This window comes from Ambystoma mexicanum, chromosome 8, assembly GCF_040938575.1.
Source record: "Ambystoma mexicanum isolate Mex_15411 chromosome 8, UKY_AmexF1_1, whole genome shotgun sequence".
Lineage (NCBI taxonomy): Eukaryota > Metazoa > Chordata > Amphibia > Caudata > Ambystomatidae > Ambystoma > Ambystoma mexicanum.
The window spans coordinates 825,397,734-825,686,091 of NC_090929.1; the positions used below are offsets into that span (position 1 = coordinate 825,397,734).

The 288,358-nt window shown below is 46.0% G+C and overlaps 1 protein-coding gene across 1 annotated transcript; it reads left to right on the plus strand.

Annotated features, from left to right (window-relative positions):
- The first annotated feature begins 23,235 nt into the window (after nucleotides 1–23,235).
- On the plus strand, nucleotides 23,236–159,605 carry FAM241B (family with sequence similarity 241 member B). Its single transcript, XM_069610699.1, has 4 exons — nucleotides 23,236–23,358; nucleotides 56,131–56,249; nucleotides 108,400–108,521; nucleotides 157,387–159,605. Exons 3-4 carry the CDS (start codon nucleotides 108,429–108,431, stop codon nucleotides 157,642–157,644), a joined length of 351 nt encoding a protein of 116 aa, XP_069466800.1. The 5' UTR covers nucleotides 23,236–23,358; nucleotides 56,131–56,249; nucleotides 108,400–108,428; the 3' UTR covers nucleotides 157,645–159,605.
- The last annotated feature ends 128,753 nt before the right edge of the window (nucleotides 159,606–288,358 follow it).

The following is a 288,358-nucleotide window of genomic DNA, read 5'->3' on the forward strand; positions in this document are numbered from 1 at the left end:
CAGAGTGATGTCATTATATGGCCTGCAGAAAGGACACTCCCCTGTAAAATTGCACACAAATCTATATTTGATCAAAATACACATTTCTCAAATACATAGTGGTTTGTCATTGCATGTACATATTACCTATCACATGAGGTAGTCTCTGTCCCAAATCTGCTCTTCCTGAGGGCTTGCATTCAAAAATGGCAACTTATTTTCGATTTTAGTGGGTTATGCAACCTTGGTTCTTCATTAAAAGTTATACACATATACACAGGCTGTCCATACCTACTCCAGTAAATTCCCATATCTCTAGCTTAAACACAGAGTATATGGTGTCAATAAGTAGCAGGGTTTTGCCCCAGAACATCACACAAATTGGAGTTTGGGCTTGAATCGAAGGTACATTTTTTAAATTAAGGCTCCTCAAAGTTATACATTCCTGTCATTTGATTACAAAGAGTTATCAGTATTTTTATAAACTGTATTTTTTGCTTTCAATTCAGTTCTCAGAGTCCGCCTCCAAGACTTGGGTGGGTCAGTGATCACGTGTCTTCTGCTGGGAGCTCTTTGTGTACAGTCAACATCAGCATATTCTATTTAAGTGCAAGAGCCTATTGTGTGGTCTCCAGGAGGCTGCCAGCCAGTCTGTCTTCTATCAATCAAGAGGTCATGTGAGATTCTGACTCCTGGTGTGAATCTCTGGAGGTGAGAGGTTTCCCAGCCTTTGGCCTGTTCATTAAATCAGATTGTCTTCTGGGAACAGCATGTGGTTAAGATTTTAATTAACTCCCAGCCTTTGATGTAAAGGCCTCTCCTGCAACTCCTGACATGCAGTTTCCCTGTCAGAGTTTAGACCGCTAGCGCCGCCTTGAGGATTTTGTTGGTACTGCATCCATTTTTGGGATCTTTCTTGGATTAATGCATTCCAAACAGGAATGGTTCTTACATGGTAGTAAATAATCCTTGCTTAACATTGTTTTGATGGGGCTCCTTACAGTAAAATGGTTATGTGGAACCCCAAAAAAGGGTTGAATCTTTAAAGTGGTCCGATGAGCCACGATTTCAGCAACTTTTTGACATCAGTAACAGTGGATTTTTTTAACAAAGATCTTTCTTTACACTGGTGGGTGGCAAGTTAGGTAACCATTTTGGTGTGCGCACAAACTGCGTGGTTCTCCTGGATTCTGGCGCACATGTGGGCTTTTTGGCCATCTTGGATTTTCTAAGCGCACAGCACCAAATGTTGCAGCATGATAGCTCAAACGTGGGTCAGGACACCCAACATGGCCCCCCCACCCGACTGCACTTTAAATTTGAGTCGATGGGGAGTCGGGTGCACAAAAGGTGATGACCCACGCACTGGTATGTCCGCATAATCTGCTTCCAATTCTGCAAATGGCACAGTTCAGCATCTTTTCCTCCATCCGGTACTGATCGATCGGTTCTCCTCGCCGGTCCTGATGGGAATATTGGGCGGTACCCCGGGCCGCTCGGGTCTCTGCTCCCGGTCTCCGGATCGTCCTCCTTGGCCAGTCTCCAGGTTTTCTTTCTCCTAAGACGTCAAAGGAAAAGCGGCAATACCTATTCATGGACATTTCTCCCCCACCATTGATATAGTGGGGTGGCATATCTATTTTAGAACTCAACAGATATGAACATGCACATTTTTTTAAATTAAGCGACAGGAACACAAACTTGAGAAACACAGAATTTGATAGGCTATATGTAGGATCTTTTACGGTTGGAATTGAATTACTCTGGAGCGGTACCCTCTGGGATTACTGAGGACTCCTCCAGTTGCTGCAAAGTGTGCCTGGGATGGCAACACTTCAACTGGTTTATGTGGACCCACTTGTCTTCCCCCTCTGCCAAACCGCCTTTGGGGATGCGGATCTTGTAGGCCACAGGGGAGATCTTGTCTATAATCTCAAAGGGTCCCTTCCATGTAGGCAAGAATTTTTGCTGCTTTGCCTGGTTTCTTTGGAAGTTGTATAAATAGACCCGGTCCCCCACCTGATATTCCTTCCTGGAAGTTTTCAGGTCATAGTGGGTCTTCATACTCTCGGCTGATCTTTCTAGATTCCGCTGAGCATAGGCAAAAGCATGCTGAAGGTGTTTCCTTAAATTCTCCACATACTCATGAGTTGTGGAGGCATTTATCAACGTTTGCTCTTGGGTTCTGTAGAGCAAATGCTGAGGAAGCACCATCTTGCATCCAGTCATCAACTCAAATGGTGACATTTTGGTTGCAGATGAAGGGGTAGATCTGATGGCCATTATGACCAGAGGTAATCGGATATCCCAACTTGGCCCAGAATCTGCCACAAACTTTTTTAAGATGCTCACAATGGTTCGGTTATATCTCTCTACTGCCCCAGAAGAAGCTGGCCGGTAAGCAATATGCAACTTCCTTTTGACCCCCAGTATCTCCCACATCTTTGTCATCACTTCACTGGTGAAGTGGCTACCTCTGTCTGACTCAATCCTTTGAGGTAGACCAAAACGGGAAAAGATGTGGTTAATCATCAAGGCAGCGGCCGTTTCTGCCTTGCAGTTTGGGGCTGGGAGACATTCCACCCACTTGGTAAACAAGTATGTCACAGTCAACATGTACTTATTCCCGCTAGCGGAGCGAATCACGGGGCCTACAAAGTCGATTTGTAAATCTGACCATGGGAGTGTCATTCCCCTCTTTTGGAGAGGCGTCCGGTGTGTGAGGGATGTTGGCTGAAATTGTGCACACACAAGACAACCCTTCAAATATTGGTTGAGGTCCTGGCCCATGTGTGGCCAGTAGGCAACCTCTCTTAAGATCTCAAGTGTTGTATAAAACTCCCTATGACCGGCGGTAGCCGCGTCATGGGTGTGACTTAACATCAGGCTTCGGAAGGAGGTAGGAACCACCCACTGATCATGGCCAGCTTGGGATTTCCTTACCAACAAACCGTCTTGGATCCGGAACATTTTTGGACATTTCATCAATACTCTAAGGTCCTCTTTCTCGTTGTAATCGGTATCCGTCAGGGGAAAGTTCTCAGGGTCCTCAATGTGTTGGTAAAATTTACCAATTATTGGATCCCCCTTCTGAGCGGTAATCAAATCAGCATCAGGGGTCTCCTTACTCCATTGTGCAATTTAAAGATCATTGTGAGCATTTGTCTGGGACCTAGTGATAGCAGTGACCTGGATTTCTCCCAACAGGGACTCAATCTCAATTAGATCCCCTTGGATGGCCCCGGTTTTGGCCAGCTGATCAGCTAAGTCATTTCCAGTTTTGTCTGGTCGCTCTACTTTGGAATGACCCTTGATCTTTTTCCAATAGATGGTCATCTCATTCGAGGTGACCAGATCATCAATGTTTTGGATCAACTTCCCATGTTTCAAGGGTTTGTTGTTAGCACATAACATGCCTCTGGTTTTCCAATTAACCAGGTGCTCCAGGAACCCGTTCCGTACATAATCAGAATCTGTGATTATGACTAGTTCGTGGAGTTGATGTTGGACAGCAGGGAGGATGGCTTGATGCACAGCCATCAATTCTGCCACCTGACTACTTCGGGGACCAATTTTGTATCCAGCGGAGGGTTCTGCCGACTCATACACCCATGCATTCCCTACGCCGGCCACCAGTTCTTTCTCCCCGTTGTTGTCAACATGGTAAGAGCATCCATCCACATAGACAGTGGGCATTTCCTCACACTTGTCCTCTTCAAAGACTTTGTGTGGGGAATTAAGGTATGCCTCCATGTTGTCCTTGATTTTTAGACTTTCGTCCTCGAGACAGTTTTCTCTGGCACAATCATGCAAGTCAGCCAGACCTTGCGCGAGGGGACTCTTCTTGTTTTGGCCATATCTGACCTCCACAGGAAAGCCTTGCATTGACAGAATCCAGGAAGTAATTCGGGAATTACTCACATTTCCGGCCCGGATTCTGTCACTTTGGAGATATTGCAGAGGCTGGTGTGGAGTCTCCACAATGATGTGTTCCCCCTGGATAAACGGGCGGTAATTCTTCAATGCCCACACCGTTGCCAGGAGTGCCTTCTCACAATCGTTGAATTTTTCCTCCACAGAGGATAAAGTTTTGCTCGCATAGGAGATTACTTTATTGACCTTGTCATGCTTTTGGTATAATACTGCCGTCAAGCACGTATTAGAGAACCCCGTCTCCAGGAAGAACTCCTTGTTTCTGACAGGGTAAGCTAGGCAGGGTGCTTGTGAGAGGCTTCTTTTGAGTTGTCTTACTGCCTCGGCTTGTTCTGGACCCCATTCCCACTTGACCCCCCCCCTTCAGGAGATGAATCAGGGGTCCTGTGATTTCTGCGTAGCCCTCAATGAACTTTCTGCTGTAATTAGTCAGTCCACGGAGGCTCCTTAGTTCCCGCAGAGTTGTGGGGTCTTTCAGTTTCTGAAGTGCTTCCACTTTATTTTCCTGGGGACAGAGACCCTGAGGAGTAATCTCATGCCCCAAGAAATTAACACGGGTTCTACACCACTGTGCTTTCTGAAAGGAAAGTTTTGCTCCGGCGGCCCTCAACTGGGTCAGAACATAACGGATCTCCGCTATGTGTTCCTCCACAGATGAACTTTTGATGAGGACATCATCTACATAAGCCAGGTTACCCCTTGCACCCAGGTCGGGCATGGCCTGGTGTAGGAAAATGTTGAATTCATTGCCAGAGTTGAGGTATCCGAAGGGAGTCCGGGTCCATGTGTACTGCTGGCCCCCAAAGGTAAAAGCCAGTTTGTATTGGTCCTCCCTACTGACAGGCACGGTCCAGTATCCATTGGTCAGGTCTATTGCTGTGAATACCTGTGACCCCTGAATCTGGGCCAGCCCTTGGTCAATGTAGGGCAGAGGCCATCGGGAAGTATGGACCCATTTGTTGAGCTCCCTAAGGTTGGCACAGAGTCTCCACTGGCCGTTTGGCTTCAATATTCCCAGCACCGGCTTATTGAAGGTGCTGTGAACTGGACGGATTATTCCCCGGGACTCCGGGTTCTTAATTATTTCAGTAAGGGACTCCATTGATGCGAGAGGCAAGCGATATTGCTTCACAAACACTGGAGTCATGCCAGGGTCCGTGGGGATTGTTGTGTGGATGTCGGTGCGGCCACAGTCATATGAGTCTACCGCAAAGAGATCTTGGAAATCCAAGAAAACTTGTTTCAACTCTTGCTTCTGTTCCAGAGTCACACAGGCATCAGCTAGGTTGACTCTCTCTTCCACCATCTGCCTGAAGCCTGGAAAGACTTCTGGTTTGGCTATCTCAGCGGCTTCCTCCAGCTGGGTGGAGAAGTCCCTGGTCAGAGTGCTGATTTGGACTGGAGGCTTCAGGTGGGAAAGGCAGCCCTCATAGACCTGGAAAATCACCTCATCCCTCCTGAAGTCACAAGTCACATCTTCCTTACCATAAGGGCAAGAAGTGTACACCAGGAAGTTCCCCCCATGCCGGGTGAAGATCCTGTCTGGTGTTGCGTCGTCATCACTGTCACTGTCAAAACAGTCCTTGGGGATTGGTCCTAACAGTTCATTTCCTAAATCAATGGAAAAATGTCGGTCATCAACCACCATTCCAATAATGGTGCCTGCGGCTAGAGTAATACTCTTTAAGTCGCTGTTATCCACCTCTATTAGAATGGTGTCATGTTCTATGTTGACTAATGGAGTTAGGTTTACCCCCAACCCTTGCTGTTGGAGAGAAGCGTTTAGATGCATGTAAGCATCAGGGTTTTTCAAATGTTGTCCTCTTTTAACTTTCACTTCCAGGGAGAATTGTCGGTTCCTTTCTGGGATGGTGGCTTCCTCCTTGATCTGAATTTCAACTGCATAAGGTAGCAATTGAGCTGACCTAAATGCTTTTTCTGGATCATCAAAGCCCATGGGATTATCCGCTAATCGGGACCAAGCTTTGAAGTTTATTAGGTCCAAACTAATGGCAAAGCGATTGAGAATGTCACTGCCTAAGTAAAAGGCGGCAGTGACGTCTCGCACGACCCAAAAATGATGGACTATGCTCTTGTTGCCAATGGAGATTTTGAGCATACACCTGCTTGGCAGGAGATGTTTGGAATTGGGTGCTTCCAGGTCCATTTCCCATTTGTCCATCAGTTTGAATGTGGGAATGGCTGGATCTTTTGGGAGTTGGCGGAACATGGCTTCGCTGATGAAGCTCTTACCGTTGTTCACACACACTCGAGCGAGAACAGAGTCCTTCCTATCATTTAACTGGACAGGGATGAACAACTGCTCTCCAATTTGCTGAATAACAGCCAGGCTCTGAGCTGATTTCACATCTTTCTGGACTATAGGAGTGGGAGTTTCTGATTGTGGATTAGTAAAGAATTTCAGGGTGTTTCCTTCCAGTGTGGAATACCACCTTAAACTGGAAGGAAGGTTGATTTTCAGAAATAGAGAGGACCCCCCATCACCAGTCTGTTGTCCTACTGCTATTACTGTCACGTCTGGAGTTTGGTTGTTCTGGAAGTGAAATTCTACTTGTTCAGATTTTTGTTCAACCATGTGGCAGGTGCCGTTTAAACTAACATGGTTGACACTCTGTTTTAATTTTATTGGTCGGCTACTCTGGGTCCAGAGCACCTTGTTTACACAATCTATTAGGGGTGACAACCTTCTCAGGAGGTCATTCCCTAGTAAGCAAGGGGTGCCCTCTGGAGTCACTACTATGACCGGGTGTTTCACCTTATGTCGCCCAATTTTGATGTCCAAATCTGCAGCCCCTTCAACAGGAATCTCCTTCCCGTCAAAGTTCTGCAGTTGTCCAGGAAGAGAGGTGAGAGGAATACAGTAATTCTTCCCCCTTCCTGCATTTAGTTCCTCAAAGGCCCTTTTGGACAGAAGGGTAGCTTGGGATCCAGTGTCCACCAGTGCCAAAATTGTACCCTGCCCCTGTACTTGTACCGGGGCATAGTATCTTCCCTCCTTCTCCTCAAGGGGGCACAGATAATGCACATTTTTGGACAACTGGTGGGCTAACTTTCTGGTTTTGGACATTGCTAGCGAAGAGATTTGGGCAGAATTCTGTGGAGAGCCTTGGGAATCTGAAAGAAAAAGTTGGCAACTGGAGATCAGAGCCATTGTGGGTTCCATGGTTCCGGTTCTGGGCCGCCCCCCCCTTTTTGGAGGCAGTCACCAGGATGGGTTTGAACCAGGGGATTTTGGTATTGTGGGTTCTGGGATGAGATGATGGGCGGCGGTAGCTCAGTCTCCATATCTCCCCAGTCTGAATTGGTGCCCCTTGGGACCCATTTTTCCTTGGGAGGAGTTCCCCCATCTCTAAAGGAGAAGATCCTTTCCCCAGGATCCTCTGAGGATCCCTCTCCCTCAAATTGGAAGACCTGTACCTCCTCCACAAAGTGGGTCTGTTTGGGTCCTTTGTTTCTCCTACCTCTCCTCTGCTCCTTGGGAGGCCGGCTTTCAGGGGTAGGAGATTTTGTTTCCGGTTCCTGGTTTTCCAGGGGCGGTTTACAAGTTGGGAAGGAAGCTTCCTCCAAGGCTTTACACCCCCCTTCCCCTTGTGCCTCCTCCCTGGGAACCGGTGGGTTATCGGGGTGCTGCCCCCGTCATTGTTCTGGAGCACCAGGTCCAGAGTTTGGGGCATTCGGCTGTGGCATGCTCATCTGAGGGTTCTGTTGAGCCCTCAGTATGTGACCCAGATCTCGTGCCATATTTTGGACCTGGCCGCTCAGGCTGATACGGGGCTCTATTTTCTCCCCTGGGCTGATCCAGGGAAGGTTAGCTATCCCTTCTATCGTAGTACCCCTGATTGGGAAGATTTTGGTATCCCTCCACCCTTGGCCTCCCCTCTCCCGGATTAGGTTGTCTGGGCTCAGGGAATTGGGGAAAGAAGGATGGATGATTTTGGGGCTGGAAATTGGGTGGATACCTGGGGAAAAAGTTCTGCCCAGGATTTGGAGAATTTCTGCCCTCCTGGGGGAAGTTAGGAGGGAAGTTCCCCGGGTCAGGTGCTTGGCTGGATCCCCCCCCTTGGGCTGGAGGAGTCCACACATAACCCAGGATTGGTCGGTTTCCCTTGTAGCGGGGACTTACATAGTCAGGGGAGCGGGGGACCCCATTTGTGGGACTACCTCCTCGACTCCCTGTCTGTGACTGGCCCGAGGGCCTTCTGGGCTTAGGATTATTAGGTGCAGGTAGGTTTTTAGGCCCCCCCATCTCCAAGTCTAAAACGGGGGCAACCTTTACCTCTGCCACCTTGGCAGCAGCAGGGGTGCTGTTGGTTTTGGGGTTTTTGGGCGCATTATTTTTATTTTCTATGGGCTTCTGTACCTCATAGATCCGGGTAGCCTGTTCAATGACCCAGTCTAAAGATCTTTTCTCGTGAAAATCTCTCACAAGCTGGGTCATGATGTATTTGGGCAAGGCATGGAAAAAAGTATTGATAAATTCTCTGCTGTCTGTGCGCACCCTTCTGGTGGTCTGCGCAAAAGCACGCTTTAATTCTTGCACAAACTCTTGTGGGGCCTGATCCTCCCCACACTGCAAATTGTAGGCTGCCTTGCGAGCCTCTTGGGGATTTCTGTGAACAGAAAAATGTTTTAATATGGCCGCGCTATAGGTGGACCACCTTGAATGATTTTGGTCCTCCAGCCCCGCAAAGAAACTGGAGTACTCTGGGGAGAATGCCCACTTTACATATTGGATACAGCTTTGGCTGTCCTTCAAATGAAAAGTCTCCATCATTTGCTCATAGAGCTCCAAGTGTTCCCAAACGCAATACTTGGCGTTCTTATGATAAGGCGTGATGACACCCCTTATTGCCTTTATTTGCTTCAATGGGTCCTTGAGCAAGGCCCTTTTTGCCTTATTGGCCTTTTTGGTTCGGGTAACCCTGGTCCATTCACCCTCTGACTCAGAGGCACTGCTCCCAGAGGTTCCTGTCTGATCTTCCAAGTTTTCCCGGATTCTGCGAGCCTGGGAATGGCTGGCAGAATGTGGGGACCTGGTCTCCTGTGTCCTGAGCCGTTCAGAGGAGTCTTCAGATTCCTCCTTGCTGCCAGGATTTGATGGGTACCCCCCCCAACTGACCTAACTGGGCAGAAGTTTTCAGGATGCCCTTAATGGGCCTACTCTCCTGGTGTTCCCCACTAAATTGCACTGTGCTTGGGTGCCCATACCCGGATGCCCGCCCCTCCATTCCTGGGAGGTACTGGCCTATGAGCCCCATACTTCTGGTTGGATAGTAATCTGCCAACCCCGTGGCCCTGGGCTCACGTGCGCGAGGGGACATGGGGGAGGCAGAGTCCAGGGACTGAGAGATATGAAGGCCTCTGGTACTAGGGCTCCTGAGGTTATGCTCAGGAGTCTCCCTCTCCCAGCGAACCTGGTCTCTATCCGCCCCTGCTCCCTGTTGCAATGCAAGAGCCTGCGCTTTCAGTTCCTCAGTTAAGGCCTTACTCGACTCTATCAGTCTCTCCTGCATCGCTACCTGTTGCTGGAGCCTATCATTGTTCTGACAGAGAGCCTCATTTTCTCTCTGTGCCTCCTGATTGGTCCTGGAGTACTGGGCCAGTCTTTGCTGCAGGAGGGTTACCTCCTGAGTCCCTTCCCTACTGGCCTGCTCCTTTCTTGCCAGAGCCTCCTCCACCCTCCTGGTGTGCTCTAACAAGTTCTGGTGTTCTTTTTGGAGGTCACCCAGTCCCTGGAGGGCCAGGTGATTTTCTTCCATTTTCCTTTTTAAGTGGCAGACTTCCTGGACTAAGGTATCCCTTTCCTGACCAAGAGCCTGCATTTGTGACGCCAGGTCGTCCCTCTGTCTTTGAAAGGCACCAGCTTTCTGGCGTTCTTCATCAAACTCTGCCTGGGTATCCAGGTCTTTCAAAATCAATTTGTTGCTTTCCTCTTTCTCTCTGTCTATTTGGATTTGCAGGGTGGCTACCTGCTCTGTGCATGCCCTGTTGAAATTGATCTGTTGCTCCAGCTTTTTCCTGCTCTGCAGCAAGGGGTCCAAACTGTCTTGGTGCTCCTTCTGCAAAGCCAGAATTCTGGTATCCTGGTCTGTCTTTTCCTGTTGCAGTATATCCATGTCCTCTTTTATTTTAATGATATACTGCCTACTATCATTTTCTGACTCCTGGTTCCTCTGCAGCCTCTGCTCAGAAGAGTCCAGATCAGATTGGGCCTTCTGTAATGCCAGCAGTTGCCTACTCGCCAAATCTTGGCCTTCAGCACATTTGTCCTGCATGGCTCCCATATGTAAATATAAATATGCCGTTACCCTGGCAATCTTGTTGTGCTCATCCTTGGCCTTAGGGGCCATATATAGTTCACTCAGGGCCACATGTAGGGGATCCTGATCTCCCCATATATCTGACCCTGTTTCAGTGACCTGTTGCGCGATTGCCTGCAACCAGACCGTTTGGTCCTGATGAGTCCACTCACCTCTCACAAATAGCTTATGTAAGAAGTGCTCTCTCGCTATTTTCATGTCTACCAAGGTCGTAATTCTAGAGATTGATCTCTGTCCTGACTTACAGAAATTAGTATTTTATTTTTGCAAAACAGACCTTTTCCTTAGAGTGTCCCTTTGAAGAGTGCTTTACAGCGTAAAACAGCGTGGTGATCCGACCGGATGTATGTATCCCGTCAGTTAGCACACTGTATTAAGCTGCACAAGTGATAGATCTAACCCAGACGTCCGGCTCGAGCCCCCAATTTGTAAGAGGATTCAATTCAACACTACAGCTAAGTCAATGCCTAGTCTGGGATACTGAATGGAAACCCTTATTGATATATCTTTATGTCCAGTTCATGAGTTCTGGATGACTACCCCTATATAACACCCCTCTCTTGGAATCCCCCTGACCCCACTGAGCCAAGAAGTAGTTCTGTTTTGCAAGTTTAAAAGGTTTATTTGAGAAAAAATAAACAATATATATCACACTTTTATGCTAAATTAATAATTAATATCAGACTTCAGAACATGAGCAGTTAACAACAATGGGTAATGTTCTACTATCAAACTGATTGGGTTACTCAGAAGTAGTATAAAGGATGAGGTAGCACACTTGGGAATAGGAACAGAAGAATAAGGTGGTAGAGAATGCTTTATCTAGTTTCAGATGGATGCAATGTTGAATGAAAATGCAATACAGAAAATACTCAATATGATTTCAACAAAACAATGTAATCACTTTTCTCTGGCAATCCACTCCCCCCCCCCCTTATGCAATGTAAGGAAATGAAGAGGAGAGCACACCGTTCTTAGAAATGCAATCAAATGTAATTCAGTTCACCCCAGCAAGCATAGACTACAGAAGTTTAAAAACACAGTCAAAATGCTTTGAATATGGTGACAATGCAGTGAGAAATATGCTGAAAATGCTTTTAATTCCCTTCAGGAGGATCAGGGTGAGTGGTATCTAGTTAATATTAGTTCAGGCTCACTCTAGCAATGATTCAGGGATGGTTCTTAAGAGGCAAACGAAATTTAGCAGTTCAGGCAAAAGCAGCTATCTTTTTACAAGTAAAGAAATCGGGCCATATCGCAAATCGCAGCAAAATTCGCGAATGCGTGAATCGTGATTGCGGAGAAAGTATAAGTCGATTCTAGGCTTGTTGGAAGGGTAATATTCTAAGCTTTCAGATGAAAGTTAAACCAAGTTCCTAGCCCAAACGGTTACGGAGTTATGAACGATTTTGTGAAGGTTGTTTTTCGGATTTGAAATTTTAAAAGTTCAAAGCGACAGGTTACAGCTTGCAGCTAGAAAATGACAGGTGACAGCTTTTAAAAATGACAGGTGACAACTTCTAGGAGGCAGTTCTGGTTAGATTAAAATAGTTTGGATTAGATTATTTTAACTAAGAGATTGGTTCTGCACAGTTCTGCTAGGTACTCACAATATATTTTTGAAATAGGCCTCGCCACGGATCTGGTCAGGTTTTGTACTGGACTCCGGTTCTGGTCTCGACACTTCACAGTGATCTGGGTCAGCTCTCTGGTTCTGCTAACAGCGGTCTGGGTCACTCTGGATCTCTGGCCTCTGGTTCTGGATACTGCTCTGCTTTCTCTGGGTACAGCACTGCTTCTGGATCTTTCTGGCACAGGGTTTTAGGCCAGAATCAACAGCTGGGTCCGGCTGTGAATAGTCTGCAATTGATTTTTGGGCCTGCTGACAAATACTTTTGCTTGCAGTGGGCCTTCTTGGTTCAAAGTTCTGTAGTCTCTGTTTAGCTTGGAAGTCTAAGTGTAGGATCTCTGGATGTGAAGTCGTCGGTCAGCAGGCTCCGCAGCAAATGGAATTGAATGTCTCTACCTGTCCCAGCAGTCTCTTTTTATGTGTTTTGAAAGTGGGTGTGTGCCTGGGCCTAGCAAAGCCTACCCCTCTCTACTTGTCATTGGCCCCATTCTCCCCTCTCCCACGATTGGGGGAAGGAAATGTGAGTCAGAGTGATGTCATTATATGGCCTGCAGAAAGGACACTCCTCTGTCAAATTGCACACAAATCTATATTTGATCAAAATACACATTTCTCAAATACACAGTGGTTTGTCATTGCATGTACATATTACCTATCACATGAGGTTGTCTCTGTCCCAAATCTGCTCTTCCTGAGGGCTTGCATTCAAAAATGGCAACTTATTTTCGATTTTAGTGGGTTATGCAACCTTGGTTCTTCATTAAAAGTTATACACATATACACAGGCTGTCCATACCTACTCCAGTAAATTCCCATATCTCTAGCTTAAACACAGAGTATGTGGTGTCAATAAGTAGCAGGGTTTTGCCCCAGAACATCACACAAATTGGAATTTGGGCTTGAATCGAAGGTACATTTTTTAAATTAAGGCTTTGAAAGTTATACATTCCTGTCATTTGATTACAAAGAGTTATCAGTATTTTTATAAACTGTATTTTTTGCTTTCAATTCAGTTCTCAGAGTGTTGGAGTCCGCCTCCAAGACTTGGGTGGGTCAGTGATCACATGTGTCTTCTGCTGGGAGCTCTTTGTGTACAGTCAACAGTCAACATCAGCATATTCTATTCAAGTGCAAGAGCCTATTGTGTGGTCTCCAGGAGGCTGCCAGCCAGTCTGCCTTCTATCAATCAGGAGGTCATGTGACTCCTGGTGTGAATCTCTGGAGGTGAGAGGTTTCCCAGCCTTTGGCCTGTTAATTAAATCAGATTGTCTTCTGGGAACAGCATGTGGTTAAGATTTTAATTAACTCCCAGCCTTTGATGTAAATGCCTCTCCTGCAACTCCTGGCATGCAGTTTCCCTGTCAGAGTTTAGACCGCTAGCGCCGCCTTGAGGATTTTGTTGGTACTGCATCCATTTTTGGGATCTTTCTTGGATTAATGCATTCCAAACAGGAATGGTTCTTACATGGTAGTAAATAATCCTTGCTTAACATTGTTTTGATGGGGCTCCTTACAGTAAAATGGTTATGTGGAACCCCACAAAAGGGTTGAATCTTTAAAGTGGTCCGATGAGCCACGATTTCAGCAACTTTTTGACATCAGTAACAGTGGATTTTTTTAACAAAGATCTTTCTTTACACTGGTGGGTGGCAAGTTAGGTAACCATTTTGGTGTGCGCACAAACTGCGTGGTTCTCCTGGATTCTGGCGCACATGTGGGCTTTTTGGCCATCTTGGATTTTCTAAGCCCACAGCACCAAATGTTGCAGCATGATAGCTCAAACGTGGGTCAGGACACCCAACATAACATTAAGATGTTTCATGTTATTTTTAAACAAGTCAGACTGTTCTATGAACTGAGAGTTATAAGGGTAAGGGGAGATTGTGGAAAATGATTGTAAATCCACATTAGAGTGAGAATTTCTCCTTAGAGCAGAATTATCACAATTGCAGGTTTTACTTCCTGAACCTTTGATGCACCAATTTTGTTTCATTTAGCTGCCATTATATAACAGGCTCTTGGAGCATTTATATTAAAGGGATTGGTATAGTGATAGCATGCCATTAAATATCTGGGAATTATTTCATCTTCATCCTCAGAAGATGATGAATACTTCCCCTGGATAGCCTTCTGCTGCCATGTTATCCTTCCCCCTGATACCAACACCAGGGTTAGGATCGGGTAGGGGCTGCCTATCCCTGGCCGCCTAGGAGGAGATTTTAGGCTGGGGTTGGGTGATGACGCTGTAGTATTTATCACATTCCCCATACCCTTACATTGATCCCTTGCCAACTGCTCCCATCCATGTGCACATCCCGTATGACGAAGAAAGTGCACCTTAGCTTCCTGATGCAAGCTCCATCATCAAACACACAAATGAAATCAATAGGAAGAAATGTTAAAACCCTCTAATTGCCCACATCCCTCCTCACCCACCTACAAACACTTACAGGATTGAATTGCATTCATGTCTATCTAACACTGGATGGTGCCATGTAAGATATGGGTTGCCCAGGGACACAAATCACCTGCCAACACTACTCAGTGGCCATGATACTCTAAAACCTACCTACAACCTACCTACATAGTGCCATAAAACATCAACACATATGCCTGCAGGGACATGTTAATTGCCTTATTGACCCACTGAGTTTTGCATCTAACCTTTGGACACTCATACCACAGACCATGGAACATGGCGATTATGTGCCAAACACATAGCGACATGGATACTAAACCACTCAGACTCAAATGCAAAAGCAAGCAAAAATATTGACCACATGCTCCAATAACAGGGCAATACCAGGGATTGTCATGGAAAAGTAAGTAATGTAATGAAAAAACAAAAACATGACAAATATGAACATATGTACAAAAAGAAAAGGAAACCTGTGAAAAGAAACATAAAATGACCCTTCCCAAATAATAATTGACCCCACACTATGTCGAAGAGCGCAGACCAGATTTGTTTAGTAAATGAATAAATACATCTTGGGGCAAAACAGTCAAAACGGAAGCATGGGGGGGTTATTTTCAGGAAAATATATTTATATAGCTTCTCCCCAGTGATGTCATCCTATGTCCCCCAACCCTTAGTGTTTATTATTTTTTATTTTCTCTAGTAGACTTTGGTTAGGTGAAACCCCTTTCTGCTACTGACGCTGGACAAAACTTGTACATCATGAAGTGCACTGCGCATGTGTGTCAAAACCTCTGACTGTGAACTTTCTGCCCGCCTAAGGGCAGCGGGACAAGGCCATTGAACTGAGGCGAACAGAACACGCCAGCACAAGCCAGTGAGGACAATGATTTCTTCAAACCTCAGTGGAAGTCGTCAGGAGGATGGAGGCCCTACACCACTCTCCTGAAAAGGACAGGACCAGACCGGCACCTGGTCAGCCATAATAACTTGCAAGGTCATTGTCACATGGTATCATTCTACACCAACACTGTTAACAGACTATGCATCAATATGACTAGGTTTCTTTATTTAGGGAGGTGGGAATAGCGTGCCAGAAGGGCTGGTGAAAGTGTTTTGAATGTTTGACAGTCATGTGGCCGATATGTTATAAAAATGAAGGGTCAACGACCAGGCTGTCATCTTTTTTTCTGCAAGCAAACTAATACACCTCTTTTTGTTAACCTTCAGTAGAATGGAGAAGACAAGCCTGATTTATTTTCACAGTTGGCGCCCCGACTTGGACCTGTCATGCAATTTAATGCAGTGTGCACAAGATATAAGATTTTTGGATGATCTCCGATCTAAGGTCCCACATGCACCACCAGAGAAGGTAAGGAATCCCAATGAAAAAACTCCAGGGTGTTTATCGTGAGGAAGATGTTGGTAAGTGCTGCAAAAATGTGATCCGCTCATGACAGCCGAGGCTTATATCATAATCATTGAGTAACAGGAGGATTTCTTTTGGAGGAACATGCAAACATGTGTTGTGTATTCTGGGCTTGGTGCATCATTCTAATATTTATTGTTGCCTGTTTTATTGTGATGGTTCTAGCAGTTATATATTATTGCTACCCCAAAATAGATATGGTAAAGTACTGGAAGTGATACTTCAGTCTGGTAACAAAACTCTAGGTTTTAGGTATGTATATTCTTCATGTTAAGGTCAGTTCTGAACTTCCCCATTTGAGACCATAGAGGAATTTGCATGAATGCAAGAAAATATCCCTCTAGTGAAAAAAATAACTGGATAAGGAAGGAGTGTCGATTACATGAAGATTCTCTGTGGAGGGATGACCAACGTCGGATAGTGACACCAAAATATTACTGTCACATCGGCTAGGATATACCATTGCCAAGCCCATGAGGAAGGTATGAACATGATTTTGAATAAACACTGGTTTGCCCCATAACCTTAAAACATGGTCAGGAGTACTGTTAAAGTTGTATCACATGCCTCCAGAATAACGTGGGGTAAACTGCTCTTGCCAACCATGGACCATGCTGCAATAATTGGAAGTATCTCCTGGTGATCCTGGATGTTTGTCTGGGTGGGTGGAGGCATACCCCTGCCAGAGGCTGGACCCTTTGACCGTAGTTAACGTCTAAGTGAGAAACTTTGTACTTAGGTTTGGTATACCCATTACTAGTAACAGTGACCAAGGAGTGCATTTTATGAAAAATGTGGTAAAGGCCCTCTTAGAAACCGGAATATACAGCATAACCTACATTGCACACAACATCCTCAGTCAGTAGGGACGGTGGAAAGAAGGAACAGTGTAATATAGAACACATTGGCTAATATTTGTCAGGAGTCAGCCCTGAAGTGGCCTGACACCCTTCTCCCTGCACTGTTCAGTATCAGGAGCACTCCTACCAGAAGAACTGGGCCATTGTGTAAGCATAACTGAGGAACTGTGCCTCGCCAGGTTCCAGTGAGCACAGGTGGTCTTCAGACAAACAATTAAAACAGATTGGCCAGCTTCCCATCAAAGATTCCAGAGTCCTCCTTCTCAGCACATGCAAAGAGACAAATCAAGTAAGGAAGATAAATTAGAATTAAGGGGTGTTGTCAAATGATAAGGTTTGGCATAATACTCGTGAACCATGCTCCCGCTAGTCCAGTCACCCAGAACAGTGGAGTACCAGTCTGAACATATCTGATCATAGAGTGCACTGATAAGGTTAAGATTGGTAAGCAGAGAGATATCACTTCTTATCTCCTACTGTGGTACATCCTTAGGCCGCAGCGCATCCCTGAAATGTGGATCCCGAAAAGCTAACTGTGTGATCCGAATTTCCTATGTTTAGAAGCTGAAATCTCACTTGATTGCATACCCATGCCAAGAAAGGGGGCTCCCTTTCCCCTACTCTTCTCAGAAACTAGCATCCCGACAACATACAGGGAACTCAACACCTGTCACGGTTCAGGCAGCACGAAAACACACTGGCAGGCCCAAATCCCCACACAGGCAGGACATACACACACACTGGCAGACACCAGCTCCTGTATAAACCATGAGCTGGGTCCTGGACCTGAATGGTGGACTGCTGGGGACAAAGGAAATTGGCACAGATGACAAAAGCCCAAGCAAAGACCATTGGACCGAAATCCTTCAAGAGTGTATACTCTTGCTGGAATTGGAGAGCTTTGTGGCCATTTTTGCTAGAACCGCTATAAAAGCACTGCCACTCCATGGCGCATGCTCAGCATTCTGGAGATAAACGCAGTCACCGGCAGAGCTTACCTGTTCAGACTTGGCTTGATAACATCTCCGCCTGGGACCTCTTCCATCACGGTGGCAGAGAGCTGGTTGCTCGCGCGATTTCTCTGCCATCTGAGCACCCGCCTGAACTTTCGACAGTTAACTGGCCTAATACCTGAACACAGGAGAACTAAACAGTAGCTGAGTGTCCCAGGCTCACAACCTACTCATATCTGAACTATTCGCAATTGAGCGTATGGCAGATCTGATCAAGCACCGCCACAGGAGGCAGGGAATTTGGATATCGGGCAGCCGGAGATAATTTCGATATATGCAGATGAAGTGTTGTTGTACGTCAGGGACCCCCAAAATAAAATACACCATATTATGGAAGGCATTACCCAAATTGGGAAATGTTCTGGATTTACAGTGAATTATGATAAATCTGAAGTTTTTCCCTTGCCTGACAGCACATCCAGACCTCTGTGGGCTTTTCCACTGCAATGGGCACCAGACTGCTTCAAATATCTAGGAGTCATTGTCTTCAGGGGCAAAATTACACTGATGACTGATAACTTTGATGCCCACACAACATTTGCAAACAAGAAAATAAGACATTGGTCATGTGTAACAATGTAATTTGCAGGTCGGTTAGCGCTGGTCAAAATGATATTGGTGCTGTGATTAACCTGATAGTGTCATCACTCCTTCCCCAGAGGTAGCCTCTCCTCATGTTGCCAGGGGACGGCAGCCACTACCTGATCCTGACCCTAGGGGTGGCTATTTGAGGGATGACCACATGGGGGAGACGAGCCTCAGAAGCACAAATCGACATCATTGGGTGAGACATGGTATCCCCCATTCCCTTTTAGGGAAATCTTTTCTATTCCTTATACCTTGATGGCATACTGTGATCATCCCCTTCAACAACCCGTAAAGCCTGCTGAAAGTATCCCTCAAATTTCCGTAACAAACAGAATGATAAAGACTGAGATGAGGAAGAGGAGCCTAGTAATGCTGAATACTCAGAAGAACTAGAAGAAGCAGCTAGTGCTCCGAGGAAGCTGATTGGCTCTAAGCAACTCCCTTCCTTGAAGCAGGAGTTTAAAGATGGAACAGCAGAAAGTTAATGGGAGAATCAACCAGCTAGTAACTGTGAAGTCCACATGAAACGGGGAGACTCCGAGAGGAGGAGGACTGCAGGAGCTGGTTCGCCGTGCTGGGATATCAGCAGGAAGCGGACCCTTCCTGCAACTGTGGGAACTGAGAAGCAGTGCCAATACCGCCTATACATGGAGAAGGGCTCAGGAGCGAAGCTGGAGGGAGCCACAAAGGACATGGAAGCCACCATACAAAGCTAATAAGCCCGCGAAGTGAAGTTGGGATGCCGGGCTGCTTCTGTATGTTTACGGCGAGAGGTCCGGAGAACGCCAAAGAAAGCTGGTGAGCCCCAAGAAGGGAAGCTGGGTCTCTGGAGTGCTTCGGCAGCTCCATCATGTACCGATACGAGGCAGTCCCAAAAATCGGGTGACCCAGATCAAGGAGGTTGGGTCACTGGGACATTTGATAAAAAAAGCAAATTAAAGTGGGTTTGAGACCCAATACTTTAATAAAAGCGATGCACAATATTGGAACTGTATGAATATAAGAAATACAAGAATAAAGAGAGAACCTGGCAGGGGAGTATTTCAGGTGTCTGGACATTTGACAAAGGAAGTATATGAAAGTGGGTTTGAGGCAGTGTTTGGATAAAAACGATACAGACTATTGGAACTGTGTGAAGGCAAGAAATACAGAACAAAAGAGAGAACCTGGCAGGAGAGTATACCATGTATCTTGTGAGTCTGGGACCCGTACCCAAATTGTGTACATGATCTACACAAAAGGACCTGGCAGGAGAATATACCAGGTGTCTTGCAAGTCTAGGAGCCGAACCCAAATTGTGTAAAGGAAATACACGAGAGAACCTGTCAGGAGAGTATACCGCCACAGGAGGCAGGGAATGTGACTCAGAGAATCCAAAGGAAGAGCCATTCCCTTAGAATTTTGAGTTAAATTTTGGGACATTTTGAAAATAGAATCAAAAGGAACATTCATGCCCTTAGGATTTTAAACTGTATTGCATGTCATTTATCTGGGAGTGAATGTCAGCATATCATAGGTAACCACACCCCCTGCTGCTTTCATATGCGTTTCCCAACACACCGCCACCACTCCCATGGGTAATAACAATAAGAAACACTCTGTCTCATGCCACCCATGAACTGCTTCATGGAAATCTGCAATGTCATTTGCCCATAGAACTGTGTTACGTTCCTGTTGGGTGTTGCCATGGAGATGTTGGTTCTTGGGACACAGACCACAGCGCACGCCGTTGAGCAGGAGCCGTGTCCAGTGTTGTCAGGTGACTTGATTTCCATTTAAGCTCCTCCTTCACAAAACTTTGGTGCTTCTGATTGTTTTCACGTAGATACCTTGTATCACGCATTTCTTGAACCTGTTTTTTGTGTACCGACTTCAGTCTTGTTATACAGACTTGCCCTGCCTCACCCCTGAACTAGGCTTGATATCCTGGTCTTCGACGATGCTTTATTTCACAGACTTCTTTGCCTCTCGTCTTGCACCGCGATGCCAGAACCCTGCCGATGCGAACTTCATTCCTGGATTGCCTTTCCTTCTCGTTCTGTCATTGCAATTGTTGCTTGTTGCCGAATACAGTTTCCTTTTGGACTGCCTTGCGCTACCCCCCTAACCCGCCATCTGCTACCCGCTTCCACCCAAATACAGTGCACGGACTAGAGACTGCCTCACATGCATATCCTTACCCGATTTAGGTGTACGCGTGTTGTCGTGAATAGGTGGAGCACCTGGACTTTTTGTGGACATTTATTAGGTGTCCTTGTGCCGGCGGGATAGTATCCTGGATTTCTACAGACTGCAGGAAAAACCTACACCATCCGACTCCTATCCACACTTGTGGTAAGAACTATCCCATATTGTAATTTTTTTCCTACATTTTTTTCCTACTCTGTTAATTTTGTTGCCACACTTACCTGGGTTTGTTTATTTACAGGGGACTGTACATATCCATTTTAACGGGCACACTACTGGTATCCTTTATCTTGCATTTCTGTCAGGTGAGAATACCTGGTATTCTCAGTATTGTCTCACGTGTATCGTACCTGTGCTTACATTGATTCATTGTCCTTTCTTTTGCAGCCAGTGGTGCTCCGTTTGCATCCTCCACATCTTTTGATTAATTGATCCTTCTGCTGGTATTAATTGGCTGACCAGAGGAGTACATTAGTCGGAAGAATTATTCTCCTACACTACACGTGCGACTACCAGTATCAGTACTACGTCTTTTCCATTAGTTCGGTAGGGGCTACTCTGACAGTGAATTACAACACCAAGAGGTGAAGGTTATCTTCTTGCTCTACAAAGAACATGGTTATTATTTTGGAACGTTTGTTTTGGTGGAGAGAAACCTGGGGAAAGAGGCCATTCCCTGCAACTGTGAATAGTATCTATTTGAAACCTCTGTTGGATTTATACCTTTTTGTTGAACTTGAACATTTGTGCACTTTACGTTACCCTTAGCACCTTATAGGCACCTTATAGTTATTTTTAGAATAAGAGGGCTAGGATAGGATTTCGGACACGGGACATTTATTTTGCTTCGGACATTTTAACACAGGACAGCCCCTTAGTTTTTGGCTGAGGTAGGGAAATACCTCCTAGAGTAGGGCAGTCAGGCATTTCCCAACCCCCTCTATTATTTGAATACATGGTTGTAACCACAAACATGAGCCCTCTGTGTTCGCGTTGCATTCCTAGTTCCTCACAGTGCCCAAATTATTCTATTTTTCTTAAACATACCAACGTGGCTGGGTAGGCAGTTTTTTAGGGATCTCAATAGTGACATGTCCCAATTCCTGTGACATTCTGGGGCAACCTATTGGTATGGGACAGATGGAGCCCACCACATGCCAAGTTAGAAAAGGCAGCAGCGGGAGACTCAGACATAAAATCGCTGGTCTTAGACAGTAGTTACAAGAATGACTGCCCATTTAATCCCATGCAGACACTGCTGTTAGGCTGGAGAGCCATTTTTGTGAGAACCAATGCTAACTACCCCTGCTACCGTTGGCTGCCACAGTGGAATTTCCCTAACTTCTCCCGCACACAGGACGCCTCGTTGAAGTCGCACTGGAATGACGTGAGGTATCACACAATAGGAGATTTGTTCCTGAAAGGGAAGTTCTTGACACTACAAATCTGGAGGGAGGGATATAAGGGTACACCCACGGAAATACTGCAGTTTTATAACTTGAGGGCAGTGGTGCAAAAACGGTGGAAATGCTACCCGGTAGAACCTCCAGAAAACTAGCTACTTGTCCTCATATCCAACTCCTACGGATGTTAGAGAATACTAGCTACCCTGTATGAAGGGATTTTTGATTGGACCGCAACAGGGGTAGCTACGGCTCGAGTGAAGTGGGTGGCAGAATTGGAGCTAGACATAACAGATGGGCAGTAGAATCCTATGTGTTCGTTCACGAAATCAGTGTTAATGAATATGAGGATGAAGTTAAATTCAATATAAGATCCTACATATACTACATTATACGCCACGTAAACTGAGGAAAATATACCCAGACCATGATGGTCATTGCCAACATGTAGTTGTGAGGATGCAGGATACGCACATATGTTATGGAGCTGCCCAGAACTTGTTCACTTCTGGGAACAGATTTATATACCAGCTACTATAGTTGAGAAACAGCTGGAGAAATCGCCTATGAGTGTATTATTTGGAGTGTGGGGCAGTATCCCAGAACAGCACCTGAGGGCTTTCTTAAATATCGGATGTATGGTGGCTAAGCGATGTATCCTACTGAAACGGAAAGGCCAGCAACCTCCAAATGAACGTGAATGGTTGAGAAATGTAACATGGGTTAACGATTGTAAAGACACGTATGCAACAATGCAGCTGAACTCGTTGCGTCCTAGAGATATATGGTGTGAATTCCGAGCATTCCTTGCTAAAGACTAGCTAGCTGGGTTATATTCCAATGGCGTTGGTAAACTCTGAATGGGTACTGCCACAGTTGAATAATGTCTGTAACGTAATGATAGTACTGTATCACGTCTTGTTCATATGTTTAATATGTGCTTGACGAACTTAAAGTAAAAAAAAAAAAAAAAACTAAAAAAAAATATGCTGATATGCTGCATAAAAAAAACGAACACAACCAGCCTTCTATAAAAACGCTTTCAGGAGTCTTCCAAGATGCCTGGGGTCCCATTGACACTCATTACTGAAAGATGTGTGCGTTGTTATGGATTATTCATGTAAATGCTGTTCACCCACATTGAGGATGTATTTTCGATTTGGTAACTAAACAGGCAGAACCAGACTTGACAAAGAAATGCTGCCAGGAAATTGAAGACTCCCTCCGTGTGCCATAGACTAAAGGGCTGTGAAAGAGCAGTTTCTCTAATGAATACGCATCTGTTTTTCTAACGCACATTTTACTCACAGTATACAACCAACAGCACAATCACCGGGGCACTGAGAGCTGTAAAGTTTTCTGTCGTTAGATGTATTTTTTAGTGGAGCCTGCAGAGGCGTTCGTTCGGCTGGCAAGAGCACGCAGCGCTGGAGAGACGTTCTGGTTAGAAGTGGAAATGCTGGGTTCACTTCCACTTCCTGTTAGACTCCAGTACAGAGTATTCAGCATTATCAAGTCACGGAAGTGAGGAAGCGAAGGCTGTCACGAGAAATCAGAAGGAGGTGTCACCAGAGAGGTGAGAATTCATTTACAAAAGGAAGCTGTTTGTTGGGATATCAGCGGGATTGTGTGCTACAATAGGATCCGCGAGGAAATGAGCGGCGTGCTGTTTTGCTTCTGCAGAGAACGGCAGCAGGGAGGAAAACATCTGAAACGACGCTCGGGAGGTGCACAGACCAAAATGGGCGTGTATAGCAAGAAGAGGCAGATCACTGGATCATGTCCCCGTTTACGTGCTAGTTATCCAACTAACTGTTTACGCGCAAAAAAAAATGTGCAAACAGCGGTGCCGAGAAAAGGATGTATGGCTCAACAAGGTCGAACACAACTAGAGATTAGTACGTTTGGAGGAGGGGCAGGGGAGTATCCAGCATAACCTGGGCACTTGTCCATCTTTTTACCAACATGCTTGTTCATTCCCTTTGCCCCTTTTGCTGTCCCACCCCGAAAAGGTGCAGAATGAGACATGTTTTCTTTGTTGGCATAAAAAGGCTGCAGATTTATTTTCACAACATAATACACTCAAAACACTGCAAACAAACTCGTAAAAATAGTTCTGAAGGTGAGGCGACTGCTCCAAACTTTGTTTCCCCCTTTCCCAACCAAGTTAACCGTAGGCCAAAGCTCCCCCAACCATTATTGTCTGAGCCCCGCCTGCCCTTGCAGGTGTACATGGGCTTGGGGAGTGCCGTTTAGTCGGGGGAAGCTGACCCCCATATTGCTACCTCCAACGCCCCTGCTGCATAGGCCCCCAAGACGCGCTGGCCCGAGAAGAGCAAAGACCCTTCCGGCTTTCCCACAGGTCATTCGGAATCTGTCTGTTGCCATTTGCCGCCAAAACACTGCCACGCCAAAGGTGGGTCCCCCCTTTCCCATTTCATAATTCCAGAAGCTTTGTGCACAGATTCCAGTAAAACGGATCCATGCCCGTTGATAACAAATGCACTCTGTCCTTCAAATAGTATTCCAGGGATTTCAAATTGATCAGGCTGTGCCTGATCTGGGGAAAACCTCTGCCCCTGCAAAATTTCGCCATAGCCCCATTCAACTTCCTCCTACACTTTTCCACTGCTGAATGGCTTTCAGCGCCCCTCCATTCCTGCCTTGGAATGATCTCAGACCGCAAGGTCTCGCCCAACTGTGAGGACAACTCCTGCAACGAGAAAATCATCTCCTTCATCAAGGCCCCCCTTCCCAGGTTTGTCAAATAATTGCCCCCTAGATGTATAATCAAGACATCAGGCCTGTGCTGCTTACCCAGCAATTTGTTGATGTGCCCTTACAGCTGTGCCATCTCATTCCAAGCAACCCGTGCCACCAAATCCGGTACTCGCCGACGGTCAATTCCTCTCTTTCTGCCATCCAGCTTGCCCCTGCCGTAGACACAAAAGAATGCCCCACTACCCAAACAGACCGTCTCCTCCTCCATGCTGCTGTTAGTTGGAAGGAGATGAGAAGGAGGTTGTTAACACTACTTTTTATCCAGCCTGATGTACCTCCTGAAATACCCAGACTGCCGTCCCTTGATTCTTATGATTGCTTCCTGGCCCATGCCTACCTTGGCCGCTGATGTGGCTGCCACTATCCTGAAGGAGTGGGAACCAAACACGCCTCCTGTTGCCCCCATCTTCTCCAATGCCATGTCCATGACCCTCATGAATTGAAAACGGCTCAAGGCTGACCCATCCCCGTCGCCATTTCGCCTTGAAAGGCCAAGAACTGGTCCCAGCACCCCTTGTACCGATTCTCCCCAATCATGCCCCACCACTGTGCCTACTGCTTGCCTCTGTATATTTCCCCCAAAATTTCTCCCATTGTAAATGAGAGTCAGCAGCCACATTTTTTACTCCAGGAATGTGTTGTGCTCTAACTTCAGTGTTCAATTTAAGGAGGCTTGTTGTCAGTTCCCTCAGTAACCTCAGCACCATCTTGTTGCTGGATGTCCCTTGATTGATGATCTGGACCACTGCCAAGTTATCGGACCAGAGCACCACCCTCCTATTTGTTAATGACTTCCTCCACAATTTGAAAGCCACTACAATAGGGATCAGTTCTAGTAGCGTGATGTCCCTGGTTATCCCTCCTGGTGCCAAGATGATGGCCAGGCCTGGCCGCACCAGTTGCTCCCCAACATGGCCCCAAAACCATGTGAACCTGATGAGTCAGTGAATAGCTTGAGTTTCTCGCTAGTGGCCCTCTGCTCCCTCCACAGCAGCACGCCGTTGAAGTCGTCCAGGAACCCATCCCACATTCTGAGGCCCTCTTTCACCTCTGCCCCCAGCCGCACATGCTGAGATGCTTGTTGCAACCCCACTGTTTTGAGCTCAATACTCCTAGCGAACACCCTGCCCTGCCGGGATGACCTTCCCCGCAAAATTCAGGTCCCCCGCCAATGACTGGAGCTCCTGCAGGGTGGCCTTACTCCTGCCCCTCAACTCCTTGATCATTTCCTTCAGCTTCACCACCTTGTCCCTTGGCAGCCTACACCTCCCTACCACTCAGTCGATCTTAATTCCTAGGAATGTAAGCCTCGTGAGTGGCTCAAGTGTCTTCCCCCTTGGCCAGTGGGACCCCCATTTCCTCCATCAATGCCTGGAACATGTTCATGAGAGATTCACACTCCCCTGTTCCATCTCCCGGTGAACAAGAAATATTCAAGGTAATGCATCACTCCCCCACCCTGTGCCCCCTGCTTCAGAGCAAACTCTAAAAAGGTACTAAAGTTTTCAAGTAGGCGCATGAAATGGCGCAACCCATCGGTAGGCACCTCTCATAAAAGTATTCGCCTTTTACTTTGAAGCCCAGCAAATGATAGCTCTCCTTGTGAATCGGTAGTAACCTGAAAACAGACTCAATGTCAGCCTTCCCCAATAGTGTGCCTCTCGCTGATGACCTCACCAGCTCTACGGCATCGTCAAATGAAGCATAATGGACCCTGCACATCTCTTCGGCTATGCCGTCGTTAACAGACACACCCTCGGGGAAGGAAAGTTGCTGTATTAGGTGAAACAGACCCTCCTTCAAACCCAGCGGTGACACTACCAAATTCTCCAATGGCGGGCAGGTGAATGGGTCTGCCACCCTCCCCAGCTTGATCTCCTTAGCAACCTTTTGTGCCACAATTTCAGGCATTCTCAATGCTGACTTTAAATTGTCTGCTTCCCTGCTCCCCACCGCCCCTTCATAACGGATCCTGAACCCCACCTGAAACCTTCCCAGAGAAACTTTGCATCTGCGCTGTTGTGATACGTATTTAGAAAACAAATCAATTTATGCAGGAGTACAGGTGTGGGTAAGTGGGTCTCAATTACGCTTAGCCTTCTTTTTGGGTTTCACGCTACTCCTATGCTACCCCTTGCCAGAAGGAGAGCTGTGGCCCCCTGGACTTTTGCCACCTGTGTGTTTAAATCTATACGCTTTGCCAAAGGGGCAATACCCGTCTGCAAATTGACAGCACACGCCTGCTCCCCCTGATAAATGGGACGACTATTCCAGGAGGAGCGCCCGCGAAAGGACTCCCTTCCCTGTAAGACCCTATGAAGCTAGAAAAATGAGGCTTCTCGCCCTGAGTCTTATCCCCTGTCTCCCTTGAAGGTACCATTTTCTCAATGTACCCCTTCACGTCGACCTCATCCCAGGATAATTTTGAGCCTGAAACCCCTGTCCTATTTTAGCCAGCTGTCACCACCATAATGTATGTATGTACTGCTCATAAGCAAACAATGCCCCTGCCTCCTGTGGGAATTTTTCGATCATGATGGATTCCAGCATCCTGAAAGCTGCCAACTCATTGTGGATGTTCTCCTCTACCTTGGGCCTCTCCCTGTCTTTCTTCTCCCTCTCCTTCTCTGATAGTTTGCGTAAGCCCATCCCCACCGGTTCCATCCAACGGAGAAAAGATCTAAAAAAACTCCTGCCAAATCCTTTCCTTGTAGGCCAACGGAATGTGCCAAACCAAAGAGTTCCCTGCAGCCCGTACTGGAGCAAAGCCCAGCATTGCCCTCCCATACTGAGTGGCGTCACCCCCACATGATACCCTGTCTTTGGCTGTCTGCCGGTGCTGCTGTTGGCTGCAGCACGTGACTGACCCCCCCCAGCAGGGGTTTCCCTGGATAGAGTGGCTGCTTGATTAACCCACACCATCCCCTGCCCTTGGCTAACAGCCAGTGCTGCCAACCCCTGCTGCAAATGGCTAACCCCCCCCCAATGTTTTCCCCCTGGGTATTGAGGAGGCTTGACCCATAGCCCCAGGGCTTGCCCCACCCCCCAACACCCTCATCCTCTGATTATCAGCTTGCTGGTGCACAGCCTCAGCATTCCTCCCGACCTGATTAAAAGCATTTACATTCCCACACAACACTTGATCATTTCCCCATGCCTGCAAGCACTGCGTGAACACATACCTTTAACCTGCTCCAAGGATGCAGGTCCCTCTGCTGCCGCTGCAGAGTTGGCCACAGGTGCGCTGGGTGCACTGCCGCTACTCTTTGGAGCCTCTACAGGTAAGATCGCCGGATTGGCCACAAGCTCCTGCTCTACTCCCTTGCCTCTCGCCCCTGTCGTTTTACGCTTCTTGGCCTCCTCTGCCTGTTGTGTTTTCGCCTTAGCGGTCAGAGTCCTCTTCATCCTTCTTGGTGGCTCCTCCTCCTTGTTGGGCCCGCCTTCCTCGTCTTCCTCAATGGCCTGGATCTCGTGCAGAGCCTCCTCTGCTGAAAAGTTAGGGAACAGTAATGGTGATTCTGGCCTTTGCCTAGGCCTTGCTGCTTCATCGCCCAACTGCAACCAGTTTGGTCCATGCTTGGTGGTTGCCAACCGTGCCATCAATATGAACCTCTCCAGATCTTTATCAGGGCAGCAAAACCCCTAAGCCTGAGTGGACATATTTCTTGTCGCCGCAGGCACCTGGCAAAAACACTTTAATGGATTCTTTCCTCAGCAGCCTCCTGGCACATGCACTCCAGATGATTCTTTCTTCAGCAGCAGCCTCCTGGCACATGCACTGCAATGATTTCCTTTGGCAGCAACCCAAAGGCAATAAGAGTTATCCCGCAAATGCTTTCTTGTTTAGGAAAGATGATTGCGGGCAAATTATACAGAATGTTCAGGTTACAGCAGTCTCACAATGCAGTGTGTCTGGCAGTAGCCTCCAGGCACATGCACTGCCCACAAAGGATTATTATAAGGGTAAATGTGAAAGTGCCTGTACAGGACCAGTTGCAGCGGCAAAATGCTGTATAAAAAAGCGGACCGGATTCCCCTGTGTTCTCTTACTGCTGCTTTGTTGGTTAGCGACCTTTGCCAACGTCTCTTCCCTCAGTCGCTTTCAAAACAAAGCATTTCATTTGAGCCCCACTAATATATATATATATATATATATATATATATATATATATACATGTCCTGCGGTAGCGTCCATGTAGTTATGTTTAAGATGCTCTACTGCTAGCAAGAGCACTTTTTGGGTGGCTTATAACTTTGGCGCCGTTTGACTAATCCTCACCAAAAGTAAATAGCCACCTCTGAATGATTATGCAAAGTTTGGTGTGATTTTGTCAAGGTGGGAAAGTTATACAGGGGTCCCAAAACTTTTGAAATCCTCCTAGACCAAATGGAAAACCTTGTTTGCTCATTCCTACAGCCCAAATTACTAGACGGATTTGTAGTTTTCAGATTTTTTCTAAATGGCTAAAAAGTAGGTCAAATAAAATTAGTTAGATCTGCGTCCGGTCCGCGGACTCACTTCCTGATTCAGTGTTTGCGGACACCTGGATCATAGAGCAGTGTGATGTTCGTGGACATCGTACACGCCTGCTCATTTGTCAATAAAAAAACGTGAGGTGCGTCAGAACTTTTGAAACAGACGACATGTTGGATTCGCAGACTGCACCCATAGTCGGCGAACATCGCGGTAAAAATATATATTAAAAAACCACAATATTATTTGTATTTGTTTTATAAAGCACCTTAATCCAAGGTGCTTTACAATGAAAAACAAAATATACATTAAATATGGACCAGTAGAAGCAAGAATGGTAAACATGAGTCAAACCAGAAAATCAGCATGTAGAACAATTTACATATGAGAAAGAGGAGGCGGGGTGGAGAAAGAAGGTTGAGTAAAGTGAATAGTAGGAAGAAGGGAGATTTAGAAGAGAAGGGCAAGATAAAGAACACAGAGAAGGGTAGATGAAAGGGAAAGAAGGGTGAGAGGGAGGAAGGGGATCAGGGGGGAGTGAACAAGAAGAGATTTCAATGAGGAGTGGAAGTAAGAATAGGAAGGGGAGGAACGGATAGAGAAAGGTAGGAAGTTCCAGTGTAAGGGGGCAAGGAGCTGAAAGGAACGGAAACGAGAAGAGGCACAAGGGGCTCACTTGTCAAACTAATTAAACAATCTCGGGGGTGATGAGGAGGGGATGGAATATGGCCATAAAAAGCTAGAAGAGTTTATTTTTCTACTTCGAAGTCCACAAACATCTTAGATGTTCGGGATCCTTCCTGTGATGTTCACAAACATGCAAAACGTATGTGGTCATCCATGCAAATTTCTGGGTCAGTTAAAAGCAGTTTTTGGATGGGTTATACTTTTGGCGCCCCTCAATTAAAAGGCATGAAATTTTGCAATATGATTCTGAGGGGGCAACATTCGAAGGGGGGGGTCCTAAAACATATAAAAGGCTAATTAATTTGCTGCTTTTTGAAGAATCTGCACACAAGGTTGCTAAAAGACCAAAGACCCAACCTTGAATGTTTGTGCAAAGTTTGAATGGATTTTGTCAAATGGGGCTAAGTTATGACTATTTTTTGTATGTACATTTGGACACTTCAAAAAATAAAACATGGATGGATTTGCAGCAAACTCATGCAAGGAGCATTGGCAAAGACCCAAAAGAATGGTAATGCAAATGTGTCCTTGTTTTATTTTTGAAAAGTGTCATGATGTAGGTACAAAAAATAGTGATATACCTTTTGGTAACTGAGGTATAGCCTGGAGCCATAGCCAGTGGCCAGATTGTCGCTTTTGGCCATGACCACGAGGGACCACCAGTGACTGACTATGTGGTAAAGTTTTTTTGAAATCTGGATAGGTTTGAATGGGGAAAACAGTTCTGGTCGTGGCTACAGCCCGAAGTGCTGGACGAGATTACAGCAAACTTGCGCGAGGAGCATCAGCAAGGAATGTTTTTCAGATCTGTCCTGTGTTTTATTTTTTCCAAGTATCAAAATGTAAGTGCAAAAAATATTGATATAACTTTGGTGCTTGGGCAGTGGGCCTGGTCTTCAGTAAGGAAAAATATGTGTACTCTGATGTGCTTATTGGGGCATGCAGCATGTTCGAAGCCCTAGGGTTAAATTGGAAAAATAATTCTGCTCCTGGCTACAGCCTGAAGTGCAGAACTGGATTACAGCAAACCTGCTCGAGGAGCATCAGCAAGGAGCTGAAAGGATGCTTTTGCAATCTGTCCTGCGTTTTACTTTTTCGATGTCAGTCAGTCAATTTGGCTTTGTTTCGATCCTTAGATCATAAAAGCAACAATAGAAAAAACGCATTTAGAATTGCAAAGGCTGGCAGAAAAGGTCCTTGGTGCACCATCATAACAAATCACATAATATGAAACAAATAAAATATCAATAACCTAAAACTAAATTGCATATTTATACATGGAGAACATTACTTCATTCTTTGGGTCGCATAGCTGCAGCCTAAAATCAACAGACGAATATATACATTATTTAAAAACCAAAGATGAAGGAACATCGTTGTCATAGCTTCAAGGTGCAAAATAGTTTTTGTCCATTACTTAACTTCCACATGAATATATAAAAAACTATAAATCGACAATAGTAAAAAGAGCTCAGTAGAATCTTTGGTTTCTCAAATGCAAGAGGGGGTAATACACAGATAAAACACTCAATTTGCACCCCTAGTGTATTGAACAATGAAACAGGATCCGACCCTCCATGCGCTCGTCAAAAAGTTCACAACCAAATGAACCGCCAGTACACCCCTTGGGTTAATACACCGTACTAGCACATCTTTTGCAGTTGTTATAAATCTATATGTAAATAGTGGCTTAAGATATCTCTTTCTAGCATTCCGCTACAACGAAATAATAAAAAGTGTGATACATTTTCAATCTCATTTTCACACATGGGACATTTGTTGGAAAGATCACAGTTTCGTGTATGCAATAATTCTGCCAAGGGTAATGTTCTGATTGGAAGTTTGAGAAACAGAGCCATGGAAAATTTAAGGGAGACTGTATCCAGATAGATTTTGTAGCCAGAGGTCTGCTTGCACTCACAGTACTTTCTTCGCCTGTCGCTGCTTAGAATATCAGTGAGGAGTACATTCACTTCATTACTCATCAATGCTACCTTGATATTTGATTTTGCACCCTGGTCGATCAGTTGGGGATTTACCCAATAGTCACACTATCCAAGTGAGTGCAAAACCTCTTTCAGATATTTCATCCAAGGGAGTGATCCGCCACCCTTCTGTGAGAGAAAGGCTCTCATCACGAAGTTGCCGGTAGGCCGCCGGTAGTACCGGCAACCTTTGCTTACTGTTTCCGCCAGCCGATTTCCTGGTAATACTGGGATATTGCAGGAGGCGGAACTGTAAGATCCCATTCCCATGACTCTAATGGAATGGGTACACTGAAGCACTGGCACTGTTGTTAACGGTGCTGGTGCTTCAGTGATTTGCCTGCTGGTAGTTCACAGCCCCTACCGGCAGACTCCTTGAGCCAGTCCTGAAAACTCGGAATGAGGACCAATATCTTCAATTGTAGATCTGTACACAGCCAGTCCCGGCAAGGACCAAACCCTCGTGTTGTAGAAGAAGGGGTTTGATCTACACAGGAACCCAGTTCTCTGTGTGGTGTGGGCCTCTACAAATACAGGGATATTTGGGGTACTGTAGTTAAGGCCCAAAAGACTGTTAATAATGTTGTTTTCATTAGTGGATAGTCTATCGCAGTTCGTTCCTCCCACATTTCTGCCACATATAAAGTTGCTTGTCTGGTCTGTGCAGAATATGCTTCTAGGGATACCTTTACAGACCCATTGCCATAGTCCTAGGCAAACCTTGCACTGGCACCACCGTAACGATTGAGTGTAATGTCTGCTTTAGTCACTTGTGGAGTCCAATTGCATTTTTCTGTGAAGCAAACCCCCATATAATCATATTATTTACTAGTTCAATAGGCTCCCCTTTCAATTTTAGGGCAATTTCATTAAGCCCTTTAGTTCATTTTCAAAAAAGCATGTTTTTTTTTGTTGCATTAATGGACAGCCCATTGCAATCACAGAATTCTTTAAATGCTAACAGCTGATTTCCCAGACTGCATGGCCTCAGGGACAATAAGACTGCATTGTCTGAAAACATTAAAATTGGATAGTATTCCCCAGACAGTGTTGGTAGAGCACAAGGAAGATTCATCAGTTTCAGAATGATACCATTAATAAAAAGGCACGGCCATTGCTTTTGGATCCAGTTCCTGAGGGTGGACCAGTGCGGGAGTATCACCTGGATGAGGGGTCTTCGGGAGTGGACGCAGTATCTCCTTCCCTGTAACACCTTTTACCCATCCTACCAGGTAGAATACCTAGGAACTCGACCCCCCCACCCTCTTTCCCGACACAAAAGATTTCTCACAGACAGTTCACCGTGAGCGACAACTGACTACCACCAGAGCTGTATACCTGACCTGTCCCAATACAATGGTCAGGCATGGTCAGGCAATTGCTGATCATTACACTCCTGACTTCATCACACTTCCCCACACAGATAAAAGGCATAGCACGAAAGCACACTCTGAGCGAGGAAAAGCACATGAGGAAATAGCAGTTCCAAGATGGCAGTTTAATACAAGGAGAAAGACAGTGAGACCAGAGAGGGTTTCAAGAAGGGAAGTGCCCTTGACGTTTTAAAGACCGTTACTTTTGCAAACCTTGGAAAATAAGAAGCCTAACACCGGGAACTAAAGCCTAAAAACCTACTGTGCTTCGCCAAATAAGGCGGGGAGGAGAAATTGCCGCTGTGGTACTGTCCTTGGCTCCTACAACAAAGCGGCGTCAGTAAAGACCGCACAGCTGGTGAGCCGGAGAGACTACAAAACCAGCTTGTATTTGAAACAAGGTTGCAAGCGGCGACTTTGTATGAAGAAGACAGTGTGTGAAACGCATGTGATGAGTGATGCAAATATAAATGGAAATCAAAGGAGTGATTGAACATTGGGAGGCCAAGCGAGATGTCGTATACAGAGCGATCCGGCGGTGCTCATTCGAAGGTCTCTGTTAGGTATCCAACTGAATGGCAACTGTATTGTAAAATGGAAGTTTGTATTGTATGGAAGTGGTCCTGCAAAGGGGCAAGCTAAATCCAGTGCACAAATTCAAAGTCTTTGATAAACCAGGGTGTCCTACAATTGGGCCGAACCTGGCTGAGGGAGACTAAAGGAAAAGGGATCTGAGCCCGGCTGAGGGGGATCCTGGGTGAACCTTGAGTCACCCGAAAAAACAAATATTCTCTGAACTTTGTAATAAACGGGGATCTGAGCCCGGAAGAATGGGATCCGCAGTAACGATTGTAAAATAACAGGGATCTGAGCCCGGTTGAGGGGGATCCAGGGTGAAACACCTGTATTTGTAAGAAGGAAATAACTGTGTGTCATATGTTTGTACATCAGGCCCTCTGAATAAAGAGACATTGATGAGAAAAGAGACTTGGGCACAGAAGGTCCTGTTGCTGGAAATAGAGCTGCATCCTCGTGTCGAAAAAGCAAGAGTGTATGCCTGCTTGAGTAAACTGCCTTACCCTGTGCTGAAAACATGAGGAAGGGAGGCTAACAGCCCAATCATTATGACATCATTTTGTGAACTTTCTTTTTCATGAACATTACTCCACACTATTTGTAAATTAGCGGTAAAGATTGACAATGGTTTTTTGTTTAGTAAAGGCCCTTTTATTTTGACAAGACTCCACTAGGACTGCATTATTATTATTTGATGGTGGTAGCTTTCTCCCATCTGTAGATTTAGGTTTATATGGCGTTAATCACACCCTTGTGAAAGTTCAATAAACGCCTATGAACTGAGGTCACTTTTGTCTGTTTTACAAGTTCTATAGACAGCAGTCCTTGTATGAGCTTCTCCCTAGTTAGAAAGACCTGGATATAGTTTAAGGAACTGCTTGGCATTTATCTCCTGTGACATTTAACAACATTGTCCGATATAATTGAGAGAAACGCCTTTTTTATGATGAATCCAATGCAGTGTTTTATTGACTAGCGCTTCTTGGTTCTCAAACGCACCCTCAGCTGATCTTGGGACATCACACATGACTACAAAATGATTAGTTGTCTGACATTCTGAAGACCTTACCACAGGGGGTACCTTGTCTGATAGACTTTTGTTTGGAAATTACCAATTTCAATAGTTTTAGACAGGGTCGCGGCTACTGAGTTCCACCTGGCTGGCAGTTGGCTGTTCGAGCCAGTCAGGGTTGCTGCCTTCTCAATAGATTGATAACATCCACTAACGGATAGATTGATAACATCCACTACCGGGTCACCCCATTTCATCTTTTAATTTGTCTTTGGAGTCTTTTTCTTCTGACCCCTTTTTCCTGCCTTTTGCAGCTGGCTTCTTCTTGTAAATTTTCAAGGCCAAATGCTAACCTTCTCCCTTTATCCTCTGGGATTCCTTAGGTACTAACTTGTATGTCTGGTTTCAAACACTTCTCCAGTAATACTCCCACTTCTTTCTTCAGCTCGCTGACGCTGGCCATTGGCTCATGCACCAATTTAGTCACATTTTATAACTCCCCAGAAAGATCAAAGCCATTCAAATCTTCAGCGCATGTCTGTTTTTTTGGCCCTTTTAATACTGGGTGTTCTCGTTTTCCCATAGGTATTGTCTCTTGCTCTTACGGAATACTCACGTGGCGCATACTTCAGGTCCTGGACTAAGTATGGCACTGTCTTCTCCCTTATTCTAGTTAAACTTGTGTCTTCATTGAACAGGCATGGCTCCTGGGCCTCTAACAAGGAGAATTGGTTTGAGATTGATGTAACTGATGAGGCCGACACATGTTTAATGATGTGTCGAGATCAATCGGGAGCTTGCGGCCTGGGGGAGCTTCCAGATAGTTAATCCCCCCCTAACCCCCCCCACAGATGCATTCCCCTGATGCTCTATGACACGAGGCATACTGCTCGTGTCCCTGCATTTAGAATCCCTACTGGCAGCAGGTACTCACCACACCCCCTTGATCTGACCCTTTGTGTTCTTCGTATTCTTCTAAAGATTCCTTTCGTCAACCTCACTGGTTCGTCAACCTCACTGGTTTCCGTTGGGCTACTGTATCGCCAGTCTTATCCGTTCTTAATGGAATCAATGTGGCCTCAACTTTATCCAAAGTATTAAACGTCATATCAATATCGTTAACACTGCAATTTGATTTCATAGTTTTCTTTACAGCGATGTTCCCACCCCCCTCTATGTCAAATAAGAGATGCTTCATTTCAGTGACTAAGACGTTGACCTCATTTATTGGTTGAAACATCTTGAAAACTTTTTTCGACCCTTAGCCAGTACTGCTTCTGTGGTTCCCTTTCTTTTTGACATTGATTTATTAAAACAAAAAAAAACAGCCTACAATGATCTTTCAGAAAAAAATATATTGTTCTGCAAATATTACCGCTAGTAACTATACTACCTGAAGAGTGGAAGTGCAAAGGAAATACAAAAAGTACAAAGATGCAACTGCTAAGTTCAGGATAATAAAGTTCCTTTTGGCCAATTTGCTTTTTTTTGCACAATGGTCAAAGTGCCGAAAAGAAGCACTCCGAGTTACATCTTAAAAGTGCATGTAATGCACATGATGCTCAATTGATGCACATGTTTGCTGTTAGTCCAACCCAGAAGTGGCCACTAGTAAATAAATAAATTCAAATATACCACAGTCTATTAAATCATATAAAACAAATCCTCTCTAGAATAACACAAACTATGTAAGATACATAAAATATATCTCTGAACAAAAACAATGAAAAACCACAAAACAAGATATTCCAAAAATAGCAATTGCAATGAGAAAAGAGAAGCAGAAAATGTAAAAAGCAATGCTAAGTAAAAGTTCTTGACCATCTCCTACAACCACTCAAATTGCCTGGCAATCTAACAGACTGACAGACTAACAAACTTGTAGCAATAAAATTTGAGCAGTTCAGACCAGTCCCCAGTAGCTGACGGGTATCCGGTAATAATGTGTCCAAACATAATGTCCCTATACATAATGTCGACGGCAAAATCAATTGGCCACATTATATATGGTGACATTATTTATGGGGACGGGTTGAGGGGACGTTCCCTGTCCCCTTGTAAAAAGAAATATATCAGGGTTTGCAGGGGTGTCCCCTGCATGTTCAATGTAATAATGTCTCTGCAAAAAAGGCATTATTACATGGAACTGGCTGAGGTCAATTGACTGATTGGATTTGAGACTACCCCCGCCCCTCTCAGGGGGAACGCCCGAAAGCTCAAAGGGAGACCATAGTTCGACTCCCCCACTCCCTCTAAGGTCATCGATCACCAGTCACAAATTGATCGCAATTTTGACCAAGGCAAATTGCTGGTAAATTACCTATAGGCTGGGTGTGTCCTGGTATCCACTGTCACCACTCAGTTTGTGGCTATGGGTTTTAGGCTGTGTGACGTAAGCACTCACATCAACAATAGAAAGCCCAGAATAGAGCAAAAACCTGTACCACAATAGATTGCCATGGTGTGTGGTCAAGCATGCACTTCCAATTCCTTTGCCAATACACAGTTATCCAGGAGTCTAAACGTGAAAGAAACTGCTGTGCTTTATATTCCTATTGTTTCACTTTCAAGCACAGAATGCAGAATAGTACGGTGCAGTTGTACACTATAGCCAAATAGTCCAATAAGCTTATGCCATGCTTGTATCAGGTTGAAGATAAGCAAAGTACAGAGTGCCCCAGCACTGTCAAGCAGGGCAAAGACTACCCATGGTTACTGTTTGTTAGTTCACAGAAATAAGAGAATTCCTGGAAAAAGTAGCATGCCAGTGCAAGATTACTGGGGGGCTCAAAGTTTCCAAGCCTTCTGATGCCTCCCGGAGTAAGGAAAGTAGAGCTTTGCCAAAGCAGAGGTCTGGCATTATCCCTTTACCGGCCCATGCCACTCTCTAACTGCCTCTGGCTGCGGTAGCGCAATTGAAAGTACTTATAGGATAGGTTTTCACTCAAAGGTGCTTATCGCTTGTTGTTGTATTTGTGACAGTTTAAGTGCCTGGGTTTCCCTTTTCTCCCCCTTCTGTCGAACTCTCCTCACCTGAACTGCCGGAATTGCTGTCGGGGTCCTGCAGACGCCGTCGAAGTAGATAATCCTTCTCCTTTTTCCGATGAGCTTGCTTGTCACAGAGGGAGGCCACCGTGACCGCTGAGGAGAACAGCTGTCCGAGGACCTCCCTTACGGAACCAAGCCGAAATAGGGGAAAAACCCCGAATGGGGAAAAACCCTTGGACTCCTCTGGTCTGTAGCACGGAAGGCATAGTTCCAGCGGAAAGTAGACTTTCAGATGAGTAGGAGGTAGGTAATAGACTGGATCCGTATGATTAACTGAAAGCAACACTGCAGCGGAACAGGGGAGTCCTGCAGTGGGGAGCCGGAGGACAGGGCTCCACGGAACGCCCACCAGCCAATGCAACAAGCGGGACAAGGACCGGAGGAGTGGTAGGCAATGGAGAAAAGAGCCAGACAAGTAGCAGAGAGAGAAAAGAAAAGCGTAGGGAAAGGAGCGGCGCCTATCCGTGGGGACAGGGCCGCAAAAGAAGAGAAACAGTAACCGCCGAGGAGCGGCGGCAGCAGAGAAAACTGGAGGGGAGAGAAGGTAAGAGGAACACTCGCTGGAGGGCGCGAGTGACAGAAGCCTGGACAGAGCGAGGCAGGAGCAAAGAAACCCGGAAGAGCGAGAGCTTCCAAAGGATAGTTGCAACGCAGGGACCGCTGGGCCGGGAGAGAAGATATACTCCCAGCGGCCCCGCGCTACAAGGAGGAAAAAGTAACGGACACAAAGGAGGGACTAGTACCTCCGTACCTACGTCCCAAAACCCAGCGCAGAAGAAACCGCCAGTCGGAACGCCTGCGGGTGACAGTATGCCCCCTTCCAGTCCGCACCACCCCAGGCTTCCCCGGGTGCAGGCGGTGGAATCTGGCGAGCAAGCGAGGAGCATGCACCTGAGAAGCAGGTTCCCAAGAGTCCTCCGACTCCGGATAACCCTTCCAGGACAAAAGGTATTCCAACCTCCCTCGGTAGAACCTAGAGTCTCTAATGTTGGAGACCTCAAATTCTGCTTGATTGGGTGTCTGTGAAGGAGTGTCTCTGGGCACTGGTCTGTGATGAGAATCGGAATAGAAAGGTTTAAGGAGAGATTAATGAAATACAGGGTGAATGCGATTCAGAGAAGGAGGCAGCCGAAGACGGTAAGCCACAGGATTGATCTTGAGAAGAATGGGAAAAGGACCCAGAAAGCGAGGGGAGAATTTAGAGGGCCTTGTCCATCTGGGTAAAAACCAGGTAGACAACCACACCTTGTCGCCTGGCTTCCAATCTGGACATTCTTTGCGGTGTTTATCTGCTCCGATCGTCTCGTGCTGTTCTCTAAACTCTGCAATGCCGTGGCATGGGCATCCTTGATCTGATCCAATACCTCTTCGGCCGCTGGGGAGTTGGTGAAACTGGGAACCTCCGGAAGAATGGACTTAGGGTGGACCCCATAAGTACAAAAGAATGGCGAAAGACCAATGGCAGCGTGTCTGGTATTGTTATACGAGAATTCTGCAGTAGGGAGTAGAGAAACCCAATTGTCCTGATGCTGAGTGACGTAACATCTCAGATATAGTTCGAGAGTAGCGTTCAGGCGTTCCGTCATCCCGTTGGATTGGGGATGGAATCCCGAAGAGAGTGCTCTCTCAATCCCCAATCGGGTACACAGGGCTGTCCAGAATCTCGAGGTGTACTGACTACCCCGATCAGAGATGATTTTGTCAGGTAAACCGTGAAGTCTGAAGGTGTCTCGTGCAAATACCTCAGCCATCCTGGTGGCTGTAGGAACACCAGAAAGAGGAGAGAAATGTGCCATCCTGGAGAACGCATCTACCGTGACCATGATGCAGGTACAGGATTCGGATTCCGGTAGGTCTACAATGAAATCCGTAGAAACCAACCCCCAGGGGCGAGTAGGCATCTCAACTTGGGTAAGTAACCCCAACGGTTTCCCTGTAGGATATTTAGACCGAGCACAAATAGGACAGGTCTTCACAAAGTCCAGGGCATCTCTTCTTCCCCCGCGGTGACCTGCAAGGCGAGAAGTGTGACACCAATCCAGAATCTTCTTCCGCAGCGGGCCTTCCGGAACATACAGTCGTTTCTTGAAGAACAGCCAGCCGTCCTTCTCCTGGTAAGGAGATTCGGAGTGTAACGGTAATTGGGGAAGTTCCTGAACCACAGCGGTTTTAACCTCTTGTAGGAAAGAACTAACAAGGGCCAATATACGATTACGATGAAACATGGGTTCAGCGGATAACGAGGCCCTTTCCTTGCTGGAGTCCTTGCGGGATAGGGCGTCTGCCAGGTGGTTTAGTGACCCAGGAATGTAAGAAATCTGGTAATCATATTGCTAGAAAAGATCGGCCCAACGTGCTTGCCTGGAATTAGAACACTCCATTTCCTGGAAGGCTTTCAGGTTTTTGTAGTCAGTCCTGATAAGGAAGGGATGTCGGGCCCCCATGAGCAGATGGCGCCATTCATCACAAGCCAATTTCATTGCCAACAGCTCTTTTTCTAGAACAGAATAATTCAATTGACTGGGTGAGAGTGTCTTGGATAAGTAAGCTACCGGATGTTCCATGCCACCGACAGCCTGAAGTAGTACCGCTCCGATGGCGATTGCAGAGGCGTCGGTCTCCAGGAGGAAAGGCTGAGTTTGGTTCAGGTGTCGGAGAATCGGAGCTGAGCAGAAGAGATGTTTGAGCAACTTGAAACTGTTCTCGGTATCGGTTGACCAGCGGAACGCAGAGGCCTCTTTCTTAAGTAGGCGAGTGATGGGGTACACCACTTCCGAGAAGTTGGAGATGAACCTTCGGTAATAGTTGGAGAGCCCCAGGAACCTCTGCACCTCTCGGACAGAAGTGGGGGCGGGCCATTCGAGAATGGCCTGAACCTTCCTTTGATCCATATCTATCCCTTCTTCTGATAACTTGTAGCCCAGATACTGCACAGAAGGTACCGCAAATTTACACTTCTCTGATTTAACCAATAGCTTGTTCTTTTGTAGACGTTCAAGACCTTGAGTGACATGAACGATGTGTTCCTGTAAGTTTGAGGAGTAGACCAGGATATCATCCAAATAGATGATGACGGAAGTGGAAAGCATGTCAGAAAACATTCTGTCCATAAATCTTTGAAACGCTGCAGGAGCGTTAACCAGTCCAAATGGCATCACCTTATACTCGTACAGGCCGAATGGGGTGCGGAATGCCGTCTTCCATTCGTCACCCTTGGAGATTCTGAGCAGATGGTATGCGTTTCTGAGGTCGAGTTTGGTAAAAATTCTGGCTCCTTGTACAGCCTCGATGATATCGGAGATCAATGGCATGGAATAACGATCTCAGATAGTCACCTTATTTAGACCTCTGTAGTCTATACAGGGTCTAAGATCAGTAGAATCCCTTTTCTTGATGAAAAATAAGGGAGCCCCTGCAGGGGATTTCGAAGGCTGAATCAGCCCATTCTTCATATTCGTGTCCAAATAGTTTCGTAACACAAGCTTCTCCGTAAGTGTTAGAGAGAACATTCTGCCAAATGGAACTAGTGCATTGGGTACCAAATCTATGGTACAGTCCTCGGGCCGATGGGGTGGCAGTTTGGAGTGAAGGCTTTCTTGGAATACTTCGGAGTATTTTCAAGCAAAAATTAGGTAGTGCAAAAACCCCCACACAGTTGGAGGTGTGAGCCGTAAGAGATTGAAGGCCCTTCTGACTCTTCTGTGGAAGACAGTGTTCGGTGCAGTATGCAGAACAGAAACTCAGCTGGTTATTTGTCCAATCGATTTGGGGATTGTGTCTGCAAAGCCATGTGAAATTCCCAAAATTATTGGAAAATGTGCAGCCCGGATGATGTCGAACCTTATCACTTCCGAGTGCTGAAATACTGTTAAGGATAGCTCTTCAGTGGTATGGGTGATGATGCCGGATGATAGTGGAGAGCCTTCAACTCCTTCTATCTTCTGACCTTCCTTCCGGGGTATCCTGCGTAGACCGACCTTATCGGCCCATAGGGTATCAACGATGTTTCCTGCTGCTCCGCAGTCCAATAATGCGAGAGTCCCCACCTTCTCGCCTTCTATCATGATGATAGCTGAAACTACCATGAGTCTGGAATCTTCCTTGGAGTCAGAAGAAGAAACTGTTAGAGAAACATAGGGACGAGTAGACAGAACTGGAAACCCCCGGACACTAGTCCCTATTGATGCCGAGGGTGCTCGTTTCCCTGCCTCTTGTTGGGCAGTTCTGTGCAGTCCTTTTAGAAGGTGTTGATCCGACCCACAGTAAGCGCAAAGTCCCTTTTTTCTTCTTCGCCGTCTTTCGGCAGCAGTCAGAGGTGCTCTTGTGGAGCCAATCTGCATCGGTTCCTCCGAAGCGGCAGCGGGAGAGCGACTAGGGGGAGAGTAAGCCCGAGAATCCGGGAGGAATCCTGAGCCTCGTTGTTTGCGTCTTTCGGTCTTCCTTTCCTGTAGGCGATACTCGATATGTAGTGCAGCAGTTAGCAAGTCAGAGAAAGTAGGTGAGCGAGTAGATCTGGCTAACTCATCCATAATCTCCTCTTTTAGACCCCTCCTGAAAATGGCATATTGTGCCGGTTCTGGCCAGCCTGCGCCAGAAGCTACTGTTTTGAAAGCAGAGATATATGACAGGACGTCCAAAGAACCTTGCTTTACATCCAACAACTCTTCAGAAGCAGTAAATGACAACTCTGGGCGTTCGAAAGTCTGTCTCAGAGAATTTTGGAACGCTGCGTAATCTTGGAGAATGGCATTGTTGCTTGTGACTAGGGGAGTGGCCCAAGTCAGAGCGTTGCCCGTCATGTTCGAGATTAGGAAGCCGACCTTCGCTTGGTCTGTAGAGAAAGTGCGGGGTCAGAAAGTAAAGTAGACAGTACAGGCCTCTAGGAATTCCTTCACTTTCTTGGGGGCACCATCAAACTTTCCCGAGGATAGTGTTGTAGGTGGGAGTTCTGGAGGAGGGGGTTCCCTGGCGGATACCATTTGTCTAAGGCGGGCGTTCTCAGCTTTGACTCCCTGAAGTTCCTGAGACATAGCTTAAATTGCCTTCCAAAGCTCTTGCACTTGCCCTTCGGCTTACATTGTGTCTTTCTTTGGCGTTGCAATCTGTGACAGTTTAAGTGCCTGGTTTCCCTTTTCTCCCCCTTCTGTCGAACTCTCCTCACCTGAACTGCCGGAATTGCTGTCGGGGTCCTGCAGACGCCGTCGAAGTAGATAATCCTTCTCTTTTTTCCGATGAGCTTGCTTGTCACGGAGGGAGGCCACCGTGACCGCTGAGGAGAACAGCTGTCCGAGGACCTCCCTTCCGGAACCAAGCCGAAATAGGGGGAAAACCCTGAATGGGGAAAAACCCTTGGACTCCTATGGTCTGTAGCACGGAAGGCGTAGTTCCAGCGGAAAGTAGACTTTCAGATGAGTAGGAGGTAGGTAATAGACTGGAGCCGTATGATTAACTGAAGGCAACACTGCAGCGTAACAGGGGAGTCCTGCAGTGGGGAGCCGGAGGACAGGGCTCCACGGAACGCCCACCAGCCAATGCAACAAGCGGGGCGAGGACCGGAGGAGTGGTAGGCAATGGAGAAAGGCGCCAGACAAGTAGCGGAGAGAGAAAAGAAAAGCGTAGGGAAAGGGGCGGCGCCTATCCACGGGGATGGGGCCGCAAAAGAAGAGAAACAGTAACCGCCGAGGAGCGGCGGCAGCAGAGAAAACTGGAGGGGGGAGAAGGTAAGAGGAACACTCGCTAGAGGGCACGAGTGACAGAAGCCTAGACAGAGCGAGGCAGGAGCAAAGAAACCCAGAAGAGCAAGAGCTTCCAAAGGATAGTTGCAACGCAGGGACCGCTGGGCCGAGAGAGAAGATATACTCCCAGCAGCCCCGCGCTACAAGGAGGAAAAAGTAACGGACACAAAGGAGGGACTAGTACCTCCCGTACCTACGTCCCAAAACCCAGCGCAGAAGAAACCGCCAGTCGGAACGCCTGCGGGTGACAGTATTAGTCAAAACCACAGTGCCGCGATACACTGAATGCCTCACCTTCCGATGGCTCCGTTTGGAGAGACAATGGCATGCACTGCATGTACACTGACTTGGAGTACTCACTGGCTCAATAGCTCGCTGCTCAACGGCTTGCTACACTCATTGTGCTGGATGACTTGCTACACCGCTGCACCCAGTGTGCTGGATAAAAGCTGTTTGATTCGGACCCAGCACAGCACTATTGCCTCTCTCCTCTCCTTTCCCAAGTGCCTAATTCGATGCGTGATGCTTCTGTGTCTGTCTGTCTGCAGCTCTTAGCTACCTGCACTGCGTAAAGGACCGCTCTGCGGTCTGACATGTCAAGCCACACCAGCGATAATCAGGCCGCTTCTGACACAGGAAACAGGAAGTTGGCTGACAAGGTGTCAAAACACAAGTACAAAAAATAGTGATATAACTTTTCTGCCCTGGCTGTGGGCCCGGCCCTCGGCACAGAGAAATGTCTACTCTGTTTTGCTTATTGGGGCACGTGGAAAGACCAAAGCCCGTAACCCATGGATTGTGGAGACTGGTCATGGCTTAAAGCCATGAGCATTGGTCTCTGCTCACATTATGAGGGCATAGTAGGCACTGAACTAAGATGCAGGGAATAAAGGGGGTGGTTTGATGGGGCTGGGGTCATGGCAGAGTCTCATGCCGTAGGCAATTCAACCATGACTTGCATCCTGAAAAATGCACTGCTGATAATGACACACATCAGTGTGCATTGCAACCATTTTTTGTTAAAGTAGGTTTATAATGATTTATGTTAAAAGAGAAATTATTAACTTATATACAGTGATGTAGCACCTTGACAATTTTTCACTCCTATAACCTATGAAATTCACTGAAAAAACTTTTAAATGGATGTTATGATTAAGATGTTATGTTACTTGCCATTTATGTAGCGCCTTATGTATCATTGGTATGATCTCAAAGCGCTGGTAGGTTGAAAGCCCTCTGGAACCGTAATTCAGGTCAGTAGAGAGAGATAGTGTTGTATGGTGCGTGGGTGCACTGGATATGTGTGCCGCTGGTGTAGTTGTCGGATGATAGCTGCTTCCTAGCGATAGGCATGGTGCTGAAGATATCATCTGGATGTGTGCAGTCTGGTGGGTGGACACCCAGGCTGGGTTCTGGCTGCGTTAGGCCTGAGGAACGCCTATATGAGCAGCTGGCCTGAATCTGCTCAGCCAGCTGCGTTTTATTAGGGTGATGAGGTGTTCATGGGGTCGTATTCGTATGTGGACAGCTAGGCCGAATTATCAGGGGTATAACTGTGTTCTGGTTGAATGATGGTGTATAGTAGAGAGTAAGCGTAGTGGTATGATATGGTGGTTATCTGTAAAGCGCCTGATACCAGGAACGTGAACAGGGCGGTGGGGACATACATAGCGACATATGGATATATAGGGACAGGGTCAGTACAGGTATATAAGGGGATACAGATATATGAGGGGATACAGATATATAGCATATGTAGGGGATACAGATATTTGGCAACAACACAGGAGCAGGAGCACAGTATACAACACGTGAGGTGAGTTTCAACAAGTTCCACTCATTCTATTCTTCCCCAATTCATTCAGTCTACTCCGACCATCTTTCTGCTTCGTTTACTCAATCCATTTCATCTATGTTATCTATGTCATCTATTCTACCTATTCTATTCACTCTATTCATTCTACCTATTCCAATGCGGGATATGCTATCATTCACATTTCTAACTGAGAGGTATGTTATCGATCATAATTGTATCTAGATGAGGCACATGCTGTCCTTCACAATTCCATCTAAGTGTGGCACATGCAATCATTTACAATTCCAACTAAGTGAGGGATATGCTACCAATCATGGTTCAATCTAGGTGAGGCACATGTTATAATTTCTAATTCCATCTAAGTGTTGCACATGCTATCATTTAGAATTCTATCTAAGCGAGGGATATGCTATCATTCGCAATTCCATCTAGCTATCTTTCATAGTTCCGTTTACGGGTGGTGCATGCTAACATTGTTACACCTGTCTCAAGGTGAGGCTGGCTAATTTTTACCCTTGTCTCTGGGAGTGGCACTAGTTGGTTGTCAAGTATGTTAGTATGTTATGCAGGACAACATGCACCAATAAAAGCCTATGAAATTCAGTGAATAAACATTGTTAAAGGGACGTTATGGTTACAAGTAAAATCGGAGAACAAAAACAAGAAATTTACCAGTTATGGTAAGCTATGCAACCACAACTCACACCACTGCCATGCACTGCTAACACTAACACCCAGGATATGAAAGATGACATTGCTACATTATAAATACAAGTGGACAAATGGATCCTAGGTATGATGTCCTAGGAAGTTGGAAGGACCTTTTGTGTAATGTAACACATAATATTTCTATAAATTCGATTCATATATTGTAGCATTGCATTTCAATTATTCAAACATTTCGTATATTGAATCTTATTGATGATTGTGGCATAACTCAAAAGAGGTTATTTATTTTCAGAGACACATGTGGGTCATAGCTTGTCCAATGCATTTCAGTCTTAAAACCATCTCTGTAACTGTTTCAAAAATGTCATATCTAAATTGCGACTGTTTCAAAAATGTCATATCTAAATTTTAATTGATTTATGTATTATTTGAAATGTTTAAAGTTTTTTTTACCTGACCGCTGCGTCCTTGGTAAAAAAGGACGTGTTGTCCTCATCTTCTGGTAAGCAAGCAGCTTACTTGCTGAGGATCCTTCATTTTGATCCTGGAATAATGGATTTTTCTAGACATGGTTGTACAAACAATGAAAAACATAGAAAATCATTATTGAAGGTTACCTACCTGTTCTTGGTCTGTGGAGCGTTCTCTCCTATATGTGTTGGTTTTAACCTGCAATAACGTTGTTTTGTTCATAAGTAAAGGAGATCAATTGGTTAGTCTCATGGATTTTCCCTGCGGTCTATCTCCTTTTAACTTACAGCAATGGCAGTGGCTGCAGCAACTTGATGACTTCATCGCATTGCTGCAGCCAGCTCCATTTTCCAAAATATAAAGCCATACTAACACGGAGGGTCAGCTTGCCTGAGCGATCCCTCCGATGTCAGATGGCTGTACAAAGACATTGCGGTCTGACAAACTGGCCGACTTGTCACAAAGAGAGAGCCTTTAAAAATCTTACGGTTGCTAAAACGAGGCCAGTGTTCGAGCCGCTGCATACCATAACCCACTAGTCATCCACATTATAACATTCTGAAAGAGGATAGGATACATAGTGGCCAAAGTGCAGTGACTGTTTGTTCAAAGCGTGACAAGTTGGCAAAAAGTGACATAGAGTTTCAATTTCCCTTGCATCTTTGCAAAACCTACAAATAATTGCATCATTGTCAAGCTTAAAACGAGCACCTAACACCTTCATTGTGGGGTGCAAATTAAGAAAAACACTCAAGTACTGACTTCTCCACTCAGAATACGGAAATTGCTTTTGGTAATTAGGAAGAGCATTTAAGGGTTTCGCCTCGTGTATAAAATGATTGTAGTTTTACATTCAGATTGCGTGTTTATCCAGCCTGTTATCCAAAGTTTATATTTTATAGCCGCAGGACACTCAATTAATATGTCTATTGTTATGTCCATGGAGCAAAGAATTTTTATACAGGTCTCATTCCAAGACTACAGAAGCGTATCCCTTTTGTTTACCAAAGTATCTTTTAACGCTTGGAATAGAGTATTCTTAACTGGGAACACACATTTCCTAAATAAAGCAAAGTGCTCCCAATACACATTGACACAGAGTGCTAATAAACCTAACTCAAAATGGATGATTTGGATAGGAACACCAATAGGCAAATATAGAACTTTCTTCCAGTACAGACCTTCTAACTTTTTCCATGAAGTAGAAGACCTAGTAAATAATGTTTCTGCACTGTGGGTTAATGCCGGGATACATTTTCAACTTGTAAAATGTAATTAGTGGCTCTAATGAGAATCTACTGAATTGCTTATTTAACGCCTTGGCTTGAGCAGTCAGTAGGGCAACTTTGTGTTTGAGCAAATTAACATAAGGTAGGTCATTTGCATCCTTTGTCATGTAACAACCAAGGTAAGTAAAATAATGCTACTCTGTCCAATGCAACATTATTCAAGCGCCATTTATAGTGGGTTTCTTGTCTTTTCCTTGCAGATCTTCGCATCGGTTTAGACTTTGCTATGTTGATAGACAGGTCATAATCCATAGAGTATTGTTTGTAACAGGGCAAGCAGCCTTTACAGGCCCACAGGAGTCTGGTCAAGTAAGATCAGATCGTCTGCGTGTAAAAGCCAACTAATGGCATATCTGTTAATACACAGTGGGAAAGATCTAGCACGGCCCTAAAGTCCCACCCACATCAGATCAAAAAGGGCGGGGACAAGCATGCAGCCCTGTATAAGACCTCTAAAAGTTCAAATACTTTTAGCTAGGTTACCTTTGTGATTTAATCTAACTCTCAATGAGGTCGCTGAGTGGAGTTCCATTGAATTGTTCACTAGATAATTGGGCAGCCCCACGTAAGCAGTTTATTCCATAATAAAATGTGGGCAATACTATCAAAAGCAAGAGCAAAATCTATAAAAGAAAGATAAATGAAGGAACCCTCTAAAAGAACTTTTTTTAAAATGGTCATCAAGAGCAGGGCCTGCACCCTTTACAAAACCTGCTTGATGAATGTCAAATTAGAGACTATCTTTTACCCAAACGTTCAAGTGGGCTGAAAGTAAGGAAGTGAAGATTTGACCTGGGGTGTCAAGCAGCGCAGTAGGGTGGTAATTTTTGGGATTCAGTCTACCTTTTTAAAAATTGGAACCATTAGCTTGGATTTCCACGAAAAAGGGATGCACCCATCCTTCACCACCTGATCAAAGATAGTGTATGGTGCATAGGTCCAACGCTCTGGGTGAAGTATGGAGTTTGACAAACCTTCTGGGCCCATAGATCGGAAGTTTTTACTCTTCTTGATAAGATGAAAAATATCCTTTAGTAAAAAGGGGATGCCAGTCTTGTGCGCTGTCAAAATGGAGTAGCTCAGTTATCCACTGACTAGAAGCAAAAGTGTACTGAAAATGGGTAATCCATGTTGCTTCAGAGATGGTATTAATTTGGAAAGCTGTCTGGGGAGTATCTACTTCTTTAATAAGCTTCCAAAAATCAGACTAGCTTTTCGATGCTAGAGTCTTCAGCATTTTTTCTGCGTCTCTTTGAGCAAGAGCAGCCCTATAGCCTTATCAACCAATTTTCAAACCTTAATTTCAATTATTCGATCAAGAAAAGCTCTGTAGCGCAGACAGGTTTACCAGGCTTTCTAATGGAAGCTGTACGAGATCTTTTCCTTAGTCTGATTTCTTTATTAGAATTGTGTTTGTGTTTAAATTGGGGTCTTGCAGTGTCGAAATCAACACAAAATTCACCCAAAATGGCTGCGTAATGAAACTTTGAATTCCTCTGAAAGGTTTTAGCTTGAGTTAGTGAGTTTAAGCAAGCATTAAAGTCCTCACCTGCCACAAAATCCTATTTCTTCCTAGGGGTACGTTCTAAGTTGGAGACACCGGTTCTGTTTACAATTTCTATTTTTGAGAAAGACAAATCCATTTGGAGAATTGAGTGATCACTCTGCGTTGATTGGATGATTTTTTGACTATCTAATTCAAGAACATATGAGATAGGAACATATAATCCAAAATAGCGCACTGCTTATTCTTTCCCCAGGTGTCCATCGTGGGTATGTCACTTGCTACACATCCGTTTAACATTTGCAGTCCATGTGATTCCATAAGGCATAATAAAGCTACACTTCGCTTCATTGAGGAAGACCTACCCGGACAAACTACTAAGTACTGGTTATTAACATCAAGACAGATGGCATTCAAATCTCCAGAAATCAAACGGGCATTCAAAGTAGAATTGTCCAGATGCTCATCTAGTAAATCTTCAATAGCGCCCAAGAATTCCTCCAAGTGTAAACTGGCAGGGTTCCAGTGTGCGTTTATAAGTAAAAATTAGCCTACACCAGGAAAGCACACAGGATCCCAACCTAATGTAACAGCTTGAATAAAGCGACAACCAGATTTCCAATCCATTTGTTCGAGACCTATATAGTTTTGGTGGCTATCAATAGACCAGAAGCCAGTCTTCCTTTAGCACCTTTAATTGCAGGGTTCAAAAGAACAAAGTAGCCATTAAGCAACAGGGAAGACAACAGCCACGTTTCCTGTAAGGCTAGACTATCATAATGCGAGGGATTGAAGCCCCCCACTTTAAAACAATGGGATAAACTGCACATATTCTAAGAGCCCACCAGTACATCCTGTGGAGCACCACCTGGTTTTCGTTAACGCTCATTCGCATCCAAGGCACCTGCCAGCCAGATCCAATTTCCCTCATGAGCTTTCTCTAATCTAGACAAATGACTCTTACGGACTTGTCTACAGTTTCTACCTGATCCAGAGCAAATAATTTGAATTTTGGGAAAGGATGGGAAACATTTGCCCCCACTCGTGGGTGCCTCGTGGGCGTCTGTCCAAAATCTTCAACTATCTACTCCTGTTAAGTCATAACCCATTGTCATAAAGGTGCAGCATTTTGTCTGAATGCATGTTGTTGGGGATAATTCTCATTTCTGTGCCAATTCCCTTCAACCTCAATTCCCTTCAACCTTAGATAACCCCAGCTCTTTTACTGGACTTTTTCATTTTAACAATGGAGTGAGTGAGACCTTCTTATCGCTCTCTCATGTGTTTTGACCTGATTTTGATTGTGTTTCCACAGTTTTTGCAGTCTGACTAACTCCATAGGCATCTACTTTTTGTATAGTGACACACAGCACCTTCGGTGCAATGTCGCAGAGAAATCCTTCACATAAGGTTTAACTACCTTTTCTTGTGTGAACTACCGTTCCGTTCCCAAGAATAGTAAAGTGAAATTGACTTTCTTTTCCTTCTCTCTTTGTAGGCCCAGCACACACCATCTTATGTGGAGTGCTGGGGGGCTACCTAGTAGCCCCTTTCCCTACATTCTCATGTAACCTTTTTCATGTCGCTCTCACTACTTTAGTTGGCTGGTGGCAGTGGTTTAATTTTCGTACCATTGTGCTTTTCTACTGCAGGCTGAATCCCCAGCTGCAGTACAGCACCAATGGGTGACTATTTTGTCAATATGTCCCGGTCGTCTTTTTTTTTTTTACATTTTCTGTTTGTGAGGTCTTTCTTGGGTTTTCCTCTATGCGTTGAGCCAGGTTTGAGCCCTTTGTTCGTTTTGCCTTTGGTGGGCCCTGAAGCCCGCCTCCGGCTCCAGTGTGTCTGGAAAGGCAGGATGTGAGGGAGTTTGAATAGCCCTGCTGCTGTGCTGAAACTCCTTTTTTGATTCGCCAGAGTAGCTCCGGAAGGGACAACGTCTTCCATTGGGTTAGTGGGACCAACTTACCTCAAGACTAACTCCACTGGACCATCTTCCCTGACTGGCAGTACCAGTACTTCTTCGCTGCTGTAAGAGCCGAGTGCTAGGGGTAGAGAAATCTGTAGTCGAGTGCAACGTCTGAAATCCAAAGTTCCAGGAGTCTCCTAAGGACCCTCCAGAAGCAGGACAACCAGAGCTCGAGTCCCCTCCCCAGAGTGCAGGAGCCAAGGAGTGAAGGAAGCCCAACTGCGGATCTTAGATCCGTGACGGAGCTGTTTACTAAGCGCTGAAACCACAAAAGGCAGCTGAACCAAAAAGAGCCTGTAGCTGCAGACAACCTCCCAACTACCTCCGGAGGAGCCTTCCAGACATCCTCTCTCTTGTCCCCAAGACTGGGGCTCAGGAACACAGGGTCTGCACCGCTGTAATAGGACAGAATCCAGCTGGACCACTCTCCTTGAAACCAGAGATACTGTTTAGACTTGGGGTACTTACCTCTTCGTCTTTTAGCTGTGCTTTTCCCATTTGGCAATTGCAGTGGGTTACTTTTAGAGTTGATTCCAACTCTCCATTCACAGGCTTAACAGCTTTTGACCCTACCAGTGATTTTTCTACAACCTCTCTAACTTTGTGCAAGACTTGATTCTAAGAAGTGCCTCAGCTCCATAGACTGTTTCTTTGACTTTGGCTGTCCTGGCTCCCTGCAGACTCTTCTAGCCCATTGACTTTGAGTTTGTCCCTCATAGGTGGTAACTTGTTTTAGACTGTTATTGCTGGGAAAGGCTTGTTTAGTTTTCATTGGAGGATTTAAGTGTCCTCACATATACTGAGAACCTGTTTAACATTTTCCTTCCTTAAACCTTTTCTTTCTGCAACCTCAGAATATGCAAAATATAACTAATGTGATATATAAATGCCATTACTGTCCTTGTGATTGAAGTCGCCTCAGGGTGTAGGAATTGTGTAAGAAGCATATGCAAAGATTATCCACTAACTAGTTTTGATTCTGGAAAGTTACATGAATTGCCATTTTAAAGAACGCTTATTTAGAAATTGATGTTAAATAATAATATATAACTGAAACCTTGAGTGTACGTCTTACTTGGTTACTTGTATTTTACAAATTTCATTGCTACAGCTCTCCAGTTCACATGTACCTCTCTTGAGATAGGGCTGGATGCTCAGTCACTCTACCAACTTGTGTAGTGCCAACCTATACCAAAAGGTGGGTTACCTAATACCAAGTTGATAAGTGTTGTGTAGTCTCACACAGTGTGACTGCTTCATTTCTAAGCTAACACATGTCACCAATGACTTCAGCTTGGGTGATATCCCTCGATTCAATGGCACGCAAAGCTGGGATAACATCAAACAGGGAAAGCACATAACTTCGATTTAAAGTCATCCAGTCTGCTGATAAAGACAGACTTTCTAATAACACACATCTGTAGGATTATCCGTCCTTGGTTACAGGGCTCAAGTGGGATTTTCCATGCAATGTTTTTACAAGTACATTATGACCCACCAACTTTGTGTGTGAACCTGTGAGCTCATCAAACCAGTTTTCAGAGGTTGACCTCCACTTTGGAGTCCAATGACAGGGACGGTCTGTACTATCTTTTATTTTACTGACTCGAAACCAGGCTCTGCTGGAGGGTCAAGTACTTAGCCTCAGCCTCCATATCCAAGTCAACATCCCAATAAAAGGTAGACCTATTCAGCAGGGTTGCCGACGTAGCTTCCTTTGCCGGGCTACACGGTTGAAGAATTAAATCTGTGTTTAGATTCCGGTTTGGGGTAGGAGACTGCCTTTTAACCCTTTCTCGATATTTTGTCAGGAGGCCTGGACTTATCGGCTCTTGGAGGCTGCATGGTTAAGCTGCTAAGACATTTTCTAGAATCACAAGTCCTCGCTCTACTAGATGCTTTTGTGTTTTTGCTTTTTTTTATTGATTTCCCCTTTTACCACCATGCCTTTCCTTTCTCCTTTGATAAAATATTGAAAAATGTTGGGCCTCCTGAGCAGTTACCTCTGTATTATCTGGTTGATCCACTACACAAGTAGGCAGTGAAGCGGTTGTTAAATCATCCTGTACTGAAACTGGGAGGCTTTCATGAGCGAGATGTTGCTGCAAAGGCACCAAAGTTATTGTCTCTTGTCTTTTGGTGATAAAATGGAGAGCCGTGATGCAGGCTGTGAACTGGACTCAACGAAAAAACAATATTTGGAGAAGCAGAAGCCCATGTGTGCGTTGGTGGACCCTTCTGCACCATGATATAACCCTCTGTGAACCACATTTTAGAGTTCATTGTATTTAGTAGCGAGCCGTGGTGTTTAACTGATGATTTTATAGACTCGAACAGCCTCACTGAAAAGCTTAATACACAGTTTAGTGCAGATATATTAGTGGCTCCAAGAGGCAGCTCTGGGGTTCCGGTGTTTGGGGTTGTCATGAAAACAATGAAGGAGACAAAATAGAGGCGGTAGATTGAGAAGAGTCAGATGCCCAAGGCAATCTGGGCAGGCGTTGCCTACAAAGAGCCCAAAAGTCGATGCATCAGTGTTGTTGGCTAAACGAGAGTAGCTGGCCGCGACAGCTGAGTTTATGATTTTAACAACAGCTATTTATTTATTTAAAATGTTTAGTCCATTGCGCCACAAGCCCGTTGGCCTTAGGTACGCAAACAACAAAAACGACAGACAAACAATCAATCCTAACCAATAATCTACAAGCAGAGTTCAAGGGAAAACCGGGCCCAAGGTCAGGGAGGCAGACCGGAGGAACAATACAATGCTATCAGGTGAAAGATTAAAGACATACACAGTTAAAGTTCAAGAAGGACTTGAAAACGTATCAGTCAGTCTTCTGCTGGGTGGCAGTGCGTTCCAGGCGCAGGGACCTTGAAAGTTAAAGCTGCTTCCACCTGCCGTCGCCAGCTTGAACCTTGGTTGGATTAATCTCAGATGTTGTTGTGATCTTAGTGAACGACTTGGGGCGTATGACTGAATACACGCCTTAAGATATTTCTGGGCAGCATTAACCACACATTTATGAGTTAATGTTAGAATTTTGTGGATGATACCATGTTTCACTATTAGCCAGTGTAGCGCCCTTCTAGCAATAGTAACATAAGAGTGTCTGCCAAGACCAGTAGTGGGCCACACTGCACCATTCTGGGTGACCTGAAGCGTCGCTATAGCAGAGACGGCACAACCAGCAAGCAAGCTGTTACAGTAATCCAGCCGAGTGTTCACACGAACTGCGGCTAGAGTCGCCAGGTTCTCTTGAGTGAGAAAGGGTTGTATGTTGTGTAACAGTTTGTTTATCAAGCCACAAGCAGATCTAACAGCAGCCGCATGTTGACGCATGGAGAGTTCAGCATCAAGAATCAGTCCACATTTTTTTGTACCACAATAGGCATGTCCATGATTATAAACTTAGCATACACTCCTGGCAGCGATCTCAACTTATGACTTGGGGCGACAATGAGAAGCTCTGTTTTGCTTGCGTTTAATACCAATGACTTTACAGCCATCCAAACTTGGATGGACCTGTAAATAGTACTCGGAGTTACTGAGTCTGCAGAGTAAGGAAGCATTTGGCACCTGTAAATGGATATGAACAGACTCTGAATTCATGAAAGAAGTAAACAGAGCTGTTGGCCGTACACAAAAGAACATCTCCTCATCAGCTATAATCCCTGCATGATCTCTGCAGTCATTACTGCACAAAGAAGTACATAATTTGAGGCAGGAGCAGATTTGCTGAAAAACGTGATTTTGACATTCGATGTTTTTAAACCGAGAGATCAGAGTGCCTTGGAGTAGGAAACAGTGGAGCAGCAAATGCCACACTTGCCAAAGTCGAGGCAGACTGCACGTTATGTTATGAAGATGAGTTGGTCATAATTCAAGACACCCTAGCTTCAAATGAAGTTGAAGGATAAGGGGCCTCCCCTGGATAATTGGGGATTCAGACAGAAGGGGCTGTGCAACCTATAAAATGATGCCATTACTTGACTGAAAAACTCTTGCAGGATAATAAAAGTACACAGGATAAACGCAGTAAACTCCATGCCAGTAGGCAATCAGGCAGTGAGGCAGCACTTTGCTCCCCCACTTTCGGCCTTCCTCCCTTCAAAATACTGCAGACTGGTAACCGTTGCTTATGTTCATTCCGTCAAGTGTCTAACTACGATGTGTGATCGGCTTCATGCACCACAATCTCTGCATTTCTCCTCTATATGCTACATGAGTTTCCAGTTCGCAGTCTCTATTGATGGAGATTGTTTAAGAAATGTGCTAAGAAGTGTTGATTATTCACTTTTTGGTTAAGAAATTGTGTGCTGTGTGCATTTGGGGAGCTGACACTTGTGCCAAGGGCCGAATGTCTTCTATGGTTCTATTGGTTACTATCAGACGTTATTTGCAAACACTGGAAAAGAGCAATTTAAGTACATTATTCTGTCGCGTTCACAGCAATATAGTTAAGGTTACATCACATGTTACACAGAAAATAGAAACATGAATTTTCTCCTGTATAACCTTTGATCCCATGGATGAATATTCAATGTTTTCTTGCAGCTGATCCTGACTTGTCCGATCAATCATGCAAAAGTCATAGCGTGCTTAAACCCGTGCAGTGTTTGAAGAAGTTCCATTTTGCTAGAAATGAGTTCTCAGTGGGGAAAATGTTTTGATATCTGCCACAGTGGTTCACTTTACTTTGAAGTTGTGCATGTTTTAAAGGTTTACAAAATTGCATCAGCCAAACGTGAGAAATTAACATGTCAATAAATTCACTTATTTTTTTTTTTTTTTTTACACACACGAGTTGTATTATGAAGTAAAAATGTATGCACGTTGCTTTAGATTGGAGGACAATCAAACTTTTTTTGTGCATATGTTTTTTTCTTGTAAAATGTGAGCTACAATCGTATGAATACATAGTCATCTACATGTACAAATCTCATGTTCACTTTCAGGACTGAAAGCTAGCAGTATTAAGTGGTTGCTGCCAAGAACTGAGCCCATGCTGCCTGATTCTGAGCAAAGTGTTCGAAAGTGAACATTGTTCCATTACCCGGTGACGCAGCCATTGTTGGTATGTGCATTTCAAATGTATAGTGTGAAATGCGAATATAGATACATATGATATATGAAAATACAACTGTGAAAACAAATGATTGTACCTTCATATTATATACTGCGTGTTTTTGTAATTTGTACCTTGGCACATATTAATACTAATTTACATTTGGGAGATCAAGAAAAATGGATAGCTATGTACCCAGTGTCTGACAGATTTGTGTAAAAACAATATACAAGCGCTATACAAACATACAACAGAAAAATGTTCCCACCCATGTAAAGTTTACTTTGCACTTGTGTGAACTTTGTACATATACAAGGGATACGCAACAGGCACTTTCATTATATTTCAGTTAGCTGTGCCACCTAACGGGTTACCCTGATTTGTTGGTCCCCCAGTTTGTATTTAAGTGTTATGTGATATATTAACATACAAGAGCAAAGTGGTCATAGTTTTGTGACATTCTGGTCCGTACTAAGAAATGCACATACCTTTTATGGTTGGACCATATCACTCCTTTAGTCTATCAGTTTTTGTAAAATGTAATGCAATGTAGTAAATGAACATACAGTGTAAGATAAGAAGGTACATAAATGTGTATGCACATTTGTAATTTGTACCTTGGGAACACACTGTATAACATTACCTCTGAGACATAGAGCCCCAAAGTCATCTATCTACATGTACACAGTTCAAGTTAACTTGCAGGACATACACCTCATTGTGTTAGGTGGTTGCTTCTGTGAACTGTGCCCACTCCGTCTGATTCAGAGCAAAGTGTTTGAGAGTGATCATTAACCGATTACCTAGTTGACAGTCATAGGTATTTAAGCAAATAGCTGGAAAGGCATCAACGGACTCCCCTACAAACAGAGGGACACCCAGAGACCGAATTAATGACAGAAAGCTATGTGAACAAAAGATTGAAAATGCCTTTAACAAGCATTGAGAAAGCCAATACTTTTGGCATTTATAGATGTTCATTGACAAATTGTTGTCGATTCTTATCTAGTTTCCTAAAGTGTAAACATTTTTTTTATTAAAATAAATTTCAGTTTATATGATACATTTTAACATTGTCACATAACTACATATTTTAATCAAATCTGAAAATACAACCAAATATAAATTACATTAATAAAAAATCATAGATTCATATTTTAATATTGAGTCAATTTGTATCTAAAAATGCTTACGTTTAGTTTTCAATGCTCTCTAACGTCCATTGAGACAGCGCCTCCAAACTGACTCTTCCTTTTACATTACTCCTTTATGTACAAATCGACCCAAGTATTGTATTGTAAGGTCATCTAAGAGCTCACACTCCAAAATGAAATGTTTCAATTTTCAAAAAACCCCACCTTGCCACAATTTCAACACAATTTAAATTTAGAATCAATGTTCTTCCTATGTCCTAAAAGTAGCAACGCCCATAAAAGGGTGGTGTTGGGCAACATGAATAATCTTCTCGGACATTTATCAGTGAAGCATGATAAATACAGCTGAAGTTGAAGTTTAGCTGTATTTTAGATGTGTGGAATTCATCAACAAATCCCATAGTCTTACCTTGTGTTTTAACTGTTTAATCAATACCTGTGCATCCAGAAACCCATCTCTACACCATTGTAACTTTTCAAAGAATTGTTTGTTGGTCTCAACAAAATCTCCTTTACAATTACTTATTTCCAAAGGTTTTCTTTAAGTCTTTATTTTAGAAATGTGCATACAAATCGACAATAACATTCACATAAACAGTGCCACACATAAAAACCATACTAACTTATCTCGTAAAAGCAGAATTACTATAATCTGCATACATGCATATAAAATACCCAATTAAAGCCCTTTTTAAAATCTGTTTCTTAATGATGGGACTTTGTGTCCATGTATCTTTCATGGCGGCTGCCCATAAAAGATATATAAAAGCAGCAGGGTATTATTTGAAATTACCCGTTCTCCAGACCAGAACCAAAGTATATTTCCTTATATTAGCATTTTGGACATAAAAATTACACATGAAATGATGATTTAGAAATAGTTAAACAAAACCGACAATCTGCATTTCCATTGAGATCTTTAAACCAATTGGCTGAGATCAATAGGAGTTATAACAAATTAAACCAAAGCCTTGTTACTGTAACGCTCACCTGATTCCCGCAGAGGCGCCGGTCTTGACTGGGTGAATGCCGTATCTTCAAAGGTGATGTGTAACACACGGTTGGCTCTTTGGGCTGGACCTCTGTGCACTGTATGTCTGACTCGAAGAGTAAGATGTCTGCAGATAGAAAATATGGGATTAATGAACTGGGGTTATTGGGTGCCTCTCTCCTCTTCCCTTTCTCTTCTCCTGTAGAACCCCAAAGGTTAACACCCTCACCTTAGGTAAGTGAACGCCGAGCTCTCCATCTGCCTCGGGGCAGGGTGCCGTAACCAGTTTCTTCACTGGATAAGGGTGCAGGCCTCTTGACCTCAGAGGACTGCTGTCCGTCGTTAACTGCACGACCGGTAAGTTCTGGGCACTTCAAATGTCTTAAAAGTCTTTTGTAATGATATCTCTTGTTTTGCAGGGTTCCGGCGATGGCGGATGGCGGGCTGATGAGAGTTGAGGATCGAACCCGCGTGAGGAATAGAAGCGCCTGGAAGCACGTAAGTAAGCGCTTGTAGCCTGCTTCACGATGCGCACTAACTGTCCCTTTTATCTTGCAGGTACAAGTTCGGAGCTTTAGAGAAGCTGAAGGGTGCTGGAATACCCACTGGATTCGGCATGGGAAGGAGTAATGGCACGTGAGTAATAAAGTTGCCCAATGTCTTTAAACGCACCTTCTTTTGTCTTTCAGATGCGGGATGCAGCGCCGAAGGCCTCCGGAGCGTGCGAAGAGCTGGTAAGCTTTTGTTTTTCAGATGCCGTAATGCAGCGCGAGGCGTTGGTGACAGCCGATGGACCAGGTAAGAGATGCGCTGCCACTGAAGACCGTAGTGCTAACCTGTTCTTTCTTTGTCTTTACAGGTGCTGCTGAAGACTGGATTCCAGGATGGTAAGCCTTTGTTCCCTTAGGCCCAGGATCAGAAGCAGAAGACACGATGAGCGTTCTGCTGCAGAGAATGCAGAATAACGCAAAGCAAGATTCATCCATCGGGTGTGGTTTAAATAGCCTCCTGTAGTGCTTAGGTATCTCCTTCCACAGCCACGCCTAGGTAAGAAAAGAGTTCCTGCTTTCCAGAAGAGTTCCAGTGTTCTAAACCTAGGGAGTGGCTCCTGCCCCACCCAACAGGAAAAGTAGTCCCAAACAGAAGAGGATCAGGGGTTCAACTGGCAGGTAAGTAAGCAGCATGGTCTGCTGCAGGTAAGTCCACCCAAGCATTATGAGCCCGGCGCTTCCAGCGCTGGGACTGGGCATCTTTATGAGCCTGGTGCCACTGGCGCCAGGACAGGGTCCAAAAGGTCCCAATTGGGACTGGCTGGCACTCGGAACCGGGGTTATGGGTCTGCTTCCAAGGGAGTCGGGCAAGTCCTGATCTTTTGGAAGCAGAGATCATGACAGCACCCCCCCTCAAGGCCCCTCCCAAACCGGGCTTCTCCGGGGGTTTGGGCTTGTTAGGAAATGTTCGATGAAATCTTTTGATTAGACGAGGCGCGTGGACATATTCTGCAGGTTCCCAGGATCTTTCTTGGGGACCGTAGCCTTTCCAGTCAATCAGGTAAAATAGTTTAGATTTGGAGATCTTGGAATCCAGGATGCTTTTGACTTCAAACTCGAGTTCTCCATCAACTAGAATAGGTTTTGGAGATGTAGTTAGTCGGGTTTGAGGTTGCACAGGTTTTAATAGAGAGACGTGGAAGACCGGATGTATCTTCATGTGAGGGGGCAAGTCCAACTTGACCGCTACTGGATTTACTATGGTAGTGATGGAATAGGGACCAAGGTATCTTGGGTTGAATGTGCGTGGTCCTTTTAGAGGTAGATATTTGGTGGATAACCAGACTTGATCTCCTACTTGATATTGGGGGGCTTCCTTCCGATGTTGGTCTGCTCCTTTCTTGTATTGTTCTTTAGCCCTTTGAAGGTAAGAAACGGCTTCCTTAAAGGCTTGGGTGATTGTAGAATGCAGGTGGTCTACTGCTGGTGTTCCAAGATCTTGGAGTGGATCCAACTCCGAGGTTCGAGGGTGACTACCGTATAAAAGAAAAAACGGGGTCTTCCCAGTTCCCGAGTGGACAGAGTTATTGTAGGCATATTCGGCTATCCAAAGGATATCTTTCCAAGTTTTTTCAGTTTGTTGTAGCATGCAGCGCAAATACTGTTCCAGAGTTTGATTGGTCCTCTCGGTTTGTCCGTCGGTTTGAGGGTGGTGGCTGGTCGAAAATCTCACATCAATTTGAGCCGACCGACAGCAACTTCGCCAAAAATGAGAAATAAATTGACTACCTCGATCCGAAATTAGAACTGAAGGAAAACCGTGCAGTCGGACGATGTTTTCGAGAAATTCTCGGGCCAGAGTTGCTGCTGTTGGTAAGCCTTTGAGTGGAATGAAATGCGCCATCTTGGAGAATAGGTCCACGATTACTAGGATCGTATTGTATCCGGAGCATGGAGGTAGATCGGTGATGAAGTCCATAGAAAGCGTATGCCAAGGGCGAGGCGGGATGTCAATAGGGCGTAAGAGGCCGGCTGGTTTTTCCTTTTGACTCTTGTTTTGGGCGCATACTCCACAGGACATTATAAAGTCTCTGATATCTTTTTTCCAAGACGGCCACCAGAAGTAGCGCTTGATCTTTTCCGAGGTCTTGGTCATACCGGGATGTCCTTCCATTAAAGAATCGTGATAACAAGAGATTACCTTTTTCTGTAAATCTGTGCTGGGCAGGTATAACCGTTCTTGGAAATATAATAGGTTGTCCCTCACAGTAAAGTCCTTTCCCTGCAGATGCCAATTCTGTATGTCTGCTGGAGTTACCAGTAGCCTGGCTTTATCCTTAACTTCCTCTATGGATTGTGTGGCGATTACACCTAGAATTCTTTGTTCGGGAATGATAGGTACAGGTTTAGGATTGATCAAATGTTCTTCCACTCCCATCCGAGAAAGGGCATCAGCTTTACCGTTTTTTGTACCAGGTCGATAGGTAATTATGAAGTCAAACTCGGCAAAGAATAGTGCCCAACGGAGTTGCCTAGAGGATTGAGCTTTTGCGGTTTTCAAATATTGCAGGTTTCGGTGATCTGTAATCACAGTAACGGTGTGTCGGGCCCCCAGAAGATAATGCCGCCAAGCCTTAAAGGCGGACTTGATAGCTAGAAGTTCCTTATCAGTAATAGTGTAATTGATTTCAGGAGGCGAGAATTTGCGGGACCAAAATGCCACGGGATGCAACTGATTGGTTACTGGGTCCTTTTGTGATAGAACTGCCCCCATGGCAAGGCTCGAAGCATCAGTTTCAACGATGTAGGGGAGTTCTGGGCGAGGATGTTTTAAGATCGGTGCAGAGATAAATCTAGTCTTCAAATTCTGGAAAGCTTGTTCCGCCTCGGTAGACCATTCAAAACGTTTGTTTTTCTTTAACAAGGCGGTGATGGGCTGGACTATTCGAGAGAATTCGGGGATAAACCTGCGGTAAAAGTTAGCGAAGCCTAACATGCTTTGAACACCTTTTACGGAGGATGGCGATGGCCATTTGAGAATTGCATCGACCTTCTTTGAATCCATACGCACTCCGCTAGGTGATAATATGAATCCCAAGAATTCAACTTCAGTCACGTTGAAAACACATTTTTCCAATTTAGCGAAAAGTTTGTGTTGACGCAATCTCTCGAGGACCATTTTCACGTGTTTCCGATGTTCAGTTTCCGATGAAGAATAAACGAGGATGTCGTCAATGTAAACAACAACACACACATCTATGAGCTCTCTGAGGACATCGTTCATAAAATATTGAAAGGCGGCCGGGGCATTGCAAAGTCCGAAGGGCATGACCTGATATTCAAATAGCCCATACTTGGTGCGGAAGGCCGTCTTCCATTCATCGCCCTCTTTTACTCGTACCAAGTGGTATGCTCCTCTAAGATCCAGCTTTGTATATATGCATGCTTTTCTGACTTGGTCCAGGAGTTCAGGGATCAAAGGTAACGGATATCTATTCTTAACGGTGATCTGGTTCAGGGCGCGATAATCTATACAAGTTCTAAGGTCCCCTTCTTTTTTTGGAACGAAGAACAAAGCTGAGGAAGCAGGGGACTTGGAAGGACGAATAAACCCATTCGCTAGGTATTGATCCAGGTATTGTTGGAGGTGAAGATTCTCAGGCTCGGTGAGGGCATAAATTCTACTACAAGGAGGAGTAGATCCAGGTATCAGGTCTATCTGGCAGTCATAAGACCTATGAGGAGGTAGAGAGTTAGCCTGATCCTTCCGGAAAACATCTTGGAATTCTAGGTATTCAGGAGGTAACTGAGGAGCCTCCGAGGAAATTGCTGCCAGTGCAACACCAGGACGAGGGTGACAAGTAGAGACACATTCTGGAAACTGAACCGCTCTTGCTCGCCAATCGATCTGAGGATTGTGCTTCTCTAACCAAGGAATTCCTAGAATAATCTGGAACTGAGGGGCCTTGATCACATCGAACACGATCTTCTCATGGTGTCCATCTTGACTTACTACCGTCACTTCTTGGGTGGTATGCGTTACTGGTCCGGAGGCTATCTCCGTACCATCCACCGTAGTAATGACGTCCTTTACAGCCTTTGGACAAAGAGTCAGATTCATCCTCAAAACCATTTCATGATCCACATAATTGCCGATGGCACCGCTGTTGACGTAAGCTTCAATTGCAGGTAATCGATCCGGATGTTCAGGGCTAATGAGGACCATAGGTATCACGAAATGCGAGGTCACGGAACTGGTTTTAACGCTCGGCAAGAGGACCTCTATTCTTGTCGGGCGAGGTTGTTTCCCTGCTCAGAGTTTGTGACCCTGGTAACTGCAGCTCCTACTGCCTTCTTGGCTGGTTTCACCGGACAGTCTCGAAGAAAGTGCCCCGAGTTTCCGCAATAGAGGCATAATTGCAGCTGTTTTCTCCTTTCCCGCTCCTTTTTTGTTAGTGGTCCTTTCAGGCCCCCTAATTGCATGGGTTCCCCGGAGTCTACTCCTTTGGTAGGAGTTGGTGGTTTGGAAAATACTCGAGCATCAAACTTGGAACGATCGGCCTTCCTGTTCTGCAGTCTGTGGTCAATTTGAACGACTAAGTCAATATAGTCCGAACAGTCTTGCGGGGGATTCACTACTTGGGCTAACACATCTTTGAGCTCTCCACGTAGACCTCTATAAAACAGCGTAATCCTTTTGTCCTCAGGCCATCGAGTTTCCACTATCAGTCTGTTGAAAGACGCAATATAAGCCAAAAGGTCTTGATTACCCTGTCGCAATGAAAGGAGCTCATTGTCCAAGGCCTGCCCCTGTGTATGTCTTGCAAACAGTTTTTCAATACTGAGCTGAAAAGCTTGAAAATCATGGAGAACCGGATCATCTTGATTAACTAAGGGATCGACCAGTCTGCCGCATTGCCACTAAGGTACGAAAGCACGAAAGCTACCTTAGCTTGATCAGTTGGAAAGGCTGCTGGCCGGCATAAGAAGTGCAACCGGCACAGATTAATAAATACTGCAAACCTCTTTGGGTCACCAGAAAATCGTTCGGGCGGAGCCAGAGGTACATTCCCAGGTAGGTTGATCTGCACTGGGTTCGTAGAGGATGTTGAAGGAAGATTTGCCCCTGATGCGGGTAACTGAGTTTGTCCGGCTTGTGACTGTAGCAATTGTCTAGCGAGATCGTCTGTTCGCTCCTTGGAAATAATCAGTTCCCTTCTTAGAGCATTCGTTTCCTGACGGGCTGCATGCACTTCTGCTCTTAGTTCCCCAAGTAACTGGGCTAGCTGGTCGGTATCCGAGGTTTCCATAGCGCCTGGGTGGGAGTTTTGCGATAGGCTTTGCGTTCTGTAACGCTCACCTGATTCCCGCAGAGGCGCCGGTCTTGACTGGGTGAATGCCGTATCTTCAAAGGTGATGTGTAACACACGGTTCGCTCTTTGGGCTGGACCTCTGTGCACTGCATGTCTGACTCGAAGAGTAAGATGTCTGCAGATAGAAAATATGGGATTAATGAACTGGGGTTATTGGGTGCCTCTCTCCTCTTCCCTTTCTCTTCTCCTGTAGAACCCCAAAGGTTAACACCCTCACCTTAGGTAAGTGAACGCTGAGCTCTCCGTCTGCCTCGGGGCAGGATGCCGTAACCAGTTTCTTCACTGGATAAGGGTGCAGGCCTCTTGACCTCAGAGGACTGCTGTCCGTCGTTAACTGCACGACCGGTAAGTTCTGGGCACTTCAAATGTCTTTTGTAATGATATCTCTTGTTTTGCAGGGTTCCGGCGATGGCGGGCTGATGAGAGTTGAGGATCGAACCCGCGTGAGGAATAGAAGCGCCTGGAAGCACGTAAGTAAGCGCTTGTAGCCTGCTTCACGATGCGCACTAACTGTCCCTTTTATCTTGCAGGTACAAGTTCGGAGCTTTAGAGAAGCTGAAGGGTGCTGGAATACCCACTGGATTCGGTGTGGGAAGGAGTAATGGCACGTGAGTAATAAAGTTGCCCAATGTCTTTAAACGCACCTTCTTTTGTCTTTCAGATGCGGGATGCAGCGCCGAAGGCCTCCGGAGCGTGCGAAGAGCTGGTAAGCTTTTGTTTTTCAGATGCCGGAATGCAGCGCGAGGCGTTGGTGACAGCCGATGGACCAGGTAAGAGATGCGCTGCCACTGAAGACCGTAGTGCTAACCTGTTCTTTCTTTGTCTTTACAGGTGCTGCTGAAGACTGGATTCCAGGATGGTAAGCCTTTGTTCCCTTAGGCCCAGGATCAGAAGCAGAAGACACAATGAGCGTTCTGCTGCAGAGAATGCAGAATAACGCAAAGCAAGATTCATCCATCGGGTGTGGTTTAAATAGCCTCCTGTAGTGCTTAGGTGTCTCCTTCCACAGCCACGCCTAGGTAAGAAAAGAGTTCCTGCTTTCCAGAAGAGTTCCAGTGTTCTGAACCTAGGGAGTGGCTCCTGCCCCACCCAACAGGAAAAGTAGTCCCAAACAGAAGAGGATCAGGGGTTCAACTGGCAGGTAAGTAAGCAGCATGGTCTGCTGCAGGTAAGTCCACCCAAGCATTATGAGCCCGGCGCTTCCAGCGCTGGGACTGGGCATCTTTATGAGCCTGGTACCAATGGCGCCAGGACAGGGTCCAAAAGGTCCCAATTGGGACTGGCTGGCACTCGGAACCGGGGTTATGGGTCTGCTTCCAAGGGAGTCGGGCAAGTCCTGATCTTTTGGAAGCAGAGATCATGACAGTTACCTGAACTTGTTCATCCAAAAATGAGGCCATATTAAATCCGGTTGAAGCTCATCACACACTGATATCTTTAGAGATTGTAGAATTAGAGAATTGTTTAAGTTCCAGATGTTCTCTATTTTATTTATACAGCAATTATGTCTCATCTTTTCTTTTGTTAAAAAGCTGCCTCATCAACTTTACTTATATCTGTTACAATAGATTCTCTGTCACGATTGTATGTACTTTATCCATTCAATCAGCTCACACCTCTCAGATGACATAATCAATTTTAATAATTTCCTTGATAATATTGCATCAGAGTTATTAAAAACATGTAAAGGCAATTTTAAAGGTTACAATTTTAGCTTAATCTTGAAATATTGTAGACCAAGCTCAGTGTGCCGAATAGAAGTTATATTCCAAAATCTGAAGTGTTTCATCTTTTCTCAATCCACATGCGTCCATTCCATTTTCAGAAATAGTTTTCGATTTATCTTGGTACACCCTGAGCATATGATCTACAGGCTGAATTCTAAAATGTTTTGTAATTGAAATATCCCCACAGTCCCCTAGGACATTTTTGCTGCTTGTTTCAGTGTATGTATTCACCAGTTAGAATGTAGCCAAATGGACAACTACATAATCATATGTTCTTTTATTCAATCACTAAAACCTCTTTTCGTTTTTTACAGGGGATTGGGATATAGTCATTGCCTCCAACTTCTCTGCATTATCCATAAACCACTTTTTTCATATATAGAATTTAGATCAATTAAGGTTTTGAGTGATCTTGGGGTGTGAGTAAAATATTATCTGGGTATGATTAAAAATTGAATTTTTGTATGTCCAAATTTCGGTACATCGGCTTTGATATCCAACAGGGCCATGTACAATGAGTAAGTAATAGCATGAAACAAAGCTGAAGCTAATACACAGCCCTGTCTAATACCTTTTTGGACTGGCGTTGTCACTAAACCATCTTATGAACACCTTATCACTGCCACTTAGTCCTATGAAGTGCCACAATTATTTTTAGCATATCTAATGATATACCTGTATCCCTCTATTCCAGCCATAAACTGTTAACCAAATTCAAAGCTACAACAAAATCCAATATAGGCTATTTTTTTTACTTTTTTAAAATATATACATGGACTTTGCTGCAGCAAGATATTTATCTAAGACTTGGTGTCTGGTATTAAGGCCCTCTCGGAAACCCAATTGGATAGGAGAAACAATGTTGTTGATGTTTATCCAGTCTAATAACGTGCTCGGCAACCTTTTCCCAAACGGTTTAAGGCAATTTTCTGATAATAAAATCAGCACATATCTGTCTGGTTTTGATCTATCGCCTTTCTTAAAAATTCGGCAGATATGCAGCATATTTCATGATTCTGGAAGGCTCATACTTGTAATGGAATTCTAGACATTTGTTAGCAAAGAGGCCCATATTTCTGGGTAGGGCTTAAAGAAATCAGTCAGAATGTTATCAGTTTAGGGCACTTATAATATTAAGAGAATCAATAGGCAGAGATGCTTGCTGTACTCCGAAAAAAATATTTTCCAAATTGGTTTCTTGCCATCCTAGCATTTCATCAAAATCTATTTTATTTTATTTTATCCCTTTTTTATTTCACCATATGAATTAGGATTATGGTAAATCTAATCTTCCACCAATACATGAGCTGTCATCTTATGCCTGGGACCAAACTTGACCAACTGCCAAAATAACTGGCTATGTGTATTCCCTGCTGCCCTTTCAAGAGTAGTCCAAGTTTCTTTCATCAAAACTATCTTGCTTTCTTTCAGTCAAAGCTTATATTTTTTTGTAAAAAAAAGCAATGCGGGACCCATCTACTGACTTAATCGTTAATGATACCAACAAGTATATTTTTCCCATCTTGCAGGCAGCAAGCATCTGGCCAACCCACGGGAGGTAGCTTCAAAGGACTCCTTTTGCTGTATTTGGACAGCACTGTTCCAGAATTTGTGTTTGTTTCCCAAATAGCATCAAAGTCTATTTCTTGATTAATATTGTATTACAACAGTCTTCAACCAGATCTAAATCCTCAGCAAATACTTGTCTAATTCTAGGCTCTACCATTTGTCTCAGAATATTTGTATTGGTAGAGACTGAATGTTTCTTAGTAATATTTTTAACATAAATGTTGGTATTGTCTATATTTAATATTTATTTTCAATTTAAGCACCAATAATAGAGGGAAGTGGTTCCTACCATTTCAGTTAGCACTGCAAACCTCTGAACCAGATTTTGACCTAGTCATGGTGAAATAATCTATTGTAGAACTTGCACTGTGGTTTTTTTTAAGTCCCCTTACCAGGGATCACAAGTAATTATAACATTAAAATGGTGCAATCCCCAAGTAACTTAAGGTCATATAATGATGACATGGATTGAGCTAATCTCTCATCATGCATCTGTGAGGCTAAAATCCTATATTTCTCTTCATCAGTTTTACCATAGACGTCAAAGGATCACCAGCCATTTTGGAATTCAAATCCTTGTCAAGTACAATTGTGAGGGCACAACCATGTGTTGTCAAAAATATTTGAAATTGCACTATTCATAGTATCTCTAAAAATATTTTTTTCCAGTTAAATTATTGTTTTTAACTAACCAGATTGTATCATCACTATAATTAATTAATGTAATTACCTGTAGTATATCTGAATTAGAACATTGTCTTTTACATGGTTAAAGATATTACCAGTACAATCCCCTCAGAGTTTCGTCCTCTTGAATCTTCATTTGTCAGGTTATATAACTATCATAATACAAATGGGATAGAGACCAGAATTCTTGCTGAAAGCTTACATCACATTACAAAATAACTCTGGTAACAGCTTCGTCTTAGTCGGCTTCCCAAAAGCCTGCCAAATTCCATGAACTGCATTTAAAAATACCATTATAGGCGTCATGAAAGGTTCACCACCTCCACCCCTGTAAAAATAGATTAATTCAATTCAGAGACATTCAAATTGGGAACAGCTTCATATTCACAAAAACATAACATATCAGGGAAATGTCCCTGATTGGAATTCAGTTAATCAAGGTCATCCAATTATGCTAACTATGCAAAGCGGTTAGACAGCTTTATATTAGATGTATACTACATAACGATGTATCACCCTTGGGGGCTTGCGTGCTGATTTTTAAAGCATTCGTTATGGGTCTTGGTTGGAACTATGATGATGGCACGTGCACCTTAGCCGGGAAAACTACATTTCCAAGTGGTATTGTAGTTCTTGATCTACAAGCCGGTCTGTGCCGGTATAAAAGGGCTGGCATCTTCCCTTGCCTCATAGATTGTTTGTTGTACTTCATTTCAGACTGTTTTGTACCAGAACTGCATTTTAAGGTAGCATTTTAAGCCAGAATCTAATTTTCGGTTGCATTTTAAGGTTTTATCCCAGTGGTGCTTTTGAATTCTGTCAATTGTTTTTATTACTATTTGTGGGCTTTATATAATTATCCTGCTGTGCTAAAGAGCTTTTTAAGGCTAAAGTACTTGCATGTATCTGGTGGCGGCTTGAATCGGAGCCAGAGCTCTGCACCTTAGCCGGGAAAACTATATTTCCCAGCGGTATTGTAGTTCTTTGAACTACAAATTTGCAATCCAGGCACGAACGAGACAAGCAGGTCTGTAGCGTGTCGGTTGCGCTCCAGTGCCGTCGGTGCTACTCTGACCGTTCTTAAGTAAGTAAAAATGAGCACTGCAGATGTTTATGCATTGATTGAGAAATAAGGTAACTCGGGTTTGCTCCCGTCTGAGTAAAGCACGTGAACTCCTTTCAAATAGAGATAGCCTAGCACTGACTAATAAAGCTAACATGGCCGAAGCGGTAAATGTAAACTCAGACCAAACCTCCTGAAAAGCTTGTTGGTAACAAGTCTCCAATCTTTCAAGATACAGGAGACAATATTGACATTATAGTTAATGAAAAACAACCTGAAGGACACCTCAGGAGTTTCAAACATAAAGACACAGATGGCAATTAATAAACCATCCTCCGACACCCTCAAACTCGCCTTGCTTAAGAAAGGGTCCTTACCCAAACATTCTCTGGATATACACATTTATATCCTCGAGAATGAGATTTATATCTTATGCCTCACCGAAACATGGTTACAAGAGAGCAGTGGCCTCAGTATTGCGCTATCGACACCACAAGGATATAAAATGCTACACAAGAACCGTCTAGAAGGAAAGGGGGGTGGAGTTGCTATTATTAGCTGTAAGGAAATAGGAATTTTTAATCACAAATGGAATATTCAGGATGTGAAGCCCTTTGTGCTAAAATAACACTGACCGCAAACTCCTGCGTTACTTTTTATCTACTTTATAGACCTCCCATTGACATGCCTACATTTAATGGAGACCTCTTATCCATTCTTAATGTCTCAAATCGCCGTAATAATTCAACCATACTATTAGGTGATTTAAACCGTTGGCAGGGAGACACAAAAGACAAGGAAGCCGTAGACTTGGGAAGAATATCTCACCAATGCAGGACTTATTATTCCAAATGATAAACCAACACACATTGGGGGCCACATACTTGATTGGGTGGCAACTTGTAATGTCGAAATCTGCAATCTTTCCTCTTAACTCATGTGTCTGGTCCGATCATAGAAAAATAGAATGTACCATCGTACTACCCTTACACAAGAGGTTATCTCGTGGACCACCTAAGACAATTTCAAACAGAAATTATAATAACATTAAGGCAGGGGATTTGGAAACATGTATGCAAACCATCATGACAGAAACCTTGGACCCAGACTCCCCAGACATATTAGCGGAAAGGTACAACCTCTGAATATCCCAACTGACAGAAGAGGTTGCGCCAATTAAAACAAGGATAATTAGAGACCGCCCAAACCAACTAAAATGGTATACGGAAGAGTTAAAAACTCTCAAACGGGACAAAAGGAATGCGGAGCGAGCATGGGCTAATTACCCCTCTGTGGAAAATAGAGACAAATGGAAAATCACTGAAAGAAAATATAAGAAAAGGCTTCTTGAAGCAAAATATACATACTATGGTGCTCAAATTGAACAAGAAGGACATAGCACCAAAAAGCTTTTTAAATTTATTAGATCTTGGGGGAAACCTAGTGCTCTTACCCAAGATATTAATCCCAACAAGGAAGACTGGGATAATGTACGAAATGCTTTTCAAAATAAAGTCCTTTTAGCCTGTGAAAAAATTCATAATGCACAAGGGTTCACAAAGACATCCTTATAACCAGAAGGGGACACCTGTAAAGAGGAAGATAGTACCATACCAAAGTTTAACTTTCAAGAGATAACTACGGGCGATACCTTGCTCATGCTTGCTAATGTCAGACCCATCACTTGCATCAGGGATACCCTCCCCTCGAAAATCATTCTCAAGCATAATAACATCTTTGCTTCATTTCTCACATGTTTTATAAACGCCTCTTTTGTGCATAACAGTGTGCCAACTGCCATTAAGGAAGTGGTGGTCACTCCTATTGTTAAAAAGCCTAGGCTTAGTGAGAAGGATCCCTTAAACCTACATCCAATAACAAACACCCCTTTCCTTTTCAAGATTCTAGATAAAGTGGCCACAAAACTGCAGACACATTTTAAATCTACCTCTGTGTTTCACCATAAACAATTGGGTTTCCGCCAGAATTATGGTACTGAAACTACATTACTAGATCTGCAAACTCAAATGTTAAGTCGCTTGGATGAGTGGAAACCGGGCCTGCTCGTTTTACTGTATCTCTCGGCGGTGTTTGATCTTCTTGATCACGCCAGACTATCGGAAACCTTAGCTAAAGTTGGAAACTGTTCTAAACACACCAAGCATGGATTGACTCCTTCTTAGGTGAAAGAACATCAAAGATATGCTGGGGCACGGTATGTTCAGACCCTACTTAAATTAAGTACAGAGTACCACAGGGAGTCTGTATTTCCCCAATACTCTTCAATATCTATATATGACTCCTGTGTGACAAACTGGAAAGGATGGGTTTCCATTTTACAAATTACACGGACGATTTCCAACTGGTCATGGAACTCAGTGGGGACGACACTAGGGTCACTGTGAGGTGGAAGCAGTGGCAGCCACCCTGGACACTGGGAGAAAGGAGGGAGTTGAGGAAGAGTCTCGTCAAGTGCTGGCCATCAATGAAAAGAGACAAACTACAGATCCCAAAATGCCCCACGAAATACTGCATCAGAGGGCAGGCACACCGATGGGTAAAGAAAGGAGAAAAGGGAAAGGGAGAACCAGGTTTCCTTACGTTAAAACCGCCCGAACACAAACAAAGTACAGGGTTAACCCACAGTGGACGGAGCAGGGAGGAGGTGGGATATCTGAATCAGGTGTGTTAAAACCGTTGCTGAGAACACATGGGGCTGATTACGGGGGAGGGGCCGGACAAGGATTAAATGCAACTCCAAGAGACTCAGGAGGCGTCTTATTTTTCAGGAGCAGCGCGAGGCGAGAGACGCCGCACCCGAGTGGAGTGAGACGAGCCAAGATTACGAGTGGGCTTACTAGTAGTAAGCGGAAAGTTCACAAATTGACACCGTACCCGGACCAAGGCTCAAGACCTTCCAGTGGAGAAAAACGACCGCCTAAGAAGAAGGATTCAGAGTGGTGAAGTGTGTACTATTGACATTTTGTTAATTTCGCTTTCATGGCCGGCGGACAGGTTGAAGGGTGAAAAGCCTGTAATCGCCTGGCTGTTATCTTGGAACTAATTAAGGCCAGCAGCGGCCGTTGCAAGTAAAGTAATACAGAACGCCTGTGCTTATGTGGTGAAAAGAACCGTCAATCAGTTGGCTAAATTTATTGATCTATGACCAGAGTTTGTTGTGCAATAAACCACTGTGAAAGAAAACCTTGTTTGTCTCCAGCTGACTACTTAACAGTGGTGGCAGCGGTGGGATTGCAGAGGAACGCAAAAATCACCAGCAGCATGGAAGCCGTGTTAAAACCATTGGCTGAAGGCCAACAGCAACTACAGCAGTTAGTGCAAGTACAAGGACATCAAGCCCAGGTGGACCGGCAGGCCCTACAACAGACTCTACAAGTGCAAACAGCAGTTCAAGAACAGGGAAGAGAAGCATTGAGGATTCTGGGTGAATCAATGGCTAACCAACGGGCACATCCAGCTATTCCCCCTACCGTACTTCAAAAATACCAGGCAGGGGATGACCCTAGTTATTTCTTTGTAAATTTTGAAAGAATAGCCCGAGCAGCACAATGGCCACAGGACAGATGGGCTTTCTTTTTGGCGCCCCTGCTTACGGGAGTAATGCAGGGAGCCTATCAGGCTGCCAATCCCACAGGGGACACCCCATATGTGGATATCAAGAAATCAGTGTTGGAAAGGCTGGGGATGGATGAGTCCTATAGGCTCCAGTTTCGTGAAACCAAACTGAAACCCGGAGAGAGCCCCAGGCAACTGTTCTACCATGTATAGGATTTAGCGGAAAAATGGCTACAACCCAACACAGCCACGATTGGACAGATTAAGGAAAAGGTAATGATGGAACAATTCATTGATGCCCTGCCTAGTCCCATACAAAGGTGGGTAAGGCAACATCACCACCTTACTCTGTCGGAAGCCATAGATGTGGCCACCGCTTATCAAAAAGCCGGAACACCCCGCACATTCACAATACCACCAGCGAGGCCCCCAACGAAACTCCTATTATGCGCAGCAATTACAGGGGAACAATCCAAGAACCCAGGAATAGGCCAGACCCTAAGCCCAACAACGGAACCAGTGTCCTAAAGGGACAGACACCCCAATGATTCAAATGTGGGGAAATGGGGCCATATAGCCCGGTTCTGTGCCAGAAAAACCAAGGCAGAACCAATGGACATTGGAACACTACAAGCTCCAGGATATCGGAAGAAACTGCCCTATGTGATAGAGGTAACGGTGGATGGACGTCCCCAACAAGCCATGATGGACAGCGGTAGCAGACAGACGGCCATACAACTGCATGTGAGTGAGCAAGATCCAGGAAAGGTGAGAAGCATTGACATTAAATGTGTGCATGGGGACGTAAAAAGGTATCCTACGAAAGACGTTGTGTTGGGGCTACAGGGACAAGAGATACCAGTTAAAGTAGCCATTATTCCGGCCATAACAGCCCCGGTACTAATAGGGACAGATATTCCAGAATTCGACAAATGGCTAAAGGAAGCTCCATTTGCCAAAACAGAGATCGGGGTACCAATAAGAAGGGGGAAACTCACAAAAAGCCAGAGAAAAAATATGGAAGAGAACAGGGGAAAGGGGATGGAAATTGCCCTCATAGACTGGCGAGTGGGAGACCATCTTCCCTCATTACGAACCGAAACCAGACTGGATGAAACCTTAAAAAGGGCCAGGGAACAAGCCCAAACAATGAGTGGGACCCCAGTTACTACTCCATACTTCAAGGAAAACCAAGGGCTAATATATAGGGTGACCAGAGGTTCTGATAATCAGGAGAGAGAGCAATTGCTGGTTCCCCAGTCATACCGGAAAACTCTGATCCAACTGGCCCATGACCACACGACAGGGGGACACTTAGCGGAAAACATGACGGTGAAAAGGGTGTTGTAGAATTTGTACTGGCCTGGAGTATATGCGGAAATAGCCAGATATTGTCAAGAGTGTGCCATATGTCAAAAAACTAGTTGTCATATACCGGCTAGAGCACCCCTACAAAGAATGCCCCTGATTAGGGAACCCTTCCAGAGAATAGGAATGGATATTGTAGGGCCATTGGAGCCCACCAGTAGAGGGTTCCGGTTTCTCTTAGTGATTGTGGACTATGCCACTCGCTATCCCGAAGCTTTCCCTTCAAGGGGAGTCTCAGCAAGACAGGTATGCGATGTGCTTATGCCGTTCTTTGCTCGAGTGGGAATTCCACTGGAGATAGTGACAGACCAGGGGAGTAACTTCATGTCAGTAGTTATGAAGGAGGTGTGTAAGATCTTAGGAATTCAACACTTGAAAATCTCAGTGTACCATTCCCAAACGGATGGGTTGGTGGAACGATATAACAAAACTATTAAACAGATGATAAGAAGAGCCACCAGCCCCACAGGGTTGGGATGGGATCGGGTTCTACCTTGGGGGGTGTTGATACTAAGGGATACCCTGCAATCCTCAACCGGATACTCCCCTTTTGAATTGTTATTCGGAAAACAGCCCAAGTCTATAATGGGCTTACTAAAAGACACCTGGGAACAACAGGGGGAAACCTCACTCACCGCATATGTTAATGACCTAAAAGAACATCTAGGCAAACTGAGAGACTTTGCTCAAGAAAATCTGGGGAGGGCCCAAGACCGACAAGAGAAGTATTATGATCAAGGGAGCCGACCTCGAACTTTGAAGGTAGGGGATAAGGTATTGCTTTTGCTGCCTACACACACGAACAAAATGCTGGCTCAGTGGAAGGGTCCGTATCAGATAACAAAAATATTGGGACCTGTTAACTATGAGGTGGAACAACCCCAAAGGAAAAATAAATTTCAGAATTATCACATTAACTTGCTCAAGCTATGGAAAGAAGGAACAACTGACATATTATGTTCAACCCTTTCAGACATGTCAGTCTCAGAGCAAATGGTCCCTAATAGCCATAGTAGTCTTCAAGATGTGGAAATGGAGGAACAGTTGAGTGAATCCCAAAAGAACGAATTATTGGATACCTTGAAACAGGTGGCTGGGATTTTTTCAGGAATACCAGGAAGAACACATATGGCTACCCACTCTATACCCACGGAAGAAGGGAAAATTGTAAGGCTCAGGCCTTATCGAATTCCGGAGTCAAAACGTGGGGAAATGGCCAAGGAAATAGATAACATGCTCGAATTGGGGACCATTGTGCCATCTAAAAGCGCATGGTGCTCACCAGTGGTCCTAGTACCCAAACCTGATGGCAGTACTAGGTTTTGTATGGACTTTCGGCAATTGAATGCAATATCCCACTATGAAGCCTACCCGATGCCCAGAATTGATGAACTGATAGATAAACTGGGTTCAGCCTCATTCCTGAGCACCCTGGATTTAACCAAAGGGTATTGGCAGATATCCCTCAACCAATCAGATCAGGAGAAAACTGCCTTTTCGACACCTCAAGGCTTATTTCAGTTCACTGTCCTACCCTTTGGTTTGCATGGGGCACCGGCCACATTCCAGGCATTAATGGATAAAATCTTGAGGCCACACGAAGAATATGCTGCAGCTTACTTGGATGACATAGTGATCTTCAGTCATACGTGGAACGAATACCTGGCACATTTGACCCAAGTAATACAATCATTAAAAGAAGCTGGTCTGCACATTAACCCAAAAAAGACTAAACTGGCAGCACACACAACCAAATACTTGGGGTATGCAGTGGGTGGAGAGGTGATAACCCCCCTTTTGGACAAGATTCAAGCCCTACAGAAACTCGGGCCTCCCGAACCTAGGAAAGAAATTTGGGCCTTTTTGGGGTTTGTGGGGTATTATAGGAGATTCTTACCACACTTCTCTACAATAGCTGCACCGCTTACAGATGCACTGAAAACCAACCGTCCCCTACAGATCACCCCGGAGGCAGTGCAAGCATTCCAGAAGCTGATCCGGATGATTTCCACAAAACCTGTTCTCCATTGTCCTGACTTTTCAAAAGAATTCTATTTGCAGGCGGATGCCTCGGGATGTGGTTTAGGAGCAGTGCTGTCCCAGGGGACTGAGCAAAACCTTTACCCAATAGCCTTCATCAGTAGGAAGTTACTTCCACACGAGATTCCGTACTCAACGCTGGAGAAGGAATGCCTGGCCATAAAATGGGCTGTTGAGTCTCTTCGATATTACCTACTGGGTAGACGGTTTACCATTTTTACCGATCATGCACCACTAAAATGGTTGGCTACACAAAAAGACTCAAACCATAGAGTTCTGAGATGGTTTCTGACGCTACAGCCTTACCAGTTCGTGACTATACATAAATCAGGAAAATATCAGATGGTGGCTGATTACTTGTCACGTGCCATGGACCTGCCCGAACGGCATGGGTCCTTGGGGGGGAGTATGTGAGGTGGAAGCAGTGGCAGCCGCCCTGGACACTGGGAGAAAGGAGGGAGTTGAGGAAGAGTCTCGTCAAGTGCTGGCCATCAATGAAAAGAGACAAACTACAGATCCCAAAATGCCCCACGAAATACTGCATCAGAGGGGAGGCACACCGATGGATAAAGAAAGGAGAAAAAGGAAAGGGAGAACCAGGTTTCCTTACGTTAAAACCGCCCGAACACAAACAAAGTACAGGGTTAACCCACAGTGGACGGAGCAGGGAGGAGGTGGGATATCTGAATCAGGTGTGTTAAAACCGTTGCTGAGAACACTTGGGGCTGATTACGGGGGAGGGGCCGGACAAGGATTAAATGCAACTCCAAGAGACTCAGGAGGCGTCTTATTTTCAGGAGCAGCGCGAGGCGAAAGACGCCGCACCCGAGAGGAGTGAGACCAGCCAAGATTACGAGTGGGCTTACTAGTAGTAAGCGGAAAGTTCACAGATTGACACCGTACCCGGACCAAGGCTCAAGACCTTCCAGTGGAGAAAAACGACCGCCTAAGAAGAAGGATTCAGAGTGGTGAAGTGTGTACTATTGACATTTTGTTAATTTCATTTTCATGGCCGGCGGACAGGTTGAAGGCTGAAAAGCCTGTAATCGCCTGGCTGTTATCTTGGAACTAATTAAGGCCAGCAGCGGCCGTTGCAAGTAAAGTAATACAGAACGCCTGTGCTTATGTGGTGAAAAGAACCGTCATCAGTTGGCTAAATTTATTGATCTATGACCAGAGTTTGTTGTGCAATAAACCACTGTGAAAGAAAACCTCGTTTGTCTCCAGCTGACTACTTAACAGTCACCAAAACACTCAATCACATCTACTCGGTCATCCAGGAGTGAATGACACAAAACTGGATGTGTTTAAACAGCTCTAAGACTGAGCTTAAGGTCTTCAGACCCAGGCTAGAAAGAAACTTGATCCATCCTACAAAAGTTTTACAATCGACTCCTGCAACATATAAGTGGTTGAAAGGATAAAAACCATGGGCACCATTTTTGAGGCATCTTTAAATGCAGATGCTCATATGTGTGTAACGCTCACCTGATTCTCACAGAGGCGCCGGTCTTGACTGGGCGACTACCGTATCTTCAAAGGTGATGTGTAGCACCCGGTTGGCTCTTTGGGCTGGACCTCTGTGCACTGTATGCCTGACTTCAAGAGTAAGATGTCTGCAGACAGAAAATATGGGATTAATGAACTGGGGTGTCCCTATCGCTTCCCTTTTTTGCTCTCCTGTAGACCCCCAAAGGTTAACGCTCTCACCTTAGGTAAGTGAATGCCGAGCTCTCCATCTGCCTCGGGGCAGGGTGCTGTAACCAGTTTCTTCACTGGATCGGTAGCGCAGGCCTCTTGACTTCAGAGGACTGCTGTCCGTCGTTTACTGCACGAACGGTAAGTTTCGAGTAATTCTATTGTCTTTAAAGTCTTTAGCAATGATGTCTCTTGTTTTGCAGGTTCCGGCGATGGCGGATGACGGGCTGAAGTGAGTTGAAGATGGAGTCCGTATGATGAATAGAAGCGCCTGGAAGCACGTAAGTAAGCGCTTGTTGCCTGCTTCACGATGCGCTCTAACTGTCTTTTATTTTGCAAGTACGAGTTCGGAGCGGCTGCAGGATGCCGGAATACCCAGTGGGGTTGATGTGGAAAGGAGTAATGGCACATGAGTATTAAAGTTCCCCAATGTCTTTAAACGCACCTTGTTTTGTCTTTCAGATGCAGGATGCAGCGCCGAAGGCCTCCGGAGCGTGCAAAGAGTCGGTAAGCTTTTGTCTTTCAGATGCCGGAATGCAGTGTGAAGACCTCCGGAGCGCACGAAGAGTAGGTAAGCCTTTGTCTTTCAGATGCCGGAATGCTAACCTGTTCTTTCTTGTCTTTATAGGTGTTGCTGAAGACTGGATTCAGGATGGTAAGCCTTTTTCCTTAGGCCCAGGATCCGATGCAGAAGACACGATGAGCGTTCTGCTGCAGAGGATGCAGAATAACGCAAAGCAAGATTCATCCACCGGGTGTGGTTTAAATAGCCTCCTGTAGTGCTTAGGTGTCTCCTTCCACAGCCACGCCTAGGTAAGAAAAGAGTTCCTGCTTTCCAGAAGAGTTCCAGTGTTCTGAATCTAGGGAGTGGCTCCTGCCCCACCCAACAGGAAAAGTAGTTCCAAACAGAAGAGGATCAGAGGCTCAGCTGGCAGGCAAGTAAGCAGCATGGTCTGCTGCAGGTAAGTCCACCCAAGCATTATGAGCCCGGCGCTTCCAGCGCTGGGACTGGGCACATTTATGAGCCTGGTGCCAATGGCGCCAGGACTGGGTCCAAAAGGTCCCAATTGGGACTGGTTGGCCCTCGGAACCTGGGTTATGGATCTGCTTCCAAGGGAGTTGGGAAAACCCTGACCTTTTGGAAGCAGAGATCATGACAGTACCCCCCCTCAAGGCCCCTCCCAAACCGGGCTTCTCCGGGGGTTTTGGCTTGTCAGGAAATGTTCGGTGGAATCTTTTGATCAGGCGAGGAGCGTGGACATATTCAGCAGGTTCCCAGGATCTCTCTTGGGGGCCGTAGCCTTTCCAGTCAATTAGGTAAAATAGTTTAGATTTGGAGATCTTGGAGTCCAGAATGCTTTTGACTTCAAACTCGAGTTCTCCATCAACTAGGATGGGTTTTGGAGATTTAGTTAGTCGGGTTTGAGGTTGCACTGGTTTTAATAGAGAGACGTGGAAGACCGGATGTATCTTCATGTGAGGGGGCAAGTCCAACTTGACCGCTACTGGGTTTACTATGGTAGTGATGGAATAGGGACCAAGGTATCTTGGGTTGAATGTGCGTGGCCCTTTTAGAGGTAGATATTTGGTGGATAACCAGACTTGGTCCCCTACTTGATATTGAGGAGCTTCCTTCCGATGTTGATCTGCTCCTTTCTTGTATTGTTCTTTAGCCCTTTGAAGGTGCGAAACAGCTTCCTTAAAGGCTTGGGTGATTGTAGAATGCAGGTAGTCTACTGCTGGTGTTTCAAGATCTTGGAGGGGATCCAACTCCGAGGTTCGAGGGTGACTGCCGTACAAAAGAAAAAACTGTGTTTTCCCAGTTCCCGAATGGACAGAGTTATTGTAGGCATATTCGGCTATCCAAAGGATGTCTTTCCAAGTTTTTTCAGTTTGTTGCAGCATGCAGCGTAAATACTGTTCCAGAGTTTGATTGGTCCTCTCGGTTTGTCCGTCGGTCTGAGGGTGGTGACTGGTCGATAGTCTCACATCAATTTGAGCCGACGGACAGCAACTTCGACAAAAATGAGAAATAAATTGACTACCTCGATCCGAAATTAGAACCGAAGGAAAACCGTGTAGTCGGACGATGTTTTCGAGAAATTCTCGGGCCAGAGTTGCTGCTGTTGGCAAGCCTTTGAGCGGAATGAAATGCGCCATCTTGGAGAATAAGTCCACGATTACTAGAATCGTATTGTATCCGGAGCATGGAGGTAGATCGGTGATGAAGTCCATAGAAAGCGTATGCCAAGGGCGAGGTGGGATGTCAATAGGGCGTAAGAGGCCTGCTGGTCTTTCCTTTTGACTCTTTTTTTGGGCGCATACTCCACAAGACATTATAAAGTCTCTGATATCTTTTTTCCAAGACGGCCACCAGAAGTAGCGCTTGATCTTTTCTGAGGTCTTGGCCATACCGGGATGACCTTCCATTAAAGAATCGTGATAACAGGAGATTACTTTTTTCTGTAAATCTGTGCTGGGTAGGTATAATCGTTCTTGGAAATACAATAAGTTGTCCTTTACTGCAAAGTCCTTTCCCTGCAGATGCCAATTCTGTATGTCTGCTGGAGTTACAAGTTGCCTGGCTTTATCCTTAACTTCCTCTATGGATTCTGTGGCGATTACACCCAGAATTCTTTGTTCGGGAATGATTGGTACAGGTTTAGGGTTGATCAAGTGTTCTTCCACTCCCATCCGAGAAAGGGCATCAGCTTTACCGTTCTTTGTACCAGGTCGATAGGTAATTATGAAGTCAAACTCGGCAAAGAATAATGCCCAACGGAGTTGTCTAGAGGATTGGGCTTTTGCGGTTTTCAAATATTGCAGGTTTCGGTGATCCGTAATCACAGTAACGGTGTGTCGGGCCCCCAGCAGGTAATGCCGCCAAGCCTTAAAGGCAGACTTGATAGCCAGAAGTTCCTTGTCAGTAATCGTGTAATTGATTTCAGGAGGCGAGAATTTGCGGGACCAAAATGCCACGGGATGCAACTGATTGGTTACCGGGTCCTTTTGTGATAGAACTGCCCCCATGGCAAGGCTTGAAGCATCAGTTTCCACGATGTAGGGGAGTTCGGGGCGAGGGTGTTTTAAGATTGGTGCAGAGATAAATTTAGTCTTCAAATCCTGGAAAGCTTGTTCCGCCTCGGTAGACCATTCAAAACGTTTGTTTTTCTTTAACAAGGCAGTGATGGGCTGGACTATTCGAGAGAATTCGGGGATAAACCTGCGGTAAAAGTTAGCGAAGCCTAACATGCTTTGCACACCTTTTACGGAGGATGGTGATGGCCATTTGAGAACTGCATCGACCTTCTTTGAATCCATACGTACTCCGCCAGGTGATAATATGAATCCCAAGAATTCAACTTCAGTCACGTTGAAAACACATTTTTCCAACTTAGCGAAAAGTTTGTGTTGACGCAATCTTTCGAGGACCATTTTCACGTGTTTCCGATGTTCAGAGTCCGATGAAGAATAAACGAGGATGTCGTCAATGTAAACAACAACACACACATCTATGAGCTCTCTGAGGACATCGTTCATAAAATATTGAAAGGCGGCCGGGGCATTGCAAAGTCCGAAGGGCATGACCTGATATTCAAATAGCCCATACTTGGTGCGGAAGGCAGTCTTCCATTCATCGCCCTCTTTTACTCGTACCAAGTGGTAAGCTCCTCTAAGATCCAGCTTTGTATATATGCATGCTTTTCTGACTTGGTCCAGGAGTTCAGGGATCAAAGGTAACGGATATCTATTCTTAACGGTGATCTGGTTCAGGGAGCGATAATCGATACAAGTTCTAAGGTCTCCTTCCTTTTTTGGAACGAAGAACAAAGCTGAAGAAGCAGGGGACTTGGAAGGACGAATAAACCCATTCGCCAGGTATTGATCCAGGTATTGTCGAAGGTGAAGGTTCTCAGGCTCAGTGAGGGCATAAATTCTACTACAAGGAGGAGTAGATCCAGGTATCAGGTCTATCTGGCAGTCATAAGACCTATGAGGAGGTAGAGTGTTAGCCTGATCCGTCCGGAAAACATCTTGGTATTGAAGGTACTCGGGAGGTAACTGGGGAGTCTCTGAAGAAATTGCTGCCAGTGCAACACCAGGTGGAGGGTGACAAGTAGAGACACATTCTAGAAACTGGACCGTTCTTGCTCGCCAATCGATCAGAGGATTGTGTTTCTCTAACCAAGGTATTCCTAGAATAATCTGAAACTGAGGGGCCTTGATCACATCGAACACGATCTTCTCATGGTGTCCATCTTGACTTACTAGCATCACCTCTTGAGTGGTATGCGTTACTGGCCCGGAGGCTATCTCCGTACCATCCACTGTAGTAATGACGTCCTTTACAGCCTTGGGACAAAGAGTTAGATTCATCCTCAAAACCATTTCATGATCCACATAATTGCCGATGGCACCGCTGTCGACGTAAGCTTCAATTGCATGTAATCGATCCGGATTATCAGGGCTAATGAGGACCATAGGTATCACGAAATGCGAGGTCACGGAACTGGTTTTCACGCTCGGCAAGAGGACCTCTATTCTTGTCGGGCGAGGTCGTTTCCCTGCTCAGAGTTTGTAACTTTGGTAACTGCAGCTCCTACTGCCTTCTTGGCAGGTTTCACCGGACAGTCTCGAAGAAAGTGCCCTGAGTTTCCGCAATATAGGCATAATTGCAACTGTTTTCTCCTTTCCCGCTCCTTTTGTGTTAGAGGACCTTTCAGACCCCCAATTTGCATGGGTTCCCCGGAGTCTACTCCTTTGGAAGGAGTTGGCGGTTTGGAAAATACTCGAGCATCAAACTTGGAACGGTCGGCCTTCCTGTTCTGCAGTCTATGATCTATTTGAACGACCAAGTCTATATAATCCGAACAGTCTTGTGGGGGATTCACTACTTGGGCTAAAACGTCTTTGAGCTCTCCACGTAAACCTCTGTAAAACAGCGTAATCCTTTTGTCCTCAGGCCATTAAGTTTCCACTATTAGTCTATTGAAAGATGCAATATAAGCCAAAAGGTCTTGATTACCCTGTCGCAACGAAAGACGCTCATTGTCCAAGGCCTGCCCCTGTGAATGTCTTGCGAACAGTTTTTCCATACTAATCTGAAAGGCTTGAAAATCATGGAGAACCGGATCATCTTGATTAACTAGAGGGATCGACCAGTCTGCCGCATTGCCACTAAGGTACGAAAGTACAAAAGCTACTTTAGCTTGATCAGTTGGAAAGGCTGCTGGCCGGCATAAGAAGTGCAACCGGCACTGATTGATAAATACTGCAAACCTCTTTGGGTCACCAGAAAATCGTTCGGGCGGAGCCAGAGGTACATTCCCAGGTAGGTTGATCTGCACTGGATTCATGGAGGATGTTGAAGGAAGATTTGCCCCTGATGTGGGTAACAGGGTTTGTCCGGCTTGTGACTGTAGCAATTGTCTAGCAAGACCGTCTGTTCTCTCCTTGGAAATAATTAGTTCCCTTCTTAGAGCATTCGTTTCCTGACGAGCTGCATGCACTTCTGCCCTTAGTTCCCCAAGTAACCGGGCTAGGTGGTCAGTATCCGAGGTTTCCATAGCGCCTGGGCGAGAGTTTTGCGGTAGGCTTTGCGTTCTGTAACGCTCACCTGATTCTCGCAGAGGCGCCGGTCTTGACTGGGCGACTACCGTATCTTCAAAGGTGATGTGTAGCACCCGGTTGGCTCTTTGGGCTGGACCTCTGTGCACTGTATGCCTGACTTCAAGAGTAAGATGTCTGCAGACAGAAAATATGGGATTAATGAACTGGGGTTATTGGGGTGTCCCTATCTCTTCCCTTTTTTGCTCTCCTGTAGACCCCCAAAGGTTAACGCTCTCACCTTAGGTAAGTGAATGCCGAGCTCTCCATCTGCCTCGGGGCAGGGTGCTGTAACCAGTTTCTTCACTGGATCGGTAGCGCAGGCCTCTTGACTTCAGAGGACTGCTGTCCGTCGTTTACTGCACGAACGGTAAGTTTCGAGTAATTCTATTGTCTTTAAAGTCTTTAGCAATGATGTCTCTTGTTTTGCAGGTTCCGGCGATGGCGGATGACGGGCTGAAGTGAGTTGAAGATGGAGTCCGTATGATGAATAGAAGCGCCTGGAAGCACGTAAGTAAGCGCTTGTTGCCTGCTTCACGATGCGCTCTAACTGTCTTTTATTTTGCAGGTACGAGTTCGGAGCGGCTGCAGGGTGCCGGAATACCCAGTGGGGTTGATGTGGAAAGGAGTAATGGCACGTGAGTATTAAAGTTCCCCAATGTCTTTAAACGCACCTTGTTTTGTCTTTCAGATGCAGGATGCAGCGCCGAAGGCCTCCGGAGCGTGCGAAGAGTCGGTAAGCTTTTGTCTTTCAGATGCCGGAATGCAGTGTGAAGACCTCCGGAGCGCACTAAGAGTAGGTAAGCCTTTGTCTTTCAGATGCCGGAATGCTAACCTGTTCTTTCTTGTCTTTATAGGTGTTGCTGAAGACTGGATTCAGGATGGTAAGCCTTTTTCCTTAGGCCCAGGATCCGATGCAGAAGACACGATGAGCGTTCTGCTGCAGAGGATGCAGAATAACGCAAAGCAAGATTCATCCACCGGGTGTGGTTTAAATAGCCTCCTGTAGTGCTTAGGTGTCTCCTTCCACAGCCACGCCTAGGTGAGAAAAGAGTTCCTGCTTTCCAGAAGAGTTCCAGTGTTCTGAATCTAGGGAGTGGCTCCTGCCCCACCCAACAGGAAAAGTAGTTCCAAACAGAAGAGGATCAGAGGCTCAGCTGGCACGCAAGTAAGCAGCATGGTCTGCTGCAGGTAAGTCCACCCAAGCATTATGAGCCCGGCGCTTCCAGCGCTGGGACTGGGCACATTTATGAGCCTGGTGGCAAGACTGGGTCCAAAAGGTCCCAATTGGGACTGGTTGGCCCTCGGAACCTGGGTTATGGATCTGCTTCCAAGGGAGTTGGGAAAACCCTGACCTTTTGGAAGCAGAGATCATGACAATATGTAACTAAAAATGCACATTAACATCTAAGAATTCTACGACCTATCAATTCTTTATAATCTCGCAAAAATTGTGCGACTTTGGTCCCGGCCATAATTATTCCCTGCTTGGATTAATGCAACGCCTTATTGAATGGGGCATGCAAAGGGAACATTCAAAAGTTGCAGATAATCCAGAACGATGCAGTCCGAATAATTTTCAATGCAACAAAAAGAGAAGACCTCTCACAGTATTGTAAGAAGCTTAACTGGCTACCAATAGAAAAAAGAATTACATTCAAGGCACTAACCCTTACGAATAAGTGTGTGCATGGAGAGGCTCCACTATATCAGAAGCAAACAGTAAGAAAATACTCACCAAGCAGGTCTCTGCGCTCTAGTGCGTGGTATAAATATAAATAAATAAAATATGGTAGTAAAACCAGATTTTTGATGATCAATTCCTCGGTTTAGATTTGAATTGAATAAATAACAACATAGATATTTCTAACTGATTACTATCAGAGTCTCCTAGAAAAGCCTTCCTAGCTTTCCCAATCCAATTGATTCCTGTAAGGTAGATTTTCCTTTTGAGTGGAATTCTGCACGCTGAGAGTCCCCCAGCATTTCTGCTGAACTATTGGACTGATTCTGCTGAGTAAGTAGGAACCTTTTTCCACACTCATTCATCCTTTTACTCTGAACGTGGTAACTCTTTTTACCTCTTTTTGGTACTTTTTAATAGAGGTATGCTTTCCTCCAGTTTATCTGGCATCTACCCTTTCCTATTGCAGCACACAGCACTTTCAGTGCAGTGTTGCTCGGAGTTCCTAGCGCTTTCATATTCATTTTACCTGTGATAATACAATGTTACCAGGGCAGGGGGAAACATTTTGTCCCACCTGTTTTTTATTTTGCGAGATAATTAAACCCCACCTTAAGTGGAGTGCTGAGGGGAAACAATGTTTCCCTTTTCTCGCCTCTAGTAATTTTTTGGTTACTGTGACAGGATGATCTGACAGGTTGGTGTCAGTTTACCTTTTTCCACAACTTTTTGAGGCTTTCTCACAGCTGCGATAAGGGTCACAAGGGTCACCATTTGCCTAAAATGGTGGCTGTACTTTAAGCCATGTTATCAATGACTTATCCTTTCTTGAGCTTGCTTCAACCTTACTGGGTGGGAGAGTTCTTGATATTTTTTTTTTGTCTTTGACAGGCTTCCCATGGAAAGCCCGCAAAGACTTAGTGCCAGACAGGACGGAAGTGTGGGGGCGGGGTATGACCAAAACTTCTGCCTGCTTGGAACCAGTTTGCACTGGGAGGCAGGCTTTCCCCATTGGATAGCCACCAGCCAAGTGTGAATGGTGCATTAATGGTGATTGGTGGACTCAGCCGGTATTCCTAGATAAATCCAAAGGTCCTGGAGCTGAAACTCGGTCTACCACTGGAACCAAGATTCAGATGAAGAAGGATGTGTGTAGCCATTTCCAGAGCCGTATGACTAACCACTGATGTCCCAACCTCAACTTCTGTGTGACATAGAAGCTCCGAATAGGACAACTTCCTCCCTTGGACTGATGGGGCTAACGAGGCCCAAGACAAACAGCATTTTGCACACTCCATGGTGGGGGTAGCCATTTTGCCTCCAAGAGGTAGGGCGGTAGCCATTATGTTTAACAAACAGCTTACCTTTCATGTTGAAAATTAATGAGCACACAACTTTGACCATCCCCGTAATCTACAGACCCCCCGCCCCCCAGAGATATGTTCTCATTTGAGGAACAATTCCTTCGTCTGCTCAATAACATTACTAATGCTAACACTCCTGTGATTATTCTACGAGATCTTAATATCTGGGCTGATGACCCTCAAGAGAAACAAGCTGTGTCTCTGCTCACCTGCCTGGGCACCATAGGATTCTCACAAGGGGTCAGTGACCCCACCCACACTTCAGTCCTTCTCCCAGCGCCCCAATCAGATTGGATGCTGTACATAGACACTTAAAATAAAAATACATTTTTTAAAAAAAAGACATGTCAAAAACATTACACCACAGAAATTGTTCACTGTGTTTATGGGGCAGGTTATCTTTACTAAATCCTTTTAGTAATTCCAACAATCTTGCCTCAAATCTGTCACCATGCACTGTGCTATCAAGCCACTTGCCCCAGAACATTCGAAGTTGATGAAACCTGAATCTAATAGAAACTCCTGGTTCAATGAAACCATCCTTCTACTCAAACACTCGAAAAGGTCAGCAGAGAGGGAATGGCAGAAACACCCCTCCCCTCACACCCTTTTGGTATATCAGCAATCAGTAAAAAATAAAATGTGCCATTGTTGAGGCAAAATCATTCAGTTTCAATAACAGGATTGGCAAAGCCAAAAACAGTGCCAGGGAGCTTTTTTCAATACTGGTGAAATTTGAAGGCAATACACCAGTAAACCAGCATCCAATAAAGACTCTGCTTTGTGCCAGATGGTTCATGACAAATTCTCCTCCAAAATCACTGGACACCAACAAGCAGTCCTTGCCCAAAAAGGGACGCTTTTAAACACTGGGAATCCTCATCCTCCCCTCTTTGGCTCCTCCGCACTCCAAGACAAAAATGCACCTGTTAAATTTGAATTTAAACTATGCACTAAAGCCAGAATTTGTACAATCATAACTGAACTGAAACCCACCTTGTGTCTTGGCGACGGATGCCCTTCTAGAGTTTGCAAGGACTGCATGGATGTTTTGGCCCCATTGGTAACTAAACTGATTAATCTTTCCTTCAGCGAAGGTAATGCCCCTCCTACTAAAGGAAGCATGGATTACGCCCCTATTGAAGAACAACCTTGACCCATCAATAGCTAAACACTACCACCCAATAACCAATGTCCCCATCCTCATGAAGATCATGGACCGTGTGTCATACATCCAACCACAGGAGTTTACTGAAAGCAATGACATCCTTGGCTCATGGCAGTCAGGTTTCAGAGCTAGACATTGCACTGAGACTGCCATGCTGGATCTTAAGTCCAATCTTGCCAGCATTGTGGACAAAGGTCAGCCAGCCCTCCTCGTGCTGCTTGACCTCTCAGCGGCCTTTGATCTGGTCGACCACTCTTTGTTGGTGACCAGGTTAGAGGAGCAGGCTGCATGTTCAGCATGGCAACACAATGGATAGCATCCTTCCTGGGGCTTCGGAATGCAATGATGCCAGTTCCTTAGCAGCTGCCACTACCTGTAGGGTCACACAGGGGTCTTGTATTTCTCCTACGCTGTCAACATTTGTTATGCATCTCCTTTTTTAAAAAAAAACTTTGTTTGATGATCATGTCGACATTCACACAGTACATTAGTATTCATATACAGTTCAGCGCAGTATCAACAGTATATACACATATAATGATCATGGCATGGAAGCAGAGGAAAAGTCCTCCTCGGATATCATGTCGCATAGATAACTTCTGAACGGGGCCCATATGTCTTTGGGACGGTTTGTTACAGGCATGGACAATACATATTGGGCTTCATAATGAGACCGGCACAGCTGTCGCGGGTATCATTTTTTTTGCCAGCGCCAGGGTATGGGCAATTAATGGGTCTTACGGCCCCACCGGACCTGGTAATTGCCCATTCCCTGGCGGCGTAAAAAAATGCTCCCCATTCCCATTGAGCCCATTCATTCTGAATGGTGCCGGTGCATCCAACATGGTCTGTTCGTGGGTGCCGGAAAGGCACCTGCGAGCAGAAGTCGTAGTTTGCTGGTTCGGTAACTAGGGTATCCATTCTCTGAGAAAATCGTCCGTACAGGGTGCATATGTGGCTTTCCAACATTTCAGTATACATCGTTGGCAACAGCACATGACACATTCAAAAGCTTTCTGGTGGTTTCAGCTACCTCACCAATGTCCCCAAACGGGTATTTCAGGGGAGGGAGAGAGACCGGGTCAAACGTTATTTTCTGAACAATATCGGCAACATTGCATGTGGGTCCCTGCATTTCAAGCATACCCCTGAGCAATTCTCTGTAAACTTGGCCATTTTAACAGGGGTATAGTGCAATTGATTAAGGATTTTGAACTAGATCAAACGTAAGCCGGCATTTAGGGATACAGTTTACATCAATTGGCAGTATTTATGCCATTTTGCCTTGTCTATAGTTGTACCGAGGTCCAGTTCCCATGTCGTTTTAATAGTGTTCAGGGATTGGGAGTGTGTTTGTACCAGGGTATATAGTTTGGAAACTCCCGTCTTTGTGCCTTCCCCCATGGTCACTGCTTGTATACATACATGCGAGACAGGTTCTGCAGGGAACATCAGCCATTTCCTACTGGAAAGCGGCCCTCATGCGATAGTATTGTTACATGCGCAGTTGCCCACCCACAACAGTATTTACGAAGTCCTCAAGACGTCCATATTTGCCCTCCGGGTACATGTCTCGCATCTTCAACTGTCTACCTGAGTCCCAGGTTCTCTGTATGGCCTCTTCAATTGTGGGAGATATCCCAGGGAAGCACCAACACGGAGCCTCAGGGTCGTATGGCACCTCTGTTGATTCTTTTATATATCGTAGACCAAGAGTGGACTGTGACACTTACGGGATCAAATCTACAGGGGTCTTTATGGCGTGTACTGTGGGGGATGATGCATGCCTTTCTATTGGGATGTGTGGCAGTATCTTCTTGATTATACCAGTGTCTGGCGAACTGGGCCTGTGCCGCTAAATAATAAAGCTCAAAATCTGGTGCAGCGATGCTCCCACTGGTGTATGGTTCCACCATTTTGTCCCATTTAATCCTCGCCACTCCCTTTCCCCACACAAACAAGGTTACCAACTACTGAAGTTTCGTAAAAAATATTCTGCCTGGCCAGAGAGGGACATTACCAAAATAATACAAAAGTTTGGGGAGGACCACCATCTTCAGGAGAGCTATCCTTCCATACAAGGAGATAGGAAGTTTGTTCCATATTAGGAGTTTCACTGCTAACAGCTGTAAGAAAGTTTTATGGTTATCGGCATACGTTTGCCATTCCTGTGACACGATAATGCCCAGATAACGAACCCAGACCAGTGCCCATTTGAATCTGTTAATGTTAGTTGCGCATTCTGTAGCAGGAGTGAGTGGGAATAATTCTGATTTGGAGTTATTAATTTTATGTCCCTAGTATCGTGCAAATTTGTGTACATCTTTCATAATAGGTTCAAGGTTTACTTCATGGTCCTGGACATAAAGAAGCGTGTCGTCTGCATACAGTGATATTATTTGAGGTGGCCCGGTCAGTCTAATACCCCTGTGTCTGTGGTTTTTATGGACAAATGCAGCCATTGGTTCAATTGCTAGTGCAAAAAGTATGGGAGAAAAGGGACAGCCCTGTCTAGTACCTCTACCCAAAAGTAGTAACTCAGATAAGGTGCGATTCGTGAGAACTCTCGCTCCTGGGTTGGTGTATAGGAGTCAGACGCATCTTATAAAATGTGATCCCAGACCGAAGCATTCAAGCACAGAGAATAGATATTCCCAGGAGACAGAGTCAAATGCGTTTTCGGCGTCCAGCGCAGCAACCGCTGCCTTTGCCTTCGGGCATATCTGTGCCATCACCCTGAATAGCCTATGGAGATTGAGGGCAGTAGACCTCATTGGGATAAAGCCTGACTGGTCCGGATGTACCATGCTGGGGAGAAGCCTAGTCGCAAGGATTTTTGCAAATATCTTCGCATCTAGGTTGATCAATGAATGGGGCTATTTGAAGGCATGTCATGGGAGGGGTGAGGGGGCGACGTGGTTTCGGTAATAGTGATTATGGCTTCTCGCATTGAGTCGGGACGTGTGCCCCGGTCCATGGCCTCCTCCCACACATCCAACAATTTAGGGGCTAACTCTCCTTGATACTCCTTGTACAGTTCAATGCACAGGCCATCGGACCCAGGGCTTTCCCTGATGCCAGGGCCTTGTTTATTTCTTCCTCTTGGGTCACCACCTCACCATTGGCGGTTTGAATACTGGCTATAGGGGTGTGGTAGTTTTCTGCCTTCAACATATTGGCCTGGGTTTTTCTTGCTTTGTCCCCCTCCCCATACCTGCACGCTCTTAACTGGGCAGCCATGTATATAGTACCATTCTCATGCCAATTTGTGGAACTCGCTTAACAATTTACTAATGTCTGCCAGGGTATCTCTGGAATGTGTAGTACTATAACTCTTCTCAAGGCCTCACAGCCGGGCCTCCCCAACTCCAAGTTCATTCCGGACGGATTTGAGTAATCCAATGGTTTTGGCCATGAGCATACCCCGGATCCAGACCTTAAAAGATTCCCAGAGTGTTGCGTGGATGTTAACAGAGCTTTTGTTGATTAAAGAACTCCTCAATTTCTATATGTAGGGCTTCAGACACATTTGGATATTTAAGGGTAGGAGAGGGCATGCTCCATCGCTTAGCATTTGGGAGAACATCACTTTGCTGGAGACACAGAGAGACCGGGGAGTGGTCAGAGAGTGTACGCGGATGTATATCACAGCTAAGCTCCATGTTTGAGAGTGAGGTAGTCAGGAGCCAATAGTCAATCTGGGATTCGGAGTTGTGACTGTAGAGTAGTAAGTGTATTGCTTATGTAAGGGGTGGTGTGTTCTCCAAATATCTATTAGAGGTAATTGTAACAGTATCTGATGAAGGGTACCAGCAGCTTTCGTGAGCACCCGAGGAGCATCAGACGACTGATCTAGTGATGTGTCAAGAATTGTATTAAAATCTCCCCCTCCGAAAACCCATGTCTCATCAAGCGGGATAAGCATATCGAGCACGTCTTGGTAGAATTCCGGGTCGTCTGTATTGGTTCCGTAGGTATTTACAAGAACTACTGAGTGGCCTGCTATTTCCCCCCACACAACACGCATCGTCCCAGTGGATCTTTTTTACTGTCTGTGTATCGGAAACCCAGCGATGGATGGATGAATGAGTGTGTGGACTCCCCTGGCCTGTGTGGAGTATTCCGTCTAATATCGGAGTGCTCCCCACCTGGTGAGAAAGTCAGCACTCACTTTCTGTAACGCATGGGTTTCTTGGAGCATCAGTATCTGCGGGTTGTGTCTTGTCACGTACGCACCCACTTTCCTAGCCTTACCCGGGTTATTGAGGCCCCTTGCAGTCCAAGTTAACAGCTCAATATTCAATCCCTTGCCCATAGGTGTGTTGTGTGCCATCCGTGTTTTCCATGTTTTATCATTATCTTTACTTGCACGTTCAAGTCCCGTACTGCTCGTAGCAACATGACCATTTGTTTTGCTACTTTTTTAAAATTTAAAACGTGTTTTTATTAACGTTTTTTAACACCAAACATGAAACAATAACCACCAGATCCCCAACTTCACGCACACCCCCCACCCCCATCACTTCTGGATGGTGTGCGTTTGTGAGGGGCCTCTACCAGCTTCCTCTAGTTTTAATTGAACATGTCCAGAATTTTTATTTTGTTTGGGCACCACGGTTTCATGTATTCACCCTGTAGGTAGTTAAGGGTTGTGCCCCAGTCCGTCTGAAATTTCTGGCGTTCCCCCTGAATATTGCAGGTGATTAATTCCATTTCAATATATGTCCACACTCTCTGTAACCATTCGAACTTTGACAGTGGGGAGCTCTGTTTCCAATTTTGGGCTATCGACAGCCATGCCGCTATCAAAAGGCCCATGAAGTTCCGTCTCTGTGTTTTTGACATTGTCTTCTCTGGGGGGTCCCAGAGCCCACACATCCACACCTCCTCCCCTAGTCCCACCACCCCTGCTATCATCTCCTGCATCTCAGCTTTAACCTCCCCCCAGAATTGCTGTAGTGCCGGGCAGTCCCACCAGATGTGTCTCCAGTCCCTCACCCCACTGCATTCCCTTCAGCATCTATTTGGTGTTTTGTACATCGTGTGGTGCCTCTCTGGGGTGTAGTGCCATTGTACTAAGACCTTTGTCCACATTTCCCTGGTTTGTATTGCTCTTGTAAGTTTGGGAATCTCCTCCCATATGTGTTCCCAGTGTTCTTTTGTATATGTGTTCCCTAGGGTCTTTTCCCATTTTTTTAAATATATAACTTCTTCTTTCTATACGTTTAAGAATTTATATGTGGCCGAAACAAACTTCTTGGTGCCTGGATGAGTCGTAATGTATTTTTTTAATGGGGTGAGGTTCCTTATCGCTGCCTGCTTGATCCGATGGGATAGTAGCCAATGGCGCAGTTGTTCGTATTTGCATCTATCTTTGAGGGCTAGTCCCAGTTGCATAACTCATTCTTCATATGACCTAATCTTCTATGCCTGGTACATGTCCCCTACCTTGCTACACCCAGCAGCTTCCCATTTCCGGTATGTGCCCTTTTCCATGCTCGGTGGGAACTCTGGATTTCTGAACATCGGCATAAATGGGGCCAGGTCTTTCGAGTGTCCCTTCTTTCATGGCCCTGTCCCATATATCTAGTGACGTTTTCATTATCGTACTAATTTGTAGGTTGGCGTGTCTGTTTTGTTTCCCTACCCATAAAAATGGCAAAGGTGGGTTGTTGCCACCCCCCCTATCTTGGCCGGCCCATATTTTCTGTGACCCTTCTGGGATCCACTCTTTCAGTATCCATAGTTGGGATGCTTCATGGTATTTACAGAAGTGTGGAAGTGCACATCCCCCCCCCCATCCCATTTCTGTGCCGTGAGGAATGTCCTGGACACTCTTGGGGTCTTTTTCTTCCAGATATACTCTACCACTATTTTGGTCAAGGCTTTAAAAAATGAGGTGGGGACTTTTATTGGTAGTGCCTGGAACAGTTACAGGACACTGGGCAGAATGGTCATCTTGACTACTGTAATGCGCCCCCACCATGAGGTTGACGAGGGGTTCCATTTCTCCATGTCCCTTTTTAATCTTTTCTAGTTGTTGGGGGTAGTTTATTCCATATAGTTTGCTAGATTTACTCCCAGATATTTGATACCTCTGTCTACTACCTTCAACTGTAACGCTGAGGCTTGTCGTTTGATGGGGCCGCTTTCCTCTGCCAGTATCAGTATCTCCGATTTTTGCCTATTACTTTTTAGCCCTGAGATTGTTCCAAACTTCTCCACCTCCTGTACCAGGAGTGGAAGAGTCCTTGCCGGGTCCCCAAGTGCCACCAGCATATCATCTGCATATGCTGCTATTTTGTGGGATTGGCCTGCCATGTCTATTCCTTTTATGTCTGCGGTGTCCATATTCTTGCTAAAAGGGGTTCTACCTTATCGGATAACTTGCCGTTCACCGCTACACGGACGCTTGGGGTATTGTAATTAGCCCGGATCATATTGCTGAAGGCTTCTCCCATGCCCATTTTACACAGTATACTGAATAGAAGGGTCCACTCAACGCGGTCAAATGCTTTTCCGCATCTAACGCTATGAGTATTGCCAGTATTTGTGTGAACCCAGTCTTTTCGACCAAGTGGATTATTCTCCTTATATTGTCATGGGTTTGTCTGTTTGGGACAAATCCCACCTGGTCTTGGTGGATCAGCTTCGGCAGTACTTGCGATAGTCTATTTGCTACACTTTAGCATCTAGATTGATTAGGGCGATCGGGTGAGAAGAGCTTGGAAGCCCCGGGTTTTTCACTTGCTTTTGGAAGACTATTAATTTTGCCTCATTCATTGAATGGGTTATACTACCTTGTTCTTTGAAGGTATTAAATAGCTCTGTGAGGGGTGGGGACAGAATGTCTATATACTTTCTGTAGAATGGTGTGGTGTAACCGCCTGGACCTGGGTCCTTGTTCAGAGGAAGTTCACGGATTGCTCTCTTTATTTCCTCCTCCATTATTGCCACATCTAAGTATTTTTTCTTCCTCCGAGATAGTCGGGAGGGAGACATTGTCCAGATATGCTTTCTGAGCTTCTCTATTGGGGCGGTCCGAGGTATATAGGTTCTGATAAAAGTTCCTAAAGATGTTTCCTATGTCTGTCATTTGGCTTTTACCTGGCCATTAGACTTTTTCACCATTTGCTTTGCCTGTTTCTCTTTGAGTTGCCTAGCTAGGAGTTTATCTGCTTTGTTCGCCCTAACATAGTAACATTGTTGCATGTGTAGCAGATTCCTCTCCACCCTTTTAGTGCAGATTGCATCAAGCTGCCCTTGGACGTGTCTCAGGGCTTTCTTTAAGTTAGTAGAGTGTTTCTGGGCCATCTCTTGTTGCATCTCTGTCAATTTTCCCTCTAGTTCCTTTTCCCATTGGCGGTTTTGTTTGTCCCTCTTAGCTTTGAGTGCAATGAGGTTTTGTTAGGTAAAGTTTGTATGCAGTACCCTCTGGGAACACTACAAACAACTCTGACCACAGGTATAGGAAACCCAACCTTTGGTATAAGCTTGTACTACACAGTTTTGGTAGCGTGTTGAGCAGCCAGGCTTATCTCAAGAGGGGTCAATGTGAGCTGTTGTGGAGTTACAAATCGATTTACAGATACAAGTATTAAAATAAACTCTTACACTCGAGGTTTCTTGAATAAACAATTATTAATTTATGTATCAGTCAGTTAGAATAAGCCTTCTTCTGAAGGGAGCAATATTATAGTAACACTCAAATACACTTCATGAAATACACACTCTTAATATCTCTAAATCAGTAGATGCCCTTTTGGGATGGCCCACAGACACTACCTAGACCCTCAGGTGACTTCAATTGCTAGGGTGCTGGGGACATTAATATATCACTGTTGCATTTAGAATCGTATGGTAATAGGTCAAAAGGAAAAGATTATTTAGAACATACAAGAGATCACCAATATTCTTAAGCAGGTACATTTGGATCCCCCCAGAAAGAGTCATTCATTACAATAGGCTAAGCCAAAGTCAATGGCCAAAAGTCTTCTATAGGATGAAGCACCACTGGAAGGTAAATGGAAAAGTGTTTGCACAATGTTTTAGAAGTCTTTGAAGAAAAGAAGAATCAAATGTAGGGCCACAAGCTGATTAGACTTGTGAGTGGTAGAAGATGCAAGCAACTCTACAGCAAGAGGTAAGTTCTCTCAGACTTTGTACAGTACCTTTAAAATGTAGAAAAGATGCAGGAGATGACTCCTGTTCCTGTACAGCTCTGCAGGTCTCGCTGTTCCTGGGCCTTAGTCGTGGGGACAAGAGGGAGGACGTCGGGAGACTCCTGCAATGCACTGGGACGTTCAAAACTTGCAACAGTCAAACTTCACTTTCAGTTGCTGTTCAGTGTTTCAGCTGCTCGCGTCTACCACAAATAGCAACACCGTGGTACCTGGCTGTTCAGGTGGACTTTCCTGGCTTCTGGGGTCCCACACTCTGTTGAGGGGGCTCAGCTCTGTCAGTATTGCTTCCTGGGAGTCCGGAGGATCTTCCTGGAGCTCTTGGCCAGTTTAAAAGCAACGCACACAATCTGGTGTTCCTCTCCCTGGCTATACGGTTTCCAGCAGCATTTCTGTGTAAATTCAACTAGCTCCGAGATGGATGACCAGGTGCCTTATTTTGGAGTTGATTGGTTCCACCAACTCAAGGGTAGAAGTCGACCTTGCAGGGGATTCTCTGTCAATGCAAACTTGCCATTTTTGGCACTGCAGCAGGCCTTCACCGGGCAAACCAATGGTCGAGGAGTTGCAGCCAGGCATCCTCTTCTCTTGTAAATTCGCCCGAAAGATTTGGTTGTACCCTTTCAGTCATACCTTTCCCTTGTCGGTGGCCTTGATGTGTGTTCCTGGAGCATTATGACTTCATATTTCTCTTTTTGGAGGAAGTATTCCACCTTCTTCCTCTTTACTGGGGAGTTCAAGCCTCAGATATTATATGTTAAGACCTTTAACTCCATTATTTCGTATGGTGGGTAAACTCATCTATTGCATCTCAGCTTCCCTTTTTCTGGCTTTTGCTGCCTTCCGGATTGCCTCCCCCACCCCACTTCTAGCCCCTACCTGAACTGCGCAACCCCCAACTTGCGTTCCCCCCCCCCCCCCCTCCTCATAACTGCCCTGAGGAGGGCTCTAGGAACTATGATCGCTCCGGCGTAGAGCCTTCCGCGCCATACCATCTACACACTCAGGGATAACTTGGTGGAGAGTCATAAACCCCATGTGAATTACTCTGATGGTGCCAGACTTGGGTCCACCCCGCCCCCCCTTCCTGTCACCTGGTGTCCGGTCTCTTGCTCCTCCTTTGATCTGGTGTATTCGCGGTGGTGAGCTGTGTCTGGAATTGGATGACGGTTCTCTGTGGTGAGTCTGCCTTGACTCTGGTTCCTTCTACTTTTTCCAGCTTGGGCATCTTGTGCTCCCGTTTATCATTTTCCATTCTCCTGGGGTCTTCTGCGTACCGGACCCATCTCTGCCATGCCCCTGTTTTTCTCCCTCTTGTTCTTGTAAGTTCAGTAGTTGTATGGCTTCCTCGCAGGTTGTTATCCTTTGTTGTTTCCCCTCCCACGTGAAGAGTAGGCCAAAGGGGAAGGTTCACTTTTGTTTGGCCCTTAGTTCTCGGGTTACTGGCCCCATCTCTCACCGTTTCTTCAACGTTGACTGCGCCAGGTCTTGGTAGAGGTGTATGTCTACCCCGTTCATCCGGATGTGGTCCATTGACCTTGCTTTGCATAGGATCTGCTCCTTTTGGGGGTACGAGGTGAGAGCTACCAGCACATCGCGAGGACGGGTTCCTGGTTTTCCTGTCCCCGCGGGCCCACCCTATGTATCCTGTCTATGGGTATTTCAGTCTCTTCTTCCATGTCTAGAATGTCTTTGAAGACTTGTTGTACCGCTATCTTAAGGTCTTGGTCCTCCACTGACTCAACCATATTTTTTATCCTGATGTTCGCTCTCCGGGAGTGGTTTTCTAAATCTTCGCATTGTAGTTCAAGGTTGTGCGTTAAGCGGACCAAGTGTTCTTGCGTTTATGTGCTATGTTGTGTCTCTTTATGTTTTGCACAATTTTCTCCAGGGTGTCCGTTCTTTCCCCGAGGTTTACCACCTCCGTTTTTAGTTCCTGTACTGCCGCCTTTATTTAACTTTTCATAGTTTTGAACTGTGTGTGCATTAATGCCATAAACTGTGTCTGGAGCTCTCCGAACCATGCCTTCATGTCTTCCTTTGTGGTCATTTCTGCCAGGGCGGTGGCTGGGTTTGTCTTTGCGCTTTGGTCTGCGTGCGCTTTCCCCTTTGCTTGTGTCGTGGGGTCTACTCCCCAGAGTTGGTTGTGCCAGATTTGGTTCCTGCCTTGTTTGTGGAGTCTGCGGCAGTGATTGTGGTTGTCTTCCCCTGGATTTTGACATGTGTGCCTGCTTTGTTTGTTTTGTTTGTTTGTGGAGGGGGGTGGGGGAGTTTTCTGCAGGCCTTTGTACTTGTTGGGCCAGGTACTGGAGTGGTCTGTCCTCTCTTAATGTGTCATTGGATCTGTCTCGTGTGGGTGCTCTACCTCTATGGGGGATCTCTTATATGTTCTGACGGAGGCTCGCCTTATCACTGTGAGGGCCCACTCAGTTCAGTTCTGTATGCTTTCGGCCATGGAGGTCTTCTTGCTTTCTCAGTTTAACGTGTTGTAACTGGGCGCCTTTTGTAATGCTGTGTTGCTGTTCCTTCTCCTGTGTGGTCACAGGGGCTCGGGCCTCTTTGCCCCGAATTGTGATTCCCGGCTATGCCACTGTCCCTGCAGGAGTTGTTTGCCTCCCTCTGTGGGAGATTCTTGGGGCTTGTTTGTTCGGTGTCTTAGTTGCGTGTGTTTATGAGATATTGGCCCGCCCCGGGCCTCCTCCTGTGGGCCTCAGTGTTGTCTCTGCCAATTTGGGGATGGGATACCTGTTCGGTCCAACCCGTGGTATTTACTCCAGGAGTATGTCCTATTTCAGATTGTTTTACTTTCCCTAGGTCTCGTATAGTGGAACATACTGCCCTGTGTGTTCCGGGTCTTCTTATCTACCCCTTTGTGTTTTCCCTTCCTCCGAGGAGGTCGGGATGTCTGGGGGGGCTCCACTAGCGTTCTTGCTGCCCCTGGGTTCGCCCCCGTCATGTGCTGGAAGAGTATGTAGGGGAGGGGAGGTTCGGGGCATGGGGGGTGGCTTCTTACCCTGATTCTTTTGGTGGCCCTCTCTGTCCGCTTGGCCCGGTCGGTTGGTGCTTTTCCTTCCTTCCTTTCATGCTGAGATTTCTTTCATTTGTGGCTCCCTCCGGTTTTGCACTCTACCGTTGTCTTATTTCCTTCTACAAAAGTTCCACCACCCCAATTTACCTGGTTTAGCAGAGTTAGACGTTGGGTTGTCAATGGATCCTTCTTGAGTGAACTCCCTTTAAGACAGGAGCCATGGATCGTTGAGATCCCGCAAAGAAAAGGTGAACAATGGTGTTGAGGCTGCAGCTTCGGTCCTGGCAGTGCTTGTCGACGATCGGTCGTGGACGTCCTGCGAAGATGAGGCGTGCGGCGAACCTCGATGATAGTGTGTTGCCGCAAAGAGTCAATGAAGAACTTTTGCCCAGCAAGGGCGTCGGGTCATCAGCATCTTTGTGGTCTTCGGTGGCGACCCACCGGCGGATTCTCCTCAGTTCGTCTCCGACCTTGACTTTCTCTGGCAGCACAAAGCGGTCGGCGATGATGAGCAAGGGAGTCCTTGATTCAAAGTGGTGTTAGGCAATGCAACGTTGCTCTTCCGGTTGTCGGCGGCACAGCATCAAGCTCTCCCCTTTTCTGGGGAACACAGCTTTGACGGCCCTCCAGCGGTTGCAGTGATACATCGAACCCTGGTCGACGGTGGATGGAAGTCCAGGCGCTTCTCTTCAGTTTCCTCGCAGTCCCCGTCTCCGGTCGTCAGTCTTTCTAAGGCTGACTTCCAGGGAGCCTTGGTGAAGGGTAGCTGGTGCACAATGGCCCCTCGTAGCTCGGGAAGAGGTCTGCTAGCCAGGTCCACTCTTGGATCAGGTTCTTGAAGGCACAGCAGCTTTCAGATTGCATCAAAGGGAACAGCGGTTCTCCTTCTGGCTCGCCTTTGAGAGTAAGCATCAAGTTTCGACTTCAGCTTCTGAACGATTTCCACCAGTGAGAGGTCCCCAGATATACTGTTTGGTCTCTCATTCAATCTGATAGGATCACACTCGGGCAACCAATCATCCAGAAGGGCAATCATGCAGGCAGGCAGCCAATCAGGCTCACAGTGCATTCAGATACTCACAACAAGGAATGTCTATTGGGACAGGTACCCACCCATTCAGCACTCCACACTGCATTCATACCATTTTCAGGCAGGGCTGTTTCAGTCTGTGTCTTTGTGTCACATACCAGAAACCAGACACCCATAACATGAAGTGCATATTGGTCACACACTCCATTCACCCAGGTCCCAACCCAAGGGCGTACCCACAACATAGAGTCACTAGCAAGGCTTCAGCCAGTCTGGCCTAAACTTCCCTGCAATACCATAAATGGAACTTCCACCCAACAGCCAGTCGGGGGAAGGGGCAGAGTCAGGGCTTCACAGGACTTTGGGAAAACAAGGTAACTGGCAATAGAAAGCAAGAGGCCACAGGGGCTAGCTTGTCTTCTATCCGGAATCAACTGATTCCAATGGCAGGGCCTGGGTATCCCCCAATGGAGGATACTCGGAGCACCTGTCAAATTCAGCATGGAGTTGCCACCAGCTCATACCCTGCTCTGTGGGCCACACACAGGTGCCCAAAACATACACTAGGGGTACAGGGTTGTAGAAGGACATCTTCTAGACTAATCAACACTAACTGCCTCACTATTCCCAGGTTAAAATTTTCAAAGGTTGGGGGCAGCAGCTTTCCCGTCAAAGCGGCCCTACTATGGAATTCCTTGCCGCCCTCACTCTGTGCGGATCAATCATAGCAGAACTTTAGATATAATTGCATTAACTGGCTCAAGACAACAGACCACTAAATCCTGCCCCCTCACCACACTGTACATAATCCTCTAAAAGGCTGCCACTATGTTTCCTGTTTGTGATCCTATCTCTGTTTGTGATGACGTGTAATTGCTACCTTTTGCTTAACTTGTTCCATATTTGCTTGCCTTGTGTAATTTATTTCTGTAACCTAAGCTGTGAACTTCCTTGTAACTTCTGTGCCCTGATACCTTCGGGTCTGGTGAGCAATACAAATAAATAAACAAAAACAAACAATCATGGGTGCCATAAGGGTATCCCAAGGGTCTGTTCACCAAACCAAAAAGAGGAGAAGCTGCACTGCTAGCATTCCCACATGGACTACTGTGCAGAAAATAACACACAGCACGCATGATAAAAGGACTACAGGACAAGGATATGGAAGCCCCGGCCCTCCAATGCATTTCCAGCATCACAGTAAGCATAACGTTTTGCCTCGAGGTAATCTGATAACTCAGAAAGTTCAGCTTCAATCTAAGACATGGCGGTACTACTGCCAATAACGCTATAACAAAAGTCAAATGGTCAAATGTGCACACAGCACTGCACTGCGTCAGAGAATGAGTGCCCAATATGGCTATGCTTTATGATGCAAGGCCATGCCTAGTAATTACTGTACTGGTTCTCGGCCGACGCACACCAAGATGTTAGAGGTATTTTGCCTGTATTTTTGATTGGTGGTATTTTTGGTATTTCGTGGTGAGCCTGACTTTTGAGTACTGACTGATAATTGTTCTTACCGGGGTCACTAACGGTAAGAAAAGACTGGAATTAGTACACTCTAAATGATGATTTTACAATACCACATTATGCCCTTTTGGCTTGCATCTCAGAATAAATTTACCACGTACATGAAATCTTATCATTCACTCGAGCCCCACAGTGATCAGTTTGTTTTATTATTTTAGCAAATGTGATAAATGAATTCCCGCCTGCTATGTATCAGTCTGTATGCCAACCCAATAAACCTGAACACTGAATATGTACACTGAGGCTATTTCACCTTTTTCTTGGATTCTTTATCAGAAGTTGAAAATATGCAAAATACAGAATGACATGTGCAAATGTACAATATCCACATTAAATTTCAAACCTGTTTCAAAGATGAAAAGGGAGCAAAATAAGCATGACTCATTTGCAGATACTTTCCCTGCGATTAATGATGGGCTTCAAAATGTTCTGCTGTATAAAACTATGCCTTTCCTGCAGTGGGTTTCAAAACATACTATTTGCGATAATCCAGAGTTCTGCCAGCATGAGCGTTTAACTTCACAACTAATCTTGGCAGAGTACGAGTTTGTCACATCTGAATTTTATTGCATTAAAGGAGAAACATGAAAAAAGCTGTCTACGTTTAAAATGTACAGTGCAGCACCTAAAAGAAAAGTTACCCCCTTACACCATCTGATCACAAATCATTTGCTCACGCTCGCCTCAATTAACTGAACTCACCAAGAATAATAGTTAATTGTGTGCGTGTCCTGGACTGCTCACAACCTCAATCTAGCTGCCGGCCAGAAGAATTCTTTGTCTGGTTCACTCCCTCTGTGCTTGGAAAGAGCCAACCGAGTTCTCTGCCAGCCTTTCTGACCCGCTTCTCCCAGGGTCAGCCCGAGACTGCAAACTCTTCTGAGACAACTGCCAGCCCAGGAACCCGAGAGGGAGACAGCACTCTTGTGCTGTGCTACTTAAACCCTCTAAACAAAGACTGCCCATAATGCAAATCGTACTTTGATAAAGTATAGGAAAGCCTGCCTCTTCCAGTGACCTTGTTCCCTCAGAACCACCACCCTTTGTCAATCACCCTGAAGCACGTGATTATTCCAAGGTGCTTCTCTCAATGCTGTTTTCCTGCCCTAGAAGTCTTTTAAACATTAAACTAGCTTTTTTTTTAGCAACACGGATTTCACATTCCACAATTCTGACTTGTCATGTCTTCATTGAAACACAGCATAGCCTTAATTCTGCACATTTTATTTATTACATTTCCAAGCTAACCTTGCATAGCCCAAATGCCTTGCACACTGGATTTATCAATCTGTACCAAGATTATTAGTAGGGGGTATTAGTGGTTAGCTTTTGGTACTCATGATTTTTTTGTGTGCAACTCGGGCCACAATTGTGGTGTAGTGGTGGAAAGTGATAACACCCTCCCTGTTATGTAATGCCGAATCAAAACATTCTTTTTTCTGGCGTGTGTTCTATGCATTCCCAATACTGACATCTACAATATTCAGCCTCAGTCTCACACTGTAGTCTCACCACTGGGACCAATATTTTACCCTTGTTGAAATGTGGAGCCCTAGCTAAAATGAGGAATCAAGCCTACATACCCCATGTTGATTAGTACACTCTGTAAGTTTGTCAATGCATCATTTAAAGAAAATTCTGTGCCAACCATCCTCAAGATAGCGTGGGTCACTCCTCTGCTGAAAAAAACAGGCATGTGCCCTAAAATGCCATGTAGCTACCAGCCCATAAAAAATCATCATTCTCATTATAAAATGGGCACCGGGTAGCTTATACGCAAATCGCAGCCTATCTGAATGCCCAGGGGATCCTTTATACGTGGCAGTCCGGTTTCAGGCAAGGCTATCGGACAGAAACGGCCATGCTTGATCTGAGGTCCAGGCTTTTAAAGATAAAGGATAAGGGGCAGATCGCAATGCTTATGCTTCTGGACCTGTCTGCAGTCTTTGACCTGGTGTACCATGAGCTGGTAGTAGCCAGGTTAAGGGAAGTGGTGGGTTTTTCAGAGAATGCTGCACTGTGGGACAAGCTCCTTTTTTAAGTAATCACTGGTGCAGAGGATGCAGCAAAGATACAGAAGCACAAGCTAGTCTACTGGCATATGGTGTTCCCCAGGGGGCCTACTTATCACTTTCCCTATACAATATATTCACAGTGCCTTTCTTTGATTTGTTGGAAGAACATGGGGTCGGTATCACAAACTATGCGGATGACATTCAGTGTCATTCCATTATCAGGCAACCATTGTGATGATGAAAAAACAATCAACAAGGTCTATGACCTCATACAAAATTGGATGATAAATAATGGTGTAGCATTGAACAAGAAAAAGACTGAGTTAATGGTGATCGGCACGAATGTTGGAATCTGTAAATTGGGAACAGATTGTCAGTTTCGAGTGGCAGGTTGTGATATGAAGACCAAAGAAAAAGTAAAACCCTTACTTGTCTATCTGGATCAACATTTGAATATGAAGGCGCATGCGAGTGGTTTAGTCTCTTCCACCGCTTATTATATCAAATTGCTGGGTCAGCTCTGTCCCTACACCCCTCATTCAAACTGTGAAACAATAAAAAGAGCTGTTACAGTGTCAAAAATTGACTCATGTAGCAGCTTACTTGTTGGTATTTCCAAATAAGAATGTGCCAGATTACAAACCTTGGAAAATAGTGTGGTCAGAGTTATTTTAGGTCTCAAGAGGAGAGACCATGTGTCGGAGGCAAGACGTAATCTACACTGGTTGCCAGTGGAGGAAAGAATCAAATTTCACCTTCTACTGATCACTCGGAAGTGTCTGATGGGCATAAGTCCTTCATACTTGAGTCAGTACTGATTAACAAATACAGCACCAGGTGTCTAAGATCCAATAATATGAACCAGCTCAAAATTCTTTCTTATGAATTGACAGTAGTTAAGAATTGTGATTTCTCGTTGGCCAGCCCTAGCCCCTGGAACTCCATCCCACCAGACTTGAGGGAAATTCGGTCCACTGCTGTGTTTCAAAAACGGCTTAAGACATTCCTGCTCAGATAGACCCTTTGCTAAATCAAGTGGCAATTCTTTCCCGATTTGCCCAAGTATGCTTTATGTATTAATGTTGTTCTGTCTCTACTTTGTATGTTTGTTGGCACCGGTAAGCCCCAGGGTCACTTGGTGTGCCTTATAAATATAAAGTAAAGTAAAATTATTTAGCATAGAGACTGAACAATGATCATTAAACATAAAGAATGTGTTTATTTAGTAGTACTTAACATAAACCTATTTTTTAAAATGTTTTAAGGATTTTCAAAGTATTCAAATACATGTTTTAATATATTTTTCAGAAACGGTTATGATTCAGTCTAAGGAATAACATAAAGTCCTTTAGTTCTATCCAAAATATACAACACTGATAGAAAGACAAAGACCCTGTCCGGTTGAATGGTCAATGTTCATTTTTGAGAATGAAAATTAAAAGAATAGGCATGGATGAGGTGGTTAGGTCAGAAGGGGGCTGATCGAGGCAGGAAAAGGTAGTGACTATGCTCAACTATTGAGGATTCTGATTCGTAGTGCAGAACGTGGCTGGCACACATGTAGAACTGTTGCTAACTTCACTTCTGAAACAAGAAAAAGCAAATCATTTCCAGTCATTGATTCAAACTCAAAGCTCCACACCTAGACCCCTGCATTCTACATTAAATAAACTTCTTGCTCCTCCCTTGTCTGATCCTTCCTCACTGTCTCCTCTTTCTTGTAACTATCTTGCTATTTTCTTTCGTTCTACAATTGATCAAATTAGATCTTCCTTACCTGTTTCAACAGTCTCTGTCCTCTCTTCCCTTCATCCAATCTCTCTATCGTCCTTGGCACGACCATCCTTCATTTTCCTTTTATTGATTGATGAGGATGGTATTGCTATGGCCATTTCTCGTTCACATCCTATTGCTGCTCGCTCTGATCCCTTTTCTGCACCTATTGTTACATCTATTCTTCCTTCATTCATTCCATTTTTAGCTTTCTCTAATTTCTGGTAATTATCATTCTCCTTTCAAAGTCGCCACTGTTCCCCTTCTTTAAAAATAATTCTCTCTTAACCCGGTTGATCCCTCTAATATCCGTCCTATCTCTTTACTTCCTTTTCTTTCTTTCAAATGTTGTTGCGTATCATGCGTACTCTCAACTTACTATCTTTCTCACTACTTATAATCTTCACCCTCCTTATCAATCTGGTTATCCCACGGGCACTGCACATCTTTCTGTTTCTAGCTCTATTCTTCACGCACACCACCAGACACTTTCTTCTATCCATGTCTAACTTGATCTTAGTGCTGCTTTCAACACAGTTGATCACTCTGTTCTTCTTTCCACTCTTGCCTCGCTTGTTTTTTTAAGTTTTTTTTTTAGCTCTTGCATATGTTCGTTTTACCCTTATCTTTCTAACAGCTCTTTCTCTGTCTCATGGAAAGGTTCTATTTCTCAGTCTTTCCCTCCTTCTAATGGTGTTCCTCAGGGTTCTGTGCTTGGTCATCTCCTTTTCACTTTTCACATCTCGCCTTTGTTCCTGGAGTTGATTTTGGTTTCCAAGTTCATTTTTACGCTGACGACACTCAAATGTTCCTCTCTTCCTTCTTTTAACAGCGATATCCATCACCAGTTTTCTTCTTTTCTTTCTGCCTCTAGGTTCCTGTCTCAACCCTAAGAAGACAGAAATAGTGTTTGCCCCCAACTACACCATCTGTTCATCCCCCTTACTCATATTCTTTCCTCCTTCATATTTATTGGTTCCCCCTAAGGCTTGCAAACTTTGATTCTTCTCTCTCCCTACAGCCTCTAAATTGCTTCTATTCTTCATTCCTGTCAGTTTCATGTATTTAACTTGAGGAATAATAGGCTCCTTCTAACCTTCAAAAGTAGTTTTATCACATCTTAGTTATTGCTGTTCCCTATACTTTGGCTTACGTAACTATGCTCTTTTTCCACTGTGTCCTATTCTTTATTCCTCAGTTTGAATTTTGTTTTGTCTTCACTGGTCTGCTAGTATTTCCCCTTTCTGGATCGGCCTCAATGGCTTCCACTCAAACGGCGTCTCGAGTTTCAGTTCTTGTGTCTGGACTCCCAGGACCCCCCCCCTTGTTTTTTGCATATTTAAGTACCTTTGGGTCTCACCCTAAGTGGGAATCCAGACATGGACCCCTAGATCACTATTCTTAGAGAGGCACAACTCCACCATACTGATGAGGCCCATCCAGACCGAAACACGTGTCTGGGTTTGCTGTTTGTACTCTTGTTCAGAGGAGAATTGCTTAGTATTTTGGTGCTGGACTGCCCTAGGGCAGGACAAAGACTCGCATGTTTTAGATATTTCTTCTCTGTGAAAGATGGTGAGCTAAAGAATCTGGGTAAGTCTCTTGTAACCAGGACTAATGTCCGGCAGAGGGACTCCAGGAGCCCCCTTGTGTTTTGGTCTTCAAATGCATTCATGCCTTGGATGCCCCATATTTGTGCTCTTTGATTTCCTTAAACTCTCCTTCTAGAGACTTATATTCTGCTTCAGTTTTTTCTGTCCCTCAACCTCCTTGTGCCTCTTCTCGGATTCATTCTTTTCAACTTCTTGCACTTCTTCTTTGGAATTGATCTTTCTTGTGCTACTATTTCCCAATAAAAAAAATAAAAAAACACCTGAAACTCCATCCTTTACTTTCCGTCTCTTAACCTCTCCTGAAAACATCTTTGTTGTATTGGCCTTGAGTCATGCTCTTTTACCCCTCATTCTCGTTATCCCGTTGTGTTGACATTTTTGTCAATAAGCCCTTATAAATAAGTAAATGGGGACAGGAGAGGAATTAAGGGACAGGATTTACAGGAAGGTCGAGCCCTATTTGTGGTTGGGATTTATTGTTTCGGGTGAGGATAATAGACAAGGGCACGTATAGTGAACGATTTTTGGGAAATTAATGAGCTCCGTTTTGTGACGTCCTCCCATTTAAAGTTTATATATGATTTAAATGTAAGAGTGATTTGCTGTACTACAATTTTTCATCATTTACAGTTATCATGTAAATCATAACTATTACGTCGCATCATTTGGCTGTTTATATTTTTCGTAAATTCTAATACTTGCTTAAGATTGTGTCCTTGCATAATAATTATATTTTTACATGGGTCCAAATGACAGAACTCTGGGTCCATGTTTTTACATGAGAACTGCATTCACACACTTAAAATATTCCATACTTGCCTTTACTCCCTGTTGTCTGGTGAGTTAATGGGCTGACAATTACCTTAAAGATGAAACATTTTACCAAACAAATGATGAAATGGGTGCCTAGTGATTTCGTTATGTTGACATTTGACGATTTGGAGCATCACTACAGGATGTTTGCACAGCTGCAAGTGTAATTTGCCACAGTATTTGCATTTCAGCAGAAATTGCCCTTGTCTAAACGCATTCCTTCAATATGTTAGCACCAATGGAATGTTTGCATTTGTGCTAATGCTGTGCCCTTTCAGCATTAGGAGAAATACTGACCGGTGCAAAAATGCATCGAAAGCGTAAGGTGTTTGAAATTTGGCAAGTTTTACCCTAGTGTTCATGCTGTGCTCAATTGAATTTGCAACATGCACATTTGCCGTAATTGGGCCTCTAGCGGTAACTCTGCAAGCAATATTCTAGGCACAGACGTTCTAAAGCATTTCAGGAACTGTTGGCATGTTTCTGGATCCCATTACACAGTGCTTTTCAGGATTAAATATTCTGTGATCATTGGAGTAGCCCTTGTAAACATTTCCCAGAGAAGTCTGTGCCACCTTGACGTTTGTTTGTTGATGTCTTTTCTTTTTTGTGCAGATTTGAGGAAACTCATTTCCCCAGAAAAGATGGTGCGCATTTTAGCCAATGGTGAAATTGTACAAGATGATGACCCTCGTGTCCGAACCAACACTCGGCATAGGGACAACACTCCCCGTCAGGTAATTAACTGAATCAGAATGATTAGGCACAGTAGGTCTGAGAATGTTTGCAACAACTGGTCAATGCACATCGAGGGAATTCATGCCTGATGACGTCGTTTTCTTGACACTCTTGGCATGTGCAAAGTACAAAAAAAACTCTGGGCCAATGATATAGGAATAATTTCAAATAGATATGCTTGGGTATAATTATATCGTACCCAGGTAATAGATGCATATATCTCTTCTAAAAAGTCGATCAATGTTTAGACAAATGAAAGAAGCACTCATCTGAATGTAAGGTTGTGTGATTATTAGAATTACCTACGAATAGCCACTTGTACCATACGATAATTACACATAATGTGAACATGCAAATCCAAACGATTACGTATACAGTAATAAAACAAGAAAATACATCACCTAAAGAAACTCCAAAGTGTATATAAATTATTAACATGAGTCACTAATATATCTGACAATTAATGAAGTTCCCTATAAAATACTAAAAAACATACAAGGACTGACATGTTTGGATTCCCTATACGGCATTTTCATCAGGGCAATCCAAATTGAAATTAATGTTGTAAATAGTTATTTCCTATTCAGAAGATGAAGTGTAGATTAACTGTGGCACTGTTTCAGAACTTTGTATCATTATAATGTAGAGAAGATGGAAATAAATGATTGCACTAAGAGTGTTTGGTTCACACGTTACAACCAATTAAGATTTTCTACTCGGGTAGGATATTGAATTTACATCCTACCCGCCTCAGTCCTATTCGGGAATTTTTGAAGTAATCAACTTGTAAAGTGCATTATTGAAACGGTCACTTCATCAGTAAGTATGGACCCGATCAAAAAATTGTTAAATTAAAAAACAAAAGCAACATTGCTGAGTGTATAGTGGGATTCAGTATTAATAAACAGTAGAGAGGAGTATAGTATTGAAGAACAAGGGCTGCCTCCTTTCAGTTTTTCTTCCTTGACAAGTGAAGCAAATGTAATCTCTAAGGATGATCATTCATATGGTTAAAAAGAACAGGCAACGACATTAAATGTAATGAATCGCTTTCCTATGATAATGACAGAGAGGAGAAATTCCGTCCTTGCCTGATCTTTAATTAGTGTTTTGAGCCACTCATACAATGTTGCAAGAATGCCGAACTTGGTGTGTTGCTGTACTAATTTGGTGCCCACCGCTTTTAAAATTAACCCATGAGAATTGTACTGATTTATTTACCGCTTCTTTTGAATTTAGCCAAACTAGAATTGTACTGATTTAGTTTAGGTTTATTCTAGACGCACACCTGAACAAACCATGCAAATGGAACATTCATAGATCACCCGAAACAAACTAAGTAACCCATTCCATTTTTCACACCCTCACACCTCTCACATACTACACACACTCAGAGGGCTTGTGAAACAACCCACCAAAACATGCAAACCACACACCCCTCTCTAATCCTACTACAAACCCAATATCTGCAGAAGGCAAACAACTCGGACACTGGAAGCTACCCTTCTGTACATAGCCCTACCCACTTTTCTTACAGAGGAATGTGAGCATCTGGAGACCATGCTAATGGCAGCAGCGCGTGGTATACATAACATTCATTCGTACTGCAACAAACGCTATTATGTAGTACATGACAATAATGAGTGTCAATGTTAGAACATATATGCATTTCTATGGTTAAAACATGAATAATAATGCAATATATAGCTTCTAAGTGATCCAACCGCGTCTGATTTTGCTGCAGCCGGAAGGTTTGCATGAGAATGGTGCGAACTATCAAAAGTTTGCACCTTTCTCATGCGAACACACTTGCATACTATGGGGTCCGCAGGGGTTTCCCCCGCAACACCCCGCTCACTATACCACACATTTTTTATTTTTTTTTTTTTATTTTTTTTTTTTTTTACTTGCCTGCCTGCAATGCTACCACCAAAGGTTCGAACTTTTGCTGTTTGAACCTTTGGTGGTAGCATTTTTCGGTCGTATTGTACGGTCGGATCTTTTTTCGGTCTGATAGTACAATACCTTCTAACATATAGATACTATGTCAACGGATTAGTGTTTCAACAAAGAATGTCTTGGTGTTTTTGATAAGGCTGATCAAAGGGCAGTGTCAGTAATTTGATGGGCGTTCTAAGAAAAGAACATCTTCATTTAGTTATATGTTTTTGTCTTAAAGATCAAGCATTGGTCTTACTTTTACAACATTAGTTACGTTATTTTATCTCCTTTGATGGTGGAAAGGATTGTCCATGTGAAATCAGTTTCATCCAGTCCATAATTCTTGAAGTGTTCTACCTACAGGCCGTAAGGACTTGATTGCGAATTCAGCTCATGTGTTTAGCAGTGTGTTATTTTTTTTCCTCATCATCCTGCCAATGTATTTTACCCAGAAGGGCATGTAATAATGTAAATGACCCGTTTAGTGTTACAATTTGTCAGATTAACCTAATTTCCATGTGGATTTCAGCATAAAGTCTACTTCCTTAGTGGTGGTGTTAGATTGCAGTATACACATTGGCCACATGGAGCGTAATCCGTGAGGGGTGGCATAACCCAAGTTTGAGTTAATGTTGTTGACTTAGGGCCTCATTACACGGACGGCGGTAAGGGTTAACGGTCACCGTTAATGGTAACGGTGACCGTTAACCCTTACCGCCGTACTACGAGGTCGGCTTTTTGCAGGCTTTTTGCAGGCGTTAAAACCCAACCCGCAAAGGGACCTTGGTGCTAATTACGGCACCGCAAATTTGCGGTACCGTAATTAGCACCTTCCCCATTCCCATTATGCGCTATGGGGCAAAAATGGGAATGGGGAAGGGCAATGGTGGAAGGGGGAATTACCGCCCCACCAACCTTGGAGTAGGGCGGTAATTCCCCTTTCCGCCAAGGCGGTGCCGGTAATTTACCGGCATGGACCAAGGTGCTAATAGCACCTTGGTCCACCGCCTACCGTGTAATGAGGCCCTTAATGTTTTTCTTTTATGGATCTGTGTGTACCAAGTTGTCTTGCAAATTTGCACTTTGTTTAAAAGTGAACTGTGGTTTTTAAGTTTAGATGGTCTGTCGTCTTAGATTTTGCAGTGTTTGAGAATAACTCTTATGCACAAACTGTTTTATAGACTTCAGAGGTACAGGCAGAATCTGCTAAGAGAGGTGTCTGTAACTGTTTGCAGCACTCTTTGGATAGTTTTCTTTTTAAAGTGCATTCATGAGACATGTTGCATGAAAGTCCTATTGGTCACTACTGCTGCTTTTTATTCCTAGAAACTGTCCACAGAGTAAAATATGTCCAAGGGATGGTGGATGAAAACTGTGAGAGTTCAAAAGGGATTTCTTTTAAGTGGGTTTTTCATAGGTGATCACCTAAAGTATACTAGTTCAAATTTTGATATCGAGGAATACCACTAAATGCAAATCTAGATGGCTAGTAAATCTAGGTGCTGGATTCCTGGTGTTTAGCCATCTGATAGTCTTCGGCTCTAGATGTAGTGCCATGCTAAATGATAAAAAAAAGTCATCAATGCAACGTTTCCACAAGAATACCTTGTGAAAATAAGGGTTATCCAAGTTGTAAAGATGAGTCTCTTCAAACCTTTCAACGTACTATCCATTATTGGTTTGGTTATATAGCGTGCTCTCAGATGTAAGAAACCACATAATGAATTCCAATCAATCAAAACACTTTATTTGGTTGAAAGCCAACAAAGATCAATATAAAAATATACATTTTCACAAATGTAACATTACAGAAAAGCAAAATGTCCTGATCAATCTAATAAAAGCAGATGCTTACTTCATCTAAAAATCAATATGACAAATAACTGAGGTACATACTCAAGAGTTCATGTGCCCTCATTAAAAAAGAGTAAAATACATCCTTGATATGACAAAAATAGCACATTTAAACTACAAGGTGTTTTATCAATCAAAACCACAAATGATAGTCTAACATTAATTCCACATTCCCTTAATTCATGTAGCCACTTGATCAGATAAAATCCCCTAAATAAAAGCATACCTACATGAATACCATTTTGCAAAATATCATAGAATAAAAGTTGCAGCACACAAATAAAACATCAAGACTTTTACTCAACCGCTGCTTTCCTCACCACTTTATTCACCCCTTTAAGAAAGGACAATAGTGCCCAAGCAGTGTAACATGATTTGGCCATCAAGAGATAGCAAAGAGCATGACGACATTGTAAAAACGAATGTTGTCTTAGGACTAGTAAGATGGTCTGTTTTCGAATTTGGGAATATGCAGAGCAAAAGAAGGCATAGTGTAAAAAGTCTTCCTTGCCTGCACAACACAATGGGCAACTAGTATCGGAGGAAAAAACCTTGCCTTGTTAGCAGTGTTGACTCTCAGCCTAAGGCCATCAAAGCGTGCCTTAGTAATCAGCCAGCGATCTGATTTCTTTTGGATGAGTGTAAGATATAGTTTAGCGAATCAACACTGCTAACAATTGCATGCCTGCTGTTGAAATTGTCAATTCACTCGATTCCCGCTGTTCTTTGGCAATTCTCATAAAATTATCCCTGTAACAGTTTTTTGGGCATCAGTCAACAAAGTGCCAGGTACAAAAAGTATTTGTGCATTCAGCTTTGAAAGGCTCAATTTGATGTAATGCAGCCAGGGCATCTTCATTGCATGTTCCCTAGTCAGAAGTTCCTTGATTATAAATTGAGTAAGCAGCACCTTAGGGCTCGCTCAGATTCGCAACCAATGGAAAAGTGTGGCCAGGCGCCATTCATTTTCAAAGTACCCTGTGCCCCCCTCGACATGGACTTCAAAATTGGCTGCAGAGGTTGGAAGACCCAAAAGCCTCTTTAAAAAAAAATGTGTTCTCGGTTGTTTGTAGTTCTATCATGAATTCCAGTGTTTGGCTGCTCCAGTCTCTATTGGCATATAGCAGTTCTCTTGGTATAAGTCACTGGTTTCTAGAGCATCATCTTGCAGGTTGCTTGCATGTAGTGGGACTCAATGTCACAGGTTCTTAAAACATTGGTTGTGACAAAGTGGATTCCCTCAACTGTGTTATGTTTTGTATCTTTTACATTAGACCTCATCTTAGGAATGTGGTGTTTCAAAAAATCAGTATATTTGAATAGAGGTTCTAAAATAGAACCAATTCCTGAAACAATTGGTTTATATGAACGGTTCTGAAGATTTTAATGAATTTTCTGTGAAATATTGATTTTAAAACGCATTTCTTGACGAATGTTGCGTTGGAAAGTCAGCTTCTTGTTTTGAAAGCCATTCGTTTTCCACTTCGTGAACACGTAAATCAGTCCTGGATTTGAGTTCATTAGGATCTTCCTCTAGGGGGGGCGTAGCTTCTAGCATCATTCAGTTGTCACATATATTGTTTAACATAGTCTGCCTTTTTCAGTAGCACAATAGCCCCACCTTTATCTGCTATTTTTATGATTAACTGTGGATTGTCTCTTAATGAACTGATTGCACTTTGTTCTGGGTGATTGAGGCAAGTAGAATGCAAATTCAATATCCTACTTGAATACAAATTATCTTAATTTGTTGTAGTGTGTGACCCAAACACTGTTAGTTAATTTATTTACATCTCTACTTCAGAATGATACAACGTTTTGAACTAGTGCCACAGTTGATCTACACTTCATCTCCTGAATAAGAAATTGCTATTTACACCACCAATTTCAATAGGGGATTGAAACCAAACTCACTTTAGGATCAGCAGATGTATGATTGACCAAAAAACCCTATTACTCATTTGAATACTTTGTATACACTTTAGGGTGATGTAAAAATGTTGTTGTCTTGTTTTATTGCTTGTGTTGGTACTCTATACATAATTATACAATTAGGAGTTCATGGTGTTATGCAAGTCTAATACTCACATATCATTCCATTCAGTACTATGAGTGCTACTTTTGTTTATATCTAAACTTTGACAGTTAGAAGAGACATGTGTCTAAGGTATAGTTTTTACCACCCTATCTATTTGAGATTATTCACATAATAATGGTCCAGAAGATATTTTATGTTTTGGTTGCCTAACTTGACCTCATACTTTGCTTCTGGCTACCCCTCCATAGCTATAATTAATTTCATTTACATGATCTTACTGTTTCTAACAAGTGAGCCAGCCTCAAACCGCAACTCGAGAGGTTTGAGATGAAAGCCCTCCAAGTACATCTTTACATTGCAATTATCCCTTTACCATTCATTTATTTTCTCCAACCTGCCATTATGTAACCCTCCTGCCACCTTGAAGGCCATGTGAGATTTAACAGATTGCCCGTTTTTAGTGGTGCTCGCGTGGCAAACGCAGATTTTCCTCCTAGAGGGACGTTTTGGAAGTACGTAGTTGTTCACCCAAGGGAACTCTGAACAAAAGGGTGACTAAGAGGAATTTTAAAACACATAATTGGATTTCTTTGCTTATCCACTGTTAGGAGAGATATTCAGATTACAAATTGTTGTGGGCTTCAGAGGTCAACCGAGTGGATTAGGAAGGAGTTTTCCTACTTGTCTAACCAAACTCACTCTGGGTAGGGTAGGTTGAGCAGTAAGGCTTGGATTTGGAGATTAGAGTTTGGTGTAGAGGTACAGTTACCAGCATCTTGAGACTGTCAAGTATTAGAGTTTCACATAGATGGATGCGCCATAAAGATAGCATTCCCTCAAAGCCCATCCCTCTGTCACCCCATCCCAGGGCCCTGTCATCTCGGGCTTCCCACCAGAATGGCGTTTTACTCCAGAGCAATTTAACAACATTTTAGGGAGAATGTCATGGACAGACGCCAGAGCAATTAACAGTACTCGGAGATGCCTCAAAGCCAGGGGCATCAACAAAGCCAACCTCTGCTCTAGGCATTCCAGCCTTGGCATCTCAAAACATCACTCAATACCAACACCCATCTCAACGCTCAAATTACGATGACCAAGCAGGGTCTGAGGGGGATCTCTATAGCCAGGACCAAGACCAGTACTACGATATTGACATTTATATAGTACAGTCACCAGACCATCAGGACCAGCCGATTGCAGACTCGCCAGTTAACAACCAACTACAGTATAACGAATTCTGAAGGCAGTGCAACATTTCAACATTGACACTGAGGAGACACAAGTCAATAATCCTGGGGGACAAGAAGGAAGCCACACAATTCATATCTCTCCTGCAGTCAGTCCAGAGGCTTATTCAACCATCCCTCATAACACCTAAGCTTACAAGGCTGATCAACCCAATAATAGAAAAAGCTGTTCAGGCCCGCACCCACTGACCCCCTGTACATTAGAGGCCAGCTCAAACCAGATTCTCTGGTAGCTACCACCACCAGAAAGAGGGCAGGTACTCCCCTGGCATCGGCAGAAGCCCTGCCAGACAAGGAGAGTAAAAAGATGTACACGTTTGGAAGAAAGGTAGCTTCCTCTGCAGCGTACCAGACAAGAATTGCTAACAATACAACCCTGTTAGCTAGTTATGGCTGCCACAAATGGGGCGAGCTGGAACAACTACAGGCTGTACCAGAACCATTAATAGAACCAATAATAGAAAAAGCTGTTCAGGCCCGCACCCACTGACCCCCTGTACATTAGAGGCCAGCTCAAACCAGATTCTCTGGTAGCTACCACCACCAGAAAGAGGGCAGGTACTCCCCTGGCATCGGCAGATGCCCTGCCAGGCAAGGAGAGTAAAAAGATGTACACATTTGGAAGAAAGGTAGCTTCCTCTGCAGCGTACCAGACAAGAATTGCCAACAATACAACCCTGTTAGCTAGTTACGGCTGCCACAAATGGGACGAGCTGGAACAACTACAGGCTGTATCAGAACCATTAAAAGCCGAACTACTTAACTGTTTCAGAAGGCAAACAAATCTCAAGCTGCATCCTGAAAAACAACCTTGATATGGCAGACAACGCAGGACGCATCATAGCCGAATGGACGCTCATTAAGCGGCATGCCTGGCTTAGGCAGTCAGGGTTTAAGCTAGAGACCCAAGCAACCCAACTGAAGGAACATGCCAGTAGAACCAAACGTCCTATTCAGTAAGGCCGTAGAGGACTCCCTAAAGAGTGCCAAGTATGAGTATGACACTCATTTTGGGCAGCTGACTAGCAGACCTTTTTCCCTGCTGGGTTCCCCAAATCAAAGAGATTTCAGTCAGGGCCAGAGCGGTCAACGTTCCTCAGGCTACTCTCGGGGAGGACAGTCCTTGTCCTGGAACCAGTCTCAAGGCCAGGGTTCCTCGTCCAGCTTTCAAAGGGGAATAAAAGAGTTAGAGCCTCACCTGGGACAGGCTCAGCCCCTCCCAAACAATAGCATGTTGTTTCAGGTCCCCTCCCATGCCACTCCAGTAGGAGGCCGAATTACTCAATTCACTGACGCATGGGCGGGAATAACATCAGACAAATGGGTGTTGTCCACTGTGGCAGGCGGGTACTGCATCGAGTTGCTTCAGAAACCACCTTACCGCCCTCCAAGACAAAAGAAACTAACAGCAGAAGAAACAGCCATAATGCTGGAGGAAATGAAGTCGCTGCTCAAAAAGCACACAGTAGAAATCGTCCCGGCGAACCAGGTAAACAAGGGTATCTTTTCAACACACTTAGCAAAGAAAGACCTTACCATGCGTCCAGTACTAGATCTGCACCTGCAAACAAAATATTTCAATGCACCCTGCGCTCAGAAAATACATGTGTCTCGAGATGGCGGGAGTACACTACCAGTTCAAAGTACTGCCCTTCGGCATCACCTCAGCAGTAATGTCCATCCCAGTATACCCTTATCTGGACGACTGGCTGATCACTGGGGAATCTCCTCAAATTTGCTGGTTAAATACGCAAAAGAATTTTGACCTTCTCTTCAATCTGACTTTCTTCATCAATGAGAAAAAATCAAGTCTACTCCCCAGCCAAACAAAACAATTTCTGGGGGCTATCCTAAACTCCAGAGAGGAGCTGGCATTCCCCTCAAGTGAGAGAGTACGAAATATGCTGCTGCAGGTACCTCAATACAAGGTCGGTCGCCAGATAACGGTGCGCAAAGCAATGCGCTTGCTAGGGATGATGGCCTCTTGCATTTATTTAGTTCCTCACGCACCTGCTCATGCATCCAATGCAGGAATGGTTAGTGAAAACAGTGGTCTTTGGCAAGCGGACAGTGGGACGATCTAGTGGTTGTTTCGCTAACCCTTGTTCATGTTCTCTGCTGGTGGTCCAAGGACAACCTGTTAAAAGGAAAATGTTTTTGCGCTTCACCAGCCCAAGCAATCCTAACTACAGACGCCTCACTCGCCAGTTAGGGGGCACACTACCTCTTCCACACAGCTCACAGACAGTGGACACTCGTTACTGTCCAAAGGCATATCAACTTCCTGGAGCTCTTGCCAGTCCTCAAAGCTCTTCAGGGGTTTCAGCAACATCTCCAGAGTCAGACAGTTCAGGTCCTCACAGACAGCACCACGGCCTTGTTCTATATGAACAAGCAGAGAGGCGCACACTCTGTCTGTCCAAACTAGTCCCGAAAATATGGAGGTGGGTACTCAAGCGGAACATGTTTCTAACATCCCAACATGTTCCAGGGGAACTCAGTTCTCTGGCAGACAACCTCTACCAGACGTACACGAGTGGCAAATGGACAGAGATCCTAGACGGAATATTCTCACTATGGGGTCACCCCCACTAGACTTGTTCGCCACAAAGCTAAACGCTCAATGCCCAGACTTCGCATCCAGGTTTCCCCAGCCAGAGTCCAAGCGGGAACATCCTGTGGATGAACTGGTCAGGGAAATTTGCTTACGCCCCCCCCCCCCCCCCGACACCTCTCCTGAAAAGGATAGTGCACAAGATGCACCAGGAACAAGTAACCCTGATCCTGGTTGCTCCTATGTGGGTGTGAGAGCCTTGGTTTCCACATCTGCTCAAGCTGGCGATGTGTGACCCTATCAAGCTCCCGTGCCCGTACAACATGTTGACCCAACACAAAGGGGCATCCCTCCACCCACTCCCACAAATCAATGAACTTGGCAGCTTGGCTCCTGAAGTCATTGAGTTTGGCCACTGGAACCTTCCACAAAGGTGTATGGATATCCTAAAAGAGGCATGGAAACCCAACACCAGGCGCTGTTATTTTACTAAGTGGAAAGGATTTGATATGGTGCACATCACAATCTACACTACATGCTTCGCATACTAGACTCCGGCCTAGTATTGAATTCTTTAAAGGTACATCTGGCGGCCCCATCAGGTTACACCACTTCACAGAACAAGGTGTCCTGGTGGAAAGTCCCTGTCATTAAGGCGTTTGCGGAAGGGGTAAAGAGGCTATACTCCCCAATTTCAATGTTGTGCTCTCCAAGCTCATGGGGCCAGCCTAAAGCATCTTGCCTGTAAAACTACATTCCTGGTAGCTATCGCCGCCATAAAACGAGTCGGTGAGCTACAGGCTTTGTCTGTAGAAGACCCCTTTTTCATCATGCACAAGGATAAGGTTGTCCTCCGAACACATTCTAGGTTTTCACCTGTTAATTTCAAAGTTCCATGTAAACCAATCCATAGAACTTCCCACCTTCTTTCAGAATCCATCAAACTCAGCAGAAAGAAGCCTCCATACGCTTGATGTACGGAGAGAGCGGTCTTGTACTATGTGAACAAAACAAACCCCTAAGGAAATCAGACCAACTCTTTGTTGCCATAGCGCCTGGTAGAGAAGGCGATCACATATCAAAGGGCGCCATTTCCAGATGGATAGGCAAATGCATGCAACTCTGCTATTCCGTATCCAAAAAGGTTCTACCTTTTACCCCAAGGGCACACTACCAGAGGTACAGGGGCTACCTTAGCTTTCATTGCAAAGCGTCTACATGGAGTTCCATCCATACGTTGAGTATCGAACATAACAATCTGTATAAGTATTACTCTTATGGCCCGCATTCCTGTAACCCTGAATTAAGCCCTCTTACGTCTCCTTATAGCGCCTCGATGCCCGTGGGCTGTAGTACGCTCTACAAATCCAAAACATTTTAAAATCTGTTCACACAACATTACTGCATTGACACACATTATAAAGCAGATTTATAGGTGGGACAAGTGGTTCTAAAACATATTTGCTGCTGTACCTTCTAACTTCCCACCTCCTTCTCCAGATGCTGCTTGTTGATCTATGCAGACCATGTGATGTAAGCAGATCCACAAGCTCCAGAGGGATACATTACTCACCATAATCGTATTTCTAATGCTTGTATCTGCTTAGATTCACATGCGCCCACCCTTCCTCTAATACTGGAGTAGAAGGCGCTTACATGTTTTCTGGGTTATCACTGTTTCTGATTTACAACATCTGTACTCACCGCTATACTTCATGCAACCTCATTTCAGAAACAAACAATCTGAGGGACTTCGATGCGTGAAGGACCATGTGTACAGTACACGTCACACTAGGGATATTACTAATTACGCCCTGTCGACGTCTGTTCTCGAGTTTCGAAAACAAATCTTGTAAAACTCTGTGACTTCCGCTAGATGTCGGATTATGCAGAGCATATGTAGATACAAGCACCAGAAATAAGATTACGGTGAATAATGTATTCCATATATGCACAATAGCGTCCCCTAAAGGGGGACAACACAACACTTTATAAACCCTGACTCAAATGCTGCTGCAAAGCACAAGTACAACTGCTGGCCGAGAGTTTGGGGTTAATGATGATAGTGGACCTATGCAACTTAGTGGTGGGGAAATATATCTGTTGCCGGTTATTCCTTATCTGAGTTCTTGAAGAAATTACCCTGGCAAGCAATGGGGAAGCAACTACAGAATGGCAGGACCTTTGGTCAGAATGCACATTCCAGGCAAATCAAAGGGGGTGGAAAAATGACACTGGAATAGAAATCAGCACAACCTTTAGTGATACGTTTGTACAAAACTGCACAAGATTACACTAAAGCATAGTATCATGGTTAGCCTCTATATACATAGCAGAGATACCAAAAAGTATGTGATTTTTTTTTGTGTTCCTTACAGTGCAATGTCTATTTTACAACGCAAAATGAACAGTGAGGTTATCTTTTTTTAAATCAACATAGCCAAACCTTTTTTCCTTTCTTTACTTAGGAACGCATTATACGTGCATTACTTAAATTAACTCAAGAGTTTCTTTTTAAACAAAGTTTGTCTTCTTTTCAACCCACACAGCTATTTGGGCTGCTTGCTGTCTTACATCTTGCAGCTGGACTCTCCCTCTCTCTTTGCTCTGGAGCTGCACCAGCTTGCTCTCAGACGTTTTTTAAATGGCCCACCACACTGAATAGTCTATGAATACAAGGTACTGACAAACCTAGGGGGACTTAATTTAGGGCTCCTTTTTATGGTTAAACAGTGTTTTCCTTCAAAATGGCACTTTTTATGCAACTTTCAGGACTCCTGCACTAGCTTCCACAATCCCAAAACCACTGGGGCCACGCTGACCCACATTCCTGTGCAGGAGCAATGAATACCAATTGTGAGCTTTGTTTAAGTCTGAGGACAGAGTGATTTTCCAGTGTATGTTTTTAACCAGCAGACTAAACTTATTTATGGCAGATTTCACACTTGAAATTTCATGTATTGCGTAAATACAGACTGAACAATTTCAAAACCCAGGGAAACTGTATAAAACACCCAAACAGTTCTCTAAACATCAGAAACCTGAGCATACAGAAATACAATGGCAAAAAGGCGGAAAGAGGGGGACTCTAGATGTAGTTAGACGTATTGTACTAGATCACAGAAATAAATCACAAAATGAGAACCTGATTCCACCGTCACCTATTATGGCAGAGGTTACTGCACCGGCGTTAAGCAAAGCACATCAATAAAAGCATAGGCATATGTATATGACGAGGGGAAATGCAGCTGTAGCTTACAAAATTGTGCCGCAATGGTAAATCATGGTTGCAATAATCAACCTCAACACCACACACTGGAGGAGCAGGAAAAGGCAGGGGGAAAATCGGGCTAGGCAGCAGACAACTGTTTTCAAAAGCAAGCCGCCTTTAAAGGTCCAATCTCTGCTCTTCTAATAATCGGTCTTTTCCTTGTGACATCACACCAACAGTTCTTCGAGTTAATTGAAGTGGAAGAGACGAGAAGGAAAAGAGGTAAAGGGAGAAAGCAAGATGTTAAAATTTCCTCCTGCTGGTCTGAAATCCCTATGTGTACACTAACCCCACCCCTCATCTTGTAAATGCCATCAAAGGCCCATTTGATATGTAGCACCCTGGTGTGAGGCTAGTCATTTTGTAAACGGTGCACCCTTTGATTTCTGTTCTCAGGACGGCTTCATGTGAAGTGGCTGTCTCACCGGAGAAAGTGTTACCTGCCCTCAAAGAATCTAAGTGAGGCCATCCCCAGTGCTCAATTCTTGCTGGAAGCAGCAGAGACAGCCGGGCTAGGAGGAATATACATAACAGCTGAAGTGGACTCACCGGGCTTACACGTGTGGAATATCAATTTGAAGTGGCCATCACAATTGAGAGATGCTGGCCACTATACCTCAGACTCTGGTATGCCTTTTATTGACAGTTTAACCTGCCACCAGGATAACAACTCAATACTCAATAGTTATGTAGTTTATGGTACAGGGGTGCATATCTTAAATGCAGCCCATGTGCTGTAGGCACTTGGCTGTCAGTGCAGCTGTAGGGCACCTGGGACTCCTGAACCCTGCTCTGTGCCACTGGAGAGTATGTGTTGCTGATAAGGGTAATGATCCAGCAGGACACAGTTGTACACTATGCTTCTGGCATGGAGTTTCTGAAAAGAGTCCTGGTTGGCAGGTCACCTTTCCTGAGATGGAATTCCCCAGATCATTTTATTAGTTGATAAAAGTAAAACTAAAACATTGCTTCTACATCTTTGCCAAATATCAATTACTCACAGACCTCTGTTTTATGGAATATACAAGGTTTATTGGTCGAATTGTAATATGGTTGTCTTCTTCATAGATAGTGATTACCCATTCTACTTTTAGTTTGTTTCTATGTTGATATTGCATTGTTACAGTGTAATAACCTTTAATATACAAGAAAGTAATGTGGAGAGAAAGAGAGAGCAAGAAAGCGAGAGAGACAGAGAGTCATAGGGAGCATATGGAGGGGACAAGAAGAAGAGCTTCATGGAGGCAATAAAGAGGTCTGTCCAGAGAGGTAAGACTGACAGGCAGACTAGGAGGAAGGAGAAGGACTGTTACGAGGGAGAAGCACTGTGACAACGGTAAAGGCGGTAATGAAGGCCTATGGAACTAGAAAAGTAAAATAAATTTGATGACAAAGATTGACTGATGGACTGTGAGAGAAAAGGACTATGATGGGCTTTGACAAGGGATGAGGATTGTGATCAGAGAGAAGGACAGTAATGAAGGATTGCAACTGTGATGGACTGTGACAATAGGCTGTGATAAAGTTAAATGACAAAGGAAAATGGCAAGTATTAAGGAGACAAAGAGAGAGCGCAAGTGAGTCACAAAGAGGGTCATATGGACGGGGAAAAGAAGAAATGTAGCTGAATTAATACAGAGGGAGAGCCAGAGAAAGGGCAACTGTGCCTGAGGCAGTTAGACTAGTATAAAGGAGGACTACTACAAAGGAGGTCTGTGACATAGAAGGATTGTGTAGAGAAACCCCTCAACGCTCACACCAGAAAAAATTCAACCTACTAGTGAAAAAGGCCCAGCACACCTCTTGGAAGGAGAACAGGGTTTATTTCCAAGGAGTACAAGATTTATTTCCACAAAAATAAAGATGAACCAGCAAAGTACTCTGCTGACACGGAACGTTCTGGCAAAATCAGTAAGAACAACACTTTATGAAGGCACACAGCGTCGTCAGTGACGTAAATGACATAATCTACAAAGCCAAATGGCTGGTTGGTTGAGACCCTACACATATGCTACCTGCTTCATGAGGGATGCCAGGTCAATGGTCCCACCCCCTTCTGTCCATCTTCTTCCATGTGGGCTCCTCCTTTTGCGTCACCAGGCATTAAGCTATAAAGAATTGGTGATTATTTAAAGAAAAGCAATACAGGCTCTATCTCTAACATGATGTGCACCTGGTACTGCATACAAGCGCTAAGAGGATACTTCACTGTCATTGCATTGCACACATTAACTCAATTCCAGACAAAAGCTCCCCACCCTCGTTTTGGCTATGTTGTTTTACCCCTCCGGCACGTCGCAGCACAAATCATGTGACCTATGATGAAGCCAACTGGTCCCTGTTTTCAGATATTTTCTCACCTATTGGTGGTTTAATAGTTTTGTGGTCTGGGACTGACTGATACCTTGGAATGATGTGGGCCTTGGGATGGGGCATCTGTGTCCTATTACTTGGAGCTAAGATGTGGAAGGTCAGAGGCTTGTGCCCTCCTTCTCGTGGGATCACTTTTGCAGAGAGCTCTCAACCCTCTTGTGGCCTTGCAGGGGCGCATTCCTTCTGGAATACGAATGCTTGAAACATAAGACAATGGTGGGTGGGTTGGTCTATAAATCTCTGTAGCTCTGGTCTTTCTCACCGGTGCCCATGCTACAGTCTATTCCCTATTCTCGCATCCATACACATTTCCATATGTGTAAGGCTTGAGGCGCAACTCTGGCTGCAGTGCAGAACCTAGGCCTCAATTTCAATATGGCTGCTACTATCTAAGATGGCGTTTGGTTCAGCGGAGCAAAAACATACACCAACCTCCCTCCACTATAGCCCCTGTCAACTCCCCCCTCTACTGCACACTTCCAGGCCTCGGCCTCATTCGAAAGTACCGGGGGGCTTGGGATGATCATCCCCTTTTCCCAACATTTGCAATGAAGGACTGTGCCAGACATTTTAAAGAAATCTGAAGAACCCCAATGGCGTGGAACCACTGCCAGGTCAGAATGGGTGCCTGTCCCTCAGGTCACTTGGTGCACATCTTACCCAACCATCATGGGACAAGCATGCTACACTGAAACTTTGTTCTTGTATATACCACGGGCAGGCAGCAGTTCATATCCCCACTGCAGGCTCCGGTCTAGGAGCGTTCCCAGCCAGCCTGCGAGGAGTGTTTTTTCGATGCAATCGTAACACTTATCCAATCCCCGCAGATGGGTAACATCCTTTAGGGCATCGTACAAGAAATGGTACTGCCCAGGCTTCCTCAGCAGGCGGTTCCACCCACCCCACTGCCACAGCCCGTGACACCAGTGGCTGAGGTAGCAGCAGCTCCGCTTACACCAGCAGCACCCTCACAACTGCTATGCATGAGTCTATAGCAGTTCACCCAATGGCTGTCACGACTCAGTATTGCCCCAAGACAACACTAGGGGTCATGGCACGACATCAGGAATATGGCCAGGGTATAAGCCCCATTCAGGAATGAAAAAGGGCCCACCTGGACCGTGCCAGGCTCATAAGAAATGCTCAGGTGTTTCAGCACTACACTCTTGGTGATCCAACATGGCAGGTAGAGAGCTGCATAAACTCCTTCATGCTGTCCAGCGTTCAGGGTGTGGCTGCATCCTTGGGCGGGGCTGTCTATATAAGCCACACCCTTCCAGCAATTCGTGCTTCGTGTTGTTCTGCTTCAAAGCAGCAGCACGCGTTCACTGCCGCTCAGCATCCAAGATCCAGCAACTCCGGACCAGTTTACCTTGATTAGGAACGCCCGCTGCAATGACCATCATCTCTTCACCAACCCGGACCAGCTTACCTTGATCAGGAACGCCCGCTGCAACGACCGCAACATCTTCACAATCCAGATCAACTTACCAGTGTCGCCCGATACAGCGGCCGCTCCATTTTGCACGCGCTTAACTGTCTGCATCCTTGCTCATCTGCGATCCGGTCCGGAACGCGGCTCCGCGCCTGGTGCCTGAAAGACAAAAGACAAGTTCAGTGAACATGGAAAATACTCGCTATTGCTCGTAACGAAAAGCTATACTTACCACGTATTGAAGTCTCGATCCCACCAAGTGCTTCTCACGTGTTGGAACCGCAGCAACAGTTGTCACACGTGTTGGTACCACAGCAACCGCAGTCATACATGTCAGTGCTGCAGCAACAACTATCAAAGGAAAGGAGAAAAACATTAGTACAATAAAGACTGGCAGAGAACACTCATAAAACCCAACACGTGAGAGGAACATGGAAGTGAGAAAGACAATACAAGAAAGACTTTACAAGATAAAAAACTAATACCTGAGACGAGTCACAGCAGGTCTGGGCACCTTACACCGCACGAAGCTCCAGTGACGTAACTGGACAAACAGCGCCCCTGCTGAATTAAGCAGGATGGAGAGCTCGCCTTTACTATAAAGAAGGTAAGAAGAAGTATTCCGAGCAATAAAGTCACGTACAAGGGCACAAGGGAGGCGAGCCCAAGGTTACAACAGTGGCTTGAACTGATCAGGAACCCTCTCATTGCAGGTACACCTTCCTCTGCTAGGGGAACCATGGTAGCAGGGATTTCTAGACGCTTCAGCAGAAGTAGCCCTCCTGACGGATCAGCGCCCCCGCGGAAACAAGGGGAGCGTTACAATGGCGCCCATAGACACGGGATCAGCAGGACACAGACGACGACAAGCAGGACACACCTTTTGTTGACAAAGGCATTCCACGACAGAATTGCTGGAGTACCTCGGCATCCCATAGCCACAAAAGGAACAGCCAGTGACTATGGTTTTGGCTGATGTCCTCCCCATCAGGGCAAAGTCCAGGTCTGGGATTCCACTGCAAAAATATGCGGAGGACCTGGCTAAGAAAGGGTGGTTGAAACTTCACTCCACACAGCCAACAAACAAAAGACTGGATGCAAAGTTTAGGTAAGTGAAGGGCGACTCTCTGTTCTGATCGGTTCACCCTCAGCCAATGTCGCCCTCAGCCACTGTCATCCGTCATCGTCTATGTGCGCCAAACCGCAGAGGTCATCAGCAAGCATGTACACATCTGCACTCCTAGGCAGGGAGAAGAAGGTTCTGAAGGCCTACAGTAAAATAAAAAGTTGATTCCAACGCGGGTCTCCATCTTAGACAGGCCAACACCAACGTCATATTGGCTGCGGCAAACCAAAGGCTGTGGAGGAAGATTGCCGACTTCCTCCCGGATTTCCCTACCCACAAGCAAGAATCCTTCATGGTTGCCCTGGCAGAGGCCAAGTTAGAGGAGCAAGACATGGAGGCTGCCGTCGCCCACATTGATACGGCAAGTAGAGAAGTCTGTTTGGCCACAGTCCTGAGAAGGACGGCCTGGCTGAGGGCAACCAGGTTCAACCCTGACGTCCCAGAGAGAATCCTAGATCTCCTTTTCGAGGGAGGCAATTTGTTCCACCCCACTGTAGATGAGGGGCTAGAAAAGCAGCTCCCAGACAGCCAAATCACTGGCTATTTTTACCAAACCGGCATCTAAAAACTGGCCAAGGCCAGTCTCGGTTGGACAAGGGTCGCACCTTTGGCGGGTTCCGGGGCTTCCAAAGGCCGTGGGGCCAGGCAGCATGACTGGTCCACCAGCCAGCAGAGGTGGAAGCACCAGAAGTCTTGCCATAAAGGTTTCTTTCAGTCCCCCTCCTTGGCGCCAGCCTCAGAACCAAACGAGCAATGACGGGACGTTTTCAGATCCACAGCACCCCAGTTGGGGGCTGGTTGGTTCTCCACAGTCAGGCTTGGAGGGCACTGTTTGTGGACTCATGGGTGATCACTGTAATCTCACAGGGCTTCCGGCTTCCTCTCGCATCTCCTCCTCACCCTCCCTCCCCTTCTTCAAATGGGGACACCATTAATCCTAACGGAGTTCCGCTCCCTTAGTGCGAGCGAGGCGGTAGAGCAGGTCCCAAATCCCATCAGGGGTTGGGCTTTTATTCCCAAAGCTTTGCTATTCTGAAAAAGAACCAGGCTGGCCTGTGAGTGGTCCTAGATCTTTCCATATTAAACCTTTACCTGCCTCTACAGAAATGCAAAATGGTGACTCCAGCTCTAATGGCAGAGATGCTGTGTGGAGGGAGACTGGACGTGCTCCCTGGATCTGAAGGTCGCATATTAACTTGTCCCCATAGTGCAGGCACATCGACCCTTCCACAGGTTTCGGGTCTTGTGTCTGCATTTCCAATACAAGATACTACCATTCGGCCTGAACTCCCCCCGCTGCCCCCCCTCCCAGGGTCTTCACAAGGCTCATGAATGCAGTTGTGGCTCTGCTCCAGTGAGAGGGCCATCATGTATACCGGTACCTTAGTCTGAGCAGGGTCTCCAGAGGAAATTGGGTATTCAGCTGCCAGTCTCATAACCACACTGAAGGAGCTGGGGTTCTCAATCAACTTCCAGAAGTCGCACCTCCAACTAAGGCAAACACTGGTATTCTTGGGTCTTCAGTGGGACAAGCAGAGGCAAATGGTCATCCCCACGAGGCAAAGGGTGGCTACTATCAAGGCCGCTGTGGGTCACACTCATCAGGGCGGTAACCACGGCATGGTGGTACCAGCACCTACTGGGTGCAATGGCGGCCTGTCTTACACCAGGCTATGGATGAGGAGGCTGCAGCTAACTTTTTCGGCATCCTGGGATCAGGAATCAGGAGATCAGGCGACAGCGATCTCCATACCTGCACACCTGATATGGTATGATATGATATGGCATTTGTAACGCGCCTATACACAAGTGTTTCAAGGCGCGACGAGGCAGGGAGGGGGGAACAAGGGGAAGACAGACAACGATCCTACTAGGCCAGGTGTCATTCAGACCGCGCAAGTGCAGGGGTAGGGGGAAGGGAAAAAGTGCAAGGGGGATGGGGGGGAGAGTGCAGTACAAATAAGTAGAATAGAAATAAAATAATAAATAAATAGGGCCAGCTGGTGGCAAGTGCAAGGTAAGTGCAGACAAGTGCTGGGGGGGGGGGGGGGCTGTAGGGATACAGAGACAGTCCCGCAGTGCAGGGGTTGCCAGGGAGGCAGTGAAAGTGAAGAGTGACTGGGCCCAGGACCGAGGTCGGTGAGAGTGGCCCAGTTGCAGAATCGGTGCAGTTTAGGTGAAGAATTTAGCAGGGGAGAGGGAGAGAGAAAGCAGAAGTGAAGAGGAAGGTTTTGAGGTGCTTCCGGAACCGGAGATGGTTCTCCTCAGGTTTCAGGGAGGCAGTTCCAGAGGGAGGCCCCTGCCGCAGAGAGAGATCTACCCCAGCTCGTTGCTTCGAGAAGCGGCTGACCCTGAGGGAGTTGGAGACCGATGAGCGTAGGGCTCGGGAAGGAAGATATTTAGGAAGAGAGAGTTGAAGGTATTTAGGCCCCTGCACGAAGATCTAGAGTGATGGAGGCAGAAGTCCAACCTCTGAGAGGGCAGACCCTTCAGACCTTCACTGGCGGACAGCACCATTACAACAGACTCCTCCGTCCAGGGATGAGGGGGCCACCCTGAGCAGGCATGCTGTGCCTGGTCTCTGGTCCAGGGAGGACCAGCAGAACCATATCAACTGGCTGAAAATGTTGGCTATCTGGCTCGCGCTCAGGGCATACCTTCCCATCATCAAGGGCAGAGTGGTGTGCATTCAGACAGGCCACTCTACCTGCATGTATTACCTCAACAAGCAAGGGGGCACCAGATTCCCTGTGCAAGCTGGCAATAGCCATTTGTGCAGGACATCTGGATTTCGGCAGCACACCTTCTAGGAGAGTCGAATCTAGAGGCAGACAGGCTCAGCCGGCTGGGCCCGGACAACTCTGAGTGACTGTTGAACAAGAAGGTTCTTGCAGAAATTTCTAGCGGGTGCAGTCACCCCAGCATAGACCTGTTTGTGACAGAGAGCAACCGGACGTGCCAGCTGTTTGCCTCCTGGGGTGGCCGAGGCCAGGGCTCCATGGGGGATGCGCCGCAGATTCAATGGAAATGAATGTGGGCCTACGCGTGTCCCTCCGCCCCCACCCCAAGACCCCTCCTCTCCACAAAAGTCCTGGGCAAGATAAAGGAAGCACCCCAGCTGCTTCTCATGCTGATAGCTCCCCAGTGGCCAGCCAGGCTGTGGGTCTCAGATCTGCTGCAATTGTCGGACCAACCTCTGGTTCCCCTCCCTCTCGGACCGTACCCTCTCCTGGTACAGCAAGGGGTTAGGGGGAGGGTTGATCCGCCCCCTCCCTGGGAAACTAGCCCTATCAGCTTTGTCCCTGAGCAGGTAATGCTTCCACATCTGTAGTTGTCTCGGGACAATCTGGATATCATCCATGAAGCCAGGAGTCGGGCTACACAGAAATAGTATCAAAGCAAATGGATCAGATTCTTTTTCTGGGCCAAAGGAATAGGGATGTAACGGTATTACGGTATACCGTTAAAGATACCGTGAACCACTTAATTGAACAATAATAACCATCACATTGTTTATACTGGTATGCCGTTCATACCGTTAGTGTGCTTTTCAATCTAATTTGGAAAGGCTGCAGTAAGCAAGTGCTGCGCAGTCTTGGTCTTGCACTGTTGGATGTGCCGTCTGTCAAGTAGTTTCAGTTGGAGCAGTTTTTAATGCCATTCCATAAACCACACGTGCCTGATACAAAATCAATATGTTAGCAATAGGAAGAATAAATACAGTGCCAAGAAGGAAGAGGGTTTACTTTGGGTTGGCGGCTTTGGGGTTTACATATTTATAATGGATAATGTTTTCTAAACATATGACAATGCGGGATTTCCGTGGTTCTATCATTGAATTTACATATAATTAGTCTATGTAGTCTCTGTGGGTATTCCCTGCTGCCATGCCAAAGGGTAACATGTCCGTGATTACTGAACACCTTTTCGCACGCAAGTAAACTAAAGGCTGTAACGTAAAGAGAGTGCGTATGCGTGTGTGTATGCGCACAAGCGTATACTACCATGAGACTCCATTGATCTGTGGCATGCAGGTTATCAAGATGGCAACATGTTCATCTTCACCAGTAGCCAGTGGGGGAGCTAATAGCCTAAATGACCACTTAAGAAAAGCTATTCAGTTTGCTTTGCCAGTCGCAGCAGTGCTCTCCCCCCCCGCTCCGCTCCTCTCCTCTCCACACGTGTGTTTGTGTTTAGTGGAAGCAAGGGGTGGCATTTCAGTGGAAAGTATGTTGAAAAGCACAATTCTGGCCCTGGGTGCCTGGTTTTGTTTGTGATGATAAATCTGACAATTTATGACCTTTTAGAAAATATTTGTTAAGATTAGTTAGCTCCACCTGCTATACCGCAATAACCATGATATACCGTCATTTGGTAAGAAGGTTATTGTACCGTCATAAAACTAATACCGTGACACCCCTACAAAGGAAACCAGAGTGGACCCACTGACATGCACGCTAGACCAGGTGCTATCATTCTCGGCTTATTTAGCTAGATCAGGGGTCCAGGTGGAAATATGTCGGACATACCTGGCGGATATAGGGGCATACAGGAACTCGGACAGTTTTCCTTTTCTTCAACCAACCCAGTGATCAAAAGGCATCTAGTGGGGCTAACAAGACTGTACCCACCGGTCAAGTACCTGCACCTTGTCTGGGACCTTAATTTGGTACTCAACGCTCTGATACACAAACCTTTTGAGCCCATGGCTACAGTAGACATCAAATTGGTCACTCTCAAGACAGCGCTCCTGGTGGGTCTCACCTCGGCTCGCAGAGTCAGCGAGATCCAGGCTCTAGTAGCCACAGAGCCCAACACGGTATTCACACTCATCCTAGGTTCCTCCCAAAAGTAGTCCCATCTTTCCATCTCAACAAGGAGATGGTGCTTCCCACCTTCTTCCCTAACCGGGGAGAGGATACAGAAAAAGTGCTTCAATGTCTCGACATCAGACGAACTTTAAAGTTCTACCTGGCCAGGACTAAGGACTTCCGCAGACCTTCGGAGGATCAAACCCAGGCGAGCAAGCGTCTAAGGCATCTAGAGGCAGATGGATGGTTGCGGCCATTCACGAAGCATACAAGACACAGCGCAAGGAGGTCCCAAGGGACATGCACGCTTACGGAATCGGGGCCAAAGCAGCAGCGGTCGCTTTTCAACGCCATGTTCCATGGCAGGTGATTAACAGGGGCCACCCCATTGGCCTTCTGCAGGCATTACTGTTTGGATACCAGCGCTCGGGCTGATGCTGCTTTTGGGCAAGCAGTTCTGCAAGTCCACAATCACTTTCCTCCCCACGGCTTTCTAGTCAGTGGCAATCGCCCATGCAGGATGGAGGAAAGGGGACGGGGACGTATGAGTAATTAAGTGTTACTGACCGGAGTGACTAAATCCTAGTCCTTCGTCCCCTTTCCTCCATACGTCCCACCATCCACCCCTTCCCCACCCCCAAAAAAAGAGCAGGGTTGTTAATCTAATACAGCCAACGCGTCAAAGGGGACTGAGGTGTGGCACCGGTGGGCGGGATTGAGGGAGTGCATGCGCCCGAGGCCGCGCCCCCTCACGTGCATACATTTAAAGGGAAAGAGTTATTTTTCTGGTGAAAAAGTTTCCGTCCTCTCCCCTAGCGAGGGACGCCCATGCAGGATGGAGGAAAGGGTACTAGTGACTAGGAGTATGTTAGTCACTCCGGAGAGTAACACTTGATTTTTTTCCAGCTCTTTTCTTCTTATGGCCTGGTAGTATAATTATGGTAGTACCTGGCAAATGCCAATCCCATGCCTGCACAAAAGCCCAAACTGTTGGCTTTGCCAACGTGTGTTTCAAATGCAACAAGCTACATTTTCAGACACAACCACTAGTTGGCAGGATATGTATAGCACTGAAATCTATAATGGATACTACGTGGCAAAATTACTGCTGCAAATAGGCACTTTATTTCTCTGTCTTCTCCCTAACCTTAATTCTGCTCCATAGTCTGTTCTCACGGATTATGAATAGGATAGAGTCAGACAAAATTACTCATGCCTACGGTAATTTCAGCCCATAAACTGTCTCTGGTTCCCAACAAAGTTGCATCTACAACTCTGGGCCTATGATCTAAATCCACACTGATCTTAAAACAGAAGTGAGCAGATGCATACAGAAAACTTAAAGCACATGTATGTAAAAAATAACAGTTTAAGAAAAAAACATTAAAAATAATTTTTTCACAATTTTTCCAATCTAATAACAATGAAAAAGAATACATAGATATGTAAAAAAAAAAAAGGAAAAATGAATAGCTAAAATGTAATAATCAGTCTGTATTTCTGTGTATTTGGCAAATTCCTTCTCTGCTTCCTTCCATATGTAATAGGCAGCTGCAACTATTACTACTGAGTAAGCCCAAAGCAAAGTAGACACAAATTGATCCCTGGTGATATCCTCTATTCTATGAACAAAATTTGCATAGGCCTTCCCGAATATGGCGCATAGTCTCAATTTCCTTATGGCACAGTCTACAAAGACTGGTCTGCGCTGGAATATTTTGCCAGGTGCCAATATATTTCATAGTTGGTAGTATGTTCAGGCGCAGATGTAAAGAAAAACGTTTTAATTCGATAGAGGATAGTTCAAACAGTTAATGACGGTCTATACCATGAGAGCCCATTTGATGAGTATTCTTTATACCTAGTTTTTCTTGATCACTTTTCCACATTCATTGCCCTATCCCAGCATTTTGCTTTGTTTTTTATCTTTAATTCGTAATGTGTATCTGTGCTCAGGATGTCGAACTCCAAATGTTTTTATGAAGCTAACAGCTGTGTTTTGTAATTCGTTCATGAAGATATTTTATTATGTGGTTGCTTCGCCACAGCCTAACAGCAATAGTAGCTCATTTGTATTTTGACTAGTTTCAATCGTTGTGCATATAGTCAAAGTTCTTTGAACTCGCCTGGTTGTCATTAGTGAGATTGTGCCAAACTCCAATCTCAGGGTCTCAACCGGTACAGAAGTTGGGATGTTTATGACAGTTCGTAACAGTTTTCCCTCAATTCTCTCCAACCAGCATACTTGTTTTTCTTTTAATGTAACAAGACCGTATAAGATGCTTGAGATCATACTTGAGTGATGTTCAAGCAGGCCCTCAACCTATTATTTCTACACAAGTCACTTGCCTCGCCTGATATTCTGCACGTACGCTTATTTTGTCAGTTATATGCCTCCCCCCTCGCTCTTCCTGATATCCCTGTCGTTCAATGAGCTCCACGCGTTGGCATAGCAACGCTCGCAGGAGGTAACCCAGCCGCATCTCCGCCCGACAATCCAGGTCAAACAAGACGCCACCACGAGTCCAGCCAAGACACATCCCCAAATCAGGCTCAAGCGATGCCTGCAATGTGAACTTGCTCAGCCCCTATGGCAAGACCACACCGCAGCAAGGCTCGCACTCGCCTGCAAAGCCGTCAGTGCTTCCCTTCCTGCGAAATATCCCGCACCTCACAACGTAGTCAACAGCACGACTATGCAAGCCCAATCAACTACATCAAAATCCCCACAATGCCATGTGTGTGCCCGCGCTGATTCGTAACTACGTCCTGTCTACTTGAATTGCAGCCATAACGACCTCGCTACTACCATGCCCCCTCCCATTCGCAACATATGCACTACTGCGAGCTCCGTGGCTCTTCACTGCAATCTTCCTAATCCCACTCGAGCCGCTGTTGCAGACCCCAGAGATTGTCATTATAACATTTACTTGCCTGCCACGCTCACCCCATGTGTCGCACAAATGCGCAGCGTGCCCTGCTCACAACCAAGAGTGCACGTAATAGACGGCACTTGCGAACCTGCAAAAACCATAGGTTCCACTAATGTGTGCATCCATTGTAACTCGCATATCCTTTTACCTCAGACCAGCAGATTTATTAATCATGCCTCCAGCCATGCTGTGCACATTGCACAAGCACAACTCAGTAAAGAAAGCCCAAATGCTCAGCCCACTGAGGGAATCTTGGAGGCACCTCATTGCTTTCCCCACGTCTTCTCTGGCTTTCTACGCACTGCTACAAAGTATAGCAGCCACTGCCCACAACACACACACCATACTGACACAAGACTTGTTCCTGCGCCATATCAAGTGACCATCCTTTTCCAGCCACTACAGTCCTCAAGTCATCTCATAGCTGTGCAAGAAAGACCACAACCTCCAACAACCATCAAACCTGCATCCCTCACTTCATTACACAACCATCTCGCTACCTCTGCCATAGCACACCAATTAATCCCTAATCTACACCCTCCTACAGTCTGCCACTCTCACCAATTTACAACCAGAACCATTAACAAAAGAAATTCCAGACTGAAGCTACTCACTAGCTTACCCACCAATGACCTGCCTGCTGTTTGCACAAATACACAACCAACCACACTAGCACCAACACGTATAACTCAACAGCTTCTCACACGCTATACCACGGCCCTCTCAATCCAGTCAGGCTTCGCCCTAAACCCCAGTGCCACCATGCACCATCTTATAACATATTCACCGCCAATATTAGCACACCACAACCACTATTAGTAACCTGCATTGGCCCAGCCTGCCTACATAGACTCTTTTCTAGAATCCCCACATCCCCCCTCCAAGAACCTAAACAGGACCAGTCCAAGATGGCTAAAACTCATCACATTACACCACCCCGTAGTAACTCCACTAGCACTCCCACCCCCCTAGCCCACCTTCTCCCCGCTCCCCCCGCTATCATATTTGCCTGTGCTCTAATAAACGCACGCTCCATCTGCGCTCATGCTTCTGACTTCCACAACATCTTACTAGCTAATAATTTAGACGTACTAGCCTTATCTAAAACCTGGCTACATGAAGCAGCTGGCCCCCTCCTCTCTCTCGCCATTCCCGTCGGCTATTCCATCCTACGAGTCGACCACCAAGATGGCCTAGGAGGTCTACTGCATTCATCCATAAATCTACCCTCCCCATCAGAGCCTCCCCTCTGCAGAAAATCCTATTGGCCAAAATTGAATCCTCAACCCAGACCACCATCAATGTACTCCTCCTGTACCGCCAACCCTCCCACACTGGCAACCCTGAACCCGACATCCCCCTCCTCATACCTTACTTACCTACCTTACCTTACTTACTAACCTTACTTACATACCTCCTCTTACCTTACTCTCTGCGAATGATGCTCTTTCCTCCTCTATCTCCTCTGCCCTTGATCAACTTTACCACCCCTCTCTTTTCCGTCCAACCCGTAAACCCTCTCAACCTTGGCTTACTCCTCATCTCCGCTCTATGCGGTGCCTTCTCCGACGCCTAGAAAGACTCTGCCTCAAAACTCCCTCACTTTCTAATCAAACCTCCTACTTCTCTTACCACGCACTATACAACTCCTTCCTTACTTTGGCTAAATCTTCCTACTACTCTAATCTTCTCTGCTCTCAAGCCTCCCACCCTCGTCGTATCTTCCAAACTCTCTCTCGACTTCTCTCTCCTCCCACTCCTGATCCCTCATCCAATTCCACACTTTCTCCTTCTGACTTTGATAACTTCTTCTCCTCCAAAATCCTCATCCTTTGGCAAAAAATCAACTCCCTCTCCGATTCCCCTTCTCCTCCTCCCCCCTCTCCTTCCTCATCCTTCATGTCCATCTTCTCACCCGTTTCCCCTTCCGAAGTTTCCTCCTTTCTATCCAAAGCTCACCCCACATCTGCCCCATTTGACCCTCTCCCTTCCCTTCTTATCCCTAAGATCTACCCTCTTCTTATCCCCTACCTTACCTCTTTCTTTAACATCTGCCTCTCCTCATCAACATTTCCCTCTGCGTCCAAGCATGCTACGATTATTCCTATTCTGAAAAAACCCTCGGCTGATCCACTTCTCACTGCTAACTATCGACCTATCTCTCTTCTTCCATTCCTCTCCAAGCTTCTGGAGCGCCTTGCCTATACTCAGCTTTCATCCTTTGTCAATACTTCCTCTCTCCTTCCTCCCTTCCAATCTGGCTTCCGTCCCAGACATTCCACAGAAACAGCTCTCACTTCTATCCTTAATTCCCTCCTATCTGCTCGCCATGCCAAGCAATCCTCTATTCTTATTCTCCTTGATCTCTCGGCAGCCTTTGACACTGTTGATCATCCTCTCCACACTCTTTCCTCCTTTGGGTTTCAAGGCCCTGTTCTCAAATGGCTATCCTCTTATCTCTCTTCCCGTTCCTTTGCTGTATCATGGGGTGGCCGGACCTCTCTTTCCTTTCCTCTGGAATACGGTGTTCCCCAAGGTTCCGTACTTGGTCCTTTCCTATTCTCTCTTTAAACTTCCCTCATTGCCCCTGTTATCTCCTCGTTTGGCATCTCACACCATTTCTATGCCGACGACACCCAACTCTTTCTCTCTTTCTCTTCCTTCTCAACTGACCTTCACCTAAAACTCTCTTCCTGCCTGGCTGCCATTAAGAACTGGATGTCCTCCCGCTTTCTCTCTCTTAACACTGATAAAACTGAAGTCCTTTTCTTCCCCTCCAACTCTCTTCCCCCTCCCTCTCCTCCCCCTTTCATTCATTTTCCTCCCTCCAATCTCCCCACCTCTTCCCAAGCTCGTAACTTAGGCGTTCTCTTTGACTCCTCTCTTTCCTTCTCCCAGCACATTTCACTCGCCTCTCGCACTTGTCGATACCAACTTTACAATATTTGCAAAATCCGTCCCTCTCTCACTTTCCACGCTACCAAACTCCTAATCTCCTCTCTCATCTTTTCTCGCCTGTTCTATTGCGCCTCTCTTCTCTTTGGACTACCATCATCTCATCTTGCCCCCCTTAAATCCATCTACCACTCTGCTGTTCGCACCCTTTGTCTCCTCACCTCCCGTGACTCCATCTCTACCTCGCTCTCTTACCTTGGCTGGCTACCATTTTACTCACAGCTAAAATTTTACTTTCGCTGCCTTGTCTTTAAATCCCTCCATGGTCTTGCTCCTCCTTATCTCTTCTCCCTTCTCTCCTTCTACTCCCCCTCCCGATCCCTTCGCTCTGCTGACCACTTCCTTCTCACCGTACCTCCATCCCCCTGTGCTTCCTCCCGTTTCCGCTCCTCCCAACTCCTTGCACCCCTACACTGGAACTCACTCCCTCTCACTATCCGCTCCTTTACGTCCTTCCCCTCTTTCCGCACTTCCCTTAAATCCCTCTTTCTCCATTCTCCTCCCTGAAACCTCTTCCTCTACCCTCTCTGCTTCCCCCTCGCCCCCTCTTTCTTCCCCTTGATTTTCCTCTCCCCTCTCCTACCCTCCTCTCTCTTCAATTTCCCTCTTCTAACTCTCCACCACACCCTCCTCCACCTGCCTAATCCCACTCCTTATTCCCTCTACCCTTCAGTCAATTGCTGTTGTCACTGATTTATCGAATGATTCATGATATAATTTTGCTTCATCTGTTACATTGTTATTATGTATAATGTTGTTCTACTGTACAGCGCCTTGGTGTAAAGCGCTCTATAAATCAAATCAAATACCTCCGCTCCTCAAGACCAATACTAAATGTATCCTCTAGGAGATTTCAATCTGAGATACAAAGACCCCTCTTCCCTCAGAGCCACCCTTGAAGAAATTAACTTCACCCAACTGGTCCTCTCACCTACCCACTATAAAGGGAGAACACTCGACTGGATTCTCCCCTAAAACACTCCCCTCCAGATATCCTCCACTCTACCCCTCCCTTGGTCAGATCACTCCCTGATCCTATTCTCCTTCCCCACTGCCACCAAAAAAAACCTATTATCAGTGAACCCCTTCCCATCACTGCCAGACACACGCGCAAGCTCACAGCCAGTCTTCTGACTCATCCTAGCCACACTCAAATCCGCCCCGGGACAATTCCACCCCCAAAGCCTTACTAGCGTCCTACAACCATGCACTGGTCACTGCACTTGATGAACATTCCCCCCTTAAAACTACATCCCGGAAAAACATGAACCCCCAAAATTGATACACTGACAATCTAGCCTCCCTTCAGAAAAAGAAACTGGCCCTCTAACATCTCTGGATGAAGAACCCTACCCCACCAACAAAACAGCTTTCCAGTGATCAGCTGACCATTATAAAACTGCTATCATTGCTAACAAAGCCAATATCTTCAACTCTAGAATCTCTGAGGAAAGCTCAAACACCAAATAGCTCTTCAGAATTCTTAGAAACCCCCCCGCACCTCCACCCGACAATTTCTTAAAGGACAAACATGGTGCACACTCATCCAATCCTCCCTGAACACCAAAACTCGGCCATTAAGAGATACAGCCATGCTCAAGAAATCTCAACTTCCACCCTTGCCACCTACCCCCCTAGTCATCACCCCCACAACCACCCCCCAGCCCCCACCGTTCCAATTCTCTTCCATCTCCCCCATTGAAGTCCATCCAGCACTTGAAAACATCCAATTGTGTTGGTGACACATGCCCTGCTCATATTGTCAAAATGTGTGCAGAACCCTAGCCCCCTACCATAGCCAACTTCATTAATGTTTCTTTTAAGCCCACCTCCCTTCCAACGGCCATCAAAGAAACTTGGGTCATGCCCCTCCTGAAGAAACCCACTTTAGACCCCATCATCCCCACAAACTACCACCCTATAAGCACAGTCCCATATCTCCTCAAAATCCTGGACCGCACTGCCTACACGCAACTCCAATCACACCTTGAAAACCATAATTTCTAGGTGCCCGCCAATCATGCTTTAGATCCAAACACAGTACGGAATCTGCACTCCTTGACCTTAAGATCCAGCTTGACCACGTTGGGGACAACGGCGAGCTTGCAACCCTCCTCCTACTTGACCTATCTGCAGCCTTCGACCTGGTTCATCACAAAACCCTTTGCAAACAACTCACACGTGCAGATGGGGAGCAGGTGGAAGTAGATCTAGGATACCTGGCCTATTCCCTGTCCACCTGGCGCCTTCCAGGTTGCCGCTCTTTTTACCTACTTAAGGAGCCCTCCAGCCTCTTTTTCTTTGCAGATGGGGGGAGCAGGTGGAAGTGGAACTAGGTCACCTGGCCTATGTCCCGCCCACCTTCTTAGCCCTGCCTTTTCCTTCCTGCTCTTAACTCTTAGATCAAGGGTGTCTCTCACCCGGGCGTCTGAAGTGAAGTGAAGTGAAGTGAAGGGAAGATGAAGAAAATGGCAATTCCTGTTTGGACCAGGAGGACCCAGGGCCCGGACCGTTGCTCAGACAGCAGGTAAGCATGCACCAACATGCATTTACACCCTCTGTCCCCACAGGCCATCCCCACCCCCTCTGATCCCCCTGTGATGTTCCCTTATGCTCCCCACTGTTCTCGGAAAACAGGTGTTGCCTGTTTTGCTTGATTTTTCTACCCTGCTCCCCCTGCCTCCCCCTCCAGCCTACTTCTGCAGGGGTCTGTCCCGATACATTCTGGTTTGACCATCACAGTCCTGTGAACAATGCTGATCTTTACTTTTATGGACTTCATTGTTTCACGGTGTGTCACCCTTTCTCAACTCTTCTGGACTTCCTTTGCATCTTGTACTCATGGTGGCACTAAATCATGCTGTTCCCATCTTCATCTTGTATCCTGGCTTGCAACATTATGTGTTACTACTGACTTCTGCAATTGTATCCACTCTCCCCTCTTACTTCTCCACTCTGACTGTTTACTCTCTGTTCTCTCCTCCTCTCCCTTTCTCCCTTTTCCCATCTCCCCCCCCCTTACTTTCTTCTATGCACTTACTCTATCAGAATTGTCCCTGGACCTAGTATGATGGCAACCTCATCTGTCTCCTCCCCCTCCCATTACTTGTTCCCCCCCGCCCCCCAGCACTATCTGAAATGTCATCAGGCCTAGTACGATAGTCACTTGTTTGGTTCCTCCCCTCCCTTTCTGCACCCATCTCCCTCACCTTTTGTTTATCTCCGGCTCTACCAGAAATGGTGTCAGGCCTAGTACGGTAGTTGCCTGTCTGTTTCCATTTCCTTCCCACTCTCCCCCTCCTTATCTATGTTTTAGCACTTGCACTATCTGAAATGTCGTCAGGCCTAGAACGAAGTTAATTTTACATCCTTACTGTTCATGGCCTGTAAAAATGTAATTGTATTTTCCCTTGCCTTGAAGCGCTTTGAAACACATTGTGTATAGGCGCTATATAAATAAACTATCATATCACACCAACTTTCCACCTCGCCCCAGAAGCTACCCTATGGATCTAATCCTTCCTATCTGGCCGATCCACTAGAGTCTTCGCAGGGCCTGAAACAGCTGACCCTATACCTGTCTACTACGGTTCCCCACAAGGCTCCTGCCACTTCCCTACCCTCTATAACATGTACACCAAACTCCACTTTGACCACCTAGACAGCCTTAACATACCCTACACCAATTTTGTGAATGACGCGCAAGTCCTCCTTAAAATCACCGGAAACCACGAACTAGACTGCCAACATCAACCGCGTCTTCAGCATCATACAGACCTGGATGGCCACTCATCATCTTTGCCTGAACAACAAGAAAACTGAGCTCCTTATTGTGGGATCCCATAAAGCCTCAAACACCTCAGTCCTGCCTTCTCTTCTTTCTGCATCGACGGTAACACCATCCCGGTTTCCACCCATGTCAAAACACTAGGCGTCCATCTGGACGCTGAACTCAACATGCAAAAATACATCAAAGGTATTGCCTCCTTAGCAGCCTATTCCACCAAACTTATAAACATCTCCAGAAGTTCCTTACCCCCAACAACTCCCTCACCCTAGCTCGAGCCATCATAGGCAGCAAACTGGACTATTGCAATGCCATTTTAGCAGGGACCTCAACCAAAAACATCACAAAACTACAACTGCTTTAAAATAACGCTCTTAGAGCTGTTTGGGGCATGAAACGCGCTGATCACATCTCACACAGCAGACTAGAGGTTCATTGGCTCCTCATCAAAGCTTGTATCGAGTTAAAACTCCTCACTATCATCTACCACTGCTTACACAACACTGCCGCCCCTTACCTCATGAACCGCATCACCAAGAAACACAACACACGCAATCTCTGCTCTTCCACTATATCTGCTCTGCACGTACCTAGATTCTCCAGAAAGAGAGCAGGGGGCTCCTGCTTCACCCCCATCGCTCCTACACTTCAGCATATCCAAAATGAACCATCCTACACACACTTTTCCAAGCAAGTAAAAACCTTACTTTTTAACAAATGTCTAATTCCTTAGCCTCTGACAAATGTAACCCTACTGTTTATAACCATTTTGCAACATACTATCTAATGCCTTCTTAGCGCTGTGATACCTCAGGGTCTGGGCATTACCAACAAATACAATAAATAAATAAATGTTATATCCACCCCAATGTCTTATATAGTGCCTGATGCTCAGCCATTTTCTCCAAGTTTTGGCAGTGATCGTAGGGCTATGTATACATACTTGGTTACACTTTCCATGGGAACTTTATTTATATGCCACACATGTTTGGTCTTCGTCAGGGTCTGTTTACCTAGAATCATGGTTTTTGATTTGGTCACATTTATGTCCATAGAGTTGTTTGCAGCGTATACACCTGGAGCACTCATTGAGCGATGTAGTCCAATTTGTGTGAGATCAAAGATAATAATATCAGCGGCGTACGAAAGCCATGGTATCTGCACCCCGTTTATATTTTTTGGATATTTTCTGATTTGACTAAAGACCTTGTTTAAATCGGCTGTATATAAATTGTACAAAATGGGTGCCAAAACACACCCTTGTTTTAGGCCACAGTTTGTGTTTTGTAATTTCATACACAATCCTGCGCGGTTTAACCGAACGGAGATGGATGTGTTTGTGTATAGCTGCTGGATGTAGTATAGGAAGATATAGTCGCATGGTAGATCGCACATGAACATATACCATCACTGTAATATAATGTCTTTGACAAACTAATAAAGCTGTTTGTAATATCTTGGTACCTGAAGAACACCCGGACCAGCAGGTAAGATATTAAGTAGGTTTATTGTAAGATAGTATCCAGGAACAACATTGGCATGTCCCGTCAAGCCAGCATATCTCTGTCAAGCATAGAACCCAGCTTCAGAGAATAACACTCCAACACTCCACTCCTACTGACCTCACCACATTCCATGCACAGTGATGTCATCACTTCACCCAAGACACAGATTACAACACTTCTCCCTCCTTTCCTTTGTTGAAATAAGAGAAATTCCACACAAAACCACCACCGGACAAACCCCTACATACACGTGTGGCCAGCACGTAATGCATCAATTTACCAACTCCACTGGCAACAAGAAACTGCCACCCAGAGAACACCTATAACCCTGAACACTCCAAGGACACTCCAGATCTATGAAACTAGGGAAAGTGCTCAACCATAAAACCATGGAACGCAACAATACCTACATGGCACCCCAGATTACTAACTAACTGTGCCATAACTAAGTGGACAACAAAACAACCTGTGTCAACCAAAACACCCAACTCCAATTCCACTCCTCCCTCTATAAACAAACAGTGAGGAACCCAACACAGTCTAATAAGGGCTAACTCCTCCCATAAACAGAACTGGACAACCCTCGAGACACAAAAACAAAAAAACTAAGCACTTCCACCTGTTCCAAGCTGCCCCTTGGAACCTAGGTCCTGCCACAACCCAGCGTCCACACAGATAAACTACTTAACACTCCTAACCCTCAGTGCACAACCATCCTTCCGCCCTAGTCTGCCCCCTAGGACATCAGGGCTGCCACCCCCGGGCACGAACCACACAGCTCAACCAGAGCAACAAGCAGCACAATAACGTAGAACAGTTCACTACGGCACCCCTAAAGGGTACCCCAAGACCACAAGAGCACTTGGAGAACTCAACCCTAAAGGATTGCGGAAACCTACCCAACCTGAACCAGCACACACCAACACACAATGGACCCCTTTTCCAGCCTACTGCACCACCGCAGCACACACCACTGACACACCATGGACCCCAGGTCCAGCCAACTGCACCACCACAGCACACACACCACTCACCTTGGACTCCAGGTGCAGCCAACTGCGTGACCGCAGGACATCACACCACCACTGAGGACACAAAATTCCCAACACCTGTCTCAGCGCACATCACTTCACCAAAGACACAGATTACAACACTTCTCCCTCCTTTCCTTTGTTAAAATAAGAGAGATTCCACACAAAACCACCACCGGACAAACCCCTACATACACGTGTGGCCAGCACGTAATGCACCAACTTACCAACTCCACTGGCAACAAGAAACTGCCACCCAGAGAACACCTATAACCCTAAACACTCCAAGAACACTCCAGATCTTTCAACCCTGATGACTAAACCATCCTACTAAACAACCTATACCATGGGATGAAACTCACAGGCACTGTTCCCATCTAGTTTACCTCATTTCTCATTGACGGGACACATTTTACCTCCTCATCTGCCCCAAGCAAAAACTCAACCTAAAGACTCTGAATCAAAGAACTCGCCACAGACAAACCAACACATCTCTGTCCACGCAAGTTACGCTCCTAGGCTTCACCATCAACCCTTGCCTATCCTTCACAGAGCACAAAGGTAGAGGGTAATTCTGCTCCACTCTGCGTTAACTGTGACACTGATGTAACAGAGTGATCTTTCGCTGCTCCGTGTACAGTAAGGGTTTACCCAACACTTTATCTGAGATAATTAAATTGATTGCACCGGGTATAGCGCTAGACCCAATGTAATGCAGTCATAGAGAACATTCTCACGGGCGACTAAATAAGAACCTGTCTGAACTGCTCACGATGTGTTTAAAGAAGAATGTGAACTTCTTACTAGCAGATTTCGAGAAAGAGTCCTGTTTAAGAAAAGACCAAGATAAAGTCAGTGCGATAAGAAGTGAAGACACGCTGTAGCCAAACAATCTCCCTATGATTATACACCAAATACCACTTGCTTTCTGACTCAATTCTCAAGGGATAATCCTGTGGTTTTCAAGATACTCAGGAAGCATTGTCACCTCTTGCTTTTGGATGATGACCTCCATAAATATCTAGACAATACTCCAAAGATTATTTTTACAAAGGCACCTACACTTCGGAGCAGACTTAGTCCATCTTTTTTGTTCAAGATTGACATCAGACCAGAGAACACATGGTAATAGCCGTCGAGGCTGGTTCTTAAGTGCGGCACGTGCACCATGTGCAAATATGCACACTCCAGCACACAGCATTTTACCAACTAGCAAAGAATAAGTATTAAGATCACAGAGAAGATAAACTGCAGATCGAAGTGTGTTGTTTATACCCTCTGATGCATTTGGAACAAAATATACATTAAGGGGCACACCTGTAATAAAAGGCACCCTTTGAATACATGCTGTGTTATATTGCATTACATTGGGTCTAGCGCTATACCTGGGATAATCATACTTACCGTAAAACCTATCTCCCTCACAAACACAGGAGGAGCCAAGCAAAATCTCAGATACATCCATTCTGCAACCTGCTGCATTAAAAAAAAGAAGCCTACAGCTTGTGGACACCCACATCCTGGAACACACTCCCACCCCACATCTGTATCGTCCTTTTGATCATCACCGTCCACAAAATCCTCAAAACATACCCTCCTCCATTACTATCCTTTATATTTTCTGATCTTTGCATTCTGTTCTGAAAGCATTTTAACCTTTTTTCTTTTTTTCCACTTTGTTTTTATTAAACATTTTTCATAAGACATCAAAAAAAGGAATGTGGTACAAACTGTTGAACCGCATATGACATAACCCTCAATATCCCCAACCCCTACCCCATCCCTCCCCCCTGCTTTAACACTACCAGGCCCAACCAACTGTTGGGGACAGGTTACAACAAAGCAGTGAGACAAAGTATTCAATAGTGACTGACGTGGTGAGATCGACAAGTAATGCCAAAGCAAGTAACAGTTTTAGAGGCTCGATGAACTAACTGGGTTTTGCAGGAGCCGGCTATTAAAGGAATGGTTCGGTCAAAAAATATTATTGTCCCTATGGGTCGGCCATGTGCTTTCAATCATAATTCGATCTATCGTACAAACATTTCCTATGCACCTTACCCGAGTTTTCGTCTGTTGAACACAAGCAAAATCAGGCAGCAGGGCGCGGCCATTTTGCGATAATCCTATCACTTGCAGCATCGCCCTGGGTGACCTGCGTTTGCGGCACTAAATCATATCCCCCGCCCCTGAGCCTGACATCACTAGACCCGTACCGCCCATTTCACAACGCCAAAGCACGTCTCGTGTCAACATTCTCTGCGCCTCAGCGAATGACGTGCCGCCATGGAAACAGCAGGAAGTCTCTTTCCTGGACAAGTATAAACAGAGCGTTTCACAACACGCAACAGCAGATTTTCTTTTCCATTCCTCTCTCTGTATTTCTTTGAGTATTCTGACTCGTTTCTGTGCTCTGGTCCGCTACCTTCATTGCTTGTAGCCCGTGTGAACAGATACCAGTAGGACCGCTATAAATTATTTTCGTTTCTTTACCACACAATGGCAACACTTATGCCCTACCTGTACGAGCCTGAGTATTCTGAGGAGGAATTGCTGGAAAGTGCAAGGTCTGTAGACGATGGGGATTTGGACAACAGTTGGGCAGACGTTTCAACAGATGAAGAGCCTGGGCCTAGTCGCATGGACGGCGTTTCCACCTGGTGTACCTGCAATCAGTGCGCGCTAATGCCAACCGAGGTGGAGAACTGCTGCTGCCGAGAAAACTCTGGATGCTTGTGCTACATATCAATCCACAGCCGCAATGTGTTACCAAGCTGCCAGACTTCACGGCAGTATGTCTCACACTCTCCGTGTTGAGGATTTTGATGGTGCTTATGCACGAACTTTGTGCAACAGTTCGCCCTCGTAATCCAAGTAACGAGTAAGTGTAGTCTGGTTGTGATGTCAGTTAGGCCACTACTATTTCACGATTGTCCCCTATATTCTCGTCACTTCAAGATATCATTGTCATATCCATTTAGTCTTGCAATTCTCTAGTAATAGTCGCATAAAAGTCGTTCAATATTGTGCAGTGTCTAGTTAGCATTTGTCCTGGCAAAAATGCCATTGCATACAAGAATTGTCATTGGCAACCAAGGTTTAATACTCTTATCTTGGTCATTTAAAAACAAATTGTATCTTTCTCTTTCATAGGGGTACCGGCTGGTGGCCTATCGTTCATACACATGGTGGCTAGATGGGAGGCTTGGACACCGCTTTCGACGAGTAATTCCCGCATGTGTCGTTGGCGCCATTAGACAAACTTTCCCCAGCGACAGTGGTCAGTACAGGGAATTTTCCATCGCAGAGCTGCAACCAGACCTTTACAATGTGTAGTATTTTTGTGCCATCAAAATAAGAAACCAAATAAAACACAACATATTTTTTATCAATGGTTGTTTCAGTTTTTAAGTGAATCAAGTGTGTTTCCATTCAGCAGTGTTCCGGTGCCTTGTCTGCACGCCTCCCGGCCCATCCATCCCACCCCCCACTATCAAAGGCAGTTCGCACCAGTGGATGTGCACTGCCATGGGGGGCTGTCAGGGGCGCAAACGGCCAAGGTGACAAACAACATGTACACTTCAAAAGGAATCCCACGCCCAGGCTCCATTGCTCACATGGCCTCCTCAGACCCTGTGTCTCCAGGCAGGCCTCCCCCGAAGCAGACCGCGCCCCTTCAATGTACATAATGCCACGACATATACACTTCATTCATTCACAACACTCCCCTTTTTGTTATTCTTTATGAACCACTGGATATTTACCATGAGAACATCCTTGAGCACTGCAAGTCAACTCGTGAAAGTGCTACTCTGTGACTGCTTCGAGTGAACTCGTCAGTGTGCTACCTGTGAACATCTCCCTGTTCTCCTGCCACTAATTACTCTGCTTGCTGAATCCAACTGTTTGTTGGTCAAGGTAAGGACATGTATCCTAATCATATCTCCTTCATTTGTAAATTTATATCTATTCCGAAGTATCCAACTCCGTAGTGCTATGTTAATTTGTATCATTGCTATTGACTTGAGTTTCTTTTGTTATGTTATCGGTATATCAATTTTTATCATTGTCAATTGGCATCGTATTGCATCCTTCGCGGACCGTGCCTATAGTATAAGCATGTTTCATTTTCGTGCATGATAGAACATTCAAGGGACGAGTAACATGTTCTGATTTTCAACACATCAATGAATCGTTTGTGAAATCTATCCTATAATACAGCCGCACACGCTGCACTGGTTTTGCTGTGGTGCCCAAAAGAAAGCGTGCATCGAACAATGTATGGTCCAATTCATTCTTTCGCACATGCCCTATGCAAAATAATTTTCTAATGATGTTGACCTTTATTTTGCAGAATTTACAACAATGCCTGCTTGTTCTATTTTCGGTTGCCCTTCGAAGACCCATGACAAATCCGAAGGCATTACAATGCATGTATTCCCTAAAACTGTGGATCGAATAAGAGAATGGGTCAGAAGTTGCGGATATCCACTGGAAGACCTTGAAAGTAGAGTCAACCAGGTCTTGGAGGACAAGAGGGGTCATCGATACCGCATCTGCAGCCTGCACTTCTCACCGGATATGTACGACACATCCTTGTACACAAAGAGGAATCAACCGAGAACAACTCGGATATTGCTCCCAAACGCTATTCCGACTTTACTCGTGAAAATGCCGCCACAGGTGAGTCACGCTTCCGGATTTAGCTTTACGCCTGTATTTTTGGTGTAAATGCCACTTATAGTACTTTCAATATTTATGTGATTGAAAAGCTGTTGAAATAATGACGTTTTTGCTAAACATCAGTCCTTGTTTTGATTTATGGTGATGATAACTATGCTATATTATGCGTTTCAATAAGTGTCATTATCTCTTATTCAGTCTCCTTACATGCCATTTTGTAATGTTGGAATTTCTAAATCGAATAATACTTTCCCTTTACCACTCCATGACTATCCACCGAATATGAAGGAACAAGATTCAACATCCATGTTTTACATGGAGTCATCAACCACTTTGAGCGCGTATCAGGTAATCTTACCTAGCTATTCTGTTCCAGACTGGTTTTATGTACGGAATTCTAGATAATAGTGATCATATTTTTTTCAACGTATAATTGCATTACACAATGTTGCTTTACTACCTTACTGTTGATAAGTACCTATGTGGTCTTTGAAAATTGTGTGTCCCGTTTCCAATCTTTTCGACATCACTAATGAAAGTACTGTGTTTCAGGGAGATGCTGAAGCATCCACTACAATCTGAACACCCCTGTAGTAGATCCAGTGTCAGGTGTATGGGTCATCATAGCTCAATAGGACGAGATAATCTGATCATATTTCCGCAACGTATCATTGCATTGCACAATGTTTCTTTGCCACTTTACTGTTGATATGTACCTTTGTCGTCTTTGTCCCGTTTCCAATCTTTTCGACCTTACTAATGCAAGTACTGTGTTTCAAGGAGATGCTGCAGCGTCCTCTACAATTACATTATCAATTGTGGGTGTTCTGGAACCAGACCATACAGTTGCTCCAGAGACAGAGGTATGCGTACTGACAGTACCATTGAATAAAAGAAAGTTGGTCTAATTAGATGTATAATGCCAATGACTTATTTTAAATGGATACTATTTTTTTTTGTAGGGATGTATACAAGATCCGTTTATTGAACCGGAGGAACGTATATCAGAGTCGGTCCGCCAGTTTGCTGATGTTAGAGTAAAGAAGGTTTCAAAGAAAAGAAATAAAAATAAAGTTAGTTATAAACACTTTCTATTGTTGGCAAAAGTTGTGTGCCAAGGCCTTCATTATATGCTTTTTTTAATGTCATTTGTACAAAACTGTATGTTGGATTTACACTGAACATCCCTTTTCCTTTCTGTCCTGTAGTTGTGCAATCGAGTACGGACTATGCAGACACAGACAGCGATACAAATGACAGATGCTGCTTGCCAAACTGTTTTCACCATGGAGGAACTATTCATTGAGGTGCGTCGTGTTCACACTCGAGATGCCTATGTCCAATGGCCAGAAAATGAATTTAATAAGACCGGCGATTCCAGCAAAGTGTTCTTGGACCATTGCTACAATGCGCCCGCTCCGCCAGAGAAAGGTGCAATTTAATTTATAGAAGATAGTTTTACATTACTCGAGGAGCACTTGACACAATCAACACCCGTCAAAATAATGCCCCCAAAAAACAGTCCACGTTGATGTTTTCTCCTATCCATCGTCAAATAACAGACGTTGAAATGACAGAAACTGAAGCATCAACACTATTGACCGACGAAACAGACAAAGGTATCGACTATAGTATGTCCTGTTTTGCTGATATGTCCATCACGAGTCAGTCCGAAACAACAATGTTGCCTGATGACAGTATTATAAAAGAGGCCAAATACATAGTATTCGACAGCAGCTTGATGGAGATTATAAAGATGGTGAAATGTGTGCATTCAGTGGGAGGGGAAGTATGTGGAAAGCCATTGGCGAGCGTGACTCGTCTAACACAAGGCAGTAACCTGAAAATACATGCCACCTGTGAAAAGTCACATAAAGCATGTTCATGGTTCGCTCAACCGATGCCGGGGAAACTGCCAGCTGGCAATCTACTGTGTGCATCAGCTTTACTTTTCAGTGGCTCTAGTTTCACAAAGTTATCCAGTTTCTTTCAGTTTGTGGGACTCCATTTCATTTCCAAAACGCAATACTACAAATACCAACGTGATTATCTATTCCCTGACATCAGTGATGCTTGGAAAATTGAACAATTGGCTATTAAAAGTACATTCCCCGACAAACGGTTCAGGTTAGCCGGCGATGGACAGTGTGACAGCCCCGGATGTTCTGCTAAGTACTGCACCTACCATCTTCAGGACATGGAAAGTAAGAAAATTGTGAGTTCGGTGGTCGTGCAGGTGTCCCCAATGTAAATCCTTGGTGGCCATGGAGAAACTTGGTTTTATAAAATCACTGGAAGATCTACAATCGAGGGGAATGCAAATCGAACTCATAGCCACGGACAGACACGTTTCAATAGCCAAGACAATGAGAGAGCAGTATCCAAATATTAAACATCAGTTTGATGTATGGCATGCTGCCAAATCAATTAATAAACAAATCTCGGCTGCAGGGGAAAAAAAAGGTTTTGAAAGTATTTTCAAAATGGTCCCAGTCTTTCAGCAACCATCTTTGGTGGAGCTCTAAAACATGATGGGTCTGTGAAAATTCTACTGGAAAAATGGCGCTCACTGATGCACCACTGTTCCAACGTTCACCCCTGGACAGAAAACCAAAATTTCCACCAATGTGAACATGGCCCTTTGTCCCCAGAGCAGGCACGGAAGAAGTGAAGTGGTCGATACCATCTTCAGCTCCACACAAAGCCCTTGAGAAGATTGTGTTTGATAAAGCTCTATCAAGAGATCTGAAGGGACTCACAGAATTCTATCACACAGGAGATTTGGAGGTGTTCCACAATATGTGCCTAAGGTACAGGCCAAAGAGATTGCATTTTGGCATCCAGGGGATGAAATGTAGGACTTTACTAGCGGTATTGGCGCATAACGAGAATGTGAGCCGTGAACAATCTAGGACAGCTGGAAACTTGGGGATGCTTCGCTACAATATGGCCTTTACAAAAAGAAGCAAAAAATGGGTGGTCAAGCCAGTATATGATGATGGAATTCGATTTTGTGAAAGATCTCATTGTTAATGTCGTTGAGATGCATAGTCATGGAATCGCGCACAAATCTGTTCAGAGCACATATACATTGCCACAAATCATTGCCATCGTCCCATGTCCACCCAAAGCAGAGCTTCTTAAATCGTTCAAATCCCGGTTGAAATTATGACCGTCTGTTTTTATTTTTGCAAAAAATGTTTCTATAATCTGTATAAATAAAGTATGCATTTTATCTTTTGAAATCTATCCTCTCAGTCCTTTTCTTAAAAATATATTACAATTATTACGATTTGCGTTCACATTTCACGGTTTAGTTGAGATACTGTGGGACCTTCATTTTTCGTGTTAATGAACAATGGGTAACAGTGTGGAAGAATATTTGGGTTTTGGCAGTTGACTTGCAATAAAGTTCCGCAAAAAGCTGAATAACTGCTGGACCTACAAAAGGGATTAGAACTAGGCCACAAAACATTCTAGGCACGCAAGAAGTACTGACTGTAGAAACATGCCATGGGGTAGGTAGCCATGAGATAAGCAGAGGTGGCCCTATTGGCAAATTTCACCTACAGCTGAGTAGCGCCACGAACAACGAGCGGACCCCTACTTCCTGAGCCCGTGTTTCAGAATTCATTTTCTCATGGATGCATTGACACGGGATGTTGCAAAGCAAGAATGTACGTTCATTTTGAGGGAAGGTCACCAGCTTTGAATTTCCGCTTGGGAGCTGTGAGGCCCCACGCGTCCCTCGCACAGTATAAGGTTCTATTGTTTTTTTACCTTGAGAGGCAGGGTCCATTCCGAAAGGGATTGAATTGAAGGGGGGTGTATTAACGTATGATATGATAAGGTTGCCCATTCCGAAACTGCACCTAGTTACATATAAGTTCAGTTTTTGAGAAAACGTTGACACGAACGGAGGATTCTGCATCACGGTCTGCATTACGCCTAGAGAATGGAAATTGCGAATATAATGTAAGTTTCTCTTTAGACAATTTCATACCAGAACTAATCGAAATACGAATAGCTGACCGTTACTGATGGGTGACATTGTACTTGTTCGTTCTGTTTGGCATATTGCAATGAAGTGCTAGTACTTCTATCTACCGGGCAACAGGCAGAGGTGTAGACAGGGTAGGGCCTGAGGGGCATGGCCCACCCAAAATTTCTAGACGTTCACTCAGCAGCACTGTGTAGGAATTTACAGATGTTAATGTCACACTGGTGGGCCCAACTACATTAGCTTCAGGCCCCACTTGTTAGACAAGCCTGGCCACGCCTCTGGCAACAGGGGCAAGCCAGCATTGAGACGCATGTAGACCACCACTCGTTTCTCCTTGGCTCTACGCTAATAAATAATTACATTTGTTTTTGCACCTCGAATTCTTGCCCCAGTTTACGCATTACGGTTAGTGCTCAACATTCTCATTCGCACTATCCGCGGAAGCAAATAGCAGAGTACTTTGATATTTCACGTTGTATTCTCTCGGTTCACGTTGTGTCACCTCTGCGCTAATAAAGGAAATGACTAATTGTAATAAAGATCGGCTACTGAGACACTTTTCAATTTTTATCTTTTGCAAACAGGTACATCGTGCCGTTCTGCGATTATCATCTATTCCAGACCCCGACCGATGGCTTCTTTAACCGCCAGCTGCAGCTACATGTCAATCGCTGGATCTACATGACAGCATTTTGGGGCGACAGACAAAGTCCAATCTGTCTGTACGCGGTGCCGGCGGCTAGGAGCAATATAACAACCTTTACGGTGCTCTAGTGCCAAATTGAAGCACCAGCCTTGCAATTCACTGTGCGACCGAAGTGCTTCGATTACCCAAAACAAACACCCTGTGTACCCAAAAGGAACAGCGCGTGACTCACGATAACATTTGCAGATTTATTAAACCAGAGCAAAGAAAAAAAGTTCTATTTTAATTGATTAGGTCACACGCCGATTGTTATCGAAATATTTAATATGCAATAAATGTACTTTACCAATTGTACAGTCTTGTTGTCTCCTCTTAAAGTACAGTTTCATATTTCTAATTGTCACGCGCCACACTGTGAGATGTGTGTTTTCTGGGATCCACGTCTAGTCGCGTAGGTGACGACTGGGCGCGTTTGGCCACGCTGCCCAGCAACCTCACGGAGAGAGGCGGGGAATGATGTCAGGCTCCGGGGCGGGGGATATGATTTAGTGCCGCAAACGGAGGTCACCCAGGGTGATGCAGCAAGTGATAAGATTATCACAAGATGGCCGCACCCTGCTGCCTGATTTTGCTTGTGTTCAACAGACGAAAACTTGGGTAAGGTGCATAGGAAATGTTTGTACGATTGATCGAATTATGGTTAAAACCACATGGCCGAACCATAGGGACAATAATATTTCTGACCGAACCATTCCTGTAAGTCCCCTTTACACCTTTTTCTAACTAAAATGTATCCTTTTGAATAACATGGTCGTGTTTTTTGACTGCTTCCTTCCTGACAAAGTATTTTGAGTGTTTATACATTCCTGTTCTGCATTGTCTGTCTCCTTTTACAGGGATGGGTTTTTATTGCTTTTTTGATAGTTCAGTGTGATTGATTTGTTTAACTAACGTAAATACATTTTCATAGAACCTTGATTGGACAACCTTTTATTTTGGAACTGTTGTACTGCTACTACTGTTGGATTACTACTTACTCAAATTCACGCCCCTTCCAAGAGTACATCCAATGTTACCCCAAAGGTGAAGGAGGTATATTTCTTGGTTGTCCCTGTTTTACCTTTATGATTGGGTTCACTGTGGTTTGTAGAAATGTGGGGACCGAGTAGGTGGTTTAGCTATGGTTTTGTACTCCTACGGAACAGAAGTCATTTTGTCACACTGGTGGCAGTAGTGGGATGCTGAAAATACAGGAAGTGTAGGTTTGTCAAGAATCAGAGGAATTGTCAGAAGCTGAGAGAGAAGAGTTTGGCCAATTAAGGCAGACTGATTACATAGGCTGTATAAAAGGGAGATTTGAAGGCAATGCACCAAGTGTACCTGAGAGATGGGGGGAAGGTAGTTCAAGACAAGGACACACCATTCAGAAGAGAAAGTGGAGCACTAAAAAGCTGAAAGAAGGGGACAAGGAGTTATAAGAAGGTACCCTGGCGAACAGACCCTGGCGAACAGACCCTGGTGAACAGACCATAAAGGTGGGACTAGTCACAGGAAGGAAACTGTAGTGCGTGGTCAGACTGTGAGGGGAAAGAGGTTACACAGAAGATTAACTGAAAGCCAAATGTGTGACGAGGGCGGCCCAACGGTGGCAATAAGAGGAAGTGAGCGAGAAAGAATGATCCAGCATGAGTGGAGATGGATGTAGAACTGTGAGGGGTAGTGGTTATCTGAAGTAGAAATACAGGGCCGATATGTGTCGTCCTGGGTCCTGGCCTCCCCCAAATAGCCTTCAGCCTCTGCCCACCCCAGCACTTGCCATCAGGCTCCCACTGGCCTTTGCTATCTCACATACCTGCACTTATTTCTTTCTTGTCAGTTGACCACTCTCACCAAGTGATCTCTGCCAGACAATTAACAGCTGCTTGCAACATACTTCCTAGCACTAACCCGCCCCACCCTCCATCCTCCTGTGGCACTCCCAGCACTTAGCCCCTCCCTCATCCCTTCTCTCTCTGCACTTGCATGTTCATTGCCCTGTGGGCGCTTTGAAACACAATTTACTTGCTCTATAAGCACCATACAAATGCACAATAAATAAAAGAACAGCAGGAAGCCCTGCTCTAGAGATACTTATGAGGTTACGGCAGATGTGGTCATCCAAGTCAGGTACAGAGGTGGGTGGATTTTCGAATACTCTGCAGTCAGTGTCCTGTATTACACGGTAGTATGTACCTTCCTTGTGACTTGCAAACAAATAACTCTAAATATATCCTCTGGTATATGTGCCTTTCTCCTACTATTTAATATCTATGCTCAATTAAGTGTACCTTTTTCATATGAATATAGATCACTATCCTTCATTTATATTACAGCCTATATAACTTCCTCTATTGTTGTGTTCTATATCTTTTTTATAGCACAAATGTGTTTATTATAGACTGCTACTGTCATTGAAATGGCACTCGTTAATTATTCTGAATCCAGCATGGATGAAGCGAGCAAGGGACTTTAAAGGGAGTTTACTTGTTTATTTTGATCACTGCCAAGGTGGCATGTCGAGGTATGGGTTGTGAAGAAATGAGAGCCAGGGCAGACAGATTCTTGCATTGCTTAATTTTTTTCGTATGGGTGTTCTTATTTTTAATTATACAGCGCACTGCTGTCATTTGCATGATCTTCATGCGCTCACGTGGCTCTGTAGAAATGGTGGCTAGGGTTGATTAGTGAGTGATAGGATAGGGGTTGTGCACATCTGTTGATGCGTGCAGAACAGGAGAAACTGGTGTATGTCCGTGTGAGTATTCTAGGTGTGCTTTATGTGCACTGGGTTTGTTGCATCCGAAAGGGTTGCGTCCAATGTCGGAGTGCTTTGTTGTCTGCAGATATTGGGTTTGTATCCTGATTTGAGAGGGGTGTGCGTTGTGCAAGATTTTGGTGGGTTGTTTCATTAGCCCTCTGGCCGTGTGTAGTACATGAGTTATGGGCATGTGGAAAAGAGAAGTGGGGTGGTTAATTGGCTTCCGGTGATCTTGGTTTGTTGAGTATTCATATTTTCGGTTCTTCGTTCTGCATTGTCCCGTGGTTACTTTTGTCCAAGAGTATGGTTTGTAGAGGCATGCGCCAGTTTATCTCGGTGAGTTGAATGACCTATCAGATGACAGAAAGCGGTTCCAATGAATTTCCTTTATTTGTAGCTGTTTCTATTGGAGATTGTTGCTTGATCTTAAGTCTCTTCCTGGTTGGTAACGTTTGATTTTTTAGCTTGGAGGAGTTTACCTCCTTGTCTGTGTATTAATTTATGGGCAATGCAGATGGCTTTAAAGTTAATGTGTTTCTTTACTGGTAGCCAGTGTAGACTTCTGAGGGCCGGTGTGATGTGGTCTTGTCTATTTAGTCTCAGGAGTAGTCTTGCTGCAGTATTTTGGATGCATTGTAGTTTTTTGTAAGGCATTCCAAGTTACAGACTTTTTACCTAGTCTATTCTTGATAGTACCAAGGAGGTCATTTTAAGAGTTCTGTGCGGGAAATTGAGGTAAGGGATGCTCCCTCTTATTAATCTGCAGCGTTAAAAAAATGTTTGCTATTGCGTCGACTAGTGGTTCCAAAGAGAGGCTGTTGGCCATGAGGATTCCCAGATTTTGTATCACCGTCGATGTCTCCGCTTGGGTCCCCTGCTCGGTGGCCAGGTCAGGTGTGACTGTGTTGCAATGACTTCCGATGGGGTGATCATTATTTCTGTTTTGGTTGGATTTAGCTTGAAGTTGTTTTGTCATCCAGGTGTTTGTCTGTGAGGCATTTGTTGAGGGTGTTGTTGGTTGAGGATGTACTTGTCTGTTTTCCAGGCCCAACAATCCATCAATGGCCCTGCAACCACGTCCTCCCATTGGGCTTACATTATTATTTCAGGAGCAGTTAAGCTGCAAGCAACATACCTCAGTAACAACATTAAAAAATTAAATCCACTAGTCACATTCTAGTTTGGTGCTGATCCACTGCTTCTAAATATTTTACATTCAATCACGAAATTATTTGATTAATCCCTTCAGTCAATGCTTCTTTATTTGAATAAGCTGGTTTATGATTATTATGGCCTGAGGCATGCCATTGATTTGAACTGAGCAATCAACTCATTCTTAGACTGAATGGGAATTATTTATGAGAAGTGGATCAGGGCAGTACTATAACTTAACAAGTAGATTTCATTTTGTCTTTTCCTATTTACCGAAAAGGACTTTTATGTGGGGAACCCTTACACTGGGAGTTCTGCTGCAGTTTTGACTATAAAAATCCCAACGGGTAAGAACATCACAGACTCCACTCTGCACATGTTTTAATTGCTAATATACCACAGTATAAATCTTTTCGTACACTTGTCAGTTTTTATTCATTCTTTCTCCTTTTTACGTTTTGTATGTTCCAAAAGATTCAATCGGCATTGATTTTCTCTTAGTCCCATGCTGCTTTATTGGGAACACACTGCCTTTGGTCTTAACTGTGATATGGTAAATTGTGTATTTCACATAACCAAAAACAATACCAAATTAGTAAGGGGTAACCAAAAATGTAATGATTCTTCATGCAATATGTTTTGTTTCTTGTGCATGCTTAATCACACAAATAAATAATGTGCTTAGGTGCAAATGTAACTTTCTCTTTCTAAACTTCTAGGGCTTTTTCAATGCAGCACAGAATGCAGGCCCTCCACAGCAGGAACATGCAGACGGTGCAAGACCTGAGGGACGCTCACCGTTCTCAGAAATCAACCAACAGCTGGCCACCATGGGATTCCCACGCTGGAACCTTGGAAACCAGGTGGTGGAGCCAGTGATGTCCATCGTCCTCCTTTTACTTATCATGATGCTGGGCCTGCGGGGTCTGCTTCTGGTTGGCCTAATATATGTAATCTCACACCTCAGTCAGCGGTGACCATCCCCTCTTGGAAGCCACAATGGGTGATCTGGTCTCTCTGTAGTCCGTGCGTGGGCACACAGACCCACATACTTTGGGCAGTTTATTTTTTGGGACGGCTGCGGGTTGGAAAAAAGTATTGCATACATTCAAGACTTTTATTAGCAGGTGGACTTACTCCTTTCGTAGACCACGATTTCTAAAGTCATAGGATCAGACTTGAAGCTAGTAGCATGTGTGGAGAGTGCTCAGGATGATGCGTCAACCAAATTGGAAGCCCATATGTTCTACTAACAGACTGCTCCTTCTTGACATTCCGTCATCATCAGCTCCAAGTGCCTTTTTGGGTGAGAGATGTTTTGTGTATTCTGATATTACTCATGGTTTCTAGAGTAAAATGATGTCTCAAGTTCTGGCTTGGTATCGTGGACCCGTTTTCAGTTCTAGCCGAATTTCTGAGCAAGATATCAGCATCTTATCCACCGGTCCATGTGTGATATGGGTTGATAGCTTAGTCCAGGCTTTGACAAGATTGAGGCAAAGGATTTGCCACTTCAGTTTCCTGTGTTAGGCATGCTCCATAAGGAGCGGACCTGAGAAACTCTGCAGGGGGCTGCTTGTGAAAGCATTCAGCCTACTCCTTAAAATCTTCTCTTTGGATACATAGAGAAGCTCCACCTACAGATATCTCAATCTGACATGTTAACGAATCTCACACACCCCACCTCCCCCCACCCAACTCCAATAGGACCTTTATGTGTACTCTACTACTGCTCAGAGCTCTAGCTGTGGTTAAAATGTTTTGAAAGATTAGACATCAAGGGGACATGAAACAGGATATCTCTCCTTTCTTTATAATCCATCCTGCATGCATTGTATGTTCAAACCATTGCATTTTCACTTCGACTGTATCAGAGCGATTCAGTAAGTAGCCCCAGATTGTGAAATCAGTTGCACGTTGGTCTACTGTGAGTTCCTAAGTGTGAATAAGAGTTAGTGGATGGAAAGCACTGAACTGTGTTCTACCACTGCCTGCCACTCACGTGGCTGTAATTTGTAGCAGACGGTGAATGCTGTTTGTGAAGCTGTAATCTTCCTGCCCCTATAGGTGCGCAAGTGTGTTTTTTGGTTTTCTGCATGCAAAATGAGTGTATACTCCAGTAATTCAATTTAACTGATTTAGCCGTGCTTGCAAGATTTAGGAGCTACTGGACCAATATTTATTTTACAGAGGAGGGGCAAATTGTTTTGCCTTGTTCCCCTCTTTCAATCGTTAGAATTTGTTTTTAAAAAGAGGGCTTATTTGTTTTCATTTCTCAAGTGGAAGTTATGATTTTCTGAAACCTGACGCACAATACCCTTTGAAGAAGGAGCAGAGAACCATCAAAGGGAAACTTACCTTTCAGAGTTCGCCTTGTAGCATGGAGATGGATGTGCGGGTAACTTGTGAATGAACGCCAGTTTCCCCTAACTGGGATTAGTAATTATAATAAACAGAGATGTGTATGTGTCTCAGTCTTCATTAGCCATTTCTGATTGGACATGATATTCCAGTCCAGAGAGTTCTTCCTCCACACATATACCATCTCTCCATACCTTCTGTGGCCAATGTCTTATTTGAAGATGCCTTCACATACCTTCCTTTTTAGAATACGGCCAATCGTAAAACATAAATGTTTTTATCTGCTCTTTCTTGCAGAATAGTGAAAGAAAATTGTCACTATTTACAAATCAATTGGGATTCTGTTACCTGCCTTTCAGCGACCTGGTGTTTGCAATAGACAAATCATGTCGAAGTCTTGGTTGTGAGTCTGTACCCACGGAAAACACTTAGCTATATATTAGAATGTTTTTCTGATTGGCTAGTGATTTCTAAAGTGCACCTGAAGGGGGTTAAAAAGTGCAAAACAAAAATATGCTTTCTTATGAGTCAAAGACTGGAAATTGTGGGGAAAATAAAGGTTTATGTTGCTAATCAATGGCAAGTGCTGTTTGACGTCAGATTTTCATACATCGTTTCCTAAAACGGCACAGCATTGTATTTCTGCTTGCAACGTGTCAAATGTCTGCTATGCAACAGCAATGCTTTAGGCATCTGCTTATTGAGTAACTAAAAATATATTGATTTTGTTTTTTTGTAAAAAAAAAAAAGTTTTCTTACCTTACATGTTGAGTTGGCAGTGCCAACAAGAGAAGACATTTTCATGAGTTAGTTTCCAGTAGCTGAGTTAGGCGCATGAGCAAGACTGTAGCTCAACTCATCATTATCCAGCTGCTGAATCATCTATTTAATTTAAAGACTGATTTCCTTATTTTGCCCTTGTGGCAGCCCTAGATTTAGATGGTCTTTTAAAACATAAACTAAAACTGGGAAGTTCTCATTAATATTTCAGAAGTATATCACTTGTAGGGGTCCCTTTTGTATGTTTTGTTTGTCTTTCGAACGAAACTGTACGTATGCATATTTATTTGTTGGTCCTTTTAGCAGTAGCCACATTGATATTTTGTTCAATAAAGTATGTTTCCAAATGAAAAAATAAAATTAGCTGTTGGAGGCTTAAATGTGATACACGAGGGCACTGGCACATTTCAGGGGATCACAGTGCAATTAGAGGTCACAGGACGCCACAACAGGTTCCAGAGGTAACACTTGAAGACAGGTATCCTCAGGGGAGGGCAGAGACAAGGAGAGAAAGAGAAGGCAGAATACATGTATACTATAATATAAATATAAGAGCTCTCCTGGCATGCTAGGGAACGTCTTTGGGACTGATACAAGCAGATTACTCTTACACGTCATATAGCAGAGTCATAACTTGAATGTGCCAAAACAACTACTTTAAAGTAAAACTGAAGAACATACACTTAGAAATGCAAGACTCAAGAGACATGACAAAAGCAGCATTAGTTCTCCCTTATCTGATATTAGAGACTACTGCACAGGTCACAATGTATATACAACTCAGCCACAAAGCTGGACTTATTTGGAATGAAGGCAAACAAACTGGGTGGGTAAAATAACCACATAAAACATTGGCAGAGAATATAAACAAAATGGAAAAACCGTAGATCAAGGTTGAAGATAGAAACTATGCTACCATAAACTTAGAAAGCACACAGCACTGCTGGTAGAAAGAGAAAAAAAATGGGCCAAAATTCAGGCGCTGATAACTGGGACAAGCAGGAAAGCAGAGGAGGGAGGAGCAGCTATGGGAACTCAGAATTCTAGCATTCTGGGAATATCGGGGGGAAAAAGAAGGCACGGGTCAGGCAAGACGGAAGGTTTTTTCCAACTCAGTGAAGTCATGGAATTATTTGAAAAACCACCACACTTATTAAAAAACACATACAACTACTGGCAAAGCAAGAATAAACAAACAGGAAAACATAGGCAAAAGGTTCTTGCCCATTCAGTACATATGTGGATTTCATGAAAAGAGGAAGCAAGACTGGAAAGCAAAATCTGGTGCTGTGGAGAGAAATTGAGCGGAAACATCACTTTCTGCTGGATTAATTCAAAACCGGGAACTGGACATGGAATGAGTATGGGTTTACACTGTAGCAGGATTGCAGATAAACAATTGGAAGGTTCCTGAATGGTACTGATGATGCAGTGTGTCTGAATGTCCTCATGAAGCAGCACTGAATCTTATGTTTTTAAATCTTGAGCGCATATCAAGCAAAGCTCCATTTTCCGTTTAATGCGAAAATCGCAATGGGTTATTTGTAGAAAAAACGCAAATGAGTCATGCAGGAGCTGGGCAGGGGAATTAAGGCAAGTTCCAGTTACAGAGATACTATAAAGGGCAAAACCTAAAACTAGACAAACACCTACACTCGTAGCTGGGCGCTAACGTATCAAGTAGATCTCCAGGCTCCTACTTCGATTGTTTCACATCAAGCCACTCTCCAGTTCACCTTTTGCTGAAAGCCATGCTTAAAGTGCCCTAAGTGAAAAGATCTTTTTTTAAAGATCTTTTCACTAAAAGACTGAATCAAACTCTCACGCTCCTGCCGCACACGAGTGCACGCAGGGGGTGACGGGCTCTGTGGGACCCGGAAGCGCAGGTCCAGGAGAACGGGTGTGTGTGTGTGCGCGTGTGTCTGTGTTGTGGTTTGGGGTAGTGGGGGGGGAAGCCCCCGGAACATTTAAAAAAAAAAAAAAGGAACGGTAAACCGCATTTTAAAGGTCTCAAGAGATAAAAACCTTTAAAATGCCGGTTTTCCAATCAAAATGAAAACGGTCAATGTAAATCAGTAAATCAGTCTTTTTCTCTTGAGACCTTTAAAAAAGGTATTTCGCATAGAACCGTTTAGAGAGCTTCAAATGTTAATTGGCTCCTCTTTTTTACACTCTACCTGCTCTCTGTGTTAACAGGCGTTGGCCTGAAAAGCATAAAGGACAGTATGCAGAACCAGACATGTCTTCAGAAACATTTATATGAACAATAACCATCCTCAATTATTCTAAATTAAATTATCCTCAGTCAATGCAGTGTAAATCCATTGTCTGCACAATTTAATGAGGCATTGACATACAACAATGTGTTTTTAAAAAAGCATACTGTTGATCCTTTCTTCACACATCATGCAACAATATACACTTTCATACCAACTCCCATCACGTGGCAAATGCTCTCAATCATGCCTTTTGTTATTACTATTATTAGGCTATTTATTGAGTGCAGACCTAGCTTCAGGAAGCAATGGAGCAATTTGCAAAGGCAGGTAATTTGGTAGCTAAGGATCTGAAGCAACCAGAGGAAGAAACCAGGGGTGGGGAGCATGGAAAGCACCCAGTCTTATGTTAGGTGGGGAGTGGAGGATGTGTAAACCTAGGTGCCTTTGCCATGGTCCTTCACTTACTACTGGAGCATAGCATCAAATGGAGACATACAGATTCAAACTGGCATGGTGACAAATTGATGCTTCTCTTATACTTACCTTCCATGTATACCCCGCCCAGTATTACCCCACTGATCAGTGCCATCTGTTATGAAAGGCAAATACAGTGTGTTTGGCCTTTGGAGTGACAAACTCATGGGCACTAACCCATATGGCTTGCATGTCTTGGGTAATGACCACTGTCTTCTTTTGCACCCCTGTCAGACTTTAGACACTCCCATGTGATTCACCCTAGTCCATGTCTTTACTGCTGACATGTGAACTATTAATTCTACTCATGACCAGAGGGCCCCAGATCTTTTCTGAATCATTTGACTGTAGATGTCGTTTTGCAAGATTAAAAAAGAAACAAGGGCAGCAGGTGAGTAACTAAGCACTGCATTTTCATAAGTATGCACCCATTGTGTGTGAGAGAAACTGTTGCCAACAGTATAGGACCTACTATAAAGATAATGATGCAGATTCTCAGAAGATTAGTTGTTTGTGGATCCCTGTCACCAACTGGTCTTACCTCTGGCTGCTTGTTCCTCTGAAAACGAGAGAGGTAAGGCCTGTCCGTCCTGGTAGCCACGTTGGCTAGAGTGAAGGTGGACATATTCAGGGTGAGGTGACCATTCAGATGGCAAGGATAGATTTGGGAGGAAAAACTGGAAAAAACCTCCACCAAAGTCAAACTGGAGGACCCACCAGTGATCAATCAGACAAAGAATAAGTGTCTGGAGTGGCAGGCTAACCAAGGTATCCAGGAGCAGCAGAAATCCAGAAAGTGCCAGGCAGGAGAAGGCAGCAGTGGCAAGGACCATGAGTATTCAGGGAAGGGGTCAGGATACCGAAAGGAGAAGGCAGAGGAACACAGGGAAAGGCAAGTAAGGAAACACACTTACAAAGGAAAGCTTCTGCTCGATAAGGAGCAGTCCAATTCTACTTGTCATCCAGCATCACAGAAAAGATGGTACGTCATCACGCTGATGGTGTACGAACCAAGTGAATACTGTATGGTGCAGCCATCTTGGAATGGGCATCTGGGAACATTGAGAACTCTGTCGGCATCTTGGAATGGGCTTACTTTCTTCCTACGCCCGTATAGGCTTCACGAGAGGGAAGCTCATACAGCACATGACTTTGTTCAGGTATTAGAATTCTCCGCTTTGTAGCAAAAAAGCCAGTGTGTGTTTTGTGCTTGGCCTATTTTCTCAGGGTTCCCAATCGTGAAAGAGCTGTTATATACAATTCTTGCTGTGGTGAAATATAATACTTGCAGAACTCTGAAAGTGTGAGATTTAATCAGAAGATGATAGACTCTAAAGTAAACCAATTTCTGATGCTTCTTAATCTGCTTAGAATCACTTTCTGTGCATATAGTCCGACATCCAGTGGTAACCGCGGGGTATTGCATCTTGTCTTTCGAGAATCGAAAGGGGACGTCGACATGGGCGTGCCTGTAACACTATCCCTACGTGACGTGTAGTGTACCCAAAATCCCTCACGCGTCAAGGTCCCTCAGATTGTTTTTTTCCACCCAGCATACTGGTCGCCTTATGCAGAGCTCGTCCAGAGACATTGCTAATGTTATCCTTTCGACCTTGGTCGTATATTATAGAGTTGATATTGAATATTACCTACCATCACTTTCTTCGAAGGCTGTTTCCTGATCTACGCCGAACCCTTTCCTTTTCTAAGAATGCCTTTCTCTTTCCTCTCTTTGTTCCCTGGGTCCTTTCGTCACTTTGTTTTTCCTCAGCTATGGAGAGGACTCCATTTAGGTTTTGTCCTTCTTGTAAGGCCAAATTTCCTTGGAGGGATAAACACCTTAAGTATAATATGTGTCTGCCCCTGAATCACGGCGAGATAGCTTGTGCGGCTTGCAAGCTCCTGCGTCCAAATACACTAAAGGAGTGCAGTGTTAAGCGGTGGGCAGCCTACAGAATGTCGCAGGCCATGTCTAGTTCTCCCGCTGCCACAACCGCCGATTGTGACGAGGGGCTAAGTGACGAACAGGCCTCCGATTCGGAGGCCATTGACCTATCGGCGGAGCATTCCCGCTCCGCATCGTCCGTCTCCAGCCCCGTCGGGCAAGTCTCAGGTCCTGCTATGGGGACTGTACACCCTGGCGACAAGGACGCACACTCTTTGCACACTAAGAACACAACCCCTGGGACGTTGTCGACAAATCAGTCAAAGCGGCACATAGCACCAACAGGCACACAGATATTTCCGCCGATCGTCAGGATCGGCAGCCCTCCCTGCAACCGCATGTGCGCCTTGCGACCGGGCATTCTAAATTAAAGCGCGCTGCCCCCAGTATTCAAGAGACAGTCGAAACACATCGGAAGAAGGCGTCCACGGTCGAAGGCCCTGGTTCTGCTGAAAACAGCCACGCAACCGCAGGCCCAAACTAAAAACCTTTCCGCCTCTGAAAAGGTTGCCGAGAGCATTGCTAAGATTATTTTGCTGGAGAATCGGAAGCAACGGTCCAGTGATTCGTCAATACCCAAGTACAGATCTAGAGATTCCTCAAAAACTAGGGATAGGCCGAAGGATTCATCGGAACCCACAGAGAGGCCTAAGGACAAACACAAGGACACACATCAGCCATTGGTCCCGTGAAAATACTTTTCGGAAGGCACTGGAGGGATTTCTTCGACGTTAAAGGAGAAATTTCGACGTTCTGCGACAGAAGATCCATTACAAGAGCCTTTTCCACCCCTAGACTCCTCTGGTTCATCTATTTGGACCAGGGAGAAGTTTGAGGGATGTATGGATAGGTTAGAGAGGTTTGTACAACTCTCATAGAAGTCCACGCCCAAAAGGCCTCGAGAGGAGGGTCCCTTTCCCCCTATGGCTAAACTTCAAAAAATCTGTGATCCTTCTCAAGAAGAAGAAGAAGAATATACTTATGACCTCACTGAGGATGAGGTTCCTGTGGACCAATACAATCAGGATGAAGATCCCGTTTTCTGACACTGAGGATGTTCATATGGACCCCACAGAGGGTTGGGGGGACAACCCTGACCTGGTTGATCCTCAGCCTTGGCAGTCATCTAATCCAACACCGGAACCTGATGCCTTGTGCATGGATTCCCCCCCCCCCCTTCTGACCACACCGACTCGACAGGCCTCCCTGGTTGACGACCAAATGGCGTTCAACGCCATATTAAGAAAGGCAGCGGAACATTTCCAGATTGCTACCCAGGAAGCTGTACCAGAGGCTGATTTTGTCGAGGACATCTTAAAGGAGAAGCCACCGGCCAGCCAAGGTATTCCTCTGTTAAACTCAATCAAAAAGCAGTTGGCCCCTTCATTATTGACACTTGCCTTAACTAGAGCAGTAAATCCTAGAGTAGAAAAATTGTTTCGACCTTCCCTCTCTGACCCCCTTTACATCAGGGGCCTTGCTACTCCAGACTCACTGGTGGTAACTACAACCAGGAAGAGAGCGGGGGTACCCCTATCAACTGGGGAGGAACCCCCTGACAAGGAGTGCAAGAAGCTATATGCTCTAGGGAAAAGGGTCACGGCTGCCGCAGCTTTTTCCACTTGCATCACAAATAACACGACTTTGTTGGCTAGCTATGCCGATGCACAATGGGCCATGCTACAGGAGGGCCTTCAAGAAGTCCCTGAACCGCTGCTGGCTCGCCTGCTCTCCACAGTAGCAGAAGGCAGACAGGTTAATCAGAGTATCCTCAAGAATACTTTGGATGCAGCAGAGACAGCTGGCAGGTCCTGGGCTCAGGGTACCCTCCTGAAGAGGCACGCATGGTTACGAAACTCTGGTTTCAAACAAGAGACTCAAGCTTCACTAATAAATAAGCCGGTGGAGGAAACTAATTTCTTTGGGAAGGCAGTTAACGAAGTGCTCGAAACTGCTAAGAAAGAGCATGATGCCCTCCAGACCCTGAATCAGATCACCCAGAGGGTCTGTTCCTTTTGTAGCCAACTTTTCCCTCAGAACCAATACGGCTCAGGAAATAATTGGTCCTCTCCCCAAGAAACCAGCAGCTACACCACCCCGTATACCCCAAGAGGTCAACCACGTGGAAAAGGAAGGGGCCGGAATTGTACCCCTTGAGGCTCCCCGGCCTCAGGTCAAAAATAACCCACGGATCTGGGTCCCCTCCCATGCCTCGCCGATCGGGGGCTGGCTAACATCATTTCTTCAAGCATGGGAGGGGATAACTACAGACCAGTGGGTACTCAAGACAGTCGCCCACGAGTACTGTATAGAATTCTGCCGGTCACCCCAATTCAGACCTCCACGTTCAAGACGCCTGATGCCAGAACATCTACGCATCCTGCTACAACAAGTCGAGACCCTGCAGGAAAAGAGCGCCATAGAAGTCGTACCTCTTCTACAGATAAACAAGGGTATTTATTCAGTGTACTTCCTTGTACCCAAAAAGGATCTCACCATGCGCCCTGTACTAGAATTGCACCCGGCGAACACATTTGTCAAACCTCAAAGGTTTTGTATGGTCACTCTGCAGGAGGTCATCCCCCGGCTCACACAGTAGGATTACATGGCAACATTGGACATGAAAGATGCATGCTTTCATATTTCAATGCTGCCGGCACACAGAAAATACCTCAGATTCATGATACAGGACAAGCGCTGTCAGTTCAAAGTACGATCCTTCGGCATAGCCTCAGCACCGAGGGTATTTACAAAGGTACCGGCAGTGGCAGCAGCACACCTGCACAGACTATCCATACCGGTTTATCCTTACCTTGACGACTGGCTCATAACAGGGGACTCCTGCGAGACCATTTAGCCAAAAGACATTAGACCTTTTATTCCTCCTGGGATTCTCCATCAACGAGAAGAAATCCAGATTAGACCCCTGTCAATTCAAGCAGTTCCTAGGGGGCTCTAATTAGAACCAAGGACAGACTTGTCTCCCTCCTCCAACAAGAGGGTCCAAAACATGTTGTTTCAAATACCTCACTATGCAGTCAGTCGAAAGGTGACGGTACGCAAGGCTATGCGACTGTTAGGAATGATGGCGTCATGCATTTATTTGGTTCCTCACGTGTGCTTGCGCATGCAGGAGTGGCTCAACAGCCAGTGGTTTCAGGCCAGCGGACAATGGGACGATCTAGTAGTTGTCTTGCCAGCCCTCGTTCTCTCGCTGCAGTGGTGGTCGAGGGAGAACCTCTTGAAGGGAAAATCCTTCACCACCCCCGCAGTGGAGGCCACTCTCACTACAGATGCATCTCTCACAGGGTGGGGAGCTCAGCTTCAACAAACAGCGCACAGAGTTTGGTTGTCAGACATAGCATCCAACCACATAAATCTGTTGGAACTGTTAGCAGTATTCAAAGCAGTGAAAGCATTTCAGACACAACTGCAAGGGAAGACGGTCCTGATCCTCAAACAGCACCACAACCATGTACTATCTGAACAAACAGGGGGACACTCTCCAGGGCTGTCCAAACTGTCCCAGAACATTTGGAAGTGGTCTCTCAAAAACATGTTCCTGTTATCACAACATGTTCCAGGGGAACTCAATCTTCTGGCAGACGTACTCAGCAGAGATTTCCCACTACCCATGGAGTACGAATGCCGATTACACAAAAACATCGTCTCCAGCGTTTTCGCAGAACGGGGCTTCCCAGAGATCGACTTGTTGGCAACTCTGGAGAACGTTCAATGCCAAGACTACATCTCAAGGTACCCCCAGAATCATTCCAAGGGGAACAGACTCTGGATCCCATGGTTAGGGAAATCTGTTTGCGCTCTAACCCCCCCCTGCCCTCTGCCCCCCTACTCAACAAGATAGTGCACAAGATGCACCAGGAACCAGTCCACATGATCTTGGTTTCCCCCATGTGGGCCCGCCAACCCTGGTTCGCTAATCTGATGGAGATGTTGCTATCTCCCCCAATGAAACTACCTTGCCTGTACAACATGTTGTCTCAGGACAAAGGGGAGACACTCAACTTTGAACCTATGCATAAGGCAAGTCTCAAAGATCTTACCTCTAAGACAACCTTCCTAGTGGCTATCACTTCTATTAGAAGGGTTAGTGAACTACAGGCCCTTTGTTCTAGACCCTTTTGTTACGGTTCACAGAGATAAGGTGGTTCTGTGCACTCGCCCTCGATTTGCGCCTAAATTCAAGTTTCATGTGAACCAATCAATAGAACTGCCTAGAACCCTACTAACATAGCTGAAAGAAGCCTACACACATTAGATGTGCGTTGGGCAGTCTTGTTTTACCTTGACGGAACAAAACCACTGAGAAAGACAAACCAATTGTTCGTTTCAGTGGCAGTTGGTAGAGAAGGGGATCCTGTCTCTAAATCAGCAATCTCAAGGTGGATTGTCAAATGCATCACACTCTTACACTCTTGCTAAGAGAGAGCTGCCCTTCAAGCCTAGCGCACATTCTACACGAGGCACTGCGGCTTCCATAGCATTCATTGCAAATGTTCCCCTAGTGTCCATTTGCAAAGCGGCAACCTGGAGTTCTGTACACACCTTTACAAAACCCTATTGCCTAGACACTCATTCTAGGTCTGATTCTCAGGTAGAACAAGCAGTACTAAGATATCTTTTCACTACTGTTCCTTCTCACAACCTACCTCCAACTCCAGGTACTGCTCGCTAGTCTATGCACAGCATGTGATTCTATGCAGATTAACAAGTATCAAAAGACATGCATTACTTACCGTCAAATCATTTCTGATGATTGTATCTGCTTAGATTCACATGCGCCCACCCTTCCTCCCCGCTCGGTTGGAAGGAACATAGACGTCCTACTACTTTCTCTCTTTTTCCGTACTCACTCATGATAGTCATAAGGCTCCCTCACGGCAGAAAAAATACAATCAGAGGGACATCGACACGTGAGGGATTTTGGGTACACTACATGTCACGTAGGGATAGTGTTACAAGCACACCCATGTCGACGTCCCCTTTCGATTCTCAAAAGACAAGATGCAATACTCTGCGGTTACTACTGGATGTCGGACTTTATGCACAGCACGTGAATCTAAGCAGATACAATCATCAGAAATGCTTTTACGGTAAGTAATGCATGACATAGAGGAAATGTACTGGGTCAAATGCTCTTTTAAGTCCTGGAAGGGTTGCAAAAAGGCTATCTTCCCAGCTGGGCTAGCAAGGCTTACCTTGATCATCAGGGCCTGGCACCCTGTTTGCTCTCTCTATTTCCAGGGATGTCATTTGGGGGTCACCACCTTGCTACCCCTAAAAAAATTAAATATTTTTTTTAAATAGAAACTCCTGGGCTGTGGCCAGCGCCATGTGACTTTTTGCTTCTGGGGTGGCTGGATTTCTTGTTCAGGCATCTTACAAAAAAAAAAAAAAAAAAAAAAATTTAAAAACGGGGGGCTCGACAAGTGTAACACTTTGAGCGGTGGCCCTAAATAAGAAAGAATAGGAATAACAAATAATGTGTCTTTCTGAAATTCTATAAAATAATTGGTAGACTCATTAAAGGTTTTTTCCAGGCACTTTTCAGGGGGTGAGTCACTGATTTAGTCTGTTCTTAAACACCTCAAATTTACAATGCAGACAGAACCATCCACAAAGCTTTTAGAGAAGTATAATCATCCATTTCTGAAGTTGCAGTTATAGCATTTTTTCTGCCATGGTCTCTGTTATTATCATTAAAAGATATTCCATCTCGGTGTTCTTAGTGACTTGACAAAATCCTTGTACCTAAAAGCTTGTGTGCAGTGTAGAAATGTTTCACCATAACACATAAAGTGACACTTGATTTCATTTTGCCACAATTGATGCTTTGTTGGAGTGTCTATATTTCCTATCTCCATGGCATGCTGTTCAGGATGTTTGTTTGCATGTATGAGGTAACGAGTGCATAGAGTATGAGATGACGTGCGACTGCGCTGCTTTCCCTGCACTCCTCTAAATTTTTTAATACTCAGTTATGAACCCTCTCAATGGTATGTATTATGCCAAACTCTGAAGCCTGAAAAGTAGATCCACGCTGGCTAACTTTTCACCAGTCCTGCAGATGAACTGGCCTGCTGTTAAATCTAGGTAACCAGCTTAATGGTATCCACTAAAGAGTGTAATTTGCCTTCTGACTTCGAGAAAATGCAGACATGTAATTGCTCATTTTACTATAGCTGGTAAGATAGCTATTAACGGTAAGATATCTCAGTGGGTTGAGTGTGCACTGCTGCAATGTGTGTGCAATCTGCAGGTTCGAATCCCAGCAAATCCAACTCAGCCTTTCATCCTCCTGAGGTTGAAATAATTGGTAAATGAGTACCAACACAGTTTGGGTGATATTGTATGTATATTTGTTCTATATAAAGTGCTGAAGTGTGAGTGCTATATAACACATCCTTGTCATTTGGCCTTGGACGTCTGCTTGCATTCACATGATTAACGATCGACATGGTGATTTATTCGGTTCTAGGTCAAAGGATCGACAGTAAAAGGGTCGAGAGGTCAAAGGATCGACACCAAAGGGTTGACAGGTCAAAGGATCGAATTTTTTTTTTTTCACTTTTTTTTGGGGGGGGGGGTTCCCCCCTCAACCCCCATTTTTTGCTAAAAAACACTTTTGTTCACACAAAAAAAAAATGTGAAAAAGAATTAAAATAATTTGATAATTTGAACTGTCGACCCTTTGGTGTCGATCCTTTGACCTGTCGACCCTTTATATTCGATCATTTGACTAGATACCGATTTATTCTTGTATGAAATATATCACATTACAGTGATATCGTAACCATGTATCTCGTAGTGTGCTTAAGAACAATGCAATGTAATGCCATTTTCTGTTGTTTCAGGGATGAAAGGCTGTGTTCCAGTGCTTCCTGTGATGTCACTTTGGGGTGGGGTCCAATTACATCACTTGCTGTGATGTCATCCGAGGTCAAGGGTCGTGTGTTTTCACTTCCGTTATCCTTGGCATTTTGTTGAAATGACATCCCTGTCTATTTCCCAAGATTCCTCTTCTCTCTTTGTTTCTATCTCTTCTTCACTTCATGGTGACTCCTCCCCCACCTCTCTACTCCTTTTAGCCTCCTCTCTCCCACACCCCCTTTTCCCAATCTTTGATGGTAAAGTTTTCTGTTGCGCCTTTTGCAATCATCTTGTCCCTCCTCTACAAGCCTCTCTTCTTCTGTAGCCACCACTGATCTGTTCCCTTCCAGTCTCGAACTTTTGAATCCACACCTTCACCCCTTTCGGTACCAATATCACCATCTGCATTCTCTTCATGGTTATGGGCACTGGTACCACTGTCTTGAGCTTCTTCACCTTTTTTGGGCTCTACTGGCATTGTTCGCTCTTTCAGACAGCAGTGCTCTCTCTTCCTGTCACACCTAGGACCGACTTCCAGCCTCTCTTTGTGACTGGCAAGTTTTTTTCTCTTTGTTGGTCCTCTCTCTGGTTCTTGGGACCAAATCCCGCCTGGTGTAAACTCCCTTAGCTTATTAACTGTAGGGGAGTGGAAGCCTTGTGTGATGGCTGGCAGACTGTCTAGTTTCTCTCCCTAATGCATATCTCTCTCATATTACAATTAGTAATTTAGATGGGAATGCTGTCTGTCTGAGGAGAGCTAAGTGGGCGAGCACTGCCGGTTTCAGAGAACCATTGTTTCTTGCTTCCGTTATATGGTGAGAGTCCCTAGGGAGAAGCTACAGAGTCCACGGCTTCAGTAGAAGCAAAAGCCACTGTGCTTTGATCTTGGTAAGGGCCTGATTTCCCAGATCCTATGTTTATTCTTCCCAGACGTAAGGGCTTCTTCCATTAAAAAGGTGCCATACTTAGTTGGTACCATGTGACAGTGCCCTGCCCTCGGTCAGGGACGACCAGGGGATATTCCCCATACAGCTTGTGGAGGAAACCGGCCCTCTTGCTCACCCCAATGGAAGCCGCCAGAATTATATATATATATATATATATATATATATATATATATATATATATATATATATATATATATATTTATTTTTTATTTTTTTCGCCTCTTAAAACACAAGTTTCTGAAACGTGATCAACAGGAAGCCTAAGCATTCATAAAGAACACAGCATTACAATCCAAAATGTAGTAGTTTAATTATTCTCCTTGACCAGGTATTTTTCAAGAAATTAACCCTTGAAAAAGTTAATTACCTATGGGTTGTCAATTTGCAAGAATTCAAGGCCTCCATTATAATTCTAACACTCAAGACTTTCACATTGAAGCTACTGTTTTCTAGTTCTGACATATTTGCTGAGCATAAAAACAAAAAATGGGTTTAATCTTCTATGACAGACAGTGAGCACAATTAGCTGTTTTATGCGTGAGCCATTGGGAGGTGAAACTTGCTAAATGTAAGATACACAAAACTCAGAATTTGAAAACAGATTTTTCATGTCTAAGGGCTCCATTCAGTCTTAATTGTTTTTATCCCCATACCATGGCTTGTTTGAAAGATAAATATTGGCAAGTGGACTCCATTTCCATCGAACATCCCTTCATCAAACACTTTGAACTATGTCAACTTTACCAACTGAATGGAATGCTTCTTAATGGGTAAGCAGTCCCCTATCCCCTCAATAATCTAAATATGCATTCTTGAGAACCAGTTTAATATGCTTTAGTCGATCTAAAACTGATTACCCTGGTGAATTTATTACCTATAATAGTGCCTTGTTAAAAAAACAATAAGGCATTCATTGCAACAAGTCGTAGCCAGTATTCGTGTTTGTATATATTTAAAGAACCGGGATGCCAATTTTGATCAGAAATTACTTATAAAAACACATTTCCAAATGGTGGAGCCATTTCCCTGAAGGGTCCCTGTACAGTACCACAAAGAGGAGAACAAGTGGCAAGGCCGTTTTTATAAAAGTATTGTGAGGAGCCAGGAATGAGACTCGGACACAAGGGATTTATAGATTTGGTTAAAGACATTTATTAAAGTAAAAGGGGGTGGGTGATTGCCTCTCTTTCCCTTCTCTAAGAGATGGTTCCATACCTAAAACCAAAACTAAGGGTCTGTCACAGTCAGAATGTCCAAAACAAAACTGTCCCGTGTCCAAAGTAATAGTCTGGCCCTAACACTCTAAAAATAACTAAACACTGAAGTGAAAAGGGTAATGTCTTTGGCCTTGGGTGGTTCACAAATGCTCAAAAGGAAAATGCGTAACTCCAACATATAAATTCCTTGTTCCAGGGGGTGGTTCCCTTCCCCAGGATTTCTCTTCCATTGGTTGCTTATTCAACAATGTTTGTTCCTTGGGGTTCTCTTTTTGAAATGTACAACACAAATTGGCTCTCTTGTTTTGTTCAGGATACTTGGTGTACTCTTCCTGCCACGTTTTCCACTCCTCCTCTTGTGATCAGCATAGCCTTTTTTTGCTAATCCCGATTTGCTTTTCTCTACAACCTCTTTTCTGCATGCACTCCCTATACAATGTTCAACCTGTCGTTGCCTGGTATATTGTACCTGCCAGGGCTTACACACTTGCAACTGCCTGGTATACTCTCCTGCCAGGGCTTTCTTGGATGCACTTTACACTTTTAACTTGCTTGGTATGTTATCCTGCCAGGGCTTCTTTTACATATATATATTGCATACACTCATAATCATGAAAGCTTTGTATTTGCCTTCCATTCCTTCTTTTGAAGAAATACTTGTTCTCTCTTTCTCATTTGCTTCATTAAGTATTACTTGGTCTTGGTGTGGGCGCCAATACACCCGGCATCCCCGCTTGCCTTAGGTGGACTCGCTGGTCTTGGCTGGCGTTTTCTCCTCCTGTCGCGGTGAGCCAACAGCGTTTGTTCGGCATCTCCTATTCGGTTGCTGTATCCAATTCTTGGCTTCTCTGTCCCGAGGTCCCTGCTGGGCTGTTCTGCTTTGTGTCTTCAGGCTCCGGTAAGGCGATACAAACAACTGCAAATGCCAGTAAGCCCTCTCCTGGCCTCTGGCATTCCTGCAGCGTGTTACTTCTAGCGGTCAGCTTCCCTCTTTTTGGTTCTTGAGCTGGTCTGCTCCACGGCTCCCTTTTTAGCCTCACAGTCTCTCAGCTTGTTCAGAGAGAGGCAGCTTTCTTTCTCCAGCAGCTCTCTTGTCAGCTGTTCCACTGGGTTCAATCTCCCGGGAACAGGTATTTCCTCGCAACTACTAGAACGCAGACTGTGTTCCTTGATCTGCATTACTCAGTTCATCTTATTCGTTGCAGTTATTTGGTAGCTATGGGATTGGAAGTCCATTCCCAGAAGCTCAATGTCCTCAGAGCTCTGGTCCTCTCTGGGCTAGACTACTGCAACAGCCTCTTTCTCAATTAACCTCTTTCCTCCCTATGCCCCCTCCAGCTCATCCACAATAGGGCTGCAAGACTTATCATTGGCCTCAAGCCCAGGGACCGTTTCTCTCGAGCCCTAAAATCTCTCCACTGGCTCCCAGTGGCTGCAAAGATCAAATTCAAGTCCCTCTGCATCATCCACATGGCTTTCTGGGGCCTGTGACCACGCTATCTCCAACTTTCCCTCCCCAAATACTCCCCTGCTAGAGCCCTCCATTCCTGTAACTAACTCTTTGATTGTCAAATGCTTCTCCAAGCAGAGAGTGGGGGGAAGGTCTCTCTTCTCAGCTGGTGCCTCCCTTTGGCACAACCTCCCTGCCCCTCTCAGACTTGAGCCGGACATTCTCAAAGCTCTGTGTTTCTCTACCTCTTTCCCTTCCCTGCTAATCACCCCACTGCCGCTGAGACCAATGGCTTGGTTCTTGTGAATATCGCAGGATACGCAGCCCTTCTACTCAGTCAATACCAGCACTTACCGCTACTGCACTACCCCTGCGGGCTCCTGCTTGGCAGCTCTACGTGCCACCCTTGGGAGTTGCCTGCACTAGCACTTGGTCTGAGGCCTCCTCCTTGGCTCCCATTGGCACTGCCCTCATGGGCACCCATCAGCACTTGTCCTTTGTGTGCCCTCCTCCCCCACCCATCCCTACCTCCTGCATTTCACTGCACTTGCAGCTCCGAATACCACAAAGCCTAGTAGGACCACGACTGTATATTTACTGTTTTGCCAATTTTTTTTCTCTCCCCTGTTCCCTTCCCAATTAGCCTTGTGGCGCTTTGAAACACAATTCTGTTGTATAAGCGCCTTACAAATGTTAAATAAAATAAAATTCTTGAATTCTTAAAGGTAAGTCAGTTGCAGATGACTTGTAGTTAGAAGCTGAGAAGATTGTTTCCTTACTTTTAGAGGGTTAGTCAGATTGTGATGACTTCTATACAGCTTCCATTAAAAGGTCTTCAGCATCTTTCTTAAATGGATGAGGAGAGGTGTTAGAGTAAGCCATTAAGGCATTAGACAGGGATGGGGTATCCTCAAAAGGAGAATGGGGATACCATGTCTCATGATTTGCTCCTCAAGGTTGTCTCCCCTCCATGTGATCCTCTCTCATATAGCCGGCCTCGGGGTCATGAATAGGAAGCGATAGCTGTCCCCTGGCCACATGGGGATAGGTCACCACTGGAGTGGAGTGATGACCGAATCTGATTCATCACAGTATTAAAAGTGTGGCGGTCAAGAGGAAGATGCCTTGAGTTAGGAAGCTGTTGATGGAGGAGTGCTTCAGTCAGAAGAGTCTTGAGTACGGGGGCAGGGAGTAATTTGTCTGCATACGATATGGCCTTGAGGTCTTCCATAGTTAAGGTCTTGAAAGTTATCCAGAAAGGTGTGGTTTTGCAAGATGGGATGTGTAGTGTGCTGTTAGTTGTGGCATTGATGTCTGTGTTGGTGGATCTTGTTGATGAAAAAAGAGTTGATGGTGATGGATTTTTAGATTTGTGTGTGCTATGGGAGGGCTCCGCTTTCATTGTTGGCCTTAACTATAGTGTGTTAGTAGTAGTTGGCCTTGGCAGTGTTGATCAATCTTCTGTGTAGCATGGAGTTACTTGAGCAGTGCAAGGTTGGATGTGCTGCCGGATTTTTGACAATTCTTGTTTTCTGATGGCTCATTTGTTAAGGTTAAGTTCTAGAGTGTACCAGGGTGTGGACGTTTTGGGCTTCAGGATGTGCTGTTTTACTGGGGCGTGGCGGTTGAAGTTGTTTGTGAGGGTGGTGTTCAGTTTGTGAAGTTGCAAACTCCAGTCCCTATTGGTCGGAGGCAGATCAGCTCATGTGAGGTGGAGTTTTGTGAGTTCTACGTGAGAGCCTCCAATGGGAAGTTCTTGAAGGATCTGAAGGCATGTTTGCTTGGTTTCCAATGTGCTTGTTTGAGAAGTGTGGTGTGACTAATCTCAAAGCGGATTGCAAAATAGTCTGACCAGTCAGGCGGAATAAGAGAGTTGAGATGGAGGGTGGGCATGTCTGTGATGTCAAGGATCTACCTCTCCTGTGAATTGTTTCTTTCGTGAGCTGTGTGAGATTCTGTGTGTCGAGTAGGCAGTGGAGATCTTCCTTCATTGACTCGGTTTCCAGGGATGCTGAAGTCTCCCAGGAAGATGTTGTTGGCATGCGTCAGAACCATTGTGATGACCAAGTCTGTGAAGTCTTCAATGAAGGAGGTGTTGGGCTTCAGTGGTCTGTAGATTAGGTGGAAAGTGACTGTCAGTTGGGGAGAGTGGGAAGTGGCCCGATGGGTACATGTCCATAATGAATGATTGTGAGGCCTCTGCTGATCTTGTTTGGGCGGACTCATAGAATTCTGTAGCCTTTGGGGGTGAGGCATCTAGGATGGGGGTGGAAGTGGATGTCATCCAGTTCTCAGTAATGAAGATTGCATCCAAGTCATGTGTGTTGATGAGGTTGGCGATGATTTCAGCATCTGTTTTTGTGTAGTGGTGGATGTTGATGTCGGTGAGGTTACTTGTATGCAGTATTCATGATGTTGCTGGTGAGCAGCATGGTTGGCGATGAGTTGTGATGGTAATGATGATGGGCTGTTGGGAGAGAGGAGTGAAGCCCATTCAAGGGACCTTACTTGATGTTAAGAGGAGCAAGGGTTCTGGTCCTGGGTCTTTCGAACAAGAATTGCCCTTTTCTTAGTCTACCCTTAACTTCGAATGCTTGGGTGAGAGACTCCCTTATCTAAGAGTTAAGAACAGAATGGAACAGTCAGGGCTAAGTCGGTGGGTGGGTGGGGTTTAGGTCATGTGCTCTTGATATAATTCCACTAGCTCACCAACTAATCACTACCACTTAAGATTCTGGTGCCCGTTTCCTCATCGCTCAAGGAAGTCATGACAGAAAGGGACAATTTATGCCTTTCAATTTCAAAAACACCCATTATCCATAAGCAGTGCAAGCCCTGAGGACTGAAGGGCTGGGTGTTCTGTTTTGCTGTGGCGGCGTCTCTCTTGTAATACAAGTGTCTCAGAGAAGGACGAGATTGGAAATGCATTTATTTATTTTTCTTTCAAACTTTCGCGTGTGAAAGAACAATTTTTCCTGTTTTCTGCTATACTGCTGAAAGTAGCAGGGAAGAAAGGTGAAAAGGGCGCCTACCGCCTTAACTTGACCTGTCCTGGACTCTCCGACCCGTGACCAGCCGAGTACAAAACCACACCCGCAACGCCCTTGCGGCGTAAGCCCTGAGGACTGAAGGGCTGGGTGTTCTGTTTTGCTGTTTGGCGGCTTTGGGGTGTGGGCTATAAAACTGCTCAACACAAGGAAAACCTGCGTACCGGAGTCTGCTGGCCGAGAGTTCCGAGATCAAAGTTTACATTCCAAGTAAGAGGGTACTTGTACTGTGCGGGGTGGGGATTACTTTGCAAGTAACTGTATTCTCTGCACTCTAGCTCTCTCAGGCTCTAGTGAAAGGAAGTGCCACTTGAGTCTCGTCGTGGTATAACACCTGTTGTGACTGTTTTAATTAAATTCAGTAACACTTAGATTCAGACGTGCTCACGAAAATGGTCCCTCGCAAGTTCTCTCGAGAGCCCCCCCCCAAGCGTGCGAACTGTCTGCCTCCTCCACGAACAATTGTAATATTAACTCGATTGCACAAACATGTGCTTTCTGCGCCCCATTATCGGTCTACACGTTCGCAAAACCCATTTTAAATTCCGATTTAAAGGAGTGTTTCCCTTCCTCTGCAAACCATACGGAATACTGGAAATGGGATAATTGGCTCAGTGATTCTGACTTCTTTATCACGTTTCTTCAAGGTGGAAACCATATGAAGCCAATGAACACAAAAATGATTTGCACCACAGAAGGCAAACGACTACAATGAGTAACCTCGATTCCCACCTTAAAAACTTTAACATGGCGCATGGTGACAAAACTCATACAAGAGCGCCCAGATACCAAGAAAGTCGCCACATCCCAGTCTCCAAAACTTCAATTTAAAATTACAAACCTAAACCAACGGATTGGGCTAAACCCAGTACTAGGAACAAATTCTGAGGCTGCGGATGAAGGTCCTTCGCACTTATTGTTGACTCTGATACGCCAAGAACCTCTGCTGGACCTTGCGTCTAAGTCACCTGAACTGAAGCCCTGCCGCGCTGCCTCCTTTGATGCACGCGAGGCATGTCCCTCGACGGAAATCCTGGACCTTCACAAAGCACCTGAACGCCGTAACTCACTCATGGTGGCTGACCTCCTACTAAAAAATCTAAAAGAAATAAACGCTTCCATTTCTGTTAATATGAAATCTAAATACACGGCCCTGGATCAAGAATCAAAAGAACCTGCTGGTTCGGGCGTGGCCTCAGCCTAGCTTGTTTGCCATCCAATCATAATGTTCCCGCCATCCAGAGTCAATTAAACATCCCATCCAAAAGAAGGAAACCGGACTCTTGTGTTGTGCCCTTCATATCATGCTCTGAAAAAAGATTACCTTGTAACAAGATAACTGTAACAACCCCAGCCCTATAACTCAAAGGCAAAAGGAGCCCTATCTGTAATCGGAGCACAACTACTTCTGATGAATCCTCCGGAGATGGTCCGACTGACTCCTCCTTTGGGAATGTGACTTCCCAAAAATCTGTCGTCCAGTACCTAGACGCCAAAAGAAAACTGTATCTGTGGACGCCCGGGATTCTTGTACAAACCTGGTCGAGCAAATTATAAACGAACTACGGCCAAACTTGACCTCCGCATTGACGATTACAGTGGCTTCTTTGTTAAAACTTTATGAGCACCTGAATGAAGCCTGCCGCGACCAAAATAGCCTTCTTGGGTCAATCAACTCAATCATTGAAATGGAACGCGCAATTCATGACCTAAAACAACAGGATTCTAACTTTGTTTATTTTAAATCAAGGCAGGATGACAATTACAAACATTATAAGCAGTGATTATTTAGGCATGTTGATCCCCAGTCCTCTATCCCCCCTTGAGTTTCCTTCCTCCCTCCTCCCTTTGGTCCCTCTGTCCCTTAGGCATTGTAGGCCGCATCTTCCCTACTGGGCTGTCCAGTTTGCGCCTCAGCGTCTGTCTGTTCCTCAGGGATCTCTTGATTTTTCAGGATCCAGCGGGCCCGGATAGGTTTATAGGTCAGGGCGGGGAAGCGCTGGTCGAATTCCAGCACTGCGGCCCAAACATTCTGGAAACGATGGAGAGTTCCCGCTTGTGCTGCCATCACCTTCTCCGCTACCAGAATGTCCCAAAGTTTAGTCCACCATTGGGCTATGTGAGGGCCTTCCGGGGTTTTCCAAGTTCGGGCCACCACCGTTTTCCCCGCTAGTAGGCAGTGAGTTAGTAGTTTCGATCTGGTCCCGGAACGCAGGTAGATCTCGGGGATTGGAGCCCCCAGCAAGACTGGTTCTGGTTCCAGGGGAATTGTTGTTCCGGTAATTCGTGTGATAGACCCCAGGCATGATTTCCAGAATTGTTGGATCTTTGGGCAAGCCCACCACATGTGGAAGAAGGAGCCTGGGTGGCCGCATCCTCTCCAACAAGAATGATCCACCTGGGGGTTCATATGGTGAAGTCGGAGGGGCGGATAGTACCACCGCTGCATGATCTTGTACGCTCATTCCCTATTGGTAATGCAGGTGGATGAGGTGTGTGTTCTGGTCCATATGTCCACCCAGGTTTGATCCTCTATTGGATGACCCAGGTCCGCCTCCCATTGGGCCATGCAGCGGGTCTTTGTGGTCAGGAAGTCACTTAGGAAGCGCCTGTATAGGATGGATACTCTGCCGCGGGTTGGAAGGTCTCCCAGAGTGAGTTCTAGGGCAGTAGGAGGGCATGTTGCTGCTTGCAGAGTTTGGGAGTGTGAGCACCAGTGGCGTAATTGAATGTAGGTGAATCTGTCCCTTTCCTGGAGTTGGAATTTCTCCTTGCATTGGGCGAATGTGAGAGGTCTCCCCCCCCATATACAGCTGGTATATGGTCTCCAGCCCGCCCTTAATCCAGTTACGAAAATTGTGAGGATTCGTTCCAGGTGCGAATGTTGGATTATGGAAGACCGGGGAGCGTGGGCTCAGTCCTCTTGGCACTCCCTTTCATTTTAGCGCCCAGTCCCAGGAGCTAAGGGTGTGTTTGGTTGATAGCAGGAGATCTCCCCATTGTGTCCTGAGGGAGGGCGGGGATGTGTGGTAGGAATCGTAAGGGTAGGGGCACTTGCGATTGTTCCAACTCTACCCATCTGGGGCGGTTTGTTGTATTTTGCCATGCCTGGACCTGTGCCAATTGAGCTGCCACTCTGTAGGCCTGCAAGTCTGGGACCCCCAATCCTCCCAATTTGGAGCTCCCCAGCATAGTTCTGAGAGGGATTCTCGCTTTCTCACCTTTCCAGATAAAGTTCAGCATTTTTCTCTGGATCCCTCGAAGAGTTGGTGTGGGGATCGCTACTGGTAGGGAGGCACAGGCGTACAGGAACCTCGGAAGGAGGTTCATTTTGCATGCAGTGATGCACCCGAGCAGTGAGATTTCTTGGGTCTCCCAGCGTTTCAAGTCGCCTTCCAGTTCTTTAAAGAGTCGGGGGAAATTGGCTTTGTATGTGTCTCTTGGGTCAGCCGGGATGTGGACCCCTAGGTAGGGGATGGCTCTTTTTTCCCATGTTATCGGGCACATCTTAGTCAGTGGTTCCCGTTCTGCTGGGGTGAGGCCGATGCCCAGGGCGGATGATTTATCGAAGTTTATGGTGAGGCCTGAGACCTCCCCGTAGCTGGCGATTTCTCGTATCGCGTGTTTTAGAGATGAGTGTGCCTCCGAGATCATAGGCAGAATGTCGTCCGCGCATAGGGCGATTTTGTGATGCGTGGGGCCACTTTGTATGCCCTTGATTTGGTCGTTTCGTCTGATCTTTTGTGCAAAGTGCTCCATGGTGAGTGCGAAAAGCAGGGGTGACAGTGGACAGCCTTGCCGGGTTCCGCATGATAGGGGGATTGGAGCCGAGCTGTGTCCGTTGATTCTCAGGCTTGTTTTAGGGCTATTATAGTTGGCTAGAACCATCTTTTGGAAAGTTGCCACGAAGCCGAAGGCCCCTAGGGTGTGTCTCATGAATGTCCAATCCACCCTATCAAATGCCTTAGCTGCGTCGAGAGCCACTAAGACTAGTTTTTGGGAGTTCCGGGAGGCAAGGACCACCAGGTTCAGGGTTCTCCGGATGTTGTCACCTGCTGTCCGGTGTAGGATGAAACCTGCCTGGTCGGGGTGGATGATCTTCGGCAAGATGCGATTTAAGCGGGTTGCTAGAATTTTTGATTATATGTTTGCATCGACTTTTAAAAGTGCGATCGGTCTGTAGGACGTTAAGCTTCTTGGATCTTTTCCCGGTTTGGGAAGGAGGATGGTGATTGATTCCTGCATCGATGGGGTCACTGCTCCCATTTCCCTGAAGGAATTGAATAGGGTAACCAGGTGGGGGGTCAGGTGTGCTCTGAATAGTTTGTAAAACCTGGTTGAGAAGCCGTCTGGGCCGGGGGCCCGTGTTTTGAGTGATTTGATGGCTTCCTCAACTTCCTCCCCTGTATTGAGCTCCTCCAATTCGTCTCTCGCTGTGTCGGAGAGACGGGGCACTGCTGCCTGCTGCAGGTATTCCTTCTGTTGTGTTAAGTTACGTGGGGTTGCCTGCATGATTTGGGTCAAATAATCTATTGCGAGTCGTTGCTTTTCGGGTTCTGGGTATAGTGTGACCCCGTTGGGATCACGCAGACCAGTGATCGTGTTGACGCGTCTCCGCTTGGCTAGCTTGGCCACCAGGAACTTGTTCGCCTTGTTACCCTTCGCGTAGTATGACTGTTTGGCCTTCGCCATTAGTTGGGCGGTTTGTTCCGCATAGTGGGCTTCCAGTTTTTTCCTTGCTGTACGAATGATCCGTTGTGTTTTGGGGGACCAGCCCTTCTCCTTGTGGAGTGCCTCGGCCTCTCTTAGTTCGTCCTCTAGAGCCGTCCGTGTCTGACGCCTGTCTCGGTGGTAGGCCGCACCTTGGGCGATTAGGGAGCCCCTGATTACTGCCTTCATGGCGTCCCAGTTGTTCGCTAACGAGGTGTCCGAGGCTGGATTTTCGTTAAAGAAATTTCTTATTCCTGTTGCGATCTTGTCTCTGGTAGCCATATCAATAAGGATCGGGTCGTACAACGTCCATTTACGTGGGTTATTGAGGTTGGGATTCTGAACCCGGAGTTCCAAGAACACTGGGGCGTGGCCGGATATCGCTCTTGTGCCGATGGAGACTTCTTTGACTGAAGGGAAAGTTTGCGGGGAGATCAGGAACAGGTTGATCCTTGAAAAGGTGCGATGGACGAATGCGTAAAAAGAAAAGTCTTTTTCGTCGGGGTGGAACACCTGCCATGAGTCTATTATCTCCAGGGACCTGAAGAGTCGGAGGAGGCTAAGTGCTTGGGTGAAGTCGCTTGGAGTCGGGGGGGTGTGACCAGTCTTTGGTGGGGTCGGGCACCCCATTGAAGTCCCCACCGACTATTGTTTGGCCTTCCACAAAGCTAGCGAGAGATGTGCCCAAGGAGTCATAGAAGTGTGATTGTCCAGTGTTAGGGGCGTACACCGAGACGAGAGTATATAGATCTCCCCTTAGGAGGCATTTGACCGCTGTAAATCGGCCTTCTGGGCAGATTTTTGTTTCCAGAATCTGTGGGTTCAAGTCTTTCCTGAAGAGGATCACCGTACCTCCTTTTTTGTTTGTGCCAGAGGCAAAGAATTGGAGCGGGACTAACCGGGAGCGAAGCCGGGTCACGTCTGCTGGCAGCAAGTGAGTCTCTTGGAGCATGGCTATCGCTGCGTCTTCGTCCCGGAGTTTCAGTAGAATTGCCTTTCGCTTGTTAGGGGAGTTCAGACCATTAACATTCAGGGAGAGGACCTGAAGCGTTTGGCGGTCCGCTGGAGTCTCACTCTCCTTTCCTTGGGTTAGGGGGGGGTCGTGAGCCGTTGATTCAGCTGCCATGTCTGTTGGGGAATCCCTTAGTATCATCCTGCACTTGAGGTTTTAACGCGGAACCCCAACGGGGGGCCGCAACTTTAACTGGAAGGTAGACCGACATTGTAAGTACGGGCGTACCCTTGGCCAACAGGGCCAACTGTCCCATCACGTATTGTGTACTGTGGGTTTCCAAGGAACAAAGGTTGGAAAGTATCCTTGGAGTGGGTATGAACCATGGGTATGGCCCGCCGCCATATTTAGGTAATTTAGGTAAGGGCACTTGCGTCCAGGCTAAGTTGCTGACGGGACCTGGGACCGTGGAAGCGTCCTCGTTCATCTCTTTCTGTTGCTCCGCTGGGTTGACGACCATGACGTGCGTTTGGGCCTCGGGGAGGGAGGCGTTCCAGAGTCCTCGGTCCTCTCCGGGTTTGGTGTGGAAGGATCTCGGGGCGAGGCTGGATGTAAGATTCTCTCTGCGTCTTCCAGGTGGCTGATCCGGTGTAGGGTGCCTTTATATGTAAACTGGAGAGCCGTCGGAAACAGCCACCTGTAACGGATCTGTTGCTCCTGAAGGAACACTGCCAGAGGTCGGAGTGCTCTTCTTTTCTGAAGAGTAAGTGGTGAGAGGTCCTGGTATATTTGAAGTGGAGTGCTCTGAAAAGTGATCTCTTCTCCTTGGCGACTGATCGCTGATATCGCCTCTTTGGTTGTGAAGAAGTGGACCCTGGTAATAACATCTGGGGGGGGGTCCGAATCTGTCCCTCGGCGCGGGCGAAGTCTGTGGGTCCGGTCTAGCAGGAGCAGAGATTTGTCCAGATCTGGGAGTAGGGCTTCGAAGAAGCGTCCCACGTAGTCCGCTAATTTGTTGTCGGGGACAGAGGTTGGGACGCCCCGAATGCGGAGGTTGTTGCGACGTGCCCTATTTTCAAGGTCTTCATGTTTGAACTCCAGGATCTCGCATTTGTGATGGAGGGAATCGATTGATCTTTGCATTTCCCCCAGCGTGGTAGTGTGGTCCTGAGAATGGTCCTCGATTTCTCCGAGCCTCTGTTCGATCTCTGTAACCCTTTGGTCCGTCTGTTCAACTTTAGTGGTGAGTTCCGAGAGGCAGGCGCGGAGCTCCGATTTAATATCCGCCATGAAGGCTATCAGGTCTCCTTTGTTAGCGAGGGCGCCCCTGTCCTCTTGTGGCTTCTGTGGGGTCAGTTTAGGAGGGTCTTGTTTCTTGGGTTTCTCCGGTGCAGTAAACATGGCGGAGATATCTGTGCCCTTGCTCACCTTTGTTTGCCTAGACATGCTGCTCGTATTGGGTGGTCTTGATTGAAAGAGTAGCAGCGGGACCCAGGGCAGTGGGAGGCTGCACTCGGGGTGCTTATCGCTCTCAACCCCCTCCCTGGTCCAGGTCTGGGCGAGTGGGCCGGGGCGCCCCAGGAAGCGTTGGTGTGGGGGGGGAAAGGTCTCAATGAGTCGGGAACGGTGCAGGATGGCTGACTGTTGCGTGAGGGGGGGTATGTCGCTGCGATGAGGCCCACGGGCTCAAGGCCTCTCTGGATGAAAGCGGTTATCTCGCTGCTTCCCCGCCCCTCCTCAAGTCTCTATCGGTGGTCCTTCGCTGATGGAGGTCTCAGATCCCTCTGTGAGCCCCCCGTGTGCGGTTCCGTAATGATGTTGGCTGTCGCTGAGAGGAGGTCCCGACTCGTTCTACGTAGCGGGGGAGGGGGAGAGCCCTCGGAGTGTGCGTCGGGCTCTCAGGCCTCAGCAGCCGAGGATGCACTCGTGTGTATTCCAGGTAGCCTTGGTATGAATCAGATGGCTCTGTGCTGGAGTCCGCTCCCCTCCTCCAACTCCCTGGCGCTCTAAAGCCCCGCTACCACCAGGTGCGGAGTGCGTTGCTGGGTTCCGGCTTGGCGGCCATCTTGGTTTCTTCGGCTGGTGAAGGGGGAGAAGTTCGGCCACTGAATTCTGGTAGAACGCCTCCTCGGTCGAAGGTTATGTTTGGCCAGGTTGTGCCATGTCGGTTCCGGTCGCCTTAGATGGCATTGGCGACACGGTAACCCGCTTAGAACCGCCGGGAAATGGCGGCGGCGGGCATCCCACGGGCGGCCTCAGAGGAGCGACCACATCGATGGCGCTCCAAGCCACGCCCCCCAAACAACAGGATTCTAACCACCTATAGAAAAACGAAATGTTAAATCTTTTATTGAGAGACCAACTGAAGAACAACTCTGAGGACAAACGGCTCCTGGCAGAGGTGGCCAGAGAAGCTCTCCTAATTTTTCAAAAACTAATTTAGTCAATCACAGCCAATCCACTTGGAGGTATCGCCCAGAGCTGACTGCGTCTTGTGCCCCAGTGTGGACCAGATCATTGACAACAGACCTCCTAGTGTATTTGAACGTGTTTCTAACCAGCCTAATGATGATGCCATTGATTTCCTTTCCTCAAAATTGCAAAACGTGGTGGCACTACAGACTGACAAAATAATCTGCCTGGAGGAAGATGTTCCAACTAACGATGTGATGATCGTAACTCCACCAGTCGCCCATCCAACAGCAAATACCGAGGGCTCTTCACTTCCCTGCACGTCTGGCTCGAACGCTATCAATGGCAGGATTGTGCCGAAAGAGCCGTCTTTTGCCATCTTTGAAAAGCAAAAACCTGGAGAAGCTGTTAAAAAAGTGGAACTCCCCAAAGCTCCAAACCAACCACGAAAAACAAAAAACGTAAAAAACAGCAAAAATGTCAGGGCCAAAAATTCAAATACATTTCTACGAAACATTAAGGCTCTAAACGTAACAATTCTGACTGAACAAAAGAATGCCCTAACAATTGTTCCACCGGAACTAGCTGTTAAAAGTCAAAAGGTTGGGGTTAGACCCCCCTCAAAAACCTCAAACATCACAAATGCATCAGAAAACGAAAAAATGGTGGATGAGCGAATGATTGAACTGTTGGCTAACCTACCACCCATGAGGTCGTATCAGAGAGCGACCCGTTAGATAATGAAACCAGAGATATAGATGACCTCGTCCAAATGCCGGACGAGGAACTCGAGCAGTCCCCTGTACACTCTACTCAGGAGAAGTATGTCTCGAGTGGCTCAGCAAAAAGAAAATGTACCTTTTCAAGCACTCCTCCTGAAAAGCTTAAAGATTATCTATTAAATCATGAAGGCCCAAATAGTTTTGACAATTGCAGAAAAACGAGCTAGAGCAGTTCAAAAAACGGACCTCGCAGTGGTCCCAACAAAATTCCTAAATGAACGTGACTGTGAAGGAAAACAAAAGATTCCTTTCAACTTAGGAAAAAAACGGAGTGCGGACCCTCTTGAAAATGAAAAGTACCTTGACACCCCCCAAATTAATCTCCATCAAGAATGGAGAAATGACACCTGGCCTCAAGCCAGCGGTCCCTCGTCAACTAAGAGCAAGACCCTCAGTACATCAACCGAAAACTGTCTTCGGATCAAGAGACTATTTAGATCGGGTGATCCTCGTATTCTGAATAGATGCAACATGCTCCAGCTGCTTGGCCACATACCAAAACTACGTGCAGTTTCATCAGACGACATAAAAATTGTTGAATTTGTAGACGAGTCAGTAACAGACAGTCCTACTGCACATACCTTCGAGAATCATTTTCAACCTGATCCTGAGTTGTGACTCAGAGCTAAATTCCTTAGGCTTTGATATTAAGGAAGTCTGTGTCCCGAAATCGTCAGCACAAGTAAGATCACAAAAGAGCAACCAACCAAACGGAAACAGAGGCACAAAAAGAAATTCACCATTGGAGGTTCTGACGGTGAATCCCTTGCGGGGCCTGGACGGACCAACCCAGACCAAAGTAAAGGAATTGTTGGCGAACACTCCCCCACGTGACCCCATGCCCTGGAGAAGTCCCGTGAAACTAATTAAAATCACGATGAAGAGCGACCGGAATGAAATAAGCAGTAGCGACAAAGATGCCAGAGTTGCAAAGCTTGGCGCCATCCCAGGGAAGTTGGAGTTGGCTACCAGGGACTCTAAACAACAGTGATGTCCTCTAATGCCAATCGGAAAAGACTGTGCAATCAATACAGATGGGATCCTGGAACACAAGAGGTTTCAACCACCTATTTGGAAAATTGTCCCATGACCTTGAAAAGCTTGATGTAATTTGTCTTCAGGAAACCTGGATGCAGGACCTACCATGTGCTGAAGGCTTTGAGATTGCTCTGAATCCAGCAATTAAACAACAGATGGGTAGACCGATGGCAGGTCTATTAATAATAGCTAAAAAATCCAAAAATCTGAAAATAAAAAAATCTCAAATCCGTCACCATATTTGCAGACTGCGACCATTGTACAAAATGAAAGTTCTCCTCATGAATCAATGATTCTACACATCATAAATATATATTGGCAACACGCCGCCACAGATGAACTAGAGTTTCCCGAACTAATCTGCGATTCAATTGACTGCATAACAGAGTCCTGTGCAGCTCCTAACATAATAATATGCGGAGACTTAAATATGGAATGCGTAAAATTGAAATCTGATATCACATTGAAATTCAAACCAAACAGAAAAGTGAATGATCCATACCAAATCAAAACAGCATGGGAAGAAGAAATGGAGGACTGCGAATTTACTCGTAAACGGAAACATCCGAGGTGATATCCCTGCTGCAGCAACATGGACTCAAGGGCTCAAACCCTCGATCCTGGACTATTTCTATGCATCGAGTGCTACTGAGGGAAAAATATTTCAACTTGTAGTGATCCCCATGGAACAGAGCGACCACAACTTACTGACCATTCAAATTTCCGGCCCGGGATGCACAAAAAGTGAATCCTGGAGCGCCAGGATAAGTGCGATGTCGGGTCGAAATAGAGTGCAAATTAATAGAGAAAACATCATTGACATTGCATCAGCCCTTGAGAATAACAACGACCGGACATCAGGGGACCAAATTGAATATCAGAGATTATTGGAGAAATTCACAGAATATAATCTCGCTTTTCAAAAAAAAGGTTTTCGTCATCAGCACACCTATGATCCTGAAATAGTAGTAAGAAAAAGGGTCCTAAGAAAAACGCTAAGAGATGCTAAGAAGTTTTCCACACAAGGCCGCCTATTGGAAACAAAAAAAGCCAAATCATCGTACAAAGCATGGCTTCGGGGTCACAAAAATCTAATCCTACAAAACGATGCGGAGGCGATGATAAAGAGTGTGACACAAAAAAACTCAAAATCCTTTTGGTCTCTAATAAACAGTACAGAAGCTAGCCAAGGATCACTGCAGGTATCTATGGTCACGGAAGCCCAGTGGATCACACACTACACGGAGTTATTCAAGAACCAACGAAAGAACTGCCCACAAAGTCTGGAACATCTCAGCCCCTGGGACTTTAAGATTGCCAAAGATGACATTCTGAAAAACATCAAAAGACTAAGTTTGTCTGGCCCTGATGGGCTGACCAACTGGATGCTTAAGCAAAACCCAGAACAATGGGCTGACTTTTGTTACAACCTATTTGGCAACATCATCAAAGAAGGAAGAATTCCTCAAACTTGGAAAAGTGCACTGATTGTTCCAATTTTTAAAAAAGGTTTACGTTCCGATCCCAAAAACTTTAGACCTATAGCCCTTCTTGATGTGATCGGAAAAATCTTTGCTACCCAAATATTGAACCACTTAACAACTTGGATTAAGGACGTAGAGCCTATAGATATTCGCCAAACTGGCTTCTCAAGAGGCGTTGGATGTTCACTTAATCTTTTCATCTTAAACCTACTTAAAATGGAGGCGATAAGGCAAAAAACAAAGATATATCTAGCCTTTGCAGACTAGGCTCACGCCTTTGACAGCGTCAACCAAGATTTGCTCTGGACCAAAATGACAAACCACAAATGTCCACCAAGTCTAATGAAAGCCGTACAAGAATTGTATTCTGAAACGTCTGTGAAAATTAGACTGGATCAGAAGGGCTCGCTGTCCATGGCAATTAAGACCTCAAGAGGTGTTAAGCAAGGTTGTCCGCTGGGTGCTACCCTATTTAATTTTTTCATACATGACACACAGAAGGACTTAAGTGAAGTTAGATCCTTTCCACCCAAGATCAACGGAGGCCACATAGGACACATTTTATATGCCGACAACATAGTCCTCATTGATGCAACGCCGGTTGGCCTACAAAGAAAACTGAGGGCGTTGGAACAATACACTGCGAAGAACGGTCTCGAGATAAATGCCTCAAAAACAGAGATCCTCGTACTCCAAAGTTTAACCGGTTTTACATCATTAAGAAGAAAGAAATTCAAAAGGGAGGTCGGAGGAAAACTGATAAACTGTGTTAGCCAGGTACCATACTTGGGGGCCGTGCTTAGCTCCCACGTAAAGGACGACTCGATGGTCCAAAGGATTAAAAGAAAATGTCAACTCCTGACAGTTCAAGGTGCAACGATAACTAGGAAATATGGTAAATTTTCCATAAAACCTGCCCTTGAATACTATAAGGCCAAGGTGGTCCCGTCCTTAACCTTTGGAGCAGAAGCGACGCTGGGATGCTCCCACGAGATCTGGTCGTGGTGTGAGAACACTTATTGGAACGGAATCTTGCACCTGCTGAAAGGGTCCCCTACTGCCTGTACTCGCTATGAACTAGGGTTGACATCCATCAATGCCATAGTAATATGGAATACTTTGTCGCTATACAGAAAGATCATTGGCACCGAAGACCTTCCTAAATTTAACATCTTGAAAAAAAAGGAAGGAACATCTTCCTTGATTCAGTCCAGGAAGAATGGGAGAGTAGATGTCTAACTCTCTTAGAGCAAGTGAACTCGGATAAAGAAACTGTGATACAAAATCCGAACAAAGTCAAAAAGAAATTGTGGGATGCCGATTGGTGTGAAACCTGCGACACCCGAGCCGCCCACCGACGTATGAATTTTGCAGCTCCTGAAGCCAGAGCTCGTGGATCGATTCCAATCTACCTGGAATTATTTCCCTGTGCAATGAAACAAAGAACATATATGAAATTTTGTTTAAACCTTTTTTTAACTAATGAACTTTTGAATTTACGCCAACTGCCCCCGAAGTTGGTCTATCCGTGCAGATTCTGCTCCTGCGAAAATGAGACATTGAAACATCTAACTCTTTTCTGCCCCAAACTGTCAGAAACAAGAACTATTCTGATGGGAATCTATTTGAGGCTAAACCGTGTCAAAATTCGGAGGATTGGTGGAAGAAGATGTCAGACGGAGCGGACCGAAAGCTAGTCTATGCTCTGGTTTTCTTTTTGGAAGCATTAGAAAAGAGATTACTCACTTATGAGGTAGAATAAAGGATTTGATACTTCTACCAACATTGCATCGTCGGCCAATAAACGACCACTGTCCGAAGCCTATTCTGCCGTTACGAACTTGACTGAAGGAAAATGGACATCTCTCTTTACTCTCCTGTTTTCTCTTTTCTTTGGTTTTCTGTCCTTCCGTCTTTTCATCCTTCTGTACCTATGGAAATTTCTGTTTGTATCTCTCTTTTAAACGTTTGTAAACAGACTAATAAAATAAAAATAAAAAAATAAAAAAAACAAGTAGTGTAACAAAAGAAAGCTTCAATGGGCAAAGGACAACATGCAAAGTCTAACAAAAAAAAAAAGAGAAATCCCCCCCCCACCCCAATCAAACGAGGACTAGGCTTTTTACACTGAGTTGCTACAAGTGTTAGATGCAACACCTATTCTGATTTTAACTTGCAGATCTTAAGAGGAAAGAGAGAGGATTTATTGCTGGCTCACAGACCCTTTTTGGAATTGCATGCTTCTTGAGCTGAACCTCGATACATCACCCACACTAATTCATGCCATTTAATAACATTTCTAACAATTTAGCAACCTATCCTAGAGAATGCAACTAGATCGACTTTTTTAAAGAATCTGCATTTAGAAGTTTCAGAAGGGAAACCTTATATGAAAGGTTGGCAGGCAAAGCCATCCAACAAGTATTCAATTAAGGATCCAAGCAGACATGCAGAGAGTAGGTGCGAGAATGGCCTTTTGTTGAGACCTATGGATCAAATTATTCCTGCCCCCAACCAGATGATCAATCACAATACAATGGAAAACCAACAGGTCAAGCAGCTAGCTAATAGTTGCAGATTGGATTTACTTACAGCCATAGCCCCCTTTGTCGAGGTACTTACAGGGGTTCCATTCCTTGATGAACACAGCTTGAGCCGTACTGATTTGCTCATAAATCAATCATTCTTCTGGATACACGTATGCCTAAATTGGATGCCCATAAAATGGCCCGAAGACTGAATTGGATAGGAGTGCCCGAAAGATTATTCAGGGAGATTGCATAGTATTGTCTTTTCCAGGCCCAGCCGTAGTCCAACATATCTTACAAAATGTTATTAGTAACTCCTCATTTACATTGGAAACTCTAGCCTGCTTTTACCGAATGTACTACGATGGAAGGAAAACAAGCAGCAACAGGTTTAATGGAGCAGTAATTAATCCAATGTATCCAACCTTGGATAGGACAGCTGGGAAACCATCTTCTAATAATGGCATAATCACAGCAATCGAAAGTGATAATCAATATGAGGCACTGTCAATGCTGAATGAAGTGGATTGACTAACGAAGCCAAAGCCAGAAAGTGCTATGCATAATGTTAGGGCAATTGGGAAAGCCGGGTTCTGGGTGAGAATTAGTAAGGCTCCACCAAGTAACGCACCCAGCTTCATTCTGGTCTTCAATGGGAAACCAGAAGCTGAGTCGGGTAAAAAAGAGAAGTATGCGTAAGACTTGCATCCAGTCAACAAATATATTCAACATCAAGTTAACAGCAAACTAGCTATACGGCCTGTCATGGAATATTATTTTGGCTTTTCAGGAGACTTGGCAGCTAGGCCTCGTGTGTATGCAGGGATCTATTATTTTTGAAAAAAAGCCATGCCAAGTTTCAAAGGCAGGCTTTCTGGTGGCCTATACATATGTATCTCGGTCTGCTTAAAATGGACATTTAAGGAGATCAATACCGTTTACGATTTAATTCAGTTCACCCATGGCAACAGGGAAAGGATGGTGGCAAATTTGAATGAGGCAGGTAAGGGTTCCTCTGAGAGAAATGTTAAAGAGCTCTAAATTTTTTGATCGTTTGGGGAGTGCAAGATGAGTTGTCGCTTCGATGGATGGATTCCAGTTTTGTTTGGAGAAGCAGGGTACAAGTGGTAAAGAGTAGAACAGTTAGGGGGAAAGCTGTAGAACATACGTTGGGTGGTTGAGGGAGAGAAAAGGGTGCACTTAAGGTCACAGTTTTTAGAGCAAAAGTACTGCTCAAAGTTATCCAAAGGAGAGAGGGCAATGGATATTGGCTTGAGAGGTGCGAGCAAAGCTTGAAGGGTAGATGGACATTTGTAGTGTGATTGCCAAATCCTCTTACTTCTCAAACCTCATCTCTTCCCTTCACAGAGTCCAGTACAGAGGTGGCAAAAATAAAGAGGTGATGGCTGGAAGATTTAGAATGAATCTTAACCACTGGCATTGCTCTGGGCAACCCTCCAGACCATCGTTCTTCGCCTGCCAAGCCATTACAGAAGGGGTAAGACCATATGCAAATCAGGCTTGGCCCTACCCCAAAGTGGGCAGTCCAGCCCGAACTGCTAGGTCACATCCCTTCTGCACGAGACCACAAGCATCCCCAAACATGTTTCGGCCTCATCAGTGAGGAGTATCTTTGGTCTCTAGGCCCAGCAGGCACGGGACCCACGTCTGGGCATACCCGTCCCACTCGGGGTGACAAAGCAAAAACAAAGAGGTGATGGCTGGAAGATTTAGAATGAATCTTATCCACTGGCTTTGTTCTGGGCAGCAACCCTCCAGACCATTGTTCTTCGCCTGCCAAGCAATTACAGAAGGGGAAATACCATTTGCAAATCAGGCTTGGTCCCACCCCAAAGGGGGCAGTCCAGCCTGAACTGCTAGGTCACATCCCTTCTGCACGAGACCACAAGCATCCCCAAACATGTTTCGGCTTTTTTGGGCCTCAACAGTGAGGAGTAGCTTGTGTCTCTAGGCCCAGCAGGCACGAGACCACGTCTGGGCATACCCGTCCCACTCGGGGTGACAAAGCAAAAACAAAGAGGTGATGGCTGGAAGATTTAGAATGAATCTTAACCACTGGCATTGCTCTGGGAAACCCTCCAGACCATAGTTCTTCGCCTGCCAATCCATTACAGAAGGGGAAAGACCATATGCAAATCAGGCTTGGTCCCACCCCAAAGGGGGCAGTCCAGCCTGAACTGCTAGGTCACATCCCTTCTGCACAAGACCACAAGCATCCCCTGCATGTCTGGGGTTGCTTGTGTTTCCGTGCAGAGGGGACCTGGCCTAGCAGTTCGGGTTGGGCTGCTACCATTGGTGGCAGTACCTGACTGATTTGCGTATGGCTGGACCCCTTTTGCAGTGGCGCAGGCGAGCTAAAAAACGTGGTTTGGAAGGTTGTCCAGAGCAATGCCAGTGGTTCAGATTAATTCAAAACCTTCCACCCATCACTTTTGTGGTCATAGTACAGAGGTGAGGGCAGCAAGGGATTTTTTGTAGTCTAGGAGTATGGTGGATGTATTTGATTTTCCCCAGCACCATAGGCCATTGAGCAGATTTGTATTGAGGCTCTCAATCTCAAAGGTGATCCAGGGATGAGGGCTGGGATCAGAAGGTGTAAATGCGCGAGCAAAATAATATTGGTTAAAGGGAATCATAAGTGCATAGTGAAAGTCAAAAAAGTGTGGTCATTGGAAGAGGAGAATTAGTGAAGGGAGTCGGGATAAAGGTCCTCACATCATCAAGGTAAGGTGCAAGAGAGTCCTACCTAAATTTCCTCTTAGTCATTGAAGAGGGGGAGATGAGTTTTAGCAGATGTCTGAGATGTGAAAGTGGGCAAATAAGTGATCAGAGGTTGCGTTGTCAATGGGGAGGTCTGAGGGGTAGAGTGAAATACAGATAAAAGCAAGGTAAAGGGAATTCCAACAACACTTGGTAGGTCATGAAGGGAGTAGATGGATAGAAGGGGGCCAACTTGTTGGATGGCTTTGGCAGGGTAGTCCCCCAGCTTGGCAATGGGTATGTCAGTAGGAAGTGACTAAAGGAGAAGATTTAGGTCACTAAAGAAGGAGCTGAAACAACCATTGAGGCTGTAGAGAGCCAGAACATCAAGAGGGAAAGAATTAAGGAGTTCAATAGTAGAATATTCCAAACAGGAAGGAAGAGGTGAAGTCAGGGTGGGAGCAGTGTTGGGGGCCTCGTTTATGAGAACCAAACATGCACCCTTCACAACAGGCCAGGAAGAATGGAACAATGTAGCAGCATTAGTGTTGTAAGCCAGTAGTGTGGTAGGGTGCTGAGGGGAGATCCAGGTTTTTGTGATCGCAAGAAGTAACAGTTGAGGGTGAAGAGAGTCGAAGTGGCCAGTGATGTAGTTGACTTGTGACAGACTTTCAACATTCCATAGGCCAAGTGAAAGTGATAGGAGGTGGGGGAGAGGAGCCAGTGTTGTGCAGTTAGTGAGGGGCTATATGAGGTTGGAGAGCCTCTGATAAGGGAAGAGTTGTGTTTGAGGGGTGCGGATGCAGGATGGGAGGAGGAAGATGGGGAGGGCAGAGAGTAAGGCAGATGTTAGACCGAGTTGAGGCTAATGGTTACAAGAGAAGGGAAGGAGAAAAGTGAGTACAAGGAGGAATGGAGCAAAGTCGAGGTGCAGGATGAAGGGTAGAAGAAATAAAGAAGTGACGACAGTGAGCAAAGCATTTTGGTTTCCAGCTAATTTGAATGGGCAATCGCTAAATGACCCAGTTCCAATTGGAAGAGACACCAGGAATTTAAAGAATGTCTTCCCCCACAGTTACCTCCCATTCGAACAACCCCACAGTTCTTTGCCATTACATACCTCTGATAGGGCATGTTCTCTATACTCTTTTAAGGTGGAGGAGATTTCTCACCTCCTAAAATGCAAGTGAAATTTAAGTTAACGTTTTTAATGCTACAGCTTTATTTTTGTCCCACATAATAAGTGGGGTAGCAATATAATAATGTAAGACTGTGTTTTTTTTCTGCAATGAAATTTACCACTCTGGAATTGTGGTCGATAAAATCACATATGCCGTAAATGTTTGCACAGCGCTATTGGTGTACAAGGGGGTGCTGGTTTCCGCTCATCTCTGGCAGGTGTTGAGTCTATCTTGACCTTTGTTCTCCAGGAGTGGAGATTCCTTTGAAAGAAATGGAGTGGGACCCTGCTGGATATTAGTTGTGGGCAGGGTTTTTTCTAGTGTGCCTGGGTCTTTGGGAGCCCATTGTGGTTAGGGGGGGGCAGCTGGGTTTACCCTCACATTGGACCCCCCTGTGTCCAATATCTATCCTTGGGAGCATGACACCAGAGGGACTGGGAAAGGAGGAAGGATCTGTGACGTTCCTTTCCCTCTGCCCTTTTTCCTTTACCAGGGCGGTTACGCTACTTTTTACGGGTGGTCATCCCCTGTCCCCACAGCTACTCAAGAGTCCTGCAAGTGGGGAGTTGACTGTGACTTTGTTGCTCACGCTTGGCATCTTCTTTAACATCTTTGATTCTGATGCCTGAAAACTGCAAGTGCATGGTCCACTCCAGTTGGCCACAAAATGGTTGTTCCAGGAGACTCTTGTTTTATTGTTCCAATCTTCATTCCAAATTAGGTGAAGGCAAAGTTCACTACTGTAAAAATATCCATTACAGAGAAGATGCAAAATCGTAGGAAGGCTCTTTGGTCAGGGGCTGATTAGTTTAACAAACTCGTAAAGGAGACACCGTGCTTTTATATGAAATTTTGTTTTTGAGGAAAACTCATTTTTGTTGTTTCTTTTGGAAACAAACAAACTGAATAAATCTGACAGCGATCATATTTATCATTCCAGCTTTAATTGCAACAGTATTTTATATGGACTACATGGGGACGTTAAGGGAATTTTGAGGTACGAGAAGTAGCTAATGTATTTTTAGTGTATTAAAAACCAATGTCTTTCAAGTAGTAAAGTAAAGGATAAGGTCACACCATTCTATTATATCATTGTCACACTCGCTCTCTTCCCCTCTATGGGATGTTATCATAGTAAGGCTCCGGATGGCGGAGATTCTTTTTTGTCATAATGCCCTTTCATGCACCCCAACTTTCATTCAGCACATAGCCAACTCTCAGCTCTGACACTTTTCTCAGCAGGCTTTGCACAAAAGGTCTCTTTTGGACTCCTTATTAGAGAACACTCTCCGAATACCTGGTTTCTATGCCCCCACAACTCTCAGGAACACTTGAGCAGATTTAAAATGTAACCAACAATACATTGCACTGCTAACTAACAAGATAATTGATTTGCCTGATATGGACAGCCTCTAATTCTTTTCATGACCGTTTTGGTCTAAACCCACGCATTACATGCCTCCCGGCCACTACTATCCACCTTGTTATTTTTCCTCTTTCTTTGTGACCTATATCTGTCTGTTTTTATTTGCCGACTTTCTCCCTATTTGCTGTTTCCAGCTCACCTTTTTTCTCAGTTTTCTTTTCATACCACAGACCACGATCTGATTTACATCCTGGGTGGGGGGCGGTCACAGTTCGCCCATATGGACATGGTCTTGGCACTTTAAGACCACTATCGTGGTGATGTGCGCAGTACAAAAGCTCATTAACATCACATAACAAGTAGTGAACATGTGTATTTCTATTTTTTAGGCTCTCTAATGATCATGAAGCACCTTTGCAGAGTCACTTGTGACACAGTTAAAAGGATGGTACTGGATTCCAAGATGGCCGCGATGCTGTGAACACTGCGGCCACCGAGCTCCTGCCCCCGAGATCCTGCTTTCGGCTCAACCGTCACCTGGAGACCCACTGAGGCAGAGGAGCGGGACCTGGTCGTGCCTGTCCCTGTGGCACTTTTGGGAGCAGGTGGTGGAGAGCGGTGGCCCCGGCGAGGGCTGACCCAGCAGGACCCGTGGTCTCGTGACCAGTGCCCGCCTTGGACGCGGGGGCACCAGAACAGCAGGCAGTAGCCTGAGCGCAAGCGGCCCCGGATGGGGAAGCGTATCGCACCTCTGGAGGGACCCAGCTGATGCCGCATCGAGTGTCTCCTCTCCGCCTCAATGGCTCTGTCATTCTGCGCGGCGGAAGAGCCTGGTGCCGCGCTCGGGCATCCTCACCGGAGGAGAGGAGCAGGGCCCGGGATCCAGCCAGCGGATAGCCTGCCCACGCCAGCGGGAGGCGGAACAGCCAGCATTGGAGGGGGTGCCCTGTGGAGACCCCGGAGGAGAGCGGTAGGGCCCACAGGAGGTCGCCTCCTCCGAGACCACACCTGCGGCCGTGAGTGTGCAGAGCCGGAGCGAAGTGCGGCGGGGAAGCTGGGGATTCCGTCGGGCGCCCTTCAAGGATCATCAGTATAAGGTACGGCTTGTGCTCTGGTGGGGGGGGGGTGGAGGGAAGGCCCATCGGCCCCCGGTCTCATCTTCAGTATCACCCACGGAGGCCTCTGCATCTGAGTCTGTGAGCCCCCGCACCACTGGTCACTCCGCCGCCGGACTGGAGCCTTCTGGCACCAGGTAGACCGGTCCTTCGTGACTTTTATACAGGGGAATTAAGGGGGTGATTGGGAAGGCAATCTGAGGCCCCCCTTCTCGCGGACCCCCCTCTCTATGTGGAGGCACTTGTTTGGCACACAAGACTCTACAGCCTTTCAATTTGAAGGGGTAGGATTGCATTCCCCTCTCTTCTTCCTGGGCACTCCGGGCGCCCCTCATAACCTCAGCATTTTAGCATACTCGGCAGATCTTCATACTGCCGGGCTTCGCCAGGGCTTGGAGGGCTGCAGCGGCGCGCATGGGGCTGCTGCATCTATCAGCGCCAGAAAGGGCCCCTCCCCATATCGGTCCTCAGTTATACCTATCCGGGCCTGCGGGGAACCCGGATCCCCAGTCTTTGACCACAGCACTCTGAGCAACCGGCGGCATGTCTGAGAATATAGCCAAGGATCCGCAAGCCCTTCAAAGACCCTTGAGGCGACCGCAGGAGAATGCTCTCACTAGATATGGGCCAAGGACATGGAGGACTCCCAGCCAGCATGTCCCAGCGAGTGGCCCTCAGGGGACCCTCCGGCGGACACGAACGCTTTGGAACAACCGGTCTTCCAGGCAGCGCTGAAACTCCTGCTGGCCGACATAGTGGAGAAGATCCACAGGAAAGGGTGGACACAAATGAGAGGGCGATCCAGGTCATCGCCGAGGACGCAAGGAAGGCCGACACTCTCCTGGATACATTGGCGACCACCACGCATAATCTGGAGCTCCAGGTGGAGGATCTGGAAAACGGGTCTAGGCGCTCGAACATTCGAATCAAGGCCCTTCCAGAGAACACCTTGGATCAAGAGCTCCCCCAAGCTATGAAGGGTATTTTCGCGGACCTCCTGGAGGAGCCAGGATCGGAGGACATAGTCTTTGAGAGGATACATATAGTGGGCCCTAAACGAGCGGACCCAGGTGCCAGGCCCAGGGATCCGCTCGTTTGGGGGTGCCAGGCCCACTTCCATCGTGGCCGAGGAGTAGGTACTGGTAAGGCGTTTTGCCTGAAATTGGGCGCATTTTGTTTGAATTGGGAAAATCTGTGTGCCCCCAGGCCCTAATCCCCCTTGCCGCGCTCCTTGCCCCATCCCTGCACCCGCTTCCTGGTTCCCTCCCTCCCGCCTCCCGGACCGCCCCCCCCGCTCTGGTCTGTGTCTCCCTGCACGTGAGGTCTAGCGACCTGCGTGCCTCCTCGAGTGCCACTTCCATCGTGGCCGAGGAGTAGGTACTGGTAAGGCGTTTTGCCTGAAATTGGGCACATTTTGTTTGAATTGGGAAAATCTGTGTGCCCCCAGACCCTAATCCCCCTTGCCATGCTCCTTGCCCCATCCCCGCACCCGCTTCCCTCCCGCCCCACTCTGATTGGTCTGTGTCTCCCTGTGCGCGAGGTCTAGCGACCTGCGTGCCTCCTCGAGGAGTAGGTACTGGTAAGGCGTTTTGCCTGACATTGGGCGCATTTTGTTTGAATTGGGAAAATCTGTGTACCCCCAGGCCCTAATCCCCCTTGCCGCGCTCCTTGCCCCATCCCCGCACCCGCTTCCTGGTTCCCTCCCTCCCACCTCCCGGACTGCCCCCCCCGCTCTGATTGGTCTGTGTCTCCCTGTGCGCGAGGTTTAGCGACCTGCGTGCCTCCTCGAGTGCCACTTCCATCGTAGCCGAGGAGTAGGTACTGGTAAGGCGTTTTGCCTGAAATTGGGCGCATTTTGTTTGAATTGGGAAAATCTGTGTGCCCCCAGGCCCTAATCCCCCTTGCTGCACTCCTTGCCCCATCCCCGCACCTGCTTCCTGGTTCCCTCCCTCCCGCCTCCCGGACCGCCCCCCCCGCTCTGATTGGTCAAGCTGAGAGGACCCCCCCCTCCATTACCAGTTCTCCTAGGGCAGCCCTCTGCCCGGCAGCCCCTGCGGCTAAGGACCCGACGCAAAGGACAACTCCTTCAGGGATGACCCCAGATCGTATCTGCAGGTATCCGCAGGAGAAGCAAGAAGCTAACAACAAGTAAGTGTGGCAAGGGCGGGGCCAGAGGCAACGAATTCAGGCCATACTACCCTACCACTCATCTAACAAAGCATCATCACCGTAAGTTCATTATAATTGCATTCAGAAACCCTGTCCCTTGCATGTGAACGTTGTACCCAATTGCATTTAGAAGTGTGCCCAATTGCATTTAGAAGTTGTGCCAAATAGCCTCTCTGAGAAAAGTTGCATTTAGAAGTGTGCCCAATTGCATTTAGAAGTATGCCCAATTGCATTTAGAAGTTGGGCCCAATAGCCTCTCTGAGAAAAGTTGCATTTAGAAGTGTGCCCAATTGCATTTAGAAGTTGAGCCCAATAGCCTCTCTGAAAAGTTGCATTTAGAAGTATCCCCAATTGCATTTAGAAGTTGTGCCCAATAGCCTCTCTGTGAAAAGTTGCATCCAGAAGTATGCCCAATTGCATTTAGAAGTGTACCCAATCGCATTTAGAAGTTGTACCCAATAGCCTCTCTGAGAAAGTTGCATCTAGAAGTATGCCCAATTGCATTTAGAATTTTGACCAATAGCCTCTCTGAGAAAGTTGCATTTAGAAGTATCCCCAAATGCATTTAGAAGTTGTGACCAATAGCCTCCCTAAGAAAGCTGCATTAGAATGTGCCCAATTACATCTAGAAGTGTACCCAATTGCATTTAGAAGTTGTGCCCAATAGACCCTCTGAGAAAAGTTTCATTTAGAAATGTGCCCAATTGCATTTAGAAGTGTACCCAAGCGCATTTAGAAGCTGTTCCCAATAGCCTCTCCGAAAAGTTGCATTTAGAAGTGTGCACAATTGCATTTAGAAGTGTACCCAATCGCATCCCTGTGAACTTAGAAAGTGCTCCCAGTGCTTTCTGAGGAAAGTTACATTTCAAGTGACCACAATAGCCTCTCTGTACAAAGTGGAATGCAGGGAACATTTGTAAGAGCATATATCATACCACACCCCACGCTTACTCTCTTCTTTACACCACCACTCAACTAGAACACAGGGATACTATGACACCATTCGGTATAACTGTTCTCATATCAACATCTCCCGCTCCCTCCCCATCGCTCTAAGTAAACACTGCTGGTTTCACACCCCCCAGCCAGGCGTTCTCCTCAGGCCTAACGCAGCCACACTCGGTCTGGATAAATCCTGCCAGATCGAACAAATTCTCCTGATCTCTCAACCACCACACCTACCGCTAAGAAGCAGCTACCACACAGATTCCGCACCAGCTGCACACATACCTGGTGCGCACACGCACCTTTGGACTCTCTATACTCTCTCTACTGACCCGAACTTCGGTTCCCAAGGGCGTTCAACCTACCAGCGCCTTCAGACCATACCAATGGTATATAAGGCGCTATATAAATGCAAAATAACATAACATAACCTGCTTTTTCTGTTCTTTTGCCTCGATGTCAACAGATATTTGCCATTTTAAGTTCCTTAATGTCACGATGAAGGAGGAATGGGCCAATTACTCAGAAAATAGTAATATCATTTTATTTCTGATTTGCATAATGGATGAGGCTGCAGAGGAAAAAGAGGTGCACAACACATAAAGGGTGGCCTACTTGTTAAGTGGGGGTGCTGTACCAAAAGAAGCTCTGACAAAAGAAACGATTACCCGTCGGACAGTAGTACACTGATAACACCCAGTATTGTAGGGTTTGTTCACCTCCAGTTCCCTAATTCTCTTTCTATGATAGGTCTTGTTTCCATGGTTTCATTTCCACAACCTAATTCTTGATTCTTAACCCAATAATTATGGTCAGGGCTGGATGAGATAAATGTCTACAGGACCTATGGAACAAATAACCAACATGAAAGGGCACTTCTAGGGTAACAGTGTCACAGTGGACTGGTAATTCAAATCAAGACAAAGGATCTAGTCTAAGAGGGCCTACTGTGCTAATTGCAATGTCCATTAACTATTGAAATCCACACAGTTCCTGCGTGTCAGAGACCTGGAAAGTATTAGTTGAAATTGTCTGTAGTTAGCCTTAGCAGATAATCCACTAGGACTCTTTAGCTGTGTGATGGGCTGATACCAGGGCCAGACATTTCAGTGTCATCCTCTTACCATGGGGAGTTCCTTGTGATCTTACAAGAGCAAGACCCTGCACCTCCCTCCCATCTTGCCCTAGGGGTATTTTGGGGTAGGTTTCCCCCCACCTGGTTCCTTTTTAGGCTGCAGTAGTTATAACACCAGTAAAGTGTCATCCTTCTGGGCTTTAGAGACGGGGACTTCTCTAGTGCTCGAGTGCTCAATGCTGCCACGAAGATCGGGATTAGAACACATAGCAGGCTATTTCCTTGATACTTATCTTCAGTGCCCTCTGGCTCTTGACAATTTCTGTGTTCAGGCCCTGTAACAAAGTCTCTTGTCTTTGTTTTGGGATAAAGGCTTGGGTGGCCATGGGGGCATGGGCTACCACCTGTTATGTGAGGCATGATCATGGGAAGATGTGTGTGGGAACCCATGCCCGCCTGTACTAAGCCGCAGACATTTGGCAGGGTACCATCACATGGGCCTTAAAATGCACTACTTGCTTTAACGGATACTTTGGATGACTTAGCGTTGCTAAAATCAGAATATGTCCAGCGATGCCCTTGCAGAGCATCTTTTCACAGATCCAGAGCGCATAATTGTTATATCAACTTACTGGCCTCCCAAGATGAGACAATGTCACCAAGTTGGCTTTTGCTGTCCCAGAGTGGTTGTGGTTGAAGGAGGTGATGTGCATGGAGGTCTGCAGTCTGAACATTACAAATCTAAAATTAAAGTATGTTTCAAATAGGAACGGGATGTGATGCCACATTCTGCTGTAGTTTCACCTTATCCCTCAGCTGATGTCCACAACAAATATCTCTTTGCACCAATCACATATTTGGCATAATTACTGCCAACAGATGACCCTGATAGAAAGTAAGATGGCCCAGGCGGAAGAATCATTACCTATACAAAGGAGGGGCAATTGAGACAGAGTGTGGGAGCTTGGAGTTGATGAGTAAGAGAATGTTGGTGACGGAGGAAAGAGGTGTTCATGGCAGAGGTGGGAGACTGGAAGAGATTTTGGAGAAACGTAGAAAAGAAAGCTGAGGAGGGAGAGTGGATGTTGGTCATATGATCAGGGGAAAGGTGGAGCAGTACAAGATTGAAGGCAACACCCAATGAGAGGCGGAGGAGTGCAGTAAAGACTAGGCTGAATGCAACAGGGAAGAGGTAGAGGAGCGTTTTGAGGAGAGTAAGGAGCAGAAGGCTGGAAGGGCTGCTCAGGAGACTGTAGGAAAGATTGGTGAAGAGGAAGAAAGGAGCTCTAGCGAGAAGGTTAGAGGTAATGTTAAGGAAGAAGTAAGGAGGTGAAGAACCCAAAAGAGCAAGTCACAATGCTATGGGGGGTGAGTTGTGTTGAGGTAGGGTGGAGGTGCAAGCACATTGTGTGGTGTTTGAGAGACAGAAGATGAGTTTGTGTGAATAAAAGAGAAAAGGAGGTGTGGGAGAGAACCCCTCAGACACAAAAATTCTGTGTGACACTGAGCAGGTAAAGATGGGGTGTTGAGAGATAGAACAAAGACGCATAGCCCAGAGAAACATAGGGTAATTCCGTTAGATCGTACCTCAGTAGTGTGACCGTCAGCCCTTGGGCAGCTAGCCAGGAGATCCTTGCTCTGCTATATGAACCTTAGAAGCCAAGAATCTGAAACTACAATTGAAAGATCTGTATCTACATCTACACACAACCAAAGACTAGAAAGGAGTGAAGTGGACCACTTTAACCTGTCGTCAGGTTTCTGAGTGACTGATAGACCTTGAGAGAGAGCATATGAGTATTTAAACCCCTATTGCCATATGAGGTGTATTTAAGGAAACATTATATTGTGGAATTTGTAAAATCCCCATTGAGGAGTATAGGGGAAAATCTCTAGAATGTCTCATGCCCTGGTGAGAAGCAGTTTCTTGTGACCTTTTGTTTTTATCTATGCTAAGTTCATTGCACAGAGAGAAACCTCTGAAATAAAAGCAGTATATGTTCTCAAACATATCAATTTGGTGCCACTCTAGTGTGAGTGTGGCTTTATATCAGTACTGCCTTTGAGACACTGCTTCCCAGGAGATCTCATGTGGAGGGTTCCTGTGTAATGGGGGAAGGTGTTGCCCTTCATGCACAGGGATCAAAGAGGCAGAAGTGTAGCCTTTGTTCCAAATGTCATTAGTGGAAACATGCAGGTCAGGCAGCTAATACGCATTTCCCTGTCATATCTGGGCTGGGCCCTGCTCACAGAACAGATACTGTATATCATCAAATGATTGTGGCTTTATAACCATGCGATCTTAATAGCCATCATGCCACAACAAGGCATGGCTTATTTGTAAAGCTTTTCGTGCCCCAAGCTCACTAAGTTACACAATTAATAGAATTTAATAACAGATGTGCCGATAGCTGATTGAACACAAAAGTAAAAACAGGCACAGGTGAGATTTTAGCTTTCAGAATCTATACAAGACCTATAAATCTCCCCTTTGCAACTGCAGGGCTGATGGTTACAGCATCAGGAGACTATCTCAGCAAGTGCACATGTTTGCACTATCATTTTGGCATGGAGCATTTATGAAAGTGGGGAATAGTTAGCAGATGTCACGGTTTTATTACACGGCACACTCCAGCTAGGAACTCCTTCCCCGACAATGAATGTGGCGTACACTAAAGTGCCTTATTTTTAATAAACCAAGTGTTCTTTTCTGTTTGAGTAGGCCTCCAACCCGTCTCGCTCCCAACCTCCACAAACACACTGAGACACAATGGACCAGGAATCAGGCCGGTGTGTATCAATAAGATATTTATTAATTTATTATTTCATGCAAAAGGAAAATCAAACAATTTTACAGCCACTAATGTTGTGGTACACAGTTGCACTAATCCCTACAAAACAATTAGGTTAAAATCTCATGTTACAATTCTTACAATCTTTAATGGCAACACAGAAAAAGAGCAATTTTAGAAAGAGTTAACACCAGCGGTGCAACACTCACCCCCAAACATTAGCTAACTTGATTCCTTTGAATGGAAGGCAGTGGCAAGGAGTAGTGATAGAGAGAGAACATCGGATTTTGAGTAAAGCCCACCACCCCACGATAGGAGGCCAGCAAACAAAGTGAAAACCTGTTTTTGGAGCAAAACGGCAGAATTGGATTTTGATTATTACTCACACGGCTACTCACAAATGCTATGGGACAGAATGAAAGGAAATTCGTGTTGCTACACATATGATATGAGAGGTTATTTATAACGCGCTTAATACCCAGAGGTTTCTAAGCACGGACCAGGGGATCGAACCTGTGCTGCTCCATGTCGTCTTGCTCCAAGGCGAGCATGTTGCCGCTGAGCTATCCTCCCGAGTCTAAGGAGGAGATAGGGAAGATTAGAGACTACTAAAAAGCACGCCAGGGAAATGTAGAAATAAGTAGGAAAATCGATTTTGGGGAGTAAGCAAATGTAAAAGGAAAAATACAATGGCAAATGGAAATTCGTTTTACACTGGATTTACAATGACAGGCAGCTCAGGGAAGGGGTATAGCTCAGAATAGGAAATTCAGTTTTCATTTACACAGACAGAGACACAACAGATAGACTTGTAGGCAAAAGGGATTGCTCTGAATGGGACTACAGATTGGGGTTTTAATAGGACCAATGCAAATGGGAAATCATGGGGTAATGCACACAATACACGGGCAAATTCGGTTTACAGTTGCACAGAGACTAATTCTTTTGAGGCGATACTTTAATGATTATAATTATTAAAGAAATACACCAGGGCCAAGGGGGTTCATTTATTTTAACCAACTTGTACCATGATTTATAATGGGGAATTAATTGATTTACTTAAGAATATGCTAAGGATTTACACAGACACTGAGAGAGTTACCAAACGGAATATGCTAACATACACAGGCTAAAAACAGATTCATCTATGGGAAGGTGACTGAATTACACTAGCAATGTGAGGTTTTCAATGGGTTGTCAACAGGGTTTTCAATGGGGTTTTCAATGGGTGCGATGCTACAAAAAGGAAGAGTTTATGCAATTGAGGGCAGGGGTTATTTGCTACTTACAAAGTAAACCTTGGTTTGGGATTCTGGAAAGTCAGCTGGATCTCAGGACCCTCTGGACAGCTAGGCAAGGCGTCTTGCTTCTGCACTCTCCTTAGTTTGTGATTCTTGACAGCCAGCTGGATCTCAGGACATTCTGGAAAGCTAGGCAAGGGGTCTGGTCACTGCACTCTCCCTGGTATGGTTCAGCTACCTCCTCTCCATCCTCCTCCTCCTGTCTCTCTGGTATTTTTGTGTGACCCCTGACCTAATACAGTCCCCTTATATAGCCCAAATTACATCACTCACTTTACAATCTAGGGGGAGTACTCTCTAATTACCCCTAACCCTTGGATAGGACAGTTTACCATTACTCTCTCCGCCCTCTGTCATGATTGGGCCAAGGGAAGATATCACCATCTGTCTATTGGCATTTTATTACCCTTCTTTGTTCTCTTGGCCACTTTTTGACAAAAACCCAAAAACCCATGTATGCCTCAGAACTTCATATTTCTACTAGCCCCTGACATTTGCATTATATATGTAGTTTGAGGGGGTCATACGGAATTAGGTAAGCTGATCGCCAACGAGGTAGCGTGGCACTTTGGCACATTTTTGTCATTTTCATATAATGGTTATGACATTGCAAATGATCATGCATATTCCTAATTTCAGCTTACATCTTTCCATCAAATCTCATACTTGTCACATCTTCCAAGCAGCCAGAAACTAGTCTTAACTGGCCATTTCAGTCCCCAAAGTCCTAACAAAATGCACTATAGCTCTTAAAAACCACCTGGAAATTACATAAAAACATAGCATAAAATTAAATTATTTCTCATTCTAATGGTTAAAAAAAAATACCTAAAAATGGGCTCACTCCTTTAATGTCAATTTGGAGGATCTGTCCCCCTCTGTGGGAGGGGCGCTTTATCCCCCATAGCCGGTGACCAGAGAGTTTGATTATCCCCTTTGAAGTTGTCAATTTGTCCTTGGTAGTGGGTGCAGGAGGAACTCAGACCTCCCAGTCAAGTTTTTAGCCACACTTGCCTTTCTTAAAATCCATGAGCCCCTGCCTTTAAGTCTGGCAGAGCATGGAATTATAACGCCCTTTGTACATCACATGTCCTTGCAGGCTGATTCACTAGTAGGTGCGACTATCAGTGGAGAGCGGGGCTTTCAATGAAGAAGTTTCCTGCCTAAGCCCAAAAACTGGTTGTTCCGGCATTGTGAGCCTCTTCCAAGTGGATTGAAGTCTTGTGGGTGGGAACATAATGTACGTTGCTTAGTCAACCCCCTCCCCACCACATTTTTCACTGGTACTTGTGTGCGCAAAGCTATCCTTTCACAGTCACTTTTTAAAGTAATTTCTTTATTTTTTATACGTGTGCAAGCCGTTTCTGTGCTTGATGTTTGAACACCTATCTTGTATGTCACTGGATTCTTCAATTTGTCCTTTTTGAGTGAGTTGGCATTTGCTGTTGGTCCATTGACAATGAGGGGTAGACCCCCTTCCACAGGGTTCTTTGATTTGACACTGAATAAAAGAAAAAGCAAAGCCGTTTTTTCATTTGCAATGTTTTAAAGGGCAGATGTTCAAGTGAAATGGAAAGCAAAAGCCGGGCCTGTTTGTAGGATTGAAATTCTTGCTCCTCATGTGAATGAAAAGTACCATAAGGCCGTTTTTGATGCAGTGCATGACTACGTCATTCAAGTGAAACAAAAGCAATGCAGGGCTGTTTTCGGATTGCAGGGTTCAACAGCTTGCCACTCGTGACAAAGAAAGCAAAGCACAGCCGTTTTTGGTGCAGAGTTTCAATGCAGTTTTTCAAATGAAAGAGATTTCTGTTTAGGGACTTTGAAAGGGTGGTCTGTCTGGGGTGCATTTAAAGTCTGAAATACCCACATCATATTATTCACTGAAAATCAAAAAAACTCAGGCTATCCCTCCCTCTCCAGATGGCTGCTGTGCTACACTCTTCACAGCCAGAATGCTCTAGCACTACACTTCCACGTGCCTGGCTCATCCTCAAGGCAACAGTAGCTACTGAGGCTATCTGCATTGGAGCCTCCAAGCCAGGTTTATGCAGGATGTCCATATTCAATCCCAGTAGGGATATGGCCAGCTGCAGCAACTTGTAAGTCTCTCTCTGTCTTACCATTAATAACCTTAGAGGTCGGTTTGAATGGTAAAATGAGACTCACAGATGTAGTGTTTCAACTTGCATAACACCCAAACTACTGCAAATGCCCTTTTTCAGTTGTTCCCCGGATGCGCTCCCCCTTTGTCAGGCGTTTGCTAATGTAGGTGCATGGTTGTTCCATTATAAGTTTAGCTGGGATCTTTGGAACTCTGGTGCTGCATATGACCCATCTTTTAAATCCTGAAAAGCTTTTTGCGAGGTAGGGGTCCAGGTGACCTTCTTAATCATTCAAGGGAAGAACGATGGTCCCATAACCCTCAAAGAAATGCCTTCAACTGAGTGGTGGGAATGTTGCAATCCTTAACTAATTGCACCTTCACCTAAATAGGCTGTTTCTTATTGCCACATACTTGGTGTCCTTAGTATTTCACAGTACCCTACCCCAGCTGGTATTTGGAAGCCTGGGTCACCAGGCCAGCATTCTGCATGGCTTGGAGAACCTATTTCAGAAAGGATAGATGGTCTTTCTAGGTGTGGTTGAAGATGGCAATATCATCCCAATAGGTAATGCTGAATTGTTTAGCCAAAACAAGACCTGATTCACCAGCCTCTGAAAGGTGGCAGGAACATTTTTTAACCCACAGTGCATGATTGTAAACTGATAGTGCCCTTCTGGTGTGGAAAATGCTGACCTCTCTTTGGCTTGGTCAGTCAGGCCCACCTGCCAGTACCCTGTTGTGAGGTCAAAGGTACTATTGTACTAGGCAGCGCATAGCTTATCAGATTGTCTGCACGAGGTATGGGGTGAGCATCTGTCTTTGTCACAGATTTGAGCCCCCTGTACTCCACACAAAAGTGGACTTTGCTCTTCCCACTGCTGCACTTTTTTGGAACCAGCACAACATGGCTAACCTATGGGCTGCGGGATGGTTCAATTTCTCTATGGTTCAACATCTTGAACCTCCCCCCTTGATGGTGTCCTTTTCCTTGTCCGACATCTGGTGGATCCTGCTCTTCCTCAGTTTACTGCCCCCAGAGTCCAAATCATGGATTCACCAATCCATTCGACTTTGAGTCAGTAAGAACAACTATTCAAACTGTCCCAGCAGCTGCTAGCAGTATTGCAATACATTTTCTGTCAGGTCTGGGGAGATCTGCACTCTGTTCAAAGAACCCTTGGTGGACACTGACTGCAACAAGTCATGGCGGGAATCAATCTGCTCCTCTGACTCATTCTCCGTCACCAGTGCCAACTTCAAGTCATCCGAGGTGTAATGTGGTTTCGGACAGTTGACACGAACAATACTGTGCATCTGCCTAGGGGCGATTATATCAACAAGGTGCTTAACCTCCCTTATCTCGAGAACCAAATAATGCCAGTCCACTTATAATGAAGGGCACTAGGTTTGAGAGTTTCCGTAATCCTGACCTGTCCTGGAGTATCATTTGTCATCGTGGCTTTCTTGTCCTGAAAGTGCTTAATTGGCTCCTGGGTAGCTTTCCGATTTGTGGTGCTCTGTTCCATGTACTTGGCATTGCAGAATTGATCCCAAGCGCATAGTCCACTATGTCGTGGAAATGACTTGGGGGTATTACCCCCATACTTCTTGCACCAAACCTAGGAGACCCCTAATACGATGGCCAAACAGGAGCTCAAAATGGCTAAACTTACTCAGTTTTATACCGCCTCTCAGAAGGCAAACAGGTGGTATGGCGGAAGAACATTCAACTTTCTCCTTATGTGCTCTTCCAAGCCCCTATCTTGCCTTTCACGTTATTGTTGAAACTTCCAACAAGCCCATTGGTTTGGGGATGAAAATCTGTACAGAATGTAAATGTTACTCCACACTCCTCCCACATTGCTTTCATATGCACACATATGGCCGCTATTAGAAATGAATACCTCTTCAGAGTTCGAAATTGAGATTTGTTGAGCAGGAGCTAAAACCAACTCCTGGGTGTCGGCATCACCCTGTCGGCAGGAACTACTGCAGGGAAATCAGGATCTACCAGATATTCTCTTTTAACTTTGTGTCAATTTTTTATGAAACATTGTGTTTAAATGTGTATTAGATGTGTTCTAGTTCTTCTTTAGTTACATTCTCAAATACTGAACATTAACGTCACATTTACGTGTTTGGAAGGCACCAGTTGGCCGCAGGAGCCAAAGGTAGCTCTTAGTATCTGTTGGTTTCAAGCTAACCAGGCTCTACTATGCTAGAAGCATGAGCTAAATAGCACACAGCTCCTCTCTATTTCGAACCCTGCCTCTTTCGGAAACTCCACATGAGCGTCTATCTCTATCACAGACTTTACAAAAGGAGCTGTGATGCTCATCTAAGGCACTGCAGGACTGGTGCTGAAGGCTTCATATCTTAGCAAAGGACTGGACTGTAATTCTGGCTTGGGGCATTTATGAAAGGAGTATCTGATTAGCAGACCTCCCTTTCACGAACTGATTTACCCATATTTTATTCACTAAAAATCGAAAAGTTTTAGGCATGCCTGCCCTCACCAGATGGCCATTTAGTCAACAGTACCATTATAGCAGTACCTGGCAAATGCATACACAAAAGCAAAACCATCAATGCTTGCTGTTATTTCACTTTTGGCAGAAAGTTGTGACTTCTCCTGCCTACTTCAAAATTCAATTTACTTCACCCAATACCTGAAACAATGGTATTCGAATTCTTAAACACAGACATTATCTGATCTTGATGGAGACGGCCAAAACATTCCTATGATGGGTTCCTCCCACAAGAAAGCATTCCGTTACCCATCTGAGGGGATATCATAGGCATCCAGTAAACCTTCTTTTGGTCCTCTGGCAACTTTCTCATCACACACGTCATTTTTATGTTTGCTACTGGCTTGGTCTTCACTGCAATAAAATCCCTATCATTACTGAATCTTTAAACCAGGAATCATGGGAAAAACGTGGGATGTGTGTCTTGTTTGATGTGCAAGTATGAACTGACAAAAGGAACAATCGGGAGATGTATTCTTCTGCTACTTCTGGAACAATATCCACTTCCGACGAACTTTGACGCTCTGAGTTATCAGACGAATGTGTTCACTGGGTATCCAATTGGTGGTTTGTTGCATTTGCGGGATATTCCCTTGCCATGATTCCAGGGTCACCACTCCTTGTTGAATAATTTCGTGCATTTTACAATGCCACCCAAATTACACTTTTGTCCCTGTTTTTTGGAAGTTGGTTTTGCCCACTTTGTTAGAGCCACAGTGACCCCAGTTTGTTCACTCAGCATATCCTCAAAAGTCCAATCTGAATGACTTACCCTGTGGCTATTGCCACAGAGTTCCTATCACTACTTCCCCTGCGCATTAATTGCAGAACTGATGCTTGATTGTCCCGATCGTATGTATAGTTCCCCATATCATTGCAACTGTCACTGTAGGCATTCTCACGTTTGTCATCTCAATTGAAATTCTTCCACTTGTTGGAAATTGTGGGGAACAGGATAGGAACATAAGATGTTTATCATCACCATTCTTTCCTTACTAGGCACTGTGAGTCACATAAGGTAAAAAGATCCCTTAACTTTCAAGTAAATAGTTGCTTCCTTCCTGCAGTCACTTCATGTCCTCAAGCTCTTCTTTAGAAATGATCCATGGCACCATTGCACTATGCCTGGACAAGTCAAAATACCTTTCTGTGAGTTGGGAATAAGGACCAAGGAATGTGGGTTGCAAGGGATGCACAGCAGGTGTTATGATAGGTTATTTATAATGCGCTTAAAAGCCAGACGTTTCTAAGCGCGGACCAGGGGATGGAGCTCTGTGTCGTCTTTCTTCCAAGGCAAGCACGTTGCCCCTGAGCTATCCTCCCGAGACGAGGTGTTATATTGAATGCCTGGCTATGCATCTTTGATCATAGTAATATGTTAGGTGGTGGGGTTTTTTCATCACCCCTCATCAATTACCAGTTATTCTATATTTTTAAAATGGTTGTTTACGTCTATGGTCACATCAGTGTTCATATTAAAGGTGTACGTGCATGCCTAATAAATACTTGCAAGTCCCCTCTTCCAAACTTGCCCAGTGACCCATCGTCTGGAGTTGTTCTGGGGTACAGACTGGTATGGCCACATATGCTGCACACTAGGACTGGTCTATATGCGAATTGGCCCTTTCCCAGGGAGCGCTCTTTAAATACACTTTAGGGTTTTCTCAAAACGTGTTCAGCAAGGGAGATGCACTGCCCCTGGTGGCGTCACATTAGTCCCATACAAGGGGCTGTCTGGCCAGATCTGTTCTGGCGAAGTGGGGGAGGATTAAACAAATTACTATACAAGTCTATTGTACACACTTGACAAAAGGACTGCTTGTTCCACCCGTGAGCTCTTATTTCAAATACAATTGGGACCATATCTGCTTGGTGGGATGAGGAAGAGGCATCTGTTCTGCAGAACCTGACAGGAAAAGCTAGCCCTTCTTAGAGGTGGCTGGACATGTTTTCCACAGTTTTCTGGAAGCTTATATTTGACGAACGTTACATTACGTTTCCTCCAATGCGTTTTTATTTGTCATGTTTTAGGATTCATGTATTTGTTGATCTTCATTATCACATGCATGTTATTGTTCTTAGTGAGTGCTCTGACCTGCTTGTGGACTGCTGTGCCATGTACATTTGTCTTATTGCTCCCCCCCCCCCCCAACATTTAGGAGAAATAAGAAGAGGCCGACCCAGGGTCCTCCTTGGTGGAAGCACTTTACAGGGTCAGTGATGTGACCGAGTACCTCCTAGGGATAAAGTGTAGGGCCACAACATTCTATTTTAGCAAGCCCTGCCTTTTTAGAAAAGTGTTTGTTTTTTTAGTTTATATGTCGAGTAAGATTGGTCCTACATCTAGAGTTTGACATTGTGTGGACCTACGGGAAACTGCAGGTTCTAATCTGAAAATGTGGCCGATTAAACGGTGCTCCGGGGATTGACAGCATTTGATCCAACGCGCATCAGGATGTGTTACTTGGCAATGGGTGGAAAATTGCCCCCTCCCTCGACCCGCCCCAGAGCATTCTGAGATCACCCGAGAAGACTTCATCTCAATGATTGTGATCGGCATATAAAGCCACAGGTTGTTCCTGTGTTTCTGGATTAACAACTATCTATTCTTTCGACAGGTGTGATCGTGTGACCTAAATCCCCCCCCCCAAAAAAAATAAATGGGGCATACCTTGTATGAACTACCTATCTTGAACTAACAGACTCAATACTAAGTCATTAACACGGCAATCTGTTCTACAATTAACCTATTAAAACCGGTGACCTTATTCCATGATGCCAATAAAGGAGTGAAGGTATGTTTATATTAGATCGAACTCAAGCGTCAGTGTTGCACTGATCCAGAGACATGATGGGTGTTCCTTGCTGTTAAAGCTATTTGCAATCCACAGGAAATCGCTCAGATTTACATGCAAAGACCAGGAGTCTGGCTGGGATCATGCCACTTTATCAATCTTGCCATCAACCAGTGTGAAAGGGGTTTAGCAATGTGAAAACTCCAAAACATCTCCTGTCACAAATGCGTGACAGTGTTTTCTGTAATGGAAATTCAACTGAAAATGTGCAGACATCCTTAGCATTCAAGACTGTGAAAGAGGGACTCATGTCCATGCAATTTGAAAAAATGGCACAATTGTGTGGTCCACACTGTTGCTACAAATAGGGGATTATCCCCTGGCAGCCTATGTATGAGCTGGGGTGTGAAGGATGGGCGGCGCATAGGTTAGAAAAAGGAAGACAAGAAGTCTATTGTCTGGTAGTGAGCCTCTCCCTAAGCCTCATTTGGGAATCCTTAGCAAGCTTTACCCAAGTCCTCTCTCTCTTCTAGTGCTATAAATCACATCCTCTTGAGCCTTTGGGGTGAATAGTGTGCCTGAAAATGGACTTTTGTAATTTGACCCTAAATTATCATAATCTCTCTCTCATGAGGGCAGTGGTGAGATGCCAACCTCACCCGACAGTACCGGGAGATTACTCCAATTAGCTGAAGTGGGCACTTCGATTCTCTTCTACAGCTCTCGTCCATGGAGTTTTTTTTGCCCCGGTCCATTTGGTCATGGAAAGGAGCATTGGGCTATTTGGTGCAATAAAACATTAATCTTTTTGGCTGATCTTTAAAGTACTCCTGCCCTATGCACAGGATATCAACTGAGATCAGACTTCGTAAGCGTGAAGCATGCAGCTTCTTTGCGGGTGGGAATTTGTGGACATGAATTTAGCACTACTTGGCCAGGGAAAGAAGATGGGAGGGTTTAAATATCTAGATTTCTCACAATGTCCCAAAAAATATCCACCAAGCTATACAGTCTAGGATAGCTCAGAGGCAACGTGCTCGCCTTGGAAACAAGATGACACAGATCACTGGGTCCGCGCTTTGAAACCTCTGGGTATTAAGTGCGTTATAAATGACATATCATATCATGTGGCACCTAATCACTCTGTGCTGGCAGTCCTTCAATTATGCTGCCTTGAACCAGAGCAATTAAGTAAAAATACGCATTAGTAACTCTACCTGTCGGAGAGGTGTCATCACAGGTTAAAGCAGCGGCGTGGGGACTGCAGGCGATAGATGGTTTATGGAATGGGGGCCCCTCCAGCATTGTAGAAAGAATACATTTAAGGATTACCTTGACGGATGCAAACATACGATTTTTGTGGCAGTGCAAAGCAGGCCAGTGTTGGATGGTTGAATGCTGCATCTTTGCAGATCACCTTTTCTGGTATCTGCAAAAGTGATACATCTTTTGTAGTACTAAAATACTAATTTCTCCTTTGTTTGTTGCGAGGTCGGGTATATTTCTAGTGGTTAGATTTTAACGGTATTCCTAACTCCATATCTGATTAAATTTGACTAGAAGAGGACGGCGTTAAGCATTTCATTTATAAAAACAAGCATTGGCAAAGTCAATGGTTTGGGTATTTACTTCTGTTTTAAGCATGTTGCATTTATAGGCACCAAGGTGCAAGGAGGAGAGCAAAAAGGATGCGAGAGTGCAAGAGAATGAGGAAGGGGAATAGAGAAAGGGAGGAAGCCATTGAGACAGGGTGCCATCGATGATGAGCAAGAGGAAATTGGAGTTAGTGAGAGTAGAAGGGTAAGAGAAAAAGCGGAGTTGTGAGAGGAAGGATGAGAGAAAAAGTAAGAGTTGCAGGTAAAAGTGAGAGTTGGAGAAGATGGATGGAGAGTGTAAGAGGAGATATCTTCAAGGGTACCAGAGTCGGAGTGAGAGAAAGGGCGTGAGAAGGAAGGGCATGGAGAGAGAGTGTCCATGCAAGGTGTTACGCAAGATCGGATGCATTAACCCTGTAGGAGACTACACCAGCCTTGCCCTCTTGGTAATAGGTAACCCACCTTTTGGTGTAGGTCTGTACTACACAAGTTGGTAGAGTAACTAAGCAACCAGTTCTATCTCAAGAGGGGTAAATGTGAACTGTAGAGATGTAACACTGAGATTCACAGTGACAAGTATTCAAATAACACTTATACCTCAGGTTTTCTAGTAAAATAATTATTAATTTAATGGTCAGTTTTAAATAAGCCTTCTTTAAAAAGGGCAATATGCAACAATACAAATACACTTCATAATACTTCCTCAGATTTAAGATAAGCAACTAGATACCCTTTTGGGATGCCTCACACAAACTTCCTTCACCCTGAGGTGACTTCGATTAATGTTTGGCATTAATATATCACTTTTTACACTCTATGCGATTCTGACATTGTGGAAAAGGGATAAGGTTAGGGAAGTAAAAGGTTAACAGATTCTCAGAGCATGTGAATACTTTTCAATCTCCCAATGAAGTCTAGATTAGATCTTTCCCAGCAATACAAGTTAAACTTATGCACGACCTATGAAGGACAGTTAGAACCAAAGTCAATGGGTTAGAAAGGTCTGCAGGGAGCCAGGACATCCAACGTCAATTTGATCAATGTCTATGGAGCTGAGGCACTTCTTTAGATAGCACAAAAGTCTTCCACAAAGTTCAGAGAGTTTGTAGTAAAAAGAATCACTGTTGGTCCGCAAGCTGGAGGGCTTGGGAAGGGCAAAGCTGAAATCAACTCTGGAAAAAGCAGCAAGTCGCCAGTTAGAGCAAGCAAGCTACTTAGTCAAGACAGTACCTTAGGTTTGAAGAAGAGGATCCAGCTGACTTCTGTTGGTTGCAGTCTTACAGATCCTGCATTCCTGGGCCTCAGTCATGGGGACAAGAGGAAGGATGTCTGCAGGACTCCTGCACTGCAGTTTGAAGGTCAGTGTCAGCTACCAGCTCTTTTCAATTCAGCAGCACTTTGCGATTTCAGCTACCGGTCAATAGCACCACCGCGGTTCTTGGACACTTGATGGGCTTCCCTTGCTTCATGGGTCCAGCACTCTGGTGAGGTTGGACATACTTGGGACATCCTGCTTTGGAGGGTCCTTAGGATCTTCCTGGAGCTCGGGTCCGGTTTAAAGACGATGCACTTGATTCTGGTTTTCCTGACCCCTGGCACTCGGTTCCAGCAGCAGCAAACAAGTACAGCCAGCAGGGAGAGGTTTTCCAGCAAAATTTGTCTTGGGGTCAGTTGGTCACACCAACCCAAGGGAAGAAGTCATCCGTTCCGTGCTTCTCTTGTCGATACGAAATTGGAGCTTCAGCACTGCAGCAAGGCTTCACCGGGCAGTTCAACGGCCCAGTAGGGTGCAGCAAGCTTCTCTTCCAGTTTCCTTCATCAGATGTTTCATCCAGTGGTTGACTTTGCCTTCTGTTCAAGAGACCTTGCTTTTTATGCAGGTTTGTCCCAATCATGCACAGCCTAGCTGTCACTCTCACAGCACGGTGGCTTTCCTCCAAGGACAGCCAGCCAGCCGATCAGGACTGTGTACATTCAAGTAAGCAACAAGACAGGGAGTTTTGGGCACCTTCCTTGCTTCTTGCCCTGCCAGACACACCGGGGCCAGAGGCGGATTTCAGCAGTGAAGACTGCCAAAGGCAAAATGAACAAACTGGCCAAACCTACTTTGGTGCCCACAGTAAAACCCAAGAAAGACATCACAAGCAAGAAATGGTGAAAAAAGAAGACCGGGGCCATTTTGACAAAATGGACACCCATGGGTGCATTACTGCAGCAAAGGATTCAGTCTGCGATAAAAACACACAATTGTAGGACAATTAAACCACTGCCACCAGCCATTTAAAGCTGTGAGGGTAACATAAAACATGTTACACGAGTAAGTAGGATAAGGGGCCACTAAGTAACCCCTCAGTACTTCCAGATAAGAAGGGGTGCAATGGACCTACATAGAAAAAGAACAAGTAAGTAGAGTCAATTTCACTTTACTACTCTTGGGAACAGTAGTTTACCCAAGACGAGTCATTTAAACCTTATGAGAAATCCAAATAACTTCTCTGTGACACGGCACTGAAGGTTCTGTGTGTCTCAATACAAACATAGATGCCTATGGAGTTTGCCAGACTCCAAAACCAAAGAAACACTGGGTCCAAATCAGATCAAAAATACATGACAGAGTAGGAAAACGTTCTCAGTCACTCCAGGATACAAATTAAGTCCTAAAGTCCAGCAAAAGAGCTGGTGGTCAAGGTTGAAGGGAATTAGCACATAAATGAGAATTCTCCCTAACACACAGGGAGAGAGTGTGACAGTGCAAGGTGAGAGCTTGCGATATAGCAAGGATATAGTGACAGTGTAGGGATAGAGAGACACACTGTGCACAGAGAGCGTGACATGAAGAGAGAGTTCTGCAGAAGTCCCCCCACTATACCCTTATCTCTGGTGAGACCTTATAGCTGCCTGTTAAATCAAGTGATATGGGACAGGGGGGAGGGCCAATGCAACCATCAAAGCAATTTTAGGTGATGGCATGATGGCCACTGGCCACCATCAGAGGAGCCTGAGGGTACACTATTTGGTCCATAAAATCATTAAATCTGCCCCAATGATAGGGTGTCTTTTTCATATAGTGAGAATGTAATCGCCTATAAGGACTCTGTCTGCAATTAAGTCAGAGGGAGACTAAATATTTGGCCCAGGTAAACGCACCTTGGATAAACATTGAAGCTGGGATTTTAAACCCCCCATCCCCCCTGCAATTTAAGCACTTGAGCACACGCCTTCCAAGCTTTACTTGATATTTAAGTTTTGTATTTCAGTACCCACAGTATTACTGTATGATAGTTTTCTTGCAAAATACAGTAATTGCAGCAACCTGATATGTAAAACCTTGAAGAAACATGCTAAACTAGAGGAAAAATATTAGCTTTATTTCCATTCAATGTGTTTTTCAGCATAAAAACCATTAGCACTGATAAACAAAAATTAACAATTATACATATAACACGAGTTAGAAATGCGCATGTTAAAAAAAAATTAATACCCTCCATTTGGAGAATTATGACACTGTCACCTTATAACACATTTTTGAGGAGAGCATACTCACAGCCTCGCTATTAAAAACAGGTCCCATAAATCTTCACCTCAAGTAACCAAGCTCGGTACACGTACCGTGCAGATGCAAAAACAACTTTCCTTTCTATAGAGCACATTAACAGTTGCATGTCTTTGTCAGTAGTACAAACCCTTTGTTTGGTAAATAGTGGTTTCAAGTACAAGAGCCTTAAGTTGAGAGTAGTAGGACACATTCACATAAAATGTATTAACGTTTCATCAGCAGAACCACACAGTGGACAACATAGTCCAGATCTCGAAGTTGACCATGATCGAGTATGCCAAGCAGTGTGCAAAATCCACATTCTCATACGCACAAACAAGGAGCGCTCATTAGGTGGTTGAATTTCATCCAAAAGGCTCATTAAAACACTCTGGGGGTGTTCTTCAGAGAGGCTTTTTTTTCGTTTCCAAATTTTCCAGACAGATTTCCTTTTGGCATTTGCTTTAATATCTGCTTTTGAAGACTTCCAGAAATTCCACAGATTAACCCAAATAGGTCTCATGTCCCACATATACCATATTTGTTTTACGTGGGCCAACCAACCACAGCCCCTTGCCCCCTTCCAAAAGTCGGACATTTGTTAGGCTCTCCCAGTATGTTGACAACCCCGGCAAAGTCTACAATCTCACCCAATAAAGCACAAGTTTGACGGCAATCTGTTTGGCTATGGGAAAAACACCAATATACATCAACACCAATGAAGTCGGTGCACTTGTAGGCAATAAAAGATGTTTTTTCAAGAACTTGTTCACAATACATGACAGAGCAGACAATTTGATGTAACCCCGCAGTTCCGACCCATGCAGAGCTATAGGCACAGCTGCTTGTGAAATTCCAAGGCTGGCGAAATTTCCCCACTACCATGGCTTTTAAAAAAGAATAGATTCCACCACTATATTTTCCCAAGCTCATCTTGGCAATAGCCAAGTAACCATCTAAGTCCCAAGTAATCAAAAAATGTAACTTGTTCCAGAATTATATCATCTACCATTATACTCAGGGGGGGTAGTTTTAAAAACAAAGACTTTCATTTTGTTAGCATTCATTTTGAGACCAATCTCACTGCATTTGCTCTTAAAAATAGCCAATGCTGGGGGTTTATTCATGGATTTGAGCGCAGAAGTGGCACACGCGGCTGGCGCACAGACACGTGCGCCCAAAACCCTTTTGACACACCACATATTCATGGATTCAAACATCCCTGACCAGCCATGGCGCAGCGTGGTGCAGCGACCCTGCAGCAGCACCAGTTACGCCCCAACCCTGCCCCGTACGCCAAACACATCCACACAAATCCCCTACATGGCGTAAAGGCCAGTGGACCAGCATACAGCCCCCCAACATCGAAATTGCGCAAAAAAATGACACTCAGCCCTCACGCGACAACCCAATCACGTGTAAAACTCCCTGCGCACCCCTCGGAATATGCATACCCCCCTCCCGCCAAGTCAATCGTGTGTAAAACTCCTCGCGCACCTCTTGGAATACGTGTACCCCGCTCGCACGAGGCCAATCTGGTGTAAAACTCCCTGCGCTCTCCTCGGAATATGCGTACCCCGGTCGCACCAGGCCAATCACGTGTAAAACTCCCCGCGCATGCCTCGGAATACGCGTACCCCGCTTGCGCCAGGCTTATCGTGTGTAAAACTCCCTGCCCACCCCTCCAGAATACGCGTACCCCGCTCGTGCCAGCCCAATTGCATGTAAAAATCCCTGTGCCCCCCTCGGAATACGCGTACCCCGCTCGCGCCAGGCAAATAGTGGGAAAAAGTCCCCCCTGTGGTGTGGGCTGGCTGCAGGGCTTGTCCAGGGGGGGATGGACTGCCTGCGGGGCATGGGGAGGGTGGCCAGGCTGCCTGCGGGGCCTATCCAGGGGTGATGGGCTGCCTGCAGGGCATGGGGAGGGTGGATGGGCTGCCTGTGGTGCATGTCCAGAGGGAATGGTCTGCCTGCGGGGCATGTGCAGGGTGGATGGGCTGCCTGCGGAGCATGTCCAGGGGGAATGGTCTGCCTGTGGAGCATGTCCAGGGGTGATGGGCTGCCTGCAGGGCATGGGGAGGGTTGATGGGCTGCCTGCGGGGCATGTCCAGGGGGGGTGGTCTGCCTGCACGGCATGTCCAGGGGTGATGGGCTGTTTGCAGGCCATGGGGAGGGTGGATGGGCTGCCTGCGGGGCATGTCCAGGAGGGATGGTCTGCCTGCGGGGCTTGTCCAGGGGGGGATGGTCTGCCTGCGGGGCATGTCCAGGGGTGATGGGCTGCCTGCGGGGCATGGGGAGGGTGGATGGGCTGCCTGCGGGGCATGGGGCGGGTGGATGGGCTGCCTGAGGGACATGTCCAGGGGGGATGGTCTGCCTGCGGGGCATGCCCAGGGGGGATGGTCTGCCTGTGGGGATGTCCAGGGGTGATGGGCTGCCTGCGGGGCATGGGGAAGGTGGATGGGCTGCCTGCGAGGCATGTCCAGGGGGGATGAGCTGGCTGGGAGGCGTGGACAGGGGTGTAGGGTGGACCCCTGTGGTGTCGGCTGGCTGCAGGGGGTGCATGTGGATCCTCACCACACTGCTGCGTACATTTGGGGGTACGCGAGTGAGAATTAAACACGATTTCGCTGGTGCGAGCGGTGTATGTGTATTCCGGGGTAGGCGAGTGAGAATTACATGTGATTTCACTGGCGCGAATGGGGTATGTGTATTCTGGGGTACACAAGTGAGAATAACACACCATTTTGCTGGTGCGAGCGGGGTACATGTATTCCAGGGTACGTGAGTGAGAATTACATGCGATTTGGCAGTGTGTGCCCTTCTGGGCATGCCCTCCCCCCTCCCCATGCCCCACAGGCAGCCCATCCACCCTCCCCATGCCCCACAGGCAGACCATCGCCCCTGGACATGCCCCACAGGCAGCCCATCACCCCTCCCCATGCCCTGCAGGCAGACCATCCACCCTCCCCATGCCCCACAGGCAGACCATCCCCCCTGGACATGCCCCACAGGCAGCCCATCCACCCTCCCCATGCCCCACAGGCAGACCATTCCCCCTGGACATGCCCCGCAGGCAGCCCATCCACCCTCCCATGCCCCGCAGGCAGACCATCCCTCCTCCCCATGCCCCGCAGGCAGACCATCCCTCCTCCCCATGCCCTGCAGGCAGCCCATTCACCCTCCCCATACCCCGCAGGCAGATCATCCTCCCTCCCCATGCCCTTACGGCAGCCCACACCACAGGGGACCACCCTACACCCCTGGGCATGCCCCACAGGCAGCCCACATGGCACCATGCACTTGTGAGCCCGAACACAAGTCCCTCCCCACCAGTGACGGGCACCTGCCAGCAGGCCCCAACATATGTTCCCCCCAACCAGTGACGGGCACATGCCAGCAGGCCCGACTCATGTCCCGCCCAGCAGTGACAGCAACCTGCCAGCAGGCCCCGACACATGTCCCCCCACCAGTGACAGCAACCTGCCAGCAGGCCCCGACACATGTCCCCCCCACCAGTGACGGGCACCTGCCGGAAGGCCCCAATTCATGCCCCCCCACCAGTGAAGGGTACCTGCCAGCAGGCCAGACTCATGTCCCCCCCACCAGTGATGGCAACCTGCCAGCAGGCCCCGACACATGTCCCCCCACCAGTGACAGGCACCTGCCAGCAGGCCTGACACATGTCCCCCCCACCAGTGACGGGCACCTGCCAGCAGGCCCCAACTCATGCCCCCCCACCAGTGATGGGCACCTGCCAGCAGGCCAGACTCATGTCCCCCCACCAGTGACGGCAACCTGCCAGCAGGCCCCGACACATGTTCCCTCAAACACCACGTCATAACAATACAGACCCATGTCCCTAATGTCAACCCAATTCCCACGCCCCGACCCCCCAGTACAAACATGCAACCATCCACTGCGCCCACTCCCTAGTAAATTACCCATGCCATGAGAGTCTGAAAAGAACCAGCATGCCCATGAATAAATGTCCTACAGAGCCACACAGTGGCAACACATGACTGAGCCAATGCTCATAGAGACATGCACGAAACCAATGAGAATAGACCACACCAATAATGAAGAATCAGGAAATGTATTAAAAATAAAACAAAATGACAAAATGAAAACCACACATGCAAATGAAGAAATAACTAATGCAATATGAAAAGGAAAGTAAAATCCAAGGAAAAATGAAAATCCAAGACATGAAAAATGAAAAGTGGTCCATTGCCAAAGTCCATATACAAAAATCCAAAATTTAAAAGCATAAAAAACCACTACTCCATGGGATGACGTAAAAAAGAAAGTATGTACACGTGCAGAACTATTTACAATGAAAGTCTGGTCTGAAGGGTCCATGATCCCAATACAAAATGAAACCTACAAAAACCCCTATGTAAAACACAACTTTATACAAAAAGTGGAGCAAAAAGTGGAGCAAAGTCTGTGTACTCTAAATCATAAAAAAACTAAATGAAACCTAAACGACTATATACAAAGGCGGTGGGCTAGTCTGATGTCGATGTTCCGGAGGTGGCCCTGTTCCCTGGCCTGGAGGTCTCGCAGCGAGTTGCCTCAAGGCACTCGACCCGCCTCAAAGCCCGGTGCATGGAGTTCTCCGCCCTGACCATTGTGAGCCATGCCATTTCTGCCCGCTGCCGCTCCACATCTATTTGCTGACCAAAACGCTGCCACATGGAAGACACGCCCAATCCTGGGTTCTCCTGCCCGCCGGCCAATGCCTGCCCCCGGGATGTTGATGGCCCTGAGCCATGATGGCTCCCACGCTGAGCCTGCTGCTGCCTCCAATGCAACTGCCTCTGGCACCATGACGGCATCCCGGCTGATGGAATCCTCTGGTGCCGCCGTGCATGTGCCCTGCTTGTTGATGCCTGCACGTCCTCCATTTGCTGGGGTCCAGTTGGTGGGTTGGCCACCCCTGCTGGACCTCCCACTCCCGACTGTGGCAGGGATGTGTCCTCTACCAGCCTGGCCGCTGGCTCAGGGGCAGCTCTACAGGGGGTCCAGGTGATACTTGGGCGGGAAGATGGCACGGAGGATGACTGGCGCATGGGTGGTTCAGTTGAGGAGGGGGTCGCAAGAAGATCCAGCACATGGAGCGAGCCAGTGCCGACGACCTGTCCTAGTAGTGCGACGCGGCCAAACAGGTATTCGAAATGATGTGCATTGTCCTCACGAGAACCCTGCACGTCATCCCGAATACCACATTGGCGCAACACCACATCAGCTAGGACAGGCTCAATTCAGTCACGGATTGCCACGTCCGCAGGGAGAGAAAGGCCAGTTGTTGTCTACGCATCCCCTCCCTGAAAACGGGTCTGGACGAAGGCATCCCTGCTGTTGCCGGATGATGCAGTCACAGAATCGGGGACAGGATTACACACAGGCACCTCCGCGGCAGCCTGTCCTGCCTCCTGCCCCTGGACTGCACCACTAGCACCAGTGGAATCCCCCCTTCCAGGCCCCATGCATGGGGCTTGCCTCCTCCTCAACCAAACACCCCACCAACCTGGATGACTCCGTGCCATCTTCCTCCGTAGGCCCCTGTGGGGGCTCTGCTGCCCCTACTGCTGCCGAGGAGTCCACCTCCAACCTCCACCTCTTGGTTCTTCCCTCAGCAGCTGCGGCCATGGACGCGGCACCAGACTCCTCACTCCCAGAAGATATCAGTACCTGGGAGGGGAGCTGGCCCTTGCGTCTCCGGCTGGTGGTGGGATCCCTGCCGCTGTGCTCCACAGCACCATCTCTGCCCTCTTCATCAGTTGACACTGCAGACAGGGAGAGATAGAACATAGGCATCAGGGCACTGTACAATGGTCTTATACACACATGACAGTTGCACATGAGTGGCAGTGTCAAACTTCACAGATGGCATTACACTCCCTAACACTCATATCATTTGAACCCACACACATGCACAAATTAACAGGTATCGTGCAGCAGGCAGCAGCATCCATACACACACAACTGCATGAACATCCGAAGGTTGGCATGACATCCCAAGCAACATGGGGAGTGGCAAACACATGCACACACGCCACCAGACCGACATGCATCTGCACATCTCCACCACGGGTCACAGTGCAACCATCGGCAACTATGTTACCTCTGCCAATCGGATACCTACATGTCTGTGTCACAGGCATCCATGGCGTATCAAGGTCGCACACATGTCAAACACACACATGCACATGTGCACCGTGCACGTACATGAAGGTGGAACCAGCATCCAGGTGTCACACCCCAACCATGGCACAGTACATACACAGAAATGCTAACATGTGTGCATCTCCACATGCAGTTGTGCTTCATGCTTTGGAACACATACACCATTGAGGTGCATCACACATGACTGGACTCACATGCAGCACGGTCATGTCCCTGCACATACACATCCATACATGGGCCATGTCAGACATATGTCCAAGCTGCACACTCCTGGCACACCTCAACATGCACTGTGTCCAATGAGTACGCATGGACACTTACCGCTCGACTCTCTGCCTCTCCAGGACCTGGTGGTGAAGCACTGGGTCGATGCGTTCCAGGACCCTCATCTGGTCGATGGAAAGTTGGACCCAGCTCCTCTTGCATTCGCTGCACGCAAGTGGCACCGGGCCTTCGTGAAGGTCCTGGATCTGAAATCCTCCCAGCGCTTTTGGACGTGTTTCAAGTCGTGGGTTGCCACCCCCTCCACGTTGATGGCAACCACGAAGTCCGACCAGGTCCTCTTCCATCCTTCCTTGTCGGCGCAGGGTCATTTGAAGAGGGCATCATAATGCCCCAGTACTTGCTCCACCAGGATGCCAACTTATCTGGCTGAGAAGCTGACAGCACAATGCCTCTCTGGCTGGGGGTTGCCAGTGGTTTCAGGTGGTGTTTGCCCCGACATGGCAACCCCCGCGGCAGGTGTGGGTGGGCAACTGGGTCCTGGGGCTGGGCTGTGGAGTGATGGAACATAAGTTGGGAGTCTTCTGTTCCAGCAGGGGTGGTTGCAGCAACTGGACCCCTGCGGATGGCTGATGTGCAGGCACCAAATAGCAAGGCTCGTGACCAGGAGGCAGGCAAACAACAGCAGATGGCTTGTGGGAGGCGGCTCAGGGATCTGGGGGGGTAGGAAAATGGCCTTCTGGGCAGGAGCGTGGTCTTCCATGTGTTGTCGCGTGGCCAGCTTGATGCAGAGTGAATCCGCATGTGAAAAAATAGCACGTCAGTGTGTAATTCGAGGAAAGGGCCTTAGCGCATAAGTGATGTGACGCGCGCAGGCGTTTCCCTCGGCACAGGTGCATAGTGGATCCACACGTGCAAAAACAGCATGTCCGCGTGTGAATGCGTATATTTCAAGGAAATGGCCTAAGCGCGTAAGTGATGTGACGTGCATGGGCGTTTCCCTCGGCACAGGTTAAAGGTGAGCGCGGCCCAGCAGTTTGCTGTATGTGCTTTTCATGGAGACCAATGCGTGTGTTGCTACTACTTGTTGTTTCACGTGCCATCACTTCACAGCGGATCAAGGACGTACCTCTTCTTTTGGCAGGGGTCTTGCCTACGGGTGTTTTTCTTTCCCACGCTAGCCAGATGGTGTCGCGCACGCAATTTCTTCCACTGCTGGTCCCCCTGTGTGTCACTTACCTGTTTTTGAGGTCATAGTAGCCTGTGTGTCCCAGGCATATGCATTTTTTTGTGTCTCTGGGTGCCACTGCGTACTGCGGGAGGTTAATTCCACACATGTGGGCTACCGCGGTTGCGTGCACAGTTTTATTGCAGATTTAGGGTGCTTGGGTGTTGCGTGACCCATCATTTTCTCACCGGGGTCACATACAGCCTTGCAGGTGCACAGGGGTGCTGTTTACATCTAGTACCCCACCCCCTTCACCCCAATTGCCCAGGACAATTGTCGTGTACAACTCCCATTGCCACTACTACATCTGTGCCATGGTTGGGAGGACATGAAAGGTGAGGGGTGCCTCAGTTGGGTGTCCTCCACGTGGTGGGCATGGTCAGGGACGTGGCCAGGGTGACCAGGGAGTAGGGGGAGTCCAGGGTGCCCAGGGTGGGTGCAGAGGGGAAGAGGCAGGGGTGCGCCATTTCGGCAGGATGTTCTGCACGTGTTGGTGCAGTCATGCCACCACCCCCTGCGGCTCGGGGAGATGCAGCTCTTGCATCTGACACTGGCACCCATGTGACCCGGCAGTCAGTTTCATCTACTGCCACGGGCCCAACGGTAGTGGAGCTGCAGGTGCAGCTGTGGCAACCACCACCCAGGCTCAGGGTCAGCCAGCGCATGATGCGTTTGCACCTGAGGATTCCCATGCAGAATTCCAGGTGGTCAGGAAGCACAAGCAAATTGCGTGCAGGGCTGCTCTGACTGAGGCACATGTCCCTGGGGCAGTGTTGTCATCTGCTGCCCCGAGCAGCCGGGTTTTGGCAACTGCATGGTCAGATGCAGCCAACACCACCCCGGCTCTGAGTCTGCCTGCCAGGACAGTCTCGGTCAAAGACCTTGGCACAGCAGCTGTTTCTGTGCTGGGTCCAGTCAAGAGCATCCAGCAGCCACTGACGCAAGTCAGGGCTTCCATCCTAGTTCCACCTGCCACTCCCTTGGTCAAGTCCACCAGCGCCACTGCCCCTACTGATCAGGGCGGGTCCGGACCACTGTCCAAGAGGAGGAAGGTTGCTCCTGCAAAAGAGGCTGGGACCCCAGACACGGCTCCGGCCTCTGGCCTGTCGAGGAAGAAGCCTTTCGGCAAACAGGAACTGAACTTCCTTGTGGGCTATGTGTCGGAACACGAATGTGATATGATAGTGGGCCCAAATTGTCACACTACGCCTGCCCAGGTTTGGGACCACTGGAAGCATGTTGCAGAGGGTGTTGGTGCATTCGTACATGAGGTGCGCACAGCTCAGGACTGCAAAAAGCATTGGGATGACCCCTGGACGCTATGCTAAGCTAAAGTGTGCCTCCAATTATGCCATGACTCTGGTGACTGTCAGTGGGCCAGCACCTGAGGAGGAAGAACTCACTCTGCACGAGGTGACCGCTGCAGAGTTCATCCCAGCACAATTGGTCGAAGGAGTGGGAGAGATGCTGGAATTTGATGGCCCGTGATGCTATGTGTACATGGTTCTCATGTGCGAGTTATGCAATGCTTCACTAATGCGTGCCTGTTGTGCTGCATGCTGGACATGTAGAGCAGACAGGGACTGTCCTCATCACCATACATGCACCCTACTCGCATGCTAGCCACCCGGCTGCCACTCCGGTCCATGTTTCAGCTCACTGACCCTTCTGCATGTAGTCTGGGGTGTCTTTCCACTCAGCACTCGGACTATGTCATCGCATGACTGACGTGCTCCCTTGCCCCTCCACCTCCCTGCACTTCAATTTCACCATGACACTAGTGGGTAACATGTTAGACTACTGCAATGGCCTGTTCCACGCTCCTGTGTACATGCACACTTCCCCCTGTCAACCTGTGAAGATGGCAGATGCTCCCCAGGTCATGAGTGCCCATTCATGCTCCATGTGCATTCCATGCATGCCTCTATGTGTCCTTGGCAGGATGATCATTGTAGTACGTGTCCAGAATGACATACGTATCATGGCATTTGGTCATCCATTCCATGCTCACTCTGGCTCATTCCTGCATCATGCACATGTTTAGGGTGTCACAGTCTGTGTGGGGCACAGGCCTCCCCCTGTTGCAGGCCCCCTGACTCTTTTCAACTGGTATAGTGCTTTCTGCACAAATGGGTGTACTACTGAGGGTTCATCATGTGTCCTGCTTACTGTCCCATTCTCATCTGCTGTGGTGTCAGTTGACTCAGATGATGCAATGGACGCTACTCAACACTGTCTGCCAATACACAGTTCTCTGGTCAACCTTTCATTGCCATGCAATGCCTCTCTGCATTTTCACTGAGGGGTGGGGGTTGCCTGTAGCCATGCACCCCATTGCATGCACATTGCACATGATGGCTGAACTTGCCCTTGCACTGCCTTCATGTTTATTGCTTGACATCATAACGTACTTGTTGATGTAGATAGTTGGTAACGTACACATGTTCTGCACTGCACCCACCCACTTCTGAGCCATGTTACACCGTTCTACATGCCTACTCACTGCTGCAATGTCAAAGTGACCTGGCATGTATGTTCAGATTGTCATCCCTTCACTGTCATGAAACGCACGGGCACAGGTGCATCCTGTGACACATGTACTCTGTATTGGAACACCCTAGCGGGTGTTTAGCAAAGTTGATTGGTCAATCTGCGGCCTATACTAACTGGTATAGCCGCAGATTGATTATAGCCTGCCAATCGGGTTGTAATGACTGTGGAGCTGCATGCACGTGTGTATGTGTACACTTTCACATACATCAAAGCAAGCAGCGTTGTAGCTGCTTGCTTTGCTATATAGAATGCTGTTCATATTCACCATACGGGTGTATATGAACACGGGTGTATTTGAGCACGTTCACATATACATATGCAAGCAGCTTCAACGTTGTGTAGTGCAACATTGCAGCTACTCACTTATGTGTGTGTGAAAGTGTTTATTTACACATGTGTTCTCTGCAGCTTTTTTGTTGAATGACTAATATGTTGTTATTTCACATAAATGCTGCTGAGATTTCTGCATTGCGCCCGTTATGTTCAACTGGCACAATCCTGAAGATGCACTGTCATGAAGACCGTGTACGCCCAGGCCCACTTAGCTAATCTGGTGGAGCCTGGGCGTGATGATTTGACACACTGAATACTGTTTTTTGGCACATTCAATGCACAATGTGCTGTATCAGGCCCTGAGGGGGTGTTCTGGAGGCTTCATGGACCGGCAGCTCGGACCGTACTGGGGATTATGGTCCCTCATGCCTCGTTGCAGGCCCTCGCTTTGCTCGGGACATTCATTATGTCTACATGGCCCATGACTTCCGGTACGGGCCGAGCTGCAGATGGATGAAGCTATATTGGTGATGATGATTTAGTGATGCATGTGTACATGCATATTACGTGTGTCATGGTACGTTTTGATTCACTAGCAGCTGTGGTCATTTGGCTGTTCAGACATGCCATCTCTTTGTTGCCATCTGTCATTTCTGCTGTGATATGTGCCTGACAGAGGTGGTGTGTGATGGAGGTGATGTACTATATTCAGTACATGTGTAGGTTTGTCAATTTACACGCATCCATTTCTGCTTTTGGGATGCCATTGCATATCAATGCCACTGGATGCTAGCCGGAATTTCAGTTGTTTGTGACATGTCTGCCTCATGTGTTGGCTGTCGATGTGATGTCTATGTGTGTGTGGGCTATGTGCTTCTGACATGTGTACTCGTGTTTGGTTTTTTCACGTTACAGGTGATGACGCAATGAAGCCAGAGGATGGTGATGTCATTCCAGACACGGGGTTGCTATTACATCAGCAAACCGGCACAAGTGGGGGTCGTGGGTTGGTAGACCACAAGAACCCACTTGTGCTCCAGACCATCGTGTCCAGGGCTAGCAATCAGTCAAGCTCTGATGATCACTCTGAGCACAATGTTGAGTTGGATGCACGTCATGTCCATTTGTTGCCGGTGAGTGATCCTGATGTGGACGATCTTCTGTCTGTGACACCTGCACTGAGGGGCCAGACAGTGTTGGAACCTCCAACTGTGGTGGTTCGTGACGCACGGTCACACTGCACACCAGTTGCTGATGTGCCTGGGGCATCATGTCAATGGAGGGATGTAGTCCTGCAGGCGTGGGTGGTGCGAATCCAGCGAGGACCACGGCTCCTTGGGCCCTGCGGGTGTCATGTCCGGCAACACTGTGGCCGTGCGCCACCGGGGTAACTGAGTGGGAGCAATCCATGTATGCCAATTCAGAGCAACAGGGGACAGCTATTGATAAGATCACTCAGAGCACGGAACGTCTGGCCCAATCCATACTCCCCCCCCCCCCCCCCCTGCTAGGCAGGTGGAGCTCCAGCAGCGGTCAGCGCAGTCCACGGGCCACTCACTCAGCTGGGCATGGCGGCCTCAGACAGAGCACGCCGGGCTGAAATGGTGTCTCTGCATCAAGCACTTGCTGCTCACGCAGGAGGCACACATGGAGGCCCTGAGGGATGACCATGAATCCCTCAGAGCTACTCTGGGTGTGCTCAACATGTCCCAGAGGCAGCGGTCAGAGGAGAGGTTGGAGCAGCTAGAGAATACCATCTCGGCTGAGCTACATGCATGCCGGGAGGTGCTCCAGATGTCATGCAAGGCCATGTAGGCAGAACTCTGTGTTACACATGCTACCTTGCAAGAGGAAGCACGCGTATCATGTGAGGTGCTGCATGCTTACCTATGTGCCATCGCCACACATTGAGCTTACCAGACCCGCAGGCTTGCTGCCGTCGAGGGGCAAGCTGTATATAGGCGTGGTCAGGGAACTTTGCCACGTCCACCTTCTGATTTCCATCCAGAGGGTGACCAGGATGACAACTTATCTCCCACACAGTTTTGGACGTGCAGGCGCTGAGCCCATGGAGTTTTTTTTTATCTCAACATCATCGCATGTGGGTGTTGAGGTGCACCCTGTGCCTCCCCCCTCCTGGGTGCCCCCCCGGGTCATATGGGGCCATTTTTTTTATATAATATTGTTTGTCTATTGTGCATTCATATGACAGTGTGGTGCTTTGTGGCTTTTGAAAGCAACCACTGTCTGTTCCAGCTGGGCCCATTCAATCTTGTCTCGTATATATGTTTGTGGCTTGGGGTCCAGACACATAGGCCACTCCTGCTTCCCCTTTCCATGGGCTTGCAAGGATGGTTCGGTGTGACAGCAATTTACACAAGGGCATTGGGCTTTCGTCATATCTGTGGCCAGTCTGCTGCTGTACTAATTGTGTTTACACCCCTAGTGGGGATTATGGATGTTTTCTCCATGGCATGTCTGTAATCGATTTTGGTGAGTACATTTCTGAACTGTCCATTTATTGAAGTTGATTGTGATGTTTCTTCATTTCTTGCCTGTATACGTGCTTGATGCACTTCATGCTGTAGATGGTAGCCCGCACCCTTTAGCTGTCAAAGTCACATTGATGGAGGGAGGGGGCTGGGTGGTGACAATGTCAAGTTGGTACATGTTAAATTCAGCGCCTGGGGATGTGGCAAAGAAGGAAGCATTAGGAATGTGACCCAAGAAGCACAACTCACGGTCCAGTCCTCACCTGAAATGTCCACCTAAACTACTTCTCTGTTCCATTCCGTTTGGATGGCACGTTGTATCTGTCTTCCGTCTTGGACTTCGCTGCTGCGTGACGGTGCAGTTTTCCTACTGGACTGCAGCTCTTTTAGTCGTTTTTCACACTCTTGTGCCTTTAGTCCCTGTTTTTCTTCATGCTACTGTCCTTGTTGCAGATCTGTCCACCCGTCTCTCGGGCAGTTATTTCCACAAAGTCTTATGCTGCCTCAGTTTGCCTCGGTACACTTCTGTACCACAGCATCTCTCTCTCTTTCTCCTCCTGTCTTTCATCTATTACATCCATACCTTTATGTTGACTTTGGCCTTTTACCAATGCTATTCAACTGTTCTGGCTCTTAACATACTGCCAGCTGTTTCCGGCTATCTCGCATTCACTGTGCCTTTCCAGACTTGTGCTGTCTCTGCCTTTCTTCGTTCATGCTATCAAGGATTGTTTGGGTTTCAGCTCAACCCTCTAGTTGTTGCAGCCTCCTTGGTTATTTTCTACTCCAGTTTCAGTTCTACCCATCAGTTGTGGCATCCTCATTGATTATTGTGTACTCAAATTCCTACCCATCCTGTTGAACCATTGTACAACTGTGCAACCTTGGAACCTATTCTATCATTCAGCTTGGACATGTACTTGGCCATATTCTACGACTTCAAGTCATCTACTGGAGACTCTTCCAGGGTTTTTTGGTGTCTAGAGGCTTTTGCCCTGGTTTGGAGGTTTGGCTCCTTGGAGTTCTCTGCGATTTGGTATTTTTACCGGTCAGGGTGTCCTCTGAGGGTGCTAGACCCTATTTACATGAAAGGAAGAACAAGGAAACCAAGGGGAAGGGGGATCCTGAAGCCAAGTAGACTAGAAGGAAGAAGCCGAAAACCCCAGAGATAGTTCTTCTGAAGGTCAAGGTGATGAGGAAATGAGGGATGGGCTTTTGTTGTCGGACAGTACGCTTGGGCTACAGTGATTGGGCACTCTCTGACATTGTCAATGTGGGGTACTATGTACATGATGTGTTCTGCTGGTCAATGGCTGTTCCTGTGTTGGGTTTACTTTTCAGATGTCAGGGGACTGGTGTGGTTTGACAAACTGGGGTGTCCACATGGGCAATGTTCATATGTGATGTGTACAGGACACTGAGGGTCACTTCATTTCACATGCATGTATTGAGCGCATGTCCCTAGTAAAAAAATAAAAAAATAAAAAATGGCCATGTGGGGGCCAGGGGGTGCACCCAGGTGGTTCGAGGACAGGGTGCACACCAACACCCACCTGCGTTGATGTTGCAGAAAAAAAAATACCTCCATGGGCTCATGGCCTGCACGGCTATGCCATTGTGGTAGAACTGCTGTCGCTCTCTTCACCCTCTGCTGCTACATCAGTAGGTGGTGGCACTATGGGAGGCAGCCCACGCAAAGCCCTGGTATGGTCCTCCATGGCAGCAAGCATGCGGGTCTGGAAGGCCTGATTCTGGAGGATTAAAGTGCGGAGATCCCCATGCAGCACCTCACGGGTTGCCTGCACTTCTGCACGCATGGCCTCGCGTGATGCCCGGATCTCCTCACGTGTTGCCTGCAGCTCAGCTGAGAGCAAACATGTGAGCTGCTCCAGCTGCTGTTCTGCCCTTAAATTTCGGGAAGCCTCACGTTCAAGCAGACTCTGCCTGAGGTTATGGAGTTCTACCCTCAGGGCTTCCCTGTGGCTCTATTGATATGGATTTGCAGAGAGTCTCCAGTGCCGCCCGTCGGTCCCTGTTGGACACCAACATGTCTTCCCTGTGTGATTGGCAAATGGAGTCTGTTGCCTGCTGTTGTTGCTCCATATGCCTTTCAGGGGGGATAATGGAAGTGGCCACCCTCTCCATTGCCCGAGCCATCATTTCTACTGATGCTGCCTGTTGGGTTGCCATACCGTACATGGAGTTTTCCCATACAGTATTGCCTGGTGGCGCACGGCCACCGCGTGGGCGGGCACCACACCTGTTCGGGGCAAGGCGATCTGCACCTTGCTGTGCTGGCACTGCCTGAAGCTGCAGGACTGCATTCCCCCTCTGATCTGCTGGCTCAGGAACAGGATCAGATGCTGTGGAGTGTGACTCTGCATCCGTAACCGCCAAAGGCGGACCTACCAACACTGACATCCCCATAGAGGGTTCTACCCCTGGTTCAGGTGGGTTGGACAGAACAGAATCCCTGCCAGGAGCACTGACCTGCGACAGCACATAAGTCTCATCATCTGACTCAGCACCTGAGTCGGATGATGAGTCTGGGGAGCTGCACCCAGAGACACCCCTCGACAGTATGGTCTGCAGTACCAAAGTGTTTTCACCCACCACCAGACCAAGTTCCCCACTGGTGCTTGGTCGTGGCTGAGAATCCTCCTGGGTCTGCACCATCTCCTGAACCTCACCAGCATCAAGTGCGTCGTCACCTGCAAAAACATGAAATACAACAAATGGAAACAGGCATTAGCACCATAGCACACACATAGGCCTGACAAGCCAGAGATCCAGTACATGATTTACACATGTCCCACATGACTATAACCCTAGCATGCATGCACTGTCACTGAGTTGGAAGGGGAGGCAAAAAGCAGACACTGATGACACCAAGATGGAAAAGCAACACATTTGCTGCATGCTGGGAAGCACTGGCATCACACATTAGCCTGTGAGTGGCATGTCCAATACACATACATGACACATGCCAGCACACGGATGGACATGATGAGATGAAAAATGCTACATAGTGTGACAAAATACACATGTGCCACTCACTGCAACACATCCAGTGTACAAGAATACAGTGATTGCAGGCAGATGTACACATCAATGGTTGGTCACTTAAACATCATAGGAAAAAACGATCATGTTCCACTTGCAAACAGGCCCTTAAAATAAATTTCAGCAGGCCAATACTCTCTCGCCCTGAATGGTCTAATCATTCACATAACCAGGTAACAAATGTGGCACAATGTGTGGTGTAAACAATGACAGAAGCATGTCACATATGTGGCATTAGGGATGAAAAAAGCATATGAAAAATGGGATGATCTAAACAATCAGCCTGAATGAACACAGAAAAAATCAGAACAATGTTGTTGCAAGATGATAGTTCAAGGGCAACAGCATTAATGTGGGGTTAATTGGCTACTGTGGGCAGAAGGGATACTGTCATACCCAAATCAAAGGCACGTGAATGTATTGGAGGAAGCACATGGGTGACCCATAACACTCAGGAATACACACCCTCACCTGGCACTCAATCAGAACCCGTCACCCAAACAACATACACATGGATTACAAACACATGCATGGGCACTCACCGGACAATGCGTCGTAATCAGGTAGGTCTCCCACGCCTTGGATCTGTTCCTCTGTGACGAAGGTCGCAGCAACAGACTCATGTTCAGTGAGTTCGTTGTCCTCTGGTGGAGACCCACCGCCAGTCACCAGATTAGCGGCATGATTTGAGGCCAGCTTGTTCTTTGCTCTGCGTTTCAGGTCATTCCACCTCTTGTAGCAATCATCAGCTGTGCGCCTCACAAATCCAAGGGCACTTATGCATGTCCTGGAACACCCTGCAGTCACCACCATTTCGCAGCTATGTGCCGACACATAGGCCACAAGTGCATCAAGTTCGGCGTCATTAAAGCTAGGCTTCCTTGATGTGCTGGAGTATGTAGCCGTGTCTGGGGTCTCTGCCTGTAGTGCCAGAGCACCCTTCTTCCTCTTTTTCAAAGGTGGAGCGGAGCATGAGTGGCTTACGCCGCTCTGGTCATTAGGGGCAGAAGCGCTGGTGGACTGGGTACTAGGAGTGTGCGAATGCACAATGACCATAGGTCTTGGTGCAGGAATTGGCTGAAGTGTGATGTTGGCAGGGGCAACGTCGGTTTGATGGACAATGGACCGACACTGTCCCGGCTGTGAGACTCAGAGCTGAGGTGGATAGAGCTGCAGCTGCTCCTGCAGCCTCCCCACCCTGCCTACTTGGGGCAGCAGATGACATAGCTGCCCCAGATCCACGTGGCCTGGTGACACCAACTTGCACCGCCACACGTGGCATAGACTTGCTGACCTGGAAGTCAGCCTGGGAGTCATCCTGTGCCGGTTCAGGTGCCACAATGGGCTGGTCCAACAAGGGCTGAGCTGGGATGGTGTCAGCTACGTTTCCCACAATCATGGGGGGGGCATGGGCGTCCCTGATTGCTCCTCCACACATGGGGGTCTAGGGGCACCCTGCAAATCATGGCCATGTCCCCTACCGCGCCCACCACGCCCACCTTTTGGAGGTCGGCCACCTTTGCCTCCCTTACCGCTTGATCGCCTCCCAACCATGGCACTGGTGTTGTTGTGCATATGGGAGTAGCAGTAAACGATTGTCCTGGGCAATTGGGGGTGAAAGGGGTAGGGTACTAGATGGAATTTGTGCCTTAGTGGTCTAGCAAGGCTGTCTGTGACCCCTGGGGGAAGATGACGGGTCACACAACGTGCAGGCACCCCGAAAACAAAAAATAACGTGCACGCAACCCCTCGTAGACCACGTGCGTGTCAAAATGAACCTGCACTACGCTGTGGCACCCAGAAACACAAAAATAAGTGTACGCGTGTTACACGCAGCCTACAATGACCTCGACACACGGGGCAAGCACAGTTGGTAAATACGTGCGCGACTCACCGTCTGCCTGGAAAAAGAACGTGAAAAAGACACGCGTGTGCGCATTGGCAACACCCCCGCCAAAAGAAGAATTGTACGCTGTCTGAGGAGACAGGACAAAAGAAGAAGTGAACGCTGTTTGAGGAAACAGGCCCAACAAAAAAAATGAACGCTGTCAGAGGTAACAGGGAGTACGAACTTGAAACGCTGTGAAGTAATCGCATGTGAACCGACAAGAAGTACAGAATTCACCCACTCGCTCTCCACAAAAAGCACGAACAAGGAAATGGGGTCCTACACGTACCTTTTAAACCGGCCCACACGTACAACGTCACTTACGCGTGTGCACGATAAGGCCCTTTCCTCCAATTACACGAGCTGACACTCGGACATGCAGTTTTTGGATGTGTACGATGAACATGCACCCGTGCTGAGGGAAAAGCCAGTGCGCGCACGTCACAGACGCGTAGGACCTTTCCTCGGATTACACGCATTCACACGCGGACGTGCAGTTTTTTCACATGCCATGAACCACTATGCCCACGTCACGAGGGAAACGCCCGCGCGCGTCACTTCACAGACACGCTTACGGGCTAAGGGCCTTTGGTCCAATGAAACCGCGTAAGTGGGCTGACACGCTTACGCGCTAAGGGCCTTTTCTCGAATTACACACTGACGTGCAACTTTTTCACATGTCAAATCACTCCGTATCAGGCTGGCCACGCGAAAACACACAGAAGACCACGCTCCTGCCCAGAAGGCCGAATTACTGCCCCCCAGAGCCCCGAGCACGCTCCCACCTGCCATCTGCTGCTGCCTGCCTGCTGCCCACGTGCCCTGCTATTTGGTGCCTGCACGTCAGCCAGGGCTCCAGTTGCTGTGTCCACCCCTGCTGGAACAGAAGACTCCCGACTGGGATACCATCGCTCCACAGCCCAGCCCCAGGACCCACGCCTGCCTCGGGGGTCGCCATGTCGGGGCAAACACCATCTGAGACCACTGGCGACTCCCAGCCAGAGAGGCAGAGGGACACCAGCTTCAGTGTGAAGGAAGTTGGTGTCCTGGTGGAGCATGTCCTGGGGCATTTTGATGCCCTCTTCGGAACATCACGCGCCAACAAGGAAGCACGAGAGAGGATCTGGGACGACGTAGTGGTTGCCATCAAGGCAGTGGGGGTGGCAACCCGCGACATCAAGCACGTCAAGAAGCGCTGGGAGGACTTCAAGTCCAGGACCCTCCACAAGGCCCGGCGCCTCGCGGAGGGCGGCCGGGTCAGCATGAGTGACATCCAGATGAGGGTCCTGGAACACGTATGCCCAGCACTCCACAGCCAGATCCTTCAGAGGAAGACCCGTCTGGAGTTGAGCGGTAAGTGGCCAAGCATTGGTGTGTGAGATAGGGCATGTTGCAGTGTGCTGGTAGTCTGATACTTGCCTGTATGTGTGACATGGGCCATGTATGGATGTGTGTGTGCAGGGACATCATGGTCATGCATGTGAGACCAGTAATGTGTGAACCACATGGTTGGTGCATGAGTTCCAATGCAACATGGGGAGCTGTATGGCAAATTCACACATGAAAGCATGCCAGTGTCTGTTCTTGCACATGGTGGGGGTGTGAGGGATGGGTGCTGCTGTCATGTACATGTATGGTGCACATGTGTGTGTGTCTGAGAAGTGTGTCTATGACTTCGATACGCCATGGATTCATGACACATGTCCGTGATGATGTGTACATTCACTCATGCAGTGCGGTCTCCGTTGTATGCACTGTGTCTATCCACTGTGTCTGTGGTGTACAAGGCATGATGCATGACCCTCCGGTGATGTGTGTGCATGGGATCAGTGTGAGCCATGATGCATGTGAGTTTGAAGGCAACATTTTGCTTAATAGAGGCCCTTGTACATGGATGCTGATGTTGATTGCAGGCGCCGTGCCTGTTTATGCATGTGTGTTGCGTGCATTCACCCATGTGGTGTGGAGGGACAGGATGGAAGTGACGTTAGACACTGCCACTCGTGTTATTGCTTCCTTTCTAGGGGAATATTGTACTGTACCCTGATGCTTGTGTTCTATGGCTCCCTCTACGCAGCGTCAAGTGAAGAAGAGGGCGGAGACGGTACTGTGGAGCCAAGCGGCGGGGATGCCTCCACCAGGCGGTGACGCAAGGCCCAGCCACCCTCCCAGGACTTGCCATCATCCGGGAGCAAGGGGGCTGGTGCCGTGTCTGCCACTACAGCTGTGGCGGAAGGGCCGGGTGAGCCCCCACAGGGGCTTGCAATGGCAGAAGATGGTACAGAGACATCCAGGTTGGTGGTCTCCACAGAGGAGGAGGAGCCCGCTACTGAGCCGCACATGGGGCCTGGTGGGGGTAGTACCACTGGTGCAAGTGGTGCAGTCAAGGGCCAGGGTCAGGAGGCAGGACAGGTCACTGCGGAGGGGCCTGTGCATGCCCCTGTCCTTGACCCTGTGACTGCACCACCATGCACCAGCAGGGATACCCCATCCCGGGCCCGTTAGCAGATAGGATAGAGTGCCATGTCATCTGCCTCTCCACTACCTGCGGACGAGGGGTCCCATGACCATATGGGCTCCGTCCTGATTGGTGTCCCGTTGAGCACGCGTGACATTCGTGATGACGTGCGTTCTTCCTGGGCGGAGAACGCACGCCATCACGAACAGCAGCATCGCGATGTGGCACTGTTGGGAGGGGCCCTGGTCGGTGGGTTACTACATGTGTCGCGCACTCTGGCGGACCTCTCCTCCTCTGTGGAGACTATGTGCCAGTCGTTCTCCCTGCCGTCTTCCGGCCCAGATTCCACCAGGGCCCCCTGTGGACCTGGCCTGACCAACACAGCCAGCTTGGCGGAGATTCCATCCCTGCCACAGTCGGGAGTCGGCGGTCTAGCAGGGGTGGACACCACAACTGGAGACCAGCTGATGGAGGATATGCAGGCATCATCGGACAGGGCACATGGACAGCAGCATCAGCAGCAGCAGCAGGAGCAGGATCTAGGTGGGAGCAATGATGGCTCGGGCCATGGACATCAGAGAGGGGCAGGCATCGGCCAAAGGGCAGGAGGACCCTGGAATGGATGTGTCTTCCCTGTGGCTGCGGTTGGGCCAGCGTATAGGTGCAGAGCGGCGGTGGGCGGAAGAGGCACGGCTCACCATGGTCAGGGTGGAGTTCTCCATGCGTCGGGAGTTGAGGCGGGCAGAGTGCCTCGAGGCGACTCGCAGGGAGTTGGAACAGGCCATGAGTGCCTCCCTGCGAGACCTCGGGGCCATGACAGAGGCCTGCCTCCAGCAAATAGACATGGAGTTCGATGATGCCCTGGCCGAAAACATCACTGAGTGAGCTGCAGGACTTGCCCGTCGCCATTGTAAATAGTTTATAGTGTTAGGTTTCCTTTTTTTTTATTTTGGGGCTTTTTGTTTTATTTTGGGGCTTTTGGACTATGCCCCACACTTTTGTAAATAGTTTTTTTGTTAGGTAAGTTATTAGATAGGTTTCATTTGTTTCGTTGGGCTCATGGACCCTTGAAAATTGGATTGTACATAGTTGGACGTTGGATTTATTTGGACATTTTAATTTCATTTCACCATGGATCAATGGATTTACCTTTTTGCGTTTCATTTGGATTTGGTTTGGTGGACAGAGAGTTTTGGCCATTTTTCTTTTGGATTACTTTCATGTTTGCCATTATTTTATGCTTTAAGTACTTTCAATTGGTTTTCATGTTAATACATTTTGAACTTTTACTTCAATGTGTGGGATTCAGTCATTGGGTTCATCCATGTTGACATGTGGGTTTACTCAATCAATGGCAACCTGTGTGTGTGTGTGTGTGTGTGTGTGTGAGAGACGGACATGTGTTGATGTACATAGTTGACTTTTGGTTTGTGTCATGAGATGGGCATGTCACCGCTGGGTGGGTGAGTGGGTGGGGGGACATAAGTGGGGGCCTGCTGGCAGGTGCCCATCACTGCTGGGGGGTGGGGGTGCTGGGGGACATAAGTGGGGGCCTGTTGGCAGGTGCCCCTCACTGCTGGGGGGAGGGGGTGCAGGGGGACATGAGTGGGGGCCTGCTGGCAGGTGCCCCTCACTGCTGGGGGGTGGGATGCTGGGGGACATGCGTGGGACATGAGTGGGGGCCTGCTGGCAGGTGCCCATCACTGCTGGGGGTGGGGGTGCAGGGGGCCATGAGTGGGGGCCTGCTGGCAGGTGCCCATCACTGCTGGGGGTGGGGGTGCTGGGGGACATGAGTGGGGGCCTGCTGGCAGGTGCCCCTCACTGGTGGGGGGTGGGGGTGCAGGGGTACATGAGTGGGGGCCTGCTGGCAGGTGCCCCTCACTGCTGGGGGGTGGGGGTGCAGGGGGACATAAGTGGGACATGAGTGGGGGCCTGCTGGCAGGTGCCCCTCACTCCTGGGGGGTGGGTCTGCAGGGGGACATGAGTGGGGCCTGCTGGCAGGTGCCCCTCACTGCTGGGGGGTGGGGGTGCAGGGGGACATGTGTGGGACATGAGTGGGGCCTGCTGGCTGGTGCCCATCACTGCTGGGGGGTTAGGGCGCTGGGGGACATGTGTGGGACATGAGTGGGGGCCTGCTGGCAGGTGCCCCTCACTGCTGGGGGGTGGAGGTGCAGGGGGACATGAGTGGGGGCCTGCTGGCAGGTGCCCCTCACTGCTGGGGGTGGGGGTGTTGGGGGAAATGAGTGGGGGCCTGCTGGCAGGTGGCCATAACTGCTGGGGGGTGGGGGTGCTGGGGGACATGAGTGGGCCATGAGTGGGGGCCTGCTGGCAGGTGCCCCTCACTGCTGGGGGGTGGGGGTGCAGGGGTACATGAGTGGAGGCCTGCTGGCAGGTGCCCCTCACTGCTGGGGGGTGGGGGTGCTGGGGGACATGAGTTGGTGATCACTAGTGCAAGGTGACATGTGGCCTGGCTGGGGGCATGCCCATGGTGTATGGAATGCCTGCGGGACATGACCAGGGGTGCTGGGTAGTTCCCTGTGGTGGGGTTTTCCTGCAGGGTCCGTGGAGGGGGTAGAGGGCACACCTGTGAGAACCCACACTGCCAATTGATGTGTGGGACTCCCCACGCACCCCCCTCGATACACTACCACGCTCTGACAGCGAAAGCATGTGTGGAACTTCCCCCGTACGGCGTTATACACGTAACCCGCTCGCAGAGGCCCAATCGCATATGGAACTTCCCGCGCACCCCCCAAATCCACGTACCCCACACACACAGGGCCAATCGCGTGTGAAACTTTCCGCGCACCCCAGTAATCCATGTAGCCCGCACGCACAGGGCCAATCGCGAGTGAATCTTCCTGCGCACCCCAGTAATCCACATAGCCCGCACGCACAGTGCCAATCGCATGTGAAATGTCCCGCGGACCCCAGTAATCGACGTAGCCCGCACGCACAGGGCCGGCCGCATGTGAAACTTCCTGCGCACCCCAGTAATCCACGTACCCCGCTCGCACAAGCCCAATCACGTGTGAAACTTCCCGCGCAACCCAGAAATACACGTACCCCGCACGCACAGGCCCAATTGCATGTGAAACTTCCCGCGCACCCCAGTAATCCACGTACCCTGCTCGCACAGGCCCAATCGCATGTGAAACTTCCTGCGCACCCCAGTAAGTCACGTGCCCCACTCGCACAGGCCCAATCGCGTGTGAGAGTACCCGCGCAGCGGCTACGTGTATTCGGAGGGGTGCGCGGGGAGTTTTACAGGCGTTTTCGTGGTTGTGAGCCTGTGTGCCATGTACGGGATTTGTGCGCTGTACATGGCGCACAGGGAGGGGTTGGGGGCATAAGTGGCGCTGCTGCAGGGTCCCTGCGCCATTCTGCGCCACGGCTGGTTTTGAATGTTAAAATCCATGAATACGCTGTGCGCGGAAATGGATTTTAGCGCACACGGCTGGCACCCCCCAAATCCACGTACCCCGCACGCACAGGGCCAATCGCATGTGAAACTTCCCGCACACCCCAGTAATCCACATAGCCCGCATGCACAGGGCCAATCGAGTGTGAAATTTCCCACGCACCCCAGTAATCCACGTAGCCCGCACGCACAGGGCCTGCCGCATGTGAAACTTCCCGCGCACCCCCCAAATCCCCGTACCCCGCACGCACAGGGCCAATCGCCTGTGAAACTTCCCGCGCACCCCAGTAATCCACGTACCCCACACGAACAGGCCCAATTGCGTGTGAAACTTCCTGCGCACCCCAGTAATCCACGTACCCCGCTCGCACAAGCCCAATCGCGTGTGAAACTTCCCACGCAACCCAGAAATCCACATACCCCGCACGCACAGGCCCAATTGCATGGGAAAACTTCCCGCGCACCCCACTAATCCACGTACCCCGCTCGCACAGGCCCAATCGCGTGTGAAACTTCCTGCGCACCCAATAAGCCACGTACCCCGCTCGCACAAGCCCAATCGTGTGTGAAATTTCCCACGCACCCCAGTAATCCACGTAGCCCACACGCACAGGGCCTGCCGCATGTGAAACTTCCCGCACACCCCCCAAATCCCCGTACCCCGCACGCACAGGCCTAATCGCATGTGAAACTTCCTGCGCACCCCAGTAAGCCACGTACCCCGCTCGCACAGACCCAATCGCGTGTGAGAGTACCCGCGCAGCGGGTATGTGTATTCGGAGGGGTGCGCGGGGAATTTTACAGGTGTTTTCGTGGTTGTGAGCCTTTGTGCCATGTACAGTATTTGTGCGCTGTACATGGCGCACAAGGAGGGGTTGGGGGCGTAACTGGTGCTGCTGCAGGGTCCCTGCGCCACTCTGCGCCACGGCTAGTTTTGGATGTTAAAATCCATGAATACGCTGTGTGCGGAAATGGATTTTAGTGCACGCGGCGCCAGCCGCGTGTGCCACTTGTGCGCTGAATTCTATGAATTACCCCGTTATCTTTGCTGTCTGATCAACTGGCAGTCTACCATTGCAACCCCTAAGTTTGAGGTTAGCGATGGCACAAGCTGATTCTACTGCTCGCTTTGTTTTTCCCCTCCTGAAAGGAAAAATAACCCTCAGACTGCAAAATAACGAACACCAGAAACAACATCTCTTGCCACTGTACAGTCCCCCCTTTCAAACACAGACTGAAACATGTTGTGCAATAAACTAAATTGGTTATGGAGATCCTTTGTCACAAACTTCCAGTTTATTTTTATGTATGAAGTTAAGAATGTTTCACCGTGGACATGAAGCAAACCTTTTTTGCATGAAAAGTTAGTAGACATCATGGGTTTTAGGAATCTTTAAAAGAGAGCTTTATTGTGTTACTAATTTATTTTGAAGTGGGCACAGATTTGCAAGGTAACGGCTGCTGTTTCCTGGTATCTATATTGGAAATGTCCTATCATCCATAAGAAAGGCTCTGCTACTGTTAATAGAAATATGTTTGCAAGGTCGTTGTCCTGTTGGCTGCATCTCGGGGAGGGAAAGGGGCAGTGCTTGCTCCTGTGCCAGTATCCCCACCCAAGAACAATCGTGTTGGGCCAATATATTCAAGTAGCCCCATTCAATGTAAATTAAGGTAAACGGGTCTGTATTGCTCTCTTCAGCCACGTTTGTTGGTCCTGCTGTGCAAAACTCAAATTGGCTTTGATTATAAAAGTAGTAAAGTGCTGTCAGAATGCATGTCATGCTGGGTGGGCCCATATATGCCAGTAGTCCCACGTAAGAACACTCAAGGAAAACATGGAATGCTGGCTGTGCCGATGTATGCTAGTAGCCCTTAATTCCACTGATGGCAAACAGTTAACAGCTATATATAATGTTTCTTAATTAACTGATAGTCACTGCTAGTGGAAGCGTTTGGAGTGCAGAAGAAAAATAAGTGGTGGGCAAAACCTTCTTGGTGTTTGTTGGAAAATACTCTAAAACATGTTTGGCAAATCATCACAGAGTTTAGAACAAAAGTGAAATGTATCAAATTAATATTTAGGTAGTTCTAACTGGATAAACCTAGTTCTCTTCTTAAACACACAACGTGGACTGGTCTGGTGCAGGACTTACTCTGGAATGGGCATTGCACAGGATGCGTATTGTAATTAAAGTACGTAAATACAATTTCCAGGGTAAGAGCTTCTGGGCAGAGACATCTTTATGGGAGGGCAAAAGAGGCACTTGCCCCGGGCACCGACCTTGGAGGGGAGCCCCAAAAGACTGCTTGTTGGAAAGATGCCAGTTCCCATTGTTCACCAGCACATGCCTGGATATTTCATGGCATGTTGCTGGGGCTCCATACCTATTTCCTGTCTGTTGTTGACAAGCGCATTCGGCTCTGAGTGATTCATCCTGTAATGCTTTGTGTTCACTGTGGTGAACATAGTTTGTGCGTTCACTACATCACAACCCTTTTAGCATTCTCACTTTTCTATGGGAATTATATTGAAGATGTGCAATAGCCAAAGATGAAATTAATATTTTTAAAAAATGTGAGTGCTGCAATGGTTCAGAAGTTAGCTCAGTGTTTTAAGCACTCATTGCAGGCATCTATGTTCATATGCAAGATTGCAATAACAAATACAAGCAAGGTTGGTACTCTTGGGCAAAGACTGATACGCAAATGGATATTCCTCCTTTGTGAAAAGTACAGTGAGCAAAAAGCGATGGCCGCGGACTCTCAAAGTGGGGAAAAAAACACAGAACAGGTTATCGTGCTATGTTCCTTCTAGAGAGGGGCGCCTGCTACCTTTTTTGTATTTTTGCAAGGAACTTGGGGTTGGTCACCCTAACTTACCTGGGGGAACCCAGACATGGACCCCTTGCTCACTGTGCTCAAAGAGGCACAGCTCAACCTCACTGATGAGGCCCAACAAGGCTGAACATTTGTCTGGGGTTGCTGTTGGCACTCTTGTTCAAAGGAGGTTTGCCTGGCATTTCGGTGCTGGACTGCCCTTGTGGGTGGGACAAAGACTGATATGCAAATTGATATTCCTCCTTTGTGAAAAGTACAGTAAGCAAAAAGCAATGGCTGCGATCTCTCAAAGTGGGAAAAAACCACAGAACAGGTTGTCATGCCAAGAGAGGGGAGCCTGATACCGTTTTTGTATACCAGCAAGGTTGACTGCGCCTTTCCTATGCCAGAAGGATTCCATGTAATAATGCCCCTGAAAAAATATCGCCTGGCCAAAAAGTCGCCAGAAAATGCCAGTTTTTTGCAGGGAGATTAATACATTGAACATGCAGGGATCCCCCGCAACCTCCAAAACCTTTTTTGCTTTTTCAAAGGGAGCAGGGGACAGCCCTGTAACCCTTCCTCCCCATGACCCAATATATATGGTCACCATATGTAATGTCGCCACAACCTTTTCCCGGCGACATTATGTATGGTGATCATATATATGGGGATAATTTTACCGGACACCGCCAGAAGTTGATAGACCTGCATGCATATGTACTTTATTTTGTAGCACAACAGGTGATGTTATCAGCAATGTACCTGCATCAGATAGTGGTCGCTATAAAAGCTAACATAGCATCAATAAATTGAAGGTGTAGAAATGAGTTTTCCCAGATGGGGAGATGTAAAATCTATGCAATCAACTCCAATGATGAGCATAAAGGGGTTGATTCTCAAATAACTGCGCAAATTTATTTATTTATTTATTTAAATTTATACAGCGCGCAAGCAGCCCAGGGGCATTGAGGCGCTGTTACTTGCAATAACTTAGTTACATGGTACATATGATAGCGATTGTTGACACATTATGAATAGTACAAGAAATCATACTGTTGTTACAAATATTGCATTTGGTCGTATATTACAAACATAAATGATAAGTATTCGTGCTGATGTGTCGGTCCTTATGTGAAGAGGGTAGTTTTCAGTGTTTTGCGGAAGGTGGTGAGGGAGTCCTCGCCACGGATGGTGGGAGGTAGGGCATTCCAGTGGGTGGGCGCGAGGTAGGGGAAGCTGGATCCACCCGCTTTTACTCTTTTTACTAGTGGCACAGAGAGCATGTTGGTGTACGGGGATCTAATTGGCCTACTGGTGGAGACAGGGTGGATCCTTTGAGAAAGGTAAGCAGGAGCAGTGAAGTGAATGCACTTGTGGGTCAGTGTCAGGGCTTTGAATACGATCCTTTCCTTTATTGGGAGCCAGTGGGCTAGTTTTCTGGCTTCAGAGATGTGTTCTCTTTTAGCAATGCCTTGGGCTGCCCGGAGAGCATTGTTCTGTATTACTTGTAGTCTCTCTAAGTTTTTGTTGGAGGTTCCTAGAAAGAGTACATTGCAGTAGTCTAGCCTGGAGCCGGTGATGGCTCTGGCTATGTTGGTGCAGTTCTCTTTGGATAGAAAGGGCCTGATTGCGTTGATAAGTTTAGCATGATATGCAGCTGCGGATGCTATTGCGTTGACTTGTCTATCCATGGATAGGCTGGAGTCCAGGTAGACTCCCAGAGTTTTGACAGAATCGGAGACCGGGATTTTAATGGAGTCAATGGTGAAGTGGCTGAATTGGACATCTAGGTTTTTTAGCGTGTCGGGGGAACCTACCAGGAGGAGTTCCGTCTTGTCAGAGTTGAGGCATAGTCCGTTGTCAGCCATCCAGGCTTGGATGGTGTTGTAGAGGTTGTTGAGGGTCAGGGAGTCGGTGTCATAGTTACCTGTGAGAGTGAGGAGGATCTGGGTGTCGTCGGCGTAGTTAGTGTATGAGATGCCCATAGCGTCGAGGATGAGGAAGAGGGGTCGTGTGAAGATGTTGTACAGGGCCGGGGAGAGACAGGAGCCTTGGGGTACACCACAAAGTATAATAGTTGGTGATGCGGCGGCTAGGTCAGAGAATACTTGCATGGTTCTGTCTTGTAAGAAGGAGGTGATCCAAGCTGTGGCCTCTGGGGAGAATTTGGCGGTGGAGGAAAGGTGGTGGCATAGGACGCCATGATCCACGAGGTCGAATGCCGCGGATAGGTCAAGGAGTAGGAGAAGTGCTGGTTTACCCATGTCTCTAGCATCGTCCATTTGGTTTTTCAAGTCAAGTAGGGCGGTTTCGGTCCCGTGTCTAGGGCGGAAGCCAAATGAAGGTAGCGCAGAGAATGCGCTCATTTCATTTGCACTATTTATTTTATAAATGTGCAGGTCACCTTTATTCTCAAGGGTGACATTTCAGAAGGGGCTGTACAGTGGCGCATAGATGCGCTGTCCACCCACTTTGCATACATTAGTGTTGGGAGTTCACTGTTAGGACTGCGCCAATCTGGCTTTTGACCTCAACACGAGACAGAAACTGCCCTTGTTGACCTCAGATTGATGACATAAAAGACAAAGGCAAGGCTGCCATCCTACTCCTCCTAGACCTCTCAGCAGCCTTCAACCTGGTTGACCATAAAATACTTTGCAACCACCTTTCATCCGCCACCCACTTCTCCCCCTCCGCTGTCACGTGGATACAGTCTTTCCTGGCTAACAGAACCATGAGGGTTTTTTCACTATCAGCAGCAGCAGACCCCATCCCAATCACATGTGGCGTCCCACAAGGATCCTGTGTATCCCCCACCCTCTACAACATCTTTACAAAGCCTCTCTTTGACAAACTGAACCATCTGGGTGTCACCTACACCAATTACGCAGATGACACCCAGATACTCCTCACCATTTCCGGCAACTACAGTGTTGACGTCAGTAGGATCAATGAAATCTTTAGCATCATTCAGGCATGGATGGCCACACACGGCCTCTGTCTGAATGATGAGAAGACCGAACTTCTTGTTGGATCACCTCACAATTTACAGAAACTTAGCCCGGACTACACCAACATTATTATCGATGGCAGTACTATCCCCATCGCAAAAAATGTGAAAACTCTCAGCTTTTATCTTGACGCCAATACTAACCTCACTAAACAAGTAAACACGACCGCCTCAGCCACCGCCTACACCGGGTAACTAATTAGAGCCTGCAGACCCTTCTTATCCACTACCAGCTGCCTCACGCTGGCTAGAGCTCTCATACAATGTAAGTTAGACTATTGTGACAGCCTCTACCTAGGGGCCAACCAATCCATCATCAATAAACTACAGGTTCTCCAAAATAATGCGCTACGGGCAGCATTAAACATCTCTAGGCACGAGCATATCTCTGCCACTAGAATCTCATGCAAATGGCTCTCCATTCAACAAAAAATTGATCTAAAAACCTTGTGCCTTACCTACAAAGCCTTAAACCACCTAGCCCACCCCTACCCCCGTGCCCTTTTACTCCCGGGTCTGGAGCGCTGTATAAATAAAATAAACAAACAAACAAACAAACTGCCAGACCTAAAAACGAAATCAAGCCAGAAATGACCCAGCCATGATTTGCACCTCCCCATGCACCTGTTCTGAACAGGCATAGTGGGATGACCTTTGTTTTTGGGCATTTCTTTGCGCATAGCATTTGTGAATTCGGGAAGCGCTTTAAAATGCCCTGAAACATCCCCTTATTGCCGAAAATGTGCAAAGGTGAGACAAGGGCATCTGAATGAGTGCACCCAAGATGCGCTCATTCAGATGTCCTTTGTGACTTGGGTTGCCACTTTTTAGTGCAAGCGGGGAGAGATATACCAGCGCATCTCCTCACTTCCACCGACATTTGTTTTGGAGCATCTGTCCCAAAGCGTTAGTCCGAGAGGTGATTAAGTATCAAAATTCAAGACTGTGGGGCAAAAGCATTCATGCTTGTATCCTAGCTTTGCCAGAAGACAATAAAGTGATCCTGGTCAAATCATCTCATATAGCTTACATTAATTACTATGTTGTTTTTTGTGAAAAGGTTTGCCTTCTCACATGCTGGTGGCATTGTTTACGCATTATCTGATCTTTCTTTTTATGCAGGGTTTTTGAGTGGAGGGGGTTCTAGACCGAAGCAAGCAGACCAAATATTGCAAGCCTCTGGCAAGCATATTTAAAGATCTGCTCGTTTGACAAAAAACATTGGTTTGATTCTTTTTTTTGTAAAATTCAAATGTTTTTCTGCAGGTTCATATAAATAACAATTTCACAAGCCTGTGTTTTGGATGTATTTTAAATCTTTAAGATATAAAAGAGAAACCCAGATGACATTTTTCTAAATAGCATCAGTTAATTTGCTGGTACTTATATACTTCCCGTGATGATGGAGACAATGATGCTCGAATCATTCCCAAATTGCAAAATATGCTCCTATAACATTTTATTTTAAAAAATTGCTGTGTTTGGTTATGTGATGTGTGTACTTTTCCCATTTGAAATCTACAAGCCCCAGAATTCTGAGCAAAAACAGGACCAGAGGGCTTTCTCTTGCATGGCCATAGTAAACTTGAGCAATCTGTGCTTCCTGCCTCCCGGCCACATCCGATGAGCTAAACATTTGAGCATGGACTGCAAAGTTATCTCCAAATTCTAACATACTCCAATAAAGCATTTGATTTTTCTCTGTCTGCAAATGGTTAGGGAGATAATTGTGATTTGCCTCTAGCCACTTTTCCCCTCCAGCCCCCACTCCAGTTTTTAAAATTGGGCAAATTGAAAATAAAAGTATTCACTGTAAATAATTGTGACAAGGTTATGGAAAATGTAAGGATATGGTATGCGTCATCTCAAAATGCAGTGTACTCTTCCAGGGATCTGCAACGTTTGGCCCACCGGATGTTTCAGACTACAATTCCCATTATATCTGGCTATTGAATATGCTGATTAGGGATGATGGGAGTTGCAATCGAAAATATATTGAGAGCAAAAGGTTGCAAACCCCTGCCCTTAGACAAACTAGAAATGGAGTGCACAACACACAGAAAACACATTAAACTATAAAATAATTAAGGAGGTGAAAATATGTGCCTTTTTTAAAAGCTACCACAGTGCAAATGTCCCACTTAGCACAGTAACAATCCTAGTTACAAATTAATATAGTTGCTTTTCTTACCCATCGTCCATAAAAGGTGGGACCAAAAATTACCATAAATATTCATGTAACAAAGGCCATGTGTGAGTAAGACATTTTGTGATTTCATTGGATAAAGATTGTTTATTGAGACCACTTATTAAATGGTTCAATGTAAAGAATACATTTGCTCAATCAATTGTAAAGATGGTGCGCAATGGGCACCACCCATTTAAAGCTACTTACGAGCCATCGCAAATCAGAACATGTTCTTGTACCCTGAAAACATGATTGGATCAACACATTTTAAAGTGGGGAATCTGCCTTATATACTTGTCAAATGAAATTACATGACTACACAGCTCTCGTAAAGCCCCCATTTGAGGGATGACTAATCTAAGAAAGTCAGATGAAACTGTTGGCTTTTTCAATGCTTGTTTTTAACAGGACCTAAGTGAAAGGCACATAAATGCGTCAAGGGTCTGAAGGCACACTTGGTTAAGGCATTTTTATTACACCAGTAGCACATTGTGCAGCTGTAATTAAATCAGTGATACTCAGCAGACTGCTTTGAAATAAAATTGGCAGGGGAAGGTTTGATGCTACTGCTTGATAAGATAGCTCAAAGGGATCCATCTGAGGAAATGGCAATACCAAATAACACCTACAAGCTGTGCGTCGCTCCGCACAAGCCATATCCCTCTTAGCTGTACTCCAATACAATACTTTTGGCATGTAAATGGACCTGAAGCACTACCCAATAGCTAAAACTAAAAATGGGGGTACCACTCATGCCCATGAGTATTGCATCTTTACGTCCAATCCTACTTGCATTAAGCTGCCCCTTTTTTTGTCTCAGGCTAAGTAAACAGATGCATTTTCCCTGTTGACTGTCTATGATTTATATTCCTTACGCTTTTCCAAATGTCAAATTGTAATTACTGTAACATACGACTTTTGAACTTGCAGTTGATATTTCATTAAGGTGACATTTATTTCTAGAAAATAAAGCTTTGCTGGAACTGCATTTTTGATTCTATTCAATTAGTTTTTTTCACAGCAGGGTATTTTTCATGCATTATGCTAATTTGTACCCTGGGAGATACTCTATGCATGCTCAAAAGGAAAAACAAGATGCAGTCGGGAAGCTGCAGTAAACCGTGATCATCTTTGTACTTGAGGTTGTACGCACTGGCCATATGCCACTTCAAAGCACCATGCCCCCGTTGAGGGCAGTGAATTTGTTTCACTGGAGGGATATAAATAATTTCCACAACAAATATGCGCAAGCGACTCAGGGCCCGATTCTCATCTTGGTGCAGTGAGCGTGCTAAATAGCACGACTCACTGTGCCATTTCTTGGCGCCCAGGTACCACTGCTATTCTCATGTGGGCCTGGGAGTCTTCGCAAAGCACAACAGTGCTTTTGCTGTAATCCGCCTGCTTCTAATGGACACAGGCGGATTGCAGAATCTCAGCAGCATTTTCCTTAAATAACGTGGGAATCGTTATATAACGAAAATGCTGCCGAGATGAAAATAAAAATGCACATGCTTTTTGGGTGTGCAGATGCTGACAGGTGGGTCCTGCACTGCATTTGTTTAACTTTATTTGCAGAAGAGTGCATACTGCCATCCATGTGGATGGCAGTATGCACTCTTCTGAAAACAAAGATAAAAAAATGCAGTGCTGGACCCACCTGTCACCATCTTCAAACCCAAACAGCCGTGTGCTTTTTGTGGCACTCCTCCTGTATGACACCAATCTGGTACCGTACTTCAGCGCCAGATTCAAGCGCTTACGAAATTGGAGGAGTATCACAAGAATAACCATGCAAAGGGAGAGATATGTAGGGTATTTAGTGGAGATTTGGGGCCTGACGGTATTTTCTTACCGCCGAAAAATAACTTAGCAACAATCACTCCTTGTATTCAGATTGGGCCATGTACAACAATAATACAGTGGACATGCATTAATTCAGCACACAGACATGCGTATTTGGTATGCGTGGTTGGTGGTATTTTGGTGAGCATAATTCCCTTGTTTTATTTGTGGCCCCAATATCCAGAACCCCTTATTTTTGCTTAGATTTTTCGTGTAATCACTAGAGAGACCTCAGGCTTGCATTTCAGGAACACCACATTTTCATTTTTAGTGTGCCACCATGGGCAATTTCTCTGTCTTATCTACGGCAGCGAGCTATCATGTGGTATTTTCACTATCTTATATACGGTAGTGAACTATGTCCCGGGCCTCCCTTTTTGCCGACTCATAGACCTCCGACAAACTACAACACACACAGTTAGTTATAATTGCTCATACTGAATTACATTGTGCACACGGCTGCAGCAAATTTGACGTTTAGCTACCTTGAAAATGACAATTGCACTGTCTAAACATCTCCCCACATCATCAGCACTGTATTGGTAAATATAAAACACACCACCCGTCTGCTTTCAAATATTTTTGTGTATTATAAAAGTTGCATTTAAACACGATCTCACTCTTTACAGAAATAAATAAAATAGCACAGTAACAGCATTGTCTGTGATACACTGAAAAGAGAGTGGCGGAGACAAGAACTCAATTTGCAACATTAAACATGTGATTAAAGCACAGGAATCTCCTTTCCTACACTGACTGAATATTCTCGTACACACTCAGCCCCCACACTTCTGTAATTACCTTATCTGTTCAGCATGAGTTTTCTTCAGCTGTTCTCTTTCTGAATTTGGCTCCCTTGAAGATTAACCCCAGTGAAAACAAGCGTCTTTCGTTCTCAAACCGGGGTTATTGCCTGGAATTCTCAGCTTTTGCAGCAGGAATGCTTCAGCCAGGAAACGGGTCCTTCTCCCAGCTCTGCCAAATCCCGACTGTCCTCCCCCTCTCCTCAAGCTTGCCCAGCAAAACTCTCATCACTGCCTCTAGCATGATACTTGCTATGACGCTGCTCCAATCAGAAATCAATCATGCCATCTCCTCCCTCACTACACAATGGCTCATTTCTACAGTAATTATTTGTAACCAACTGATTTCCTGTTCCTTCGAGCCCTTTTGCTTCCTGTAGTTATGTGGACAGAGCAGCAGAGAAAAAGAAAAAAATGAATGTGCGTTTAAAAGTTCACTTTCAGAGTAGGCCTAATTCTGCAGTGGAGACACATTTTTATTAGTGGGTTATGTTAAATGCAGTTTTATTAGTCAGGTTATTTATTAATAATGTTAGTTATTAATTTTCAAATGTGTCTCTTGCACCATAGGCATTTCAGGTGAAAAATAGTGTGCATTTTTGAGTGTGCACGTGTGCTTTTAACTGTAAAAATAGATTTGCATCTTATATGTTAAAATCGTTTTTGACTGAATAGCCTGTCTTTACTTATATGTCCATGTTAATCTGGCAACACATATAGCAATGCACCACACCCATGTGGTGGTGCTGCATCAAAAAAAAATTGCTACCTGTGCAGTAGTGCTGTACTCTGTGCTGTAACACGCCAAATATCCTTACAGATAACAAAAGTGCCGGTTGCTAGGTCGGTTTCCAGCCCTTCCTATCAACTGGCACCCATATTCCAAAAGTGGCACAATCAAACAGACTTTGGAAGATTGCGCCACCTTCAGAATAGGTTGTAATTGCCAAAAATGTTGTTAGCACTTTTCACATTTACTGTAATTAGCACCAACTTAAGAACGGGGCCCTTAGTGGTGCTATGGAGGTCTCCCCCTGCAAAATGTTTTAAAATAATGGGATAAAATGGTTTGTTTGTTTGTTTGTTTATTGTATTGCTATAGCGCACCTGATCATGGGTTATCTGGGCGCTCTTGAAGCGAGGTAAGTAGTTACAGACATGGACATTATACCTGATACAAATAGGTCATACAAGGGCATAATAGTCATGTGCAGATAGTTACAAGTAGCAGTTACAGACATAAGTACAGTAGTAAAGGTTACGGTTAAAGTGAATTGTTAAAGTGTCTCATGGGCGGACAGGTGAGAGAGGACATAGACTGGAGTAGAGAATAACTAATGATTTCAAAGAATGTCAGGCTGAGGTTCATGATTACTAAGGTTTGAGGCTAGTAATGACTGTAGTCTAGTTCTTACTGAGTAGCCAGGAGATGGCATTTCTCCTGAAATTAGAGAATACTTGGATAGATTTAATAGCAGGTGGCAGGGTGTTCCACAGTTGGGCGGCCATGACTGGGAAACTGCACCCCCCTGATCTTTTTAGATTATATCTTGGGATCACCAGGCAGGATGTGTTGGATGATCTGGTGATCCGCGTGGATGATCTCAAGGTTAATATTTCAGTAAGGTACGGTGGGGCTGAATGGTTCAGAGCTTTGAAGGTGGGACACAAGGTTTTGAGGTTGATCTTTTCTTTTATGGACAGCCATTTGTGGTGTCTTCTTGTGGCTGAGATGTGCTCTCTTCTAGGTATATTTAATGCTGCTCTTAGAGCATTATTCTGCAATATTTGGAGTTTGTTGAGCACATACTTATTGGCACCTAAATACTGTTGCAATAGTCCAGTTTGGACAATATGAGTGCTCTTGCTAAAATGAGGCAACTTTCTGTTAGCAGAGGTATACAGGCCCTTTTCAATTTGCCCTTGTAGGCAGTGGCTGAAGCGGTCATGTTCACTTGTTTATTTAGGTTGGATATAGCATCAAGATCAAAGCCTAGAGTTTTAACTTCATTTACAACTGGGATGTTATTCCCATCTATGTTGATGATGGCATATTTCGGACTCATCTTCGTTATGTTGGATGGAGAACCCACCAGGAGGAGTTCTGTTTTTTCGTCATTAAGGCTTTGGCCATGGGAGGCCATCCATGCCTGAATGATTGTGTAGATTATGTTCACAAGTCCTACATCTGTATCATAAATGCCTGTAAGGGGTAGAAGAATCTGAGTGTCATCTTCGTAGCTTGTGTAGGTGACACCCAGATTGTCCAGTTCGTCAAACGAGGGCTTTGTAAAGATATTGTACAAAGTGGGGGATACGCATGATCCTTGAGGCATGCCACAGGTGATAGGAGTGGGGTCAACTGCTGCAGACGGTGAGAAGATGCGCATGGTCCTATTGTTTAAGAAGGATTGAATCCAGGTGATCGCTGCTAAAAAGGGGTGTACCACTTGGAGAACACTGCTTACCCAAAGTGTGTTCTACATGGCAAATAATGTATTCTCACTGCACATTGCCTACAAATATTGTGAGTTCTCAAAGTTTTAACTGCACTGCACTGAGATGCAATTTTTTGCCTTTTGCTGAATTGCATTCTATTATTTATAGTCTCACAGTCAAGAGGGGGTAATAATGCCACAATTGTACACTTTTGCCTAACATAGTTCTATAAGGATTTATATATTGGAGTGACACTATGGTATGTGTACTTTTGAAGTTAGCTTTGTAAAGCAGAACATTGTTGAAAGACAGACATGGGGGTGAGGAGGGAAAATGATAAGAGGGCAAGTAAGCCATGAGTATTTGCCCACGATGTGGCAAGAGAGTCTGCAATCCTCGACACTGGTGCATTTATTTTCCCATGATTGTGGTTGTTTTTCAGGGCACCAGTAAAGGACACATGTGGGTGGCCAGGGTAACTTTTTTTCAGAGGGCGGATGCAACCCCTTGTTTTTTTTTTTTTTAGGTTGGTAAGCTTGCTTAAGTATTTGGATACCAGGATTGTACTTAGGTTGTCATGTTCCCAGTGCAGACGCTTACCTACAAGACTACAAGCACTTGTTTCATATTGGGATTTTGTTTTCCATGGAATATCTCACTACAGATTGCTGGATTTAAAAGGTGAGCACCTTTTATACTTTGCCAGCATATTTTTTGAAAGATGTCCTCTCTCAGGTTAGTTTTCTAGTTTTCATTACTTTTTTTAAACCTCCAATTCCATTTTGTTGTGCGCACTTTCATCTAAGGAGAAGGTCAATTGAACTACATTTCTATATTTCCCTTTAAAATATGTGGCTACTTACTGTACGTATATTCATGGGTGCCAGTTTTTGATTTTCACTATGGGGGCAAAAGTCCCTGGGCATATGCTATTCTTGCAGCCGATAACTTTTTACCCTTTTATGTGCTGCTTAAATATCGATAGTTGCTGCCGTGTGATGTTTCACAAAAGTCACCAAGAGACTGGTCATTAAACAAGGGGCTTGTAGCATGTTATGTTATAGAAACTTAATAAAGCGCACGTACGCCCGAGGGCATCTTGCCGCTGTCGAGTGGTTGGAGAACAATTAACATAACAGAGTCAGAAACCATACTAGAAAAAAGTGGTTTTCAGAAGTCTGCAGAAGGTAAGATGATCCGCAGAAGCACGAAGAGCGAGAGGAAGATCATTGATTGATTGATTTCTATCGCGCTCATACACAAGTGTTTCAGAGCGCGACCAGGCAGGGAAAGGGAACAGGGGAGAACAAAAACAACGATCTTACTAGGCCCAGTGACATTGAGAACGTGCAAGTACAGGGTAGAGGGCGAAGGGGGAGAAGTGCATGGAAGGGGGAACAAAAGGAGAGTGCGGAGCGAGAAGAAAAAAACAAAAATAATAAAATAATAAATAAAAAGGTTACAAACAATGGGAGTGCAGCCATCAAGTGGCAAGTGCTGGGTTTATGGCAGCAGGCTGTGTAGGTCTGAAAGTGCAGGAAGAAAAGGGGAGGGCTGTATGGGTACAGATACAGACCCCAGTGCAGCGGGTGGCCCGGAGGCAGTGCGTGAGGGTGGCAAGATGAGCAGGTACCTGGGCCCAGAGGACAGAGGGTGGCCAGGTGCATGGTGCCGAGGGAGAGTAGAATCAACAGGGGAGAGGGGAGGAGAAGGCAGAAGCAAAGAGGAAGGTTTTGAGGTGCTTCTGGAACCGGAGATGGTTCTCCTCAAGTTTTAGAGTGGCAGGGAGGCTGTTGCAGGGGGAGGCCCCAGCCGAAGACAGAGATCTACCCCCAGCTCGTTTCTTTGAGAAACGACTGACCCTGAGGGAGTTGGAGGTAGAGGAGCGGAGTGCTCGAGATGGGAGGTATTTGTGGAGGGATAGCTGAAGGTATGTTGGACCCAGGCCCCAGAAAGCCTTGTGGACAATGCAGAGGGTTTTGAATTTAATCCTTGCATCCACTGGGAGCCAATGGAGAGATTTCAGAGTTGGAGAGCTACGATCCCAGGGCTTGAGGCCAAGTCTTGCAGTCCTGTTCTGGGTAAGTTGTAAAGGGCGGAGAGTAGAGGCAGGTAGATTAATAAAGAGGCTGTTGCAATAGTCCAGCTTAGAAAGAACCAGAGCTTGGGAGACAGTGAGCTTCTGGGGGGATGAGAGGAAGGAAGAATACCTCTGAGGAGGTCCAGTAGGAGGTTTGACTTTTTTGATACATCATAGATGTGGGCAGAGAAGGAGAGTGTGGAATCAAAGGTGACACCAAGGTTCTTGGCCTCGCAGGTGGGGATAGGAGGAGGGCCAAGGGAGGCCGGCCAAAGAATGAGGGGAAAGGAAGGTGATGGTGTGCCAATGTGGAGGATCTCTGTCTTGCTGGCATTAAGACAAAGATCGTTGGGGGCCCACCAGTGATGTGAGAGTTGGAGGAGGCGGCCGAGGGCAGCCTGAAAATGAGTTGTGTCGTCTGCGTAGCACTGGAAGTTTGAGCAGAAATTGGCAATACAGCGGGCAAGAGTTGCCAGGTATTGGTTGAAAAGCCAGGCCGAGAGGTTAGACCCCTGGTGGACACCACATTGCAGGATCTTGCAGCCACCACAGAAAATGCTTGCCCTCCCTTATGCGACAAGCGGTTGCGAGGGACTGCTACAAGAAGCGCAGATTGAGATTTCAACAGCCGGGTCGGAACGTAGTGAGCAAATTTGACCTGGGGGTACTCAGCTTGCATGCCATAGAAGGCACGGTGCACCAAACACATAGATTTAAAGAAGATCTGGCTAGCAACGGCGAGCCAGTGAAGTTTCTTTAGTAGTGGGGACAGATAGGATCCAAAGGGGGGGCGAAATATGGAGCGAGCAGCCGCATTCTGTAAAGGTTGAAGCCAGTTAATCAAGTAGAATGGTTGTGCCAAGTAAAGGGAGTTGCAGTAATCGAGGGCACTTAACACCAGAGCTGCCACCACCAGAGGCTGAGACTCAACGGGAATGTAGGGCAAGACTTTCTGCAAAATGTGGAGTTTGAAGTGCCCGGCCCTGCATACGCTGGCCTCCTGGTCATCAAGGGCAAGAGAGGCAGAGATTTTTACACCCAGGTTCTGGACCGATTGAACCAGCAAAGGGAGGAGGCCCAGGCTCGTCGGCCAGAAATCCGAGTTGGGGAGATGTAGTACCCACAACCAGGACCTTGGTCATACTGCTGTTGAGCTTCAGCCAATTTCTCATCATCCATCTCCCAGATCCTCAAGATTATTCCTCAACCGAGCCACAGTGTCGGCTTGTGTGAGGTCAAGATGGACAAGAATCTGTGTGTCATCTGCGTAGGAGTAATAACGAAACCCATGTGCCTGGATAAGAAACAAAAGAGGTCTGATATAGACATTAAACAGAATAGGGGAGAGTGCAGAACCCTGAGGAACACCACAAAGAAGTGAGACCAGAGCCTAACGAAAAGGAGGAAGAGAGATAGGCTGGGACCGGTCGGACAAAAAGGCAGTGAACCAGTCGAGAGCCCGGCCTCATAGGCCAGCACCTGGAAGACGGGACATCAAGATGGAGTGATCAACCGTGTCGAAAGCAGCTGAAAGATCTAAAAGAAGGCCTGCTCTGACACCACCCTTGTTAACTAGATGCGTCAATATTGCCCAGTACCGAGTTCAGCACGGATTCAGTACCCCTGCCCGGCCTGAACCCAGACTGGAATGAGTCAAAGCAGTGAGAGAACTCAAGAAAGCTAGACAGAAGAGGGGACACCAGTGCTTTCATCAACTTCATGAGGAAGGGAAGAAGTGAAATAGGACAGTAGTTGGACAATACATCGGGATTAAGGGAGGGCTACTTTAGAAGTGGAACTACCAGAGCATGCTTGAGAGAAGGAGGAATTACTCCACTAGAGAAGGAGATATTGATGGCGGTGGTAATATGCTCGATCAAATCTTCAGATGCTTCCTTTAGAAGGGCTTAAGGTATAGCATCAGCCGGGGAGGCAGACTTCAATTTAGAAATAGCCAGCAGTACCTCAGAATTATAAAACAGAGGGAAGGAAGACCAGGATGCGTTCGCAGGAGGGCAATAAGTAGCGGATGTATCGGCAGTTAGCACGGGCAGGCCGTCCTTTATGTGGTCACGAATGAGCAAGATATTTTCCAAAAAGAAAGCTGAAAGAGAGTCATATAGACCCTGCGATGGAGGGACCGAAGCCCTATTGTTCTCAGGTGAAGATGGTGATTGCACAAGATCAAAAAGGGCCTTAGGTTTATTTAGGGCTAATTGTACTTTGTGACTGTAGTAGGATTTCTTAGCAGTAGTGAGTGCCTTACGATAGGCCGTGTGAGAGCAGCGGAAAAGAGCTTTGGCTTTGTTGTTTAACCAAAGTGTGTAATCCTCTGCAAATAATTTAGTTGCACAGAGCCTTAACTAAAAACATTGGGAGTTCTCAAAGTCTGCAATGTTTTATACATAATTTTAATAAATTATATTTTTAAAGCTACAGTGACATTGAGGGTGAAAAATCACTGGTGACCCAGGTCTCCCATCCATGCAGTAATCAGGACTGACCATGCTTAGCTTCAATCTGAGAAAAAGGCCAGCCCCCTCACGCCATGGTGCCTAATAAATGAGGGATAGTTACATGACCACTTAGAGCAACATGGCCTAAGGGGGCTGGCCCCTTCCTCGCTTTGAAGCTAAGCAGTACTGTACGTATATTCATTGGTGCCAGCTTTTGATTGTTGTAGAAAGTACCTGGGTATATATTATTCTTGCAGTCGGTCATTTTTTCCATATCCGTGCTTCTTAAATGTGGTTAGTTGGGGTTGTGTGATGTATCACAACAGTCACCAAGAGACCAGCCATAAAACAAGGGGCTTGGAGCACGTGACAGGATATTTAGGCATGGTCAGTTAGGTGCATGCTATTATGGCGTGAACTTTTCGTTGCAGGTTCTGTTGGGCGCGCCCAGTTAGACGCAGCCAGTTGGAGAAGGGACCTGTGGGCGCAAGGATGTTTTGGTGTGAGAGGTCACACTTGGCTCGGTATGAACCTGCAGGCACTTTGCATTTTGTTCCTCGCAGCGCAAGGATGTTTGGGCACAAGAGGTCGCAATTGGCATGAACCTGTTGGCACTTTGCATTTTGTAATATGGATGAAACGTGAAAAAAATGTATTTACTGCAACATTATAAAACAGGATGAACATGTATTACACCATTGTTTCAAAATTTAATTTGTATTAAACATGAAGCACATTTATCTACTGAAACATTATAAACTGCATGCAACTATCCCTCACAAACAACTTCACACATGCGCACATCAAACACACACACATTGCATGCACACTCTCTGAGATGACATGCACACCCTCACATCAAACATTCCCCCTTACACTGCACATATATTCAAAAAGGGGACTACACCGTCTCTGGGCAACCCTGACCCTGACCTTAAGGAGTTCAAGATGCAGCACTTAACCATTATGCTACAATGATGTTATTGTTTTGATTTTCACAAGCTTCATACCCAGCCTTTTATCATTAAACATGTTAAATTATAGGCTAAGTATGAAATGTATGCCCAATGAAGCACCAATCCATTGTGGCATAGTGGTTAAATGCTGGGCCTCAAACTCTGGCAGAGCTGGGTTCAAGGGTGTATGTTTTATTTTTGTTTAACTAATTTAATTTAATGAAAAGAAAAGCAAAGCAAGTGGGAGGTGGCGAGGTTTGTAGCAGTGCAGTCCTGGGATCTTATTTAGCATGAGGGTGTTTAGATGTGGCTGCAATGCCAGCCACGTCCAAACATCCCTCGCGCCAAAATAACGGCGCCGAATGGCTTTCATGCCAAAAAGGGTGCACCAAAATGGGCGCTGCAGCGGAATGCCCATGCCAAATCAGCCCGCGCCATAAGGATGGCACCGAAAAGGGGTGTACCACTTGGAGAACGCTGCTTAACCAAAGTGTGTGCTGCATGGCAAATCATTTCATCTCACTTGCGATTCGCCTAAAAACTTTGTGAGTTCTCAAAGCCTGCAATCCAAAGGCCATGACTAGTTGTCTGGTAGCATTTTAAAATGGACAGCAGGCACGGCCAGAGGCCATGTCTACTGACCATTTTATTTATTTTATTTTATTTTAGCATTTGTTACACGCCCAAACCTGAAGGTATCAAGGGGTAGGTTACATAGAATTGTGTCGTAGTGGGTTAGCGCATGTGCATGGGCTCATGGTACTGAGGAATGGGCTCGTGGATGTGGAGTGTGCGTGCATGATTGCGTGTGTGGATCCTAAGGGAGTAGCGAACTTCCTTGCTGACGAGGATACTTCAAATTGCTTAACTGGTTACAGGGTAATTACATACAGATAGGTAATTACATACAGATAAGATTAGATGAGGGCATTAGTCACAATACAGCGGCTAGTAGTGTGTGTTAACACAGTGGTTACAATACATGAAAAGCATGAGACTCAACAGTGGTCGTCGTGTATACATTGAGGCAAGGTGAGGATACTCTAAACTAGAATTTGTTGAAGAGCCAAGTTTTCATGAGATTCTTGAAACGCTGGTGGGATGGTTCGTTCCTGATGTGCATGGAAAGGGAGTTACAGATCTTAGGTGCCGCTACGGGTAAACTGATATCCCTGCTCTAGAGCTCTTAAAACCTTGGGACAAATAAGTGAGTGCTAGAGCCAGATCTAAAGGAACTGATTGAACTTTTTGGGGAGGCACAGTTGTTAAGGTATGATGGTGCATCATTGGTGATACATTTGTATGTGATGAGTGTCTTGAATAGGATTCTGGCTTGGATAGGTAGCCGGTGTACTTCCCTCCTTATGTGGGAAATATGGTCATTTCTTTTTAAACCAAGGCCATTTGTAGGGCTTTGTTTTGTAGCAATTGTAATTTAACTAGGTTACTCTCGGAGGTTCCTAGAGGAGAATGTTGCAATAGTCCAATTTCGATAGTAAAAGGGCTCGAGCAAGGGTAAGGTTGTTTTGTGGGGTAAAGAATTGGCGGCTGAGAGTTTGGCAGTGTAGGCCGTAGAGGATGAGAGGACGCTAATGTGTTTAGTCATGGTAAGGTTGGAATCTATATAGAAGCCCAGTGTTTTGACATGTTTGAGTACTGGAATGGGAGTTCCGTCAATGGAAATGGTTGAGTAGTCAGCGTGAAGCGATTTTAGACGGGTTGGGGGATCTACAATGAGGATATCAGTTTTTTTCATCGTTAAGACACAAGCTATTGGATGCTATCCAGTTTTGAATGATGGCATAGATCTTATTGATGATAATTGGTGGGAGTAGCAGGGTCAAGAGAGGGTTTTTTCAGGAGTGGGGTAATCCAGGCTGCTTTGATACTGGCGGGACCACATTGGTGGAGAAGGATGCATTAACCAAGGTGGGGCCACAGAGTTTGACTAGGCGTGCAGAGAAGCTGTCGCCTTTACAGTTGGAGGGTTTCAATGTACTGATGGTGTTCAAAACCTGATCTTGGGAGACAGAGCAAATCTAAATTGTGTGGAGGGTTTTTTCGGTACCCGCGTCGGGCACCTTTGGATGTGCTGACTATATATTCTGACATATTAATGGGCCGAAGACCATGCTAGTGGTTTGGAAGCATTGTTCAAATCTATGGAATAACAAAACGCTTGAAATTCAAGGAAAATACTTTAGTTGCAGGGATGTTAAGCTGAGAAGTTAATGCAACAAAACCCTGGAAATTCAGCTAAACCCAACATAACTTTGCACCCCCTGTTGCGCAGACTATGACCACAATGATGACATCAAAGAAGACATCACAGATGACATCACTAATTAAATGACAACAGTAACTGACCATGGCTGAAGGCCATGCTTAATGCCAGTGTGTATGGCCAGATATATTTTAACACATAAATTGGTACTAGTCATGGCCTTCTGTTATGCACAGTGGTCACAACTTTCACCCATGTGCTCTGAATATTTTAAAACACTAACAGGCTACCAACCATAGATTTTGGCCTTTACCAGTGGATGCAGCTTTCAACAGTGTCCACTGTATATTATGTACACTGAACAGGCACTATCCATGGACTTTAGCAAAATACTGGCCAGTGGCCACAATCTTTGACTGTGCCCACTATATATTCTAACTCATAGATGGGCCACTAGCCATGGCCTTTGACCTTGACCAGTTTGTACATCTTTTGGCCATGTCCACTGTACATTTTAAAATAATAAAATGCAATAAGTGATAGCCTTCAGCCGTGCCCACTGTTTATTATATACACTAAGCAGCCGTTAGCCATGGTTTTCAACACAATACTAGCCAGCGGCCACATCCTTTGGCTGTGCTGACTGTATATTCTGACATATTAAGGGGCACTAGCTATGGCCTTTAGCCATGGCCACTGACTACAGCTTTCAACGTTGCTCGATGTATATTTTAAAATAGTGACCGGCTACTAGGCATGGCTTTTAATCATGCACAATGGTATTTTTTAACACTAACGGACCACTAAATATGGCCTTTGGTGCTGGCCAGTGACCCCAGCCTTTGTCATGGCCAAGTCCATGGCCTAAATTGTTATTAAGGTAATCAAAGTGTTCATGCGCTAACTTATAAATGATGTTATGTCTAATTCCATTATCAATGTAATCAGTTATATACAATGTAATTAGTGTTGTCACCAGTGATAGCATCAGTGATGTGATCTGTGATGTCATCATTGTGGTCATAGTCTACGCAACAGGGGATGCAAAGTTAAGGTGGCTTTAGCTGAATTTCCAGGGTTTTGTTGCATTCATTACTCACCTTAAGGTCCCTGCAACTAAGGAATTTCCTTGAAAAAAAATACACACACTCACACACACCCCTCCACCCTTAATTGTGTCCATCTTAACCCTTTGTCTGCAAACATTTCTTTCGGAAATCCTATAATAGTGCTGCATGAGGCCAAGCGCTCCAGAATATGTTGGAGGGAATCTTGAGGGAATCGGGTGGCATAATCAACTATGACCAGCATAAACCTATTGCCGGCCTTTTAGGGTGCAACTGGTCCTAATACATCCAGCCCTATCTGGGAGAAGGGGATGTCTATATTATGGAGGGGATGAAGGACTGTATAGGACCATCTGTACGAGATGCCTTTTGGCAGAGGGAAAATAAGTACAATAGTGACTGTTAATAACTGGCCAAAATACCTGAGACCAATTCCATTGTGTTAATCAGGGGATCTTGTAGGAGTATGAAATACAAATGTGTTACACGTCTTTTGGACTATTGTGTCCATAGGTGTTAGTTACAGCATTCCCTCAAGGCTGATCTGGGGATTCTTAGGGGAATATACTGTTTGTGATGCTTTTTGATCTAGGTAAAGGCCCAGGAAGGCCCAGGAAGGCCCATCGAGCAATAGGCTTGTTCTGCAATTCACAAAACAGTGTAAGTTATCTGTTGGTTGATTATGAGTCATTTGATGCTTCTGAAAGCCACAGTATCATGTTCTTATTACTTTTGCTATAGTATCATGTTAGCTACATGTTTGTGTACCACTTGCGTAGTCATTCTTTTGTGGGTAAATAATCAACATTCTATGACTTGTTTAGACCTGCTTTTGAGCAGACTGAGCTTCAGAAAATGCATTTGTATTAAAGCAAAACATTAAAAAGTGACAACGTCTGCTGGCTAAGTATCTTCCTCCAGTAGCTTTTAAGAAGAGAGGGCTGGTGCCACTTCACAGTACGTTAGTGATATGTTTTGCGATTTACAGCATTCAGTGTATTGAGGGATCTATTTTTGTTTGTTACTATTTAAACATTTAAACTAAATATCTTTATATCCTTAACGAATAGTTGCCCTTTAATTCCATCCATAATCTGTGATAATGTCTTCTCTGATTTTATTATTTTATTGGGAAAGGGGAAGATATTGGTTATTGATAGTCGCAGAGTCCAAAGGACCGACTGTTGTACAGAAGTTGGATATGTGACTTTTGAGTTGTCATATTGTTCCCATGTGTGATGCTCTCATGCATTCCAACAGGATTCATCCTACGAACATGGGTAGGGGAGAGCCTCGTATTGTCACTGTCATCTTTTCCACATCAATCGTGTCCCATATTGCATAATACCTTTGTATGATGGATGGTGTTTCCCGCTCTCCCCATGTTTCGTTTCTCATTTGACATTGTGCCTAAAAGCACCTCTATTGCAGTAAACTCCCTATCTACTCCCATTATTTCAAGCACTTTTGATTTCACCTCCTGCCAGAAATGTTTAAGCTGCTGGTATCCCCACCAGACATGTTCCATCATTCCCACTTCCCCACACCACTTCCAACACTCTGCTGACAAAGAGGGAAACATTTTATGAAGCCTTTCCGGGGTGTAATGCCACTGGTGTAGCACCTTGTATTGTAGCTCTCGTTGCTGTACCAAAGTGTATGAGGTGTACCAGCTTTTTAGTGCTGTGCCCCATTCCTTATTAGTGAGCGCCTTTCTCCTCACCTTCCCTCCTCCTCAGTGGTGTTTCAATTTCCTCCTCCCCACTTAATAAGATCTTATAAAGTGCTGATATCAATCCCCTGTTATCCTCTGAGGATATTAGCTTTTCCAACTCTGTATGTTCCCTTGTAGCCCCTTCCATTATTGTGGGGGTTCCGGCCCAGTGTCTTCATTGTTGATACGCAACCAGATCCCCCTGCTTTAGGCCCAATTCCCTTCTGAATTCTGTGAATGACTTGAATTGCGTTTCTTCATATAGATCTCCTATCTCCCTTATCCTTCCTTACATCCACTGTTTAAATCTGTTATATTCCCTAACTGGCGGGAAGGCTGGGTTGCCTTGTAATTGGCTTCTCCCCTATCCCCTCTGGCCTGTCTACCGCTCTCATCCCCAGGATTTTCAAAAGATGCTCTCATGCCACTGCCTGCTCCATGCACACCCAGTGTTTCTTATGATCTGCCCTGCCCTACTCTGCCATTGTCTCTGCTGTGCCGCCTGCTAGTATTTCATTATATTAAGTCAGGCCACTCCACCCTGAGCCTTACTCTTGAATAAAGTCTTCCTCCCTATCCCTGGTTTCTTCCCTCCGCAGATAAATCTCATGATGCATTCCTGAATGTCTTTCATCATTTTCCCCAGGATTGCCTGGAAAAGAAATAAAAGCCGGGGAAGTATGTTAATTTTGACAGCAGCCATCCTTCCAAACCATGATATATAGAGCCCTCCCCATTTCACTAGATCCACCTTGATTTCTTTTAGTAGCAACAGGTAATTTGTCCCTACTAGTTCTCTTATGGAAGCAGTTGGATTGACCCCGAGGTATCTGACTGCTCCGGGTGCCCACCTGAACGGGTTGCAATTTTCCAGCTGGCTCCTTTCCCTGTCCCCTATGGATATATTCAAGATCTCTGACTTCCCAAAATTTCACTTTAAAGCCAGACACTACAGAAAAAGCCTTTATCGCCTCCATTATTGCTGGTAACAAGTTCTCCGGTTCAGTGATCATCACGATCACATCAGCGGTGAACAGGCCTATTTTATGGTGTGTCCCTGCCCACCTGACTCCGCGGATCTCCCTATTCTCCCCAATTTGATGCGCAAAGGTTTCCATCACCAGGGGCGAAAAGGAGTCGGGAGAGTGGGCATCCTTGCTTTGTTCCTCTCCTTATTGAGAATGGGTCGGAGAACCCCCCCATTCACTTTAACTTTAGCCAGAGGATGCTAATAGTTAGCCTGTATCATTCTCATAAAGTTCGGTCCTTCTGAGTGTTTGCTCCAGAATGCCCAATTGACGCGGTTGAACGCCTTCTTGGCATCTAGCATCATCAAACAGGTGGGTGTAGGACCACCCCTCTTCCCGCCTTATCTTTGATGTGCAGTACCCTTCTTATGTAATCAAACATATTTTGTCCTTTAATAAACCCTGTTTGGTCCCGCATCACCAGACTAGTAGAATCCCTTCTAACCTTGCCGCCAGTACCCTCTTATATAGTTTAGCATCCACACTGATGAGCGCAATAAGGCGGTACGAGGAACACATGTGTGGTTTCTTCCCCGGCTTCGGGATCAGAGTGATATGTGCCATGTTCATATATTTGGATATCTCCTCCATCTCCTGAAAATAGTTGATTACCTCAGTAAGGGCCTTGGTGAGTAGTTCCCTGAATGTTGTGTAAAATACTGTCATTAGCGTGTCCTTCCCAGAGCTTTTATTTCCCTTCAATCGTGCTATTGCTCTTTGCACTTCTTGGAATGTTATGTGTTCCTGTAGGTGCTCTATTTGCTCAGGAGTTAGTCTTGGCCCATTCCAACCTGCTAGGTATGCCGCTTGTCGTTCCCCATCCGCTGGTTCCTCCCCATACAGATCTGCATAGAACTCTCTCACTACCTTATGTTTAGCACCCTCTGGCTCAACTTGTCTTCCCCACCCGTCTTCCAGGGTGTCTTTAAAAGCTTTCTGTTTTCTAGCCCTTATCTACCATGCTCATAGATCTTCTGCCTGCTCTTTAGTAGGGTACTCTCCACCGTCCTATTGGTCATCTGTTTGAGTTGCCCTCTCGCATGTGCTAATCTCCTGGCCACTTTGTTTGTTCCCTTCTTATGCATCTTCTCAAGCTCCTGTATTTCTTTCTCTAGTCTCCCCTCTGCCTCCCTCTTTTCCTTGCATTTCTCTTTTGTGGCCCTTATGAAGTACTCTTTAATGTGCTGCTTGAATGTATCCCATCTCTCCCCCGGGCTGTTGCTCTCATCCCCCGCGTCCTCCACAAATTTGTGTATCTCGTTCTCTGTTTGTTGCCTCACCTCACGGTCTCTAATAATATATATTCTTCTCTTCTCAATCCCCCAGTCCCTCTCCACGCATTCCCTCCCTCCCACTCTAGTGAGACCGGCGCATGGTCAGATATTGTCATGCGTCCAATATGGTTTATAGTGACTTTTTCAAATGGCATTTTTTCGAATGCCATTATGTCGAAAATATTTTGCCGAAAAAAAAATATTTCAAATGTCTTAAACACTTTTTTTAAATTTTCAAAACCCAAAAAAAATTAAATAAAAATTCATACATTCGAAAACATTTTTTTCAACGAAATGTTTTCGATATAATTGCATTTTGAAGAAATGCATTCGAAAAAATGACCGGATACCGTCCAATATGTGTTCTGCTGGTTGCTTGGACTGCCCCTTGTGTTGACATAATGTAGTCTATTCGAGAATATGTTTTATGGACGTGTGAGTAGAAGGAATTATCCCTCTCTTGTGGGCGGCATGTCCTCCATACATCATTAACCCCCTCTTCTTGGAACCTTCTCAGCAGATGACTGGACATTTTCCCTGTCGCATGCCCCCTCAGACCTCCTGACCTATACTGCACGGGGCCCGCTGCTAGGTGAAAATCCCCAGATACGATAATTTCCCCCTCCCCGAACTTGCTTAGTTCCTCATGAAACCTGTCAAAGAACCCTTCCAGCCCCTGATTGGGGGTGTATACTAACACCAACGTATATGCCTGACCCCTCATTCTCCCTTTGATTATCACACACTTCCCCTCTGTATCCCGTTTTACCTTGATCCCTTCCACTCAAACAGTTTTATGTAAAAGGATTGCCACCCCTGCCAGCTTAGTTCCTGCAGTAGCATGATATTGCAATGAGTAGTTCCTACTACACAGGTGCCCCTCATCCCCCTTTGCCAAGTGCATTTCCTGCAAGCAGACTATTTCTGGCCCCTCTTTATCAATTTCCCTCAGGATTGTGGCCCTCCTATTAGGGCCGTTCAGTCCCCTTACATTCCATGAGATTAACATATACATCCCTTCTCGTTAATATTTACCCTCTGTTGTTCCGGCACCCCCTGCGCCCTCTGAGTGGCTGAGCCTTTGTCCCATTGTATCTTGCCGCCCCCGAACTGGTTATATGCCCCCAACTTGTAACTGTCCCTGGATCCATTGTCAGGTTCTCGACGTGGTCCCATTCTGTGGACCGTGCATAGTATCGTTTCTCCACCCGCCCGCATAAATCCCTGCACCTTACCCCCATCAGGCTATATTCTAGTCCTTATATTCTTTTGTATTGAGCTTCTCCCCAGATCCCAGTGCTATCTTTCACGTCTTCTTGGCTTATTTCGTGGTCCATCCTAGAGGCCCGTCTTGTGCCTCTTTCGACTTCTCTCCTGGGTGGTTTTTCACAACTGTCCCCACCTATCTCTCCTTGCACCACCCCCAGGGCTCTCAGACCATCCGCCACCTGGGACACAGTTTTTTTCCTTGTTACCCATGCAAAATTGAAGCCTCGTTGGGAAGAGCCAGCGATATCTCATTTTCCTCTTGTTCAGTTCCTCTGTGAGTGGTTTGAAGGAGCGCCTCCTTGCCAGTGTAGGTTGGGATAAATCATCGAATAACGGGACTTTGCACCCCCGCACACAGATCTTCCCCTTCTTCCTGCCCTTTGTTCTTGTAATTATGCATTGTCCCGGGGTCTCGCACCTGGTTCCATCCTCAGGCTGCCCACTCTGTGTGCTCTTTCTTTCTCTATGCTTCGAGCCTGCTCCCCCACTCCTAGATTTTCAAACAGTTCTCGGATGCAGACTTCCAAATCTGGGCCTACCATTACCTCCCCCAGATCTCTAATTCGAAAATTGTCTCTCCGTAATCTGTTTTCTAGATCCTTGCATTTCTCCTCCAGTGCCCTCATTCTTTCCTCTGTCTCCTTCATCTGCTGTGCCCATTCAGGTCCCCTTGCAACCAGCTCAGTCAAGCGCTCCTCCATTTCCATTAACCACTCCCACAGGGAGTCAATGGGCCTCATTACGAGGAGTGCGGCTGCAGTATGAACGGTGCCAGTTAGGGACCGGCACCGTTCATACCGAGCCGCCCTATTATGAGTTCTGCAGCTTGTCCCGCTCTTCACGCCTGGTCAGACTAGACGTGCATAGCGGGACCCGCTAGCAGACCAGGATGCTAATAACGGGCCTGTCATTAACGGGCCCGTTGTTAGCATCCTCCCCGTTCCCATTGATCCCTATGGGGGATCAAATGGGAATGGGGATGTACCGGGTCTGGGTCCCACGAAAGGGAATTACCGGGCCCTCTGAGGTCGTAATGGCCCGGTAAGTCCCCTTTTGCGGGAGCCCGACCCGAGTTTGGAGGTAGGCATGCCGCTAAAAACGGCATGGCTACCTCCAAACTCGTAATGGCCTGTGTGGTCTTCTCGAATGCTTGCTCCTTCTACCTTGACCGTTTCTGTGAGCTCTCCTTTGAATTGAGCCGGTGCAGCCAGCAGATCCTCTTTGGAAAGTGCCATTCCCCCGTCGCTCTGATCGTTCGAGTTTCCAAAGGCGAGCCTTGTTTGAATATGTCCCTTGTGGTGCCCTTCTTGTTCCCGCTCTCTTGGGTTAGTATTCCTCTTATTTGGTCCCATCAACTTTGCTTTATTCCATTCCTGGAAACCCCCCTTTCCGCTGTCCCCCAGTGTTCTATTTCTCTTCTTTGCCCTTCTTCAACTTACTTGCGTTCCCCCTTCTGCTCCCTCCTGTCTGGCCCTTTTTCCTGCCCTTGGAGTTTTACCCTCAATGGCTCCCACTGTCCCTCTTCTTCAGCGGGGCCCCCTTTATGTATGTTCCGATGCTGCTCTCCTGGTGCCCCCTGGGCTTTCCCTTTGCCTCACTTTTGTTCGTACCCATTGTTGTCATTGGCCTCAGGCCCCTTTGCTCTTCTCTTGAGTCCTTTAGGTCCCTTTCCCTCCACCCCTCATATTCTTCTTGGCCCCAGGTACCTCTGATTCTCCAAGGCTTTCTGGGCTGCACCATATTAATAATGGCCCCTTAAGGCAGTCCACACTTCCAGGCCCCTCTGGGTCTTCTGGAAGTTGACCTATTAGCTGACCATCCGGGGTGTGCTGTACTCATCTGTGCTTTCAAGCGACCTTCAGGTCTATCTCCAGGCCCCTGGCCCTCTGGACTTTCTGAGTATGTGGGTCCACTTTCCCCCTTTGGCAGGCTGTGACAATGCTCCTCACTTCCCTCCTCTCTCTGTGTCTTGGTCAGACAGGTCTATGGGCCCGCACTCTCCTCCTGTAGTCTTTCACCCTTTCTGGCCCGGGCTCCTCCTCACCTGGCCTCCCGAGGCTGTTCCTGGGCCTCTGCAACACCCCTCTCTCACCTCGTAGGCTGTCCGCCCTCTTTCCAGCTGCTCTTCTCTCCCATCACTGCTCCTTGTCTCCTCACCTTCTGGGCCTCAGCAGCATGGGTGGGTGAACCTTCGCAGGATCGGGTGTCTTCTCCCTTGCTCTACCGTACCGTCCCTCCTCTCCTGCAGCATTCTGTTCCTGGGGCTGCCCACAGCTCCTCCGCTCCTCTCTGTATACCGCGCCAGTCCTGGCGAACTTCCTCGCCGCGTTGCTTCCTTCTTCTCCAGGGGGCCCGCTCCTCCCCAGCTGTCAGCCTCCTGCAGTGCTGCTGGGCTGGTCACCGCTTGCCGCGTTCTCTCTCTGGGTCTCCCATCTCGCTTGGTCCCTCTCATCTCGCCTCGCCATCGCTCTTCTCACACCAGCACCAGGACCCGTCATGGGCTAATCTTTCTCCTCTTCATATGGGTCTACCTCCCCTTTTTGCCGGTAAGACCTCTCTGCACTGGGTCTCTCCTCGCTCGGGTCTGCCGCACTTCGCCAGGGCAAGCAGGAGCAGCCCGCCATTTTCCCCTCTAGGCCTCCTCGCTACTGCAGCTGTCTCGCTTGCTCCACGTTTCCCCTCTCTCCATTTGAAGCCTGACCACTTCTCCCTCACTCTGCGCGGTCACCTCAGTTCCCACTCACTCTTTTTCCCCTCCTTAAAAGCATCCCTGATGTCGGTTATATCTCGTTTCCACGGGCCTGGACAGAGCTCCACCATTTTACGTCCACTCAGCCCGCAATCTTGCCCACGCCCCCCGATTTTTATTTTTTACATTTATTTAATTGGTTTTGTATAACGCGCATAACACTGTACTTGAGTTTGGTTTCTTGAACCTCTGTTGCTCTGCATAGTCTTGCTTTCAAGACCAGTGCGTTGCCCCTGTGCTGTCCTCCATTCACATTAGAAGCCTTATTCTGTAGCTCTAACCCTGCATTTGTTATTCCTCGTCCAAAGCATTTACCAAACGGCCCTAAGTTGAATGTTATCCCTTTAAAAATGAAAATGGCCACATGGGCCATACTTGCTCTTCATGGGTGTAACACGCCTATGCATTCCAGCATTAGAACATCGAGGGTACTTGGGTTCGCATTAAAATGACAGCAACTTGTAAATCTGATATATTTCATTCAGATATCTTCGTGAGCCACAGCAATGACCCTTACTACTATTGTGTCCACAACCAGTTAACAGGCATGAACGTTGTTATATATATTGTTGTTTATGCTCACCAGAAAGGACTTAACAGAGCATACTTCTTCCAATAGGTTGTGTTCCTTCCATTGGGCACTACCAACAGAGCTTTCCATGCACAAGAGTTTCTAGACCGGCCAAGCTGAATGACAACAGGATAATGTCATTTCTAACATGGGTCGAGGGACTCTATTACAGGTCAGCTGTGCTCAATGGAAAGTGCTCTACTTGGCATGTGTTGATGTCTTAACCCCCGACAGTGCGACACTTGAACAATGAACACTTGCATTTCCCCGGACACAATATGATTATGGAAAGACCAAGAGTGTGGTTCACATTGTCACCGAGGTGGGCCTTCTACGCCGGCGGTCCACGTTATGAGCCAGTGATGACGCTAATCCTGTTAGCAACTTGATCCGGCTCCTCCTACATGGAATCATCCCCTCCCTGGAAACACAAAACAAACTATGGCTGGGAGAGAGGGGACAGCAGGCAAGAATTGGGGTCTTTTAAAACAAATCTTTTAATCTGTAGGTCTAATCTCCTTTGTGGCAGTGACTAAGTGTCAGAATGGATTTGAAGCTTGGTTGGTGAACTTTATGCCGAAACGCCTGGAAACGCCATTTTGATGTATAGTGCGCCTCAAAAATATTCCATTCATAAATATTGAATAAATAAACGCTCGATGGGTGGGAGAAGGAAGCAAAGCAACAATTCATAAGTCATCTCAGTTTGTTCTTCTGAACCTTCCATGTTTAGAACCTATGAACCTGTTCCGTTCAGTAGAGACCACGTGATGCTTCTGGAACTATATGGCACACATTCCAGGTGGGTATGACGAACAGTATTCAGTTTGACTAAATAAAGTGCACATCAATTAATCCATCTATACTTTGAGTAGTTGTGTATACTACTTGGTGAAAACATTGTATTTGAACACACGTATGTTTGAAACCTAAAAGTGCCCTGAAATCCAAGCAGACCATCACAGTTTTGCGTGTGTATTGTATGGTGTTTATTAACAGCAATTTGTGGCTCGGGACCCATACATATATATGTGTTGTGTAAGTCAGCAATAACTTGTATTTCCCTATGAGTGTTCTAGGGGCGATTCACAAAAGATGGTGTTCCCTTTCGGGTACTATTTGTGCAAGCAAGTGTACACAATTCATGTATTCATCGGATGGGATTGGTTCGCCCCTAACTGATAACCAAAACCAACACAATGTTAAAGCCAGGGAGTGCCAGGGGACCGGCCGCTGCGCATCACAGCGCGACTGATTCACAAAAGAGGACCCTTTTAAATGCGACTGTCCCCTGGGCTGTTTCGCCTGGGCTGCTCCTACCTAGCAGGCACAGTGGAAAATGCTATTTTGACAGGGGTGTGCACAGGCCCCTGTCAGCATTCTCACCCCCCAAATCGAAACATATATTCTTTGCATACGATTTTTTTTTTAAATTCGACCCCATAAACTGAGATAAACACGTGAAAATAGCATTTGACAGGCCTCCAGGTACATCACTGCAAACACGCCCACGGAACCAATAAAATGAAAGCGGCAGACCCAGGCAACCATGCATGCGTTTTTGGCCCAATGCTTATTGCGCAGGTGTTGGGAACACTAACATGCGCATCGAGGGGCTGGCGGCAGGTCACGTGTGCCTCCAGCCAATCCGTCACTCTGCACATGTATCCCTGAAGTGAATCGAGTGTCGCTTGTCGCTCGATACAAATGTGTCGCGTTTGACGGTACACTGCACACATCATCGCCAGAGCCGCAAAAGCACTCACTGAAATGGAATAATATCAAGCCCCAGCCTGAACAATGCTCTTACTTCATTTTTAATGAAATTGCTGATATTATTAGTCATTGACGTCGGGAAACACGATGTTAGCAAGACAAAAATACAGCTTTATTGAAAAAAAAGTGATTTCACAAAAGCTGACACAATAGGGTAACACACAGGTTGTGTATCCTACAACTGAAACTTTCTATTAACAAAGAGGATTTCTCTATGAGCTCAAATTGAGTTTTATAACTGTCAGTATGGCCTTTCGTAAGCAATCTGTCAAACCTATATCAAATTACTGTGATTTTCGCATTTGCCCTGTCACCTGTCAGGGAATTAATGAAAGACTCAAGACGAGAGAAATGGGAGGACAACTCAAACTTATTTGTACACAACACTTGGGTTGGAGTAAGAACTATCGGCACTCACAGGGATCGGCTATAACAAAACAAGACATGACTGAATATAACTGTGCAGACGCTCAGGTAAAACATACCCAAGTGAGAGAGCTGCAAAGAGTGCCTACTGCAAGGAAGCACAGCGGTCCTGAGTCCATATTCCCTAATCTAGAACAATTCATTGGCAGGGATGCATTGCCATGTATGGGCCATGAACACTCACATGCAGTTGCTTGAACTTGCTAGGGTTCCAGTGCCCTTATTTTTTTTAGTTAGGCTGAAGGTTGGACGACCTATCTTATGTTATGTTACTTTGCATTTGTATAGCGCCTTATGTATCATTGGTATGATCTCAAGGCGCTGGTAGGTTGAACACCCTCGGGAACCGTAGTTCAAGTCAGTAGAGAGAGAGTCATAAGGTGCGTGGGTGCACCGGATGTGTGCAGCTGGTGTGGCACTTGCATTACAGCTGCTTCTTAGAGGTAGGTGTGGTTGTTGGGAGGACAGGAACATGTGTTCATTCTGGTGGGTTGATAACCAGACTGATTTCTGGCTTCGTTAGGCCTGAGGAGACCCTTAGGCTAGCAGTGTGTGCTCAGCTAGCTGTGTTTAGTTAGGATGATGTGGAGTATGTGGCGGGTGTTAGTATGACAACAGCTATACCGAATGTGTCATAGTATTGCTGTGTTCTAATTGAGTGGTGGTGTATAGGAAAGAGTAAGCGTGGTAGTGCGATATGGTGGTTTTCAGTAAGGCGCATGAGATCGAGCGCTCATCTGTACCATCTATTCTATCCGTTTTTATCACTCTGTCCGTTCACTCAGTTTCATCTGTTCATACATTTCTTCTGGTTCATCATTTAGTTTACTAGTCTTTCCATCCATTCAATCATTCGATCCTTCATCTAGGTAAACTACTCCATCCAATCTGTTGATCCATGTTATCCTTCCCATCTGTTTAGTGTGTTCCATCTGTTCTATCCTTTTTATTCATTTGAACTGTTCCATGTGTTTTACTCACTTCATCAGTTACATCCGTTCCATGCGCTTCCTCCGTTCCATCCGTTCCATCCACTCCATCAGTTCCATCTACTCCATCCGTCCCATTCACTCTATTCATTCAATATCTGTTCTATTTACTCTGTAACTAAGCTTTGTAATGCTGTGCCCAGCTACCTGAGGGCTTGGTGCGCTTTATCAAATAAATAAACAAAGAATTATTCAGCTGTAGTTTTGCAATTCTACAGAAATCGTTTTTAACTGAATTACATTTAGTATATGTGTTTTCCCACACATGAGTTTGGGAGGATGGGCGGAAAGTGGGGGTGGTGAGGGGGGAGAGAAGCACGTTCCATTGCACCCATAAAAAGTCACATTACTCGAAATGTTCCTGCAGAAGTTTTGGAAACCTTTGGCAAGCTATGCATGATGGGAAATGTGTACCAATCTAGAATAAAATGCCCTAAGCATGGTACCGGGATTCGTGTTGCTCTGCGTCGTCTTGCTTACAAGACAAACGTGTTTCCCCAGGGGACTACACTGACGCAATGGTCAATTTCATTTTCTAACTCACAAAACGGGCGATTTTCTTGGGGTTAACAAAAATACACCAAAAATGCACTTGTAGTGCAAATATTTAAATTCCACAAATATGCAATCGACTGAGTGCAGGCACATACTCACAACCACTGAATGTTGTTTTTGGACTTCTTTTCAAAAAGATCAATGCCTTCCAGCACATTTGCGATATCATAAATTCTCTTTTGTACTTTAAGGATTTCTGCTGCCTTGTTTAAGTCCACAAAACCGTCTGCATATTGGCTCAGTAACTCAATGAACTTCTTCGTGAGCAGACCAAGAGAAGTGTCATACCAATTCTTTTCAAAATAGGCTTTGCATGATGAACATGTTTTTGTATGCTCGAAGTACGGTGAAGAGGGCGGCTAATCACAATTCTAATCTCTTCGGGTTCAGTACTTGACAGTCTATTTCTTCCCCTTTTGTTCTGGATGGATTTTCAGGCTGCAGTCATTGCTGTCACAAACCACAGCCCAAGCTTCATATGCATGTTCAAGGGGTACTGTGCCTTCACCCCACGTGTATGGGTAGCTAGCCCCAGCCAGGCTTTCTCCATCCTCTCTACCTCTTCATTTCTGCCTTCTGCCCATGCCTTGATCTATGATGGTGGGCCTCTTTTTATATGGTGTGACATGTGGTAAGGGTTCCCTAATGAGGTGAACGGAGTCACTTGTTGTGGTGTCGTTACCACCTCATGTCACGTGGGGAGGGCCCCGGGGCAGCGGGAAGGAGAGGAGCAATCCAGGGAGAGAGGGTGCCAGTTCCTCTGCTGTTGTGCATTAATAAAGTTGTGTTGCACCCCAGCTCCGGTGTCCGACTCTCCTTTCATGGTGTGGAGAACGAATGCTGGCCGGAGCGTGAGGCGGTCCACAAGGGACACTACACTTGTGTACTTACATATTGTCTGCTGGTGATTGCTTTACTACATTGGCTTGCAGAGTGTTTCTTGTTCTTTAGGCTCCGCGGCTCTGTTTGGAGCATTGAAGATGCTAGGTCGCTGTCTTGAATTCAGAGGGAACTGCTAGTTCTGCCTGACCCCCAAAAAGAGCAGGTGCCAGCCTGTCTGCAGCACTTTAAGTTCTAGGTCTGTGTGTGTTCCTGACTTCTGACGCTGGTGAGTGAAGCAGCCCTTGCATGGATAGACTGGAAGACTCTGCCAGCAAGTCAGCACTGTGAGCTGGCTAGAGAGTAAGGCAGTCCTGACTTGCAGGCAACCTGGCAAGTGCCGGATTCTTTAACTCTTCCTCACATAGTGTTAGGCAGAATCACATGCAGTACCCTTTGGGAACACTACATGCAATTAAGACTACAAGTGTAACTACAATTTCACCTTTGGTACAAGCCTGTACTACCCAGTTATATTAGAACTGGCCTCTGACATATTATCATCCTCCTCAACATTTTCCACATTTGCTGCAGATGTGGGGGTTTCAGACCCACTCCTCCGACTTTGGTATTCTAACAGCTTTTCTATCAATTCAACCTTTTTGCCTTCTACAGTGAGATTCCTAGCTTTACACATATCTCTCAATTGATCAACAGTTAGTCACTAGGGTCTCCTTTCTGTGGCTTTCCATATCCGTCAAGATAAAAAAAATGCTTTGCTAGTGTTGCTTTGCCTGGGGAGGATTAAGTAGCACTCTAACTGTAACAAGTATACTTTATCCCACCGCTGCCACCAGTGTTAGGCAGAATTACATGCAGTACCCTTTGGGAACACTACATGCAATTAGAACAAGTGTAAGCACAATTTCACCTTTGGTACAAGCCTGTACTACACAGTAAAGTGGTAGCGATGGCTGAGCAGCCAGACTTATCTCAAGAGTTGAGTGAGCAGTAGAACAATTTACACACAGGACCAACAAATACAGTGATTCAAACAAACACTTTACTCAAGGTTTCTTGGTAAAAGAATATACATTTATTTACAATAATATGCATTTATTTACACAGTCAGTTTGAAAACATTACACTAGCAAGAGCAGCTCAATATCATATACCTAATATACCACAAATAAAAGACCAATAAGTTACTGAAGTGGGAGCAAAATGGCACTTCAGATACTTTTAAAGGGGGTAACAAGACAAGGTTATAAGAATCAGTAGCACAAATACTTTCATAGGCAGGGCAAAGGGTTTCGGTGAACTACAACCAGCAAGCCTGGGCCAAAGTCAATGGTTCAGAGTCTTTGTATAGGATGGCACAGTTCTGGTAGTAAGCGGTTAAGTCTCTGCCACAGAGTTTAGGAGAATTTGGCTAGGCGAAAAGTTAGACAAATGTTAAGGGAAGGACAAGCCTTCGAAGATGGGAAAGTTTCACAAACTTTCGCAGTGGCCGAAAAGATTTCTGGACCGCGTTTGCACAGTACCTTTAAAGTGAAGAAGAGTTGTAGCTGAGGCAGTTGTTCGTGGCAGTTCGAGCAGATCTCGCTGTTCCTGAGCTTCAGTCATGGGGACAAGAAGAAAGACATCGGGAGGTTCCTGCACTGCCCAGGGATGAGGCCACAAGCTTGGCAAAACGCCGGTTTAAGGTGTGAGTGCCTTAAAGACCACAAACTGCTATCCTTCCCACTTGCTATCCGGTTTTCCACAACACTCTGCAGAATATTCGACCAGAAGGGGACGGTGTCCAGGTGGCTTTCGAGTTGGCTGTTCCCACCAAACTCAAGGGAAGAAGTTAATCTTGAAGGGCTTCTCTGTCAATGGAGTTTCAGGCAATTCGTACCTGCAGCTTCACTGGTCTCCCAGGAGTTGCAGCAGTCCTCTTCCTTCAGCTCGTTTTCGGTTCTTTCGTTCCAGTGGTCGTCACTGCTTTCCAAGTCCCCGAGACCTGCTTTTAAACAGTTTTCCCCCATTCATTCCAGCCTGGCTGTCACTCACACAGCAGGGTGGCTGCCCTTGCCAGACAGCCAGCCGGCCAATCACACCAGAGTGGATTCAGGACTCCTAGTAGACTAAGAACAGGGAGTTTCGGGCACCTCCCTCACATCCTTTCCATCCCAGACACTCAGTCGCCAGAGAAGGGCTTCAGCACTGAAGCCTGCCAAAGGCCAACGAGCAAAGGGACCAAACCTGGTTGGGCGTGCAGAGACAAACACAAGAAGGACCTTTCCTAAAAGAAATGGCGCAAAAAGTCGACCGAAGTCTGCTTTTACAGATAGGTCTTGGGCACCATATTGAAAAACATGGCTGACCCGATTTTTAGCTACCGTTATTAACGGTCGGGAAAAACCATGGTATTTGGTCTAAACCACTGTCACCAGCCATTTAAAGTAGGAAAGGGTAACATTTGACTGTTACACGAGTGTTCTGACTCAGGGGATGCTAGGCAACACCTCCATCACTCTATAGGAAGATAGTGTGTGCTGGGTCTGTGAATTTAAAGAGACTATTAAAGTCAATTTACCTTTACATGCTCTGGGAGACAGTAGTCAGTCCCAGAGAAGGTATTTAAACCTTGGGAAGTCTGAAAGACATACCTGTACCACTGCACTGAAGGTGCTGTGTGACACACAGAAAAAGATGATGCCTATGGAGTTGTCTTAAAACTCCATAACCAAAGAACACAAAAGTAAAACACATTGAAAATGAAAAGTTCAAAGCCCCAAAATATAGCAAAAGAGCTGGAGGGCTCTAAGGTAGAGGGAATTTAGCACTTGTGTGAGAAATCTCCCTATCACATAGCACAGGATCTGGGGTCCAGTGCATGTCATCAGGACGGTGAGAAGAGGCTATGGGGGAATCCCACATGTAGGATTAATGTTGGCCACATTGCGTAGCGTGTGGCTTCTCCTGGCTTTGAAAGTCTCCTCAACCCCTATTATGGTCTGTCATCACAGTTGCCTCTTCTGTAAATTTGATGACCACATTGGGGGCCGTTCATCTGTATTGCATTTAGCATGAACACAACTAGAGTTGAAGCTTATTCGTCTAAAGATGGTGCTAGAACATTAAGGAGATGATATTCTCCGACAGAACGGATCGATCTTGTTGGTAATCAGCCACTGCCCCAGCTGCAGCAATGCAATGGCCCTTTAAATTGGGCGGCAGTGCCAGTACTGACAGTTTCTACTTACTCTGGTGGGATATATTGCCTTTAGCACCTACGATGAACATCTAAGGGTACGAAGACTCTTTACTATCTAAAAGAACAAAAGAAAACTTACCTCACAATCCCCAATGCCGGTGGGGTCTGGCAAGCTTCATTTTCAGTGTTAAAGATGTGACATTGTCAACACTAAAGGCAGAGTGCCACAGATCTCAGCAGCTTGGATGACGATATGGCTTTGGGAAGTGTTTTTGTCATGTGGCACCATTATAAACGAGTTATTTCTTCCACAGAGCAGAAATGAAAGAGTGTGGTTCTTAAAAAGGAGAACAGTGTTTAAGCAGCTTGGGCTGGAGATTTGGTTCTGTGACCCATTAAGAATACCATCTAATACCCGGGCAATAATCAAATTGGCAATACAGGAGAGGGAAAATCAGTACAGGTTGGGTTACAGTCAAAAGGCTTCATCACAATATGGGTTGGGCGGAATGTTGGGGTTTTACCTCCAGCTCTGAGCTGGCGTTAAATCCACCAACTTTCCACCCATTTTCAGCACAATTACCACAGCAGTATTAGCGCTGCTGTAATTGTGCCGAGAATGCCCCATTGGGTCCAACGGACCCAATATAAATGGGGACACCCGGTTTTACCGCTAGGATACCCGCCCAACTTGTAAGGACCCCAAAAACCTAGTGTGAGATATTATTTGAGCTTGATTACTATAGTGGATACCATGGAATAACTAGATTTGATTACCAATCACCCTCATCAACACGTAGTCACTAGAGTAATACTTCACATGTTAGAAAAAGTGTCATGAAGTGGAGCCCCGATGAGTATAAATGTGAATGTTGCCCTTGTATGGTGAGGTGATGCAGGTGTCAGGTAATACTGTCCCCATACATAATGTCCCCATACATAATGTTGCGGGGAAAAGCCATTGACAATATGGTGACATTATGTATGGGGACGGGTTGCGGGGATGTCCCCTGCTCGTCTTGTAAACAAAAAGAAACATCGGTTGCGGGGGTGTCCCCCGCATTTTCAATGTAATAATGTCTCTGCAGAAAAATGACATGTTTGTCAGGAGACATTTTTGCGGGGACATTATTACATGGAACCTTGATGCAAAGACATGATGCACTTTCTCCTCTTTTGTCTCAATAAAGAGAATTGAGACAAAAGTGTTTGATCATAATACTTATATCAGTAGGCCAAATAAATCGCAGGGCAGCCTTTGCCTTTGTTATGAATTTAGCAAAAGGCACAGCATCTACAGATTAGAAACATTTGTTAGGTTGGCTTTGTTTTACAGACATTTTCAAGAGAAGTCTTCTTAAGTAAAAAGAAGCCAGTTCTTTTAGGTCTTTACATTAAATACATCAAATGATGTGTGTGTTTTAGCTGATCCTTTTGTGACACAATAGGCTTTGTAGTGTGTTAATATTAGCTTTGTTTGCATTTGTTTTACGTATAAAGTGTATTGCATATATATATATATATATATATATATATTTGTTTTGTATACTGAAATGCTCTTAATCCCACAAACAAACTACACAGAAACCAAACACATGGGAAGTGACACCTATGAGGTACATCAAACCATGCAACAACACTCATCATTTTAAATGCAACAACATTCATGTGAAATTTGTTACACTTTAATTTGTGCACTATGTAGAGTGTCTTATGTGCACTATGTATTATGGGTCACTCCTGTTCTTGGGGGGAATACTAAAAATAAGGGTATAACTATGTGCATTCTCAAGATCGAGTAGGAAACCCCAACCACACATCTGTATATTCAAGCTAATTTCACAAAAATGAGCGGATTCTGTAGAAAAGCACAAGATCCAATTACCATCAAAATATTTTGTTTCACAACATAGACATTTCTTCAAGATAGCACATTTTTATTCATACAAAACACTTTAACCGACATAACGAACCTGTTTCATATCAAAAAGTAAGTACAAGGCAGAGACCCAGTTGGCTACCCTTGGATGTAGCAATAGTTGGGGACTTGTAATCAAACCAGTAATGTGGAAAAAAAACATCTTTCTAAACATATATCAAAGATGGTAGAAACCGGAAATATGGAAAAATACAATTTATTAAGAAGTAATGTAAAAAGTCAGCAAATAGTGGTCTTCAAAAAAGGATCAATCGAAGAAAATCAAAAAATTATTTCATGTGTAATCAAATATACAAGGGACACATCCATTATTTTCATTTTTGTACAGTTGATCATATCATACAGTACTATTCATAGTTAGTGGACGACACAATCCAATTTTTGTCAAATCCCACATCTACAAAAGTGTCAAATCAAAAAGTGCCAAGTCCATAAGGATTAGTATAGGCATGAATACTATTAAAGAAAAAAACAAAACACAAATAATATTAATAAGCAGATTGCCAGCAATAATTAGCCTAGGTTTAAAGACACTACTGTTGAGACTTCAACTCTTATTAACTCGTGTGTCGATGTGGCATATCCCAGTGCCTAATCTAAATTCCTCTGGAGGCAGTTTTACTTCCCATGGCTAATCCAATGGCTAATCCAACTGCCCAATGTAACCATATAAACACAGCAGCACACTTCTCTGATGATGCTGTTACCTGGATCAGATCCTTCTTAAAGGGTAGAACAATGAGGGTCTTCTCGCCGCTAGCAGCTGCAGACCCCAAACCCATCACCTGCGGTGTGCCCCAAGGGTCGTGCGTCTCGCCTACACTCTACAATATCTTCACTAAGCCCCTCTTCAATGATCTGTATCATCTTGGTATCACCTACACTAACCATGCAGATGATACCCAGATCCTCCTCACGCTTTCAGGGGATTATGAAAAGGATTTGGCATTGGTGAATAGAGTGTATATCATCATCCAGGCATGGATGGCCACACATGGTCTATGCCTGAATGATGATAAAACTGAACTCATCATCCTGGGCACCCCTTCTAACCTAAAAAAACCTAGGATCCAACTATTCCTAATTTACAATTGATGGCAACAACATTAAAGTAGAACATGAGGTAAAAACACTTGGCTTTTACCTCGACTCAAACCTCTCATTCACCAAACAGGTCAACTCTTTAGCATCCTCCACAGTTTACACGTGCAAACTTATACGCACCGGCAAGCCATTCCTCTCTGATAGTAGCTGCATCACCCTGGCCAGAGCCCTCATCCTGTTGCGCCTGGACTATTGCAATGCCCTCTATTTAGGATCGACTAAAGCAACCATCAAAAGAATTCAAACTTTACAAAATAATGCGCTTAGAGCGGCTTTAGGCATTTCCAGAAGAGACCACATCTCAGAGAGCTGTCGACAGAACAACTGGCTCCCAAAAAATGACAAAGTCCTCCTAAAAACCTTGTTGCTTACCCATAAATCTCTTAACAATGCTGCCCCTATCTACTTGGCCGAGAGATTCCACAAAAAGACCTCCCTGAGACCACTGAGATCAGCCAACAGAGATCGCCTCTCCATACCCAGCTTCAAACGATCCACAATCGGAGGCAACAGCTTCCCTGTGAATGCTGCCAAATTCTGGAACTCCCTTCCTCCCACTTTGAGAACAGACCAATCATACCAACACTTCAGATCCAACATCATTATGTGGCTGAAATCCAATACCAGTAATGAAAACCCTTGCTCAGGAAACAACTGGGACTGACCGGCTACCTCTAAGGTATGCACTACATCCCATCTCTCTGCTCGTATTCCTGTACTTATTTCCGCTCACCCAATTTTATTCTGTATATATTGCTTTCTGTAAATTGCCTGTATTATCTGTATATACCCCTCTTGTTTGCTACGCCTGTAAATAAGTACCTTTTGTATATACCTTCCTTTAATTATTGTCTTGCACGTAAATTGTATACCTTTTTGTTTAACAAAGCTTCGCATATACTTGTAGCTGATGCGCCCTGTTATCCCGGGTATGATGCGCATTATAAATAATAAAACAAACAAACAATGTCTGGGATGTTTGATACAAAAATTTCGACATTTGATGATTCTGACGTTTGGTTTCGTAGTCCACACATCCCAGATAAAAACATCAGCGTTTATCAGGACTAACCGAAAATGCTTTCATAGGGAATGGATTCTCAACCCCCTGCTTTGGCCAGTATTATTCATATCTACAAATATAAAAGAAAGGTGTGTCACTTCCTATATTGTTTTATTCAATACCAACCCACCATTGCATGAACAGAGGGCATACAGAAACCACTAAACATTGTTGTCCCGAGCATGGGTGTAGCTCGTCTAGCCCGAAATTCTGGACTTAAGTCTCAGATTATTGCCTTAATAAATTAATTAATGTTTTATTCCATAGTGACTGATATAATTACATGGACATTCTTGCTTACCTTTTCAGACCGATCTATTACTGATAGTAATACAAGATATTGTGATTCTAGGATGCTGTTACAATGTACATAATATAGCCAACAAACTATGGGGTACAGCCCCTTGCTGTAAAGCAGAGCAAATGTTGGATATATCTGATGTAAAAATGCTTATTGGAATGTGGGCATTGCCAGCTGTCGGTCTAGTGTGTGTTAAATAGGCCCTTTTTTTAATGAAAAATCATCTTGTCCCACTGTATGAGGTTAGATTATTGTAGAGAAATGTCCTACTTGGGCATCTCCCTGCTACATATATCGGACAGGCTCACACCTATACTGCATGCTTGTTTAGGGGGCTTACTTTGTGCCATGCAGGCACATAGAGGATCTCTCTCTCTAATTAATTAGATGGAATGTGCTATAGTAAATATGCTACCTGCACATCTTCAAGTGGCTCAACACAGAGCTTCTCAATGGCATACATCTCATTTCCAGTGTATTGCCCTAGTGGGCCACGCCATATCTCAGCACATACACTGTGTACCATCATTGGCATTTGCTACCGATGGATGGCAGCACCTACACCATATGTGCATGGTAGCTCCTGCAAGCCTCATACACATTACGTATATACTACATGAAACACAAGACAAGCTACCACATTCGACATGAGTCAACAAATCGTATTTTCCTTTTCTGTCTCTTTCGGCGGGGAACAAGTCGCCATGATGGAGCAGCCTGACCTGTACATGTGCCGAAAACCTGGGAGCCATATTTGAACAGATGTCAAGTGCCTAGAAAACTGAAATTATAGAGTATCTGTGTTGCAGTTCAGCAAGCATCACTAGCACCTTCCATGATATGTCAGTAGGGACATCAAAATTATCCTCATACATGTCATCAGAACAGGGTTGCAAGAGTGTACCTTTGCCATAAACAGTGGGATCTGTCCAAACTCAGGCAATAAATATATTTGATTCCATTCTCGTATTTAAACCGTTACTAACAGTGTCAGGCGTTGGATACATTTTTGGCAAATTCTTTTCAATGTTCTATCCCTATCTCCACCCCGTGTGTGGGCTTTTACACTTGTATCAGAAACCAGAGAATAACATTTGGGTTGTCGTTAAGTTTCACATAATACTCTACCAGGGGTTTTTCGGACACTATTTTATATGCAGGAATGATCCTCTGTCTGATTTCTTGCACCGTTTTCCAGATATACAATAGGTTACATGGGCATTTCATCCCATAAATAACTCAGCTGCTTTTACTATTTGAGAAATCTCTATATTCCCATTTGAGACCACAGAAGTCAATTTGTTTTGAAATTTTGGGTGAGACTGCATATTTATTTATTCATTTAATTGTTTTTTTTTATAGCGCACCTAATATTGTACCCGAGTTTGTTTTCTAAGCACAGATCGGGGATTGAAACCTCTGTTGTTCTGCATGGTCTTGCTTCCAAGACCAGCACGTTGCCCCTATGCTATCCTCCATACAGAGGACTGGGAACTGCTCACTATGGAGGATAGCATAGGGGCAACGAGCTGGTCTTGGAAGTCTATGGGCCTCATTACGACCGCGGTGGTAAGTACCGGTCATTACCGCCATGGAGCAACTACCGTGTCCGTGCTGGAAATAGACCGCTAAAAGCGGCCTATTACGAGTATGCGGGCACGAGCTTTGCACCATGCCGGTAATGACCCCACCGCCATGCCGTAAAAGGGAAAAAAAATCTCCCTTTCCGACATCGTACGAAGTGCAAATAGCTCCACCGGCATCCAAGCCATCGGCATTAGCGGAATAGCGGTAACCCCTAATAGCGGTAACCGTTATTAGCGGTCACCGCTAATAAGCGGAACCGGACGTAGTGTCATCACACAGGAATGGGAAAGATCATGGCGGCCATCTTTAAAAACACAATCCATTGCCATCCACCACAACCAGGAGCCATCTAACCCCCAGAACTCTACCACACCTCCACCACTAACTGCTGTATCTCACCATGCCGAAAGCTGTTAAAAAAAGCACAGATCGCCTGCGCAAGGAGCGATTCTCCTGAGAGGAGTTGACCATGCTGGCAGAGACGCGGCAGGAACATGCAGATGTCTTCTCATCCGACATGTCCCGCCCTGCAGTGCAGCGCAAGAAACAGATATGGGCGGAGGTTGCCCAGAAAGTAAGTACCGTTGGCACCACACCCCCCACTCCCAAAGATGTCCGTAAGCACTGGGACGATCTGCGTTTATGCGTGCGGAGCATCCTCTCTGCCAACCGCAACCTGGGGATGGCGTCAGGCGGAGGTGCGGACACCCCCATCAAGTTGCAACCATGGGAGGAGATCTGCGCCAGCACCATAGGGACGGAGGCAATTGAGGGAGTGGGGGACATGGAGCGAGGAGCCCCGTCATCGGCCGATGCAGGTAGGTGTCCCAAATGAAACAATGCTAATACCAACACGATGATGTCCACCTGAACTGACAGTGCAATGATGTAGAGCAGGGTCCACCAGACACATATGTACAAGACTGCCTACAGGTAGTACACAGCATCATCTTGTCCACATGCATAATTCACCCCATATGTGTTTCAACCCAGACGCTCCCATGCATCACCCACCCAAAAGCCAAGCAACCTGTATGTCACTCCCACAATATTAATCAACTGCCATTCCATACGAATGCAGCCACCCCAATGCATGCCTGATGCCTGTAGACCCATCACTAACCCTCTCCCTCTATTGGTCCCCCACAGGCACGCATTCAGACAGCGGTGACAAGGACACTAGGGAGG

What these genes read in the sequence shown, in the direction of transcription:
- FAM241B (XM_069610699.1), top strand. Translation starts at nt 108,429, where the DNA reads ATGGTGCGCATTTTAGCCAATGGTGAAATTGTACAAGATGATGACCCT. An exon ending in GGGACAACACTCCCCGTCAG is followed by an intron (nt 108,522 to 157,386) that starts GTAATTAACTGA and finishes CTAAACTTCTAG; the next exon opens with GGCTTTTTCAATGCAGCACA.